The sequence below is a fragment of the Desmodus rotundus genome, chromosome 10 (genome assembly GCF_022682495.2).
Source record: "Desmodus rotundus isolate HL8 chromosome 10, HLdesRot8A.1, whole genome shotgun sequence".
NCBI classification, from domain to species: Eukaryota; Metazoa; Chordata; class Mammalia; order Chiroptera; family Phyllostomidae; genus Desmodus; species Desmodus rotundus.
The window spans coordinates 8,970,115-9,257,134 of record NC_071396.1 but is presented as its reverse complement, the minus strand read 5'-3'; the positions used below and the strand labels follow the sequence as shown (position 1 = coordinate 9,257,134).

General features: G+C 47.0%; 6 protein-coding genes, 1 long non-coding RNA gene and 1 other non-coding gene across 15 annotated transcripts; 1 reads left to right on the top strand and 7 right to left on the bottom strand.

The window, feature by feature from the left end:
• Positions 1-96,497: 96,497 nt before the first annotated feature.
• Positions 96,498-102,190, bottom strand: HLX (H2.0 like homeobox). Its single transcript, XM_024575937.4, has 4 exons — positions 101,087-102,190; positions 100,188-100,367; positions 99,195-99,379; positions 96,498-97,330 (listed from the first exon to the last, which is right to left on the bottom strand). The coding sequence occupies exons 1-4, from the start codon at positions 101,676-101,678 to the stop codon at positions 96,845-96,847; spliced, it is 1,443 nt and encodes a 480-aa protein (XP_024431705.2). The 5' UTR covers positions 101,679-102,190; the 3' UTR covers positions 96,498-96,844.
• Positions 102,191-123,547: 21,357 nt separating this feature from the next.
• Positions 123,548-123,669, bottom strand: LOC112318945 (U6atac minor spliceosomal RNA). Its single transcript, XR_002976276.1, has one exon. It is a non-coding gene; the product is annotated as a U6atac minor spliceosomal RNA (small nuclear RNA).
• Positions 123,670-130,398: 6,729 nt separating this feature from the next.
• On the bottom strand, positions 130,399-150,640 carry MTARC1 (mitochondrial amidoxime reducing component 1). Of its 2 annotated transcripts, none has more exons than XM_024575985.4 (7): positions 150,216-150,640; positions 146,858-147,031; positions 141,874-142,036; positions 140,805-140,945; positions 138,583-138,644; positions 138,420-138,491; positions 130,399-133,699 (listed from the first exon to the last, which is right to left on the bottom strand). In XM_024575985.4, exons 1-7 carry the CDS (start codon positions 150,509-150,511, stop codon positions 133,570-133,572), a joined length of 1,038 nt encoding a protein of 345 aa, XP_024431753.1. In that variant the 5' UTR covers positions 150,512-150,640; the 3' UTR covers positions 130,399-133,569. The 2 variants fall into 2 exon arrangements, with proteins under 2 accessions (XP_024431753.1, XP_053768429.1); XM_053912454.2 differs by lacking the exon at positions 130,399-133,699 and adding an exon at positions 135,710-135,755.
• A 191-nt stretch (positions 150,641-150,831) lies between these two features.
• Positions 150,832-158,265, top strand: LOC123478231 (uncharacterized). 2 transcript variants are annotated; one of them, XR_006653386.2, is made up of 3 exons: positions 150,832-151,064; positions 157,392-157,639; positions 158,154-158,265. It is a non-coding gene; the product is annotated as an uncharacterized lncRNA (long non-coding RNA). The 2 variants fall into 2 exon arrangements; XR_008425275.1 differs by lacking the exon at positions 150,832-151,064 and adding an exon at positions 157,195-157,237.
• Positions 151,624-168,994, bottom strand: MTARC2 (mitochondrial amidoxime reducing component 2). Of its 2 annotated transcripts, none has more exons than XM_045184453.3 (8): positions 168,497-168,994; positions 164,694-164,867; positions 162,815-162,977; positions 161,650-161,790; positions 156,811-156,872; positions 156,651-156,722; positions 155,556-155,673; positions 151,624-152,463 (listed from the first exon to the last, which is right to left on the bottom strand). In XM_045184453.3, the coding sequence occupies exons 1-8, from the start codon at positions 168,781-168,783 to the stop codon at positions 152,440-152,442; spliced, it is 1,041 nt and encodes a 346-aa protein (XP_045040388.3). In that variant the 5' UTR covers positions 168,784-168,994; the 3' UTR covers positions 151,624-152,439. The 2 variants fall into 2 exon arrangements, with proteins under 2 accessions (XP_045040388.3, XP_024431899.1); XM_024576131.4 differs by having other exon boundaries at positions 155,526-155,673; positions 168,497-168,989.
• A 49-nt stretch (positions 168,995-169,043) lies between these two features.
• On the bottom strand, positions 169,044-181,019 carry LOC128779415 (uncharacterized). The gene is made up of 8 exons (XM_053913103.2): positions 181,000-181,019; positions 180,654-180,780; positions 173,550-173,739; positions 173,330-173,376; positions 173,058-173,128; positions 172,848-172,924; positions 170,324-171,140; positions 169,044-169,425 (listed from the first exon to the last, which is right to left on the bottom strand). Exons 1-7 carry the CDS (start codon positions 181,017-181,019, stop codon positions 171,010-171,012), a joined length of 663 nt encoding a protein of 220 aa, XP_053769078.1. The 3' UTR covers positions 169,044-169,425; positions 170,324-171,009.
• Positions 181,020-182,416: 1,397 nt separating this feature from the next.
• On the bottom strand, positions 182,417-191,168 carry C10H1orf115 (chromosome 10 C1orf115 homolog). Its single transcript, XM_045184454.3, has 2 exons — positions 190,852-191,168; positions 182,417-183,315 (listed from the first exon to the last, which is right to left on the bottom strand). The coding sequence occupies exons 1-2, from the start codon at positions 191,119-191,121 to the stop codon at positions 183,196-183,198; spliced, it is 390 nt and encodes a 129-aa protein (XP_045040389.1). The 5' UTR covers positions 191,122-191,168; the 3' UTR covers positions 182,417-183,195.
• Positions 191,169-197,520: 6,352 nt separating this feature from the next.
• Positions 197,521-268,377, bottom strand: MARK1 (microtubule affinity regulating kinase 1). 5 transcript variants are annotated; one of them, XM_053912295.2, is made up of 18 exons: positions 267,736-268,342; positions 240,315-240,518; positions 239,021-239,074; positions 232,859-232,907; positions 231,652-231,717; positions 227,833-227,903; positions 223,865-223,921; positions 221,656-221,892; positions 221,442-221,561; positions 215,264-215,363; positions 214,128-214,240; positions 211,458-211,611; positions 210,954-211,150; positions 209,577-209,677; positions 208,247-208,411; positions 207,538-207,789; positions 201,428-201,472; positions 197,521-198,175 (listed from the first exon to the last, which is right to left on the bottom strand). In XM_053912295.2, exons 1-18 carry the CDS (start codon positions 267,784-267,786, stop codon positions 197,821-197,823), a joined length of 2,391 nt encoding a protein of 796 aa, XP_053768270.1. In that variant the 5' UTR covers positions 267,787-268,342; the 3' UTR covers positions 197,521-197,820. The 5 variants fall into 5 exon arrangements, with proteins under 5 accessions (XP_053768270.1, XP_053768271.1, XP_053768274.1 ...); XM_053912296.2 differs by lacking the exon at positions 201,428-201,472 and having other exon boundaries at positions 267,736-268,343; XM_053912299.2 differs by lacking the exons at positions 197,521-198,175; positions 201,428-201,472; positions 207,538-207,789; ... (5 more) ...; positions 215,264-215,363; positions 221,442-221,561 and having other exon boundaries at positions 221,701-221,833; positions 267,736-268,370.
• Positions 268,378-287,020: the final 18,643 nt, after the last annotated feature.

The following is a 287,020-nucleotide window of genomic DNA, read 5'->3' as shown; positions in this document are numbered from 1 at the left end:
TGCGAAGTAGAATTTACACTTAAACAATGTATATTTATGATGTTCCTCCTTCCTCCATTGGGGAACGGGATCACTTCTGTATACTTAATCAGAACACATTTTAAATCACACCGTGCAATGGGCCCTGTGGCAATCTATGATGGCCAAAATATATAAAATATGATGAAGTTAAGAAGTTGCAGCTGAACCAACAATATATCTTCCTGGAAGGGAGACATTAAATAAATCTTCACTGTTTTCTGATAGCCTATTAAAGTTTCTTAAGAGCTCCAGTACATTTGAGTATATTTTTTTTCAGCCATAATGCCTTAAACAAGCTTTGGTAATCATAAATATAACACTTAAAAAAGCAAAAACAAAGAATTAGCAATTAAATGTGTCTCTTGGTGGGACTAGCCAATGAACAGGACCTTCCTCCAACGGGAAGTAAAGGATTACATTAAAAGCCAGGCTACAGGGGAATAACTTCTTTAGATTTGAGGCTTAGTTTGTGTTCTTGCCTGGGGGGTGGGAGGGACAGCACCTTATGATAAAGGCGGGGTTGGTTTTCTTTATCGGGTAGTACCTCAGAGCAGAAATGCTGAAGAAGGAATTTCATTTCACCCTGAAGATAAATTTAATTTCATTAAACAAATGCCTTAATTAAAATAATTTCTAGTTCTATTTCTCTAACAGCTTTTTTACCCTAAATACATTAAAACTAGCAGTGTGGAAGATTGAATCTCAGTAACTGCTGAGGAAAGAAAAGTCCAATGAACAAATAAAAATTCATTCCGTGTATATTTTCTCTTACAAAATGGCACAAAAACAATTCATCGGCTAAGTAAATAACCAAAGTAAAACGAAATTACTGAGAAATAATGTCCAGTCAGCGGTTTGGTAACTCAGTCCAGGGCCCCATGATATTTTTGATTGAGGAAATAGACACTGGGTGAAATAAGTGACCCAAAGCTTCTTTCAGCTTTAACAATATGTTTATCACCGACTTTCTTTCTTGTATTTGTTCATGGTCACAGACAGCTAGATGCCATGGAAGTTAATAACATATTGTGCCAACCAGAAGAGTTCAAACTACAAATGTCTACCCTGATGGAACTGGGGCAGAAGGGAGGGGTACGAGGAGTGGGGGCCCCTGCCTGTAGCCAGATCAAATCTCATCAGGAAAACAGAACTTGGAGTAACCACAAACATAGCTAACCCCCAAGGACACACAAATTACACAACAGCCATTTCCAGTGAGTCACCTCACTTGATGGAACTGAATAGGAAGATGGGACAAGGGATCTACGGTCACAGGTCACAATAAGGCTCAACGCTTTTTGGTTTGTTGTCCCAGGACAGGTTATGGGTGTGACTGCAGGCACTGTCTCCAGCTGGCTGAAATGCTGAACTTGTGAGCGTGGGAGGAAAAAGCTCCAGTCGGAACCCAAGGAACGGACAGGGCCAACTCCCACTCTTCCAAAGGGGACTTGACATCCCCGGAAAACATAAAGGGGTGCTGGTCAGCTGACGCCAGAGCGGTGGGGAGGAAGGAAATAGAATAGCACACCATCATGGAAAGAACAACGTCCCGGCTTCCTGGAAAACGTGGGTTCTGGGCCCCGCAGCTGTGATCTCTCTCCAGGCCCTTCTGTAAGCCACTGAGTCTTTGGTCTGAGCTTCCTGGTCTGGACCACAGAGCGCAGTCCACGCACTGCTCTCCAACATGGATTTCTCAAAGCGCTAGATCCACAGAAAATGCTTCAAGAAACTTTTTAAATAAACATTGTGTGGCCAAAAATACTTGGAAAATTCTGCATGTTCTAACACAATCGGAGACGCACAATATCTAGGAGCTGTAGACACTGGGCTATCTCGCGCCAAAGACATCTGATAAGACAGTTTCAGACAGCATGTCCCAAACTTGCATGAACTCAGGACGCTTTTGTCCATAAAACATCTCTTAACATAAATTGCACCCTTTGCAAAAACACACAGGACTAGATGATATTTCCAACTTTAACTTCCTAAGAGCCTTTGAGCAGAGAAGCATAGAAAAGGCTTACAATTCCTATGTTAACCCCAGGACTGTAAGGTTAGTATGGAGCAATCTTAATCAGGAACTCCCATGAGGAAGAACAGCGTAAGCAGGTGGTCAGTGGCAACTCCTAGCTAATGATTAAGGAGGGTGAAGAGAAACCAGCAGAGAGAGACCCTGCTCTCGCAGACCTACCCAAGTTCAGATAGATTCACCAATCAATCCACACACGTTAAGAAACGTCTCTCCACTTCTCCAAGGAAGACATACAGAGGGCCCAGAGACATATGAAAAGATGCTCAGCATCACTAGCCATCAGAGAGATGCAAATTAAAACCACAATGAGGTACCATCTCACACGAGTCAGAGTGGCCAGCATAAACAAATCTACAAACAAATGTTGGAGAGGATGCGGAGAAAAGGGAACCCTAGTGCACTGTTGGTGGGAATGCAGACTGGTCAGGCCACTGTGGAAAACAGTATGGAATTTCCTCAGAAAACTAAAAATGGAACTGCCCTTTGACCCAGCAATTCCGCTGCTGGGATTATACCCTAAGAACCCTGAAACACCAATCCAAAAGAACCTGTGCACCCCAATGTTCATAGCAGCACAATTTACAATAGCCAAGTACTGGAAGCAACCTAAGTGCCCATCAGCAAACGAGTGGATCCAAAAACTATGGTATATTTACACAATGGAATTCTACGCAGCAGAGAGAAAGAAGGAGCTTATACCCTTTGCAACAGCATGGATGAAACTGGAGAGCATTATGCTAAGTGAAATAAGCCAGGCGGTGAGGGACAAATACCATATAATCTCACCTTTAACTGGAACATAATCAACAAAAGAAAAAGCAAACAAAATACAACCAGAGACATTGAGGTTGGGAACAGTCTAGCAGTGGCCAGGGGGGAGTGGGGTGGGGACAGTGGGAAGAGGGGATTGCAGGAACTATTATAAAGGACACATGGACAAAATCGGGGGGGATGGTGGGGGTGGGGGAGGGAGGTGGGTTCAGCTGGGGTGGAGGGGAGGGAAGGGGAGAAAAGGCATACAACTGTAATTGTATTTTAAATAAAAATTAAAAAAAAAAGAAAGAAAGAAATGTCTCTCATGCACCCATGCTGTGCTGAGTCTTGATGTGTAAGACTTTATTTTCTATCCCAAATAAAGATACTAATTTATAATCTGAAAATTACCATTTGAAGCTACAGGAGAACAAGGAATTTCCTAATATGTCCCCAGGGCCTATCCCAGGTCCAAACACAAAGGAGATTTATTTATTTTTTTATGAATGTTGCAACAGACAAATATTTACTGAGATGCACTAAGTATAACACCATCCTCCAAGTAACTTTAAAATAGTTGTATTTGTTGCCAAACCAATAATAATTCGTGCTCAACGATCATGAGGACATGCTGGATTTCAGCCAGAAAATAAAGCATTTATTGATTACCTCCAGGTACATTCCTGTATCTGTGATCCAGTGGCACATCCAGAGCTTTAGATAATAGGATAACATATTAATAATGGGCAGGAGGGACTTTCTCTCTGACAATTATCATGGGGGAGACAGAACACTGACATGTTACCAATATAACTCCACTACAGAAACAAAACGATTATAAGAAGAGAGAAATCAAGGAATCAAAAAATGTTTAAGAGATTCATTGGAAATATTTTTTCTATAGGAGAATGTGAACTTGCTTTTCAAAAAAAATAAAAGACAGGTATTCCTGTGTTTTAAAAGCTATTCCAAAGTACTTTTTGTTATTGTCTTTCAAAGGGAGAAAAAAGCAGATTTCGGTTTGTTTCGCAAATAGCAAGCCCAAAGAGGTCCCTGACTTGTCTGCAGGCACATTGGGAATATTGCCTGAGTAAGAAATTCCCCTCTGCCCTCGAGTCCAACGAATGGTCCCTCCACCAGCCACCCACAGCCCAGCCCCTTTGCCATGGATGGGCCCACTGCACAATGCCTGTTACTTGATTCTATTCAGAAAAGTGCCTCTGAGGATGTTTATAATAGAGGTTACTCAAATTAATTATTATTTCTTTTTTTTTTTAATTAAGATTTTATTTATTTTCAGAGAGGTGAAGGGAAGGAGGGAGGGAGAGAAGCATCAATTATTATTTCTTAAGTGTCTTGGCCCCTTGGCTGTTTCTGCTGCGTGGACACGTGTAGCAGCCTTCCCTTCCTCCCCATCTCCCCCACCTGCTCTCTCACGCCCCTCCTCCCTGAGCCAGGCTGATACACGCCATCGTCACATTCTCAGCTTTATCTCAAAGGCGGTTTCATTTGCTCTCTGCCCCTGTTAAGCACTCTGCTCCGGTTCCTCCACGCATTTCAATAGGAAAAGCAGAGCAGATATCCCTACAGAACACTGTCAGCACCTCGTAAGGCCTGCAGCCTGGAACATAAAATACTTCCGATTTCTCAGTTCTTGCTCAGCCTGAGCGGATTACAAGTAGGGCACTTAAAATCAAAAGCCAAGAGGGACCAGAACATGACTTTGAATGAGAAGTGGAAGCAGAAGCCATGAGCCAATTCCAAAAAATCGGGAGTTACAGAGTCAAAGGTCTAAGCGGCCTAGAGAGAGTGTGGGTCTGATCATGGGAATGTTCCCAAACGCAAAAGGCAGGAAGTCAGCCCGTGTTTGAAGCGTGACTTCATAGCAGATGGATTTTGAACGAGCGTGACGTGAAATAAAGGAATAAGACAGGAGATTGGTTGGACTGTTCAAGCCATCATCTTATCTGCCACCAGGAGGGATACAAAGCATTTCTTCCTTCCAACTCTTCAATTCACTCAGATTACCTCGAGCTCAGGTGGTAGGAGACGGGAAATTTTCCACTTCACAGGGCATGGAACCTCAGATCTGAAAGGTACCCAGAGCCACCTCTTCAGCACTTCCCTTCCAGCACATTCGAGGACCTAAGTGCTTTTTTTTTTTTTTTTTTGCTTAAACAGAAGAACAAACTGAGAATAAGTCGAAATTTTGAAGACAGTTGCTTGAAGTCCCCAGTGCTTCGCCCTACTGCCTGCCATTCTCCAAGTCATGCCATGTCACTGCACCAGCTCATCACCTGAGGATGTAAAAGGTAGTCTAACTTCTCTGCCACCCACTCTGCAGTCAAGGGAGCAAACTCTCTCTACCGATCACTCCTCTTTCTTCTTCATCAACACAAAGAACAAGATTGATGACCCTTGACTTGTGCAGAGCTCCCAGGTTTAGAAAGCATTTAACATCCTTAATCTTTTCTGTTGGGGTGACTGGCCATGTTTGGCTATTTTCTCTCGTCTTGTGACTGGCATCCCGTCTAACCAGGTGGAACCGCATCCCGTAAAGCTCGAGTTGAGGCCTCTGTCACTCCCTGCTCTGTGAGGTTAATGGCTTCTCTGCTGTTTTCCCCCAATACTGCACTTAAAGTCTGTTCCTGCTTAATCAACCTGCTGACATTCCCGCTGTAAAATTGCAGACTCCTAAGACTTCAGACTAAGTCAGCTTGCTGCCTCTGACTTTGGGGGGGGGGGGGGGGGGAGGAGAAACACCTGCTGTGTAAGACTTTCATCTTTTCTCCCTACCTTTCCGAACAGCCAAAAGGCCTCCCAAATTGGTGAAAGTCACAGATCGTCCTTCCTGGGTCCCTTCCATTCTCTGAAAAGAATAACTACGGATGAGAGGTGACAAGTCAGGAACTACAGTCTTCCTAGGCACACTTTCTGTCTTCCGTTAGGCTGGATCTCACAAACTCAAGTGTCCACAGAGGCCCGGCGGGCCTGGGAGCGGTGTGAGCCGAGCAGGTAGCACATACAGTGGTGGAGACTGCGGCAAACTCACAGACCCTCGCCCACCGCCCACATCTGCTCCGTCCCAGCCACTGCCGAATCGAAATGCAGGTCCAGAGTGTTCAGATCTTTAGCTATTCCATGAGGCTCCCCCAAAGTCTGGATACTTTAATGTGAAATTTCCCAATTTGTAAATGTTGGCAACTAATTAAAAACATTTCAAAACAGCATGAGGGCCGAGGCAAACTTGTCCAGAAGCCAGAGGTGGGGCTTCTGTGATAGGCTGAAAGCTATTTAAAGTCCCTGAGACAGTCAGGGTGCACAAAGGAGGAAAGAGAAATCCCCTGGCCCCCTGGCTTCAGATGGGAGTTTAGCAACCTTTGCGGAGGAAAGGTGGGTCCCTGGGGAAGCATTGGACACACGGCCAGCACTGGTTGGCCCGAGCCTTTTGGGGTTGACAACTGCTTCACTTTGTCTGAGAAATAACCTCCATAGAATAAGTTAGGAGACAGAATTGGAAGACATTTTTAAAGAGCGCACCAGTATGAATAGGTAAATATTAAGTACTTGTGTTTCCATTCTAGAGTAAGAAAGTACAAAAGCAAATGGGATTGAGATTCCAGGCCCGTTTTTCCAGGAAGGAGAGAAGAACTAGAGGAAACTGATAAGCCACGGGCTGTGACGTGGGTGATAGTGAAGTGGGTGTCAGAAAAGGTACAAGTGCCAGCGTAGACCCTAGGGGAAGACCGAGTGGGTCCTGAGGTCGACACTGTAACAGCCACCTTCTCTAGCCACCACTCAGGGCCAACTGGCCTAAGCTCTTTAAATGAACAAAAACAACAGGGGCCTCTGTGAGTCTGTCTCCATTGACAAACTGCCCACGCCAGTGCCCTGGGAATACAGCTCTGGAGAACTTCCCAATGGATTCCTAGTACACCATCGGGTGAGGCCTTGTGCGCCGAGCTGAAAAATGGTATTTGTTAATTTACAACTATTAATTAAAAGCCCTGCCACCCAGCCCTGTCACTCCAGTGTGATTCTAACATTCCCCCAACATCTTCAGCTTGGGGGTTGGGGGGAGTCGCCCAAATACAGAGTAAGTGCAGAGCAAGCAGGCTGGGGAGTGGGCCTTCAGGCTCCGGGTTTGCAGAAACAATCCTGCCTCCTCGGAGCCCAGACAATGCCGTGCATTCACTGCCATCCAAGGAGCTCCAATGCTGGGCTGAGGAGCAGAGGGGGGAAAAAACAAGCCTTGAATTGAGAATAAATTGGTATTCACGAAATGGCACTTCTGAATTTACTGCGGCCTCCACCTTTGGAGGGAATTGCCAAGGTGCTCATAAAAAGAGAGATGATGAATATTCAGGATGTCTTTTGAATCCATTAGGCAGTCGGGGATGAGGTCTCCATATGTAAGCCTGCTGGTTCTTTCCTTAGGCTGTTAAGGAGACTGCCAAAATGGCCGTCTGCAGGAAAAAAAGGGACCCTGGGCTTGCCAGTGGGGAGAAAGTCTAAACGCCAAAGGTCAAGTCCATGGAAATAAAGCTGGTTTAGGAGTTTTTGCAAAGGAAGAGATCTATAAATTTCAGGTTTCTGGACGACAAATGAGAGAGTGTGTGTCTCTTTGTAGGAACACAGATGAAAATGTAGCAGCAGCCTATTCATCGCGCTGTCAGCCTTTGTTCCCAGGACTGGATGTTCTGCAGATCTAATTGTGTCCACCCCGCACAGGAAAACCCCAGACAGTCCACACAAGGGCCTCCTACAGTTCTGTCAGCTGGGCTTACCAGAAGCATAACTGCGCACGCGTCCCTCTGTGCTCCCTGGTCTGCTTCCTTCAGTCCTGAGCACATGCTCTCACACAAAGAGGAACTGTGGGTTCTTCGTGCTAAAAAAAAAAGTTAAAGAAATCCTTTAGCAAAGACCACCTACTCCTGAGAGTACTAATAGTTCAATTAATCTTTAGGAAAAAGGAATGTTTGAAGAGGGGATGTTGCCAGTTACTCGTGTCCTTGCCTTTACAACAAAGGGGTGGAGTCAGATTCGAAGCAACGAGCACTCATGAAGGCGGTCTGCGCACCTGGGCCAGGGGTGGGACGAAGCACCCTTCTCCTCTTCCAGAAGCTGATGCCTTAACAAGGGAGACAGACACAGAAGTGTACCTTTACCGCAATGCCAAAGCAGCTGCGCTAAGATGCTATGTCAACTCAGATGAGAGAGCAGCTCCTTTTGGTAGTGAGGGGTGGGCAGAAGGTTGGAGAGAGAATAGGACACTTTGAAGGTGTCTCGAAGGAGAAGTTCAGCAAGAGAATAAAAAATGAAAAAGAAGGCATTGCGGAGAGAGGGCCTGGCCAGCATCAAAGCTGGGGGGTAGGAAAGCACCAGGGTGACCTGGTGGGAAAAGCCCCTGATGATTTGGTAGGAAATTCGCCACTGCCCTACAAGGAGCTCATGTGCCCACCCCGTGTTCTAAATGAGGACTCACAAAATGGAATCGTGAATCTCCAAAGTCTTTTCCACAAATAATATTCCATGATTTTTGTAGTTCTAAGCGACAGGAAAAAGTTTTGAACAACCCAAGAAAAGCTTTGTACTTAATGGTCTCTATTCTTCACTGTTTTGCGACCCGAAGTGAAATTAGTCATGGTAGGCAGGCCCCCGACTAACTGTCTGTCACGGTCAACCTCACTTGACCTCCTGATCGACTGGGGAGGACCAGGGCCTATCCCAAGGGGGCAGGGTGCCGACTCCAAAGCACCTCCTACATAGACCACCAGGTCAAGGAATGCTCGGGGGCGTGAGCGGCAGGTCCTCCTCCTGCCATGGAGACATCAATGCCCACATTGCCCAGAATTCTTGTCATTCTCTATTTCCTCCATTGTTCCTCATCTCTCACGCAATACAGAAGAGACTGGGGACAGATATAAATTTAAAAAACAGAAACATAAAAACTACTTCCATCTGAGCCTCTACTTGGTTTTATTTTATCTGCACAACAACCATGGCGGGTAGTAATAGAACAGAGAAAAAGCTGAGACTTTGAGAAGGGAAGTGACTACGGTCGCTCCAGTCTCCAGAGCTGATGAAGAGTGGGTGCCACCTGGTCTAATTCTCCTTCTGTCCCCAAGTCCACTCAAACTTGCCACCCTCGAAGCAATAGCTGAACTAATAGAAAAACTTTCTAAAGAGACACTAATGAACAGCAGCGTCTAGTTTATGTCAGATATCATGAAGAAAGAAGGCATGAACGGAATATGCATTTGTATTATAAATACTAAAACACAGTAGAGTTCATCATGATAGAGCATGTTATTAAATAAAACAGATATATCATAACCTAAAAGGTGTTCTGTGGTACATTAAAAGTTCAATATAACATACTAAGCAAATTCCTCTAAGAAAAAAGTTCATAAATTGAACTTTATTAAAATTCAAAATTTTACTGTGCAAAGGCAGTGTTGAGAGAATTAAAAAGAACCACGGAGCTGGAAAAATTTGCAGACCACATATCTGATAAAACAGTTGTGTCCTGAATATGTTTGTTCAAACTCTTATAACTTAAGAACACAAAAGTGCAATTATCATTAAAAATGAGCGCTCTTTCATTGCTAAGGGGGATGCAAAGTGGCAGAGCCACTTAGGGAAAATGAGGCAGTTTCTTATATAAAGTCAAACACATGCTTACTGTACAACCCAGCAATCCCAAGCGTAGGCATCTCCTCAAGTGATTGAAAAACTTACCTTCACATAAAAAATCTGAATTAAAAGTTTATTGCAGCTTTACTCATAATTTCCAAAAATTAGAAGCTATCCAGCGGTCCTCCAACAGGTGAATGGATAAGATAAACTGTGGTACGTCCATACAACTGGACACTACTCCACACGCTATTAATTCACATAATGCCATGAATGAACCTTAAATACATTTCTAACTGAAGCAAGGCAATCTCACAATGCTACGTAAAGGATGGAAAAGAGATCAGTGGTTAGTAGGGGTTGCGAGGGGGCAGTGACTACAAAGGAGCACACAGGGAATTTTAGGAAATTTGAGCTGTTCTTTATGGTGCTTTGGAGATAGATAAATGACTCTGTGAATTTGTCAGACACCATAAAACTGCACAACAGGAAGACTGAACTATGTGAAACTTTTATAAAAATCAGCCAGTATGTTCAGGAGAAGGCAGGCATGATACCGATCATGACAAATAAATTTAACTATTACAAACATATGACAAAGCTTCAGGGAAAGAGCTAGGGGAAAAGGGAACTCAGCTGAGAAACTTTGAAAAACAGTGTTTCGACAGCATACTAAGACTAAAGGCAAAAAAAAAAAAAGAACTGTACATTATCACTCTCTTCCAGCTGTCTCCCACCAGGGTACAGGTAAACAACTTTGAAACTACTTCACATGTGCACGGGGGTTGAACAACTAAGGAAATACAACGGAGATAGTAAGATCTAGGTTTCTCATTGTCAGAGAACAAAGTTATAAATAAACCAACAGAAATCTACAATAAATCCTGTGGTACTGACTGAATTCAAATCAAAGACAGCAGAATGAACTCATGTTATCTACCAACAGATAGGTAGAGAAACACAGAAATAAGCGTAGACGTGTGCATACATGGGTGAGTATATACGCACGCATTTCCTAGCTTCCCTGCTACAGAGGCACTGGAAGTCGTGACATCCCAACAGCAATGAGCACACCTACTGCCTAGATCGTGATTTCTAAATATCATTCTCCAATAACCAGAAATCCTTGGAGACAAGTGAGACTACAGAAAATACAAGATGATTCTGGGGTGTCTTATAATGCAAAATAAAAAAGAAGGAAGTGCTATTAAAAAAAGTGAAATAAAAGCACATAGGTGCCCACCTCAAAGAGCCCCCAGTGAACAAGGCTGGAAGGATCAGAGCCATCAAATAACAACAGTAGTATTGGACTAAAACCTGAAGCCTAAAATAGATATCCACAAGTCCACACTGATATAAGTGATTAACTAAATAAATAAGTGAACAAAGTAAAGACAAATCTTTCTGACTGACACACGAACTCCAACTAATAAATGTAGAAGGAATAAGGAAAATAAAAAATCACCACTAAAACAAAGCAATAATTACAGTAGGTAAGATCCCCTGATTAATGCTACAATTAGTGAGAGAAACTTTAAGGAGAAACAAGATAGTGCAGAGCCTCAAAGTATCTCCAAAAATATTTATTAATAACTGTGGTGACTTTAACATACATTCACAAATTCTCTGATACTCCACCTTTCAAAAAGGAGCTTAATTCCCCTTGAATGTAGCCTAGAGCTTTGACTCACTCCTAAGAAATAGAGTAAAAAAAAAAGGAAAATTAGGAAATTTGTGGGGCTAATGTCACTAACAACAACAAAAAATATGTACCCTTCGCTATGGTACAATGAGAATTTTCCACTTCTGAAAAATTCCACCCCAACATCCATAATCCCAGTCTAATCATGAGATAACATCAAACAAATGCAAATTTAGGGACAATCTATAAAACACTTGACCAAAAGTATCAAAAGTGTCAAGCTTATTAAAGGCAAGGAAAGAACAAGAAGCCATCAAGCCATCACACATTGGAATAGTCAAAAAGACACAACAATTAAATGCAACACGGGAGCCTGAACTGGATCTTGGAACAGAAGAAGAACATTATTATAGAAACTGGAGAAATTGGAAAGTCTATAGTTCAACTAACAGTATTATACCAATGTTAATTTTTTAGTTGTGATCAATGTACTATGGTTATGCAAGATATTAACAATAAGGGAAGCTGTGTGAAGGGCATACAAACACTCTTAAATACTATTTTTCCACTTTCTATTTTTTTTTCCAAAATAAAAAGTTTCTTCTTACATCCAATATAATATCATTGGCCTCCACTGTGGTTGCTAATCCTTCCTCTGCACCATTATAGAACAGAGAGAGAGAGAGAAAGAGAGAGAGAGGAAATGTCTTGCAGAAAGAGAACAGAAAAACAAAGAAACAATGAATAAGTTTAGAAGAGGAAAGAAAAAATGGAGCGTGGTACTACCTCCCACCTTGACCCCAACAAACCACCTGTCCACTAGTTGGCTTGGCCATTGTTTCTCCTGTTTCATTCCTGTCCCAGCCAAGTATTAGTTAAGGCACAGGCTAAACTGCTATAACAAGAGCACTAAAAAATGTATAGGTTTAACAAGATTGGAGTGTCTACTTTTGCAGTTCATAAATAGATAGTCCTGTGCTTATAGTGTGACTCTGCCATCCTCTACATGGTTTCCATCTCTGGGTTTGAGTTAGCTGCTCCAGCACCCACCACAGTCCAGCCACTGGGAAAAGACAGGGCAGCTCAGGCAAGTTTTCCTCTGCTCACATCCCATTGGCTATAAATAGGGGACCAAGGTTGCAAGGGAGAATGGGAAATGTAGTCTCTAACTGGGCAGCCATGTGCCCAGCCACTACTCAGCAGTCCTACTATTACAGAAGGGGGAAATCCATTCTGGTGGATGAGGAGAGGTCTCTGCCACTACCCCTAATCCAGAAATCTTTCACCAAATTGCACCACACACTGCCAGGGAATTTTCAGTCGGTTAAGGTGATGCCAAAGCACAGTCTTCACTGTGACAGAAGAAACTTTTATAGAAGACAATGTATGAACATCATGGGGCACGGGATGAAGGGAATACCATGACATTAATTGAATTTATCTGGAGAGAACATTTGAACTACCAAAGGCAGAATCCTAGTGTGACACAACATTTGGGAAAATGACCTCAATTCTCCATCCTTTCCATACCTGCAGCCCTTGGCAATGTGACTTTGCATCTCCTACCACCAAGAGCCTGTTTTGCCACCTTGTGAATTTGGACTGTCTTTGTGACTTGCTTTGTTCAGTAAAATGCAGCGGAAGTGACATGCTGCGAGGTCCACACCTAGGCCCCAGGAAGCCTTGCACACTTTCTGCCACCACATGAACAAGTTCAGGCAAGCCTGCTAAAGGACGGAGACCACATGGAGTCAGAGCAAGTCATGCCAGCTGAGGCCACCCTACCCTAGCCAGCCTCTGCCTGAACTGGCAGCTGACTGCGGAGAGATGAGGGCCCAGCCAAGATCAGCAGAGCCCAACCCAGACCAGCAGAACTGCTCAGCTGACCCACAGACCCAGAAGCTAAATAAATGGTCAACATTGAGAGCCCCTAAATTTGGGGGCAGCTTGTTAGGCAGCAATAGGCACCTGATGGAGCTCAACGCTGGATAGGCTGATGAAAAGGAGCTAGAAAGGTTGCTAAAGAACATCAGAGAGCTGCAACGAGAGCCAAGAGTATGAACCATAGAAACCAAAGGAGAAGTCTCAAGATGAAGGAAGTGGTCTTCAAGCAAGAGGAGGCCTAAGAGAGAGAATTTTTTTAGAACAACAAAAATAATCATTGAAACGCCATTTGGGTAGTGAACACACAAAAAGAAAGAGTGAATATGAACTTTTCATCAACAACAGAAAATTCAATTCTTCCTTTTGCTTAAACATATACTCCTGAAGTTCCACATACCTTTCAGGCAGAAGATCAATTTATAACCCATATGAGTAAAAGCCATATGACACTCGCAAGACCCCAGGCCCCTCTCCTGGAGGGAGGTAAGTCCAAGGCGCTGCTGCCCCACCTAAGAGTTGCAGACTAACTTCTATGAGCCCATTATCTCCATCACTTCATCTCCTTCCTCCTGCTCGTTACCCTCATGTCCTTCTGGCCTATCCGCTCTCTCTTTTCTTTCCTTCTTTTTCTTTTTCTTCTATTTCTTGTTTTTTTAAATTTTTATTGTTATTCAATTACAGTTGTATGCCTTTCCCCCCCATCCCTCCATCCCACCCCTCTTTCTTCTATTTCTGAACCACATACTGGTCCATTTCCTTCACCCAGCCCACCATGTATTCCTCAGTTTCTGTGCACAAAGTATTTAAAGAGTCAGGTCTCTCCTCATCCACATCACTGAGGGGTGGCCTGAGCTCCCAACAGTCACAAAGCCTGGCCATCACCCCTCAGGCCTCCAGAAGTAGAGTTACAAAGTCAGGGAAGCTGGCCTGCTGCTCTGGTGAGTGTAAGTCCCCTCTGCGGCCAGAGTCCATCCAGGTAGTGTGTGTGTGTGTGTGTGTGTGTGTGTGTGTGTGTGTGTGTGTGTGTGTGTGTGTGTGTGTGTGCGCGCATGATGCTAGGTGCTACAGAGGGACTCCAGCTGACCCTGGGTTTCAGGCCGGGTGATCCCTAGGCATGGGGTGGTTTCTTACCCAGTAGTAGCCCCCTGATGAAACCAGAGAAGCTTCACTGGCTTAGATTGGGCAGAAAACCTCCTTGTGGAGACAGTGACATGTGGTGAAGAAGAGACACAGGCTTTGGAACCAGCCCTGGATTTAAGTCACAGCCTTGTCAAGTACTAGCAGTGTGGCCTGGGACTTAACCTCTCGAAACTGTAGGTCCCTTATCTATAAAGTCAACCTTAACAAGTGGATGTGAGCATTAAACGAGGTTAGGTCAGCTAGAGCATCAGTTTAACGTCAGAGTGAGAAGTCAGGCTGGGAACCCCTAACATTGCCTAGTAGGTCGGGGCTTCAGTGAAGGCTAGCTGTTGTCATCTGCATCTCGCTCCCCACCACCTTGCCCTACCGGCTAGACTCTCTGTTACGTCGGGTTGGGACTCCCCATGCGTGGTACCTGCCAGTTTACCACCTGTTCTGTTGGACTTCATTTCCTCCAGTCATCTCTTTCCCTACCCAGGGAGCCAAGGTCAGCCCCGCCTACTGGAATTCCTCTGGTCAGGTCTGCATGTGCCTTCATGAGGCAATTGGTTCCTCAAAATGATTCAATAAACGAAGTAAAATTGCAATAACAATTGCGGGGAAGAGGAGGAAGTGCGTAAGAAGACATGGCTTGGTGACAAGCACATTCAAGGCCATGAATATGTGGCAATTGCTTTTCTCATCAAATTCTCTGATTTCGAAACTTTCCTGGAAGGGGCCTAATATTATTAGGCATTATTATAGGACAGAGACTTTTATTCAGCCAGTCACATGGGGATTCATGTAGGACTGGCACCGATGAGGAAGGTTATGTCATTCCTGGGGACAGAGGAAAGGAGGAGAAGGGAGGGGCTCAGAGTGAGGACAGCAGGGGACTGAGGGGTATTTCAAACACCTTTCAATGAGTGGTGGTGCATTTTTAAAAATTATTGTTGAATTTATTGGGGTGACATTGGTTAATAAAATTATTTAGGTTTCGGGGATACAATTCTGTAACACATCATCTGTATGTGCACTGTCCCAGCCACGTCTCCTTCCATCACCATCGATTTTCTATTTACCCTCTCCTACGTCCCCCACGCCCTTCCCTCTGGTAGTCACCATGCTCTTGTCTGTGTCTGTGAGTTTGTTTGTATTTTTTGCTTAATCCCTCACCTTTTTCACCCAGCTTCCCAATCCTTCCCCCTCTAACTCATGGTGCTTTTAAGAGCCTAAACTTACACTAAATGAAGGCTTACTTGTAACCAATTATTCCGTAAGCTGTACAGTAACATTTAAATCCTATCAAAATCCTAATTGCCTAGACATCAGCAAAACCAGGCTACAGGGAGATGACTCCCTGTAACACCAGGGGGTTACACTGGTGTTACTGGTTACACCAGCCTCACGAACTGAAGATAAAATACACACACGTAAAAAAAAAAAAAGTCACAACAGATCACTGTTCTTGCCAAGCATTCCCTACATAATTTGTAAAGCTGTAATGGATTTGCTGATGTGACAGGGTGCAAAGGGGACGCAGACTCACTGCCGCTGCGCACTGGCCATCCCTGCACAGGGTGGGTCTTTGCACCAGAGCCCAAGCTGGCTGATCACACCTGCTCACCCCACCAGGGATGCTGCCTCACCTACCCTGTACTGCCCCCACCGAGGACGGTCACTCCTGGCCCCCACCATGAGACACTCCTCTGTTCATTCTCTCGGGGATACAGTGAGCCCAAGAACACACTGAAGGACAAGGCTTCAGAGTTGGAGCCACCTGCACCTTCCCTGAGGAGCTGGTCCCTCTCTGCCCATCTCTGAGTGACAATCCCCTGCCCCTATCCTCCGCCAGATTTCCCTGCACAGCCCCTAGCTTACTGTCCTTGACAGATCCTGATGAGGCCTGAAAAATTGGCCTCTCTCTCTGTTTTTCTCTCTGTCTCTAAATAGAGATGGATGGATGGATGGATGGATGGATGGATGGACGGATGGATCTGCATTCGCATCACATTTAGTCTGGGGAAAAAAAAAATGTGTACTGTCTTCTGCTTGCCTTCAGGATAGTGCCCATGCTGCTTAGCTCACACCAAAGCCCTTCCCACTATCTGTCCCTGTGGGCTGGTCCCTTCTCCAGACCCTGTGTGAGCCCACATGACCTTCATTCTCTGCTCAGGGGCATCCTCCAAGTTGAATCTCATCTCCCTTTCCAGCCAAGACCAAGGTGACAAGGGTCCTCTTCCCACCTCCAGGTTCTGTTTCCCATCCAGAAACATAACCAGGGACAACATCACATGCTTGATCATTTATTGAGTCACTCATTCAACGCACATTCACTGGGCACCTCTAGAGCCTGAGCTGGGCTCTGTGGTAGAAGCAGGTGGCCCTCGTGTGCTCAAAATCTGTGGGTTTAGCTTTCTAAACCATATAGCACAACCACATGCCAATGTCACAGAATGACAGTCTAGTAGCAATGACAGTGGCAGCAACAGGGGGCTTCTAAGACACATCACAGCCTCCAGAGATAAGGTCGCCAGTGTGGGGGAGTGTGGACTTCACCTCTTGGAAGTTCACTCTCATTACACATGGCTTCCTCCTCTTCATCCTGTTGCAAGAATGTCCTCTGGTCCACCAGCCTCACGAACTGAACACTAACCGATGAGAGAAAACCGGCTGGGAAACCCTGTTCCTCCGAGCGGCCGGTTGCTTCGTCCGGACCTGGTGAGTCAGGGCTGGTTAGGCTGTTGTCAAAGGTGGGACAAGGTTACCTGCTCACCCAGAGCATTCAGCACCTGGGTGGTGTGGTGACACAGACCCTTCCCAAACAGGAGGGTCACAGCAGCCCCCACAAAAGACCTCTCCAGAGGCAGGCTGAGTGAGGAGGACTGAGTGCCTGTGGCAGCCTGGGGCTGGTGTGTCGGTAATTTCCCAGCGTTTCACTTCATTTCATTTCTGTTTTATGATACACTACGGCGCTTACTGGGAACTTAAATAAAGCCAAATTGTATTTCACTTTTTGCTGTCCAGAGCTCACATCCTAATGCAAGATTCAGAGTTGTGGGGAAACAAATTAATGGTCACCCATAATTTCAGGGCCTGTGTGCTCATGTTGGGGTGCAGCCAGTGGGAGAGATCTCTCTGGAAGGTTTTCCCAAACTCCAAACACACCTGTAAAGGGTCCAGCAAGGACCCATGTAACTGCCCCCCACCGTCACCACTACCAACACCCTCCCTGGTCTTCCACACCACCTTGTGGTTTTAAGTAGAGGACCATTGATTCTAATTCTCACTTGATTCCACACAGAAAAATGTGGGGGAAGGGATCCCTAATAGTGATTAATGCTGGCAGTTGCTTTAAAATCCTTTCACATACTTAATCCATTTAATATTCTCCATGGCCCAGTGAGGTAGGTAGTAACCTCCTCCTTGCCACCATTTTCCAAGTCAATGATTCCCAAGTGATGCTTAGCTTGTTCAGGGTTTTGTACTATAGGAGGTAAGAGTGAAGAGAGTTTCTCCCTGCCCAGTGTGTGGCTCAGTGGGTTGGCCGTCGTCCTGCAAAACAAAAGGTCGCCCATTTAGGGCGCATGCCTGAGTTGCAGGTTCATTCCCTGGCTGGGGTGCCTACAAGAAGGCAACTAATCGATGTTTCTCTCTCACATCAATGTTTCTCTCCCCTCTCTTTCTCCCTCCCTTCCCCACTCTCTAAAAATAAATGGATAAAATCTTCTACAAAAAAGAGGAAGAGAGAGAGTTTCAAGTTCAGGGCTTCCCCACAAAGAAGTCCGCGTGAACACGTGCTGCTGGCTCCGCCAAGCTCAGGGGCCTGTGGGTATTACAGGAGAGGCCACCGCTCACACCGCATACCCACACGCGTCCCTGTTCCTAGCCAAAGCATCCCACTCTCTTTCAGAGAAATAAAACCTGCCCTCTCCCCACACGCCCACAGGCCCACACACATTTTCCAGTTGGCCCCTGGCAATGGGGAAGCACCTAGGACCTAGACCTGTGTTGGGGTGTTGATTGCTGAGGACCTAGGAACCCACAAAAAGCACATCTTTACATTCCAAAGAGAACCTCTCCAATGCGGTCCCCTGAAGTGAATTCTAATCTTCCTTCTACCCCTTGTTCTACTTTAAATGGAAATGGCTCCGCATCCCACACACCAGGTCCCAACCGATGGGAAACACAACTGGAGAAAAACTTCTGAGGTGTTTCCCAGCTGCACAAAATCAAAAAATGCACGAGAAGCACCAGAGAGCCTTAGCTTGCCTGACATTTTCAAAGTTTTATCAAAATTATTCATCAGGGTTTCCTCTGACCCAACTTTTCACCAAAATCCCTAAAGTTCCTCATTCAGGTCGCCAGTTCCGTCCACACCTCCTTCCCAGCCCCACCTCGTCCTTCCTTGGTCTCCCTTCACTTGCCTGCAACGCTTTGGTTTATTGCTTGTTTTACAGTCTAATCTAAAACATGACCGTGATCACACTGTTTGCCACGCAGGGGCCAAAGGGTGATCTGAAAGCACCCAATTCTATCAGTACCGTGGCCTTCCTCCCGCTAGGGCTTGTTTACTGCTGCTAAGTCTCCTTCCAGTCACACCGCTGCCTTCCTGGCTTGCGTAACCTTGAAAAAGCCTCCTGTCCTCTTTCTAAATGTCAACGAAAGGAAATAGGAAATACCTAACAGAGTTTTTGAGGAGGAAAAATAAAGTGACATACGAAAAGGTGTTTTAAAAACAGTAAGAGCTAGAAAACATTTTTTTTAAAAACTCGTTATTCTATTGACATCGGTAACATGGTGACATTGAATAGTACTCGCCCCATACAATCACTGTGAGGATGAAATGAGGCACGACAGGGAAGGTGCTCAGCCCATGCCCGGCCCCATGAGGGCTCCAACATGTTAGCAGGCAGCAGCTGCAGGCTCAAACCCTACGTGATAAGTACGGCAGGCGTGGCCAGTACTTAAAGGGTGGCAGCTGAGGAGCCCAGGGTTTGAGAGGTCAAGGAGACTGGGACCATGCTTGTACCTTTGACCTTTCATGCCCCCTTGGACCATGTTTCTAGCCATATGGCTAGTTGGTCATAGTCAGTGGATAACTTTAGCGCGTTTTTCTATTTTGAAAGGATTTAAGTGAGACTAAGTAAGGATCCATATAGGAATTTCCCAGCCCTACTATCTGGGTTATTTTCTCATCAGCAGCTGCAATTCAACGAGATATTCATGAGAAGAGCAAAATTAAATAGAAGGAGGAGACCAGGAGGGAGACAATCATGGCTTTTCCTCGTAATCCTCACTTACTTTGAATCCTTCTTTATAAATAAAAGGGAAAAGGGTGATGAAGTTTAGTGACAAACACTAAAACTCCAGACTTCCAGTACAGAGATACCAGATAAGTCGCTTTCAAAGCTTTTGAAACCTCCCAATCATTTCATAGTTTAGACCCACCGAGGAGCTGGGCCTAGCTCTTGGGTGGTGGAGGAGACCAACAGAAATGCCCGAAAGACTCCAACCAGTTCTGTGGACACAATCATACTGCAGGGTGTGGAGTTTCCCCTCGTAAGAACAAGACTTCCCAGCAAAGCCTTTCACCCATCCAGCTTTGGTTTGTCCGAAAAGAAGGGGGAAAAAATAAGTAACTCGAGTCTTCAGACAAGAACGCCAGTCGGGGGAATTAAAGAGCCAGGCACACAATCACTGTAAGTCACATTGGAGGGGGTTAAACAGCCCACGCTGGCAGGAAGGAATGGGGAAACCTGCAGTACACTGACTTCATTGATACCCCATTTATCAGCGATTACTGACTCCATTAAAGGCCGAGTTTACGGCAGAAAGAGAAGCAGAGCCTAAAATATGTCCCAGCAGATGGACGGAGAGTGTCGGTGATGCAGTATTTCAAAGGCATGTGCAATGTTGTTATCGTGGAGCGTGGAGTCAGAGAGGCAGCCCGAAAGCAGCGGCCCCAGGGCCAGCCAATGATTTACTTGACCCTGGATGGGCAGAGCTGACAGCAGAAACCTCATTAATTCCTCCGGTCACTCCGGAGACATTAATTTGGTTTGGACTCATGACGAGAGGAGATTTTCCAGACATACACGAGGAATTATGAAATCTCCGTGGCCGGAGAAAGTATGTCCAAATCACTTTCTGCATAAATCAAGCTGACTTTCTGAAGAAGGATAATATGCTTAATCAAGGGAGTTATGGAACTTCTTGTGCTTATTAGACAGAAAATAGAGCAGTATTTTATTTGGTTATCAGTTCTAGGAGAGAGAATTTCGCCCCCCTCTCTGAAGTCTTCTCCTGCCAGCGTGGAAGGGATGCGCTGCAAGAGCTGGAGGAAATGAGGCGTGTAAATAATTTGTTCACATGAAGACAGCTTGGCTTGGCGTTCCTCTTTCTATTTTCAAATGGGCATGTGGGTCGTGTGGGCATCTCCTCCAAGTCCCAAGCAATATGCCAGCTCACTTCCCTCCCTTGTCTGCCTTCCCCCTTTATCCATAACTTTCTAGACACTGGACACATCCCTATAAATAACAATCACCAGTGACTGGTGGCTTTATTCTGTGTTTTGGTGGCCTGGGCCAAAATTAAGAAGTCTGAGATGAAGGCAACTTGGACTGAAATACAAAGCAGTCAGCTGGGTTATTTGTATCAGTGCATCACTTCATTTTAGGGACCCAGACAGATCCAGTTATTGGAAATAGTCAAAAGAGAGAGAGGCGGAGGTGGTGGGGGAGAGAGAGAGATTAAAATGCTGCTAGGCAATGTGCTTCTCCCCGAGTGGTGAGCGCCTCCTGCGTGAGCTGTAGCCCCTTCCCTGGTGCTATCTGCCCTCGTAAATGGTGCATTCATCATGTTTAAAGCAAGGTTATCTCTGGCTGAAGAGAACATGCATTAGTCCGTTTTACTCATTCAACACTGAACACTCCCTATCAACAACCGTCTGCTTAAAGGGGACTCGGAGAACGGGAATTTATCACAGGAAGAGACAACTTAAGGGAGTTGGGCTATAAAATGGAATTCATTAGTAAGCCATAAAGTATGACTACTCCAACTAGGCTTTGCCTTAGACTCTGCTCCCTGCGTCCTGGGACTGCGCCGGCTGGCTCACCTGACAACCCAAAGCCATTCCCACTCTCTGGACCCAGCCCCCCAGCCTCTTCTCACCAGAGACAGAGAGAGCAGAGCTTGCCAGTGGGGGGCAGGGACATGAGATGTCTCGCCACACAAACTCCTGGATGAATATAGAGTTGGAGCCTAGAAGAGTCCAAATGGGACAGTGATCCCTAAATTCAAAGTCCACCGGCTGGCGTGGGACTGCATAAGCCTTACTTCTAGGTGACTGTCACCTCTGAGATGTAAAACATCCTGGTTACAAAGGAGGGGTTCTGGATCATGCAGGCCTGGGTTCACCAGATCTGACCCGTCTCAGCTGGGTGACCTTGAGCAAGTCACTCAACTTCTCTAAGCCTGAATGTCCTCCAAAGTAACAGGGAGAAATGATAGTCCCCAGCACAGGAAGTGTAGGGATGAACGAGATAAAGGAGCCGTCATGGCCGCTCCTTGATGAACTAGGTATCCCTGAACAGATGTTGCTCTGTGGTGCTATTGTGTTTTGGCTCGTTTCTTTTCATGAGTAAAAAAATTATTTTCCTGTCTATGTCCTTTTACTTCAATTTGATAAGAAATACATTGCATTCTTTTATATATTCATTCCTCCCTCCTGATTGTCATCAGCAGACACATTCAGCAGGACCCAATACCGTCCCTACTGGGTTTTTTTGACTGGTATACAGACTGAAGGAGCTGCTATGAAAAAAAAATGGCAAGAAAACACTCAAGTTTTTCACCCCCTAGTCTCCTATTTGGAGGATATTTCAAATCCGTTCAGAATAAAGCACAGCATGGGGGGAGGCAGTGTGGCAGAATGTTCTCCATTTTGATTTCTTCCTTAAGTAGCCTCAAATCATTAATTCAATGCTTTAGTCCTTATAAATTTGTTACAGACAATATCTGGTCATTCCCCCATATCTTTTACATTACGTTTATTGTGGGTTTCCTGATTATAAAAGTAGTGGTTAGTCAGAGTACAAAAGAAATGGGGAAATATATCAAAGTACAAAAAAAATACCCTACTATTTGAAAAAAACAGAAAATAGCAAGTCTTGCTGAGGGTGTGGAGAAAAGGGAAACTTCATGCACTGGTGGCGGGAATATAAAATGGTACCACCGCTGTGGAAAATAGTATGATGGTTCCTCAAAAAATTAAAAATAGAGCTCCCATATAATCCCGCAATCCCACTTCTGGGTATCTACCAAGAACGATTAAAAACAGGATCTGCAAGAGATACTGGCACACCCATGTTCAACACAGCATTATTCCAAAGGCCAAGAGGTGGAAGCAACTCAAGTGTCAATCAGTGAATGAATGGGTAACAAAATGTGTTATGTATGTGCAATGGAATATTATTCAGCCTTTAAAAAGAAGGAGGTCATGTCACATGCTACAACACAGATGAAGCTTGAGGACGTTGGTCTGTGAAATATACCAGTCAGTCCCCAAAGGTCAAACACAGCCTGACACCAGTCATAGGAGGCACCTAGAGTAATCAAATTCACGGAGACACACAGTAGACCGGGGACTGCCAGGGGCTGGAGGAAAGAGAACATGAGGCCGTGGTTGGTGGATGGGTATGGAGTGCCAGTCTTACGAGATGAAAAGTTCTGGAGATCGGTTTTGTGAATACAGTAAGTCCTCAATGTTGTCGATAGGTTTTCTCACTCTGATCAAAACGGTGTACACAAAATTAATTTTACCATAGGCCAATCGATATAAACAAAACTGAAGTTCCTACAGCATCTCAATGAAATGAGGTTGAGCAAAGCGACATTATTTGAGGGCATGCTGGATGCTAAATATGAACTGTGCACTTAAAATACAGCGCACGGGCAACGTGTTGTGGAACTGTGCACCTGGAACCTGTGTAATTTTGTTAACCAGAGTCACCCCAATAAATTAAAGGAAAAAACTGTTAACAAGGTAAATTTGATGTTTTGTGTTTTTTAAGTGATTACGATAAAACAACACATCCATAATTCATCATATATGTATAATAAATCTGTTAATATTTTGATGTTTCAGCTAAAATATATTTCTCCACTCGGCCACATATTGTTAAATTGCCTATGCCTGTACATATTCCTCTATCACCACATTTTAATGGCTGCATGATATTCCATTGTTTAAGTGAGTCCCTACTGTATTACATTTAGATCACTTCCAGTGTGTTGCTACTACAAATGAGCCATGGTAAACCCCGTTTTTACATTATTTTAAAATTTCATCTTGTATTTCTTACATTGTATCTTGACTTTCTTTAGCATTTGAGCTCATTTTAGTGTAGTAGTGGCGATACTTTTGCTTCTAAACCTCTTTGGTTCTGAGAGCTCCTATGCTGGGATTCCAGGAGTAAAACTCCCAGTTTTAAAACAGTCATGAATCCAGCATAGGCATCCTCACACCAGGCCTCCCATAATTCTTCCTTTCCCCAGAGAACATCTGTAAAGAGAACATGACTGGCTCTGGTCATCAGAAGACCCAGGGTCCTTCACGCACCCAGGATCGAACTACAGACCATCTGGACCCACAGTACACCCTCAAGCCCTGTTCTATAGAACAAAATTATTTACCAAGACCTTGCTCCCCTTGTCAAGTAACTGACAGCATTGATTTAGGGTGAGTATCATCACTCCCAAGTTATCAGTGAGAAATCTGAGGCACAGAGAGGTTTAGCAACTTGCCCAGAGTCACACAGCTAACTGGCTGAGCTGAGGTTTAAACCCAAGCTACCTCTGCGTGCCCACATGATGTTGCCACGTTGAATGTCATAGTTGATCACAGAGCGCTAGGGACAAAGGAACACTTGACTTGTAGGATATCTCTGACTCCCAGTTTTCTTTCTCCAGAAGGAGGCCAAGGCTACTTCTCCAGGGAGATATGGGACAAATGTCAGAGAAGGCTTTCCTGTCGCCGGTTCCACTCCTTTCTCCTCCCCAGGCCAGACTAACCCGAATAACTGACAAAAGGAAGAGTAAGAAGAGTATTTCCAGAGGAAGGTAAATATTTGCAATTAGGGATGCTTCTATTTCAGGAAGACTTGGAGCTGCAGATGATATTCCCACATGGCCGTTACACATGTTTATTCAGGAAAAGATTAACAAGAAGCCTCTATTATCATGGAACAGTTCTCTTGTGCAACGTCCCCGGGAATGAGACCCAAGCGCTCCTAGGGGGCTTATTCTCTGCTGTCGTCTGTGGCCTGTCTCAAAGGGTCTGTTCTCAGTTCTCCTGCAAGGGCTGCGTCTGTAACGTGAGTCCTGACGAGATGACTCATGGGGGCCAAGTTAACTTTTATCTTCATCTGTTTTTAACAGTAATGAGGCCAGAGCGATGCTGGGAGCAGCCCATGAGTCAACTGTGCAATCGGTCTGTGCTGGAAATCCTGGTCGTTATTATTGGCCTTCTGCGACCACATTATTGTTCCACGAGCTGGTGGGGTGCTGCGTGAGGTATCTGGTCAGGCAATGAGGGGTGCATTGGCTTCTTTTACGTCAGTCAATTCACATCAGAGGCCTGCCAAAATCCATCCCTGAACTCCTCGTCTGAGCCCAGCTGTAGCTGCCGCGATGGGGATAAATCCTGGAAGACAGAAAACCAGCCGTTTGGCCCTGGCCAGTGTGGCTCAGCTAGGATTGAGCACGGGCCTGCGAACCAAAGGGTCACTGGTTCAATTCCCAGTCAGGGCACATGCCTGGGTTGCCGGCCAGGTCCCCAGTGGGGGGTGCGTGAGAGACAACCACACATTGATGTTTCTCTCTCTCTCTTCCCCCACTTCCCCTCTATAAAAATAAATAAAATCTTTTAAAAAAGAAAAAAAGAGAAAACCAGCCATTTGCAAGTGTCTTTCTTTACTATTGCTGAGTTCTACGTGGTTCCTAGCATTCATCTGGAGGGTATACAAGGCCCGGGGCTTTACTTTTTTAAAGGCAGGAAGAAGATGCAAACTATTAATTCTCTAATTATTATACCCATGTGGGACAATCCAGACTCCAAGTCCCCACTCTCACGGGCCACGCCCCTATTTTGGGCAAAATATCCACCACATTTCCTCCTGCATTAATTGGCGCTCAGAGCTGCACAGCTGAGCACAACCTTCCCTCCCCGCTCTGGCCCTCTTTATGACTCTCAGAAGTGACTTCTGCTGGATATTCACTTCTGAATCCGCCTCATTCTCGTTTTTAAATCTCTATCTGTTTTCCTCCCAGCAGATTCCATTTCCCCACAGGCCTGCTGTCCTGGGTTCCCCAATCCTGGTGAACTTGAAACGTGAAAACATGACAACTCCACTGATCCCTCGGATCCCCAGCATTGTGACCCAGAGTAGCCATGAGGGAGAGAGGAAGCCAGAAGGACCCGCAGCCAGGACGCTGACGCTTCGCATGACAAAAGAAGCAAGTCCCGAGGAAACCAGAATCGAAGTGGACACGTTCTGCAGAAGAGCACATGTGTTTACAGACGCAACAAAGGGCAGGGAGGGAGGTTGATGTGGGCTGAGGGAAACATAAACAATGACTAAAAATGCAAAGGACCAACCACACCAGGCCTCCCTTATCACAAGGATTTGGAGTTGGTTAATCCTGGGTCTCAAAGGATTCAACCCCTCCCTCAGTTGTCTTAGCACATATTCCCCCTGCATCACTTTAAAATTATTCTTAGAGATGGATAGTGAAATTATAGACATGTACTGGAATGATAAAGTCCTGCGGTTCATCAGAATAATGGTTACTTATGGGGAGAAAGGGGGATGGACACAGGGCAAGTCCAATGTATTCGTCACCACATATTCCTTAAGCAAAGATATGGTGATGAGTATATCAACATTATCATTTTTTCTGATCCCTTTTTAAACATCCAAAAGATTTTATAAGAGCTTCAAAAGTCTACAATAAGTAAAAGAAACTCATCACCAAAGCCCAGTGCATGAAACCTCCTCCAAGGAGCCCCAAGGCCTGCAACCTGCAGGCACAAAGGGCCCCGCATGCCAAAGGGTCCCAGGCTTGCTTTAATGTTCCATTGTCACTGCTCTAAAATTCTTTGCAAATCTTTAATAAGGAGCCCACGTTTTCATTTTCCACCAGGCCCTGCAATCACAGCCCTGCATCTGGTGTCCTGGGCAGCACTCACTGGGTCCGGAGAAGGACCGTTCTGCTTTAAGTTACACACGTGGGCACACAAGGCTGGGAAACAGGAGGACACCCTCGTCACCCTCCCTTTGCAATGGGTAGACCTCATCCTCCACCTGGCTTGGTAGAAACAGCCTCCAAATACCCCACCTTCTCTCTCACTGTCTCATCTTTTTCATCTTCCCTTATCTTCTCCTCAAAAACCAAAGACAAGATGCATAGGAGGAAGGATGGTCAGGGTTGGGTGGAAATTCTCAGGAATGGTGAGAGGAAGTGGTCCCAGACCTGCCCCCACCCCACTCTTTGCACCAAAGGAGAGGGAAGTGGCTTCCACTTACCTCTACTCCTCACCAGAAGTCACTCGTTTCTAAAATTTTAGTTGGATTTAATCCACCAGGTAAGGACAAAAGAGCTCTCCTCTCCAGTTATTGCTAAAGCATGCTTTCGCTCACACAATGACTACTCAGCCCCTGTCACGTGCAGGCACCATGTTGGGCCATGAAGGACACAGCGACAGAAAGCCAGTGGCCCTGGCCTGCAAATGTTTATAGTATTAGAAAGAGAGAGAAGCAAACAACCCATATAATGCAGGGTGGCCGCTGCTATCCTGGAGGTGAGGGCCACGTGCTGTAGAAGTGAAGGAGGAAAGCCAGCATCTGCCTGGCTGGGAGGCAGCATCATAGAAGGCATCGTGAAGGAATGGAGTGGAGAAAAGCATTCTGGGCAGCAGAGACAGTGTGCGCACAGAACGTGTAAGAGTGAATGGCGTATTTATTTAGAGGACTGCTGTTCGTCCATTCATTCACTCTTCACAAATCAAGTGCAAGACACCAGGCTTAAAAGTAAATTCAAGGGGGATAATGGTAGAAAAATTTGGAAAGCTAGAAAGAGGCCAGACCATGAAAAAAGGGTTCAATTTTATTTTGTTGGTAGAGGCATCATTGCAGAATTGGAGCAGGGAAAGTAACATGGCGAGATTTGTTGGTTGGAAAGAAAACTCTGGCTTTGGGGGATCACTTCAGGGCAGGCGAACAGAAGTCTTGTGACCAGTGGGGAGGAGCTACTGCAATCTCCTTCTTCTGGGTAATTAGGGCGCTGAGAGAGGTTGAAGAGATACTGAGGTGCCCGGATGGCGGTAAGGACAGGGGAAATTTAGGATAGCTGTCAGGTTTCTACTGTGAGCAACTGGGGAAAGGCAGCGTCATTCTCTAGGTGATGAAGCCCAAGAAGGGAAGTGGCTGTGGGGAGAAACATGAGGAGTTCAGATTTGGTGTTGTTGAGTTAGGAAAGCCTATAGATTTATTTCTCGCAAGCCAATGGATATGTAAGTTGAAAATCAAAAGAGAATTTTGAGCTGGAGATAAACTTGGGAGTCGTTCAGGCACAAGGAATAATTGGAGTAATAGTCCTAGATAGAACTGCCCAGGAAGAAGGAAAATCAGGTAGAAAGAAAAGTAACCTGGCCATGGGAATCTAGAACTAGAAGGTAAACGTAAATCCACACACGAAACTGAAAAACTTTTAAAAAAATAACCAGGACACAGTGACATCATAAAGCAAGTGTTAAGATAAAAAGAGTAATCAGCAATGGTAATGCAGGCAGATAAGGCAAGAAAAATCATATCCGCTGAGAATCATTAAATTTAACAACTAGAAGATTTTTTGTGATAACCTCAATAAAAATAGTTTAAATGAAGCAGTGAATTTATTTCAGATGGCATTCTTGATTTGGGTGGTATCTATCTTTTAAAATATTACCAACACATTCTCACCCTTGTTCACCCCCACTTAGTACCTAAAGATGAGGGACGTAATTTAGCAGTCAGGATAAGTCTCATATTCATAGCTGTCACAGAGAGGTTCTAATTACCTCCTCCTTACAGGGGGCACACGGAGTGCTTTCCACAAGCAGACGCCAAGACCAAATGCTTCCAACTGTTGGGACAAATGGCAAAAGTCTCAACACCTCAATCTTTTATTTGAAAACTACTCACAGAGGGGGAAAATATTATGTACACACACATGAAGACAGAAGACTTCTCACTAGAAACAACATATGCCAGAAGACAATGGATATGCATATTTAAATTAGCGAAAGAAAAATGTCAACCTAGAATTCTATATCCAGCAAAAAGTCTTTTAAAAATGAAGGTGAAACGAAAACTTTTTTAGGCATCCAAAGGTGAAAGAATCTCCCACATTACAATTTTTTTTCTGCATTTTCACAGAGAAAGGAAATGATACCAGACGGCAGCCTGGATCCACACAAAGGAATAAAGAACACCAGAAATGATAATTACATGAAATATACAGAAGACTTTATTCTCTTCATGTTTGTCTGCATGCACTATTGTAAAATTCAAATAGATACCTCCCTGGAAGTCTTTGAAGAATATTGATAATATCAAAATCTACCATTACCAAGTAGTAGAAAAGTATGGGAGTAAGTATCTATTTATTGGAAATCTAACCCTGGACCTCTGAACAGTGAACATTTTAATGATTGGACTGGGCAAACCAATAAAAACATGTGGACATCAATCATTATATAAAATGTGGTTGGAAAGATACTGCTTTGCCAACACTGTTTTCCACAGCCCTCTTTCACTCACTCTTTGTCCCAGCCATACCCCCTCTTCCGGAAGAGTTGTTTTCTTATTATAGCCTTTTCCAGTTTTTCATAGACTACCATGAGGTCTTTTTTGGCAAAGATTCTGCCACCATCTTACCTCAACACCTAGCACAGTAACTGACCCACAACTTGCAAGTGCAAAAATAGAGATAGTAGGGAGATAGGTCGGTAAGAAGATAGATAGATGATAGATAGATAGATAGATAGATAGATAGACAGATAATTGATAGATAGATGTGTGTAAGAATTCAGGAATTTTCATGATAACTGATGTAAGAGAGACAAAGTGGGAGAACTCTACGCCCCAAACTAAAGCCACCCTTAAATACCTGTTTTACATGCCCATACACCAGTTGTATGTCCAAACAATGTTCACGCCAACCCTCCAACTCCCCAGCTTTACCCCTTTTGTAGAGAGAGGTTGAGTAGGCAAAGGCCTGCAGGGAGTGGTTTTGGATGTAGGTGTGGTGGGCCTGCCCAGCTTCAAGCCCACTCAGTCCTCCTCCCCCTTCACCTGCTTGGTCTCCTCCGCAAGGCTAGTCTCTGATGAAGAGGAATCTAAGAAATGCCAGCTCAGCATCAAGCCTGTCTTTCTGGAACTTGCCCCACCCCACCCCTGTCCCCAGATGTGAGAAAAAGAACTAGGCCCAGGCCCTGTCTTCTACGTGATGCTGGTGACAGAATGTCCACCTGGCCACCTGCCTCATATCCCAGTCTGTGGAAAACTAGATCAGGCTTGGCATATAGAGCACTTTTGGCATGGAAGTTTCCTTCTTGATAGAGCGCTTCAGTCCTCAGAAGCCACAGAGTGGCCTCTCGCCAGTGCCTGTCCACTCACTGACTGGTCAGCTTCCAGACCCCGCTTCCTCCTGAGCAGCCGCTTGTCAGCGGTTAACCTGTCCATGTGTTAGGACACTGTGTGCTCCCTAACTTCCCTCATCGAATAGCTAATGCATGAAATTTCCTCCTCAGAAACACGTTCCTTGACATGAGCCACTTAAACTTTGTTTTTTTAATAAACTCATCCGATCTTTTCCTGAGGGCAGCATTTGACAGGGGAAAGAAGACAGTTCATGGACTTAGGGGTTAAAGGAAGGGAAAATGGAAGCCAGTAGACACCCCCTTCTCTGCCTCACAGTTTTCTTCAAGGCCAGCCCTTGCACACCCCCTCCTTCCTCACACCCAGCCCTCCATGAATGATCAGCCCACACTGAGCCTTGCCTGATTCCCGTGGTTGCCCTTCTGCAGTTTATAATCTCTTCGCCTGGGGTTTCCTGCTCCCTCTCCACGGACATCTCAGTTCTAGAGTCTAACACCCATGAAAGTGGCAATCTCCAGTGTCCTTGGCGTTTAGAGCTCCTGTCCCGGGACACTTCTGGCAGTTGTCAGTCCAACCCTCCAACCCACAGTGCAGAGCTCACCCTGTCAGAAATTCTGCAAGGACAGGCCCCCAAAGGTAAGGGACATCACCCTCCTCGCTCTGGAGTGGCAGCAGGAGGTTCCCCTCCCCTCGTATGTCACCGTGGCTTCCTTCACATTAACCACCCTCAGCCTCGCTTTTTAAATGGGTACGATGATGCCTAATTCACAGGGGACTGTGCAGAGTCAAAGAGGAAATGTGGCCAAAATGCCCAGCACATACCTGGCACATATTTCATGAGTAGTAGGTGTTAATTTGCCAACTTAATCACCCACAATCAGAAATCAAGAGGGGGCAGTTGAGGGAGCCACTTGCTGGAGACTCCGCTGGAGGGGTTGAGGGGTGTGCAGAAGAGGGTCCCCGCGCTGTGGAGGGTGAGCACTGTTTACCCTAGACAAGATCCACCCATCCACTTCCATCAGCCCAGATTCCAGCGCCTGTAAAAGCATTAAGGGGCCATCCGCCTGGAGCCACGCTGGAGCTTCCTGACCCAAACAGAAGGCACTCTGCCCCTGCAGGAGCGTGGTGCCGGGGTGGCTGTATTCCAGTGAGCCTCCCGCCCTCTGAGTAAATAAATGTGTGGAACAGATACAATAAACACTTTCTCCTGGCCTGAAATCAGATCTGCAGATTCCTCAGCCCCTCGGTGCTGGGCAGGCTGTAATTACAGGATATGTTAAATTTTCTTTATAGCTCGTCCTGATGGTTGTGAAGTGACCACACCAGCCCGAACGGCACCCCACTCTGCTCCGCTACCATGGGTAATGAAAACCAGATGTCTGTCTGAAGTTAATCATCAATACGTCTCTCGCCCGAGTCAAGTAGGGCTCACCATTTGCTTGGAGAAGCCATGTAAAGTGGTGATAAGCTGGGTGACCTGCAACCTGCTGTTGAGGCTGCCACTCCAGAGTGAGATAAGCCATTTGACACCCCCAGAGGTGACTGGGGACAGAAATAAGCAACTGACAAAACCAAAAGTTTACCCAGCACACCAGGAGTCTTTGGGTGTCAGGGCCTCCCCTGAGGTGCCCTAGGGAGACTCCTGGAGATGCAGCAGTTGGGAGACTCGTGGGCACCTTTGCTGAGAATCTGCAGACGTTATTCAGCTTGGAGACGACAATCTCTCGGAATTCCTGAGCAAAATCTCTTCCATTCAGAGGCCGGCCTCCTCCCTTGCTCAGAGGTATTCGCACAATATATAAATCATCAAAGTGTAACTGAATTACTCCTGTTGGCATCAAATACTTCAAATCTCAGGGTTAGAACTGGTCACTATCAGCATCAATCGTTATTAAAAGGAAACAGCAGCAGAAGGATCCTGAGCGGGGTTGGGGGGGGTGGCTAGTGGGAGGTGGGAACCTGGAATCTGCACTGTTGATGGGACAGTAATTCTGAGACAGAGACACCTGTGTTTAGAAAGTGTTTCCAAGGACCATTTTTCCCCTCCTGAGCCAAACCAGTTTGGAAACGCGGGGGGAAGGTGTGTGCATGTCTCTCCACCAGTCACAGAGCCACAGAGACCCGAGGAGGCATCCCCTCTCTGCCGGGTCAGCAGCCTCCAAAATGAGCACAGTCCCCATGGGTTTCTCTAGGAAAGCGGGTCGGATCCTCTCCAATGCAACTGGTTTAAGGGATCAGGGATTTTAACAAGGAATAGTCTGGGCATTCTGAAAAATTAATTGTAATCAAAGGGTCCTATGTTTGCAAAAGCTTAACTCAGAAGCTTCTATACAAAGTATCTATTAATTCTTTAGAACCTGCTTATTTTCTCTAATTTCCACCTTCAATTTTCAATGATCCTAATTGCAATTACTAAATATATTTGCTTTGCTTGATGTAATAGGTACTTTGTTATTTGGTGGACACCACTGTTTCAGGTGTCCTGATTTGACCAAGTAAAACATGAAACATTGGTGGGAGGACAGTCAAGCCAAAATGTAATTCTTACTCAGACAGCCCAGGACTTTCTCGGTTGAGAACTGCACTCTAAGCCCCCTTCTACTATCATTAACTTCCTTTACAATAATCGTGCAGGGAATAACAAGTGGTATGTCCCTGAAAGGCCAACCCAGTATCAAAGTTCAAAAGTATTTTTTGTTTTTTCCAAATATAATAATACTAGATAATTGTAACAAATGCAAACAATACAAAAATGGATGAAGCAGAAAGCGAAAGTTGACCACAAATAGACTGGGAGTCAGATTTGGAGTAAGAATCAGGAGTGCTCGTTACACATATTACTTGGTAAAGAAAACAAAAAATTTTGCATTTTAATCAGGACATTTTGGTGCTGCTGTCAAAATGTCTAGCTTGCATCCTATCTTACTTCCAACTTCCTGTTAACATAATAAATCAAGCTAGGTTCAAGTACTTTTTTGTAAAGACTTGATTTTTTTGAAGCAGGTTTAAGTTCAGAGCAAAATTGAAAGGAAGGTACAAAGACATCCCATATGCCCCTTCCTCACACACAGGCACAGCCTCCCCGTTACCAATATCACTCGCCTGAGTCAAGTTCTTCTTCATAATAGCATGTACTACTTATAGAGTGCCTAGCACAAAATCTCATTTATTGTGCACGATAACCAAAGTAAGCAGCATTTACCCTTTTTACCCACGGGTAACCCGGCTCAAAGACCTTCAGTAAATATCCCCAAGGGAAGTGCCCAAGATGCCATTCAAAACCGAAGCTGTCTAGCTCTAAGGTTGTTTGGTTCCCTAAGCAATCTTTGTAAAGATGGTCCCCTACATCTTTATAACTTATTCCCCTATCACCTGGTGTAGGTTCATGTACAGCAGTGTATTTAGCCATCCACTTCAACAGAGGAAGGGCAAGCCAGTCCACTTCCGGGGTGGTGTTCCGCGTGGCCATAACGAGTCCATCGCTCTGCTTGCCGTGGCTGGGACAGATTCTACCCCTCTCTCCGGAGGGAACCGTTCAGTCTTTCCAGGCTGCAGAAATAGTTCTCGTCTCGTTTGTGCCTTCGGCGCTGAGTTTGAAATGATCTGAATTCCCGGAACATTAGCAACACCTGCATTCCACTGAAAGGCAAACGTTAATCAAAACCAAATGTGCGAGATTCCGGGGCTGTGTGTCATCTGGACCATCCACACTCCGCTTCTCTCTCTCCGCAGGGATGATTGAGACTTGATTACAAGTTCTTTTTGATGATGCTGCTAAAAACAGTCTGAAAAACATCACCCCCTCTTTTCACAAGACAGACTATACGGGGCCAAGTGAAGTTGTGATTACACTGCACTAATTTTAGCGAAGTCAGACGCCCCATGGAAGCCTTGCCCCCGCCTGCCAACCACTGCTGATTGAGCACAAGTCCGCCCGACTCTGGCCGAAAGGAGAAACAGTCAACAACCCTCTGTCTCCTGTTAAGCCTAAGGCAGGCAGGCCAGTTCATTTCTAGGTCCCACAAGCTCTGCTGCCCCTCCTGGGGTGCCCCCACCTCACCCCACTATCTGCTGGATTTTCAGTAACACAGGCAAGTTGGAAAAAGATGCAGTCATTTTATGGTGTCCCCTTACCCCCAACCCCTTCAACAAAGACCCTGGTTTCAAGGACCCAGGATGCTCATTCTCCCTCCCTCACGATCTCAGTCACTCCCAAACTGAAATGGGTCTTGTTACTCCTCTTCTATGATCTGCTTTGAATTACCTCGTAATCCTCAAAAACGTGTTGTAACGTTCCAAGAGAGCAATGCCCCAGAGCTCTTTTAAAGTCTCAGTAATGGTTGGACTGTTTGGGGGTTGGTTGGTTTGGTTGGTTTGGTTGGTTCTTTGTTTTTCCTGTTTGCTATTTATGAAGCCTCTGAGAAGTCTTGAAAGGTTCTGACCTACTCTGTTTCTTACTCTTCTGATTCATACTATTAATTGATTGGCTGTAAGGTAAGAGACTGGAGTTATAATGTTTTGCACTGTTGCGTGGCCTCTGTATCTGGCCTTCAAATACAGGCATACTTGCTGCAGCTTTGGTTCCAGACCACCACATTACGAGAGTATCGCAATAAAGTGAGTCATACGCATTTTTGGTTTCACTGTGCATACATACTGAAGTGCTATTTATACTATACTGTAGTCTAGTAAGTGTGCAATAGCATTATGTGTGAAAGATGTACTGTCTATAGCTTAATGAAAAAATACTTTATTGCCAGAAACGCTCCCCATCATCTAAGCTTCCAGAGAGTCATAATCTTTTTGCTGGTGGAGGGTCATGCCCTGGTGTTGATGGCCGCTGACTAACCAGGGCAGTGGTTGCTGCACGGTGGGTGGCTGTTGCAATCTCTTAAAATAAGATGACAACGAAGTTTGCTGCATTGACTGACTCTTCCTTTCGCAAAGGGTTCCCCTCTAGTATGCAGTGCTGTCTGATGGTATTTAACCCACACCAGAACTTCTTTGAAAATTGGAGGCAAGCCTCTCAAACCCAGCTGCTGCTTTATTGACTATGTTTATAAGTCGTTTGTTGGCATCTCAAGAATATCCTCTGGCAGTATGTTCCATTTCAAGAAAACATACTCTTTGCGCAGCCATAAGAAGAGCAGACCTGAACGCCTCACCTGTTCAAGTCAGTCACGTCTTCAGGCTCTGCTCCTGATTCTCGTTCTCCTGCTATTTCCACCACATCTGCATTTACTTCCTCCACTGAAGTCTTTAACCTCTCAAAGTCACCCATAAAGACTGGATCAGCTTCTTTCAAAGTCCTGTTAATGTTGACAAATGTCATCTCTTCCCATGCATCATTAGTGTTCTCAATGGCATCTACAATGGTGAGTGCTTTGCAAAAGTTTTCAATTAACTTTGCCCGTATCCATCAGAGGAATTACAGTCTATGGCAGCTATGGTGTTATGAGATGTATTTCTTAACAAGACTGGAAAGTCAAAATTACTCCTTGATCCATGGGCTGCAGAATGGATGTTAATGTTAGCAGGCATAAAAACGACATCGATCTTGTTGCACATCTCCATCAGATCTCTTGGATAACCAGGGGCATTGTTGGTGAGCAGTAATATAAAGAAATGAGCCTTGGCTGGTGTAGCTCAATGGGTTGAGTGCAGGTCTGTGAACCAAAGGGTTGCCAGTTTGATTCCCAGTCAGGGCACATGCCTGGGTTTCGGGCCAGGTCCCCAGTAGGGGGTGCACAGAGGCAACCACACACTGATGTTTCTCTCCCTCTCCTTCTCCTTCCCTTCCCCTCTTTCTAAAAATAAATAAATAAAATCTTTTTTAAAGAAAGAAATGAATCTTTCTTTTCTGAGCAATAGCTCTCAACAGTGGGTTTTAAATATTCAGCAAACCATGTTATAAAAAGATGTGCTTTATCCAGCCTTTGTTGTTCCATTTATAAAGCACAGGCAGAGTCTATTTAGCATAATTCTTATGCGCTCTAGAATTTTCAGAATAGTAAATGAGCATTGGCTTCAACTTGAAGTTACCAGCTGCATTAGCCGCTAACAAAAGAGTCAGCCTGTCCTTTGAAGCTTGAAAGCCAGGCATTGATGTCTCCTCTCTAAAAGGATAACCATTGAAAGTCCTAGAAGGCTTCTTCTTTTTCGACATTGAAAATCTGTTGTTTTGTGCAGCCGCCTTCATTATCTTAGCTAGATCTTCTAGATAACTTGCTACAGCTTCTACATCAGCATTTGCTGCTTCGCCTTACACTTTAATGTTGTGTTCTTTCCTTAAACCTCAGGAACCCGCTTCTGCTAGCTTCCAACTTCTCTTATGAAGCCTCCTCACCTTTCACAGTCTTTTATGGAATTGAAGAGAGTTAGGGTCTTGTTCTGGATTAGGCTTTGGTTTAAGAAAATGTCATGACTGGTTAGAAATTCTATCCAGATCACTAAAACTTTTCTCTACACCAGCAATTAGGTTGTTTTTCTCTTTCTTTATTATGTGTGTGTTCACTGGAGTAGTGCTTTTAATTGTCTTTAATACCTTTTCCTTTGCATTCACAACTTGGCTAACTATTTTGCACAAGAGGGCTAGCTTTGGACCTAACTTGGTTTTTGACATGCCTTTCTCAGTAAGCTTAATCATTTCTAGCTTTTAATTTAACGTGAGAGACTTGCAGCATTCCAGGAGGGAATGACAAAAGGAAAGGCTTTAAGAGTGGAAAGGATCAGGCTGATTGGGAAGGGGGCAGAGTGGGCTACACACACACACACACACACACTCAGAAGCCAGCCTCCCCAGGCTGCCCCAGCCATCAGAATCCCTGAGCAGGATCTCGTCTGCCTTCCTCCCCACCTTGGTAGACCCTCGACGATAACCCCTTCCTGGCAGCAGTGGAAGAAGAGATACTCTGTCTCTATCACAGAGAGCCACAGAAGACGGTCTGAAGGTGGTCGAGGGCCGGGAATGGCACTGCTACAGCAATGCCCAGAGTGTGCGGCGGGATGGATGAGTCATCAAGAGGGGTTTCCACTGCAAGTCTGCTGTACTCTCTAAGGGCTTTGACACTCCCTCTCCTAGTTACTTTTGGGCAAAAGTCTCTGCCATGTGGCCAGTTTTTGCTGTATTCTTCTCCAGTGTTTTGTTGTATTCTTCTCAGACTATTTTAAGGATGAGTCTTCCATCATCACCAAAAACAAACGACATGCCGGGGACCGTGCAGTTGCTATGACTCAAGTCACCAGTTGGAGACAGCTCGGGGCTCCCTGCATTCCCCTACCTGGAGCCTGAGGGCTGTAGGCTGAGGCCTGCTCCCTCCTCCCTCCCACCTCTCTCTAGTCACAGGCAGCCCCGAAAGCTGTTAGCAGTAAGTGAAGCATTTATCCCTTAATTCTCAGATGTATGTGATCTGAAAAAAAAACAACAGAGAAGAAAATATCCTGAGGACATCAGCGGGAGGGAAATGTGGACAACAGATGCTGCTACTTGTTTCTGTCCCCGTTTTATCTTTCAAAAATACATGAAACATGAATAATGAGGGAGAAATAGTTCCAGCTTTTGGTGAAATCAAATAGAGGGTATTTTATAGTTTGCGATGAACTTTTTACATTTTATGTTTTTTGCTACTCAACACACTTCATTAAATCATAAAATTCTAGAGTAGGAATAGAACATGAGAGGTAACTTACTCCAGTTCTTCGTCTCAAAGTTGAATGTCCAGACTGGAAAAAGCCCTTTTTTTAACACTGAGTTTAGAAATCCTCCCCCACTCCCATGCCAGCCTCACGGTACCATTTAGAAAACTTAAAATTTCTGCTTCAGTACCTTTATTCACTCAATTTATTGACCTACTGATTACCTCCTAAACACCCACCAAAAGTTGGATGCCCCGTTAGAGAGCAGAGATGCAAAAACATGATTGCCGAGTTTCATGCTTCATGGCACAGTAGGGTGTGGAATACTATAACAGGGGTACCCAGAGGACACTGCAAGGGTGTGCTATGATGGTGGGGTGGGGAGAGAAGAGTGGAACCAGAGTGAGAAGGAAATTGGGTTTCGGTTGTACATCATTTCAGCTTAATCAGTAGAAATACAGGGTTCGGCAGAAATAACGCCATTGGGTGTGGTTGGGAGGGTTCGTGAATGTCTCACACAAGATGGGCAGCAATTTGAACATTTCACCTAAAATGTTATATGGTGTGCTTGAGTGTGATATTGTTATGTTACAGAATTACATGCCTATAATTTTGTAATAAGAGTTTTATGTAATAAAAAGGGGTGTTATTTGTGCCAGACCCTGTATTTCATCATAACAATATTTGTGTACCCTTCTTTAGTTTTACAAGAAGGGTACACAATCACCTTTTCACAACCATCTCCTTATTCATTTTCATAGCAACCATGTGAGGTAGGTCTTCTTATTATGCCTGATTTATACATAAGAAATGGAGGCCAAAGTGTTCAAAGAAATAAGCAGGTGGCTAAATTGGGTTAAGGTCTCCTGCTCTCTTCCCTCCCTGACCCTGTTTTTCTATCATTATTTTTAAAAATAAATTGATTTTAATAAGCATCACTGGTGTCAGGCACCATGCAATGTTTGGTGTGGGGGGAGGAGGCAGTGGTACATAGGTGAATAAGCCTTCCAGAAGCTTCTAGCCTGAGAAAGAAAGAACCGTATCATTATACACCAAGAGAAACCTTCTTTTTTCCTTTGCCAAACCGTGTGCCCCAAATATGTAAAGTGTGATTGGTGCCTAGTTCGGGGAGGGAGACACCCCCACACTGAGGCCAACACGTGGTGTCACAGGAGGGAACAACAACTTTTACAGAGCGCTAACAAGACTTTGCTGTGGGTGAGTGGAGACCCCGTGAGAAAGGAAAACCAGTCATGCTCTACGACACTGGTTAGGAGCATGGGTTGTCGGCTGGGGATGGGTTTGAGTCCCACTCCTGTCCCTCTGTGGTGACTTTGATCATTTACTCAACCTCTGCAGGTGTAAGCATCAAATGAAATCGCGCACATAGGACATTCATCACGAGACCTGGAACACACTGACCGCCAGTGGGTGGTGGAGATGGCAGCAGTGGTGGCAGGACATCATGGCTAACATCGTCACCATCAACCCCTGCCCTCTCCCACACCCCCCCCAGAGGGTCCCTCATGCCACCCTCTGCCCCTGCCACTGTCCCAGGTGCTAATCCACAAGCCTCTACTTCCCGTCCTTTGTTCAATCCCAGTCCCTGCCTCTCACAGAACCACTTCCACGAAACTGCCTTTCCTTCAGGATCTCATTTTCTGGAACTTTCTGTGGAAGTGGTGCCCCTGGGAAGGGCAGGCCTTCTTCCCAAGGACCTGGACAGTGCCCACTCCAGGCCCCAGCAGAGCCTCCACAGGCAGGAGTCAGAGGGGCCCTGGGCACCTGTCAGCTCCACGCTGGAGGCCGTCTCCTGGTCTGCTACCACTTACTGCATGGCTCTGGGCTGCGCTATTAGCAGTCAAAGCTGTGGGGGACCCAGCTGCCATGAACGAGACACATGAAGAAACAAATGTGAGGCCAGGAATGAAGTTCTGCAGCTGAGATCTGTGAGGGAGGCCGTGTTTCTATTTAGAGGCCTGCAGCCTCCCCCAGCAGCCTCCAAGGACCACCGTCCTCCCCCACCCCATGCTCCCTCAGCCTCCAGCTACACTCCTCCTACCCACCTGCCCCCTCGAAGGAAAGGCGAGAGGATGTGCCAAAAAGGGACTTGGCTGGGAGTCAGAACCCTGGGGTGCAGGTTAGGTTCTGCCAGTGATGAGCTGTGAGGACTTTGCCAAAGTATGAAATTTTCCTGAGCCTTCATTTGAAAGTGACTAGACTGGCAGACGCCCAGCGGTCACCCCTTGGTGATTCTGTCCCTGTCCTCATTTCTCAGCACGTATTTATATAGATACACACAAAAAAACAAATCACCAGTAAATTACATTATTTTCAACTCTCATAACAGCTAGCCGACTGTCAGTCTGATGTTAAGAGCAAAGAATGCTTACCTTGATGCCATAGACAAAGGGCACTTTCCATAAAATACAAAATCCAAGAAGCAGCACAAAGGTCTAACAAACACTTGAGGAAATGTTCAAACTTACCAATAATTGAAGAATTCAAATTGAAACCCCAGTGAGATAGAAGTGGCGACTTTTACAGTCATCAGAAAGCGAAAGCTGCTGGCGAGCATGTACACTGGAGTGGCATTCTAGAAAGACTGCGGGTGGCTGACCAAACCACATGCTGATTTTTCTGAGCCAGCGAATACACTCTTAGGGACAGACCCCAGAGAAGGTCTCACACAGGTCAGTAAGTGTGTATGAACAATGACATTTCCTGTGGCACTGTTCATAGTTGCAGGCAGGGGGAAGCAGACCAGTTTTTGATCCCTAGGAGAAGGAGCAAGTTATGTGCAGGAAATTAATGTCAGGGCATACTATGTAGCAATAAACTAAAAGCAAGGCTGACTCTCAAAAACATATGAGAAGCGAGAAACAAAATGAGAGGTATAATGCAATTGCATTGGTATAAAAATAATAAAGCACCAAATGCACACACAAAACCACAATACATGTTTTACAACAACAAACATTTGAGGACACATTATGGAGGTTTTCTATCAAGAGTATGTTGATGAGGATCCAGTCAAGAAAATAGAAACCTCTGAGCAGGAAGGGATTTAATACAGAGATTGAGGTGTTTCCGAAACAGTTGGAAGGACTAGAGGATTGAAGAGTAGGGAAGACCACTACTAGTTCTCAAGTTCACTCACTACCAGATTTAGCTTAAAAACAAAAACAAAAACAAACAGGAAGTGGGTACTGTCACCCATGAGGACTAGAGGAAATGCCACCGATGGTTACAGCTGCATTAGCACTGAGACCAGGGATTGATGGGAGAAGCTGCCAGATCTCACATCTGTCAAAACCCACACATCTGCCTGCCACTCGAGAGGAAGAATAATGGCTCTCTAATTCCAGTGAGGGCGTCTCTCACCAGGGAAATGTGAACGGGAACTCTTCTAATGAGGGAATCTGGACCGTGTAAGCTTGGAGCTTCGTGGTACAGGGGAGTCCCTGGGCAGGAAAGGTGCTGAATATCAACAGACATCTTTCTGGCTGGTCAGGGCTGGCGCGCACCCTCCTATATTTCACTCCCAAACAACAGAAGCATCAGCAGCATGCTTTTGCCTCACGGGATGCAATTATCCCTTGTACAAATGAAGACGCAGTCACCCTTGCCACGAACGTAACATCATCACTGTAACCATCATCTGTTCAACTGCAGTTCCCCTTCAATATCATGTCATCAATCTAGAGACAATATGCCCAATCAGCAAGAGCAAATCTTTATATAAAACAGCAGGGGAAGGGGAGAAAGGGAATGGAAATTCTGTATTGCTTAATATAGACAAATAAAGACATAAGCACATATACCCAAGATGAGAAAATCTGAATAGCTGCACCAACCATCATTTCTACAAATGGTCTCCAGATCAAGGTTGGTATTTTAACTCACTGCACCACTTACTGCATGTTTTCTTTGTCGTGCAGCTACCACTTCTATCGGCCACGGTTCTTGAGCTAGTTCAGTGACCCAAAACTTCATTCCTGCGCTGGGCTGCTAGAGCCTTCCATTAAACTTTCCTCTGGCATCAAAGTACTAACAGGTGCCCCTCATTCCCTATATTCCATATATTTCAATATATCGCCCTGACTTAAAGCAGCAATGCTATTTGAGGACTGATCTCTTTAGACAATTCAGGAAGCCCCTTCTTTGTCACTTGGTTCAGTGACAAAGGATGACAAAATGGAAAACTTGCATTTCATTGCCATGTCCCCTAAAGAAAGCTTTTCCCACTGGGGGACTAAAATGGCTAAACCAAGAGAGCCCGAAGTTGCAGGCATGTGGAGCGAATTTTTGCAAGTACTCCATAAGGAATGATGATTATTAGGAATCGTGGTGCAAAAACCCTTCTTCCCCGCTTAGCTCCTGGACAAGCGCATTCTAGCTGGGGGAGAACACACGCCGCGGGCTGGTCGACAGTTCAAAGCACATAAAGTATTTCATAGGACCATTCTCCGCCCACATAAGCTTTGCTCTTCTTGCTGACACATCGCTTAGCCTCCACGCGTGCTACTGCTCAATAAATCCAGGTGAGTGGAGGACAAAACAGCCCCAGTGAATCTTGCAAGCATAAAAGCACTACCACACTTCTCATTGTAAAAGGAGTCCCCTGGTCAGAAACACTACTGCATGGAGTGCCACATGGTGAACAGGCGTTTTCCAAGCCCACAACTGGCGAAGCTGGCAAAAGCATTGTAGGCAAGAAAAGCAAATCATACCTGGGATAAATATGTATTCCCATAAAGACCAAACGCCATACTCTTCTTGATGTCAGGGGTCCGGAATAATCAACCTACCACGAGGCACCTTAGGAATGATGTCATGCGAGGCTTAGACTTAGCTTCTGCCAAAAGGAGGTCGGGAACCAGCGGTGTCACAAGCCTTAGTCAGAGGAAGGCCATGTTGTTGAGCCAATGCTAAGTCCACCATGGCACCTTCATTCCTGAGTCCATCAAGCAAAAACTGGGGCAGCTGGGAAAAGAAGGTGAGTGACATCTTATCTCCTTGATACAGTAGGTACACTTTACTGAGCTTTACAAGGGCGACAGCAATCTCTCACTCTATCCGCACTTTGGAGCTCTGCCCTCACACCCTTTTCCATAGGCCTGTACCATCAATCCTCCCAAGTCCCTGGCCGAAATACTAGCGTGTCGGTTCATGCACAGCACAAGAGTCATACCTACAGGCACCCTTCCAGCCAGCCAAAGTAAGCCACAGGACTTACCACTTCAAGTTATACCCACTGGGAAGATCTCCCTTACCTAGATGCCTTTACTTATCTTTCAGGATCAACACTGAGTGGTGCCATAAAGCTACAATAATCCATTTCTAGAAGGCACCAAGCCTATAGTTAAGTCTAGCTCAATTGTGCTTTCTCAATCAACTGATCTTGAATAATTTCCCATGAGTTCATAGAAATGGGTCCAGAGAGAGGTGAGAATGCAGCGGGAGCAGCTGCTATGGCAGTCTGAGTCACCTGTCCATGCAATGTATGGTTGACTAAATTACTTCTCAAACCCTCTCTACTACTTCCAGTTGGTTATATAGTCCTGCTGCATGTGCCCAACATTTTATTTAGGGGACCAGCTAACACCGAGTTCATGTTGAGAAGCTTAAGTCACATGGCCACTGCTCATAACATAATCAGATGCTGAATCCTTATTTGTGACCCAGCAGCAAGATAAGAATTGTTTCTCAAAAGTGAAGTAGAATTTGTTTAAGGTTTGTGGTATTACTCTAAAATCTTTAAGTTTTCCTATTGTTGCTTCTCTTACTGTGGTGGCCTGAGACTCCAAACAGCATCAATACCTACTGGACTTCAGCTACAGTGGAGTCTGCTGCACCACAAAGCCCATGCAGAGGACAAGCTTGAACTGAAGGCTGGACTAGCTGCAGAGCCTTCTCTTCTGCTGGAACCCCTAAAATTGACAGCATTACAGGTTACTCAGTAAATGGGTCACAGGGGCGCATTCAAATGTGCTTTGTGTTATCTCTAAACTCCAGAGGCACACCAAATATCATGCCTTTTTCTTAGTGATAGGGGCACCAGGTGTAGAAATTATTTTTAACTTTGGAGGAAATTTCTTGACACGCTGTGGATCACTGGCTCATAAACTTCACCAAGCGTCAGGCTCCAGAATGTGTATGGGCTCATCTCCCAGTCTCTGAAACATGCACGTATGTACCAAGCACCCCATATCCAAGAACCAGGTGCCGTGAATACAGTGGACAGGTGTGATGTGCAGACGAGGACCACATGATGGCTGAGAGACCCCTATCAGTTAAAACAAAGGGTTTCTGGTGGAAATAGAGACTTTTGGAAAGATGGAATGGAAGCACTTTTCCCTACTTGTCCCCCAAAGTAGAACTCCAGATTTAAGACGTTGTACGTAATATATGCATAAGAAGATTCTGAAAGGTGAAGAGAAAAGGTAGACTGCCTTCTGAACTGGCTAAGGGCACAGCGGCATGACCCTGGGTTTTCTCCCTGCTTGGTATACACCAGACTTAGAGCTGAAGAAGTCAGCAACTCAGGAAGTCCAATGGGTACAGACCCAAAACAGCCCAACGGAAGTCCGCTCTCTCTAGCCAAAGAACCTGGAAAGGAGCAACCCATAAGGCAGAATACTTTCAGACAATAACGACTCTACTCCAAACACCACAAGGAAAAAAAGTGGCTTCGCCACCCCTCATACCAGCAAAGGCTGAGGGAGGGGCCTAGAAGGCCTGTGCTGGGCTCTGACCTCAGTTACAGGTCTGTAGGTAACAAGGAGTGGCAGGAACAGGTCTTGAAAAAAACTAGGGTCTACAAGAGAACAGCTCCAAGTAAGGGTACTGCAGGCTTTGCCAGCAGGAGAAAGCTAGCCTCCCCCGGTAAGAAAGGGGAAACTGCTGGGAAGAGGGTACCAGTTACACATGGGGCTTTTCGGTCATCGGATTCATCCAGCCTCTCTCCACGTTTCCAGGCCACTACGGATAGTCTCTCCCTTTGCAAAGCAATGCTATCATTTTCACATATGACATAGCAAAGCTGTGAATTCAACCGGCAATGTAATTCGATAAGACACAGGCTCAAACTGGAGATTTGACCTTTTTTATACATTGGCCATGCCACCACGGTATCTAAGAAATTCTTTTAGCTCGGTGGTGTAAGCTCTCTGGTTACCAGATTGTGCTTTAATCAGATAACTTAAATTCTCTATAGCAGTCATAAGCCATCCTCCCATCCCACAGTCCTCGTAGTCACTACTGCCTCACTGAAAGTTTCCTCCAGCAGCCACGTGGTCACTCCAAGTCTTGTCTTCAACGGAAAAAGCGTTGCAGAGGATCATTTAAATAATGCTTCTGCTACTGCACGCCATGGACCATTAATTTCCATGTCCCTGGCAGTTCTGCTGTCATTGCTTTCAACTATAACTAGGTCACATAACAAATCCCAGCTTTCCAAGCACAAAGATATACAGGACCCGGCAGAAGTAATGCCCTCGGAGTGTGACTGGTAGGTAATAATGTGGGTATAATTATTTATAGTTTTAACTTGAACACTTCACCTAAAATGTCATACATATGGTGTGCTTGAGTGTGATATTGTTATGTTACAGAATTGCATGCTTATGATGTTGTAATAGCAGATTTATAATTTAAAAAAGGGGCATTATTTGTGCTGGGCCCTGTATTACCTGCAATTTCTACTGAGAGCAAATATTTTATCAGTTGAGTTTCGGTCAGGTAAACACCAACAGACACACTGTGTACTGCAAGCAAGAAAGGATTTCAAACGAGGAGCAAAGGACTTGAAAATAAGGGAGCTGGTGGAGGGATAAAGGTCAAGGAAGGATGCTTCTGCATCTCAGAGAATTAGGGGGCTTCTGTCAACCAGGTCAAAACTGTAGGAAATCACTGCTTAAGTCCCAGCTGATGCACTAAAACGTGGTAAAGTTTCATCTGCCTGAGCCCTGGTGTCCGCACACCACACACAGGAAAATTAATGACACCCGCTTCTATTCCGCCTTCCAACTCTTTAATTAGTGATCCTGGCTGGCAAAATACCAAGTGCAGCCCTACTGTCAAGAGGTTCAAAGGACGGTAGTTCCCAGGATTCTTGGGGGGAGCAGGCAAGAGAGGTGGGATTTTTGAGACTGAGGGGGAGTAGAAATTGAAAAAGAAGGAGAAAAATAAAATAAATTTAAACAAGAAAGAGGCCTTGGACAGATGATGACAATATGCAGTAAATTAAGGAATATAAAGAAGTCGATTCTCTGCACCTGAGGTCCAGTGGCAAAAACAAGGAAAAAGAAATAAAGAAGTTCATTCACTACATATATACATTTTCTCTCTGGAATAATAATGTGTATATTCATATCACACATTATATATATGTGTGTGTGTGTATATATATATACACACACACACATATATATTCATTCCTTCTTACTTTTTCTTCCTTACTCAAAAGAAATTATTCAAAAGAGGAAGATCATTTTTGTGAACATTAAGAGCCTTTTAGCATTATGTACAAGGACAGTATACTGGACCCTTGACATTCTCCTGAGAATTTTGAGTATTCCAGATTTCCGTTTAGTTTGGTCGATTTTGGTTTTACAAATCTGAAGGCTACGAATATAAATGATATGCAACTTCAGAATTGTCCTATATCCCTGATGGACTGTGATGACGGGTTGACGTTTTGTCATTTCCAACCACCCTCCTTTGCTGCAGTGACCCTGCCGGACTTAGGTCTCCTTTGTCCTCCAGGAGAGCCATTCCAGCTGACTTTAGACTCTGATTCCACGTCATATCCCTTCCCATGCTTTTACTTCCAAAATTTCTCTGTCTTTGCACTTCAGGTCCGTTTCCTGCAGGCGCCATACAGTTTGTTTTGGTTTTTAAGCCGCTGTGCTCTCTTAGCGTTTCAATGATGGCATTCGGCTCCTTTGTCTTTAATACACCTGCCAGCAGAGCTGTACTTCCACTGCCAGGGTGCTGTCTGCTTTCTATCTGTTTCACTTACTATATTTTCCCCTTTACTCTCTTTCCTTGGAAATACTGATAAAGATCTTTTAATATTTTAGTTTCTCCCCTATTAGCTTGTTAGTCATACATTATTTTACTTTTTCCTTTGAGTGGTTGCCCTAAGGATTAGAACACGTATCCCTGACTTCATAATTTCACCATAAATTAGAACTTTTGTTTTCTAGAATAAAACATGGAGGTAAAAACATTTCAAATCCCATTTATCCCCCTGCCTCTTCTTGAGCTTTTTTTTACCATGTATTTTGCTATATATATATATATATATATATTTGAAGGCCCATAAGACATTATTATTATTATTTTATAAAAATAATAGTATTTAATACTTTTCCATATACTTAAGCATTCTATTAATTTTGTGTTCCTTTCTACACTTTTTTCCATCTGGGATAATGTTAATTCTGCCTGAAAAACTCACTACGGTACTTTTTAGTGTACGTATGCTGATAATAAATTGTTTGTATTTTCATATCAACATAACGTTATCTTGACCTTATTATAAATATTTTCCCTGGGTATAGAATTCTAAGTTGACAGATATTTTCTTTCAAAACTACACACACGAAGACCTTGCCTTCTGGCTATGTTTTCTCTTGAGAAAAAAGCTGAAAGTCGCTATTATTCCTCTGAAGATTCCTTTCAATGTTTCTCTAGCTGCTTTCAAGTTTCTCTTTGCCTTTGGTTTCTCAAGTCTCACTATGACATGCCTAGGAGAGACGTCAGGCCTGCCCCAAACCCAGAGGTCATGCGGCCGGCTTTCCCGACTGCGCAGGGCAAACGTGGCAGTCCTCGCCACGAAGGCTGCCGGCAGAAACCAGCCTTACCCAGAAGCCCTCCTCCTGGGGAGCGCTTCCCGTATGATATTGCAACAAGTATCTTTGTGTGCGCTGTCATTAAAAAATGATGTATAAAAGGACTCTAGGATAGCCAAAACCTTTTTCAAGATTAACTGCTGGGAGAAACAAAGAAACCCCCCCCAAAAAACAAAACGAAAACCCTATGCATAGAAAGAAGACAGGAAGGAAATACAGCATACCCGAATGCTAACAATGGATCTTCTTCAAAAGGCATGTCTTATGTATTACAGGTAGTCATTTCTAGTGTCTTGGTTTGTTAAACTCTCTGTAATTAGCTTATAATATTTTATAATAAAAAAAGAAACTGATAAACTTTCAAAATACCAATTCTAAAACAACAACATGAGCCCTCCTCCTCATTTTTCCTGATCCCAGCCTGTGTCAGGCAGTTAACCTCCCAGCCCCTCACCTTCCCCTAACTCCCTCCCTAGAAGAGGTCACCATGCCCAGAGCAGGCGAGGAAATGAATCCTAGCCCTCGAGCTTCCTCAAACAAACACTCTCTCGTCCCTAAGATGTTAGCCACCTGTCCAAGGGCTCCCTGTGCCATTTCTTCCTGAGGGACAGACAACTTAGTTACCAGCCTTATAGTCTCTGGACCAATTAAGACTACTTTGCATGAAAACATTTCAAATTAAAAAGTGAAAGAATGAGGGCCAGAGGGACCTCTGAGATGTGTTGGAAGCCACAGGCGTAAGGATCAAAATGACAGTCCCAGGCCCACTTCCGAAAGAGAAGCATATTGTCTAAGCTTGGCCATGACAAGGAAAGCCCAGAGGACACTGCCTAGCACGTGACAAGACAAGACAACTAACTTACCATCGACACACTGAAGACATTTCCCAGATGACCCTATAACAGGCCGAGATGCGGACAGAGAAGCCTAAGGAGGGCAGGGGCCTTGGCCACCCTCTTTGGATTCCCAGATGAGACTGACCTTAGAAATCACCTTGTTCGGGTGTCGGCTTTACCCAAATGTTTTTGTTTATATTCTTGAAAGGAGTGAGATTCAACTGTCCCATGTAAAGCTTACCAGAAGGCCCCATATGTAACAGAGATGATGATGAGCAAGCAGCCTTCTTCTCCCCATCTGGCGGGAGCCCCATGGAGTTTCTGGGGCCTAGCGTAAACACGAGGACTCCGAGCCAGCCCCTCACTCGCCTGCAGAACTCCGAGTTCTGATGCACGTGGGGCTTGCTCTTGGTCCTAGAGGTACTCGCTAGCCACATTGGAAGCAGCACTAGTCCTCTGCGGACAGTCCAGGGATCTCTCCACGACACCTGGAATTCTCAAACTGGGCCACCCAGGTGCCCAGTGGCACCCAGTAAGTGGCATGTCAGAGAACCAGAGACCTCAAGATAAACAAGGCACATCTCGAAGAATCAGCCTCCTTCAGAAATTTGGTGTAGATCTGGAATAAAAGAAATGCAGGTATTTTGTAAAGTGCAAATTTTGCCCAAGGTTATAAGTGATTATCGCATCTCCTCAGAGCCACTGTTGATGTCAGAGCTAAATTCCCCCCGATGCCCATATCCATTTCCCTCTGCCCCAAAGGAGACCAGCCCAAAACTCCGACATCCACTGTTCCACAGCATGCGGCTCTCACGCCCTTCATCAGGACACAGCTCAAATTACAGCTCTGTGACCTTGGGCAAGTTGCTTAACCTCTCTGTGCCTCAGCTTCCTCACCTGTAAAAAGGAGATGATGGTAGTACCCACATCCGGGGGCTATTGCTTACAATACCCCTGCACACTGTAAACTGCCCAATATCTATTATTGTTTTTACCATTAGTACGATTGACATGTTTAATTACTGTGCTACCTATATGAACCTAGGAAACAATACATATCAGTGTGCGGGGGAAACTTTAAGCATCTCCAGTGTCCAAGGAATCATCATTAACAGAGTTGGCTCCCTGACTGTAACTCAGTCATCAGTCATAAAATTAACATGGACAGAGTATTTAGCCTTTATGAGATCCTGACCGTCGTTCTGTTTGGGGAGTTAAAGAGCTGCCCAAAGCGCGTCCCGGGAGAAGAGAACTGCCTCGGAAGAAAGATGATGCTGAGATAAACAACCATAAACAGACTTCGGCATCACCATTAGGGCCACAAATCACCTTTCAAAATGCCCGCTGACAGCTCTGCGATCCAGCACGACAGGAAAGGAAACCTACTGGGGTGAAGTCATGAAGGGACCCATGGCCAGATTAGATGTTGTCCAATGAGCTTATACAGCGTAATAATTTAAACAGGCATCCGTCTCTCGATCCCGCCTTATCCAGCTCTATGGTACTTAATATCTTGTGGCTGCTCCTGGTTGCTCTCCTTCATCCCTGACTCCTGGCTCAAGATTTGTTTAAAGAAACTGTACTTCCTGGGTGTGACTCAAAAGAAATTTGCCGTGTGGATGGCCACCTTCCCACCAGGCTTCTGCTGGTTTCTTGTAGACACTGCTTTATTCCGAATGCTTTGGAGCGCTTTTTAACAGCCCCGGGAGAAGAGAACTGGTCGTTCATCTGCAGGCCCCATCACACAGGAGTACCTGACTCAATTACAGGACTGCACCGCGCGCCTTGCGTACAGCATGCGCCTTGCGTACAGCATGCGCAGCTGAGAAGCAGTCCTAGTGTTTGGTTCAGAGCAACAGAGCCAGGCAGTGCAGTGCTGAGACAGGCCAGAACACAAGGCTGCCTCCAGGGTTTTTAGTGGGGGAGGGTGTCCATCTCAGCCCGACCACCTCCCACGGAGCACCCAGCAGCCCACGGCCTCTGTCTGGTGGCCCGGAGGCACTCATGAAATTCCACTTTCATATTCTCCTATTGATGATTTTGCATTCGCTCTCCACCACTCATTGTGGGTCCTTTTCCACATCTGTTTATATGATGGAGCAGCCACATAAGAGGAAAAAAATAAGAGACTATAGAAATTAATTCCATAAAGTGAGAAGTTACTGTCTCCCCAGCATAGGAGGCACAAAGAAGGGGAGCAGCCATTCACTTTTGAAAATGTCACAGCTGCGGGTGTCTCGGGTCGGGGATGGGGACGGTGAGCTGTATTTTTCAGGATCTGGAGGTTGGCTTTCTTATTGATCTGTGCACCAAGGACCTTCTTCTGAAAGACCAGCCAAGTTCACCCAGGGTCCAGTGGGACTACGTGACGTCCAAATCTGAGAGAGGCACTTGGCGTTTCCACTTGCCTCGGAGGATACGAACATGCAAATGCTGACAGGGAATTTCGAGATTACCGAATCCAACCACATCATTTTACAGGCCAGGAAACCTAGGGTCTCATCTCAGGTCTGGGGCAGAGAACTCACGATCACGTGCCCCGAGTCCTGTGCAGCCTGGTCTCGCCTGGAGTCCCCTCTGCAGCTGAGGGTCAGGAAGGCCCTGCCAGTGACACAGACAGACGTTGCCTCTGTGGGTGCAGATTCACATAACCTCCCAAGGTGACAACAGTCTTCCCTTTGACCCAGGGAAATGCCCACTTCCAAAAATATTTTCTAAAGAATAGAGATGTGTATCAGGATGTGTATATGGTACCAATCTTTAAATTATAGAAATGGGGGGAAAAGATTTGAAGAACACGGACCAATTATGAAAAATATTTATTTTTGATGAATTGGATCATGAAAGGGGTTTTCCTCTTCGTGCTTTTCTATGAGTTTTATATATACTGATTATGGTTTGATTTTCATGTTGTAATTGGCAAAACTATGACATAATAAACCTAATATATTAATAAACACACCTCCGTTCCTGCTCTTGGCAACCCCGCTACAGAGTGTTTTATTGAACCTGGTTTTCCAGGTCACGAAGTGACCGGACCCCACCGCCATCACCTCCAAACCACTGACCTGTTTGCATACCCTGCCTCTGGAGGCTGCATCCCTCTCCCTGTAGCTCCTGCAAACCCTATGTTCTCAGGAGCTACTAATTCCTACCATGAAGGGCAAGACCCCGGAGAGGCCAGTGTCTAGTCCTGAGGTCTAGCATTCTAATAGCCTAGCACCTGATGCCAGACAGAACCCCAGAGCTCACCTGCCCAGACAACCCCACTGACCATCAACTTGACTCCTTCCTAAGGTGCCCCAGTGGTACACTCCAGTTTGGCTTTCTCTTGTCCTTGCTGGAATCAGCTTCTTCAGCAGGGCCAGGTTCCCTAGCGCAAAGCCCCCTTCCTAGTTCCAGCTTCCTCCAATGGCTCTTCAAACCCAGCGAGAAAGAACCTAGCACACCTTGAGCCTATGTCCACAGGAGCTATGACATAGAGAATTCATCCAAGGTGGCCATTCTTCGGGGAAAGCTCCCGAAAGAGGCACGCACCCCCAACACTCAAAGCATGGCTGAAAGCTAGCAAGAGTTTAAGGGTTTGTGCTCAAAGAAACACTTAGCAAAGGATGGCTGGTTTTAATGAATAAATTTTATTTCATCATATACACAGACAGCCATGGGCATCTTCTATGAGTCCTTGGCACTTTACGGCTCCTGGAGATGTCCCTACACAAGATTAAGCCTTCATAATTTGGCAAGAACAAGATGAAGACAACACGTCACCCAGCGGGGATGTTTCTTTTACCCCTTATCAGCTCTGTAACTTCAGGAAGTAATGGAAGAGATTTAGACATAATTTCAGGTGCTCATATTCCTGAAGCTGTTTCTGGGGAATCGTCAATAAAAACGAGCTCAAAATGAGTATCAAACCAGAGCTGTTAGGCGAGCTGCTTTCCCTGAAGTCCCAGCCTTCTATAAAGAGTTTTTAAAAATAAAGTTTTCCCCCCAGAGTATAATAGAAACCCTTACATGGGGTTCATGTGACAGAGGCTTGGAGAGGGGGCAGTGGAAAATGAACATCACCGACCCGCCTTGTGAGACAGGAGACTACAGCTTTCGTTTTACCCATTAAAACCATGTTAGCGTACAAAATTTTGGCAGGAAATTAAATGATACAAACAGATGTAGATAGCCGTATCTTAATGCCCAAAGCAGTTTGTCTTTAAATATAATGATAGAAAATGGGGGGGGGTGTCAGGGAACCCTGTGTTGCTGAGCATCTGTTTTTGTCTTACGAGAAACCATCAGAGGCGAGATGGTGAGACTGCTTTGGAGCTGCGTGACCACGGATCAGACCGAACAGGTAGGAGAGCCTGGTTCCAGAGCTCAGAGTCCAGTGGTCAGACCAGGAGGACAGACATCAATCCAGGGGGCAGCTCTGCCAGCCGCAGCAGCGTGGAGCAGGACCTGGCCACAGGTCTCTCCGGACCATCCACTTCCTCAGTACTCCCTGTTCAAGGTCATTGACTGGGGCCCGGCCATTCCGTCACCGAGTCCGATTTCCTTGTGGCATATTTGTTAGCACATTCTAGGGCTTCAAGAAGTGAGACAATACAGGGAGAGAAAGGCACTTGGAGCCAAGAACCAGCATTGAATTTCCTATGAAAATAGCAACTCTACAGGAACCTCTATTCCCTAGAGCTTCCCGTACAGGCCGTATCCAAACCACATCCAAAGACATAGAGGAAGCGACCCTGGGGTGGACCATGTGGTCAGCGACTTGGAGCCTATGCAAATACTCCTCTGCAGACCAACAGACAGGATACTGCATCAGTTATTATTCTAAAACTACATTATTTCTATTTTGCATGTAAACCCACTGACGAAGTCAGGCGAGGCTCCCCGGTCTGGTACCAGTGGCTACCTCGAAATGTGTAAGCTCTGAGAGGTATCTGAAGGGAGAGGAAAAAACTTCCTGGATTCAATGGGATTAAGGATGAAATAGCTAATAAATGCACAGTGAAGTAGTATTTAGGGGTCAAGTGAACTGGTAAAATGTATTACTTTAAGTGTATCAAAACATACAATGGATTAATGGGTGGATGGAGACAATTATATAATCTTTGGTGGTATTCTCTGTAAAATTCTTTCAACCTATGCTTAAGGTTTTTGTATAATCAAACATGGGGAGGAGACAGGAAATGGTCTACAAAACAATGTGTTTGCAAAGCCTTAATAGCTACACATACGGGGTTCAGGTCGTCCTGCCCGTGGCGAAAACAACCCTGATCATTTTGTGAAAAGGCCGCCGCAGTGGTGACCTGAATCTTCGGAAAATCTCTTCAGTGTTTGGCCCAACGGCACACACTGTCTTCCAAATTCTGACCACAGTGTTTCAAACAGAACTTTTTCATTTTTTAATCAATAATTGTCATACCAAGATCCTTCACCAACTGCAAGAATTCTTGAAACCCCAATAGTATAAAAACTGAGGAATGTAAACTCTTATCAGGAATACAGTGTTGGGACACAGAGGTTCCAAAGGAACCTAAAACATTGTTTCCTACATATGTTCATATTCAATAAAATACAAAAACAGCAAAGAAAACTATTTACATTTTAAACATTTCAGACTACTAATCATTAGTGTCACAAAACTAAATTTTTGTATTTTACATTTTTTATATTTTTTCACTTTTAATTTAAGTATTTATTCACTATCCCTTTCTCGTTAGGCAATGGTTTCTCAAACTCAACACTATTAGCATTTGAGGCCAGATAATCTTCTTTGCGGGGAGGGGTGTTCTCCACAAATGTAGGGTGTTTAGCAGCATCTCTGTCCTCCGCCCCCCAGAAGCCAGTAGTACTCTCTTAGTTATATCGACCAAAGATGTCTCCAGACATCCCCAAATGCCTCCAGGGAGAAACTGCCCCTGGCTGAGCACCGCTGAGCCAAACCCTTTTCCTGACGTTTCTTTCTCAGTATCTCAATGATGTGCTTGTAAGCTCATTTTGCATTGTCCCAGATCAGTCAAACACCAAGAGACACTTTATTCTCCTTCAGGCCCTTCACCCAGTACCCCATGGGTTCTGCATTGTTCTGCCTGCTCTGTGTGCTAGAAGGGACAAAGGAACCGTGGCCCCTGAGACAGAAAAAGCTTTCACCAACCTTTATTTAATCTTCTGCTCAACTGTCTTTGACGGTCCCCTCCACGCCCCCCCCCACACACACACAGGTTTATAAAGACTTCCCTCTGCACTGACGTCGGGCCACAGGCCCCTCCTAAACTTCTCTCCGGCCCTGCATCTGGCATGATGCCTCTTTTCTAGATCCAAAACCAAGTCTCATGACTTCTTCTAATTATCCTCAATTTGTGTGACTCACAATTCTGAGCTTTTCATAATTTCAATAAAACTTGCAAAAAAACCCCCACAAAAACCCAGACATATTAGAGCTTTGGGGAAAGGAACCGGGGCTAAGAGCAGAGCTGCCCCTGTAATCTACATTCAACCCGAGGTCCATGGCTGCCAAAGTTGGCACGATTATCCATGTTGTTTCTGTGGACACAGGGACTTTCTGGGCTGGGTTTCTCCTCTGGCCACCCTGTGCAGTGCTGGTCATTCTTGGTATTGGCAGGAGTGCCCACGAGACACCTGTTCTGACCTAGGAGGAGTTACAACTCTCAGCAGTGATCTGACTGTACAGGACATTTCCCTCCAGTGGCAACGCTGGATATTGTAGCTAGATGTGGCCCCAGCCAGAAACGCCCTTCGGGGCTCCTCAGAGCTGAAGGAGCCACAATGGCCTGCAAACCTCCTTTGCAGCATCTCTGTCCACACTCCAAACGAGAGGTGTGTTTTCTGGGAGGAGGAGTGAATCTCTCGGCAACACTGCTGCCTTCCTCTCCAAAGTCAAGTCCTTATGGAGTCAGAGACGGACAAGCCTTCTGCTTCCATCCATTCTCAGAAGCACTGGACAGAAATATGCCAATCACCCGGCTCTCAGGGACAGGGGCAGTGACCTCCTGCAGGCCAGGAGAGGTGCCTCCCCCATCCATTACACCTATAACACCTATAACTCCCCGCTGAGACGGGAAGCCCTGTGCCGGCTGGGTGCATGTGGTTCACCTGCGGTTTCCCAGGACCGATCACAGTGCCTCGAACAGAGAAGGTGCCCAGCGCGTACTCAATGATCACAAACGAGGCCAAGCTGCAAGAATACTGAACTCTGCACTCCCTGAAGAGGGCCAGGCAAAGGGAGGCAAGAGTTCCGAACACTTGCCCCAGACAGGAGGCTTCACCTAACTGACTTCTCATCCCGGACGGACCTGACGAACCTTCCTGCGACCCCATCTGTTTTCTGGCTCTGCGTTTGCTTTGTTTCACCGCAGGTGAACGGAAGGCACCAAGCTGGCTTCCCTTGATGCTCTCTGTGAGGTTTCTCAGAGCCCCAAAGCAGCCCTGGAGCTCAGGCTCAACCCCAACACCCAAGGTATCTAGGTCACATACCCACCCACCCTCTGCACCCACCGAGTCACCCAGCCCAGCTGTAAGAGTTGAGGTTGCCGTGGACTAAGCCAGCCTGGAGCTGAGGAAGCATTTTCCTTAGTGCCCCTCCCTTCCTGCGTCAGTCAACCCCCAACACCGGCTGTCGGCCAATAATACTCAGCGCGCTCCAAGGGGCAGGGCCCGTGACCGGGCCCACACAGCCTGTAACTGCCACACGGCTTCATTCGAAACTTCTTTTTCCAGCCGTTTCCTTTTCCGTGTGGACAACAGAAAGAACGGGCATTCGAGTACGGTCAACGGGAGTGACACTGGAAAGAGCCGCTTTGGAAAACAGGCGGGCAGCGCCTGTTTCAAGTTGCAGCGGTGTGACGCTACGGCAGAGCATGCCACTTCTCCCTTAGAAAGCAGGCGAGTGAAGAAGATAGTAATTAAAGAAATAAGCGTGCATAGGAACATTTACTGCAGTGTGGGGGACAATACTGAACACTGAAGGCAAATGCAATCTGCATCAACAGGGGGAGCACACATAAACCGACAGGTCACACCAGCAATATGGAATAGTGTCTGTCCCACACAGCAGAAGTGCAGTTAACCTCTTCAGACCAATATAGGTGGGTCTCTAAAACAGTAACGGTTTTAAAAGCAAGAGCAAATAATACAGTAGGAGCTTCGTTTGCTTAAAATATACACTCACATGCACCCACAGAAACACACACGAAACGTGAACATTTTCCGTGAACACAGCACTAGGCACACAAGTCACCTGGAAAACGCGTGGAGACAGGCAGGTCCGTCCACTCACAGTGGCGCCCTCGGGGCTGAGGACAGAGGAGCAGCAGCAGGAGCAGAACGGAGAGCACTGGTCGAGAAAGACTGTAGTCTCGTGTAGTATTTTAACATTTCCAAGGGGAAAGTATTTGTGTCTACCTTGCAAAGTCAAAAATTCAATCCAGAAAGGGAAGAAAGAAACACTCTGCATCTCTCTGCTCTGCAGGTGCAAGAAGGCTATTGGGTGGAACTGTCAGCAACTCGGAATTGGGGCAGTGACCTGGGACCGGACGGCCCCCTTCCACAGGCGGGGTAGCACGGTTGAATTCATGGCATCGTGAATGCTCCCAATGCTAAAGTACAAATCCTTCACTTTGAAAATTCTTCACCGGGAAGGGATGCTAGGTCTTAGGGAGAAAGTTGGACGAGAGCCCCTTTAGTGTTCACTCCTGGAACGCAGTATTGTTATCCAGTACGTAATGACAGCAGCCGCGGTCCTTAGTGTACGCCAGGCAAGGTGCTGAGCGATCTCCATGCAGCCTCTCAGGCAGGGAGCATAACCTTGCAGGTACGCAGTCACCCCTCATCCAGGAGTGAGGAAATCAAGTTCAGATTAAGTAGCGAGCTGAGATGTGAAGCCAGATCAGTCTCACTTCTAAGCTAACCACTGTGCTACACTGTAAAGAAACTAAGGGACTCTGCCCGCTTGAAGTAGGCTGGAGTCTGGGTTTTTTATTTTGTTTCCTTTTGTCAGTTAACAAAGGGACGTGTGGCCTTTCTATAACGCTTCCCAGCCTTCAGAATAGCCTGAAGGCTTATTGGGCACCACGGAATAGCTTCCCCGTGCCCAGTGAAAAGAAGTTGCCTCTATAGAATGGCTTTCTGGATATGACACTCCTCAAAGTTTGTCCCAGGAACTATGTGATAATGAAGTTTCATTGTCATTTGAAAGAGGTTGACAGGAAAGGGAAACGAGGCCCGGTGGGGCAGATGCGAATGTCCCCAGGAACACAGGCAGCCGGGTGTCGGGATGCAGCGTAGACTTTACTGTGAAGTGCACAGACGATGGGCCCAGCTGCAAGGCATCAGGCGTGTTTATCGTGACCTCGCGGCACATTCCCGTGGGACTCGGCTTTTGCGGGCTTAACCTAATTGGGACGAAGACATCAAAATTGCTTCAAGGTGCGGTCCTGCTGGGAGAGTGGCCATAGGCTTCCCTCTCTGAAGGCCATCACGCCATTTGCCACGATGGGCTAGACCAGCAGTGGGGGAGAAGTAAATAGTAAGCAATGGCATGAGAAGATGGCATGACCTGGCATCTAGTGAACCCTTGCCAGTCACGTCGTATCTGACCAACATCATCAGGTACCAAGCTCATGGGGAGGCCGTCCATAGGCCACACTGTGTCCTTGAACGAGATCACCAAAGTCTACTGTGATAGACAACTATGCGTACACATGTTTGTGCTTCAGAGAATGGGACAATCTACAGCCTGGAGGTCATTTTACTCTCTCCCTCTCTCCCCACGCACCCCATGTACCTGGGCCTTTATAAGCAGCTGTATCCTTGGTAATAATTCCTTCTTTTAGATAAAGCTTTGCCCTTTCCCTTAAAGACCATGACATTCTCAGTCAGGGTCCCTCCTCTGAACCACAGAACCAGTTTTGAGTGACTCCTCTCTCTCCCAAGGGTAGTACGTAATTAGCACTGTTCTAGACAGATAGGAAAGAAGTTAAATCATGTCGTGCAATGGATGCCGTGCACGTTAGGGCTTCATTCTCTTGCTGAACCCCAGTTGAGAAGTGCTTATGAAGGCCTAAAGATTTGTACAGCTTTAGGATTAAGTCAGAGACTCCCAGGAAAAGCCTCTTGCAAGTTGTCAAGTTTAACATCCATTTCTTTGGCACAAATTCCTGATGATACCCTGAAGAGGAGCCAACCCGAACGGCTCGGCCATCAGAGGCAGCCAACACCGTTAACGGGAGCCCTCCCTGCTAGACATTCTTCCTCTGGATGAAGTCAGAGGGGACCAGATGGCAGGGGACCTTGAAAGCCAGACGAAGATTTTCAGACTGGGCCTCAAAGGTGGAGGCGATCCATCAGTTCCACAGCTCTCTGCAGGGCCAGCACACTCCCAAGCCTGTTCTCCTCCGAGCCTGCCCAATACCATTAGTAGATTACTTCAGAAAGAAGCATCTGCAGAACTGCTGACAAGTTTAGAAAACCTGCGCGGAGCCAGCAGGTGGATGCTATCAGCAGGTACCAGCATTCATCTCCCTCACTGAGATTTACTGGATGGGGCCTCAAGGAAGGCTCCCACCTCCTGGAACCGACCAAGACTGTGCTGGACCCCCTTGGATAACTTGAGAATACATCCGCCCTCCTGATGTCTTATCTTGTTTTCTCACATCAAGCCTGCGCTGAGGTTTCAGGTGTCAAGCTGCAGCCGGAAGGGAGATTTATGGTCCTGTTATCAGCTCTAGACAGCCAGAGGCTGTGGTCACAGTGCGGGGGAACAATAGCCCAGTAGGGAAGGCCACAAGGAGGGTGCCAGCAGCACCTGGAGTCACCTGTGCCCACACAGTCCCCGTGGGCAGGTGGGCCTGGCTGAGCGTTGGAAAGAGAAATGTCCCTTGGGTCTTGGGGGAACAGCTCCATCCACTCAGGGACTACGAGTACAGTCACTCACTAGCTTGGATGGTTGTTGCCCACAGCGAAATCCACTGTCACATATTTCGGAGGTGTTATTAAATCATTCCAGAAACGTACAGAATGGAGCGCCCATCACAGCTGTTTCCGACTGAGAAGGTCGTGATAAATGAGAAGGAGTAAGGGGACCCCTCGAGGGCTTATTCATGTCCCCATTCGAACCACGGAAGAGGCATCTTGCCGGCTTTCCCGGAGTGACAGCTGGTATGTATCCACCTTCTAAGGACAAAAAATGAGTTTTTACAAGACAGCTTCTACCTGTCAGGCATGGGCAATGGGGAAGGCAGTCACGGATATTATTATAGCAACCACAGCTTTGCTCCAGCTCAGTCAATCTCTTGGCAATGCAGGGCTGCACTTCCATGTCTGATAAATCCTCAAGTACATATCTATAACATGTACATATTGTATAAGTTCTTTCCTACAGGTGTTTTTACATTCATATCCTCCTGCGCCATTGTATGCCCCATGTTATGAACTCAGAAAATGCAGCATCTGTATCTGACATTTGATAAAGGTCATATAAAATATATCACCATGAGCTAGATGAAAGAAGCCTTTGGGTTTCCTGTCCCTAGCTACACCGTCACATTGCTGTACCCTGAACACACAACTCGCCACCTTCCCCACTGATATCATGAGCGGCGGACAGCAAGTGGGGAGAGGGGGGTCTCTCCTCTCCCCCACCCACAGCTCTCTCCAGCATTCAGTCATGGGCAGAAAGGGAGAGAGCAAATTTCAGGGAAATCCCAAGTCTAAGCAACAGGGCAAACCAGCTAGTTCTTCTTGCCCTCGGGCCAGCAGCAGAAAATTTGGATTTGCCAAAGAGACTGTTTTCCAGTGGACATTAAACTAAAGTCACCACTTAGTCCCGCTGGCCTGCTGCACAGACATTGCTGGCTGCTGAGTCAGGGCCTGGGCTGAACCTGAGCAGGTGGCCCTGAAGGAAGGGGCTCTCGTGTGCCCGGGAGCAGCTGTCTCCTTCGGAGCCCCGCTCAGAGCATGGCCTCTCCAGAGACTCTTCCTGGGTTTATCCTGAGTAAGCAAACAGGGACTGGACCGCACTCAACAAATATTTACTGAGTGCCTAATACATGGAGGGCACGAAGTCAAGGAGCCAGTCCAGTTCTGTTCAGTCCAGCTAATGTTTATTTGGAAGCTTTTATTCGTGAGAGGCGGGTCTCATGGGTTCAAGAATGAGCTGAGTCATCCCGCCCGATGCCCATTCTGAGTCATTGGCTCTCTGCATATTTTGAAGTTGGATTCTTAGTACATCCAAAATCGTTAAGACCATGCCCAACACAAAATGAGCACTCCGTGTGTACAAATCATTGTTGTGATTACACAGTGGGAACCCGACTAAGCCCTGGGGCTGTAATGATGAGTTAGTGAGCCTCCAGCCCACCAGGAAATTGCAGTCTATGGAGGAGAAGACAGTGAGGCGGAGCATTTCAACTCTGTGGTGTTTCTCAACCAGGCAGCCTCAACACACTGATACACCGTGAGCTCTCCACGGGCACACTGCCAAACTGTGAACGGTGACGGAAGGGAACGTTTGCTGCACTGAGTGTAAGTACGTGAACCGCTATGAACAATGCACAGCAGTGAATAAGCGCCCTCACAGCTAAATCACTGAACTGAGTGGAGAGGCAACGTTGTGCAGAGCAAAGAGCAGTGCCAAGCTTGCACCAGAGAAAAATTACATACTACCAGAAACCGTAAGAAACGTATTCCATAAGTGTGTAAGAACATGCTGCTGGGCCACAAGTAGTCCTATTCAAAGAGCAAAAGTATTCAGGGATACTTCTGTCTGCCCATAATATAAAAACGGTTCTTTTTATGAGATTTTATTTATTCATTTTTAGAGAGAGGGAGGGAGAAAGAGAGGGAGAGAAACATCAATTGGTTGCCTCTCTCATGCCCCCAACCGGGGACTTGGCCCACAACCCAGGCATGTGCCCTGACCAAGAATCCAACCGGCAACCTTTCAGTTTGCAGGATGATGCCTGACCCACTAAGCCACACCAGCCAGGGCAGAACATTTATTATCTTGCTTAACAAAAAAGGAATGTAGTTCAAAGGTTGCTCCAGCAGCTCAATTACATTATTAAATCCAAGATACATTCCATCTTTCCAATCTTCAAACCTAAGCCCACTGACTTAGTCTTTAAGCATCTACCTCATGAACACATAATGGCTGCCATTGTTCCAGTCATCACAGGTAGACATAAGGATGTTCAACAAAGAATTTCCCATGGGTCTCTTTTTTAAAGTCACGTCTCTCCCATTACATTTGGCAATATTTAATCACATGGCCATGCCCGACCTGCAATAGTCTGGGATAACAGGTGACTGGAATTTTTAGCCTCTAGAACGAGAGATGAGTTGCACCAGAAAAGTATGTGACCAATAATGTCTGCCTAGTGAAAAAGTGAATTATCCAGAAACTCTGAACGCTTAAACACTGTGAGTTTTTGTTGCACTATTCTAGAAATTGTGTATTACCATTAGCTTGTTGAGTGTGGCTTTAAAACATGTAATCCCTTAAGTGTGCAGGCAAATATTCTAGTATGTCAAAATGGACCTCAAATGTGGAAGGGCTGAATACTACTGTACTTCAGCACACGGCAGTGAGTTCCTCGCGCAGATAAAGTGCTGTACAGGGGACTCAGGAACCAGCCCGGAGACCCGTATATTCACACACTCATTCGTTTCATCGTTGACGTCTGAGCATCGGCTATGTTCTGGCACCATTTTACAGCAGTGAATAGGACACAGTCCCTGCCCTCAGGGAATCTGAATCTAGTGGATGTGATGACCACATGGCCTTTAGTCCCCAAGACCCAAAGGTTCTATTGCGCTAGGTTTGCAGTAGTTTGTTTTAGTCCTGTCCTCTGTGTCCATCCTGCCAGAACCTTTGTCCCCATACTCTGCCACCTGGCAACTGTGTCGATTATCTCTAAATATTTTTATACTTAAAACAGTCTTGTCTCCCTCAGCTTACTCACTTCGGAGAATAAGAAAAACGGGACTTCCATCAATTGTGCGCTCCCTGAAAGCACAGGTCATCCGGCTTGTTTACAGCAGCAACTGGGCTACTGTACACGGTAGTAAGTTACTCGTGCGAATGAAACGCCATGGAGGGGCGTGGAGAGCCGGCAGGAGACCCACGCAGAGTCACGTGGGGCGGACAGGGGGCAGCCTGGGGCACTCGTTCCTGCTGTGGTCCTCACGAGCCACACAGAGGCGTGCACAAGTCCCTTTTCGGAGCCTCGGCTCTCTCACCTAATGACGGGTGATGTAATAATGCCGACAGCGCCATGCAACCATGAAAGCACTGCGTCTTGTTGCAAAGCCTGGACAAAACAAGGGTCCAATGGCCAGCGTGCGGCAGACACCCGGTAAAGGGGGCCCGTCACCGTCCTCACTGCTGTCTGACCTTCTGCTCTCGTGTGCCCCTTGTCAAATAAAGCAAACCCTCAGCAGCAGGTGGCCAGGCCGGTCCATCAAGGCCTACAGATGGCTTGGTGACCTGCTAATTGCTCCAAAGCTTCCAAAATCTAAATCGGTGTGGTAGCTGGGCTGCCAAGGGTATCGAGTTTTCCTCTCTCTTCCCCTCCGCCCGCAGCCCTGCTCCTGAGAATTCCAAAGAAAACTTCTGATTCTCTGGAGACGGGTCAGCAGTCTGTGCTGTTAAAAATAAGTCATTTGGACCCTGACCTGACATTTATGAGGAAACTGAAGACACTCGGTGCCATCTTTGGTTTCTTTATGTCCACCACCATAAAAAGGAGAAAACTTGTGGGGATTCTGACATCTCTCTCCGGACTCAGATCTTTCCCTGCGACCAGACTACCCCTGACAAGCACGGGGTGAACAGAGGGCCTGAGAAGAGACAAGGGATCTCAAGAAAATGTCAAACTCGGTTATTTATTCAATGGCAGAGCATGGTGCGTACTCACTGCAATGAATTAACCGATTCTTTTTTTAAAAAACTGAGTGTTTCTACACACATAAATGTATGCTCCGTGTTTTCCAAACAAATAATCCACTCAGTCTCCCAGCAACTCAGAAAGCCATCTGCTTTTTTGGGCTTTGTCACAGCAGATGCCCTTCCTGAGTTTAAACCACTGCGTCAGCCTGGGCTTCCTGCTAGGAAGTCTGGGTAGTTTGCCATTTGCTGGGGAAGAGCCTCAGCACACATTTCTGCACTGCCATTCTGAAAACATGGCACGGTACCCACACATCAAAGCATCAGCGGGTTCCCGGCACATCCTCTCTTATGTGCTTAATATATGGTGGCTGAATGTAATTGTGTGTGGTGGAGAAGTGGACTAGGGAGGGAAGGGAAACAGATGTGGAGAGAGAGCACCCCCCTTCACAGCCCCAAAGGGCCAATGTCTGTGGAACTGTGGTCTTCATAAATGAGGAAAGTAGGGGGAAGAATGTGGGGAAAGGCCCAGCAAAAGGGAGCCTGTTGTGCCCAGGGTATCCAAGGTCATCATTAAGAAGAAGGTTCTTTGAAACTGATCATTAATTTCATGACATACTTCAGAAGCGAACTATAGATTTGCTGGTTGTGTGGGTCAGCTCAGGCTGCCATAACAACATAGCACAGATGGCACGGCTTAAACATCAGAAATGTTATTTTATTTATCTTCTCACTGTTCTAGGGGCTGGAAGTCCAAGATCAAGGTGCCAGCCTATTTGGTTCTGGTGAGAACTCCCTTTCCCTGGCTTGCAGAGGGCCACCTTCTCACTGTATTCTCACATGGCCCGGGAAAATGGAACTCTGCTCTCTTCTTATCAGTACACTAATCCTATCGGGTCAGAGCCCTAGGCCTTCATTTGACCTCAATTACCTCCTACAGGCCCAGTCTCCAAACACAGTCTCCTTGGGGGGTAGGGCTTCAACACAGGAATTGGGAGGGGAGGGGGTGCAATTAATTCCACAGCACGACAAAAAGCTTGCAAGCTTGCCCCTTACCATATTCAAGGTAGTCATCCTTAACATACATTGCCTGTTTCAGGACCCGGGGACCCAGGGGCCTCTGGCTCACTAGAAGTCTCCAACTCAAGTGCTACCCTGTCCTGTGGTCAAGGGATGCTCTGTCCTTTAACAATATGCAAATTTCTATTTAAAAAGAACGGGCACTTCATCAGAGGACTCCTCTTGTAACATGCATTTTAAGACTTGTTAGGGGAGGCAGTAGTATTTGGGTGGGAAGGGTTGGGGAATGTTGCTCAGTGGGAAGTTATCAGAAATGAAGATAAGGAGGGATTAAAATCCTAACAAGACAAGGGGAGATGGGCCTGGAAGTGCACCGAGGTTTCTGGAATGCCCGTTACCAAACAAGGCACCACACTCCTCCTCACTGAGCGTCTCCCTGCTGCCGCCTTGCCCAGCTCCATTTTGCTCGTTTACAGGAAGAGAGCGCTCCACAGCCATGCAGGTAAAGAGGCCAGGGTGTGTCCTTCTCCGATTCCAGACTTTCTATTCGATTCCACCAATACTTATTTATTCAGCAGCTACCTCAGGCCAAAGATTATTCCAGGCTCTGAGAAAGCAGAGGTTGAGGAGAGCTGGTCATCTGCTGTGTGAACAGGTCTTCCCTTCTCTCTACCCCATGATCTGTGCATCTTGGGGTTGTGGCAGGAGCGACACAGAACCAGACCAGTGCACCTGAAGGCCCTCCAGGCCACCTGGGTCTGCAGTAGGAACAGGGTGAAGTGCACACATCCATAGAGAAATCAACCTGAGGAAACAAGGGTGCTGATGTCCCTGAAGAGCCCGTGGGGGGGCCCCACCCTTTCCAGGCCATTCACCTGAGCCCCCTTCCCTGCCTCTCCTGCTTCCTTCCCCCTGTTCTCTTTTGCTGTCACTTGACTGTGCCCTAAAAAGCCCGTGTGCCTGTCTTGGAGATTCACAATGCAATCCACGAGAAATCTTACAAGAAAGAACTTATTCAACCCAGTATTTCCCAAATGCATTTCTCTCCTCAGGTGGTGCAAAGTCCTGGGGGTGGCTTCTGAGCGATGCCGACCAGTTTCCAAAGACTTGCGCCAACTCACTAAGCTGCCCTAATTATAACTCTACAGATGACAGTGTGCCTGCCTTCAGCTCCTTTGCTGCTCACCTTCCTGGACATTCTCCTCGCCGTTGGCATTCACCGTGTGTCAGCCTTCCCCTCCCTTTATTGCTACCTCAGACTCAGGAGAGTCTTCACGACCCCCTCCCATACAGAGGACCGCCAGGCGCTACACTTTCCAAACAAAACTTCAGGCTCTAGGCCAGAAGTTTCAGTTGACACCTCTAAGGAATACTTATTCTCAATAACTTCTTAAAGAGAAAGAGAGGAGAGCTCATAGTCAAGTAAGTTCACATATTAAATTCTCTTCTTAGATATTCATAAGGCACACTACTGAAGGCTCTGAGAAGTCCTGTATTAGAGCAACTTACCTACACCACTTTCCCAAATGCATTTGACCACCGGGCCCCTTGGTACTAACACCTGACGAGGGCAGAAGGAACCACCATTCCACAGGATGCACTTTGAGAAACTCGGCTGCAGACCAGTTGCCTCCTCTGAACCCCCCCTTGCCCATCAAGTCCCCCTACCTGGTGTCTCATTCTGTCAAAATACAGTTAAATAACTGTTGAACTAATTATAACAGCATACTGTGTGGTACTTACTAGTCCCTCCTCCCCCAAATATAGTGAAAAATAAAAAAAGGTAAACCGTCCTTATGTTACAGATAAATAAACGGAGACCTAAAGAAGGCAAGGAACTTCCTGAAGTCCTATCCCAGCAGGGGGTGTCAAGTTGGGAGCTGAACTTGGATCTTCTAATGACTTCTTTTATTCTAGCCCCTCGGCCAATAGGGGGTTAATATACTCACTTTCCAGAGCTGTTTACATTTTAAAGTCAAAGAGAAAGAATGCTTTAATCCCAGAAGAATGAAATGAATCCCAAGCAGCAGGAATCAGGGGGGAAGCCACAGAAGAGAGCCATGGGGAAAGCTGGTCCCCCCGCCCCCATGGGTGCCAGGAGACCTCTGCCTACCAGGCAAGGGCACTCCTGTCCTTCCTCCAAGCTCAGGTTATAGAGCTAAGGAAACAGTCCCACGTTTCTATGTAGACAGAGCTGCAGAGTGGGGCCACGTAAAAATACCTCCAGATATTCTGATCTGTGTAGCCCCCCTACACTGCCGTCTATTAATAGCGTGGCTTGTGGTTTTATGCCACTGGGAACAAACTGAAACCTACTGTCCATCATGCATGCGATTTTCTCAACAGAAGGAATAGGTCCACGTAATGCTAGGTATGCAATGCCCAGCATGGCGCCTTTCAAATCCAAGGGATCTACCAGATAGTTTCTGAAGACACAGCATTTTGCCGTGTCTAATGCACTCCGGTGTATAGTGTGCACCTATGTCTTCGGTCCCAACTTCAGGGGGAAAAATCTTTTGTTTTAACTTTTTAATTCAATTATTTATTTATTTATATTTATTTATTTACTTATATTTAGAGACAAAACTGATTATTGTATTCCAGGGTGATATTTTCCATATGGATATTGTTATTGCTGTCTAGAGTTACACTTTTAATGCACAGGCATAAGTAAAAGAATTTAAAACATTTATATAGATAGGGAATTAGTACTACCCATGTATAGTGCACATCCTTATTTTCCCTCAAAAATTTGGGCAAAACAGTGCACATTATACACGGCACAATATGGTAATAACCCTGAGAAATCGGTACCCATTTTCAGCACATAGGTGCTCCCAGATGAATAGCAAATTCACCCAAGTCCTCAAATCAGAATGTGCAGTGAACGTCACTTGAAGAGATCTTCTGGGCGGCGTCCCTTCTGAGGTGCCGTGAGTACCAACGCACGCACAGTGCATCACGTTAAACTGGCGTGCAGGGAAGCACAGCGGAATTGCCCTCCGCCACCCGCCGGTCCTCTCCTCGGGCTCCAACCCCGCTATGTGTACTCCTCCATCACCTTTATTTGTTTAAGAGGCCTGACAAGGCAAACACTCCTGATTCGGTGTTTACATTACGGCTTTCACTGGAGCTTATTAAACTCATTGTTACTTCATATAAGCGGCAGATATGTGGCTAGGGCCCGTTAAGTGTTGACAGTAAGTAACAGACACCCTGTCACAACGTAACATGTGTATATACTCCATTGGGTGCCTGGTGGATTTCGTCCCTGTAAAACTATCACAGATAATGAAGCCACTATCAGATAAGTGACTATAATAAATGACCACAATTAGGGCTCTGGTTGAGGACAACACTTGGTGGTCCTACCAGCCTGGCTTGGACAAAGCCCAGGTTAAAACAAAAAGGAACCAAAAATCAAATTTAACCATTATTTAATGATTGACAGAATTGATTTCATAATGGACTTAAGGCTTGATCTAACAGAATACCATTTGACTTCTAAAAGAGCAAGTTTTTTTTTTAATGACTTTTCATCTTCCCTCCTGACCCCCTTCTTCCCGTCTCAAAAATCAATCAATCAACCAGTAAACAAAAATTTGAAATCAGATTCTTACAAAGTGACCCTGTCTCTAGACAAGTGACCCCATATCTAGCTTCTCCAGAAGGAAGGGAGGGCTAGGGCTTTTGCAGCCCCTGGAAGAAAACTGGAGAAGAGACGGAATCACAGAGGGGACTGGGCATGAACTTCACTATAGCTGAACAGGCCAGGCTCCCCTCGGCAGCTCACAAGGCGCGACTGTAATCACTTCTTTACAGGGTTTTGGTTACGCCCGGCCGGCTCCTGTTACAGGACAGCGAAGCCACGGCAGAGAATGGAAGTGCTCTGATGAAAAGGTCTTTAAAAGGCATTTATTTTCTTGTGCGTTATAGTCATTTCCAGGATGACTTACAGATTTACAGCGAGCTTGCTGTGCATGTGTATAACTCAAGAACGTGCTGAAGGAAGGTGTGCGGGGTGCTTGCAGAGCCCCTAAAAGATGACACCCGCCCAGTGGAAACTGACTGGAGTCTAATGGGCGCTGCAGTGCACTGTGGGGCTATTTTTCATGGGTGACAACGACTTTGTTTATGTCATGTCACACCGCCTTGCTCCAGATGTCTCCCCACGGCTTTCCCCTGCCATTCCCCCCAAGGCCCTCCTCCTACCCATCCCAGGACCCCTTCCATCCTCGCTGTCCCCTTGAATCGCAGCTACATTTTTAGAATTTGGCTAGAGGGGAAATGCTTTTCTGGAAAGGTATGTTTACTCTGGGGCTTTCTATTTTCATTTGATTTAATATTTCCTAATAACAGATCCAGGGGAGATCGCCCTGGATGGTAGAGCGATCCCCCTAGGAATAAATGCTTTGGGAGGAGGGGCGGGGGCGGGGGTGATTGATGGGGCTTTTTGTACATCCCTGTTGCCAGAAGACCTCATAAACTCAGGAAAGCCGCCCAGGCATCAGGCTGTTTACCTTTTCACGACTTTAAAGGTGATTTATTTGACCTTTGAAAACTGGGATCATACTTCTTGCTGAAAACAGTGCACGTTTCAGCAGAAACGGTGACTGTGAAGGCAGTGAAGTCTCCAGTCAGAGGCCGTTTATCACTCTTTTCTCATTCTAATCTGAATGGGGAGCGTCTGCTGGATTCTTAGCACAAACATATTTGAGGGACATTGTCTAAATATACGGAGATAAGTGTGTGTTTATGTTCCATATGCACATAGGGTTTCCATAACGATTTTTTAAACTATTTATGAAAGGCCTGGATATTAGGTAAACAAGAGGTAACACAGGCAGAGAAAAAGCTTGGGATTTGAGATAGGACCTGAGTCCTTCACTGGCTGGGTTCCCCTCATTAAATAATTTCACATCTTACAAGAGACAACTTGGGAGCCGACGCATGGGCATTGCGTTCCCAGCTCCCCCACCTGCTCACAGTGGAATCTTGAGCGAGACGACCTGCCCCTGCTCGTTATCTGTGAAATGGGATCACAATGATGCCCAGATCCCACAAGGTGGAAGTGAAGATCAAATCAGGTGAAGCATGTAGATTGCTTAAGATAACGCTTGGCATACGGAAAACCATAAATGTTACTTATTATTACAATGCTCTATAAAGGGGATAAAATAATTATACCCCAAACAAATATACAAGGTAGGAACTAAAAATAGATGATGCATGTTAAGTACCTTGTCCCATGTAACACGCTATACAAACTCCATTCGCCCACTGAACGGAACACGGCTTCTCGAGACTTCCATTGATATCACTAGTACCGAACACTGGGAGTAGATAGATTTTCATAACTTTTCTTTTTAACCAAACTATGAAGCAATATGGCAGATCATCTGTATCTTCATTTTACATATGAAGAAACTAAAGGGCAAAAAAAGGAAATGATTTACTCAAGGTCAAAGAGCTCTTCAGAAAATGTAAGCATCCTAATTAAAATGCTGTGGTACTACCACATCATTGATTCCTCGATGGGTGAAGGATGGCACAATAGCTCACGGTTTCTTGGGTTCCTGAGGCCCACTTCCCTGCAGGGACCAGGTTCCCCTTCAGAGGGACCCAACCAGCAGAGGAAGCGAACATCATGCGCAAGGTCAGTGCTTTCCTGAGATTTCACAAGCGAGGAGGAAATGAGGAAAAGCACTTAACTGCATGATGGACTAGATCAAGAGAATCATTTTACTAACTGTAATCTTGGTTTTACTTCTCAGGAACATCAGACAAGGATGTTTGGTACCAATAAGATTTCTATTTTAAAACGTTTTATGTCTTTTTAGAACTCAACTCATTAACAGCAGGATGAACAACTGCAAAGTGAATCCATCCTGTTGCAATAGCATTGGCTTGATTTCCACCAATGACTTTGCAAGTTCTCCCAACAACTGGCCAGCGGGAGAGGTGGGCATGCCTGAATGTCGGGGGACATTTCCATGGGGATCCCACACATCTTGCAAGCTTCGCTGAAGCTCACGGTATAGTGATTTTCAGAAAGCTCCTGGGAGCCCCATAAGTTCTAAGGACAGACTCAGGCTGTAGCCATTGCTAGGAAGAAGGCACAAGCCTTCTGAGGAATCAGAAGACACATCCTTGAGACACCCAAAACTGTGTTTTCTTGGGCATTGCAGGGTGTGGGTTAGCAAGGAGCAGCTGCCTCCTGGAAACCAGCTAGAAGGCGTCCATTCTGGAAAAGGACCCACCAGCTCCAACACACCCAGAGTCTCGACAGCGGAAACTGTTCTCTGGCCACGCACTTCCCATGGTCCCAATACCCCAACCCACCCTGCACCTCTCAAAAGCATCCCCACTGACGGATGCTGTGACAAGCTGCCCATCCTCCACCCTGCACGTGCCCAGCTCAAACCCCTGTGAACGGAGAAGAACTCTGGAGTTGCCCACCCCACCTATGACAGCCCGTAATTTATCAGCCACTGCCTCTTGCTTCAGGATGTGACGACTGCATGTGTTCTAAGGGGACAGCTGAAGGCCCATTAATCTTCACCCTGGTGGGGAAGAGACTGATGGTAATTTAAGTTGACTGGATGGGTGAGGTAGATATAAAAGACCACAAGGTACAAATGACAAGATTATTAACTGCGCCCAGAGCCGTCTGTTTGCCAAGCTGCCTCGACAAATGGAAGTGGGTTGGTTAAACGTGGACCGAGGTTCGAGCAGGGTTTACAGAGGGGAGTTCCTGGCAGATGTGGCTAAGGGCAAGGCTCCACGTTTCCAGGGAGCAGGCAGAGGACTTGTGTGGTTAGAAGGGGAACTTGGGCTTCAACCAGCTTCACAAGCAGGCTAAAGTTGAAAAGGTCAGGGCAAATTCAGAAATATTTCTCTCCCATACCCACAGAAAGGAAGCGGGTGAACTTCATCACCCAGGTCCCCTTCAAGTCCTCCCCAGACCGACCTCCCGTTCTGACTAACCCAAATTTTCCTCCCGTCCAAGGTGTTCACAAAGGTTGAGTGACCACTCTGTCTTCCTCGGCCTGTGGACAAGGCGCCTTTGTCAGGCGGCCTAGGAGCAGCTCTCTGCTCAGCAGCCCACTCCCAGGAGAGAAGGCGCCAGGGAAAGAGAAGGAATTCCTCTTGGTCAGCATCCACCATAGGTCCCCTCTGGGGGATGTTTCCTCAATTTCTGCCTTCCCGCATCCACACCTAGGAAATCCCAGAACTGAGAAGGGGCTCCCCCGAGCGCAGACCACAGCAAGAGAGGACAGCCTTCTCTTTCCCGGCTCCTGGTCTGGCTCAGGGTTCGTGCCTAGAAATGTAATGACAAACTTCCAGGCTCTTCTCGATGTTCCAGCTTTGTGATTAAACTGTCCCTGATCCCAGCCCCATGGAGGCCCTGACCTTTGCCCCCACTCCATGCCCAAATTGGCCAAGCCAAACTACAGATCAGCAGAATCACACAGGTTGTCCCAAACAAGCACAACGTTGGCATTGAGAAACCGATTGGTATTTGATGCCTCATGGTTCACAAAGCACTCAGCTAGAATGATCCTCGTGCAACCCTATATGTGAGCAGAGCAAGTATTTATTTCTGCACTTTACCGATGCGAAAACCAGCACTCAGAGAGGTTGGGTCTCCCAAGGTAGCCAGAAGCAGAACAATATTTGAGTACTTCTACTGGCACTCATTTTACTGTAGTGTATTTTTTTTTTGTATAGCCCTTGAACAACACAGAGGTTAGAGGTGCTGACTCCCTGTATAGGGTATAATTCACGTATAATTTTCAGTCCCCCGAAACTTGACTGCTAATAGCCTATGGTTGACCAGAAGCCTTACCAATAACAGTCAATTAATATGCATTTGTATGTGTATTATATACTGTGTTTTTACAAAAAAACTAGAGACAAAAAGGCTATTAAGAAAATCATAAGATGGGGTGGGGTGGAGGGATGGGGAGAAAAGGCATACAACAGTAATTGAATAACAATAAAAATTAAAAATAAAATAAAATAAAGTGAATAATTTAAACATGAAAAAAAAATCATAAGAAAAAGAAAATACATTTACAGTATTTTTTGAAAATAAATCCACATGTAAGTGGAACCATGCAGTCCAAACCCATGTTCAAGGGTCAAGTGTGTATATACTTTGTAAATATAGATATAAATATAAATAAGTACATATTAAGATATATACTACAGTGTATCTATATATGAGACATACAATATACACACCCTTGATGTATATAATGATTTACAGCTTACAGTGTACTCCTATATATAATATATACTGTATAAAATATAAATATATATACCATAGTATATATTTTAGTGTATTTGTTTATGTATTACATATATTTATGTAAGTGAATACCCCTTTGTGGCGAACACCATTACTTGCCTCCTCAAAAGTCATTGTCCCCTCTTTCCTTACTTACAGAACCAGAATTTTGTTCAACAGTGGCCACAAACCCATTTGTCTCTAGAAGTGGACTCGGCCCAGAAAGGACATGTGACCCATTTTTGGACCCAGAAGGTGCAAGAAGTCTGCTAGAGGGCTTCTGGGAAGATTTTCTTCCATGATCAGAGGGAGGAACCGTGATAAGGAGCTCTCTTGCCTGGCACTGCCCATTTCCCCCGCTTTTGAACACAGAGGTGAGGGCTAAGTGATTAGAGCATCTGCAGCCTTTCTGCAACAATGAGGAAGAAGGCCAAGAACATGAAAAAGCTGGTAACTCAGAGCCGTGACAACCTTCAGCTACTAGACTACCTCAGTAACTGCACATCAGCACACTCCTAGTGTAAGCCATTTGGAGGATTGCGTAGTTTGTTTTCCACAACTACAAGACTTCCCAGCCAGCGTGCTCCCTGAGCAAAGGAGGAGAAGCCCAAGGACAGGGACCATGCTCACATCTGAATCCCCTTTGCACTTTAGTGCCCAAATCGTCACTTCACAAATGTTTGCTAGAATGAAGACAAGAAAGAAGAAAAGAGTGCGCCCCTAACAGGTATACCTTGATGCCATACATTCAACCCAACCCATGAAGTAAAACTTGGAACCTTGTACCCACTGGCAACCACTTGGTTCGACATTCCTATGGCTACTACAGTTACCTTTACCTCCCTTCCCAGAACTGTTCTCACTGTTTCCATACACCTTGACAACTAAAACCATGTTCCTCATAAAATTAAACAAGTTCGTAATGCATTCCTGCAATGAAGGTATTTTTTCTCTTAAAAAGAAAATCACTTATAACAGTGATATTTCAAGTCAGTGAGGGAAGGACAATTATTCAGTAAGGGATAAGAGATTTAAATAGTTTTTTTTAATAAATAAGGTTCCTGGTATAACACACCAAAATAAATTCCAGATGAATGCCACCCTACTATATACCAAGGTAACTTAAATATTGAATCCATAAAAATATCTAAAGAAAATACTGATGAACATTTATATAATGTCAGCTTTGGAAGAATTTTATAAGGCAAAAACAATAATGAAAAAAGTGAAATACTTCACTACATAAAAATTCACCTTTTCTGCATATAAAAAAACACAATAAATTAAGAAAAAAATAACACTGGGGGAAAAACTTCATACAAATAGCTAATGCTTTAATCTATATAGGAATCTTACAAGATCATAAAAAAAGAAAACAATCAAAAATGCACAGACAACATTAACTGAGAATTGCCTAAGGAGAAAAGACCAACAATCAATAGACATCAATATACAAATCCTCACTGGTAACCAAGGATAATCAAATTGAAATGAGATTCACCTTTGCCATTTTTGCCTATCCTATTTATTGGCAAAGATGCTTCTCATTATAATAACATGTTTGGAAGAAGTTAGAAAATTTTGCTCCCTGTAAGCTCCTATGGGTACCAGAAAAAATAAAAATACACAGAAAAAAAGTAAACTTTTGATCTGTAATATTATCTTACAAACTTACCCTAATAAAATACTTCTAAGATGAAAGCAAAGATTTACCCATCCATATGCTTCTTGCAGCATTATGTATAAGAATTAAAATTGTCATAAACCCAACTGCCCGTGAAATGGTAGCCTGTGTGTTCAGCGTTGTGACAGAGCAAATCGCGTCACGGGGAAACGCGCCCCGCATCGTGTTAAATGAAACAAGCACGCAACCGAGTCATGGAATGGGAGAAGCATCTTACACAACAGAAGTTGGCAGTAAAATAACGGCACCGTAGAATTTTTTTGGTCTATTCAGAAGTTTCTAAATGTTTCTGTGAATTGCATACATTGTTTTATCATCGAAAAGAGCTACTTTTACTTAGGCAGAAATAATCATATCCTCTCTGGTCCCAATATCACTAACCCAGGGACATTTCAAGTCATAACGTGCTAATTTCCAATCACTTTACAATATTGCCACATACACACCAAAGAAAGATAGAGCGCTAACCAAAAAAAATTAGTATGCCTCAATAATAAACTTGTGGAACAAACACATTCATAAAAATGGCAAATTTCCACATCGGCAACCCTTTACCCAGACACGATCCCTACAAGATCCCTCTGAGGGAAAGACAGGCACGCTGGGGCTCAGAGGGTCCCCGCAATCTGTCCAGGGGAGGAAATTACAACTGCTGCTTGTCTGGCTTCACGGCACACTTCGGCCCACAACGCAAGACTGTACGAAGGGTGTCACTGTTGTGAGTCCCGCTGACTGCGTGGCCCTGTGACCCTGTGGACCAGAGGCCGGAAGGCCTGTTCCAGGCCCTGCATGGCCCTCAACTCCTAGCACCGCTGGTGCCCGGGAAGGATTGGCCCACACTCTGTGTGCCTCTGCTCTGCAGCACAGAAGAGTGGCGCTCTCCCCACGCCCCTTCCTGGCTAGAGAAGGGGGTACCCTCTGAGCAGCATCCATCTGGGGCAGAGCTGAGACTTAGACACAAACCCGTATTGAGGAGCCAAGTCAAGCGGGAAGTTGTATCTCAGGTAGAGCAGCCCAACTGCTTGGTTGGTCTACTGTTTCAACACCTAGAAGCCCTTCTCCCTAATAGTATGCCAGGGCCCAGCAACGGGGCCTGGGGACACAGCTACTCCACGCTCAGTAAATATTTCCTCTCTGCCTGATGTTTCATTACAGGAGGACCTCAGGAACCCCTTTTCTCAGAAAATAAAACAGACTCACAGCTCGGATCTAGTTGTGTCCCACTATCACCATGCCCAGGCTCTTCCAAGGCCCACAGGCAAAGCCGCAGGCCCGACGCCATCACTGTCTCGCCTGCTTCTCCAGAGTCCACCGGGTTTCGTGGCCCCCATCAGCGAGTCGGGACATGCGTTCATGGCACATTCCCCTAGGGCACTCACCGACTGCGTTGTGATCCTCTGTCTGCTTTTCCGTGGTCTCCCCTGGGCTCCTGGAGCCACGTCTGACTACCTCGTACCCCTGCACCGGGGCAGAGGCCGGTACTCGGTCAGTGCAGCGCTCGGGTGAGGCAGCTGTCGCTCCGCAATGGCGTCTTCAGGAGTCCCTACAAAAAGCCAGCGAATAAGAACTCACAGCCCAATGAGCGGGATGAAATGACAATCACCTGCTAGGAGACCATAACTGCAATGAATGAATGAGTGAACACATGCATACATACATGCCTCATACATACTTACATGGAACAGTCCCCCCTGAAATGCGGAAGAGGAAAGCAGAGCACGCCTGAAACCGCAGACGGTTCAGAAAACAACCTATAGTATGTTTTTCCTATACATCATACCTTTTCCCTTAAAGGAAGCCCTTCACGTCTTCTCTCTGGCACACCTGAGTCGCCAGCATCACTTCTGTTGTGCTTGGGGGCCTAAAATAAGTAAAATAAAGGTGACGCAAACATCAGCCCTGCAAAACCGCAACAACTTAAGTAACTAACGCCCACAGCGCCTGTAGCGTCAAGACGCTGGAGGGCGTATGATGACGTCAGGGGGCGGGGCCAGCGGGACCAGATTTTTGTCACGCCACTCAGATTGGCAGGTAGTTAAAAATTTACGAATTGTTTATTTATGGAATTTACCATTTGGAGTTTTCAGATCAGGGTCGACCACAGGTACAGGGGAGGTAAGGGAAACCGCAGACAAGGGGGACCGCTTGCCCAAGTGTACCTAACCTCCCGGGTCTGGGAAGGGCAAAGGACAGGAAGAAGGTGTTTGCGAGAGAAGGAACGCAATTTGTTCTTGGAAATAAGGCGCAAGAACCGGGTACGGGTAAGCGAGAAGATCCAAGCAGGAAATCCAGAAAATTATCTTTAACTGTGATGCCAGTTCCCCTAGAACACAGGTAGCAAACACAAGGCCCACACCCCGAATCCAGCCCTCCATGGTGTTTTATCCAGCCCAGCACCTTGTTTCTATCAGGTGGCAGCCCCGAGCCCTCTCTTAACTGTTAAGGAGTAGTTACATTTATACAGTCCTAAAATTACATTCAGCCCTTTGAAGGCAACTGCGAAGCTGATATGGCCCCCAGTGAAAATGAGTTTGATACCCCTGCCCTAGAAGCTGCTGTATTATTTTGATTATGGAAGCCCTTCCTAAACCTGTGCAGAAAAAGGCAGTGCCTGGTGACGGGAAGGAATTGAATGGAGGCCCGTACCACAACCAAGTAAACAACCAGATCATGGACGAGGAGCGAAACACCCTTTATTCCAGCCCCCTTAGGGCACATGTGTGAGATGTGAAACCCAGAGGAGAAAAGAGACATACTTCAAGAAATAGTTCCAGGTACTGAGCTATGGGCCTAGAACCCATCTCCCAGCTCACAAGTCATTAAACAGAGAATTTCTCCCGTAAAGTTCAAGCAATGTGGCAGGTTAGCCACACACACACAAAAAAGAAAAAGAAGCTTCAGCTAACTTGGTTGTTGGGAAGGCACACTTTGGGATATTAGACGCTTAAAAAGCTTCTTTAAAAAAAAAAGTTTCCTGCCACTAAGGCAGTTTATCTGGCCTATATAGTGAAGGGGGAAAGAGCAACAGAGAAGAAAAAAAAGCACACAGCCTCCCCTGCTGTCCCGCTCCCTGTGCTAGACCCCGCCCTCCTCCCTCCGCCCCAGAATCCAGCACACCTGCAGCTGGAGTGGACTCTCCTCAGAGAGCTAGGATGCCCTTTCACAAGCTGCTGGGCTCCAAGCCAAAAGTCAAAGGACTCTGCTCCAACTCTGGGAGCAAAGGTAGGCCTGTGTCACCCTTTGCCGTGCCCATCAGCTTTGACCTTGGAGACTAAGTGATTTGTTTCCTCTGACTTGAATGTTAATCTGAGACCCTAGGTTTTCCCCCTAAGACTTGGAATTCCACCCCCTTCACGTCCTGGCCCCCAGGCTTCTCACTATCTCTGACCCCTTGAGTCACATAACCTCAACTCCCCAGTTAAGGTCCTGATTAAACCTCACAAGCCCCTCCAAGGCTCAGTAGCAAATAGGGTCTTCTTAGAAATCCTGGGAAATCATCCAAACACCTGAGTTGACAACAATTGAAGGTAGGGAGGGGTGGTGGGGAATGGCCAATGCTAAAAAACAAACAAAAAAAGTATCCAAAGCAGATTTTTGCCCACCTACGAATATTCTGGATTATTACAATATAAGAATTAGTGAGAAAGATACCATTATCCCAGGGATGTTGTTAAAACAATTATTTTGAAATAGTGATTGATTTCATTATTGTTTTCATAATTAAATAGATAAAATCTGCCTGTTTTACCTAAAACACAAAGCTGAAGAGTTCAGACCCAGGTACCAACTCTAGTTTCACCATAAAGGATGCTGAGTGTTTGGGGAAGTCACTTTACCTCTCCCCAAAATCAGTTTCCTTAACTGGAAAATGAAAACGATAATATCTACCTCATAAATATTATTTCTTATGATGAAATTAGCAATGGTACAAAGGCCTGGCACATAGTAGGTACTAGATTAAAAAGTCCTGCCCTACCATTTTCCTCCTCTGCAAATTATTCAGAATGTACAATCAGAGCCTGTGGAAACTACCACCACCTGGTGTACGGGTGTCAAAACTGCATAAGCCACAGGAAAGGTGAAAGCACCACCTCAACTCAGGAAACTATCAAACCAGAGTTCAAAAATGACTGAAAACCCCGTACTTAAAAGATATCCAATCAGATGTGGGATAGAGGCCACTAGAGATGGATGCCAGGACACTGGGTAGAATTAATCAAGGTGAACTTCCTGGAAGAGGTACACCTTATTTTGACATGTAAGGGGGAAAAAGGATGTGGGCCAATTAAAAAGAAGGAAGAACAATTTCCAGAGCAGGGCTGGGGGGAGGTGTCGGGGTGGCAAATAATGTCAACTAGGCAGATTCACCCAGGCATTTGGGGATCGAAGTTGCCCAGCCCCACACGCTGCACTGTTTTCTGAGCACACTGCCACGTGTCGGACAGCCTTGACCACCGAACCAGGTTTAGAGCTCCAATCACAAGGCTGACGGAGGCAGACCAAGTCCACTCCTACACTCAGTTTTTTGAAATAAGGGGAGCTCTCACCCTGATTCTCTAACTCCAACAAAAAGTAGACAAACCACAATAGGGCTCAGCTCAGTCAGGAAAGACTAACCCCAGGAGGGCCCGGAGCCCGGAGACCTACACAATCACAACAGGCACTTCCCTATGTTCCAGGTGCCCCCATGTTAAAGGGAACACCTGGTTAGTCCTGGGGTGGGAGAGAAGACACCTGTGGGCAGGCCTTGGCGGGGAGGACGGTGGAAAGCAGGGAGAGGTGGGTATCCGAGCACAGAAGGCAGGCAGCGTGAGTACACGACTTACACATGGCTCCAGCCCATTCCGGCTCCTGTCCCCACGTCAGCTGCCTTCATCTTCACTGTGGCTGCAGCCTAAGGAGCTCCCCGAGTGGGAAAGCCCAACATGGCGGTGCCCTAGAAACACCCAAATGCAGGGGTTTTCCTATGTCTCCGCCCCCTTCTCCCTCCTATCAGCATCATGAAGGATTTTATCTCCCCAAATCTAGAGGGTTCATGATGCCACCGCCCCGACAGCAAAACCTGCTCTGCTATTTTGCAATGCATGAAAGGTCACAAGCTGGGGCGGGTTGGGGGGGTGCGGTGCAGCAGAAAAGCCTGTCTCAGAATACCGGCCCCTCCCAGTGGTAGAGTTCAAAATCAACCTTGTTTCTGCATAAAGGCACCAATATTTTTCTCTCTGCAGGGCATACCGAGCACCTAGGTGGTCCATTTGCACCGGAGACCTCCCAAACCGGTAGATCACTCATCCCTTCCAGCACCGGGGATATCATTGTGCGATTCTGATGTTTCTTGCATCCAAACAGCTGCACGCGGTGTCCGCCGCACTGTTGCAATAAGCGCATTTGGCAAGAGCTGGCTACTGTCACGGAGTGCAGTCCTCCTGTCTTCCTCACCCCACACCCACATCTCTTCCAATCCCCAGCCCCCCAGGTCCAGCTGTTGCCTTCAAACGTGGACCATAGCCTTGGCTGGGCTCTGCCCCACAGACCGATGATGATGTAATGACTCCTGCCCTGTGACCACAGCTGTGGCCAAGCCTGACCCTTCTCTGGGGGTTCGCCCTGAGTCATTTATCCACAGGGTGGCTGCGTCCCCATGTCTGAGTAAGCGTAGGGGTATTTCATCAAGACATTTGACACCTGCCTTTGAAGGGTGAAGACAGAACATGTGGATGCCTCTGATTAACATCTAGAGGCAGCCTGGCCGCCCTGCAAAGGCCCCTCTGTGGAGTAGCTCTCGGCCAGTCCAGCTGGCTCTCACGCAGGGGCCTCTACCGTTCCCACTCGTTTATCAGCACTTCCATCTGCTTGGGTGGGGGCATTCCGTGCACCCTCAGTTCCGTTGTGTCAGGGTCGGGGGCTGCTCCCCCAAGAGTTTCTGGCCCCCACGAAAGGCCTGTCATCTTTCCCCATGACAGGTGGAGCAGGTGTGGTTTCTTCCTCCCCAGAATGGCGGTGACCAGAAAGCCTAGGGGCCCACCATCGAATTTCCATGCTTGGAGCTAAATCCGTGTGTGCATGATCTTCCCTTGAAACTGGAGGAGGGAGCTCTGTCTCCCAACCTTTTACACCAAACTGATTTGTGTCCCCTTGAGGAGTGATGAGCTCATCCCTGGTCCCATCCAACTTCAAAAGGCCAACTGTCTCATTAAACTAATTGCCCGAGTTTAAGGAACTTGCTTAAATTACCAACTAATGGATGGCCGTTTCTGTCCAAACAAGACATTTTAAAGCATTCCCACTAAAAAGAAATCACTTTCTACCATGACAGATGGAAGTCTCCTTTAGAGGATTATTATAATAGTTATGGCAGATATGCATCTAAGCCCTGAGAAATTTTTAAAAGAAAGATACGAGCGGCAAATTTGGATAAATTCCAAATTGTGGGGTCCTTTCTCGGTGATGGCATTTTGAAAACTCTGTCCTCTAACCAAGGATACTACAAAGACAATTAAATGCCTGTACTATAGCACATTTGTCCTTTTGGGGGAGAGGGGGCAGTGGGAAATCCTTTAATTCTGAAACTACCAGTAACCCCTGTGAGCTACACCAAACTTAATTCAATGAACAATGAGAAATCTCTCATCAGTAGGGACTCCCCATTGTGCTTCTTCTACTAGTTTTAGTCGTAGCAAACAAGGCAGGGAGTTTGAAATATTGGTCAGACTCCTTTTATTGGTTTGGGCTTGGGGGGTGGGGGCAGTGTGTTATATAGGAGATTCTTTTCATGTTTTGCTTCCCCCCCCCCACCCCCGCTCAAGAAACAGCTGGTTTTGTCTTTAGTTTCAAATGTCTATTTAAAAAATCCGGGCCATCATTAGAGGGCAGGAATGTGTACATGGGATCTTCCCCAAACACCTGATGTGGATCCCAGGGGAGTTGCCAGGAAGGGCGAGGGCGGGGAGGAGGAGGGAGAGGGCTGTGGGTATGGCTGGCAGGTGGCCCTCCGCAGAGGAAGGGAAGGGGGACCTGCTGGGAAGTGGCAAAGGGGAAGAGAAGCTGTGCAACGTGTGGGCTGGTGGTTGCGGTGCAGACGGCTGGACCCGCAGCAGCCCCGTGGGCTCCAGTCCCCTGCCGACCCAAGCTCGGTTTTACATTTCTACATGGAGAGGGCAGCTATGGGAAGTCTCCAGAGCAGCAGAGGGCTCTTAAAGACAAGATCCGCAGCATAATTCCCTGGGACTGGAAGCTTCTGACACAGAGAGGGGACTGGTGCTGATTTCAGAGTGTGGTTCCTGAATGCCCAGGGTCCTATTACCACTCAGACCCTTTCATGCCAACCAAACGGCTCTTTTCTGCCTTTAGCTGGGCACTGGGGATCACAAAAAGAAATCCAAAACGTGCGCTGAAACTCAGCCTCATGCCTTTCAGACTGTCTCCTCCTACCTGGAGGGGCTCAGACTCAAGACTCCCTGAAAACACTGGAGAACATGTGCACAGGTGTGCATGTGCGCTGAGGGACAAACCCCAGCACTAGGCCCTCCTCTGGGGGACACCGCCAGGGACCAGGACTGCAGTCCTGCCCAACAGTCGGCAGTGGTCTGGCCTCTCTGGGCACCTGCGTGCTGGGGACCTTCCAGATTGGTCTCTGCTCGGCTCTGCCCTGCTCCGTACCCAGGAGGCTGATGTCCCTAGCTTTCTTCTCTTCCCTTGGCTGGTGGGACACACCGGCGGGAGATCCAGGCAAGGGGTGGAGGGAGGAGAAAAGGGAGGCCAGGCTAGTTCTTCCTCCTGCTCCCTCCCCACAGGGACTGGGGCCACAGTCACAGCTGGGCGCCTTCTCTTCCCCAGCTCCAGGCTCCAGCAGCACAGTTTCCCACATGGGTAACTGAATAATGGCCTCCAAAGACAACCAGTTTCTAATCCCTGGAACCTGGGGTTATTACTTTATATGGCGACAGGGACTTTGCAGATCTGATTAAGTGAAGCACCTTGAGATGGGAGATTAGCCTGGATTATCTGAGTGGGCACTAAGTACTACCACCAATGTGCTTACGGGGGGGGAATTGGACACGGAAGAAGAGGCTACGTGACCAAAAAGCAGAGACTGTGGTGACATGGACACAAGCCAAGGAATGCCAGTAGTAACCAGAAGCCGAAAGAGTCAAGCAAGGGATTTTCCCCCCTTGGAGCCTCCAGAAGGAACCAGACCTGACAACACCTTGACTTTGGCCCAAGGAAACTCATTCTGGACTCTTGGCCTCCAGAGCTGTAAGCAAATACAGTTCTGCTGTTTAAGTCACTGTGTTTGTGGTAATTTGCGTCAGTAGCCCTGAGAAACGAACAGTTCCCAGCCCCTTAGACCTGGGGCAGTAATTATTTCCCAACTGTTGCTGAGAGCGTCTTCTGTTTTCTGTCAGACTCCTATCTGTATATCCCATTTCATTCCAAAAAGAATTTAATAGAGCATATCAAGAAAATACATGGTACAAGAAGATTTTGTTCAATGAGAAAAAGAATATAAGGATAAAAAAATATGAAGCCTAGACCAATACCCCAAATCCACACCAGACAGCCCCCAAACACTTTTCAGGAATTAGCTAGCCTGCTGAGCTCTCCAGCAGCCAATGCAGAGAAAAAGCATCACCAATTTTAGTTTACTCTTTCTTAACCTAGCCTGATATTAGGAGTCCCCTGGATGCTTTCTTAAACATCCAAATGTCCAGATAACACTTCAGCCAAGGCCTACCAAAACAGAACCTAGTAGAGAAGTAAGAATCTGCAGTTTAACAAGTATCCGAGATGATGAGACAAATCACAGCATCTGTGAGGTAAGAGCACCACGTGGGGCGTGTTGACAAGGGGACCGGTATTAAAGATGTTGGGGGAGAGCCATCATCTCCAGCCTAGGAAGATGTCTCCAGTTGTACATGGTCCTTCCAGCCACGGTCAAGCTCTGTCTCCAGTGTCCAGAGAACACACAGCTATCTGACAAAAGAAGAGATTCTTAATCATGAAAAATAAGATTACAACTTAAATGTGCCCTGAATGAAGACACATACTCTAGTGGATTCCTGTCTTGCCTCTTTAGTTTTCATTCTCTGCTCCCCTTTCCAAATAAAGCCCCAATGTCCTTCCGGAGATGCCTGTGCTCGGAAATGAACAGCCAGCCTAGGCACATGCAGTAGGGTGCTCCGTTGCCCTGACCAGAAGGACCGGAGCAGGGAGGGGTATGTGAACTAAGCCAATCCCATCGGGCCTTTTGGGGGAGTCCCAGGTAACAGGCAGTGTCTTATTCTAGGTGGGATTGTATGCACAGATGGGGGGGGGGCTTTGATAGCAGCAAAGAGGCCAGGATGAGCACGAAGGGGATAGAAGACATGCAAAGGTAGGAGACCCCCAGAAGGCAGAGCCAGAGCCCTGGTCAAGACACGTGTACAACTCACCCCTCCACTGCACATGTGCAGTCCTGCCCAGCAACACCCTCCCTTACTGGGCATGCTGTGCCGAGTTGGGTTGTCTTCTCCTTGCATCTGAAAACAACCTGTGCAGTGTAACCACCGTATTTATTGAATATTTCCCATTGAAAATTCACATGAACATGTTAATTTTTTTTTTTCAGTAAAAACATTACAGAAAACCTGGGAGAGAGACAACTCTACCAAAAGGAAGCATTTATTTCTTTTTAGTGACTGCTACTATTTTAGGAAGATTTTTTTTCTCTCCTCCTCCCACTGCACCAAAAGGATTGCTAAATATTCTGGGTTTCGTCTGCCTCATGATTGCTAACTATCGCCAGGCCCTTAGATGCAACCAGAGATTAACTTTGAGCTGTTGTTCTTTATTTGCTGTATTGTAACATCAACCTTTCAGGCACCTCCTGGAAAATACAACTTGAAGAATTCAGTGACCTAATGCGCCAGCCAATATGAACTTCCTAAAGCCAAACCCAGGACAAGCCATCATCTGGGGACATCCCGCCACCTTGAACCCCAGGATATATTCTGAGCTTGGCCAGGGGGCCAGCTGTTAAGGTTCAGGGGGTTAAAGATGTGGAAATGGTGTATTCAATGGCACTGATGACAGCTTTGGGACTTCTGATGTCCTCTCCCCAGCCATTGTAGCTATTTTGAAAAACTGGCTAATTGATTACTTGACTGGAATGATTAACACCTAGTCAAAAGTATTAACTGAAAATTCTAAAGCCTGGAGACCAATTCACATTAACCTAAAAATATTCCTGATGGGGGTTGTTCAATGGACATGGAATTTCAGTTTGGCAAGATGAGAACGTTCTGGGGGCGGGCATGTTAGCACTGCTGAACTGTACACTTAAAATGGCTAAGACGGTCAATTCTGTGTTCTGTGTATTTTAGAACGCTATATAAAACACGGTGTATATTTATTCATATGCACATGTATACACATGGAGGGAAATTTAATTTTATTGTCACCCAGTGAGGTCTGCACTTTGTATATGTAATGACTACAATCTCTAGCACACATGTGGTAGTAATGTCCAGTCTGTCACTTACTGGTTCTTAGGTGGTTTCACTTCTTTTCTCACTTAAAATGTTCACAACAACCCATAAGAAAGGTATTGTTATTATGACTGTTATTATGATCCTAATGATGGGTAAGGAAACTGAACCATGGAGAAATTCTGAAACTAACCCCAAGTCATCTGGGCTGAATGGAGGTTTTTCCCCATTTCGCCCCAGAGTTTATGGTCTCCATGACCAACTATGCTGCCTTTCCTTAGTTTATCGTGAGGAGCTATTACCCCGTTTTACAGAAGCAGGAATGGATGCGCAGAGTTGAGAAAATCGCCCAACTTAAGAAGACAGCAAGGGCAGAGTCCAACAGAACTTTGCATGAAACGGCAATGTTTTTTATCTGCACTGCCACCCTAGGCCACTTGTGGCTGTTGAACAATGGGAATGTGGCTGGTGATATTTCATTTTAATTATTTTAAATGTGGATAACCACAAGGCACAGGTAGAGGCAGAAAACCAAAATGTATTTTTGAAATGCGTGTTTATTGTGGTGAATTAAAACCCAAAGCATTAATCAAACACTAGTATCTGCACACTAGAATCTTCCACAGGCCAGCAGAGCCCTGGAGTCGCCCTGCGTAATGTGCATTTGGGAAATGCTCCTGCACACTTGTGCAAAAGTCAATAACTGTTTATAGTGAAAATAGCTTTGACCTTTGAGATCCTCTGTAAGGGTTTTGAGTGTTAAGGGCCTGACAAGAAGCACTCAGCTCCTCGGTGCCCCTGGAAGAACAATTCTTCATTCACCCTGCTCTAGGCCGCCTTCCTTCCATTTGGGGGGACTTTGTCCCACCCCACCCCGCCCTATAGCTTGGTTTCTCTTATTTCCTTGTGCTGGCACAGGGGAGAGGCCAAGAACCCAGCCAAGGTCAATGCCAAGACGACCTAAGGAAAGGACCAGAGACAGTGGCACAGCTTGCAGCGGCAGAATTTTCCATCTGAGGTTCCAAGTCTCCAAGGCAGCAGGGATCAAATCAAGAAGTAGAAGAAACGTGCAAAGTGAAATTCAAGATGCTGGAAGAAATGGAAAGGCCTCTTCTCCCAGGGGTGGGAGCCCCCCCACACCTCCCCCCTTCTCCCCACCTCCCAGCAGGCTGGATGGAGGAGGCCACCAGAGGCAGAATGGAGAGGGCTTGAGAAGGTCTTCTGGGGCAACTCAATCAAAGAAATTATTTTCCCACAGACCAAGCCAAAAATATCTTAGTGGCTTTTTCCTGGTTGACGAATAAATCTATTAATTTACGGCCCAGCCCCAACCCCCTTTAAAAATGTGAGAAATGCTTCAAAATTCCACTTATCTTCATGGCTTCCGTCTCCCCTCTCCTATTTCTTGTGCCTCTTTTCACCCTCCATTCTCTCATAATTCACCCTGCTCCTTTTCACTGCTCCCCTGCTCCTGTTTTCAAATAAATCCCCACGGCCATCTCCGCCTTGTCCCTCCCCCAGGATGTATACCTCATCAGAGGTTCTAAAGCTTTTGAGGTGTGACTCCCTGCCTCCCCACGAACAGTAAAGACACAAGAATAATTAGATGTCCCAGGAGAAAAACTGTCACAGTGCAAGCACTGTGCCCCCTGCCTAAGACACCTTGCACATCTGGGAGCACGGTGAGTCTCAACCAAGCGTGGGGGCCAGGAGAACTTCCAGGTGCAGAGACTCAGCCCCAACAGCCAATCTACGGAAAGCAGAAGGTGAGAAGCCCGCGGGTCTGAGAGACTCACAATTGCCACCACCTTGGGAGTAATTGCTCAATGGCTGGTATTTACAGGCTTGGCCACCCTGCTCGCCTGACCCCATGGTCACAGCTCCCTGCACCCCACAAGTGTCCTGCTGCTTCTTAGGAGAAAGTCTCAACAGGTAAACCACCTGGGCTTTCTCAGGCATCCAGCCGGCTCTCACCCATCCTCACCCGCTGACTCTTAATCCCCGAAGTCAGTCCTTGTTTCATCAGTTGTACAGATGATTGGGATAACGTAGGCCTGGAGGGCGAGATGTAACCCACTCCAGACTCCACTTGCTACCTGTGTGTCCTTCAGCAAGTGGACCTTTCTTTCTTTTTTTTTAATTTTTATCGTTATTCAATTACAGTTGTATGCCTTTTCTCCCCTTCCCTCCCCCCCACCCCAGCTGAACCCACCTCCCCCCCCATCCCCCCCCCCCGATTTTGTCCATGTGAGTGGACCTTTCTTTGCCACAGTTTACTCATCTATAAAATGGGGGCAGTGCAAGTAATCGCCTCACCAGAATTTGACAAAAAGCAAAGGAATCAACATGTATAAAGTGTTTAGAAGAGGGCCTGGCACATAGGTACAGTGCAACGTTCTGCCTGTACATTGAGAAATAGTGCCCGGTATTCTTAGTGAAACTGTCCTTACAGGTGCGGTCCATGGTCACGCTCCAGGACAGCAGCCCCGGTGATGGCAGGAGGAAAGGGATCTGCCCTGCTCTGGCCGCCCTCAGCGGGCCTCTCTGGTCTTGCAGGGAATTGGGTCACCTGCTCCCCACCAACGCCTGGACCAGCTTCACTCCTCCTCTGGCACCCAAGGCCCAAGTAACTCTCCTATTTAGCCTGGCTCTTTGATGGGTCCTTTTACCTGCCCCAGGCCCACGCTACAAACGGAATGAAGTCTGGGCCCCGAGGTCTTGGACAGGATGCCTGGAGGAAGCGATGCGGTGGGGACACCCGGCCGGGGATCTGCCTGCACTTCCCACCACACAGCCAAGCCCTGGTCCTGGCCCACCCGGTGCCCGCGGCGCGCGATTCCAAACCAACCACCAGTATACACACGCGGGTTTCCTAGTCTCGCCCCTGCCCGCCGGACTTTCGTTTTCAGCCGTGCCCTCCCAAGGAATTTCTGGCCTTAGCGCAGCAAAGAGGAGAGACCATACATGGGCACCGTACAAGGCTGCGCGCCTGCGGCCCCAGCACGCAACCTGGGGCGTGGGGGGCCCAGTCGTTCTGGTGCGCAGGACTCTGGAGCCAGAAAGTGTATACAGACCATAAATTTCCCGCCTGCCCCACCACGCGCGGTGCTCGGGGGTGGGGGGGGCCAAGGTCCACCCGCCAGCTCACACGCGGGCTCCAGGCTGCGGGCTGCGGGCTCCGGCCCCAGTAACTGCAGCCGACAGCAAAGGGCTGCTGCTGCCCGCAGCAGAAGCTGGCCCGGCGCATTGCAGTCCCTGCTGCCCGGCACCACAGCAGCGTGAGGACTCTGGTCACAGGCTGCAGGAACTCCCCTCCGCTGCTGCTCCAAAGACTACGGTGCAGGGAGGGACCAGCATGGGAGAGAGGCCAGGCCTGATGGAGGTCAGGAGAGCGCGGAAAAGAGAAAGGAGCACCAAGGCGCAAGGTCTGTGCCTTCCAGACCACGCAGATCTTTCTGTCCTAACGCGGAGGGGTCAGTAAGTGCACGTGGCAACCTTTCGCTAACGACATTTTTTAGTAGCAGGCCGTCTCTCCTGCAGTTGTCCTCGTCTTAGATCCTACAGGGTGCACTCTAGGTGTGCGCTTTCCCTGGACGCTCCGCGGGACGATTCTTAAGATTTCTCTGTGGTTGCGTCTACTGGCAATGTAAGGTGAATTTTGAAATAATGATCCGAATAATTCTCAGAGAGAGAGAGAGAGAGAGAGAGAGAGAGAGAGAGAGCGCAAAGCTTTTTTCTGAACTTTAAATTTCTTTTGTCTTTGAAGAGACCATCACAGAAGCCCAGCAGTGGCGGAACTGGAGCAAGAACTCTCTGCGTTTCTGAGTCAGGGGCTTGGCCACACCCCTGCCAGTCGGGTACCTGGATGACACTACCCAACCTCTGCTTCTCAACGTGGGTGTCTGTAAGAGCGGAAGAAGAATCCCTTCTTGTTCAGTGTTGTTGTGTGGGCTAAATGAGACACAAGACTTTCAGTTCTTGCTTTACAGTGGGAAAGAATTTTCACCTGCACGCAGCCACCTTGGCTGACTTCAAACTGCAATCAAGACCGTCCCCAGCCAGAGAAAAATTAGCGGTGTCTCGATGGTAGTAGTGGTGGTAGTTTAATACCGACTCCCACCATTGAACTCCTCCTGCTTGCTGGGTTAGCCCCCACTGCCTGCGTCTGTGACTGAGCTCTGCATCAGGTGGGCTCCCCTAACCCATGTGGAAGGCACACTGAACTGCCCCCAGTGTGCTGAGCAAACTGACGGCAAGAAAATGGGGAGGCACAGTGGGAGAGCTGGAGAAGACTCCAGAGGTGGGATGCGTGTTCTGAGGACCATTCCTCTGCGATAGGAAAACCAAAGCAAAGCAAAGCAGGGAAAGGTGGGAAAGCAATGTTCCCGATGCCAAAGCTTTTGATTTGGAGGCTGCCTTCCCAGGTGCCTTCACATTGCTACAGCCCATGCTGCTGGCCGTCCCCAACCCAGAATCTGCCCCGAAGCTTGGTGTGTGCCCGCGTGGATGGATGACCCCGAGGCTCTGGGGACCCGAGTGTCACACGCACATTACCCTTGGTTCCCAGCAATGCCTGGGAGGAGGATGGTACCTTTGCAGGTCTTTTTAAATTTTTTTAATTATGCTGGCCGTTTGGTTTTTATAATAAAAATAATCGCTGCCTTTCTTTACACTTTGGTTCCTGGACGAGGCTGGAGTCCACCACCTCTGGAACAACCTGGGTTTGGGCTACTATTCCCAAGTCACATACCCTGCCCCCTCGTCATCCCCAAACCAATTGATCCAGCTCCTCTTAAAATCCTTAAAATTCTGAGGAAAAGGTAGAGATGCCCAAAACGAGTCGTTAGTTTGATCCCTTTCCTTGCACCCCATTTGTTCAAGCACAAAACTGCACTCTCGGTTCAGGAAAGAAGTCCAGACTGGGGCCTGGCCCCCGTGGGCAGCGGGATAGAGGGATCTGGCTCCGATGCTGCAGAGGACCCTAGGCAGCCTTATGGAGATGATCTCGCAGCACTGCCCACCCACTCAGGGGTATCCGGGGCGAGGCCAAGGCCTGAGGCCAACGCTGACCTTTGGACTGGGGGCTCACCCGGCAGTTGGGGATTCCAGAATACAGAGCAGGAGAAGCCTCCACTAGCTCCAAACAAGTGGCGAACAACGGGGCAGAGCCAGCGACCCCCTGTGACAGAGGTTCCAGCTGAAGGGGTCTGAGTCTGGGGCAGGGAGAGACAGCCTCGCTGAACCTCCTTTATGGGGAGTGTGTTATGCCTGCAATGCTCGGCTGGGAGGGATCCAGGACACCGCCAGATGCATGGACAAAACTAGTGCAGATCTCGAGGTTGGAGAGAGAAGAAACCCTGTTCACCATTAATTAGTGCATTCGACAGTTCATCCATCCATTCGCTCCTTTCTTGAACTCCCGCCACGTTTTGGGAAGTGCTTCGGGTCCCTTTCTCCGCCCCCGTCCCCCCCCCACTCCCAGCAACAAAAATAAACAGCCCTGACAAAACAAAGCAAGGCTGAAATTTGCTGACCCAGGAATCGCCTGAGGCGAGTTGGGGGTCCGCACAGCTCTGGAACTCCTTGAAATAAAACAACCCTTTTGCACAGCAGAGGGACATGGCGAGGTGCCGACTCACCGAGGACAACTCTCCGCAGATTCTCCCGGCTCCGCACTGCCCTCCCAGCGCCCCCGCAATGCTGGATTCTGGGAGGGGGACCCAAGGACATACAGAAAGGCTTCAGTGCTGGTTCTTATGTTGACCTGCTGGCTGGATGACTATAGACGAGTCACTCAACCTACAAAAACAGGCAGAGGATGGTGCGAGAAGGAACAGGGAGCATTCTTGCCATCTGTATTGCACTTTGCCTGTGAACCCCTCTCTGGCTGCTCTGTGATGGTCTTAGTATCGTAGACCCTTGTGTATCCTCAGCCAGATGATTTGGGGCTTCCAAGCCCGCTCCTCCCAGTGTCACCCCTGGATGGCTCCGTGCCTCCTCGCTCAGCTTCCTCTTGTGTTGACAATGCTAACCCAGTGACCAGATTGTTCCCGAGGATTCCCTGAGAGTATAAATAACCACGAGGGCCCCGATAACTGTGTTATCCGTTTATTCAATAAACGCCTGTTGAGGCACCTTCTCCGGGCCAAGCTCTGTGCTAGGTGCTGGGATTTCTGCAGCCACCAGCCGATCCCAGCCCCGTCCTCAAGAAACAGAGGGTGCCTTTCCTCAGTAAAGGGGCAATCAGTGTCCTGTTTCCGTTTTTGAGGTCCTCCTTCCATGCAATTAGTTAAGAACTGAATAGAACTCCCAAAGGGCCATTCGTCCTGAGATGATCTCAACTGCGGTCACATATTTTTCCCTCCTTGGACCCTAGACACTAGCTGAAACTTTCCTCAAACCCAACATGCCTCCCAAACTCTAGCCTCTTCACCTCCCATCCGCCAAGGAAAAGTCCCAACCACATTTGCAAGCGTTCTATTGAGTACCTGCTGTGTGTGTGTTGGGGGGGGGGGGGCGGGGAAGCTGCACTCCGTGTGAGTAGGACCAGGGGCAGAAGCGCCCATGGCTGCCTCAGGAGTCTGTGGGACCACGTGGCAACCCCGTCATCACGATCCGAACACTCTTTGAGGGGTTTCCCCTGGGGACACTGGTAGTGCATGGCATTCAGGAGCCTCCATCTAAGGATTCGATTTCTTGGAGAGTAAAGACTGTCTTGCATTCTGTTTCCCTTATTTCCCCAACTGTGCCTACACGGACAAGGACCTCGATAAATACGGCAACGACCAAACGAATGGATGAAGAAGTGCAGTGACATCGAAGCCCATGGCGCTGACTGCATGTAACCCGTGGTTCTCGGTTCACCTCTGTTAACGCAATAAATCCTCACAGCAATTTATAGGTTAGGTAACTTTGTTTAGCTCCTATCCTACAGGTGAGGAAACTGAAGCCACGTGGTTAAATCAATTTCCCAAGGTCACGGGGGAGGGAGAGGGTTAGTAATTGGTGAATGAACGAATGCTACCTGGGCTAGTTTGGGTTCCCATAACTAGCGCCATCTGGCACACTCCACTGAGTGCTCTGTGGACCTCTTCCCATATCCAGCCCCCAGAGAGAGTCTTTGGGGTCCCCGAAGCCCAAGCTCCCAGGGTGCAGCAGGTGGTCTCCTGTTCCTCCTCAACTGAACGGAGGGTACTTGGAAAAAGAGGGAGGCTCAGTCTGTCTAGGCTGAGGGGGCTGGGTCCGAATGCAGGAGGAGAGAGAAGGAGCCAGCGCAGCTGCTGCCCACAGGCCTTGCACCTGAATCCCAAGTGTCAGTAACAACTGAGGGAAGTGGAAAAGCACGGAGGATGAGTCCTAGGAGCAGGTGTTGCCAGGACACTATTAGCAAAGCTAAACCTGCCACAGAGGCAGCGCAGCCCGAAGGCTGGGCGACAACCAGAGGAAGACCCGGTGGCTGTGACTCCTGGAGGGACACTCCTCAGGGCCCACCCGGGGAAAAAGGAGGCAGGCTCTTTTTTAAAAGCCATATATAGCTTTGATAATTTGGATCAGAATTCAGTTGATCAAACAGGTCCAGGAGGAATGCCTGTCCTTTGAATCTCGGGAGACAATAATTCCTCTGCATTCACCCATGGGGGCAGCAGTGAGGTGGGGGGACACCTTGAGCAAGTGTCACAACTTCCAGCCTCGCCTTGGTTGCCTCAACCCAGACATAAAGGAGGAAGCAATTGCACCTTCTGGGACACCTAGCTTTCCTTCCTAAAATGACAGAGGGCAGGGCAGCTAAGGGACCCAAGGGCCAGCGATTCTTCAAGCTTGCCTGTTCAGGCAGAGCCTTGTTCCATTAGAACTCAGGGGTGGGTGGGCAGGGAATTTCTTAGAAAGTGCACCCCCACCCTGTGCCAGCAGTCAGGATGTGCAAAGCCACTGCAGGGGGTGTGCACTGCAGGTTTTAATACTCGTGTGAGAGAGGGAGGCACAAAGAAGGCCGCTGATTTGCCTTTGGGACGCCCACCAATCCCGTCACAACCTCGAAGGTGTGGCTGTGAGCCAGAAGTGGGTGTGAGCAGTTAAATTGGAGGGGGGGGGGGTTGCATCTCCCCAGCCCCAATGCCTGCAGTTAAAGGCCTCCTTAACACCCAAAAGTTGCATTTTCACAAAGAACTTGGAGCATGAAAACCCTTCCCGAGAGGCTAAAGAAGGGGGAATGAGAGGACCCTGTATGTTTAGGGTCTTCTGGGACATCTTTAAATTAGTGTGGCAGGGTTGTGTGAGGAGCTCTCGGCCCAAAGTCTCCCTGCTGGCTCTTCCTCCTTAAAAGAGGACAAAGGAGGGAGGCTGGGGGGTGGGGAGGAGTAGCGGGGCACAAATGGGAGAGGAGGGTGCCTTGACCTCAGCTTCTGGCCCTCTTCCCCATTTCTTGCTACAGACGGTCCTGCAAACAAGGGTCTAAGAGGAGATGGGATCCCATCCAGGAACAGGTTAAAGCTCAAGTCTAAAATGCCCCCAGAAAATCCCCCGCTGCAGGTTCTGGTTCCTGCCAGGCCCTGGGGACCCCAAAATTTCTGGAGTTAAGGCTGTGCTGTGTGCTTCAGCAGGAGAACCTGGGGTCACTTTCCAGCGATAATGGCTTCAGGGACCTAGAACAGGAGGGACCAACGGGCCAGGCACTCAAAACTCACCTGCTTGGTTCTGGCCGCAACTGAAGTAGAATAGAACCCTAGCCAGCACGGCACTTCCCAGAACCATGGGTCTCCTCTGAGGGGGCTGAGGGAGTCAGAGGGATTTGTGACAATTGGAGTCTGAATAACTGTCCCCCCCAATACACACGAGGACTTGCGGTGTGGTGGCGGAGGACCAAGGCATTTTCCTAAGTTGTTATGGGGGTCACAGCCTCCCTAGGAGACAACACCCCTCCTTGAAGTGCTGAAGGGCCAGACAGCTTTGGCTTCCAGTGGGGACAGTGCGGCCACTTCAACCTGCTCCCAGTCAGTCCAGGGATCGAGATCCCTGCCCGCCGTCGGCTGAAGCGGACCCATGGAGGGGGATGCAGCTCCGGCTTCAGTGGTTTGGTCCAAGAAGCTTGGAGCAGCGCGAGCAAACTGCTAGAGACAAGCGCGCCACTCACACACACTGGCAGAGTAAGGCCGTGGGTTTTATCCACAAGGAGCTGAAATCGCCTGCAGACTCTCTCTCAAATGGCTGAGTCTGGGTTCTGTGCACCTCTGTGGGTATGTGTGTAATTGTGATGTTTGTGTGTATGCCCTGCACGCATGTGCACGCAATCGGGGCCATAAGTATTAGACCCCCTCCTCGCCCTTCCCAGCGAGGGGAGCACTGGTGGCCGTCCCTCCAACTGCGTCCTGCTAACCTTGCTCTGAGGACTTGGCGCCGCGAAGGCTGCTGCGGCTGGTGACGCAGAGAGCTATTACTGCTTTTAGGAAAGAGCCAGGCCTGGGGGCAGCGGGGACACGGTGGGGGTGGGGGGTGGTCGTGTCTTTGCTCTGCTCGGAGGGCCACGCACACCCAAGGCCCCCAAGCCCTAGCCCTTTGCGACTCGGCGGGCCCGGCATCGGCCGACCCTCAGCCCCCAGCCTTCTCTTCCGAGCAGGAGAGATCTAGCTAGCTCTAGAATATCTAGCTTTCCCGGCTGCTCCTACCCACGTTGAGCGCCATCCGCAAGATTTTGGCAGTCCCCGGCTGGGGCGACCTGCCCCGAAATGCCCCTTTCCCCCCACCACCCTGTGGCTGCTCTTCTTCCAATTGAACTTTAAACTTTTCTGGGTCTTGTGATACTCGGTCCCCATGAAAATGGGAGAGAACTCCACTGCCCAGGGTAAAGCCTGCTGGAGTTTCGCTGGGAAAGGGTTCAGGAACAAAAGTGGGGGTAGTGGAAGAAAGGGGTGACTCCTAGGAGCCATCCAGGAGCACCCCGACCCCTACCCTCAGGGACCCCCGCCCAGCTCACCACACTCTCTGGTCCCGCTGATCCTGGCGGAGATAAGGTCCAATTTTACCTGAAATCACATCATTACAGTCCCAGGGGGTGGGGGATGGCTTCCTTCACTTCTGAAAACTGGGTCCAGGCGGAGAAATGCACCGGAGGGTGGGGGAGGTTTGGGGGCAGTGGTCACACACAAGGTCCCCTAGTTGTGGTGAGTATAAAGCACCAACCTCTCCCACGTCCCCTCCCCTGCCCGGCTCCTCCACCAGGTGCACAGGCAGCCACGTTCTTCTCCTTAAGGCCAGAACCAGATTCAAGTGCCTCCAATAAGATGTTCTTAGAAAGTTCTGGTTCCAGAATTTCAACATTAGGGGTGTGTAAGGAAATGGATTTCGGTGATAAAGGCAAAATTGTGGTACTGAGAGAATCCAGTAGTTCGTGCAGCCGAGCCTGTAGATTCAAGGAATGAAGTAAACTCCCCCCTCCCCCCCCACCCCCCAGCCTAGGGCTGGCACTTGGAGCAGGTGGGGAGGCTGCCCACCCCTCTTTTGTGGCACATTTAGGGATAACAGCTGATTCACATTCCCCTTTAACTTGAGGTCCCTCCACCTTTCTTTTCTCTTTCTTCCCTCAGACCACCCTGGTCTTCTCTCCCCTCCCCACTGTGTACATTCAGCTTGATGGGTTGTGGGGGGGGGGGCTGGGGTGGCCTGGGGTAGGAAATTGTCAACCTTGCATCCCTGCACTGTGCTCTGGGACTTGCCCAGGTGTCTGATGCACCCAACCAGAGAAGAATGAATCTGGGGCGTCGACTCTGCCCCTGGGTCCATAAATCTGCAAGGAAGATTTTTTAATGTGCTCAAGCTAATATAGGACAAGGTGGAGAAGAAGCTAAGCCAGACCAGGGAGGCTTCCCACTCTGGCCAGGGGACAAGGGCGGTCGGGCCTCGGCTCCCCAACCTCAGCATCCCTGCAGGAGCGCTGCTCTCCGGGAGAACCAGCTCCCTCGATGGATGCCCGGCCTATCGGATGCCCTGTGCCCTTCTCACAGCTCTGTGCCAAATAGACCCAAGTGATCAAGTCTGTAAGCGACGTCTATTTGCTTTAAAATCTCCCAAAAGAATGTTTTTACAAACTCCAGACATTGTGTAGTTTTGAGGGGAAGTGAGCCAGGGAAGGACCAGTCTTGCAGAGAGCTTTGACTCTTCAAGCTTTCAAAAATGTTTTTCGACTGGCCCGTTCCAGTAGCAGCATGGAGGTAAAATGGGTTTGCTCTATTCCAGCTGCAGTGGGATGGGGCAACTCCCTCTCAAATCATGGCAGCTTTGGGGGGTGGGGGAGAGCTTAATCAATGGGCGCCTGCCCGTAGCCCAATTCTGAAGGAAAATGGGGGTGTGGATTGGGGTGCAGGTGCAGTGCCATAGACCCATCGCTAGCCAGATGGAAAGCGGGAGGGTCTGAGTTCTGGTCTGAAGCTCTGCCTCAGTATGACCTTGAACAAGGCACCTCCCTGCCTTGCAATTGTTTGGGCTTCTTTAAAGCCATCCCAGGCCTGGCCTCCAGCCCTAACCACTGCGGCCCGCCTGTCCTTTCCTCCAGGACACTACAGACCAGACGCGAGCAAGGGGCCAGTTGCACTGGAATTCTCTCACAGCTCCAGGCCCGGCACTGAGTGGCCACGTTAACCCTCCTTGGCACCACCATCTTCTCCATCCCAACTCTGCGTCTGCAGAAAGCCTGCAAGCCCACTCATGGGGGCCTGACTCTCCATGGGGAAGCCATCTGCCCCTAACAGATTTTCTGGCCAACGCAGCTCCCAGGCCACACTCAGGGTCACCTAGCACCAGGTCAGTGGCTATGGGTGGGCTGCAGGCGAAGATGGCTCTGAACTGGTGGAACAGCTAAGTCCCAACACCGATCTCTGCAACAAGATGGCTCTGAGGCCGCAGCACTTACCCCCAAATCTCCAGTCCCCACCTCCAGCTGCTGCAACCCGCACCGGCCAGGGGCTAAAGTCCAGCACAGAGATCCCTGACCACAGCACCCCATCCAGCCAACCGGCCTTTCTTTACAAACCGTAGTAAACATTTTATTTACAAGTTTGTGGCATCCTAAGTGCAGCACGTCTTTGCGACCCCTAGAGCGGGAAGGAACTGCGGAGTCACTCGTCACAGTGTGAGTTGCTTGTATCCAGGAGAAGTGTCCGGCTGGGGCACTCGGTCTCCCCAAGCCACTGAAGCGTGGGCTGTACCAGGCGGCCAGCGAGGGGTGAGACGCGAGCGTGGGGAAGGAGGCTCCACCGCTGCGTCTCTGGCCATGTCCTAGCCACCACTATAAAGTAGGCACGAGGTCCAGCTACTACGCTGGAACGTTAGGCGTCCACACACAGGACCTACTCCCCTCTGCCCTCTTCCAGTCTATAGGCCTCCCAGCAGTGGCTGAGCGGGCTCGGGGCTTTTGGGAGCGCTGCTGAGGGTGGGCTGGAGCGCAGGGAGCAACTCCAGGGCCACGCCGCCACCGAGGCTGCCTGCACTGGTACTGTTGCCTCCATGGCTGCTGAAGCTCAAACTGCCGCTGCCTCCGCCGCCACCACTCCCACCGCTGCTGGCAGGGAGCAGTGCGCCAGCGACCGAGGTCTTGATGACCGTGGTTTGGTGTGGAGACCGCTCGGCCCCTTCAGTCCGCTCAGTGTCGCTGGGTGCCATATCCAGAGACTCAGAGTCGCTGCTGTCGCTCTCGGCCTCCCCCTCCGAGCGGCTGGGGCTCTGCTCCTCCTGCTCGCCGTCTGCAGGCGGGGCTCCGCCTGCCGGCTTCTCATCTGCCTCCTTGTCTTTGTCCTTCTGGGCCTGGGCCTCCTTGGAGTGCCGCCACTTCATCCGCCGGTTCTGAAACCACACCTTCACCTGTGCAGCCAGGAGACAAGAAGGGACACCGAGATGAGACCCAGGCTCACTGCAATCCAGCGGGCGTGCGCCTGGGAGAAAGGTGGGGAAAGCAGCGCTAATTGTCCCCAGCCCCTCTAGGACGGGGCCAGGCACGGGGCTAGGTGCAGGGGCCCAGAGGCTCCCAGGGAAACAAGGAGAGTGCCAGGGATCCCCACCTGACAGACGCACTAGGCCTGTTTCTCAAAGCGTGGCTCTCCAGACCTCCCGCCTGGAATGACGAGAATACTTGTTGCAAAGGCAGACTCTTGCACTTCGCCTGCAAACACGGAGGATCTCTACTCTAAAGGATGCTTCCTTAACCTCACTTGAGTCAGGACCCTCCCAAGAACCTGACTGGCCCCTGGCCCCCCAAAACGCACACCTTCCCAAGACTTTGCACACAATTTCAAGGGCTTGGGGAACCGATGTTAAGAATTCCCGCTAAGTTGGGCCCCCTCCTCTAAGGCCATGATCTGAGGCAAGTTCCTACAAAAGCAACTCATTTTAGGGAAGAACCTCGGGAAGCACAGAGGGGAAAGGGGTTCAAAGAGTCGGTCCCAGTGGAGCGGGGGGCACCGCTGGGCCTTCAGTGGAAGAGCAGGTCCTTGGCATACATGCTCTCAGAAGCTGGTCAGAGTTCAGCCCCTGGCTAGGAGAAACTAATCCTACTGTGGGCCCGGAAAATGCTGGAATTAAACCTGTGCATAGTGGAGGATGGGGGTAGAGACAGGGCGGGGGATCTATATAAATATATACCATCCCCTGGGGGACCTAATGCGTTCACACAAGTTCCAGCTTCCCTTTTAAAAATAACATGCACAGCTGGTGGAAAACGGCTGGGCTTCTCCAGTGTGTGTGTTGGGGAGGGGAGTTGTGCAGTCGGGGACAGAAAGACACAGAGATGGGGGTGGGTAGAACGAGGGGGCCATTTAAAAGTGCCTGCCTTTGGCTTCTGTCCTGCTCAGAACATTCGGCACCCAAAGAACAAGGGCCAATGTTGTGAGGTGTGGCAGAATGGTGATTCTTTGGGTTTCAAAACTCAAAAAAGGAAAAAAAAAAAAAACAACCCAGTCCAGTTCTTGAATTTGAGAAAAGAAAAAAAATGAATTCAGACATTGAAGGCAGGCGTGATAGATTTGCTATTTTCTTGAAAAGTATTCAAGTATGCAGAAGCCAGAACCTGCTAAAATGCTCTTCAACGTTCTAAGAAATCTTTTTTCTTTCTCTCCCTCACTCCCTCCACCCCACCTGAGATTTTTCTTCAGAGCTGATGCCGTTAGGAAATCAGACCATGGCCACTGGGAGCGGACTTCTTGCCCTCCCAGGGCTAAGTAATTCCGTTTGAAATGATGTTTTCACTTCCTCACAACTGGGGATTTCACAATCCAGCAGCAGCAGGAGGAGGAGGAGGAGGAGGAGGAGGAGGAGGAGGGAGGAGGGAGGATGGGAGGGGAAAAAAGCCAATAACAACCTCTTGACTTTGGGTTTTTATCTCTTCTGAGACAAACTGCTTCCTACAGCGGATTGCACTAGAGTTGAGTACACAATTATTATCTCCCACAGCCTATTTGCTTTCTCAGCGGGTCTTTTGCCTGTTGGCCAAAATAAACAGACACTGCTTGTTGACACATCTTTGGGGATGGGCTTTGCCTTCCTTCCGTCCTTCTCCTCCACCCTCCTCTCTCCTGCCTCAAGTTGGGAAGTCCACAAAGTCTCCTGAAATTCAAGTTCAAGACCTTGTGTTTCCACGGCCGGAGAGTGGGTCCCGGCAGAGGGGTCCTTGGGACTGGGGTGCGCAGGCTGCGCGCGGAGAGGCTGTGCGTTGGGGCGGGAGCTGGCTTACCTGTGCATCGGTGAGGCCCAGCATCGCGGCCAGCTGCTTTCGATCCGGCTTGGTCACATACTTCTGAATCTCAAACCTTTTCTCCAGTCCTTTCCTCTGCAGGTTGGAGAAGACGGCCCGCGACCACGAGCGCTTCCTCTTGTACGTCTGGGGCATAGTGTCCTTCGTGAGCACAGCATAGGGGCCTGGTGAGGGGTGGGGGGAGGGGAGCGGTGTAGTGGGGGCAAGAGAGAGACACCCAAGGACCCAGTTAGTGCCTGTCCGCAGCCTGCCGCGCGGGGCTCACTTGTGGCTTAAAGCGGGTTTGCTCAACAGTGAGCCCTACGGGCATTCACAAAGCCCTCCCCAAAGGAGGAATTTTACAGCTTTTGAGAAGGAAATGGAACAGCCTAAAGCGAGTGTGTGGTGAGTTCAGAAGCCCAGCGACTAATCCATTAATTCCAAAGGAAAAAATGTAAACCTGATGCTTGGCCATCAGGTGTGCTATGAGCAGGCGAAAATGTCCCCTCGGGCCTGACGGATCTAGAGATGTCAGCCTGGATCCATTCTCCCTCCCTCTCTCTCTCTCTCTCTCTCCCTCCCTCTCTCTCCCTCCCTCCCTCTCCTCTCTCTCTCTCCTATTTATGTGCCCAAGCGAGCAGCGCAGATACAATCTCTTGGGTCAAAAGGGTTTGAGGTCATTTCAAAATGTGTGTACAATAATAAGCAACACCTCCAGCGGCAGCATCTTTAAAGCGCCCTCTCCAGAGAAAAGACTAGGAAAAGCCCCCCACCGCATCCCGCCCGCCCACGCACACACTTTCTTGGCTCCCCAGGCTCCCACGCCTTTCCTCCGGGAGCCGCCCAGAGAGTGAGCCAGGCCAGGGAGAAATCTTTCGGTTTCTCTCCCCCGACGTGGTGGCCTCCCGCACCAACTCCCGCATTGCTACACCGCTGTCGCCACCTGAGGCGTCAGTCCTGAGTTTTCTGTCTGCGAACCTGCCCTCTCCGTACCTGGAAACGTGTCTTGAAACTGATGCTGAACTGAATTTCTCGGGTTCGAGTTTAAGGGACTGAGGATGGCAGTGGCCTCGTTAATAGGATCTAAAGATGCGAATAACTGGCCGGCGGAGGGCTGTAGGCCTGGGAGATGTAGCCCCGCGGGCCGCCCGCCCGTTAGCAGGGACGTGAGATCTGGGGACAAAGCACAAAAAGAGTTGGTTACACTTCAGAGCAAACCCCCCTCTGGACTGATTTGTTCCTCCCCTCCCCCGCGCCCTCCGTGTGGTTTTCCTGGAGCAAAGTCAAGAGAGACCCCTGTCTCCACCCAAAACCCCTCTCTTCCCCAGTGCGGCCAAGGAGCGATACACAAGATGCCCCACATGTCCACGTCCGTGCTGTGGCAGCGAGGAGGGGCTTCACCTAAAACGAAGTCACTTTCAGGTGGCTTTTAAGAATTCCACAGACCTAAACCCTCCCACGGAAGGAGCCTCTCTCCTCCCTCTCCTCTTGGGAGTCGAGTTCGTTTGTTTCTCTACATTCCTGGGGTTCAGATAAGTGAACGGAAAGTGTCCCCCCAAAAGGGCTTTCCCTAACAAGTAATACAGTTCTCTCTCCAGATACGTGATTAAAGACAGACAGGTGATAATCATTTTAGCAAATGTTTACACCAACCATTTTTATGAGTACCGATTCTGTGAAGTGTTTTTAAAGCATTCCTGGAGTGTTTAAAAAAAAAAACACACATGGATCAGGTGAGTTTTAAACCTAGTGTTTCATAATCTTCTCACAATGGATTTTTCCTCTCCCTCTTTTTATCATTAGTTTGTCCTTAATTGTAAAAACACTCAAAGGTAACCCGAACTGCCCCAGGGCCCCGGTCTGAGGCCTTCGGTCTCTCGCCCAAGACCTACCTCTCAGCGTGTTGCCTTCCTTGACTTTTGGGTCAAATTCTGCAGACAAAATACGGTCAATTCCAAATTTGAGGTCCTTGCTGGAGGGGGCTGGGGCCGAGCCGCTATGGTGGGGGTTCGGGACCACCCGTGTTCCGGAGGCCGGGGGATGCAAGGCGCCGGCCCGTGGTGGAGGCGGAGGCTGTTGCTGCTGCGGTTGTTGCTGCTGCTGAGGCTGCTGTGGGTGATGGTGGTGGTAGGCGGCTGAGAGCGGAGACAGCCGCTGCGGGAAGCCAGCCGGGACTTCGGAGGGCGCCACCACCGGGGTGGGTCGAAGCGGGGACCTGGCGGCAGCTTGGAAAGAGGCGTGCGGGTGAGCTGAGCCCAAGTGCGCGGTGAGGGCTGCGGCCGAGGCTCCCGCCAGGCCCTCCGGGGCCGCCCCCGGTTCCCCCACGCCGGCGTGCAGGATGTCTGCGATGCAGAAAGAGGGTTTCTTGACCGCAGCAGGGTCCAGGGGGAAGGAGCAGCCGCCCGGGCCGGCGGAGGAGCAGTACGCGGCCGACCAGAGGCTGAAGTTGGAGGCGTAGAAGGGAGCCAGCCCCGCGGCGAACATCCTGTCGGGGTGCGCCTAGAGGCCGCCGCGGCCTAGCCTGGCCGGGCCGGGTGGGTGGGTGGGTAGGGGCGCGGGGAGCGGCGCGCTGAGTCCGGGAGGAGGCGGCAGCCCAGCCGAGGACGATCTTCTTTCGCTTCTCCGTCCGCTCTGAAAAGAGGCCAGGGAGCCCTAGCGCCAGCGAGGAAGGAGGCGAGGGCCAGATCCCCGCCGATCACAGCTTGCCCTGACTTCACTTTGAAGGCGGCGCGGGACCCGCGTTCCCCGCGGGCTGGAGGCGAGCGAGGGCGCTGGAGCAGCTCGCGGGCCGGCGCCGCGGCTCCGCACACGCACGAGAAGCCGGAGAGACAGGGGCCGGGCACCGAAAGAAAAACCCACACAGCTAAGCCCTACGAGCTAAATTTAAAACAACAACAATAATAATCCGTTAGTTAAAAAAAAAAAAAAAAAAGGAATAAGAGAAAAAAAAAAACTCCTCTCTAAAAACTCCCAAAGTTTTGGCAGGAGCTTTCGAGTCAGACTCAGGGTAGGGCCTCGATCTGAGCTCTCATTGGCCATCCTTGAGACCAATGGGAGCGGGGAGTGGAAGGGAATTGGCAAGGAGGGGCGTGGCTCTCCCCTCGGCCGCGCCCCGGCCACGCCAAAGTGTTTGCCGCTGCCGCGTCGGCCGTGCAGGGTCCAGAGAATTCTGACCTTCCAGTCACTTCTGCAGCGCCGAACCGGCACCGGGCGTGGAGAGTTGGTCACGGAGGTCCTGGGGCGCTCTCCCAGGGAAACTGACGGCCCCGCATAATTTTGGCGGGCACAAAGCCCGCCTCCCAGAACGCGCTGGAGGCCTCCGAAGTGTCTTTCTCTTTACATGACTCGGCCCGATTTTTTTTCATATCGGACCTTTATCCTGAAAATCGGTGATAGGCTCCATCTTTCGCGCCCCGCGCTGCCCAGACCCGAGCTCGCGCGCGAATGCTGCGGCCCTGGGTCCCCACCCGATGTTGCTCCGCGTCCTCTTTGCCGCCTCTGAGATCCTCGGGGAGCGGAGGAGGAGCGGTCGCAAATTAGCTTTATTTTGAGCTGTCACAAGGTGACAACTTGAACGAGTAACTTTTCAAACAAAATAAGATGGATGGCTCCAAACGTCTGCCTTGGACGCAGCCGAACTTTCCCTCGAGCGGCAGAGACAACAAAACAGGCCGCCGGCCGAAACCCGGGAGAGCGGCACGCGCGTCCCCTTCGCGGCTGCACCTTGTAGGAAACGTCACCCTCCCTCCTCTGCCACATCCCCGGATCACGTGGGCTCCGTCGTTTTGCAAGTGCCCACAAGAGCAGATTTCCTTGGGGTTAAATATTACTTTCAATTCACCGACTGCTTCCCTAGGAACCCCTGGGGCCTGGTCTCCGGTGAAGCTGCCGGGGCCGCCAGCGTGTTCCTTTCGCACTTCGGGTTTTCGGGGCACAGGGTGGGTGCAGTGGGGGGGTTTCTGCAACATCAACATCTCTATTTTAAGAATTCGTTCTCTTTTAAATTATAGTAAGAATGGATTTCCCCACCCTCCTCCCAAACCAACCACAGGCCACCCAGATGAGCTCTTCTTGCACATTTTCAGGAAGAAAATAAAATAATAACAATAATGAAACCACAAAATCTTTTGTTTTCGATTGTCCTAATAAGCATCTCTTAACAGAGCAGCTGTGCTTCTGTGGCATTCCCCTCCCCCCCCAATCCTCTCGATATAGTTGCGATAAAGCTTCTGTGGCATTTTTAATTTCACTTCAGCACTAAAGTTTCTTACCAAACAAACCCAGGAAGGCAACTGAATTTGCCATGCCTATCTCGAGTTTAGGATTGGGCCTAATTGAATTAATTTTTAATGGTTTCTAGCCCTGTGTTAAGCTTTGACTTTCTCCTGAAATGTAATCAATCATTAATCTATCATCTGGGACCAGCCGGCTGAGAACACCCCCGCGCCCCCAGTCTCTCTGTCTCTTCCTCCGTCTCTTTTACTGAAGGGTTTTCTTGCCCTGCACCTTGGAGCCAGGACAGAAGTGGTATTTCCAGCGATGGAACGGAGGGATGTGATGGGCCGAGAGCGCCCGCACCTTGGGCGGGAGATGCCGGAAGACCAGTCCTTCTGTTTCTAGCGCGGGGAGGAGGAGGGACAAGCAAAGGGCCACTTGAGACCGTTAGACCCTCCTTGAAAGGCGACAGTAAAGGCGTTGCAAGCAAAGGCTGAGGATGCCGACGAGAGTCCGGTGGGAGGGCGCGGCCTCTGCAGCTTCACAGACCTCAGGGAAGTCACTAGAACGAGTGCGTGTCACTCTCCTTTAGGGTCACCTCCAATTCGGTTGCAATTCCAATGTGACTACCAACATCCCAGCCGCGGCCTGAGCCTGAACACACCATTCTAAGAGATGCGTTTAAGACCCACCCCAGGCCATCTACCCCCAAATAAGACGCTACCCTCGGGGGTGCTCTCGTGGGGCTGACTGGGGAGAAATGTGGGCCCCCCGGGTCTCCCGCTGCGCCCACGACCCGCGCCCGCAGCACTTAAAGGCCAGGTGTGCAGGGAAAGCTGGGCCAAGGGGAGACCGGGAAGTCGGGTTTCCCCCACGGACTCCCCTCTTTCCGCGCTCAACTGTAAATTGCGCCTTGGCCCGCGCGCCCCTCGGCCCTCCCAGGCCCTTGGCTTCCTTGCAACCGCATCAGCGCCACCCTAGCCTATCCGGAGCTCCCGGGGGGAACCGCGAAAAGGGGAACCTTTGAAACGGGCCCCCTGCCCCCCCACAGCCTCCTCAACATACACACACATACACACACACACACACTCCTTCCCAGGCCCAGGCTTCATCTCCGCCGGCCCCTAGCCCTCTTCGGAGCCCGCAGACTCCCCTCCTCCTACCCTCCACCCTTCGGAACCAAGAAAGCAGCAGGAAACCCTGAGCTCTCCGGAGTTCAGGTCATCTCCTGTTTTTTGATGGGCTCAAACTCCGACCAAATGAGCGGATGTGCCTGCGAGATTGGTCTCAAAATAGAAGCGGCCTTAGTATTTTAGGATACTGCAGAAATCCTTATTTCTTCCGGAGAAAAACTCTATAATGACTCCTAGCACTTCCCCTTTTAATATTTGTGCAACTTTATCTCCACCGACAAGTTGCTCGGGTGACGCAAATCCGCCCTTGTGTATTACAACTACCAAAATAAATGCGCGGAAATCAATTCCCTTCTAGCAATGAAAATATAAATATACAGCTGCGACTTTCCCCTTTAATCTTTGCTTTCCGAACGGCTCCGAGCTGTGGCGAAATGAGCTGGCCCAAGAGCTATTGGGCCTGGCGCAGAGGCTCAGGGCAGAGGCGAGGGCTCCCGGGGCCTGGTAGCCACAAAGCTCCAAGCTCCAGCAGGAGTGCCGAGTGCCGGAGCAAACCAAATGAACTTGAGCTTAAATGTGGCTGCGCTGTCTTTGGGGGAAGCTCATTTGTAAAGATGATTTCGTCTGAGACTGCATAGCTGCAGGAATAAATTACAATGGACAATTAGAGCAATGGAGAAAGTTCTTTATAGTCAAAAGTTAAACAAGTTTTTTTTTGGGGGGGGGAGATGCCACCATGGCAGGGGTCTCTGATCAATTCTGATGAATGTCTTTAATGTATATGAATCCCCCTTCTATATTCCTGGGTAGACACAGCCAAACTACTTCACCATCCTGGGAATGCACAGGGCCATAGAAGGCCCGTTTTATAATGTCACAGTGTGTTTTACAGGGATTTAGGATTGAAAGAAGGAGCCTAGATCAGAGGTTTATGTATTGACTGAAGCCAGGGGTGGATGCTCCCCATCACCCTTTGATTGTCCCGGCCTCAGAGCCTCCATACTTAAATCACCAGCGCAAATTCTTGTCCTAAGCCTGGGGACACAGATAACATAGCCACTGAGAACATAAAAGTTCAATGAGAGTGACCACGAAGATTTGCTTATCACAATGATGGCTGAGGCTGTCCAGATCTGCTATCTGCTTCTTTTTTTTTTCTTTCTTTCTCTCTCTTATAGACTCTGGGCAAAATAATGTGCTCTGTAGATGCCCCCTTCATTTTAAATATTCTTTCAAATCTGGCACATTCTCATTTCCAAGAAAGAGATGGAAACAGTGAAATATTCACAGCGAGAGAGAGAAGGACACGAGGCTCACCCCACCATGTGAGGCTGTATGAGATTTGCAACAATGTTGGAATCCACATGTCTGCTGCCTGTCATTTTGCCAGCTGAAGATTTATAGACTGTTGGGCCCAGTGCTCAAATTTAGCGGCAGGTATGGGACTGCTGTTCCTTGTGGATGCTAGATACTAGAGTGTAGGGCTCTGGAGGCCTCTCCCCCCACCCCATCCCCCAACACACATCCCTTGAGTTATTCTGAGTAGGCCACAACTCCCTTTTCCTGGAGACTTTAATATTCCCAGCACTCCACAGAGTTCCTGAGTTTTTTGAAAATAGGCTTTGATACGTGGTAAGAAATGAGAGGTCCAAAGTCACTTGATTTACCCTTTTCCCTTTTCTGATTTCCCAGGTGTGGCAGACTCACAGGCGGCCATCTCTTTGTGTGGCCATAGCCTTGCCTTTGACCTTTTGCCCACAGATCTGGCTTCAGAGCCTCAGATAGCCCTTTGGGCCTGGTCCCATTTGCTCTCCTTTTCCCCGTTACTGGGATACGCCAGTTCCCATGTGGGTGCCACCTCTCTGTCTCTCTCTCTCTCACACACACACACTCATTCACTCACTGGAGAAGGTCAGGGTTTCTCCTGTTGCAAACAGCTACCTTCTCCACTCCCAGCCAAGAAAGACCGCAGTCCTTATACAACTTAACGGCAGGCCCCGTTTCAACACGATTCACATATGTTTGCAGTGAAATCACGTCCCCACGAGACTCGAATATGAGTGACCATCTTTCATGCAGAAGAGGCGTAGTGCTTCATCGAACAGGCTTCTATTTGGTAGCTGGAAACAGCACTCACCCGCTCCAAACATATTAGCCAATGACCTTGTGGAAGCTGGATTTGTTGTCTGGATGATTATTGAAGCTGGAGAGCTGGGGTTTGTTTGTCTCTAGTGAGAGAGTTGAAAGGTTAAGATAGGAGACAAAGAAGATGGTATATTCAAAACAAGTCTGGTGTTGAGAGGGAGAGAGGAAAGTCATTCCCCAAGTAACATTGATCTAAACTAAACCTTTCTTCCCTTTGGGACAAATTTCCCAAGTTAGAGTTGAGGACAGAGTGTGTTCTCAGACCCAGACTAAGGAGGCAGAAATGGAAGAGACCTTCTGAAGGGGGAGGATCCTAGAGCCAAAGAAAGGGACTTTGTAGATTGAGCTGAAGGCTTGTCCCCATCTCAGTGGTCCCCATCTATCCACCTGCACCCCACCCAAACTGGGACATCTCTGGATTTAATGGCAGAATCCTGCCAGCCACTCAGCCCACCAGGCTCCAGTGTCTCCTGGATCCCGAGGAGCCTGCCTAGCACCAAAAGTTGGTTCTCTGCTGACACCTGCTGGACCATCTCTGCATTGCTGTCTGGCGGTGCATGTCCTGTGCCAGCAACCTTGTTGTGATGAAAGCCCGCTCTTCCTTTTGAGAAAACGCGGGTTTCTAAAATTGGCTTGGACCAGCAGCTGTTTCCTTCCATATGGCCGACAATATGAAAAGATCTCATATTAGGCGTTGAAAATCACCAGACAGGATGAGGGAAGCTCTCACCCTTCAGCAGTCACACCTCACATTTTGCAGATCTCGAGGCCAGTTTACATGCAGTAGCTCACGTATCCTTTAACGTCGCCAGTCCTAAGGATGCAGAGGTGGTGTTATCACCCCTATTGGAGTTGAGGAAGTTGCTCCTCAGAGAGGTTAAGTGCCTTGCCCCAGGTTACATCGTTAGGAAATGGTGTTCCAGCGAGCAGAGGCTACATTTTCTGACTCATCAGCCAGAACTCCACCACTCGGCCAATTTCTTTAGGAGTTTATGCAGAGGAAAAACTCTCCACCCCCAATCAGAAGGTGCATTGCTTTCAGGCAAAGGGGCTGGAGGGCAGAATTCTAACCCAGAGAGTGTCGCAGGAACAAGGGCAGATTGGGGACCACATCATTGCTTTGTGTCTCAAGGTATTGGGAAGACCCTAATTCCCAGTGGGGCTCACCATGTTTCTCTCCCTTTCCTCTCAGCAGCTGTCTTGACAGGGATGAAACGGAGGAGGTTCTAAGAACGAGATACAAGCAAGGACACGGGTGTCTGTAGGTCACAGAGGGAGCAGCCTGGGAGCGCTGGGCACAGGCTCCCTGAAGGATGCTAACAAGGGAAATTGGAGGATAGCATTTTAGAGTTCTTCTGGGGCCTGTCCTCTCTGTCCACAAGGGCCAGAAACAGCGAGAAGGGAGCAAAGATGGGTGCTCCACACCCTGGTGCTCTGACATTCATTTTCCCCCACCAGCACCAAATCATTCTATAGGATTTCAGTGCCCTATTGGACTACAAACAAGCAGTTCATATCCATCCACCAGTGTAACTCTGTTACAGTTATTTCGTGTAGATACAGGTGTGTCATAGCCGGCGGCTCTTTTGTCTGAGTTTAGGTATAAAAATGCCCATAATCCTGGTTTTCATGGGTCTTGAAGAAGAATCGGAGTTGTAAAGAAGTAGAAAGGCAAGTCTGGGGTCACCAGGGACTTCAGTGGGACCAGTGTCCTGCTAACCAGTGTCTACCTAGCTCAGCCTGGTTAGAGAAACTCTGTTTCCTGGACTAAAGCCAGGCAGGGCCGGGTGTAGATGGAGACAAAAGCAAGAACCTAAGCTGTTCGGGTGGTAGAATGGACGGGATAGTCAGTGACTCCGTCTTTAAACAGTCCCTATCAGAGAAAATTGTATTCGAACATGCATCTAATTGTATTCAGTCACAGATTTGTAGATGGAGCCCCTGATGATAAGTTAACACCCAGCTTCACGGTTAGTTCTTCTCTTGTGTGGCTGCTGCCTTCCCCGGGAGAGGGAGATGCAAGGTGTGTGGTTCCTCAAAGTGACAGGTGTGTTGAGTTCAGACTTCTGAACTCAGGGCTAATGACCGTGTCTACTTGTGATAGGGCAAATATCAATGAGCTGTTATGATTCAAAGGCATAAACAGATTGAAAGTAAAAAAGCTGAAAAAAGATCTGTCTTTTTCAAGTTGCTATACTAAATCAGACAAAACAGATATTATGACAAAAGTTAGTATTGGAGCCAAAGAAAGGCATTTTATAATGATTAAAGGGTCAATCCATCAAGAAGACATAATTATAATCACATATGCTCTTAACAACGGAGCCCCAAAATAAGCTGTTAGGTTCAAAACGGGATATTTACGGCTGATTTGGAATGCCCACAAACTTGTTGAAGAAGGCAAAGTTTGGAACATAATAGGACTACTTCTGTATCCTTACTTTGTAGAAAATAAGACACAATTAGGGTACATTTAATCTTCAAGGGGGTTATATTATTTTTCGTCGAGCGGTTAGCTTTAACAGCACCGTAACAAATCACATTTCCACTGTCAATTATAACATTACTACGCCCCATCCCTGCCAGCAATAGATGTTATTGGCCTTTTTAACTTTTACCAGTCTGATATTCTCTCAATCTGCATTTCCCTGACCTCTGCTGCGAGGGCCCCATTTGCCTTCTCTCTGATACAGCAGATGGTCATAGTCACTAATTTTTGCTGCTCTAATTGGTAAAAACACAGATAACTTTTCAAATGCCCCCCTCCCCCATTTCCAAATGCTCAAGTCAGGAGGAATCCCGAATTCCACACCAGCCTGCAACCTCTCCCCAGCATCCAGTGTGGTGCACACCCCACCTTGGGTGGCAGGCTGGCCATGACCAGAATTCAGTGAGTGTATGCCTTTTCTCCCCATGTGTCCTTTATAGTAGTTCCTGTAATCCCCTTTCCCCACTGTCCCCTCCCCATTCCCCCCTGGCTATGGTTAGATTGTTCTTAACATCAATGTCTCTGGTTATATTTTGTTTGCTTTTTTCTTCTGTTGATTATGTTCCAGTTAAAGGTGAGATCCTATGGTATTTGTCCCTCACTGCCTGGCTTATTTCACTTAGCATAATGCTTTCCAGTTCCATCCATGCTGTTGCAAAGGGTATAAGCTCCTTCTTTCTCTCTGCTGCGTAGAATTCCATTGTGTAAATATACCATAGTTTTTGGATCCATTCATTTGCTGATGGGCACGTAGGTTGCTTCCAGTACTTGGCTATTGTAAATTGTGCTGCTATAACAATAAAAATAAAAAAATAAAAAAAAAGAATTCAGTGAGTGGCATAAGACTGTGTCACTCACATGTGCAAATGACCCGATATTCAGGTGTCTGCATTACTAGAAGTGAATCAGCCTGAATATTTACAATATTCCAGCAACAGGTATAGTTTGGAAACAGGCCTAGGGAGGCGTTGATTCAAATAGTCCCACCTTCCACTCTTGCCCTGAGTCATATCATCCAGGTCACCTGTTTCCACTGCAACCTGAGAGGGGCGTCTATTTTGGTTGCAGGCAAAGCCCCACTCAGGCTCCATGACTCACTCAAGCTCTGAAAATGCCTCTCAGCTTCAGATGTTTCCTTGTTTCCCTGCTGCACCCATCTCTGCGACAGAGAATTCCACAGGAAGGGTGGCATCTCAGGTTCTCCAGACACAGGAGCTCGAGAAGCCCGTGGGTGGATTGTAAGAGGCTTTTTCACAGGTTCCCTAAGCCAGGTGTCCTGGAGAGCAGGAAGCTCCTCACAGGCACGACCTGTTCTCCCAATGTGCTGGGAAGGAAAAAAGTTTTAGCTACCCTCTCCCTCCTTTCCCTCCTTTCCCTCCCCCACAGCAGATACAATTTAGCCGTCAAGATCACGGAGAATCATCTGAAATTTCTCTTAGAACTTTTCACCTCCCTGGGTCTGTCTCCTTGCTTCACGCCTAGATAAACAAAAATGGGGAGCTCTGGGCCCAGCATCCTGCTCAGCACTCATAATCTTTGGCCCACGTGACCCTCAATGAAGCCCAGGAAGGAGCTCATTTCCATTTTACTTGGGGAAACAGAGTTTTAAGTGATTAAATAACCTGCCTGCGGTCATAGTAAGTGATGCACTCTGGATTCGCACCTGTGTCTTTGGCCACTAGGGCCCTTGTTCATCTCTTCTCCAGTCTGTCTCTGTGCTTATTCTTTCTACACTTCAGAAATGAAGTAGAAATTAAGACATTTCTAAATAAATATAACTACATATATATATATAACTGTATATATGAATGACAAAGGAACTAAAGAATGTACTAGAAAATGTCTAACCCAAAATAAGGTGGTAATAAAGAGGAACAAAATGAACATGAGACTATAAAGACAACAAAAATGGATGATGTAAATCTCACCTTATTAGTGATTATATTAAATGGAAATGGATTAGACCCTCTAATACAAAAATAGCAGAAAATTTTTTAAAAATGTATTCTAATTATGCTATCTATAAAAACCATACTTGAAGTTCAAAGACATAAAAAGATTGAAAGTAAAAAAAGTGGAAAAAGATCTGTTTCAAGTTGCTCTACAAACATCAGACAAAACAGACATTATGACCAAAGTTATCAGTAGAACCAAAGAAAGATGTTTTATAATGATAAAAGGGTCAATCCATCAAAATTATAATCACATATGCACTTAAAAACAGAGTCCCAAAATACATGTAGCAAAAAATGACAGAATTTGAAGGAGGAAGTCAATAATTCAACAGTAACAGTTGAGGCCTTCAAAACCCCAATTTTAACAATGGACAGAATTAGAAAATAAATGTGAAAAACAAAGACTTGAATAACGCCATAAATCAGCCAGACCTAACAGATATCCATAAAACACTCAACCCAACAATAGAAGAATATACATCCTTCTCAAGTGCATCGTGGGATACTCTCCAGGATATACCACATGTTAGGCCATAAAACATGTCTCATAAATTTAAAAGGATTTAAGTCATAAAAAGCCTGTTCTCCAACCACATGGAGCTAGAAATCAATAACAGAAAGAAAAAAAACCCTGGGGAAATACATTAATATGTGGAAGTTAAACAACATACTCCTAAATAGCCAATGGGTTTTTAAAAAAGAAAGAAATCACAAGGGAAAATAGAGAATATTTTGAGATAAATGAATATGAAAACACAACATACAGAAACTTAAGAAATATAACAAAAGTGGTGCTTATAGGAAAATGCATAGCTGTTAAAGATGTTATTTTTTTTCTAAAAAGGAAGACCTCTAATCAATAACCTAACCTTTCACCTTAAGACTTTGGAAAAAGTAGACAAAACTAAATCCAAAGCTAGCAGAAGAAAGGAAATAAGATTAGAGCAGAAATAAATAAAATAGAAAATTAATACATAGAAAAAAATCAATAAAACCAAAAGCTGGGTATTTGAGAGATCAATAAAAATTAACAAACCTTTAGCTGGCCTGACCAAGAAAATAAAAGTCTCAAATTACTAAAATGAGGAATGAAAGAGGTGACATCACTACTGACCATAAAGAATAAAAATAATTATAAGAGAATATTGTGAACAATTGTGTGCCAACAAATTAGGTGAAATGGACAGAGTTCTAGAAAGACACAACTATCAACACTGATTCAGGGAGGAATAGAAAACGTGAATAGATGTGTAATGAATAAAGAGATTGAATTAGTAATAAAAAAAAAAGAAAGTCCCACCAAAAAAATCTTACCTCCAAGGACCAGACAGCTTCTTTGGTGGATTCTATCAACGCTTTAAAGAAGAATTAGCATGTGCTTTACAAATTCTTCCAAAAAATAAAAGAAGAGGTCACACTTCCCCACTTTTTATGAGGCCACTATTACCTTGACGTCCAATTCAGACAAAGACATCACAAGAAAGTACAGAACAATAGCCCTTTGAATATAGATGCAAAAATTCTCAACAAAGTACCAGCAGGATAATCCAGCAACATACGGTCTAATTTTTTGAATGTTTTAAAAAATAATGTGTTGCATCTATTGCGTATCAAGTTTTATACATCTCTTTTAGCTATACATATTATTCTTATACTATTTTAATCATTATATAATTATAATTAATTATGCTCTTATTATATTGCCACTCATTTTTGTGTATTTAATTTTATTTTTCCCATTGTTATCTTTATCAGTTTCTCCTTGCCTTTCTATTAGTTTTATTTTGTATGTTTTGAAGTTGTCATTCAATGCTAAGGCTAACTTTTCTGTGGACTATACTTTTAATGGATAGGCATCTGTCCCCTTCTCCTTTTAATGCCTTTGGACCCTAAATTCCACTGTATCTTATATTAATACTAGCTTATTTAAGTTTAATTTTAAAATTTTGAATAGTGTTCTATTCCCATACCTCAACCTTGAAAAGAAACACAAGCATATCAGAGAAGTTGTCCTTCAGTCTGGTTTCCCCCAGCCCCAGCATCTCCCTGGGGTTGGGAGCATCTCCAGCCCCACCATCCACCGACAGCACTGGTGTCCGGGGATCAAATACATATCTGCATCGGGGGAGGCCAAGGGAGGCTGGCTCACACACTTGAACTGCCGTCCGAGTCCGTCTTTGCAGGCTCCTGTGCTGTGGATGCAGTCTAGGGATGCAAATCCTCTCCTTAGACCCAAAGAGAGTCTCTTGTGATCTGCCCATCGCGGCCTCGCCATCTAGGGAAGCCCCTTTGTATTCGAGGACCACTGTCTTCTGGCTTGTTGGTAGGAGGGGAGAGAGTGGTAGATGTGGACGTGTTGACATAGGTTTGAACCTTGACTTAACTTATCCTGGAGAAGTTCTCAGGGGTTAGTCCTTGACACGCCCACCCAGGAGACCTTCTGGCATTTCAAGACTCTGGGACTCAATCAATTAATTGATCAGTCAACTGCCAGTTTTCACTGATACTATCTTCGTGTGGATAATTGTTACAGACACAAGCCAGCTCCTACCCCTGGGGAGCTTAACATTTAGATGCAGTTAAAATATTTAGGAAACAGGTCAACACCATGGAAAACATAAAATCAGGTGTATATTTTAGGGCGATCTTGACGGTCTTAGAAAAGCGCTATTGGGATAGTTTACAGGTTGGATAGATAGATAGAAATACAGTTATAGATACATTCTATATAGTTTATAGTGTTATAGAACTCACATGTGTATATGTATATACATAAATTTCACGGAACTCCAATTATTTTTATGTATACTATTCAGATTTCCTTTTTCCTGTATATATTTCAATGTTTGTTGATACCTGGAAAGCATAAACTCATTTTAATAAAGAACATGTAAGTAATGGAATTAGCACTTGATATTTGAAGGAGAATTGTTGTTTTTAGGCAGGGCCTTTCTCTCTCTCAATGGGGCGTTCTTTCCTGCTGGCTGTTCCTTGCGAAGAGCACTTGGGAAACACGCCGGTGATGTTAATGGGAATTGCACCCAGAGCAGGATTTATATCAAGCGACCACATACAGTTGCTGAATGCTTATTCGTGCCGTGGAGGGAGCCTGAACTCCTCGCTCTTTCCTTTACCACTTTCTTCATTTTTCCACCATTCTCCATCACGTGGTCGTGTCTTTTCCTTCTCTCTCTCCCACTCCCCTTCCATTTTCTCTCCACGATTCTTCACCCTGCAGGTCTGCCAAGTTATTCCCAACGAGCGTTCGGAACCAACCGTCCTCTGCGGGCCTCCCTCCTGAGAAATTAGGCGGTCGGGTCAATGCTTCTCTGCCTATTTTTACTCTCCTGTTTGTCCGGCTCTGACGTCGCCCATCAGTCCCTCCAAAGGCCCATTGTCCAGCACTTCAAGAAGAATGTTGTTATATTGACCGTTAGTGCGTCAGCCCGGCTGTCTCTGGAGGAGCTCTTGGATGAAATTAGATAATTTCCATTAAGAGACTGTGCATTATTAGTCCCTGGTGCCAAACTGGAGAATAAGCCAAGATGACTATTTCTGGCCTGGCTCACCTCAGGAAGGAACCTTCTCGACTTTAATGGGATTTTGCTATTGTTGGTTGCCTTCTGTTTGGCACCAGGCCAGCCCAGGGTTGGAAATTGTTTAGAAAGCTGCATGAAATATAATAGAACCCCAGCCATTTGCTGAGGCACATTCCTCCACAATGTTTATTTTGAAGAAGGGGAAAAAAATATATTGTCCTTGGCAGACAACAATTAAAAAAAAAAAGCAGTAACTTGAATCTCTGACCATATGCTTCTTGTTACCAGTTGTGTTTAAAAATTCCCTGTTGGTATCAGAGAATTTCACACTGAAGTGATAAATCTCTTGTAATATTTATAAGCATCTTCATTACAAGAAGATATTTAAAATCACTGCTGTCTTCAAGGCCGAGGCTCTTTGGACCGGCTGGGTGTTGAGGAGGGGATCTGAAAGAATATTCCAGACTCAACTTGGTCCCAGTCTGGGCCCAGATGTCAAGTCCACACACATTTCTCTGCCCTGCTGATCCAGTTAAATCCTTTCTCACGCAGCTGTAGGAACCAAGGCTTTGTGAGTTGGTCGTGTTCTTTTTTTAAAGATTTTATTTTTATTTCTTTTTAGAACGAAGGAAAGGGAGGGAGAGAAACATCAGTTGCCCCAACCAGGAACTGAACCCACAACCCAGGGATGGGCCCTGACCAGGAATCGAACTGGCAACTTTTTGGTTTGCAGGATGACTCCCAACCAACGGAGCCACAGCAGTCAGGGCAGTTGGTTGTGATCTGAGCAGAGGTGATCCCTGCAGCCGCGGAGGATGGTAGGAACGAACTTCTCTTCAGTCTTGCGGACAGCGTAAAGATCAGTGTTTGATCAGAATGGTAGGGGTTCTTGTCTTTTTGTTTGTTTTTTGTTTAGTAAAAGCTGGTTCACCATCAATGTTGTCTCTACTTTGGCAGTACTACTGCATGAACTGCTTAAGGATATGGAAAGGCTGGACATTTTAAAATGAGACTGAAATCCCTAAATTGCTTTCTTACAAATTCTCTTAGTATCACAGACTCAACCTTCTTTCATTGTGCAATAAGATTTTGGGCTAAGTGTGTACACGTGAAAATGGTAAACTGAACCAAACCAAACCAGACCAAAACCACTCTAAGGTGGAATGCCCAAAGACAATCCTTGAACAAGCCATCAAATTCTACTTATAAGAGTTGCTCAGTTGAAGTAAAATGCAGTTTCCCAAGACTGTGTGAAGATAAAAATCTTCAGGCCTAGAAGCGGATTCCATCCATTAACATTTGGATGTCCTCAGACATGTTGCTTCCTTTCGGTTATTTGGCATTAACCTTGGCCTTTTCCCCTGCAGCTCTTTCAGTAAATAATATGGACAACTAAGTCTTGACTGGCCCCAACAATGGGGGAGAGGGGAAGCAGAGATAATTAAAAGATGATCACCAAAGCTAATCACCATATCAACTGTAGACGTAAATGTCATCTTTTCCCCATGAAATCTTTCATCGGAAATGCTGACCCACAGCCAAAAGCAACCAATGGGTGGTGGAGGAGCCTTGCAAAAGAAAAAGTGGAGACATACAATTCCACATGCACGCAGCTCATACACACGCTCTGCCCCGGCCCTGCCTACATGATGGGGTCCTATTTGAACCCGAAGGTGGCCAACACCTCCACTGGCAGCAGGAATGAGTTCCACGGGGCAGGCAGAATCCTAGGATGGCCCCCGAGTTCCACTCCTTGGGTATGCATGTCCTATACAATCCCCACCCCCTGAGTATGGACAGAGCCTGTAAATAGGGTAGGAGGTCACTTGTGATTGGGGTGCCTTCTACAGCAAAGATGAAGGGATTTTGCAGGTGAGATTGAGATCTCAAATCAGTTAATTTTGAGTTAATCCAAAGGGAGATGATCTTGAGTGGATCTTACTTAATCAAGTAGAATGCCTCACAAGGAAGACTAGGCCCTTGCTCGGGGAAGAGACATTCTCCTGTTGGCCTTGAAGAAGCAAATAGCCATGGCGTGAGCAGGCTATGGAGAGGGGCAGCATCTCAGAGATGAGAGGTCCGACAACTACAAGGAACTGAATGGATTCTGCCAACAACGGGGGTGAGCTTGGAAGCAAAGCCTGAGCTCCCAATGGGAACCCAGCAGACCAGCATCAGACAGCAGCCTGTGAGACCCTGACCAGAGGACCCAGCCAGGCTGTGTCCAAACGCCTGATAGCAGAAACCGGGAGATAGCAATGGGTATTGTTTTAAGCCACTAAATGTGTGGCAATTTGTTACACAGTGATAGATGGCTGGTACAACAGCCCTGTGGGCAGCTTGACCAGTTCTAAAATGCTAGAAGCTCTCTCTGAAGTCTGCTACTGATGCAGGTCCACAGGTGAGAGTTCCTCTGTGGGACACACCTACAAGGGGCTGGAAGACTTTCCAGGGTCTGTGACTAAGACCCCCCAATTGCCTTAGCTGGGCACGACTGCCCTTCCTGGGGTTTCTGAGGCCCCGAGGGGCCACTGGCCTTTTGCTTCCTGAGGCAGCTTTGTGGATAGTTGGGGAAATGACATGTTTTGAGACCACACTTGCCTGGTTTTGAATGCCCCTTTTGACATGTATTAGCCATGGCACTCTGTCAAGTCACTTAGTCCCTTTAAGTCTCAGATTTGTAAAATGGGGGTGGAAATACAATGTTCAGAGTTACCACGAGAAGTAGATGAATTATCAGTGGGAATCACCTTGCCCAGAGACTGGATTACACTACCTGTTCTAAATGTGTTCATTTTCTTTCAGACTTAGCCTATATTACATCAACTGCCAGCTTCGATTCCGACTCCACTGCTTGCTGGGAGTTACTTACATTCTCTCTGCTTCCATCTTATCGTGAGTAAAATGAAAACAGAATTAGCATTTATTGTATACAGTTAGCATCAGGATTAAATAAAACAGTCCAAGTAAAGCACGTATCACTCGCATGGCACATAGAAGAGTTAGTTTGTATTATTATCATCATTATCATCACTCCCCTCTCAGTTCCAAACTGGAATCCATCACTCCCTTTGCCGTGGCCTCGGGGCTTTGATTGGATGTCTAAAATGACACTTCTCATATTCGCAAATACCTGTATTATAAGAGGTTATGTGGATCTCTTTCTCTCCCATTCCACCTTTGGCTTGTGAGAGCAGAAGCCATGACTAATTCATTTCTGCAATCCACCCAGGCCTTGCCTGTTACCTTCCACATAATAGATGATGAAGAAGGATTGACTTGCCTGAATTTTAATTGACTTGAACAGAACCACTAGCTGGAGCTAATTGTGGAATAATGACCTTACAGAGTCACTTGATCACTCCTTCTTTGCAGATCAAGTCACCCAAGACCCACGGGTCCCTAGCCTTGGTTGGAAGATGCCTACCTAAGGAGCTGTCTATACTATTCGTCCATCCAGCAAATGAACATTGATTTTTCTGGGCACACATATAACTAATAGATGCCCTACAACCAAGAGGCAGAGGACACATCCCTGCCCTCAGAAAGCTTCATGGTATCCCAGGAAACACCACGCCCCAGACCGGGAGCTTCTTTTCACTCAGTGCCTCTCCCACCCCACTCAGGTTTGCTCACACCTTCGCCTCTGAACTCAGGAGAGACTCTGAGGACAGCTGCTCCCCATCCACAGCCACATGACCCCCACATAGTCAAGGCCCACGACTGAGTCACCCCCCAGCCCGGCCTCTAACCAGGGATATTGATGGTGACCTGCCTGGCAGGGCGACAGTAAGAAATAACTCATTCAAAAGGCCGCAGGGTACGAGGGAAGGGCCAGAGAAGAGGGCCAGGCTGCCTCCTCGGCACTCCATTCATTTTCCAGGGAAAGCAGCTCTGGATCCCAGCTCTGAAAAGGGTGCAGAAGATAAAGCGCCCTTCGCTCACAGCCTCGGGCCGTTCGTTTCCAATGGGGACCCTTTCACAGCACATTTGTCATCTGCTCTTACATTCCCGCTGGGTCGTTTTCATTGTCTCCTGCTCAGAAACGTTTGATAAGGATCTAGCTGAGTGGCGGGAGGAAGCGCCGCTGTTCAACAAAGGAACACGCCATTGTGCCCGGGCACTTCAAAGCTCGCACAATATCTTATTTTTATTATTTCTTCTTCCCTCCCCCCGCCCCCCGAAAAGTACGAACAATGTGTTTTGCACCCTAGACTGTCTGTGGGAAAGTATATGTCTCGTTAGTTGGATCCTGAGCTGCTGACAACCGACAAAAAGAGAGAGTAATTTGGGCTAAGACTTGTTAAAATGCTTTAAATTCCTTTTTGTCCTACATGGTATACGATAGCACCGATTAGAGCTCACTGAAGGCAGAGCAGAAACCCCGGGGCTGGGGGCAGAATGTTAGCAGGAGGTCATTCCAGACCTCACATTTCCTTGTTAGTTCGAGGGAACTGAGTATTGGGGTGGGGTGAGCAGAGTGGAAAGGGTCTACGTTGTCATAAAGGTCCTGATGTGTCTGCCAGGCACTGTTGAGAAAGACAGTGGATGGGCAATGCATGCCAAGTTCAAGTGGATTTTAGACTCGAAGCTCGCAATTCTACAGACCACTTGGGACAGTATGTAGGGCAGTTTAACAGATCCGGTTAATCCAACGAAACGGAGAATACATCGCAGACACCGAGAATTAAGAGGGAGTCTGGCAAGTGGCAAGGAAGTACAAATCGAGGGAAAATGATAAAGGGACTTCCTGTGATCCATTCCCAGAAGCAGAACTAATAGGGCAAACTCAGCAAACAGTCGTTATTTTGGACTTCCTTCTTCTCCAGCACCACCCATGGAGCTTAGAGCCCCTTGGACTGAGCAGGAGCCCAGAGGTGACCAAGTTCCTCCTGTCATACTGCGTGGACCGGGGCACCTCTTCGAGACTTCTTCCCTACAGACTTGGACCCTGGAGGCATTGAATTCTTGGTCTGGACATTCACAGGAGTGGAGATGCGTGGGGAGCGGCAGGTGGACCTGGGAAAACTGGGGGAGGAACTCCGGAGTTCAAAAGCCCTCTAGAAGTGCAATGTGGTGAATGTGGGCAAGAGGCAAAGTGGAGAGGGAGGCTGGCCCGGGGGGGGAAAGAAACCCTTGTTGATTGATACCTAAATTGGCTTCACCAAGGTGATCACTGAGGACAAAGAAGGCCTTGTCCCCAGGGGAAGGAGAGTTTCCTATGGGACTGGGGGCTATGGAATGAATTGCCCATTTGCTGTGGCCCTCCCAGGAGAACCAAGGGATGAAACCTGACTCCTGAGATTTCTCCCTGCCCTTCACAGGTGAAGAACCTAAGGCTCAGAGAGGGCAAGGACCTTGGCTGAAATTACACAGCAAGGTCAGGAGCAAGGTCAGCTGCTTCTCTCTGTGGCTTGTTGCTACACCAGAGAAACGAAGAGAACGCGGGTGAAAAGGCAGGTGTGAGGAGACATGGAAATTTGGAACACGTGCTCGGCTTTTAGCAAAATCAGAACTTTGAGATCAGAGGGGTTCTTTTATTTTTCTAAGAAAGAAATGTGTTTTTATAATCCTACTGCATGGCTGGTGGGAAAAAAGCTCTTCCAGTCCCTAAGGACTGTTAGGAAACCCTCCATTAAATTCTAGTCTTCAGATCTGAGTCATGGTAACTATAATAAACACTGCGAGTGTGTTTTTCTCTTCGGGTTTCTCTTTTGGCCGGTCACGTCAGGGGTATGGAGCGGGTGGCCCATAGGAATAGGCAAGGGTTCCGAGCATAATATAAAAATATACAAATGGGGATGGTTTCACAGCAAGCATGGCCTCTGTGTGTCTAGTCAAGAAACCCCATCTGCATTCTTGCAGAGGAAGAAGGTTCTGGAGCCAGTAGGATTGGGTTGCGGTAGGAATAGGTACGGGTGTGTGTTCCCTTTGCTGCAATGCTTTCCCCACTTCTGACCCCAGCCACCAGCACCCCCTTCCCTGGGCGGAGGCATCACCCTTCAGGGCTCAGGTGAAATGTCACTCTGGCGCCCTGCACTTCCCCTACGTAGCACACATCACTCTGCAAATACAGGTATCCCCCACTTTTTCAAAGTCTGCATTATGCCTTTTTTTTTATCCTTGCCCGAGAATATACTTATGGATTTGAGAGAGAGAGAAACATCGATGTGACAGAGAAACTTGATCGGCTGCCTCCTGTACGTGCCCTGCCTGGGAATCAAACCCACAACCTAGATAGGTGCCCTGACCAGGAATCAAACCTGCAACCTTTTGGAGTATGGGATGATGCCCCAGCCAATGCAGCTACCTGGCCAGGGCTACCTTTGTTATTTTTTTTAATTAAATGTTTTAAATTAAACTGTAGTTGGCATACCACATTATATAAGTTTCGGGTACACAACATAGTGTTGCAACATTTATATAGCTTATGATGTAACCATCACACCTTCGCTTTCACAGAAGACCTACATTAACCTGAGTTCGGTAACCTTAAGACATCCAAAGAGGATTTTTGCGTTTATGAAACAAGGTGAGAAGTGAAAATACCATTCAGCGTTTGCTTTGTGTGGGCCGTTACAGGGGCTACAGGCGCCCCGAGTAACAAGAGTGGCCCCCGGTTTTAACTCCCACACCAACTGTGCCTCACATGTACCTGGGGCACTGTCATCACCTTGTGGTCCATGCTGCGTTATCATCATTGTCCCTATTATGCATACGGGTGTCTGCAGGGAGGCCCAGAAAGGTTAAGAATCCTGCCCCCGTCATACGGCCAGAGCTGGGAGCAGACAGGCTGCTTTCCCTGCCACCCACTCACCTGCGCCTCCTCGCCCAGCTCTGAGGTCTTACGTGTCTCCAAGGGAACTGGCTGCCATTGGCGCTGGAACCTGGAGCACTGCCACCCGGCAGGCAGGCAGACCTGGCCACTCGCGTAGGGCCAGTGTCATCCCTGTTGATCTTTCCACAGGCCAACAACTCTTATTAAGTTCTCTTGACCTGTGACCCGACAGTGACCCCAACATTTGACCTCTCCAGTGTGTGGTGGTGCTGGGCGTGTACCTGGACTCTTGGCACCCGTAGAGGTGGGGGCTTGTGGAAAGCCGACCACTGGAAGTTCACTGCCAAGGTCCTTGAGCCAGGAGCCAGGCCTGTTTTCAAAACCAGCCTCCAGGCTGTTGTCCCCGGAAGAGGCGATCTCAGGGGAGGACCTCAGTCCTGAGCACAAAACAAAGGGGCAATAAGGGAGGAAGCCAGTGAAACGGTAGACCTCATTGATTTATTTTTCCTCCCCCGTTTCCGCTTAGGCTCCTCCAACCCCAGGCCCCCTGCCTCTGGTTTCCCGGCCACTTTCTGGCTCCTAACCTCCCACATTAGCAGCCCCTCTGTGCTCCCCCTAATCGCTGCTCCAGGCTTGGCCCAGCGCTGCGTTCACCACTGCTCAGGATTTCCGTGACTGATAACTGTGGAGCCCGGTCACTCCCCAGCCGCCCCTCCCCTCCTTGGGGGTGTCTATTGACAGCAGGCAAAGAATTCTGAACTCCCCCAAGACCGTGACTGCCTTAGGTGTCTCACCTACACCCACAGCTGACCCAGCCTCTTGGGATGTAAGCAACCCCTCGCCCTCACATTGCCCCCATCCCCGCTTCCCCCCACCTCTGGTCTTTTAAGTGCACGGCTTCTCCAAGGGGAGAGGTGAGAGATAAGGCACCAGGGTTAATTTTTCAAGGCGGGTCGCTCACGCACCCCCCTGTAGTCTGAGGAGTGCAGGGAGGGACCTGCAGAGGCCGCCCACTGCATTCGCACACTGCAGCGCTCGCTGTTAGTGTGACACTCAGAAACGTACCCGTGGCACGCTCAGAAAAGCACACCAGGCACAAGCTCAATGAACTTTCACAAAGTGGACCCACAGGGGTCATCAGCGCGAACCAGTAACAGGACATCTCCCACCGCCAGAGCCCTTTCTTCTTCTTCTTTTTTTAAAAAAATCCTCCCCTGAGGATATAGTCATCGATTCCAGAGAGAGAGGAGAGAAACACAGAAACACCAACCTGCTGCCTTCTCATATGCGCCCCAACCGAGATCTAACCCGCATCCTAGGCTGTGCCCTGACCAGGAACTGAACCCGCAAACTTTCGGGTTACGGGACGATGTTCCAAGCAACTGAGCCACAACAGCCAGGTCTGGAAGCCCTTTCTCAGGTCCCACCCCGATCACTGCCCCTCCTGCCCACCCCAGCCCCACCGCAATCACTGTTCTGACCCCATCCTCACCCAAGACCAGTTTTCCCTCATGGGGTTCACACTGAAGAGGCCAGATTCCACCAAGGCACAGAGGAGACTTTAATTTTTCTTCTTCGACTGGATCTGCTGAGGCTGACCTGGGTGTTCTACTTTATTTTCAACACCCCTAGCTCCTTAGCACCACGTACACTATGAGGAATTTGGGGGGAAGGAGTTATGTTAGTGAGAAACGTAGCAGCGGTCAGAATGCCAAGTTGGGGGGAAATGGGGAATGAGACAAAAAAGAGGAGGCACTGTGAGGTGATAGGGGCCCCACGAAGCCAAGGCCTCCAGGGGGGCTGCCAGGCTCCTAGGAAACTGAACCCCATGCTAATATTTTGACCAAAGGGAGAGAAAAAAGCATTCCCCCCTGCTCCCTGCCACACCCTCACCTTCTCGGTTTCAAACAGGCATCGAACAGCGGAATTATAACCACAGACGCCACGTTTATTTCCCTACTGTGGTAAAACACACATGACATCGAATGTGCCGTTAGTGACATTTAGTGTATTCGCAATGTTGTGCGGCCACCACCGTCCAGATCCAGGATATTTTTGTCACCCCCGGAGAACACCGCACAAATCAGTCACTCTCCTTCCTCAAACCCGTGCTTAGATGCCACCAGGTAGGTGACAACGCCTTCACCACCTGTGTGTTAACCAGGCCCCAGGGCCTTTCTGTCCTTGACCAGAGGGCAGCTAAGCTTCGTCCCTTACACCACACCCGAGGTGCGATTGTAAACTTTCTAGTGTGCACGTTGGAAAGATGAACAGATGAAATGAACCCTAATAACGTCTTTAACCCGATTGATTTACATTGGTATCATTTCAACATGTCATCATAATGAAAATAGTTGTACAAGTCTTTGAAATGTACTGTGTATTCCACACCCACAGCATATCTCGCCTCAACCAGCCACGTTTCAGCGCCCCCGTCCCCACACTGGGGACTGAGAGCTACCATCTGTGACAGTGCGGCTTTACACAACCCGCAGAACGCAGTCACCTTTCCAAAGGGTGACTGTCACACACACACCAGCATTCTGAGGCTATAGTCTTATTTCAACTATAACTTTCTTTTCTTATAATAAAAATTAATTATGTGTAAACTGTACAGAAAGTAATCAACCAGCAGCGCCAACACAAGTGAAAATGTAATCACTTTTTAGCACCCCGTCTGTTGTGACCTCTCTGTCATTCCTGTTTCGTCATTGAGCCACGTAGCAGCATCACCGTCACTCGGAGGTGAGAAACTGGAGGCCAGAGGACAGCCAGCTCACAAGGGGAAAATGTGAAGCCTCCCCCAGGGTCGCCCTTGTCATTACACGGGGCCACGGGCCTGACCCGGGTAATAGGGAAGTTGGTGAACTAGTGTGTGTCTAAGATTTCTTCCAGCCCAAACATCCCAGGGCGCTAAGGTCCCGTTCACACCCTCCACCCAGCAGACACACACACACTGCCCAGTCTCCAGGTTCACCCCACAGAACAGCCTGCAAAGGACTCGGTTCACCTCTGACACCTCAGTTCACCTCTACCCAGCCTTGCACACTCGCTGGGAGCCACCGAGCTCAACAGAAGAACTTTTATTTAGCATCCACGCTCAGAAAGAAGAAAACCGAGCTAAAACCTGACTCTGTATCCAAGGCTATGAAAACATTTTTTTTACATTCCCAGAAACTTTCTGCCACAGTGCCCCAAGGGGGGGAAAATGTGCCGTTTCATATGTTTATAACAGCCTCTGATTTAAAATTATACAGTTTTGCTTCGTCACAAACCAGAACAAATACATCCAGATTGATAACATCCTTCTAGTCAGAGACCGAAGGAATCCTAGTTAATAATGCGGCCATTCCACTGCCCAAGGAGTCGCTTTATAATCCTCTGGGCCCGAAGATTCCTGAGAGACAGGTTATTTTTGAGAAGGATTTAAGGTTTTAAAGCTCTCAATGAAGCTTGAAATTCATCTTTTCCAGTTCACGTACAAAGATTTTCCTCTGAAGCTTGGCCGGGAGGTGGGAAGAGAGAAAAAGCAGTTGGCACAAAGGATCTCCCTGGCCTCTTAGAGAGCAAGGCCATCACTCACCAGCTTTCCAAATCCTCACCTTGTCTCAAAAATAAAACAAAACACAAAAAACCACACCACTGGCTCTCGCGTTCTTTACATTGTTGATGGTGTATTTTGGGCCTCTTATTGGTGGATTCATTAAAAGATACTAATTGATTTTTTAAAGAAGCAGATATTCTTACAAAGCATCCTTTCTCATTTATCCACCCCAATCCCTCCCCCCACACACAGGCATTTGGTACAAATTTGTACACAGTTGTTAAGCCCCAAGCCTGGCCTCCTCCTGGCTAATTAATTCAGGGTTAGCTAACGATGGGGCAGTTAGCTCAGTTGCTTGGATCCCTAAAGGGGTCCTGAGGCCCCTTACTAAGGGCTGGGGGACAGGAGTTTGGATCAGTGTGAACCCATCACCCAAAACTGGGCACATCCATGTTTAACCACGGTGTATTCAATCAAGCGAGCTCTATTTTTCTGAGAAAGCCAGGATTTGTCACGCCGGTATCTCCACGTCATTAAAGAGGATGTCAACATTAAATTGGGGCAAGAGTGTGTGCGTGAGAACCTGATCTACAGAAAGTCAGGTGAGCATTTAGAACAGTTGGGTCCTTATAAAAGTGGGAGTCCTTGGGCCTTGCTGCAGACCCACTCTGGGGTGTCTGGGAGTCAGTTACAGAAACACCCACTTGAAACGTGGTTCCCAGGTGAGCCGTGTGCACAGCACAGAGAACAGACACCAGCCTCAGAGTTCCCTCCACCATGTCATAAGCAAACGTTTCAAAACAAGATTGTTGGATTAAACCAGTTTCTAGTGGAAGATGCTGCCACTCTTTGAATTGACTTTTTTGAAAATTTTTATTTATTGATTTGAGAAACATTGATTAGCTGGTCTACTCATTTATGCATTCATTGGTTGCTGCTCATATGTGCCCTGACCGGGTACCAAACCCACACCCTTGGCAGAGTGGGACAATGCCCTAACCAACTGAGCTAGCCAGCCAGGGCCTGAATTAATTCTTGCCAACTTATTGTCAAAATCAATTGCTTTAGCAGCTACGGCCAGAAGTCAAGAGCCTTCAGTTCTAATTCCAGCCCATCATGTTTAACCTGGGCAAGTTACTTAACTTTATCAAACCTCACTGACAGGAACTATGTGATTAGGGAAACGTGGGATTATCATTCTGGGGCGGCTGACACCGGCGTTTACATCTACCTGACCTCCCTGGGCTGTTGGGGAGCTCAAACAGCAGGCAGAGCGTGAAAGCCTTTGGCAGACTTCATGGCAGTCTTTGGGTGCGCGCAAAGGCACAGTTCAAACGTGGATGTGGCTTCAGATTTTTTTAAAAGTCCTATTTATTTTTTTGCGCTCAAGATATCTGTTTTATTACTGACAAAAGCTAGGCTGAAGATGTAGTTTCCGGATATAGAAGCAATGGAATGTCTAAGATAGATCAGCACGGGACATTATGCTCTTCAAGTCCAGAAGAAAAATGCAGGTCCTCCTATAGTTTCCAAATCAGATTCTTTCTAGCCACGTTGACCGACAAAACCTATCAGAGGTTGTGCGGTGAAACCTGGTGAACCATAAAGGCACCCTGAGGAGAAGATGTTCTGCACTTGAACTTAACCCTCTCCCAAATAACAAATTGCCAGCAAGTCCCAACTCTGAAACTAAATCCCCTTACAAGGGAAGGTCCAAAGGAGTTAAAACAAGAAGTGAAAATCTGAAGTTAAAATCTCACCGTCCATCAGGATTAAGTTCAAAGACATTACATTTCAATTTCTTATCCTTGGTAGGCTCGGCAAGAAGTTTTTGATGTTCTAGGTGGGGGTGGGTTTTTTTTCAGTGTCTGTGGCCTGGGCTGTCGCCCCAAGAAGGGGCTTTAGAGTTTGGATGAATTCACCTCCAGGTCTCTGATATGAGTCACTTTCTTTCCTTTTTTATTATTGTTTTTTAATTGTGGTAAAAAAAAATATTAAAATTGACACTTGTAACCATTTTTAAGTGTGTATCCAGAGTATCAAGTATGTTCACATTATTGTGTGACCGTCACCACCGTCCACCTCCACAACTCTTTTCATCTTGCAAAACTCAAACTCTGTCCCCATCAAACAGGAAGTCCCAGTCCCCCGCCCCCCAGTCCCTGGCAGCCACCATCCCACTTCCTATCTCTGCGAATCTGACTACTCTGGGCACTTCAAATACGTGGAATCTACAGTATTGGTCTTTTTGTGACTGACTTATTGCACTCAGCACAACGTCTTCAAAGGGCACCAACATGGTTACATGTATCACAGTTCCCTTCCTTTTTAAGGCTCCATAATGTTCCATCGTGTGCATCCGCCACATTTTGTCTGTTCATTCTTCTGTCGGTGGACACGGGGGTTGCTTCCACCTTGGGCCATGGTGAATGATGCTGCTATGAGCGTAGTTGTATGTGTCCCGCTTTTGAAACAGATCAGAAAGTTCCAACCACCCCGAGTATCACGGCACTGTCCTTACACCAATAACATTTCAAAAATAATCCAATCTCTAGTCCCAGAGATGTTCCAGGCAAAATCACATTTCTAAAGCCCCGTGTGCCATCCTGGCGGAGGCCACAGAGGATTGAGAAGGGAAGATTCTTCTAAGGGAAGAAGGTCCCTGGTTGTCTGGGAAGCGCTCCTCAGTCACTGCCAGGTGACCACGATCCACGCGGAGGTTAACGGTGGCCCGTGTTTACGTATCTGGGGGGAACAAACTCATCCTGTAAAGAGTCTGCTTTCTCAGAGACTAGCCTCTGAGGCATGACTGCCTTCAACGCAGTTTCGTGGTTCAGAACAAAAACACAACTAACAAGGGTTTCTGAAACAAGGATTCATATCCCGCCTGAGAAGCTTAATACGTGGCCACCGTGCAGAAAAGCCAACACTTCTGAGTGTGACGTCACGAGGAGGAAGATGGAGTGTTTGATCTGTCCTATAGCTCATGCCCAGGGCAGCGTCTGCCAACCCATAGGGTGCCCACTGGAATGATGGAACGTGTCAGAAACAGCTGAGGAAAAGGGGCGCTTCCACAGGAAGCACACTGTGGGCACCGGGGTGGGGTGAAGGAAGGGGAATTCATAGAATTAAAACTCTAAGACGGGGTGGAGCTCAAGACACCACAGTTGAGCAACACACGGTGAAGCCTTGAAATCTTCATTTTGTCCCTTTTCAAAAATCTTTGTCAGCAGAATGAGAAGAATACAGCTTTAAGAACTAAGATTCACCCCACCAGGCCTTAACGGCGTCCAGAAACTATGTGAACAGTCTTACTCGACATCCTCAAGACGTTTAAATCTGTCCAACATAAAACTGGAGGGGGAATCGTTAATTTTCTCAGTTTTCTCAGCGCAGGTATACCAGATCTTGTAGCCCCACAAAAAGCTGCAAATATATTCTCTAGGACTTCAACTGCCTTAAAATATAGACTTGCATTTATCTTGGCCACATTAACGCGATCTGTTTGACCAATACATTTGTATTTATGATGACTGAGGGCAGATTAGGCTTGTTAAAATCTGTCCCTGGGACATGAAAATACTCCTCTGTCATTAATACATTTTGTAACATAAACCATGATGTCAGGTCAACGTAAAGGGTAAAAACGTTCCGAAAGTATGCACACATCATTTTTTAAAGCAATTGAGCCTAATGGAATAACAAAGGTCATCATAACAAACCATTACAGCCTTGGTCTTGGCAACTCTAGCCACAGAAGAATCTCCAAGAAACGGTCATCATTCCTCCAATGTTATGGCATCCAGACGACAGGAATGGCTCGCAAATGAGTCATACAGGCTCAGATCCTCGGTAGCTATGTGAGCGCGGGGCGATCAATTATTCATGTGTTTACAAAGAGCTTTCTCGGTTGATGTGAACCAGAGCTGCTTGCAAAGAAGAGCTCTCCAGCTGTCCTCGGCCGTCCCGGCCTCTGACTAACAAGCCGCTTTAATTGCTTAAGCAAGTGATCTGGAAGGTGTCCCTCCCCGAGGCCAAGCAAATATAATCTCTCTGAGACTTTCTTAGGTGTAAAAATATTCGTCAGAAATAGTGAGGACAACAAAACTCTACCGACAGCACCCCCAGCAAATTCCAAAGAGAGGGATAAAGTTATACTTGACTTAGAGACCACAGAGCCCCACCACGAAGGGAGTCTGGACTTGAAGACATAGGTCAGGGATTGGTGGAAGGTAGAAAGAAGGGAATGAAGGGGGGGAAATTCGGGGCTATGGGCTTATAAGGGAGGAAGGAGAAAGAGCAGTAGAGAATGTTCCGTGAAGGGAAGGGAGCATGACTGAGGATCACCAAGCAGGGAGTTAGATTAGGTTGGTCAATAGCCACGCATGAGTGAACTTGACCTACCCATCAGTGTTGGAAGAAGTTGGATGGGAAGTCACTTCTCAGCTCCCTTTGTTATTTAATACAACCTATACCCTGTCCACAAAGACTAAAAATGGGATTAAGGTAACTACTCCTTCTGAGCTAGGGGAGGAGCATGGGACCAGGGGGCCCCACCAGGCCTCTATCAACTGCATTTGAGGGACAGCAGGGTCCCAGTCAGTGCTGTGGCCTGGTCCTCCTCCTCGGAAGACAGTGAGAGCTGACACTGAGATCCCTCAGATTTAAAAATATACATACTATTATGATCCCAATTCCAAAAACATCAGTGGTGCAGAGCCAGAGCCTCCCCCTTGCTTGAAACGGGGTAACTTGAGATGCTACCATAACTCTCTTGTCCATTGCTAAGCACATGGTAGAAGCAGACAAAATCTGGTGTTCCTGATAGGACATCACAGTATAAAGTATGTGTTTACATGTGGCTGGGAGCAGTAGGGGCCCTGGGGTAATTCTGCTTAACGTCTTGGGGGGCAACTCTTCTTGGCAGGAGTTGCCACAGGAGGTAAGGCTGGCGGACAGGAGGATGGTGCCCCTCCCGGCACATGGAGCATCCTGGAGCACCTCTGTTACGTGGTATTGCTCTAAGGCCAGGACAGAGTCTGTGCCCCCTTCTCTCCCTAGTCCTCCTATCCATCTCTGAATGTGGGTTTGGAAAATGAGTCCAAAGGGAATGCTTCTCCCTACGACCCATAATAGGAAAGCTGGCCTAAGACACCCTCTCCGTATCTTTACCCTTTAAGCCCCAGCCCCATCCTTCCACCAGGGAGAAGACAAGAGGGAGCATGCCAAGAGAGGCCTCCTCCACGTGCCCAGGGGGCCTGTGAACTCCCTCGGCCTCCCCAGGCAAGCACATTTCCTGCTACCCACAATTCCTTGCCCTGGTTGGTGGTTTCTGGAGATCAGAGCGGTGCTTCTCCCAGGGGATCAGAGACAGAACCCCCTTGCGGGGGGGGGGGGGGGGCGGTGTGAACCACCAAGAGCATTCTTCCCTGCGGGTCTCCAGAGCCTGCAGTGGGGTGCTGACCTTTGAGGAGGAGTGAGGCAGACACAGGACTTCCCAAAGCTACTGGTGCACGGCACTCTCTGAGAAGCATCCCTCCAGGTAAACTTTCCAAACTGCATGGACCGATTAACCATAGGGAAGTGCAGTGTTGGGACAAGGCAGCAGCACCCCCACTACACCTACAATGGACTCCTGGTCTGGGAGCCACTCTGTCCGCCACCATGGGTTGTTCGCGCTTGTCACGCTCTCAGAGTTCTGGGAGTGGGGGGTGGGGACACCTGCCAGGCAGTCCGCACTGGTGCTGGCAGCCCCACAGATGGTTTCCTGAAGTCACACTCAGCTACTCAAGCTCACCCAGCCTCCACCCATAGTTTTACCAAAAACTCCTCACCCTGCCCCCAAATTACCAGGCATGCTAGGGGAGGAAGGGCATTTCTCACTGCCACACCACTGCCTCGCTCCCTGAGCCCACCTGCGTTCTTTCTGCCCTCGAGTATAGAAGATGCTGCTTTTATCTCCTGGCTGCAAATTTCTAACTTCTTCCGTAGAGCCTCTCGGCAGCCCACCCAGAGCCCTCCCACACTGCCCATGGCCAGATGTCCAGCTCTGGCTTCATAGCCCCCCTGTGACTGCAGCCCAAAGTCGCCACCACAATGAAGCACCCATCCAGCTTGGAGGCAGCCACAGGACCTTTCTGAGGGTCAGGGGCAATCTCTCTCCCTGATCCTCCAGTTCAAGCGCAAAAGTTCAGCATCCAAAATAACGAGACCTCAGCCCTGCCTTTAGCGTGAACCGACTCATAAATATCAAATAAACACAAGCAAATGGCTTTTCAATCTCACTGACAGGAAGCCTGGCAACTACTTGGAGATTCCGAGGCCATTGGAACCTCTCTCTTCGAGTAGGAGTTTTCCCCACACTCTGAGGAACAGAAAAGGGGTACCCCCTCTGTGTGAGGACCACCCTGCAATGCAGGATGACAACAGGTCTGTGTACAGTGTGGCCTTTGCACAGATGGGGTGTGAACTGGGGAAGTGCATTACTGCCTACAAGGGTCAGAAATTCACGCCTAAGGCAGTCCGCTTGCCCAACTACAAATATCCAGGAACAGCCCCCCAACCAACCTTGAGCTTCTCACTGGTTCCTAACTCTTGCCCACTCTCGGAAAGCCACATTTCTGAGTTTCTTAAATCCTGTAGGCTTTTCCCATGAGTTCCCCAGGTCCCATGAGTAATGCTTTTCTGCTGAACTCTTATTTTTGCCTCAATGTATCTGCAGGTTCAACATAAAGTGGACTTATGGGGGGAGAGGATGAGCCAGGTTATTTGATTCTTTTAATTCACAGCAAGTGTGCAGAAAACAAATTGCAATAATTCACCAAAGAGAAATCATGTATACATGCACCTGTTAACTTGTAATCTCAACCTTCAAGCTAGGCTTGATTCCAATATTTTCCGACCCCTTTTATAAAACCAGTGAAAAATGCACAGCTTTTGGTAAAACACACACACACACACAGAGTTACTTGACGCTCCTTCAAAAACAGGAGTTTGCTGGGGCTGCTGTGTGAGCGAGTCCGTGGCTGCAAGCCCCAGGTCACAGAATTACTGGCTTACCTTTCTGCTTACCTGAGTCAGCTCTCAAAGCCTGCCTCAGAGCCCAGAAGTTAATAAGATCTGAAACTAGTCAAAGTAGCTTCCTTTTATTTACATTTTTGAAACATCTTTTTCATGAGTTGGTCAGCTTCCTAATAATACAATCAAAGGACGAAACAGCAATGATATGCTTTTTCAGAATGTAGTTACCTAATTCCATCAGCAGAAAAAGCAGATAATTGGTTTTTAAATGAATGGACCTATGCTTTCCTTTCCTCCCATGAAAGGTCGTCAGTGGTTTATTTCGAATCACACAGTCACGATTCTTCATATCCATGGACTTCAGAAGTTTCTCACCCTGAACTTGAAGATGAGTGCCCAGTCAAGCTTTGATGGAGCTGCATGGGTCCAGGAGGGCTCTGTGACAGGAGAGCCACCTTTTCAGGAATGCATATGACTCTGGCAGAGAAGCATAAAACACCTGGAGGGTACCCGACTTGATTAAAAAAAAAAAAATTCTAGAATAGAAAACTAAAACCCACCCACAGGAATTTTTTTTTCAAGTCTCAACAGCATGGCCTGTGCTGCCCTTCAATGCCACTAGATGGCACCACCTCCTTTCAAGAAGCTTCCTTTGGGTTCTTCCCTGCAGAGGCGCCCCATCATTTCTTTCCTGGGCAACATCTCAGACAACACCCAACCAGGGGTCCGCCCCTCTGTGGTGCTGCCGTTCACTGTCACCCGTCAGGGGAAGCTCCGGGGCATGAGTGGAATGTGTTTGATGCTCTCGTCTCACCACTAGGGCGTTTTGATTGGTCTTGCCTGTCACAGGTTTCCTATCAGAGCGTGACAGCTGCCTTGCTGTCACGGGCGGGCTGCACAGCCTGACATGTCTGCTGTCCCGCAGCCCAGAGGCTGCGTGCTGTGAAGCGTCTATCAAATCCTCACGGACACCGACTGAGGGGCAACCGTGCCAGATGCAAGAAGACCCTGTGGGTCTTACGTGTTCCCAGAAGGTCCTTTCAAAAGCCAGCCCGGGGCTTGAGGGGGAAAGCAAAGTGATATTCCAGCCTTATTTGGGGAGGTATTCAATTTCCATTGCGTGCCTCACACACGTGGCAATAAAACCTTCCAGAACACTCCAAAACATTCCCCTCACTCATCCACTCTTCCTCTTTCTCTTCTTTTCTCTTTCCCTAGGGAGCAGTAACGAGGTGCCGGAGGTTAGAGTTCTGGGTGGACGAAGGTAGAAGGAGGAGAAAGAATTATTCCACAATCATAGTCAAACATGGTTTCAGAATCTTGCCGTTTTAAGGGACTTCCTGAAGTCCTGCTTTGTTATTGAGACTTGTTTCTCTGCTTTGAGCCCCAGGGCCCTGGAAGCCCTGGACACAAGGAAGGAAGTCCAAAAGAGGAAAGACTTGGAAATCACAGATCTAAAGAAAACGCGGAGGTATCCATTCCCAAATGCTATACTGCCAGCGCTGGCATTTCTGAGGACATCTGGTACGGACGTCTGATATCCCAGGACCTGTGACTCCTATGACTGGCCCAGCAGGTACACGGGGTCTCCCACTTTGATGGTCCCTGGGTTTTCCGGAACAAAGTACTGTCCAAAGAGAGGTGATTTTCCGTATATTTTTTGTTCAGAAGGGTCACACAGGCGATAACTACAGTAGGAGAGAGATTAGGATGAGTCACAGCCACTCATTAGCAAGAACTCCACCCCACAGCGCCATTCCCATCAAAGTCTATCAGAACAGCGCCTCCCCGTGCACACACTGCAGAACTGCAGCCCACGATCAGATCCCCACCTCCTTTCTCCATGCATGTTGCTTGTACTCCACATGTTTAGACCTATGCTACCACCTTCCTTTTCCCAGACATCTCTCCTCCTGACTCCTCACATCTGTCACCAGGATCGCCGTCCCGCTAGTCACTTTGAGCCCATCTCTTACACCTTTGCCCTGGCTTTCCACAGCTGGTGCACGGCGGCCAAGTCCTGATATTCCTCCTGCACCCCACCCTTTGGCTTTGCTCCCCTTCTGCCACAATCGCAAGCTTGCTTCTCACCCAGCCTCTCTTCCTCCTCCTCCCGCCCACTCCCTTCCAATTCTTATTCTTACCCTGGTCTGGTCATTCCTGGGCTCGGAAACTCAGTGGTTCCCCAGTGCTTAGAGAATAACACTCCAACTGTGCAGCCTGGCATGCAAGGGGCTCTACCTGGCCCTAGACAGCCTTTGCAAGCCTGTCACCCCCTGCCCCTTACATGCACCTCGGCAGCACTGCCCTGGACTCCTCCAGGTCCTTTCCCCTTTGCATTTTACTGGCTCGCTGGGACACTCCTCCCCAGTTCCCATGCATTCAAATTCTACCCTGTCCTCAAGGCCCAGGTCAAATGGCACATTCCCAGGTAGGAAGAAGCCCAGGATACCCCAGCCAGGAGTAATGACCCCTCCTCAGTTTTCTCTGCCTGCACCTCGAACACTCGCAGGCCTGGTCAGGTAGTGTCAGGGTGCATGTCTCTGTTCTACAAGACAGGGAGTCCCTGGAGAGCAGGGACTGCGTCCAAGTCCCCTGCGCTGCTCCCACCCAGTGTGGGCCCTGATGCCGTCATGGACCCATAGTCGTTTGCAGAACAGATGAATGTGTAAGTGAGTGAAATCCTCTATGAGCAGTGGTATGAACATCTCCGTCAGAGAGAGAACGCCAGAGACCCCAGGGAGAGCAGACGTCTGGGAATAATAACATGGCAAGAGGCTCCCTCCTTTCTCCCCGGGGAGAAAGTTTTCTTTGAGGCTCCCCCTCCTTCCTCCCCGGGGAGAAAGTTTTCTTTCAGTATCTCACTTAAACTAACTCCAATTTCCATCACTTTAATATGTAAAACACTTTTTAGGGAAAGCATCCATTGCATTGTATCATGCTTGAAAAAAAATATTGCAACAACTTGGTCCCCATTGCTTTCTCCAAATCAGAAATAGAAACGGCTAATGAGAAAACAGTGAGGGTTGAATCTCTGTACTTAGATTTCTACCATGACCTTGGACCCTAGGCTCCCAGGTGCCTCTCCTGGCCTGCCTCTCCTCTGTCGGCGTTCAACACCAGGGACACCTGGGGATCTGTGTAGGTCGGAGGGCGGCCTCTTCGGGATTGGGTGGGGACAGGGATCAGCTGGTTTTGTGACTTGGGGTGTCTCCTCGCTGCCAGGCTCTGTAGTCTGGGCTTGTGATCATCCCAGGGAGGGACCTGAGACTCAGAGCCATGTGCATCACACATGGACAGTTTATACAGGACGCCACACCTGTCACCTCTCAGTCTTTACAACAGGCCTATGCAGGAACTGGTGTCATCCCCATCCCACAGGTGGGTCTCAGGGGAGTAACCGCCTTGCCCCAGACCCCGGATCTAAGGGGTCGGGCTGGGGCCGGAACCCAGGCCTGGCTGACTCCGTAGCCAGGACCCTTTCTGTCAGGGATGTGGTCCTGGGCATCCACAGGGCTGGTGAGTACACGCAGGGGCCTGGCGAGGATGGAGATGGGCAACCTTCGCTCCTCCACACAAGGGTGTAGCCACTCAGGGGGTTCGCCTGGCCCCACTCACCAACCACTCACATCACACTCACTGCCCCCGCCCAGAGCCCTTTAACGGGGCAGCGGGTGGGGTGAAGGGGTTAGTTAGTACAAGCACAGCTCTGGTTACCTGGTTCGCAGGTGGTGGTCCACTGCACTGTTTTGGAATAGAAATGGAAGCACTACAGGAGCGGAGTGTGACTCAGCCTGCCCGGGCTTCCCTAGGTGCCCTCTGGCCCTGCCCACCCAACCCAATTCTTGCTCCACCTCCAGTTCCTGCTAACACTGCCACGCAGCAGGGACTCCAAAAATGAGGTAAGCAGCGCCCTCTTGTGGTCATGAGGAGGTATTGCAAGTGGTTATGAAGTCAGTGCACGGCAAGTTTTTTACAAATAAAGAAACTGAGACTCAGAGAAGCCAAGGGACTTAATGTCACACAATGAGCAGGTGATGCGCCAGATCGGGATGGGGTGTGTCACCGTCACTGCATCTTCCCTCCTGTGGCTCAGCACAGCGCAACGTAACACGCGGGGCCAGCGCCAAATGTCATTATTGTCACAGTAATCATTTATCCAGCCACGCTGAGGCATCCGCGGAGCAAACGGGCTTTCTCCTTTCTGTGAGGAGCAAGACACTTTGGAAGCAAGAATGGTAACCTCCTGCCACTCTGCATGCGTGGAGGCCACTGCCCCTTAAGAAAGAAAAGACTAATTCCTGACTGTTTCACAGGCAAAGGCCCCCGTAGCCTCTGGCCTGCGGGGACAAGCCAGCAGAGGTGTCCACAGCCCTTGGACACCACGAGGACACCAAAGAGGGAGGGCGGGGAGGCTCCGAGCATCCTGCCCCGCACCCAGAGGGCGTTCTGGACACCGTGTTTGCTTTGCTTCCCAGGATTCACGTCATGCAGCTGGCTTTCTCTGCCAGATGTATGGTTCCCTGTCCCAGGGAGAACATCAGTCACTACTGCGGTGGCAATTTAAATCTCAGTGAGAGGTAGGAGAAGACACCTAGTCTGGCCGCTCTGTCTCCTGGGGGCTTAGGAGCAATTGGGGGAGGGGGTTGGGGGGCTGCAGAAAGTCTGCAGAAGACCAGGAGAGCTGGCCGGTCCCTGTGACCCCAGCTTGCCTGAGTTTGGGATCATTTATCCTCTATAAACACGGGTTCCCAATGTGGGGTGGGGGTGGGGGGCACTGAAGACTCTGAGGAGAGGCCCAAACACAGGGCATCCTCTCAGAAGGCCCCGTCTGCCAGGGCAGGCACTGTGTACGTCCACAGGGAGAGGCCCCAGGGCCCAGCCACATGTTGGGGGGCAGAGAGACATATAATAAAGGACGATGGCCAATTTCACCAATCACTTGGCTGGTTTGGCACAGAATCAACCAGTTCTGCCCTTTCCGTCTTGTTTCCTAGAGAAGAGCACCCAGCACCTGTGCCAGAGGGGAACCTAGGGATCATCACATCCGTCGAGTGTGGCAGAGCCACAGTCCCCAACAGCGAGAGGCCAGAGTCATTTCTAGGGCAACAGGATCATCGGCAGAGAGGGTTGGCGTTGACCAAAGGAAACTGAATTGTTGGCCCCCAAACAGGCCATGAGCTCAATGAGAGGCTGGAAGGAAGAGGAGGCAGCAAGACTCACACTCCAAAGGGCAACTCTGGCTCCCTCCACACCTCCCCCCTCATGCTCTACAAGTGACACCCGGGGGCACAAGTCAGGGTCAAGCCTCAGGGGCAGCCACGATAAGACCTGACACCCTACCTGTGACCCTGCACTCCCCCTGGAAGGAGCCAGTGAAGACGAGCATCGTTAGCTCACATTCAGCGTTTCATCAGTGTCTCGTCCCAGAGCTGACAGGTAGCAGCGCTGAAGTGCATGGATCTGAGTTGCGCTAGCAAAGCGATGCAGGTCGGTGGGAGGAAACTTAGAGAGGACACGGACAAATATACAGGGTGGGCGAAAGGAGCTTTACAGTTGTGAGCATGTGGAAGAGTTTACTCTTGTGTTGTGACGTATTAGCAATTGTATCATTTGTATTACAAGGGTAAACCTACTTTTCCTCACCTCTGTATATATTCTTTTCTCATAATTCTGTTACCCAACAACTCCCTCCATTAACATTTTGGTTTACAGCCTTCTAGCCTTGCATCAGCTCAGGTGCATTTATATAATTTAAAAAGTAAGATCCAATAAACAAAAAAGTAAGTACAGCATGTGCTAGTTTGTAGAAGCTTTTAAAAATTAATGTTATCCTAACTTGCGTGCATTAAACTTTTTTCTATAATCGTGTCTTTCACATTAAGTTTTTTTAATGGAAATGTTAAAGGAAATGTAAAGGGAGAAAGAAGGGGGCAAGGAATCCCAGTTACCACCCAGATTCTATGTCTCAAGAATTTGATGCATTTTTTCCTGTGTCCTTTTCTTTTTTCTTTTTTTTTTTTTTGATACAATTACCTACAGCACATCCCAGACATCATGCCACCTCCCCTACACACTTCAACGCCCTTCTCCACAACCTATGCACGATTTTTACATCACCTCAATGTCATTATCACACCTAATACATTTCGGGCATCACCTAATATTCCTTCAGTCATATAATGTGCCAAAATATCTAAATGATTTGTAATTGGTTTGTTTGAATCACGAAATCTCTATGAAAATTAAAACCCCATGTGCAAGCAGACATTTTAGGGCCCAAACCTGGCAGGAGCGCTTCCCAGATTCTCAGTCACCAGGTCCCCGCTAGCCCCAAGCCTGTACGTGTGATGGATTTCACTGCTGCTTCCTGGAGACACTGAATTCCGACCCTCTTCCCACTCCTACCTCTTCAGGGTCTCCAGCAGTTCCTTCCTGTTCATGATGCCTGTGTCTGGGTCCACTGTCGTCAGAACGCACCTGGACACAGAGACCCACAGAGCATCATCCATGGGACACAGTGACCTCGGCCCTCCCCTCCTCCTCCCGGGCAGCGGCTGAAGCACCTTACCTGGAACAAGCCATCACCCTCTTCAGCTCCATGTCTCCAATACGAAGCTCATTCCACGAATCCTAGGGGACAGGACACAAAGTTCACGGGAGCCCGCCTGAGCTCTCAGACGGCCTGGTGACTCACACCAAAGATGACAGACCGCACTTCAGTCCTGAGAGGCCACACACCTTCCTGACCCCCCTCTCTGCGCCTTGGATGTGTCAGTTCATTCACTTGAAATTAAATGCTCTCTCTCCTCTTACTTGTCAAGCTGTGATGGAAGGTTGCCTCCTTCAGGAAGCCTCCGGGACTGCCCCTGCTTGACTCGCAGTGGATGGGGAAAGAAGGGGGCAGAGGAGTAGGTGTGAGAAAGGTGGCATGGAGAGAGGTTGTGTCTGATCGCCTGGTGCACGATGAAGGAGGATTAAGACCCTAAAGTCTTTGCATATGTGAGTCTTGCATCTCCCCTGGCCAGAGGGGAATAAATCAACAGCAGGCCCCGCAGCCTTGTTCTCTCTGCATTCCTGTGGGTGACTCATGAAGTGTACCAGCCCAGGAAGCTCCACAGCATCTGAGGACAGCTGCCCCCTGGGGCCCTGCTGCCTCCTTTTCAGGACAACTCAAAGCAATCGACTGTGCCCCCTGAAACCAAGCAGGGGAGACACGACACCCACATATGAAAAGTGAACGACCAGTGTTCTTTTTAGAGGTTCCGGAAAAGCGAGAAAAGGCCTCGGAAGGTATCACAGCACGTGCGGGAGGAAGCATGCGGGCGAGAATTGTCCTGGGGGGTGAGAGGACAAATCTTGAGGATTTGCGGGAGAGGTGGGGTTTGTACCCAGTCTCCCGGGGCGGAGACTTTGAGAGGAACAGGGAAGCATGAGGGGGCTCCAGGCAGTCGTTAGGAGGGGGGACAATGGGAGACAAGAACATCTGATTGCAGTCCTGACCGTGGGCTGAAGATCAAAACCTGTAGTTAAACCGCACCTGCCCCTTGCTGTGGTGGTCACGACCCAGAGACAGAGTCCCAGACTCAGAATGTTAACTGTCATAGCGTGCATTACCCTTAATACGTGTATCGCGGACTTTTCTCTCAAGTCGTGAAATAGGCCTCGGAACTACCTATTTCTCCTCAGGCCAGAAAGCTGGGCACCTCGGTTTACAACAGCCCCAGACTGTAATGTACACATTGTCCCATCAGGGGGCACTGTCGTCATAAAAACATAAAAGATCCCAAAAGGAGAGAGAGTTCCAGTAAGGAAATTAATTTAAGAAATATTTCCACAGCCCCTTTTATGGGCAATAAAAACTGTTAGGAATTGATTCACAGATAAATTAGGTAACAATTCCACCGTATAAAGAAAGATTCTACAGTATTTGGCAAAGGGGAAGAAAAGGAGAAACTATCGTATATTCGATGCACAGTATGGGTCCAGAGGTGTGTTTAACACGGCGAAGAATCCGTGAACGTCCCCCTGCCAGAACACAGCACCTGGAGGGGAAAAGAAATGCGTGTGGGAGAGGCTTCGGAGGGGGACGCAGCTCCGCTGGGCCTGGCGATCACAGCCAACTTTTTGGAAGAGGCGGCTAGTGATCGGGACTTTTAAAGAAGGCCAGGGGTTTCAAGAGGGGGGCAAAGGGCAGGATTGGAAGTGACCAGCAGGGCAGAGGAAGAGGTAAGGAGTGGGTCACACAGGTGTGTGAGGGAATGTATGCCAGGCAGAGGTGCCAGCACGTGCAAAGGTCCTGGGGGCAAAGGAGGCCAGAGTGGCTAGAGCAGAGTGACAGAGAGAAGGACAGTGACAGGACATGGAGCCCCGGAGCTGGCAGGGTGTGGCACCACATGGTGACCTTGACAGTCATAAAAATCCCGCTTTTCACTCGAAGAGGGATGGAAGCTCTCAAGGGGGCCCTGAGTAGGAGAATACCGGCAATGGGACGCACGGACTTCCTCTGGCCGACGTGCTGAGGATGGACCGTGTGTGATGGGGCATGGTCGGGGCAGCAGCAGCAGGACCGGGGAGGAGAGGCCATGGCAATACGGCATGTGAGAGAGGGCGGAGATGTGGCCCGGGAGGGAGAGGAGGAGAATGGGAAGAGGACAGGCTCAGCAAATCGAGAAAGTGAGCTGTGTGGGAAAGGGCCAATAAGTAACACACCTTTAGAAATCACCTAATCGAATGCCAAAGACTCCCGTACCTTAAAAATCAAGGAAAAGGGCAAGGAAGGCACAGTGTTACCTCTGCGTGGACAGCACACCCCGAAATCACGATATTGGGCCTGAAGTTGGCTGCTTTGACTTTCTGCTGCAGCCTGTGGTTGAGATTCGCCAGGGAGGCCTCAGAGAGGACCAAGAGTGGGCTGGCGTCGGCATAGGCAACCTGGATAGGAGGCAGAAACTGTTACTACACAGGTGCACCAGGGGATTTCTCAGTGGTCACACAGCTGGTCTTTGGAACCCTCCCTGCAATCCCCCGCCCCCAATCTTTCTAAGCATTTCTCTAGTCCACTTTATAGGAAAGTCAGTGATTCAGAAGCTTTAACCAGCCTTGCAGATTACAGGAATTATAGGGTGGAGTGAAGAGAACATGAGCTTGGGATCCTAGAGCGGCCAGTGGGCAGGTGCCCTTGGGGAAGCCGGTCCACTTTGCCAAGCCTCTAGTTTCACAATTGTTTTAGTAAGGTGGTTGGGTGCGAGGACCTCATTATGAGTGAATAAAAAATCATTCAGAGTTCACGGGTATTTACTTTATAATGCAGCCTGCCAATCAGTGTTAGGGACTTGAGGGGCTCTGCTGACCCTCATTTTTTAATGATCTAGTGACTGGACCCCATAGCGTCGTGCTATTGGGCCCCCTCCTACGATGAACTTAAGCAGCCTTGTCCTTATCAGGGCCAGTCTGGTCACTTCAAGCCTGTGGGTCACCACACCCATACTCATTTGCCCCACTGTGATCGGACCCCAAGTGCACTCCAGCTGTTAAAAGGCTGGACTCCCCGTGCGATGGCAGAAGGGAGTGGAAAAGACACCGCACAGCACAGAACCGTTTTGAAACCCTAAGAGCACCAGCAGCTTACGTAAACAGCCAGGTAGACGCTCACAGCCCAAAATGCAAGACTCTCTCCCGATACACAGATGATGCTGCTGAGGGAAGGGCCGTGTTATTGTCCATTGCTATTGCCTGCAGGCTTCCCAGCCAAACAACAGAGCTGAGCTCAGCAACAGGCACCCTGTCTAATGAGCTGATGACGGACGGACAGCTCTCAGCCAAGCCAAGCCAAGGCCAAAGCCAAGGTTGTGCCTCTGACCTGGTCTGTGGGCCGGAACATGTCCTTTATTTGATGAGACTTCCTAGGTCGCATGTGAGGCTCGAAATGCACCAGGCGGCAGGGCTGGGTCTTCAGGAAGCCAGTGATCCACTGGGCCGCTGCCTCACCACAGTCCCTGCCCTGGATCTCCAGGCCTTGAACTCTGCGGGGGCGGCAGAAGCAAAGAATGGCCATGGTTTTGAAAATCTGGACACCCTACCCTGTCTTGCCCATGTCAGGAAAGCCGCACCAAACTGTCTTTCCTACATTATGCGGAGACACAGTTTTACCCGGCCCCCGCCTGTGTGAATGAATATCCAGTTTTCCCGAGACCACTTATTGAAGAGACGGCCCTTTCCCCGTGGATCATTCTTGGCTCTCTTGTCCAACTTAGGTCAACCACATGGGCGTGGGTTTATTTCTGGGCTCTTGATTCTGGTCCATTGATTGATTGTCTATTATATATGCCAGGACTGTTTTGATTATTATTGCTTTGGCGTATAGTTTGAAATCAGGAAGTGTGATGCCTCCAGCTTTGTGGGTCTTTTGTGGTTCTATGCAAACTTTAGGGTTGTATTCTTTTATTTCTGTGAAAAAATGCCACTGGAATGCTGATAGGGACTGTGTTCAATCTGCGGATGGCTTTGGGTAGTATGGACATTTTAACAATATTAATTCTTCCAGTCCATGAACATGGAATATTTTTCCATCTCTCTGTATCTTCCTCGATGTCCTTCATCAGTGTCTTACAGCTTTCAGTGCACAGACTTTTCGCCTCACTAGTTAAAATTGTTTCTAAGTATTTTATTGTTTTTGATACATACTATTGTGAATGGGATGGATTTCTTTATTTCTTTTCAGCTATTTTGTAGTTAGTGTTTAGAAACACAACTTATTTCTGTATGCAGATTTTTTTTATCCTGCGACTTCACTGAATTTGTTGATCGGTTCTTACAGTATTTTAGTGGAGTCCTTAGGATGTTCTCTATATAAGATCTTTGTATCTGCAAAAAAACTTTATTTCTTCCTTCCTACCCATTCTAAACTGACCTCCTGACAGTCTCAGGGCTGAGGTACACATGCTATGGGGAATAACGAGACCCTCTTATCAATAAACACAGGACCATCTCTCTATCTGCCTTGCTCTTTGCTGGGTCAAGAGGAAGAATAAATGAAATGAACAAAAAACCCATCAAAATTCATCCACCCCAATGCCTATTGCCTTTCAAAGTAGTCATCTTAGGAAACAATGTAATCATTCTAACATTAATCCTGTGGAGGGGGGGGGAGCTCTGGGGCTGCTGTGGATGAAGATAATTCTGCCAAGACATGATCTGCTTGGGGAGGAAAGGTGGCCGATTCCTCAGAGGAGAAGGGCCTTGGGCCTGTTCCTCAATGGACTTTTATCGGCTTTTATTGGGTTTAATTTGCTTAGGAATACAGGGTGTAAAGCTCATCAATCATTGTCAGGCAGTAATGATCAAATAATAGGTAACACTCAAGGAACTAGGAGGGCTTATTCTGAGTCAGGGTCAGTTGGCTAAAGAGCTATAAAACTTTGGGAAACAAACTCATTTCATGCTTGGACCCTTATCAGAAAACTGAGGACATTCTTAGCAAAGCAGGTTTCACAGGATTTTGTGCATTCTTTCTTAGGCCTGATCGCCCTGGGGAAACGGCCTGTTCCTGCCCAGGGCTGCACCCACCTCCAGCATTGTTTCAGGCTTAAGTCAGGTCGGGGACGCTGGCAGCCAAGAGATTAGGAGACTTTTTACAGATAGAATGAGGACTCAGGCTACATCCAAGCCGAGGGGTGAGGGTCCATCACCCCCTTTTTCTTACAGCCCTCCAGGTCCTTCCCTGAGGGCCCCATCATGACCAGGCCTGTCTTAGGTCATCCCTCCCTTGAGGAATTTTACCCGTCATTGGCTAACCAGTCACTACCACCCACCAACCCCCCGGGGCCAAGCAGGGTGAAGAAAAGGGGGCAAAGGCTGGGCCCCTGCAGGGAGGATAAGTTTTGTCTCCTTAGTGGCTTATGGTCCCAAGTGATAGGGGACTTAAGAGTTGAATAATTTTAGTTTAAGGTAAAAAGTTATAAGCCTAGCAAGTAATGTATATGTTAAAGCTTTTGTTTCAGAAACTACAGATAAGGCCTGTCCTGGCTTCTGGGAAAACAGCTGACCTCGTGGGGCACTGCTAAAGATTACCGCCTGGGGACAACTGGAGGCATCTGGGCCTTTGTGTTCCAGGGAGAGACTGACCACCACCCGCCCCTGGGAACAGCTAATCCAGGACAGGAATGTTGCAGCTTCTTTCACCCAATCCTCCCTGAATCTCAAAGCTCTCACCGCACCTTGTTTATTTCTTGCTATAAAAACGTTGGCCTGGAAAGAAAAGGGAAGATGGTCTGTTAGGGTTTGAACCCACCATATTCTTGGATCATCGCCCATCTGAATAAAGCGCCCATAAAAATTCAATCGCTGCTGTTGCCATTGGGTTTGCTGGTGACAGGCAGCCCGAACGCCGGTGTCTTTTCCGGTTTCACAAGGTCTTTTTACTCAGCTTTAGCCATGGAGGGTTACTGCTTCTGAAACCAGGCAGGGCAGTTCCCAACATAATCCTAACCAATTCAGAAAACTCCCAAGCACTGAGCTCTGCTACTTTAAGTGAAATAAATAAATAAAGCCCCCCAAAATCCAAATATTCCCAAAACCTTTGACAGAGATAATGTTGCCTAAGTAATCCTTTTAAAGGCCCCAATTCTTGGTCTCTTAAAAGTGGTTGGCATGGCTTATGTGAAAATCAAGTAACAACTTCCACCATGAAAACAGATGTGCCGGCTATGATCATGACCTTTTGAAGGTGACCCTGAGGCCTCCCAAAAGTCAACAGAAATCTTTAGGAAACTGTGGGCTGGAGTTACAACTCCCCCACGAGAAAATGGCCTGGGCTGTCGTGGAAACCCAAGTCCCGCAGGTTCTTGACATCTTGCCCTGACAGTTTCAGCATTTCTCAGTTTGCAGTTTCCAAAAATGTTCTTGTTTAGTCTTTGGGGCACAGCCCAAAGCCTGTATGGGATCAAGGAAAAGTTTTTCACACCACTGCGAATGCATTAGAAATTACATGAAAATCATTTTCACGACAAGAAAGAAGGAGTAGATAGATGTCTAACCGTGGCAGACAAGCAGGAACCCGGATAAGAACAAACACAAAATAGAAAACGCAGTGGGCATATTAAAAATGCAAGTTAAATCAACCAGACATTTCCCCCATATAAACGGCAAAATGTTTTTGAACATAATGGTCAGAATGTAATTAGGGAAGGATGCCCAATAAATTGTCCAAGGCTGGACAGTCATAGCTGGTATGATCGTTCTGCAAAAACAATTCAGCAACTTAAGTCAAAAACCCAACAGGACCCATGCTTCTGTTTCTAACAAAACCACTGCTAAGGTTTCCCCCAAGGAAATGGAAGAGATATGAACAAAGGTTTATGCTGAGATATTTATCACATTCTTCTTCATACTTGGAAAAAAATAAAATAATTCAAATGTTTACATGCGGGGACACCCACATGTAAGGAAACACTGTACCGACACGAAAAATGATATTTCTGAAGATTTTTTGACAATATGAGAAAATATCAATGTATCAACTTAAGTATATAACAGTATTCAAGACTTTGATTTTTTTTGTATTGTTTTAATTTGGTTTTAAATGTTTTAGCCATAGAAACAGAAAGAAAATATGTCAAAATATTAGTTACAGTTATTTCAGGTGGGTTTTGTTTCTTTTTTGGGGGGATGGCATTTTCTAATTTTTCAACTACGAATGTATATTCGTTTTGTAATCAGAAAAACATGAAATTATAGTAAGTTGTATTATTATGTTTCAACTCCAGGATACTGTAGAAACTACAACTGGTATTGCCCCTGATGAGCTTCTGGGGGGTCTTCAGACATTTTTCAGCTACATTTTTGGATGTGATACATTCTACAATAGGTTATGCATTATTACGTTTAGCGTTCTAATTCAAAAGTCAGAAACTGGAACAAAAGAATAGTTAGGCCAAATTTTAATCTTCCCATAAGAGGATAAAAAGATCAACTCTAGGCATGACTTCTTAGAAGTGACCAGTTTTCCCGGAATCTCTGCCTCCTCAGAGCTCATCTAACAGATGATGGTGGACCAGAGCCTTTCTTTGTACAGAGGGGCTCCCGGCTGACTCCCCACGCTCCCTGGGACTCGGACCCCTGGGCACCTGCAGGTCGGATCACTCTGCTGGTGATAGTGGCTTGTTTGTATTTTGAAACTTCCCTTTCTTAGGCCTGCATACCATGGGTCAGAGAGCCATTTGTGACTCCTCGCTCGGACTGGGAAGGTCCCCACTCTATCCAGGCAAAGCTCGGCAAGTCCCAAATTGTACACAGATCTAGTCTCACCTGGTCCAGGCCACTCCCCGCAGTCGCTCCCTCCCCATTCAGGTCTTCTAGCCTTGGGTGGTGCTATTTGTCCCTACGCTTTTGTCCCCAAGGTTTTCTCACATAGAAGTTTTTTCTTAAGTTTTATTTATTTATTTTTAGACAGTGGGGAAGGGAGGCAGAAAGAGAGGGAGAGAAACAGCAATGTGTGGTTGCCTCCCATGTGCCCCCTACTGGGGTCCTGGCCTGCAGCCCAGGCATGTGCCCTAGACTGGGAATCGAACCAGTGACCTTTTGGTTTACAGGCCAGTGCTCAATCCACTGAGCCCCACCAGCCAGGGCTCACATAGGACTCTTATGTCTGTCAACCCCCCCTTGCTCCTCCTCCCTTTAGATCATCAGGGTACTGAGGACTGGCCCCCACATATGATGCCCTTGCAAAGGGAGAAATCACAGATTCATTACTGATCACCTTTCTCAGGATCCCCTCCATAATTCGAGCTTTCTCGACACTGGATGCATAAACACTGTGCCGGGAGTAAGAACAGCCGTTCCCCTACCTGCACTTGAACACTGCACCTGCAGAGGGCGTCCTGAGGGGCAGCAGCAGGTCCTCCATGGAAGGTGCGTGGAGGGTCAGGGCGTCCCCCTCATAGGTCACGGAAATCAGGACGAGGCGAGGATCCTGGCGAGCGGTCACCATGTTCCCCGTCTCATCGATCACCAGCCAAAACCTGCCGTGTTCAAAACACGAGATGTGTATAGGCCGCCGTGCCAGGCTGCGAGTCAACAGGACCTTCGGTCGCCCACTGTCCTCTGTGAATCCCCCCATCCCCACCGTGAGCCTAGGGTGTGTCTGTCTGTCCAAAATATCGACTCTGCAGCCCAGCCAGACTGAGTCTGTCAGTCCATTTCAAAGGGTTTCATAACCACTTGAGCATCTGTCGTCATTTCTAGAGAGCACTCCGAGCTCCTTGACGGTACAGAAACCGAAGATGTGATTCTATTTTCACCTCAAGTGCCAGAAAGTCTGATTGCTTTCATTCAACCGGCCCCAAGGGAGTGACGATTATGTATTTTCCAGAAAGACACCGAGGGCCCGCAGTGCCTGACACGCAGTGGGCACTGGGCTCCCGCCCCTTGAAATCACAATGCTGTTGCTATATTGTTCTCAGAGCTTGGAGCTCGGCTGGCCACCTTCAACGGCACGTACACCTTGCCAGACCCACCCTCCCCTTTAAAAAAAAATTAATGCTTCCGCATTCAGAACTGTGAATTCTGCCCTTTACTGAAAGGTCTACTGCTAATACAGACAATATTATTTCTGGCCAGTACTCCTTGTCTAGAGATACTTCCCAGAAAAGAGAAAAAAGGAGAAATAAGAGCAATAGAAGCGTTTCCAGAAAAAGAACAACGGTACACATATTGCTGTTGTGGTCATTTCGACTTCGCTGGATTGGACGAGCACCACTGTAGCAGTGAGCTTGTGCTTTGGGGGCCATAGACGTGAGGAAAAAATCTGGCAGGTGCTTTGGGTCACCACCTCCAGCCTGTGATGGTGGTCCAGGTGTGCGGCTTCCTGGCAGAACAAGGTTAAGGGAAGCCTTTTCCGAACTGCCCTTTTATCGGCCCTTCATCCCGGAGGGGGACGGAGCTCTGGCCTGAGCCAGATCCCTGGGACCAGCACACCAATGTCCTATCTAGTAACTCTTCCAAGTCATGGTGGTAGTCTGGTCTTTCTAAAATACTAATCTAATCATATCACCCCTCTGGCAAAGTCCTTCTGTGGTTCCCCCCTTCCAGGATAAAACCCAAACTCTTTAGCGACGCAGGAATTGTCACCTCCCTGTGCCCTCACACAGGCCAGCCTTTCACTTTCTTTCCCATTGTTTATTGCAGTCATATATACATATATATACATATATATTTATATATAACATCAAACACCTGGCACACTCTTAGGTATATACACCCCAAAGAACTGAAGCCAGGCCTCAGACACAGGCGTGCACACCCACATTCACAGCAGCACTATTCACAATGCCAAAACGGGAGACAACCCAGTGTCCATCAATAGGTATTTTTTTAAGTGTGACTTTAACCATTTTCGAGCAACGACTCAGCGGCATTAGGCACACTCCCAGCATTGTGCAACCTCCACCACCATCGACGTCCAAACCCTTTCATCACTGCAAACAGACACTCTGTACCCATGAAGCGATAACCCCTGTTCCCTCTGCCCCCAGCCCCCCAATCCAGCTCCACGAATTTGCCTATTTTAGATACTTTGTGTCAGTGGACTCACGTAATAGATTTTGTTTCTTTTGTGTCTTACTTACTTAACATAATATTTTCAAGACTTACCTATCCCATAGCATGTATGAGAATGTCATTCTTTTTAGCTGAATTATATTCTATTGTGTGCATATACATGTTTATCCAGTCATCTGATGACGGACAACTGGGCTGACTCTGCCTTTCGGCCGCTGTGAATAAGGCTGCAGGGAACTGGTGTATCAATACCAGTTCAATACCTAGAGTCAATACCCAGGAGTATACCAGCCTTTGCCCCAGTGGACCCGCCCTCGCAAACCCACGGTCTTGACCCAGCAAAGTCCTTCTTTCTAGAATCTTCATCTCCCTACTTACGTGTCTAGAAAATTCATAATTACTTTAAAATTCTCTGTTCGAGCTCTGATGTCATTCCTGACCACACCAAACAGTTTCTGGCGTGCCGTTCTCTGTGTTCCCTGGCACTTGTCACATGGAGTGAGTTGTCACATAGGACTGGAAGCCTGTGATTGCATCTCTTGACTACATTTCTTGGGAACATGACAACAGAGAATTTACCATCATGTCTGGGTACAAATGCCAGCTCTTCTTAGTATCCACTGTACTATGAGCTCAATACATTTTTTTTTGAATTGATGTTGCAAAATTGGAATGCCCTTTTGTCTCTGAGCCTGAAAAATCAAATCCTACCATCTTTCAGTGTCTGCGTACAAACCTTGGCATAGCCGGGATTCTTGGCTCCCTTCCTGAAGCAGAGATGCATAGCTCACCTTTCAAATGTCTCAAGAATTGCCCTCTGGCTGGGGAGCTGGGGGAAAAGTTACAGCCCCTCAGCCTGAGGGTCACCCACAGAAGCTGTGAGGGCTGCTTTGGGGAGGAAGGAGTTTGAGGTGCAGCCTTACAATGAGGCCTGGGGATGGCCTGAAGCCAGACCCAGAAGAGGTCAAAGCCACTTGCTCTGGGCCTTTGCAACCTTTGCTGAACCCCAGGAATGTACACAGTGTGCCTACCCAGAAAGACAAACAAAACCACTATTCTACAAAGTAACAGTGCACGCCAGAGAACTAGCCACAGTCCCGGGTCCTCTGCAGTGTGGGTGTCTCAGCTTCTCAATCCGTACAAGCGTGCTTGAGAGAATTGGGGGGAATAATCTAGGCAATAGCACTTTTTAAGCTGGAGAAACGTCAGCGTCAACTGCCGTCCTTTCGATGTGATCCTGTGCTTGGTTTTGGTGGGCTCTTTGAGGGCTGGGCTTGGGGGCTCCAACCTGCCCCAAGTTCTCAAGAGACAGTGACTAAAAATATTGAGGGGGGGTGCCAGTCCTGGCTCATAGCTTCTGCTACACGGAGTTTAACTAAATTCAGGAGCACTGGCTGACACCTGGGGACCGAGGCCACACCTCTTCACGAACGAAAGAGGTGGAAAGACAGCCACTCCGGGAAAGCAGGTCAGGACCCTGGGGTGTGCTGCTGGGAGGAGAGGGAACCCTTTCCTCTTTGTCCTTGTCGCACCCAGCTCTTGGTTACTACAAGGATCCGTGACGTCCGCGCCCCACCCCATCCCCAGCGGGTCCTGTGCAACCCCTCAGCGCCCATCCGCATCCCCAACTCCAGTACTCTACCATACCTGTCCCGCAGGTACCCCTGGCGCAGCCCCAAGGCGGTGCACTCGGCCTCGCTCACCGCCACCCCCTTGCAGGACTTGACCGGGTAGATCCACAGCTGCGCCACGGTGCCCACCTGCTGCAGCCGCCGCCGCCGCCGCCGCCGCCTGGACTGCTTGCGGCGCCAGACGACCGTCCCCAGCACCACCGTGGCCAGTCCCAGCATGGCCACCGCAAGGCAGGCAGGCCTGGGCTGCGTGGGCGATTGTGACGGTGGGACACCGAGGCGGTTCAGCACCGACGATCCCACAGCGCCCATGGCTCAGCGGTTGTGGGTGGGCGAGGCGGGGAGCTGGGCAGGGTCACCTCTGTCGCAGGCCGGCCCTTAGTCCGACCCTTGGTCCGGAGCCCAGCAGGAGGGCCATTCCGGGAACCCATGCCCGGCCTATCAGAGCGCCCTTCTCCGGAGGGGTGGGCCCCGGGCACGGGTGCGAGGCGGCGAGGTTTCCAGTGTCTTCCAACCGCGGCTTCCTCCACCTTCCGCGCCCCGCCCCCGGGTCCCAAGGAGCGCTGCGAGTGACCCATTGGTTTACTTATTCGTGGGTTGTTTGTTTACCTAAAATAGACAAAAAGAGACAATTTGCGCACAAAGTGTGACTTTGAGTTAAAAATCAGGCAGCGGCAGAGCCGTCCTTGGGAGAGCAGGGCGCGGGCGCACCCAGCTGCCCTGGGCCACCCTCCCCGCCGGGCCTCCAGGGGCCCGGGGGCCTGCGGCCAACGGGAAACCGGGGAAAACAGATTAACCTGGATTATCCCCTTTCCATCCGCCCGTCACCCCACGCCTGCGAAATGAACTCTGTTCAGAGCGACAGGTCAGTGTTGCTTCAGCTAGTGGGGTGCGTCCATGAGCTCACCTTCCAGGAATGAGCTGGAAGAAGGGTCTAGAACCCCGCCAAAAAATGTTGACTGATGGGCGCGCTCGTGGGGACAGAGTAACAATACATCTCAGAACATTCCGTTGTGTGTATTTCTGCTTCTATCCTTAATTTCTCTTCAGAAATTAAAAGGGAACATTTTGATGCTGTGTTAACAGTTCACTCTCAGGTGAGCATGATTTTTCAATTTCATCATTTCCAAAAGTTACCCCAGGACACAGCTCAGACAGGGAAAGGAGGTTAGTTCTGGTCCCAGCAAAGCGAAACAGGGAAGGGACAGCTGCTCCCGACAGGCACCGGCCAGCTGCTGCAGATGGGCTGTCCGAGTCCTCCCGGATGCCCTCTCCGATGTCCTCCGTCCCCACCAACAGGAGTGCCCGTGTGGGGAGCCACATTGTGTCTCTGCCAGGCAGCCAGCTAGGGTGAGTGACAAGGACTGAAGTTCTAAATGAAATGACAAAGCCCGGGAAACAGACTCATCCATACCAAACAGAAGTACAACAGAAAGTCACATTTATTAATACCAAAGAAAGCATAACATTGTAAGTAGGTTAACTCATTCACATATTACTTCAGTGAGGATTTGGGTTCAGTCATACCAAATTTTCTGTTCCCACACACAAAAAATTATTTGTACCTAAAAAAATATATGCAACCTTCCTTCTTCCCACTGGACTCTCTGAATTCCACTCTATTTAAAATCCCATTCTCTTCTTTATCACACCTGAATTCCAGGTGGTGTACCTGGCAATTACACACAATTACTTTTACATGGCTGCAAAGCCGCATAATCCACTATAAAAACAGGGTCTATAAAATCATTGCCATACTCGAGTACAACCTGCCCCCATGACGGTCGGGTCAAAATCACATGAGCAGAAGGTCAACGGGACTCAGTAGTCACATAAAAACCAAGAGAACCTTGTGGGTTCACGTATAAAGGCACGTCAGGACGCCCACTGTTCCTCATGTCGCCTGAGACACGGAATGGTCAGTAATAAAATGTAAACATTTAGAAACAATGTGGCAGCTTTTGCGCAGATTCTTTATACTTTCCTAGCTCATCAGTATTAGTGTCAGGAGTATGATAGCTACAGTGACATTCAAAATAATTGTAAGACAATTTTATTTATTTCAAAGCCTTCCTTACCTAAAATCTACATAACCTTCTTATTCCCAAATCACCTCTAATACTTCCTTCGCATTAATCAGGAGCAATGTCTAACTCCAGAAGGTCAAGAACAGAGATTCGTTTCCAGGGCGGAGATGGTCAGAGGCCGAGGCGGTGCTGCTATTGAAGTTGAAATCCTGATCAGTGTCTGCTGGACGCCGAAACCTGAAATAAGAAGAATCTCTAATTATTTGCTTAGTTCTCCTCCCGGTCATACATAATTCAGATACCCACCAAACAGTCACTTCTGGAAACGCAGGGAATATAAACCATGTCTTGCACCAAATTACCTTAGTGGGAAAAGGCAGCTTTAAGACAGTCACCCACGCAGTTCTGGGAGCAGCCCAGAGCAAGGGGTGTCACATCACATGAGGGCTGCAGATGGGAATCGCCCTTTTGAAGGCAATTGGTCAGGATGCTGAAAAACATATGCCTATGCCCCGTGAGTAAGTAATTCCACTTTAAGGGTCTACCGTATTTTTTGGACTATAATATTTAATAACATCCTTTAAAGCAGAAATCCTTTTCCGCTTTGACATCTTCCCACAATTACGGTAGATTCAGCAGGAGACTACAGCACGCTATCGTATCTTTCTACAACAAAATACAGTAATGACAGAACTGTCAGCACTGTGTCCTTCATAGTTATGGGGGCTCTGTAGCTGAGAACATCGGTGGATGACGCTGTTATGGGGGATCTGCTGCTGACATTGTTATGGGGGGTCTGCTGCTGACACTGTTATGGGGGGTCTGCTGCTGATGCTGTTATGGGGGGTCTGCTGCTGATGCTGTTATGGGGGGTCTGCTGCTGACACTGTTATGGGGGGATCTGCTGCTGACACTGTTACGGGGGGATCTGCTGCTGACATTGTTATGGGGGGGTCTGCTGCTGACACTGTTATGGGGGGTCTGCTGCTGATGCTGTTATGGGGGGTCTGCTGCTGACACTGTTATGGGGGGATCTGCTGCTGACAGTTATGGGGGATCTGCTGCTGACACTGATATGGGGGGATCTGCTGCTGGAGGGCCATAGGTTGTACAACACTCTTGTACGGGGACAGCAGTTCTGCACCACCTGTGTGGCTCTGCAGCTGTTGCCACATTACAGCTCCCATCATCCCAGCCTGTCCAAGCACGATGGGAGTTGTAGTTTTGCAACAGCTGCAGGGCCACATTGACAGGGGACCCTGCAGTGGAATTTGCCTGTGTTAATGGTAATGGGGGACACCCCAGTCACGTGATGGAGGCATGTATGGGCACCGCAGGCTTTCTTCTCCTAATGCACCTGCACAACATGTACCCTCTTCTCTAGCACTACAGTATGACGCAGTGGGGACTCCGCTCCTGCCTCCCTTGCTTCGCACTGCCGGGCACCCCCTCCTCCCAGCCCAGGGCCTGCAGCACCATCCCACTCCTGCCGCCACAGGCCTCCTGCATTTGAATAGATTGGTGGGCTGTGGAAGTGCTTGTGATATATCTATCATATACATGATAGACATGTAGATATAACAGATATAGATATAAATACATGTCATATGGTAGATACATGATATATGTATAATATAGCTGTGTGTATGTAGCATACAGTGTATATTTCTTTCTATATCTGTATGAGATATACTATGTTCAATTATGTATATTACACAGCTACACCAAACCAACCAGAGTAAAATTTATAAACACGGACAGTGGGTGATTTCTTTCCTCTACTCAGATTTTCCATTTTCTACATTTGCCATGGTGAGCATGCGCTCACTGATAATGGACAGATACACTTCGACATCGCTGCATTTTAAATGGATACGTGGACCAGCCCAGGAGCCCTGGTGCGTGGACGGACTGCTCTCTCTCTCTCTGTTTTTAAGGCTTTGAGTCAGCCTGGCGCAGGCCTGGCCCCACCTCCCAGATGGGGCTGTAGAAGCTGAAGGCACTTAGGAATTTTCACTCTGGCGTTGGCCTCATTTTATCAAACCCTAAGAGGCACCATTGCTTTTATGCATCACTGAGATTTTTGTACAGGAATCCTGACTGTTACCGTCTTTTTGATTTCAGCGACGTTAAAATGTGGGAAAAATTGGCATCTTACAAGTGTTGAAATATGGGTATGGCTATGAAAATGCCATATCATGGGAGGTAGCCAACAGAAGTTTCTCTCCTTTTTGCTCCCCACAAGGCAAAGCCCGTCTCATCTTGATGACTACTCTGGCATCAAAGACGGGGGGGTACTTGTTGGAAATGACGCCCCTGAAAATCACAGCTAACACAGATTGTTTGCTATGTTTCGGAGGCAATGCTGCAACTTTGTATGAATTAATTCCCCATGTAATTTGTGTTGGTTATTTGGGGAGTACTGTCCTTTTTTCCATTTTGCCGATAAGGTACTGGGGCTTAAAGGTTGAGTGAAATATTCAGCCGAGTTGGGAGATGTTGCTGCTGGGATTAGGAACCCAAGTCCACGAAATGCCAGGTGCAGACTGCCTAGTCCACTAGCCTATGGTGTCCATTAGGATGGTCATGGGAGAAGGTGGAGAAGGTCAGACCACAGCTAGAGAGAAGGATGAGCAAGCGTTTTGGACATTAGGTAACTTCAGTACTTGGGTTGTGGATTTCAAGAGAAGAATCACTAAAAAAAACCCTCAATCTGAAGGCTTCACACTGACTTCCCTGTAACTTGGGGGCCAGGCGTCATGCGGGCTCAGGGCTTTATCTGGCCCGACGACATCGCTCTGAGAGCTTGCTTCTCTGCCTTGTGAGTCCAACCGAGTCCAGGCACCGTGAGGCACTGACTTTTTTCAAGCTTTACATCATACTTTAAAAATTCATTGGACACAAAGCACGTCCCGTTTTTCCCCCAAGGTGATTTTGAATCATCTCGACATTTCCCCTTTGCTTTTCTGTCAGAGGCCAAAAAAAGATCAGGATGTAACTCGTGAGGGCTGGTCCCCTGAATGTTCTTATTCCTGATTCCTATCCTTTAATGCGCGGGGCCCAGCCTCCGGTCTTTCCTCAGGCTCCTGTCTCAGCATTTTCGAGCTCAATGGAAGTGGGATGGAGAAGTGTGGGTGGGAAGATACCAAGGACAGAGGGGATTGAAAATGAAGGGCATTTGCCAACTCTGAAGATCTGACTGCAAGCTGCTCACTCTCCCAACGGTTAAAGCAGCAAAACGTGAAAACGTGGCAGTGATTTCAAGGCCCCGCTGTCCAGAAGCAAAGCCGGCCCTTTACCATGTCACCCTCGTGGGTCCATCACTGTACCATCCGATACACGGGGTCCCCAACTTTCAAGCTTCCGACTTTTTCCACCGAATAATAGATCCCAAAAAGTGGGGAGGACTTGTATATTTCCCTCTCGGAAGGATCACACAGGCGGTAGCTGGAAAAAAGCAAACACCCATCGTTAGGCACAAAAAGGGAAGGATAATCTAGGTGCTTTCGATAGATTTCAAGCTTTCACCACCCCCACCCCACCCCTGCTTATTTATAAAGAAAGAAACGCCAGCCTTTTTTGAAATGCTGACAGAGAAGTCTAGGGGCCATTAGTCAAACTGCAAATAATTCTGGGTTTTTGAGAAGGATCCTGAGAGTCTAACCAATTTTTCCATGACTTCCAAAGGGGACAGCACGTTTCTGTGCTACTTAAATTCCACATGCACACTTCCAATTTCACAGCTCAGGGGAACAAATGTGAATGCAACCTCGAGGGAAAGAAAATAAACCTCACTGCACCTTAAAAAGCAAAACAAAATGGAACTGTAACTTTTAATGCTTCAAGAAATAACCCTTCTCTACCCTAAACTCATGAGGAACAACAAAATAGAAGAAATGGAAAGAAAACAGAATACACCTCCCCAGAAATGCTAACTGGGGGTTAGAAACACATTTTCTATTGACAACTAAAGCCAGCCCACATTCTTTAAGTAACAAAATGAACTCCCTGGCATAGATGAGGCTCCTGGATAAACAGCTCCCTGCGTTCTGTTTTTTCTAATACTTTATGGTACAACTTCAATGATTCTCACAGTCCTTGACATCGATTCTAGTACAGAAATCTGAGTTGCAATAAAAATAAAGGATACTATGTCTTCATCTGGGAAGAAAACCCCAGCTGAATGCTATTAGAAATGGACAGGAGAGATAGGAAAAGTTCAGAACATACTATTCTACAATTAAAAATCCATCCAAAGCACTAGACGATGTGTGCAGGAAAAAAAAGGGAGGGGGGCAGCATCACTCACTTGCATTAACCAATAAACACAAACCAACCAGGAGGCAGACAGAAAGGGGTCCAGGCAGAGTGCCTCCACCCACAGGTAAGGGTAACATCAAAAATACACTGGACATGCGTTCTACCTCTTCAGCGTCTCCAGTGGCTCCTTCCTGTCTATCACTCCAGTGTCTGGGTCCACCGTGGTCAGAATGCACCTGTCACGCAGTAACCGAGGGTTAGGTGACGATGAAGAACCCGTGGGCATGCCACACCCTAGAAGCCAAGTCTCGCAAGAGCCCTTACCTGGGGCAGGCCAAAACCTTTTTCATTTCTGTGTTGCCAATTAGGATGTCATCCCAGGTATCCTAGGGGAAAAGGAAACATTATCTGTTGAATTAAGGCTTCATTTGTCTTTAAAGCAGTTTCTTCTTCGGCTGGTGCTAGCTATGAAGCTAGCAGAAGAGAAGACGCCAAGAATGGTCTCCCCAAAAGAGTCACAGGTGGGCAGCAGGTTGGTGAAAGCAGGCTCCACCTCTGCCTCACAGTCTCGGAAACCTGACCATCAGCATAACAGATCTTCTCTGGGGGACAGCTGTCATGGGAATTATAAATGAACTTGAAAGCAAATGTCAGGCTATATAATGAGAAATGTATAGTTTGCAAGACAAGCCCCCTCTCTCTTCACAGCTCAGCTACCGTGGAAGCCAAGTTAAAACTGGACATTTCTTGGGTGAGTAGGGCATGACCCAAGGGGAGTCAGTCATAAGAGTCACACATTCAACACTTCTGTCACTGCACAGAGGCAGCCTGAGCATGCCATGGTGACCGGCCCTGCCCTTCCTGTCCATTTCCTATTGACCTCCACTGTCCTGCTTCTTCCACAGCCTGAGACCTGTCCCCTCACCCCAGGGTGAGAGGGGCCCCGTGCGATTTTGCCATGAGGCCCAGAAGTGTCTGAAGGAGGCAGAGCTGTGCAGGCCGCTTCGCCTCATGAACTTCCGAAGGGCGGCCGGAGCACAGGTCCTCCCGTGGCCGCACCTTCGCTGTGTGACACGGGGCAAGTTGCTGAACTTCTCTGAGTCCCAGTAGTTTCCACACCTGGAAAATCCTACGCACCTCAGTGACGACCAAGGTAATTATTTTCTCCTGAGAACCAAGGTAGAAAATTACGTTTTATAATTGCCAAAACTTGGAAGCAACCAAGATGTCCTTCAGGAGGGGAATATAACAGTAGGGGCTATATGGGAAATCTCTTTCCCTTCTTCTCAATTTTATTGTAAACCTAAAATTGCTCTAAAAACGTCTTTTAAAAACATTACATTTTATATGGTTTCTAATGCTCTTTCACACACACACACATCTAAGATATAACTTAAACAAAAGTTTTGCAAAACAATCCTGACCCTTTCTACATAGAGTTTACTCTGATATCTTTTCCGTATCTTTTATTCTACTGTATTCCTTTTTTTTAAATGCTGGTCAGCCTCCACTAAAGTGATAGAATAACCCAACAATGAGCTGTGGCCTGCAGTTTGGGTAATGAGGTAACGCATGCAATGGGTCCAGCATAGTGCCTGCTACATTCTAACCATTTGAGAATTGTGAGCCATAACTGTTATTATTACTTTTGTTATTGTTTTTTATAGATCGTTATTTTTATCATTGCTCCTTTGGAAATCCCTGAAGCCAAGCAGAGATTGCCGACCTTATTCCAGGGCACGAGACTTCTTATCTGGACCCCCAAATAGAACCCTGACTGATCCCGACTCTGGTTATTGGGAACAGAAAAATCTGCTTGTGATGATTTGCAAAAGCTTTGTTTTTCAGCAGCTGCAAAGGATCATTCTGGGTGGGGGGGGGGGGATTCAAAGCCCAGCTGCCTGGCTTCAAAGTCCACTGTCTCTCTAGAAGCTTCTTGGAGACGCACTGCCTGAGGGACAAATTCCACAGCGATGGTTGTCTGCAAGGTTTTCCACCGCTCTTTCATCATGTGGAGTGAGACAGAACAAACAGAACATTCCAAAGAAATGTCAAGTGCTGCTCCCCAGGACAGCAAGCAAAGTTCGGGAAACACAAAGTGGTCAACTACAGAGCTTAGAAGCACCGGTTAATTTCGTTATGTTTAAATTTCACTGCTTCTCAGTCCCAGAACACAAACACGCCACAATGGCCCAAGGTAAACTGCCTTTTAAAATCTGCTTAATATTCTGACTTACACAGAAGAAGTACAAAGTACTTTGGGTCACAAAGAGTAAATGTTACACACTGCATTCTCCTATTATTCTATATTTTTGCAATAAATAGTTGATAGGGGACTCAAGAGTTGGAAAATTTTAGTTGAAGGTAAAAAGTTATAAGCCTAGCAAGTAATGTACGTGTTAAAGCTTTTGTTTCAGAAACTACAGATAAGGCCTGTCCTGGCTTCTGGGAAAACAGCTGACCTCCTGGGGCACTGCTGAAGATTACCACCTAGGGACAACTAGAGGCATCCAGGCCTTTGTGTTCCAGGGAGAGACAGACAACCCCCCCCCCCCCCCCCCCCCCCCCCCGCCCCTGGGAACAGCTAACTGCCCCAGGCAGGAATGTTGCAGCTTCTTTCACCCAATCCTCCCTGAATCTCAAAGCCCTCCCTGCACCTTGTTTATTCCCTGGGATAAAAACGTTGGCCTGGAAAGAAAAGGGAAGATGGTCTGTTAGGGTATGAACCCGCCATCTTCTCAGATGGCCGGCCATCTGAATAAAGCGCCATAAAGATTCAATCGCTGCCATTGTTTATTGGGTCTGGTGGTGACAGGCAGCCCGAACGCCGGTGTCTTTTCTGGTTTCATAATGGCCTGAGTTTTTGCACCATGCTTAGGCTTGCTATTTTTTTATTATGAGTTAGTCTATTAAATATTTATGTGCATTATCATTTTGCATTAATATTTAACCAAATCCCACTAATTGGAAGGCAATTGTGCCTGGTAGATGGGTTAATGCATCAGGCCACTAACTATTGGGTTTCCTAACTGAAGGGAGAATAACTCAGCAACACTGGCATCATTTTATGGTGACTTTTTTTTTTTAATGTGCATAACCAGAGGACTCTTCTAGAAAACTTAGAGTATTTAGAAAACTAGGAGTATTACTATTTCTGCCAAGCCCACCGCAATGCAGAAATAAAGAAATGGACTTGGTCAGTGAACATTATTTCCATTTAAGTAAAAAAAAAAAAAAAAGGATTCTGCCCACTCAAATTGCCTAAGGGAACACAATTAGGCTGCATTAGCCTTAGGTTCAGCCTGACAAGTTACAGGAAAGCAAAAATTCTATAGGCAGGAATGAGACCAGCTTTTCTCCTTCCCCTGGCACAAGATCTTAAATGAAAATTAATAGCAAAATAATTTCTCTCTCAGGGGCATCACATCCAGAAAAATTCTATTTCCTAAAAGGAAAGTTTCTACACTTGAGCTTAGCCAAGAGACCAAGCTATTTAAAAAAAAAAAAAAAAAAAAAAGTTCTCAGAAAATATTGACCCAATTACCGGATTCCTGTGAAAGAAGTTTTTGCTTTGTGGACTAATTTGAATCTGGGATTTTGTAACAGGCAACGTTTACCCAAAGCGATACTTTCATTCCGCGTTCAATGAGCATCTAATGGCTGCAGACTCAGGTGCAGAAGAGACGACTCGGGAAAGTAGAAAGGGGAGAAAGGTGGCTTTCCTGAAAAGCTAGTGAGCCTGGAATCTCAGTCCCGCCACTTGCACTGGACCCTTTCAAGGATCTAACTGTATTATTATTAGTTTTAAAGAGGCCCCCAAATTGAATAAACTTCAGGTCCAGCCAAGTCTGGATGTGTTCCTCGGGAGAAACACCCCGTCCCTTCGGTCAAGGCCGTTCCTCTCCCAGGGAGAGATTCTGAAGGACAGGGTCTGTATGTCGCATCTCTGTGTCCAGGCCCCACAGGGCTGGGCCCATAATAGATGATCAATGAAAACACGTTTTTAACAGATGCAAAGAGGAATTAAAGAGAATAGGTAACGAATGACAGGAAAACATCAAGGAGACGTCTGTCTACGTGGCTATTCTTTAAACTATCAAGTAAAATGAAGTGCCTACAGGTACAGGGATTTCTGTTCGGCTCTCTACCAAAGTGGACCATACAGGACAACGCTGAGCAGCAAATAGGGGCTCGTTTTACTCACACAAAAGGAAACACAGGCACCCAAAGGCGCAGAGAGTTGAGAAGGTGTTCGAGGGTCTCTCCCCTCAGGGTACCATTTGGGATCTCTAAATTGGAACCTGGACCTTAGCACCCAGAGGCTGGATGGAGTAGCCAGGCCTGGGTCCTAGGCCAGAGCCACCACTTACACACGTAACATAGGCTGCATAACGCCTCCTAGCTTCAGCTTCCTTATAAAAGCAAGGAGAAAATAACAGACTTCCCGGGGAGTCGTAAGGATCAAAAAAAGAACCTGCAGGAAGTAATTTATTCGCTCGGGGCCTGGCACCCATGAACACCCGGTAAATGGTATTTGTTGTTGTTGCCTCCGGTGCTCAGGAGGTTTCGCCCGCCCCCAACATTTCTGATCGCCCAGGTTGCCTCTAAGAAAGCAACACCCAGCTGTCTGTATTCCGAGCGCACACAGCAGGTTACAACCAGGTTTTCACGTGACTGTCCCTTCAGGGCTACGAGGGGCTGTGTCTGGAGAGGGTGGGAATCTCTGCGGTCTGCCACCTGGGAGACAGAGCCTGAGTCCCCTGAATCCTCTTGGAGAAATTCCCAGAGCCTCAAATCTTTGAAAGCACCCCTGGGTGGTGCAGGAAAGGAAGAGATGGCTGTTCTCTTCATGTCCCTTCAGTTATCTCTGAGCTACGATTATATATTGTAATCTGGTCCCAGACTTGCTGCAACGCGGATTTCCCGTTGCTTGCTTCGGGGCCTGGGCCGTACAGGGTGAGCATCGCCCCCTGAGGCCGGCAAGAAGATGGCAGCAGCAGTGCGTGAACTGATGGACAAGGGGGAGGTGACTTGGGGAAGGAGTTTCCCAGCACTGTACACTCCGGAGGGTCTGAGTTGGCGCTGGCTAAAGGTGACAGCAATTCCGTTAGTGTCCTGAACAGCACATCTGAGCGTAACGCACAACAACAGTGAGCCACTTACCTCCTCAAAAGCATCACAGCCTGTCACCACGATATTTGGCCTGAACTGGTCCATCTTCACTTTCTTCTCCAGCCTGGTATTCAGATCTGTCAGGGAGGCTTCTGAAAGGATCAGGATTGGGCTGCAGTCCGGGTAGGCCACCTGCACCAAGAACACGGCCCCATCAGGCCTCGCTGCCCCGCGAAATTCCTCAGGCCAACCGCAAAGGTAAGCCAAGTCTAGAAGCAAAGCCACCGTAGTGCCAAAGGGGGACAGTGGCATCCGGGGAAGGAGAGGCGACGCTTTGGACTTGGAAACGGCCAGCTCAGCTCTGGGCTTACGGCGGGGCCCGGCCCACACACGGAAGGCAGCAGCCAGGCCTGGGGCCGACCTCACCCTCCATGCCCCACTTTCTTTCCTGTTCCTCCCTCCAGCACCCAACAGGTGATCCCCTTCCTACTTCATCCTCCTCATCAATCAGGGGAAGGGGCTGCGGCCAATCGGCTCTGCAGTTGTAACGATTTCTTTCGGCCGCCACCCAGTCCCTCAACATGCATTTGATGAGCACCTGGGTGTGTCTGTCAGGCCTTGTTCGAGGGAGGGGGGCAATCGCAGAGAACGAAGCAGACTCAGCACCTGCATTCAAGGGGCTTGACACCAGGGGGGCCTGGGGGAGCCCCTGAGGAGCTTGCATTTGACACCTCATCTTACTGCAGGGTCAAAGGCAGAGGGCTTTGTTTTCTTCTGGAGGAGGAGCCTTGTCCGGGCACCTGAAATACCCAGCCTGCCCTGACCCTGAAGGCAGTGCTGGAGGAAGTCTGCTTCTGTAATTTTAGGAAACCTGGATTTAGCCCCAGACAAACCCTCTCACTTCTGCCTCCCCAGCCCGTTTTCTCCTGAGCTCCCCTCTCAGTGCAGGGCGGGGGCGTCGCCCCAGCTTCTCCCTGCACAGGGATCTCCCTTATTCCACCCTCATGCATCCTGGAGAGCCGTCAGGGCTCTGGTACCCACCTCCCTCTCCATCCCCAACACCTGCCCAGGTGGCGCCTTCAGTACTGCTTACCTGGCCATGCCTGCATTTCCTAACTGGGGGCCCAGGAGGCTCCTTGTGGGCCAGGAAGGAAGGAGGCAGAAAGAGAACCGTGACTGACTGGTGGGGGTGAAGGGCAGCTCTCTGGCAGCTCACCTGGTAATTCTGCACAACAGTTGGGAAAAGGTCCTCTGACACCCTCCCCTTCATGTTCTTTTCAAACTGAACCAGCCTGAAAGATTCTGTTTTCAAGAAGTCAGTGAACCACTGAGCTGCCTCGTCACCACAGTCCCGGCCCTTGCTGTCCAGACCGAAAATCCTGGAGGAGGGGACAAGAAAGACCAAGGTTGCTTCTTGCACTGACAGATTTAGGGTCAAGAGGTTGGGCTGGAGCCTGAGACTCTCCCTTCCTAACAAGCATCAGGCTGCCTAAGCTGCTGGTCCCTGGACCACACGCCGAGCAGCAAGGATTTAGGATACTTTCAGAAGGGGGGAAGGATGCACGCATCTCAGGTGTGGGAGATACACCTGCACCGGGTCTGCAGAGCTGGTTCGAATTGGAACGCTCCCGTTCTCTAGTCTGTGGCCTTCAGCAAATCATCTAACTCCTCTGACCTTCCATCTCCAGTGCTAAATAGGAAATAAAAATAGAGTAGCACCCCTACACGGTGCGTGGATTTCACTGGATAGCACAACCGTCTTCCAGGTTATTTTGCTTGAGTAACTGTAAAAGAATTTTCCAAAGCTTTGTACCACTCACAGAATTTTAAGTTGACATGGGAACTTTTATAAGTTTAGTTTGTGATGAAAGATATCTTTTCCACTGAAATGTAAATAGTAACACTCAAACTAAAATTGTATTAATATTTAAATATAGAAAAAATGTTGAAATAGAATAAAATCATGCTTTTAAAAGTACGCAATGGAATCTAAATGCCAAAATATTTTGATAGCCAACCTTCTCCTTTTTAAAAAATATATGATTAAGGTCTTCTTTTATGGTCCACATTTTAAAATATGGGTTTTCTCCAGTTCTATTGAGATATAATTGACACAGAGCACTGCCGAAGTTTAGGGTGTTAACACCCTGCCCCGACTTACATTACGTTGTGGAAAGATTACCACCATCAGGTTAGTTAACACGCACCATCTAATAACGGTACGAAGAATAAAAAGAAAAGAAGGAAGTGTTTTTCCCTTGGTGATGAGAACTCTCAGGCAACTCCCAAACACACCATGTGGCAGTATTAACCAGAGATACCACGCCGTACGGTACAACCCCCGTATTTACTTTCTCTTGTAACTGGAGGTTTGTATCTCGTGACCATCTCCCTCCAATCCCCTTGCTGGGAACCACAGATCTGACCTCTTTTTCTAGGAGTCAGATATTTGGGGTTTTTTTTTGTTGTTGTGGCTTGGTTTGGTTTGTTTGATTCCACATATAAGTGAGATCCCACAGTACTGGTCTTTGCCTGACTTATTTCACTTAGCATAATGTCCTCGAGGTCCACCCACGTGGTCACAGATGTCAGGATTTCCTCTGGTCCCTATGGCCCAGTGACCACTGAAGTTATTCACACGGGCCCATCCGAAGCCTTTGTTCTGCCTCGCAGTCCTGCCTCCGGAGACCACAACAGAGGCTCTTGCTCACGTTTTTCCTGTTCCCTCTGCCGGGTCCTGTTCAGCCCTGGTGCTTCCTAGCAGGGCCCTGCATGGCAAGAGCCCCCCTGTTTCTAGGGATCTGTGAATATAATAGAACTTCTTTCTTTATGACGGTCATTGCCTTGTCTGTGGGTCTTACCACATCTGATTAAAGCAACTCCCGGGCGCCCTTAAAGCAAAACCTGCCTAATCTATTCGCAGCTGAACACTGGCCGGATCCCAACCCAGACTGGACTTCTCGGAAATACTTCCTTTACCGATCTCACCACTCCCACTACTGTACAAACTGCAGAGTGCAGGGAGGAGCCTGAAGGAAACCGGGCCCGGCGCGGGTCCCCGGGTCCCCGGGTCCCCGAGGCCCCAGGTGGGGTACCTGCAGTTATGGATCCTGTTTGAGGAAGGCAGCTTGCTCTGCAACACCAGCTGGTCCATGCCTGGGGCCTCGAAGGTCAGCCGATCGTCCTCGTAGGTGATGGAGACTAGCACGAGGCGGGGCTCCTGCCGGGCGGTGATCATGTGCCCGTCTTCCTTAATCACCAGCCAAAACCTGCGGAGAAGCAAGCATGGAGTCACAGACCTGACTGCACGTTCTTTCTGACCACCAGTCCCTCTTTGAGCTGAGTCTTCTCATCTCCCATCCACCCCCCAACTTCAGCCCTTTGCTCTGGCTGGCAGACCCCAACTTTTCCTCCAGCCTGTTGCGTGATCACGAGGGAGTTACCCCTGGGAGTTACCAACCTTGGTGTCGGGACAATCCATGCTGGCCACTGCTGCTTGTAAGCAGTCTAAGGCTGGGATAAAAATACAAAGTTGCCTTCCCTAACATACCCCAACCAGCCTCACTGCCTCATTAATGGGGTAATGAATGCTATTCTTCACCTCTTGCAGACAAGGGACGCCCAGTGAATGAGTAATTAGTTCTGTTCTGCCCGATCTGAAAGAAGGAATAGGTCTGGAGTGCGAGTTTGTTTTTAATGACCTGTTACTCCAATGGAGTCTCCCACACGAAAATCCAGCACCTTCATGTCGCACATAAAATGTGAGGGTCTCGTGTGGGGACAAGTGCAGAGCCCGGAGCTCAGGTTCTCCAAAACAGCCACAGTGCCCTGTGCCGCCAACTGCAGCGGGGAAGCAGAGCCCCCAGACAGCTGGGAAACCTCCTTCCTACATGTACAAACTGGCCTGGGACGCAGGAAGGACAGAGCCTGAAAAGGGGGGAAGCTGGGACCCCACTACAGAGAGGAGGAGGGTGCAGGCAGGGAGAAGCCAAGAGAAAAGGACACTCAGGATGTGAACCTAGGGAATTCATCTCTCTGAGCGATAATAGTAACAGCCCATGCAGACGAGTAAGAGGCTGACTTCAGCAAGGGTTTGGACGGATGTGTAAGTGATTGAGTCCTAGGTGGTGGCTGAGGAGATGGGGAATGATGCGGTGAAGGAGGGCAGCCATGTCTCGTGCCAGAGGACTCACGCAGGGCTCTGCTGGTGGCCTTTAAACCCGCTCAAAGCTTGGGGCGTTCAAGCCGAGCGTTCACAAATGTGTTAAGAGCTTTGATGAAAATGTCTCTAGAAATATGAGACACAGAGCCCTGGGAGAGGAGGATCCCAGATCCTAGATCCCAGTTCCAGAGACTCAGGTTCAAAAGGGAATCAAATAAAGGAGCCCGTCCCCTGCATTCTAGCCTCTTTGCAGTTTTGTGTTTGAAGTCTCAGGTTGAGACAACAATAGGGGTCCTGGAGCAGTTTTTTCCAGATTGCTTTCAAGTACCGTTTCAGAAAGAAAAGCTAGATTAGATAGGGTCCTAGAGATCATCAGGTTCAACCTCTGTGTTTTGCAAATGAAAAACATGGGGCTCAGAGAGGCTAATGACTTTGCCCAAGGTCCCCTGATCCTGGTCTCCACTCCTTGCCCTTCCAGATCACACACTGGTTTCACAGAAAGAGCATGAAGGCTGCACCCACAGAGGTCTGAGTTCCAATCCATAGAGCACAGAATGGTTTTGTGATCTTGGGTGAGATACAGCAGGTCCTCGAAGAACACCGTTTTGTTCAATGTCATTTCGTTATAACATTGATGATGTGCCATCGTGTTAGATGGGACAACGGTCCCAAGCAAGGTCTGGGAAGTTCAAGAAGAAACCTTTTCTAGTCCTTCATATTTGCATAAACTCTAAACAGGCTCTTCCTCTTGACGGTCCCAGACAAACCCTTTACTGAGAGCATCAGTCGCTTGGGAGATGCTGACTTCACTGTTGGATGGGAGTCTCAGGAAATTACAGCTTTAAAAATCTCTCCAGGATTAGACGTCTGGGATGCAGGGGGATGGACAATCTCCTGTGAGTCACATCGTCCGCATACACAACACTTCCTAAAACAAGGTGAAGGTTTTCCATGCCGGGCGCCCGCATTTTAAGAGGACAGCGAGCGGTATTCAGTGAACAGTGAGTCCATGTGTCCTGGAGTGAACTCGGGGCATCTAGACGGCCTCTGCTAGAAGGTCCCTTGAACAACCAACTTGCACATGTCCCTCCCCCTAGACTCCCAGACACAGGACCCCAGCTAAACTATCCCAGCCAGGTGTGAAGACATCTTCATCCTAAGGAAATAAAGAAGGTTCATCTGTCAACTGATGGTTGCTGATTCAACACCAACAGGAATCCCCAACTTAGAGTGTGGTGAAGAAGGAAAATTTATTCAGTGCAGAACAGCTCAATTATGAGAACAGGACCGCTGGGAGGCAGCCTGGGGCCCCTGTAGGCCTCTGGGGCTAGATAGCTCTGCTCTGATCCTTGGCAGTCTGCTTTGTGCTGCGCTGGTCCGCCCCATCCTGGGCCAGCCTGCTCTGGTCCTCGCTGCTCTGCTCTGTGAACCACCTTCGGTCTCGCAGCTCAGCCAGGGGGTTAAAGTCTTCAATCTCAGGTAGAAAAGGAAGGTGCACTCTCCAAGCCAGAGGGAAGCTGGCTTCTGCGAACAGAAGTCCCCACCCCTGGTCCCTGATGGATTTGTCCTCTTACAAATAAGCGCTCCACATCCCAGTCTGATTGGTCCAACAGGCATTGTCCTGACTGGTCACAATAGAGCCACCCGGGTTGATCAGAGCTGTGCAGCTCGGATTGGATGGGAAAGCCTAATTCCTATTGGTTGACATAGAATTCTAGGACCTAACTCCTTTATAAGGGCTGGCTCGGGTGGCAGAAACACACAGTGCGGGCAGTTCGGTGCAGGCCTCTCCCTGGAGTGCAGTTGGTGGTAGAGACCCATATACAGAAATGGCTGGCAGGTTCTGCTTTTGTTTGTTGTTGAATTTGAGCCCAGGTACCTACCAGGAGCCCTTTTTAGCAGGTGTCTTCTTTCTCAGGGTTCACACATTCTTCCTCGATCACTCTTTCTAGGCACTGGCACCCTTCACGGTCGAGAGAGCCTTCCCTCGTACCCAGCTGCATCATTCTGTGAATGTCACGTGTCTGTGCCTCACCTTGGGGGTGACTTAAATGACAAGACGCCTTGTCTTTTCTGAGTAAGGAGAATGGAATGTCTACAGGCCAGACCCTATGCGGGTAGACACTTAAAGAAAAGCTCTTCCCTGAAGTCTGCTCCGCCCGCCTGGGAGACCAGAGACACACTGTTTCCTCAATGAAAACCATCACCCCGCAGCCCCTGTCCCCACCATAAGCCTTCACTCGCTCAGTGCCCATGAAAGGGGGGCTGGTGTCCCTGCCTCTTGGGTCTCCCAGGCACCTGCGGGGACTGCAGACCGTGAGGCCAAAGGCGGTGTGTCCTTGAACAAAAATCGGATTCACCACGGTTGCTCCAGTCTTCCCGCTAGTGCCCATGGCATTTCAGGTGCCTACTATTGTGCCATAAACTAAGAAAGTTTAGAAGTAACAGGAGCCTTAGGTATAACCAGGTGAGACCCAGTCCTTTTACACAAAGGAAAATGTGCCCCTGCCTACCTTTCCAAATCTGAATCAGATGTTAACTTGACCTTCCCCGCTCAAGGATCAAAGGCAGAGGTGCCAACAAGCAGCTCCGGAAACCCAGGTGGTGAACCCCCCATTCTCCTTCTGGAGGGGGGGTCAAGCCCCACCTCTCCCGCCGCCCCCCCCTCCCCCACGCATCCCCAGCAGAACCAGCGCCGACCATAGCCCCCAACTCCTGGGCTCCCGCCAGCCGTACCTGTCCCGCAGGTTGCCGCTGCGCAGCCCCAAGGCGGTGCACTCGGCCTCGCTCACCGCCACCCCCTTGCAGGACTTGACCGGGTAGATCCACAGCTGCGCCACGGTGCCCACCTGCTGCAGCCGCCGCTGCCGCCTGGACCCTGTGCGGCGCCAGACGACCGTCCCCAGCACCACCATGGCCAGTCCCACTGCGGCCGCCCCAAGCAAGACAGGCTTGAGCTGAGCGGGGTGACGCGACACAGGGAGGACGAAGTGGGCCAGCATGGAGGAACCGGCGGCGCCCATGGCCGGAGCGGTTGCGGACAGCGGCTTCAGTTGGAATGGCAGCGGAAGCTGTTCAGGCCGGGCGACGGGGAGGAGCCAGAGCTGGCCCACCCCCTGGCGGGGACAACCCCTGACCGCGATACCCTGGCCACGCACGCTTGCGCGGACCTCGGTGGCCCAAAGAGTTACGAGCAGGGAGGGAGTTAGCAAGCGTCCAATGCGATGGCAGGACCTCGCAGACACTGGGGAAATCGAGGCAGAGTGCAGCCGGGCACCACGCATCCCTGGGAGGCAATTGTGAAGCTCTAAGCAAATGCCCCGCCCCGCCTCCACCGCCACTTAATCTGGGCTGGTAACTTTCGCTTAACTTCTCCTTTTACCCCGTCCCCTGCGGCGCGACAGTCACCCACTGGCCAAGCCCACACCGCCCCCCGCCCCCATTACCCCCAAATACGGCCGACCTGGTTGCTTGACTGAGGAGCACCAAAAGTGATTGCGGTTTTCAGAATGAGAGATTTTAAAACGTTTTTCTGGCCGATCGCTCTGGGAAGGGCAGTGCTCTGCCCCCTAACCCACCCCGTGGAAACTGCTGCTCTGCGCCCAAACTCCAGCACCGCTGCTTGCAGCGGAAGGCCGTCCCCAGGATGGGTCCCCAGGATGGCCCTGCAGACAGGACAAGGGTCTCAAGGTCTCGGCTGAATGGTATTTCTTGCATATAGTGTAGTACTTTGCAAATGCACAAGTAAAGAGAATGAGCTGACAGGAGCTCAAGGGCTCAGCCAGCTGCTCAGAAGAAATCGAGGACCAAACAGTGCATATAAGCGTATAAGCAATGGCTAAGCTTCCCTCCCAGGGGGCAGAGTTTTAAATGGGACTCCCCTGTCTCTTTTACTTGCTGCAGGTAAACAAAACTACCTTGTCAGGGCCACGTCTCATTCTTGTAGAGGACCCTAAGTAGGCTACCCCTGGAGTCCCATGACAACCGCGGGCGCTCACCCCACCCCATTAACATGCCTGCGTCTTTGTCCCAGTGGACGTGGGAAGAGACACCCCGACCGCCTTTGCTTAGAGCATTTACTAGGAAGGGCTGACAATGATGAGTTTGTCCTGTGTCCCTCGGAGATGTGTATGTATGGCCTGCAACTCAGCCATGGCCTTCTCGAGGACCGGAAGCAATGTCAGCGAGAAGGACAGGGCCTATCTCCTCATCTCTGGGGGAGGACAGCTGTCCCTTCAGGAACTGCCAGCTAGCAGACACAGCTGGCCTCAGGCCTTTTCACAGAGCCCAGGCTCTCTCCTTCTTCTAACTCCCAGAGCCTCCTTCTAAAAGGCCCAGTCACGCCCTGGGCGGTGGCTCAGTTGGTTGGAGCGTCTTCTTGTATTCCAAAAGGTTGTGGGTTCAATCCCCAGTCAGGGCATATATGGAGGTTGCTGGGAATCGATGTTTCTTTCTCACACTGATGTTTCCCACCCCCCCTCTCATCTCACCCCCCACTTCCTCTGTCTCTAAAATCAGTAAATATATATCCTCGGGTGGGGATTAAAAAGAAGGCCTTGTCACCTCTGAACAAGTTGGATGGAGCTCAGCTCTTTCTGTTACTGTTAATAGTTGCCGAAGGAAAAGTTTTCACTAATGTCTGGCCCGTTTATCCTTCGCAGGGCCGTTCAGACAGGCTATTTGGTGAACGGCGGGTTTTCTTAGACAAGCTAAGGTGCGAGGTCACTTGCTTTGTCATTCTTCAAACAGTGTCCCTTAGGTTGTGGCAAAGTTCTCAGAGAGTTTAAGGAGGCAGTCAGAGGGCCACCTCTCAAGTCCTGCCTGGCCCCTGTCTGGATGAGGGGTCTGTCCTCCAGGGGTGGGCAGAGACAGGAAGGGAAAAAGGGACCAGAGGGGCGAAGCTCCCTGCGGTTGTTCTTCTATAACATGGAAGTCAAAACCGGCCTGAGTGTCCCCCTCCACGGTTCTGTTTGAACCCCCAGGCCAGTGAAATCTGATTCTTCACTAAGCATGCGTCCTCCTCAGGCTCAGTGGTCAAGACCGGGCGTTGAGATGAGGTGTGTGCGGAGTCCCCTGGGCTCAGGGACAGGAAGGAGTGTGGCTCACGGTGTTGACCAGAGATTGATGAGAAAGATGCCCAGGCCGTTTTCCTCATCCACGGTCAGGAACATCTCTGCATGCCCATGAGCTCATGTGTCTCTGGGGCCACTGTTTCCTCTTCCCGGCCTTCTGTTGAGCTCAGAAGGGGCTCAAGGAAAACAGTGCAATGGCCGACGACTGTTCACAGGGAGGGCAACGGTCACCCCAGGCCTGCTGTGTGCTGGGTCTTCAGTCTCAAACAGTGATTGGAGGGAGTCTCTGATCTCAAGCAGCCAGGAGCCTGTGAAGAACCCCATCAGTAAACAGTTACGTGACAAGGACAAAAGAACTGGAGGGAGTGGGGGCGGGGGGTTCCCGGTACCCACTGGACACTGGGCACCCACTGCAGACACTGAGGCCTGACTGATGAGGGACATTTGCTAGGTGAAGAGAGAGTTGGGGAGAGGGTGGCAGAGCACGTGGCGAGATTCAGTGCAGACTCAGAAGCAAAGGGCAAAGTCTGGGTGCAGGGAGAGGGCTGGGAAGATAAACAAGCCCAGAGGGGAGTAGAAAGGAATGTGGACTTCATCCAGGGGATATAAAAAAATGAGTAACATTATTTACAGATAAGGAGAGACACTGGGTGGCTGGAAACGGGGAGAGATGGGCACTTTTCACTCTTACACACATTTGTACCTTTTGCATTTTGAACCATGAAAATTATTGCTTGTTCTCAAAATTCAAAATTAACATTATTTTAAAGTATAATTTTTAATGACCCCTTTCAAACTGTCTGGCTAGGCTCCGGGTGAGCAAAACAGACAGTAAACATGCCTACCAGCTTCTAATCTATGAGGCGTTTTCAAAGCTTTATATCTTTGGGTAGATTTCAGAAGATGTACAAAGAAATAATTATAACATATGCAAACTGATTGTTATACTAAAGGTGTCGGCTTAGAACTTTGCAAGCACAGGTGGGGGCTGGGGGGCGTGCCGTGCCTGCAGGCTTGGGGAGGTATTACGTCAACAAGGTTTTGGTGGGAGGTAACCTGTGAACCGGGATTTGAAGAATGCAGTTTGTTTGTTTGTTTAATGGAAAAGCGAGGAAGAGCACTTTAAAGAGAAAGAGGCTTTTCTGAAAAATCCTGAGGTGTTCTTGGAGGAAAACAGTTTGGAATGATGGTCCAGGCAGCATGGGAAATTGTAGGCCGTGAGACTACCAGGCAGCATGACACCAAACTGTCCTGATTTTGCATGCTGGATTAAGAAATATGAATTTCTTCCCTAAAAAGTTCAAATACGCCCTCATGGGCATTGGTACTCCGGAAGCTGGTGAATGTGTACCTTTAGGATAACTGATGTATTATTCCAAAGAGCGGGGCCGGGGGAGGGGGAATCTGAAACTTAATAAGAAGAATGTTTTCTATTTTGAGTTTTTCCTCCCATAATTTTTACTGAAACGTCCTAATTTCTGCTGGTTAATATAAGAAATGAAAAAATATCAGTATAACAAGCAAATAAAAGTGGGACAACTGAGAAGTAAGTGAGTAAGCTTATTCTTTTTTCTCCTGTTCATAGTTGTGACCTGTATGTTTTAGGGAACGTATTTCTGTTACCTGACAGGTCCCAACATTTACGTGCTGGGATTAATTATTATTCCTGTTTCATCTCTGCCACAGAAATCGAGGCTTCCTGATGGTGTGCGGCCCCAAACTTTGGCCTACCTCCTGTTTTCTTTGGCTTGTGCAGTTGGTTTTATTTTATTCAATAGGGAAGTTTCTAGCTTGGCCTGAAAACCCAAAATATCTGATCACGTGAGGTCTTATTCTGCATGACAACAATCAGCTGGACGGGACAGGACCCTGTCCCCTTTGGGCATCACCACCCCCACCCCTGGCCACCCTCCTGTGAACCCGGCTTCCTGCCCTTCCTGAGTTCAGCCCCAGCCCTCTCTGTGCCTGTCCCAGGCAGTCGCTCCAGATGTTCACCAGGGGGCGGTGTCACCAACCTTTTGGAGAGCAGGGTGGGGAGGAAGTGCTTGCAGCTGGTTCTTCGGATCCGAGAAAGGAAGCACTCTTTTCCTTCCTGGAGAGTAAATCCTAAGGCACAACTTCCCTTGACCCAACTCAGTAAAGAGTGGGGACTAAGGGTCGCAGGGAGGCCAAATATTTTGAAAATACATTGCGGAGAAATAAAGCCACCCTTTTCTACTCCCTACCTTTGAGCAGTTCGTGGTTGCCGCCCCTCAGGGTCTAGGAGACAGAGTGTTATTCGGTCCTCACAGCAATCCTGTGTCAGAAATAAGATAAGGTGTCTATTCCTGTACCAGCTGAGACACTTAGAGTCCCTTGACCCACCTAGGAGCCCCCACCCAGCAAGAAAGAGGCAGGTCCCCACTATGATCGCTTCCTCACACTTGCCCCTTGAGGAAAGGCGCAAGGAAGGTACAGGCCAGAAGAAAGAAGTTGACAGGTGTCTGTCACAGCAAACCTCCTCCCTGCAAGGTGACTTCCGCCAGCTGGGACTCGAGTGTGCACCTGTGTATCCGTGAGCACAGTAGAATCTCAGTTTATACTTGACCAACAATAGACACTGCAGGAAATTTAATGGGATGGGAAGGTCACCTCGAGCCCTTTGACATCAAGGGCCAGGTTGTGGGGGGCTGAAGTTGATGACCCTGAGGGCCAGGGACCTTCTCAGGCCTTCTTACCACTGGCCGACCTGGTCCCCCAGGCTCCTTCAAGGACAGTGACCGCCTGTCTCTGCAGCTTGATTTTGAGGATGTTATCAGTCAGGATGCAGATTTCTGCTTCCTCCCTCCTTTTCAGTTGCTTTTTCTCGGTGATTGTTTTCTTTGGCCGCTGCAGGGAGAGGTGCTTTTCATCCCAGAAGCCTGTGCCCTGCTCAGGGGGAAGGAGGGAGGCCTGTGGCCTGATCCGGTGTCTGTGAAGGGAGAGAGTGTCTTTGCCCCACTCAAATATTATGCAAAGTGTCCCCTCCCCCAGGCTTACTCACAAAATAACCTCCATTGCCTGGGCTCCCTTTCACTCTATTTTAGCACCTGACAAAGCCTTGCCCATTTTTCCAGGGGAGGGGGGATTCCACAGAGCCCTCCTAAGAGTTTGGACCAATTGTCACTTCTTGTGTGGCTTCCAAGTCACCAAAGTCTAGAGCGGAGATCACCTGGACACCCAGCATTAGCTATGTGGCGGTGTTGGGGAGGGGCAGGGGATGTGGAGGAGGTGGGCCAGAGCAGGAAAAGCAAGTGCTTTGGGTCCACCTAGAAGAAAAGCAAGACCACAGGTGGGGTTTGGAATCTGCAGCAGTGAGTCGGCCCCCGGAAGGCCCAGTGCACCTGGAAGGCCTCTCTGTGGCCGTCTCCCTGTTTCAGGAATGGGGATAATGACATCCACGTCCTGGTGTTATTAAGAGAATCAAACCCCGTGTAGGACTGAACACCTAACAGGGCCTGGAGTTTCCTGCAGCAGGAGTGTGTCTCTCCCTCACACAGCCCTGCCTCCTGTGCCCCCCCTCCCCCCGCCCCAGGGCCTGGAATGTGCCTTTCAGGGACTCCAATGCCGGCTGAGACCAAGAGGGAGTGTGCGGTAAGTCCCCGCCTCACCCCCACCCCGGAGACCACAGTCAGGGACTGGGCCAGTCACGGAACTGCCCAGGCTCCAAGGTGAAAATGACAACAGCTCAGGAAATACTGTGGCTGCAGCAGAAAACCCAAGGCCTTGGTTTTGCACATTGTATTTCTGGCCCAGCAGAGAGGCATTGTACCAATTAAGTAAACAGCAGTCTTGGCCTGGAACTCAAAAGACTTTTGGCATTCTCCTCCCCTCCCCTACCCTCCCAGCTCAGGCCAGAATCTGAAAGAATTCTTTGACTCCTCTCTTTCCCTCACCCTGGCACCCTCCTAGGCAAATCCCCTGCCACTTGGGGTTTTCTCACAGGCTCCAGCAACCCCCCCTCCAGGAGGCAGCAGCCTGCCTTCCCTCTCACCTCAGCAATGCCCCACCCCCAGACCCAGCCTGTCCCCTCTGCAGCTGGGGGGCCTTTTCACACCGCGGAATGGACCCCATTGCCACCCCTCCACTAAGATCCCATCAGAAGTTCCCCTCACGCTCCCTCACTGCAGGGGGTCTTCTTCTGACCGCACACGCCGCCTTCTGCCTGCCTGCAGCACGGCTCCTACGTGGCAGTTGAGACTGCGACACTGAAGGCCCCAAAGCACTTGACTCCTGTGCCTTTTCTCTTGGGGCCGCCCCTCAGCGGGAGGCAAGGGGCAGGCCCGAGATCTGGGTGACTGTGGACTGTCCCAGCTCAGTGTCAAGCACAGAGCGGGTGCTCCAGGAGCACTTGCTGGGTGACTGTCTGGTGACAGAGTCTGTGATGGAAGGGAGGAACTGATAAGGGAATGGCACCGTACCACCAAGCACCCCTCGCTGACGCTCCAAGACAGAGAGCTAAGGTGGGGTGGGGACGGGCCCAGGCAGGCCACCCACATATCGGATCTCAAGCCCGCTGAGGGCCCCAGGAATTCCCGGGAACCTTGAGTGCTAAGGGGAGGACGGACGTGGCCTCCGGGGCTTGAGCATCTCCTTCTGGGCTGTCTGCCTCTCCTCTGTCCTTATCCACTCATCGGAGGTCCACTGAGTTCCTACCACGTGCCAGGCACCGAGGATGCAGCCGTGCACCAAACGGTCCACGCTGTTACCGAGCTTACATTCCCATGGGGGAGTGAGGCCCTGAACAAGTGAGCGTGGACTGGGAAGGAAGGGCCGAGTGGGACAGAGGGGGCTGGGAAGTAGAGCCAAGCACTCTCATGGGGGGCGGGGCTGAGCAGGCTCCGCCCCTCCTCTGCTTCAGTCTCCTCCATGAAATGGGCTGAGGATGGTCCCTCACCATCAGGCACTGTTAACACACAACGCAGGCAGTGCCCGCAGTGGTGTCGCATCTCACTCTGTGTAAGAGCCCACAAGGCCTGCGTGACAGCTGTCCCCAGCCCCCAGCTCCCTGAATTCATCCCTTCCCCACTCTGTCCCCAAACTCCCTCTGGGCAACCTGCTTCTCTTCAGTCAAGCCAGGCAGCACCCAGGACAACCCCCTCCCTCCCAGATCGCACCTCAGGCAGCCCCATGACCAGCTGGACCTCAGAGCCACCTGGTCAGGGTCCTGCCCTCCCCACCACCCACACACCCCATGTCTGCCCTCGGGACATGGGCAGCCAAGGGCAGCAGCGGCAGGTTCATTCCGAGTGACCTTTCTAGTGCTGCCAGTAATCACGCAGGGAGACCTCGCTAACACACCTTCCTGCAAGGTGCTGGCCTGTGCAAGGGGCTGGGGCCCACGTGCCACCCACAGGTATTTGTTTTCTGCTGGCCGTGAAATGATAAACAGGGACCGATTGTGCCCTAGAAGCACCGCCCAGCTTCCTACAGAACTCTGCGCTGTTTTTCTTTCTTGCCTTCTTTGTTGCCCTTCCTTTTCCTTCCTCCCCTAGCACCGGTCCCATGCAGACCTCAGGCTGGGGAAGGTATGGAGGAATCTAATTCTAACACAGAGTAGAATAAAAGGGGGCTGGGGCTCAGGACATGCACGAGGTTGATCCCTTCCAGGGGCTCAGATCAGGGAAAGGCTCCTGGAGGAGGTGGCCTTGAACTGAGTCTTGAGAGAGAAGCCTCGTTCCAGGCCCAGGGCTGGGCACAGGCCGGGGGATGGACGGTCCTGGCCACTCCTTCTGACATGGGGAAACTTGATCAGGAGGGGTAGCAGGGCTGAGGGTGGGGAAAGCAGCAGCTTTGCCAGAAAAACAACCTCATGCCTCCGCTGGCCAGGACAGAAGGCGGAAGGGATTCCTATTGTTCCTGTTTCCTCCCAGGGCTGCTGACCGCCAGCGCCTGACCTTGAGAGCCCGTCAAGATCAAGAGGGAGGCTGCTAGAAAATTCCTCAGACTCCATAGCAGAGCGAGGACAGATGAATGCACATCTACCTCCCGATTTTACAGCAGATGCTGGGCCCAGAGAGGCGGTGTGATTGGGTCACGGCCGTGCAGCGAGGTGCTTTCCTGAGTCCCTGTGTCCTGCTCACATGGCTTCCCGGGGCTGAGGGCCCTTCTCCCTCTGTCCTGTGTTGGCAGAAGATGGTTCTGGACCCCCCACCAGGCGGGACAACCCTGCCCCGCCCCCTATGAAAGTCTCACAGCCCAGCCTCAGTGGGGCTCCAGGGCAAGGGATCCAAACTGATCTGGTGAATAAACGAATGAACACAGATTGAGGCACCTGGGGTGATTAAGGAAAGGGCAGATGGGCCTTCCTGGATGTCACTAACAGTTGTTATGGTAGAGTCAGGAGGTCCCCTGCATGTTTGCAACAAGCGAGGGCTGAGCCCCCTGCCAGCCCTCCTGGGAGACCCTGGGGCCTTCCCTTTGGTCCTCAGGCTGCCCGTTGGTCCTCAGGACATCCTGTGCACTGGAAAATTAACAGGACTTCTGCATCCCTATTCACAGATGAGACAGTTCAGGTGTTGGGAAACCAGCCCCCCCAGCAACCTGAGTTCAGGGTAACAGTTCACAGCCCTTCCTCTGGAAGAGACAAAAAGCTACAAACCCTTTCCTGCCCCTCTAGCCAGGCCCCTGCGCTAAACTCTTCATCCCAGTCCTCTCTGCCTCCTGGATCCCCTCTCCCTGCTGCTCTCCAGCCCCTGCCCCCACCCCAGCTCCCCTGCAGCAAAGGTACAGGTGGGGCTCTTACCCTGAACCTGAACCCAGAAGCCACTCTCAGCAGGTAAAGGGTGAATTTAGGGGAAAGAGGGGAAGCATCCATGGGGGATGGTGAGGCCTGTTGTATCTCCTCCCCCGCCCCCTCCCGCCTGGTCCAGCCCTCCCTCTCTCCCCCCACCCTGCTCTCCCAGGGGCAAAGAAAGACTTGACTTTCAGCTACTATGCAGCTGGGGAAGAAGAACACTTGATACCCGCCCTGCTGGGCTTTTAGTGCAATCCATATTTAATCTTCCAAATAACCCTGGGAAGCAGGTACTATTTACTGTGCAAATGAAACCAAACCAGACCTGAAATTCAAAGGGGTTGAGGAACTTGGCCCAGGCCACAGGGATGGAGGAGTTGATTCCAGGTTACGCCAACACGCTCCCTATTACCCAAGGTGGCTTCCTGCTTGCCTTGGGGCTTTGGCTTGTGGCCCCTGGGTTCTGGGGTGAGAGGTGGCTCCTTGGGACACAGTTACCAGTCAATGGGAAGAGGAATCATGCCAAGGAAGTGTGGCAAAATAAACTCAACCACAGCAGCTTAGGGTCACAGGTCCCTTCCCCAGCCCAGCCCTGCGTCTCCCCTTGTACCTTGATCTTGTCAAGTCAGCAGCTCAGCAATCTCGGCATCTCAAACATCCCAAGTATGACGGGCTGGTAAGCACCTCGCCTTTTTTTTTTTTTTTTTTTTTTTTGGAGCGTTTCTAAGTACTTGGATCCCAATATTGGAACCAAGAATGCAAGCTGGATGCCATTCCACACTCAGCTTCCCTCTTCCCCAGTGCTAATGGGGGCCTGGGGGTGGGGAGCAGAAATGCAAGGCAGCTGGATCCAGCAGAGAGAGCTCAGTGGAGGGCTGATTTCTTGGCCCCTGGTCATAGCCCGGGAGGGGAATCCCCTACCTTCCCTGCACTCCAGCTTTCCCGTGCAACCCAGATAATAAGAATAGCATCCTTGGAGGGAAGCGGGAGGAAATAAAATGGAGTCCCAGTAGTCAAGCTGGCAAGTTACTAAAATCAAGTAGGTAGACTGAGGCCCGAGGAAATCATTCTATTCTCGCCTTAACTAGCCTGGGAACTTAAACTTTTGAACTTTGCAGTTATGTCTGGAGCTACGTATACATACACCCTCTAGATAACCCTCTGATGAGCCCCCGAAGGACTAAGGGAAGAATGTCCCCACGTCCAGACTGCGGCACATCCTTTATCCAGGCCCACCTGACATCTGGAAGATGGACATTTCGGACCAATCCAGAGGCTAAGGGTACAGGACTGAGTCTTCTCAAGAATGTATGTTTTACTGTAAGAGCTCTTAGCTTTTCTTTCTTCTTGGGAACCCTCTGGGTATTGCCTTGTCATTGATAACAAGATGAAATAATCCAGGCGCCCATCAATAGATGAATGAATAAAGAAGTGGTGGTACATATATTCAATGGACTATTACTCAGCCATAAAAAAGAATGGTGGCACACCATCTGCGACAGCCTACGTAGACCTAGAGGATATCACGGTGAGTGAAATAAGCCAGTCAGAGAGAGACAAATGCCGTATGCCTTCACTCTAAAGAGTAAAATACATGAACAAACAGCACAGAAAAAAAAAAGAACGAAGGACTCTCTGATTTATTGCAATGAAAACACTGAAGGGCAAATTCAAGCCTGATTTTGTACGGAAAAACGATGATGACAAAGAAAGTTCATAAATAACTTACATGCTTTTCTCTCCTCAACTCTAAAGATCTCAGAAGAGGCAAATCACCATCCACAACACCAGCTGTCTCTGGTTCCCGGCTCTGAGTGTGGGCCTGACGATAGCACTTAACTCAGGGTCCTTTTAATGATTAGAGATAAGTAAGCCAGCCAGAGAAAGACAATACGTGTGTGCAACCTAATGAACCAAACAAACTAACAAGCAAAACAGAGACAGGCGCATAGACACGGGGAACAGACTGAGAGCTGTCAGAGGGAAGCGGGGGAGGTGGGGGCTGGGTGAAAAGATGAAGGGATGAAGCCAAAACCAAACCAAAACCAAAAAACAGACCCAGACAACAGTATGGGGATTGCAGAAGGGAAAGGGGTTGTGTGGAGGTGGAAGGGGGCAAAAGGTGGGTTACATCGGGCTGGGAAGAGACGTACTTGACTTTGGGTGGGGAGTGCCCAGTGCAGAGAGCAGATGTGTTAGAGAGCCGTACACCTGAGAACTGTATGGTTTTATTAACCAATATCACCCCAATAAATTAAATTTTTAAAAAGCATAAAAAGAAAAAAAAAGATAAACACCTATAGTGTTTTTCCCAATGGGTAAGTCCCCTGCAAAAAAAAATAATAATAATAAAATAAAATAAAGGTGTTACCTCACACTTTCTACTTCGGCAGTGATTCTAAACATTTCCCTCAGGAGGGACAGCGAGAGGAAACACAGGATCTCTCTCCAGTGCAGATGGAGAGAGGCGGAGAAAGCAGATCTGTACTGAGGCGGTTCACTCCGGAATCTTTGGCCTGTTGGCTCGGCCAGCACTTGTGCCCTGATTTTTAAGGCTGCTGTGAACCAGACACATTTGTTTCTCCAGCCTGGTCAACAGGTTACGCAAGAGGAATCACCTGAGAAACGCCTCAGTTAGCAAAAGCGCCACCAGTCGTGGAGGTGTTGAATTCTGATCCTAATTCCGTCTCTAGAGGGAGTTGCAGGGTGGAAGGCACCAAACACCCCAGGGGCAGGACTCAGCCAGTGGGCACCCACACGTGCCCAGCATGGGGCTGGCACCCTGCTCAGGCCAGACCACTGGCTCCCACCTTGAAGCCCCCTGGCCCTTGCAAAGGGCAGCAGTCTCTAGGGGCCAGCATTCCCCAGCTCAAGGACAGCAATAGCTCTTTCAGGAGCTACTAGTAAAAAATCTCCTATTCCAAATCAGAGGGTCTGGAAATTTCCATTCTTAACAAAGGGTGAGCTGAGGCTCCCGCACACCGAAACCTCTTCTGCTGGGCTTCTAGAAATTGACCCCACCTGGAACCCCCCAAGCAGTGTTCCAGGTGAGTCAGGGCCGTTCTACCTGTCCCTGGGCCTCAGAGCCGCACTGGGCTCCTCCTGCCTTGTCCCACGGAGGTCCCCCAGCTGGCCTTCGCTTGCTGTACGAGGTCCTCAGGGTGGACCGGATGCTGTAGACAACTAAGGCAAGGCTAGAAAGGGAGGTGGCAAAAAATCTTCACACACAGAAAGTTCAACCAGCTGGGGTTTTATTGAATAATTGCGCAAGGGAAGGATACAAAAGAAGCCTCAAAGTCAAACACACAGAAGAAAAGAAAAACAAAACCTTTAAATTTCAATGTTCAGTAAATGGGGTGGGGACCTGGATGTTGAAATGACATTGTAAGAGATAGAAAAGGTTTAAAGGTCACCTGCAACACGGGTGGCCCATCCCAGTCAGTGACCACTCGGGCTGAGCCTCAGTCTGGGGTTCACCTTCTGTCCCTCGAATCTGGCTCCCAGGACAATCCCTGTCTGGTTTCGACTTTCGAAATTTCTGAGTTAATTCTTAACCAGGCTTCAGGAAGTTCAGAGCCAAATGAACTTGGCCTGACAGTGTCTCCAACATGGGGGGCAGGGTGGGGAAGGTCTTCTCACACGGGCCTCAGTAGGTCTCGTCCCTTCCTGGGCTGACGTTTGCATTCCCCCAGACTCAGTGGGCATCTCTGGGGCGGCTCAGCATCCCTGGACCACCGGGGAGGGGCGTCCTCCCAGCCCAGCACAGAATCCCTCCCCTGGTCCTTCGTGTGAGCAGCAGGCTCGACTCTCTTGCTAAAAACTATGCTTTGCTCCTTCTTCCCCCTACATCTTCCTTCCCCCCACCCCAGTTCCCTGTGTGGCCAGGCAAGCTATAATTTCTCACATGTGTGAAAATGCCCCATTATCAACTTCCATCATTTGAGCTAAAACAAGAACATTTGTTTTCTCTGTTCCTCACAAATATTAATGATGCAGAAATTGGATCCACGTTTCCTCTCTGCGTGAGCCCCCAGGCCGGGAGGCTGAGTCTAGCTTCACCGCCCACGGCTTTCTCCTCCACCCATTCCTTTTTCTGCCCATCTTTTGGTCTTCCCGCCTTCTCCGTGCCCCGGTGCCACCTGGTTGGGTTTGATTGGCGAAACGTGACCATTGAGGCCTCCTTGGCATGGCCCAGAAACTTCTAAGGGCAACAGGTGGGTGCCACCACTGACCCCACAGACCGGCCAACAATAACGAGGGAGGACTTTCGGATATTCTGGAAACAAAGTCAGAACAGTGGCCAATCATGGGGCTTGGCAGAGGGTGTGGGATGAGGGGCTTCCTCTTTCTTTGACCTCCCTGTCCCATGGTCTAAAGTTAGCCAATGGATCATCCTGAGGGAGTGTGAGGACCAGGCTCGCCCTAACCTTTGAATCCAGATGAGACGTGGTGAAAGCAAGCAGCTCAGAGGGGGAAAGGATGCTATGAAGGCAGACAATGTGAGCTCAAGGGCTCCTGAGGGTGTCCACCCACCAGCTACGGCACCTCTGGCCATCAAGCTGCCCCTGGCTCCTTCCTGGAGCCAAAGGCCCAACCCCCTGAGATTTCCCAACATTCAGAACCCAGATCTGTTTCTCTCCCCCAAAAACTCCTTCTTTCCCATTTCTACTTCCTTTGCACCTGTCTGCTACTTCCTGGCCCCTTCTCTAAATCATGCGCTTTCATTTCCAGATGCAGTATTTCCCTCGTGCTCAACACAAAGCACCCTTCAGTGGCTTGGCGTAGAGATGCTGAGTTGAAGCTCCAATATGTAGCTGGGCTGGACTGGGCTGGACTGGGCTGGACGGGGCACATCAGCGCTCAGGAGCCCTCCCTGGCCCAACCTTTCTCACCATGCAGCCTGCACTTGAACTTGCCCTTCTTCCTCCCCTCACTCCCACCACACATTCATGTCAGAGAAAGGTGACAATGACAAGCTTTTATCTACTTTAAACAGTCACGACACATTGTCAACGCAGCTTCAAAGTGTCAGTCTTCAAAGAGATTTTTCTTCCTTCCTTCTTCTCAAGCCTGTAATTAAACTTCTGGTGACAAAGGGTGGAGGAGGAGATGGGGGGACCTGACTTCGGAAGCAAACTGCTGCTTGGGTGCCCTCAGAACAGAGGCCCAGAAGGGCTGTGAGCACCGGTCAGCTCATGACCTTTCCAGGAGAAGGTCAGAAATCATCTCACTCTGGGTAAAAATTCTTCCCTCCACCCTGACCCCTGTGATCACCACTCTGCTGCCCACGCAGAGTGCTCACCTCTGGTGAGGGTTTCCCTCCCCACGTGAGCTTCACATGAAGGCTCCAGTGTGAGCAAACTTGACTCTAGTCCCAAAGGTAGCATCAGCCTCTTGCTCTGTGGGATTGTCTGTCGCAGCTAACCGTGGCCAGGAAACATGAGAAAACTCAGCAGATGGGTAAAGATGTCCCATTCACAACAATCGTCCAGTTCAACAGAGAAAGACATTTTTTTTCTTCCAAGTACTTTGTGGCTTCAGGTCTGAGATGCTTCTGGATTTGCGCGGCTCCCATCAATCGGGAAGTATTCGCATCAGGACGGCTGCCCCTAGCGGACAAATGACGCCACGCTGGCCGTCACTCCAAAGGGGGCGGAGTACGCTGCGGCGAAGCCCTGCAGGCCGATGACCACGTAGTGGCACCCTTTGATGATGATCTTCCCCACATTCTGTTTGTAGGAATCAAGACAGAAGCAAAGAATTCGGTTAGGTGACTTCTGCACCAGGGAGCTGTACCTAAAGCATCACTCTGCTTCACTCTCCCAGGGCAAATGAGCAAGTGACCAAGTTCCCACATTTATTGCTCACCGCCCCCCACCCAGCTGGGAACTTGTCGGGGCTCAGGACCGATGTCAGCGCCATGCAGAGTGCTCTCAAACACATTTCCAGATACTTCAGAGATCTTGGAGAGAGCAGAGAGCCTGCTAGCGCGAAAACCAAACTGGGTTTGTTTTACTTTTTAACCAAAGCCAGCCTCTCTTCTCTGTCCCAGCTACGTTACAGGTCATCCGAGGGCTGGGCCTGGTTTTCCTTTATGCCCCTCATCCAAAAGCCCACCCTGTCTGCTCTCTACCTCCGGGACACGTTCCTGTCCCGGCTGCACATTTATCTCTTTAAACTCTGATTTCAGACAGCGATACACTCCTAAAGGGGACAGTCGGGGCCATGCTTTCCTGATCTCCACCCCTGCTCCTCCTGTTCTGTGAGATCCGGTGTCAGGCGGGGGCATCCGAGGATGCAAATGGAACCACAACGGAAAAGGTTCATCCACTGCCCACAGATTAACACTGATCAGTTGCCCCCAACCTTCCTCTCCTCATCCCCGGCGTCCCTCATCGTTCTCGATGAGGTCACACTCACGTAGGTGACCTGGATCTCATCATCCACCTCGTCTCTCAGCCCTTTGACCCATGCAGCTCTAATAACCAGGCGACCTGGTGCCATGTAAAATCCCTGATCACAACTGCAAACCCCACGCGGACTTCCGACACGGCCAGGCACACCTGTCTATGTGTTCAATGGGCTTACCTTCCCTCTCTGCCGGGTGCTACTTCTTACCCTTTTCTGTCTCCGCAGGTCGCCCCACCTCCAGCAAACACAGACACACACACGGTCTCCACGCCCGCAGTAGGTGACCCCACTTCATCTCTCACTGAAAAGGTCAGAAGTCATAGGGAACCCACTCACCTTCCCACCACTGACCTGGCTTCTCCCACCTTGCCTGTGTTCCCGTGCAGAGAGCTGCCCTCGTCCCCCAGGGCCACTCCTGTGACACTTGCTGTGAGTGCCCTCTGTCACCCAGGCCCTGGCTTTCCCCTCTCTCCAGAAGCATCACTCTCTTGCTCCCATTACCTAGACTCCACACCCTGCCTGGCTCTCCATTCTCCTTCACGCCAAACCAACGGGAAGAGCCGTCCTCACATACAGCCTCCACGTGGCTCCTACCATACTCAGCCAGGACGCTAGGCCACGGCCACCTGCCACTGCCACCTGCCACTGCCATGTTGCCTGATCCAGCGGATCTTCTTGCCCCCCCTCTCAGCAGCATTTGACACTTCACGAACCATCATTTGGCCTCTTGGGCACCATATTCTCTTGGTTTCCCCCAACCTCATACTCAGCCTTCTTGATTGGATTACCCCTTCTGCCAACCAGTGTCCTGAGTTATCCAGGGCTCAATCCCAGGTTTCCTTCCTTCCTTCCCTCCTTCCTTCCTGCCTTCCTTCCCTCCCTCCCTTATTTGCCAATACTGTCTCCTTAAGTGGTCTCATCCATTTCCAATGACAAGTATTTCCTGAATGCTGATAACTCCCTTGCATCAGGCTCAAATATTCAACTCTCTACTCGAGGTCCCCACTTTCTGAGACCCCCTGATGCCTCTGGCACGCTGTTGCTTGCTGCACCAAGCGACCAAACCTAACTTGGTACAGCTACCAAGCATGTTCCTGTACCAGCATGTCCCTGGCGGCCCTTGGCCAAGAGGCTTCAACAAGAGGACAGTACAGAGGAGTTAAATTTATCCATGATTATACAGCTGGTAAGAGGAAGAGCTGAAGTTCAATCCCAAAGAACCTCATCTCAGGGCCCTGTCCTTAACACCGATGCAAGAGAGAAGCATCGATTGGTTGCCTCCAGTACATACCTGGACTGGGAACCGAACTCGCAACCTAGGTATGTGTCCTGTCTGGGAATCAAACCCACATCCTTTCAGTTATGGGATGATGCTCCAACCAACTGAGCCACACCGGCCAGGGCCGTACTTTCCTTCTTAATGAAGGCAGGGTGTAACCTTGTAATTCACTGCTTGCAGTCTGGGCTTAAATTCCAGCTCAATCACTACCTTAACTTTACTTGGCCTCGGTTTCCACACCTATAAAATGGGAATATGTAGTAGCCACCCCCCTGAGTCGTTAAGAGGATTAAATGGACTTATACAAGGAGAGCACTTAGAACAATGCCTGGCACAACCGCGGGCAGTTATTCTGGTTGTTAAATATCTTTGCCTCTTTTTATTCCACAGTAATGTAGGTTTGTGGGGCTAATAATAAGATGTTTCGGTATCTGTTCAGGAAAGTCTCTGAAGCATATACTTCCCCATGACAGCCCTCAGGACAACAGAACGAAGGCGGGGAGGTTATACTGTATCCTCCACACTCCGAAGGGGTCTGGATATTTCCTGCGCTCGCTCGGAGGCTAAAGGAGGAGCCATGGCAGAGCTGGGACACACCAATGGCTTCTCTGGACACTGGCCCCCAGGATGCTGCCCAGCGGACTTCTCAATGAGAATTTAGGGTGTGTGCGCCTGCATGTGTGCGTGTGTTAGGGGTGATGTTGCTGAGAGACGCAGCTCTACAAAGGTATGATAAGGCCCAGTGGGGGAATTCAACGTACCTGTTTGAAATAACGACAACGACAGAACTGTCCTCTGGGAGCAAGTCTAATGGCCGCGAGCACCCTGCGTCAGCACCGCCACCAGAATCCCAGGCTGCCCGTGCTAACGTCGACATTTGGGGTACTTGGACCTCATTTCCCTCAACCTTCTCTTTTGAAAAACTGCTTGTCACTTCATCTTTGCCACTTAGGGGGGAAAAAAGCTACTAAAATAGCTCATTCGCGGGAACACTGTCAAAGCGCAGAGTTGAGAAAACGGGAGGAAAGAAACGTGAAACATGTATCAACGGCCTTCGTCGTGGCATTCGAGACACACTTTGAATTCTTTGCTCCAAGTAGAGCTTTTGACCCAAATAATCTGTCCGAGGGGAGGAAGGGGGCACATGGGAGAGTGTGGCAGGTGGAATAATGAACCCCCCTGTCCCCAAAGGTGTCCTCGTCCTAATCCCCAGAGTCGGCAAACTTGTTCCCTTATATGGAAAAGGGACTTTGCAGATGTGATTAAGTTAAGGGTCTTGAGAGGAGGAGATTGCCCTGGATTATCCAGGGGGGCTCCATCACTGGAAGGATCCCTGTATCTTTATAAGACATCACATAAGGACCATGGTCCTTACAAGGGGGATGTAGGGGAGTCAGACGAGGCAGAGGGCAGGGGTTTGCGGATGCTGTGCCACTGGCTGTGCAGATGGGGGAAGGGGCCCCTGGAAGCTGGAAACAGCAAAGAAATGGGTCCTTTCCTGGAGTATCCAGAAGGAACCGGCCCTGCTGACGCTGTCGCCCAGGGAGACTGATTTTGGACTTCTGGACTCCAGAGCCGTAGAGAATAAACGTGTGTGGTCTGGGCCCACAGCGTCTGTGGTCATTTATCAGGAAACCATCTCTCAGCAAAGCTCATGTTCCCTGAAATACAAACAAGGAGTCTTTGGTTGTGACGTTTTGTCGGGACACAGGCACAAAGCTGAGGCAGGCAGTCAGCGATGGAAGCTGAGTTTTTTCTGAGTCAGAGCTCATGAAAAACGAATCAGAAAAGAAACAGGCCCCTGAGGGCTCTTCTCCACTTCCTGGGCCGAAGTTTCGAGGCCCGTGTCACATGCTACACGGGCTCTAAGACGGCCATGCGCATTCCCTCATTTACCCCTCACCACAGCCCTGGTATCGGCCCATGCGGCAGATGAGGAAACCGAGGCAGGAGAGGGGAGCACAGCCCGAGGTGGCAGGGCAGTCTGGCTTCGCTGCCCAAGTCCTGACCGGCTGCTTAGAATGAACGCGGAGACGTTCGTCCCCCTCTTGAGCGACAGCCTACTCCACACCCTACGTTTTCCTTCTCCAACTCTGTCCTAACGGCTCGATTAACAAAATTTCATTCCTTTCCTTATCCACACCTCTTCTGCAGCTCTCCGAGGTACCCGGGAAAGTCACCTCTTAGTTTAAGCTAAGTTTTGGGGTTACTCCCCTCACCCTAACTGCTTCTGCTGCTCTCTGGCCATGCAGCCTTGAACAAAAAGCTTCACTTCCATAAACTTCCTCCACTGCGAAGTGAGGTCCGCAGTTTTCCAAGCTTTTTTTGAGGATTCGGAGATGCTACCCGTGACCCGTGTGCACAGCAGGAGGCGGGCACCCTTGGGGGGCCCAGCATTTGCACGTCCTTTCCCTCTCCCCAGGCCCAGAAAACACCCCTGCAACAACGAATACACCCAGTGAACACCGGCATCATTACCTAAAATCAGCCAGGCACACCACCCCACACAGCCTCCTTGGGAGGGGACACGGGGCAGTGGGGGTGTGAGCCAATCCTTTCACAGATCACAAAGGCCAAACACTTTCCTTTACATAGAAGCAGGAAGGGACTTGGGTGAAGGAGTTGAGCAGTTCCACGAATGGGAACTTTAATCGCCCTTCCTTGAAGGAAAAGCCAGCCCTCCATGGTAACAACAGAAATACTTCTGCAAAACACATCCTTAGGTGAGTTCATCCTTGTGCGGACATCACAGCACGCACTCACGCCAACCTGCATGGTCTAGCCTACCGCACACCTCGGCTACATGGTGTCACCCGTGGCTCCCAGGCTACAAGCCTGCACAGAGTGTGACAAACTGCATACTGTGGCAGTTGTTACCCAGTGGTAAGTAAAGTACTTTCACAGGACGGGCAACAAGCTCTGGGTCCCTCCAGAGCTACAATGTAACCATGGCTAGGGCCTCGCTAGGGAACTTTTTCGGCTCTGTTATCATCTTATGGGACCACCACTGTGTATGTGACCCACGGTTTGCCAAAATCTCATCATAGGGTACCAGGCTGTCATGTGCAACTGTTGCAGGTTGCACCTATTCCACTGGGTCCAAGTACGGTGAAATTTCACCCAGGGATGAAAGCAGGGAAAATCCCCTCCCCCCATTTCTCAGCAAAGAAGGGCCGGCTATTTCCTTCCTCTAGGCTGGAACTGAACCAGTTACCTTCTCTGTTAGAAGGAGAAGCTGCTGTTCTGAAAGGGGGATAGGGCACACCAACTCTAAGGTGACAGTGTCGTCTCGCCTGGGCTAGTCTACTGAGCTGTCGTGTGACCCTTTAGGGCTTTCACACGCCCTCACCTCTGCTTGCCCTGGTTGCTCCCCCTTGAAGGTCATCCCTTGTCCACCTGGCACATTTCTTTCCTTTTTCCTTAATGGAAAATGGAGGTGAAATCCACACAACAAAATGTGATCGCTGTAAAGCAGACAATTCAGTGGCCTTGAGCACATTCACGATGCTGGGTGCCCAGCACTTCTATCTACTTCCGGGGCATTTGCATCACCCCCAGAGGACGCACACACCCATTAGACAGCTGCTGTCCTGCCCCCACCCCCAGACCCCGGCAACCACCAGTCTGTGATCTGTCTCTCTGGATTTACCGATTCTGGATCTTTTACACAAATGGAATCGTGCATACATGAGGGGAAACATGCCCTACGTGACCTCGTGTGTGTCTGGCTTCTTTCGCTTAGCGCAGTGTTTTAGAGGTTCATCCCTGTTATCACATGTACCAGTACTTCATTCTTTTTCTTCCCGAATAATATCCTGTTGGATGTAGGCATCACATTTTGTTTATTCACTGATCAGTTGATGAACACTTGGGTTGTTTGTACTTTTTGGCTATTGCAAATACTGTTGCTAAGAACGGTGTGTGTGTATTTGTTTAGACACCCGTTTTCCATCCCTCGGGGTATACACCTAGGCGTGGAATGACGGGATCATGTGGCAGATCTATATTTAATTTTTTGAGGGACTGCCAAATTGTTTCCCACCGCATCTGCGCCATTTCACATTTCCACCAGCAGGTCACACGAATTCCAGTTGCTCCCCATCCTCACCAACACTTGGTATTTTCTATGTTGCGTGTGTACGTGTCGATAACATGCATCCTGGTGAGAAGTGGGACCTCGTTGTTAACCTGTGAAACCTTCACTCATCCTTCTGTGTGCAGTGTTCCTGTCACCATGGATTTGAAAATCTCCCTGACTTTACATCCTCATCCCTGAGGTTACCTGCCCGGGCTCTGAACCAACCAGCCCCAGCCATGGGTAGAGGGGCTGTGGACTTCTCGAGGACCCGGCTGCATCGTACCCATTTTTATGTCTCTAGTGCTTAGCACAACGCCAGGCACGTAGAAAGGACCCCCCAAAGCATCTTCTGAGGCAGCCTCTGAGCTGAGATTTCCACATTATCGGTTCGCCATTTGCTAAGAGGCAAATGCTGGCTTCTCTGTGCTCACCTGGGACCAGGAGGAACGATGATTAGCCCTAGCGTGACTCAGCCTGCAGGTCCCAGCCTTATAGTTTTTATTAATGTGTTTTACAACCGCCTGCTGGTACGCTGCTCCCAAAGCTGCTGACGTACCTTTAGAGAGGATGACAAACCTAAGCTTCTAGGTATGGAGACTGGCTAGTTTCAGGTGTGATAAGGGCCACTCAAGGACACAGATAATGGGACAATAAAGCAGATGAGCCCCTTGTCCTTTGGCCATGACACAATTAATTTTGAGATTTTCTTCTGGGCAGCAGAGCCCAGCCCCAGGAGCTAAGGCTGCTGTAACTTCGAATGCTTCCAGGAGGGTCTGCGAGGAGAAAACTGTCCTTTTTATCCCACGTTCATGTCCATGTCTCTTTCTTCTTGTCTCTCTCTCCACCCCCACACCCCCAATGCAGGCCAACGGCAGTGTGTCTACAGGCCCCAGAGCACACGGGTAACTGTGCATATCTGCGTATTTGCGGAGCTCCCAGGCCTTTGAAACAGCCTTGGGGATATTCAGGGCAGTAACAGTTCCCAGCTGGTGGGAGAGCCAGAGAGGCTGTGGCAGGAAACAGATAAACTGGGCTGCAACCCAATACTTTCCAACTGGGTCACTTTCTACGTCAGCTGACCAGGCCCAGGCCTCAGTATTCCCGCCTGTAAAGTGGGGACACCGATTTCTGTCCTGCCCACCACACGCAAGGGAGTGTAAGGCACACCAAGGATAAGAGCCACCCTGGGGAACGACCCTTAGGACTGTTATTAACTAACCAGCGGCCGGGTGCCCAATGACGCCTCTGCTTCAGTTTTTATCATCACTTGAAACTTTCCCCTCCCTTTCCAGATCACAGACGGAACAGTCTGGGGGAGCTTCAGTGCGGGACAGCGGGTGGTTGTGGGGGGCTGACGGGAACACCGGGGGAGCTCAGAGAGGCTGAGCGCCGTCACAGGGTAGGGGCCGGACTCCAGCTCTCCCTCGGGACAATCGGGAAGCCTGGGCCCGGGGTGCCCCGTACTGCCGTCCCGCAGGGCAGTGGGCGGGGGCCTACCTTGCCGTACTTCTTCAGCTTCTGCCGGAACTTTTTCTTGGGCTTATCGCCCGGCGCAGGCTCCTCCAGCGGCTCGTAGCGCTCGGGGAGGGCGGCCAGGTGCACCCGCCGCGCGCTCCGGGCCCCCGGGCGCCCCGCGCTCGCCGCCACCTCGTCTTCCAGCTCCAGGTGCTCCAGGATCGCGGTGGTGTCCTCGACCCCCTGCCCGCGGGGCTCGCGGCGCGGGAGGCTGCAGGCCGCCTTGCTCCGGAACTTGGATCCCACCACCATCACGTCGTGGCACCTCGCGCGAAGATCTGGATGTGAGGCTACTAACCTCTGCTCCACGCCCACGGCACCGCCCCAGCCCGGACGGGGCGGGGGGACTTGAAGTCGCAGCGCCCCCTGGCCGTGGGGCCCGGAGTTGCCGCGGCTCCGATGGGGCCTGGCCTCCAGGTGGCCAGTGCGCTCAGCCCCATCCGCCCGCGTCCCCACCTGTGGGCCAAGGGGACACCCCGGAAGGGCAATGCGCCATGAACTTCGAAACCACGTTCAACCGCACTTGCCACGAAATAAATGAACCCCGGATGATGAGACTTCAGGTGCCCACGTGCAAACTGGCAGCAATGACGACAATGAAGATTATCATACTCGGTGCTGCCAAAGGTGTGGAGACATGGTTGTGACAAAACAATATTCATGGGGTGCAAACTGGTGACAAGCTTTTGGGAAGGCCACCAGAAAAGTTATCAAGAGTCCTGAAAAATGCCCATGGTTTTCCAGGCACCTCTCCTGAGGAAATATTCAGAAAGGCACCGCAATGTGTCCACGGTGGGAATCACAGCCGGACTTCTGTGAAAAAGTGGACTGGACTGAGGCGGTGGGGGTAGCTCATTCCGGGAGCTGTGCATTCTCAGCGCCTGCGATGTCAACCTGCTCAGGAGGCCTGATTTCGTACGTGCGCAATATCTTAAACTTCCCAGAAACTTAGAGTTAAGTACAAAATAACGAATTATTATTTCAGTACTACTTAAATATTTTTAAAATGTGTGATACATTTAAGAATGATTTGTATATTGCTATAAATACATGAAACATTTATACTTTGGCATACTAGAATATTAAAAACTAGCTTTGTGATTACAATTTAAAAGGCATAATCAAGTCATTAATAAGTTAAATCAAAAATACAAAAATGTTTAATTTACTATATAAGAATTGGTCTTGAATGTAGTTGAAGTACTTGAAAAGAAAATCAAATATATCGTTTGTAAAAGCCACTTAAAGTGTTTCAGATAATTAAATTAAGTGAATGGTAAAAGCCCCTTGTAGTGATTGTTAAACTTTATTAGATTTGTAAATACAATAAAATAATATACAAGTTGAATTTCAAAGGTTACTGGAAGCTAGATTTGTAGATTTGTGAGCTTACTAACATAACTATTAATTTATTAACTAAAGCCGACCCTAGTTGTCCCTTTTCTGGGTACAAAACTGTGACATTTTCATCACCCTAAAAGCATCCATGAAAAAAAACAATGGAAACAAATTGAGTCCCCAAAAAGCCATTGGTCCATCCCAGTATTCTAAGAGAACTAAGTGTGTGGCATAAAAAGAACATGGCTATAAAAAACTATATTGTTTCAGAGTATCATTTTGATTATCTCCATGTTTTTTGGCCCTGCAAAATTTGCACAATATGAAAAAAATGCAGAATTTCATCAAATTCTAGAAAATTAATGAAAGCACTACATTTGGATATGAGGAGTACAATGGAATGGAATTAGATGCCTTTGTAGCCAAATGGAAAGACATTTAAATAACTCATGTGGATGAAAAACAAGTGCAAAACTCAACTGAAGCGGTGAAGGACATTAGCCTCCTGTGAGTAGACAGAACGCGATGTGCTATTCATCCAGGCTAGGGATGCGGGCCAAGAGAGCGGGTGCTGTTGTGGGGTAACGGGGTGTCTGTTTTATAGACAGGTGCAGGGGGTTTCCACTGGTGTGGGTGGTAGGATCCAGCAATGCATCCTGGACAAGGTGTTTTCCTGCCCCCTAGTGGTTCTGTCTGGTAATAACAGGAACCAACAATTACAATGTGTCAAAACGTTTGTAAGAAACGGTATGGCCCACGAGTGGAATTGTTGGATCATATGGTAATCCTAATTTTTTCTTTTTCAGCTTTATTGAGGTGTAATTGACAAATTATAACCCATGTTAAATGTACAACACGATGACTTCATGTATGTATACCTCATGAGAGGATTCCTACCATCGAGTTAATTAACACATCTGTCACCTCGCGCACTTTTATTGTTGGTGAGAACACTTCAGATCTATCCTCTTAGCAAACTGCAATCACACGACACAGTAGTACCAACTACAGTCGCCACGCTGTACATTGGATCCTCCGACGTCATTCGTCTTACATATAAAAGTTTGTTCCCTTTTACCAACCTCTCCCTCTTGTCCCCACCTCCCAGCCCCTGGCCACCACCGTTCTACTGTTTCTATGAGCTGGACTTCCTTCCTTTCCCCCCACTTTTTTTTTAAGATTTCACATAGAAGTGATACCACACAGTAGTCATCCACCTGGCTTATTTTACTTAGCATAATGCCCCCCGCCCCGCGATTCATTTATGTTGTCACAATGGGAAGATTTAAGGCTGAATAATATTCCATTGTAAGTATAAATACCAACACATTTTCTTCCTTCATTCGTTGTTGGACACTGAGCTTGCTTCCCTAGCTTGGCTCCCGTGAGCGACGCTCGCTGCCCTGAACGTGGGAGCGCAGATCTGTCTTCGCGCTGGCGATTTTGCTTCCTGTGGCTCTGTGTACCCGGAAGCGGGACTGCTAGAGCATGTGGTAGGTCTGTTTGTAGTGTCTTGAGGAACCTCCCTACTGTTTTCTCTAGTGGCTGCACCACTTTACCTTCCCACCAACAGGGCACAAGGGTTGCCCTTCTCCCCATTCTCACGAGCGCTTGCTCTCTTTTCTGTGTTGATGAGCCATTCTGACAGATACGAGGTGGCTTCTCATCGAGGGTTTGATTTGCATTTCCCTGATGATTAGTGATGTTGAGCACCTGTTCATGGACCTGTCGGCCATTTCCATGCCTTTGAAAAAATGTATGCGAGTCCTTAGCCCATTTTTAAATCGGGTTATTTGCTATTGAGTCGTTTGAGTTCTTTGTATATTTTGGATAGGACCCTCTTTCAGGTCTGTGGTTGGCAATATTTGCTCCCATCGATACGTTGCCCTTTCTTTCATTTCATTGATGGTTTCCTCTGCGGTGCAGGGCCTTTTCAGTTTGATGTAGTTCCATTCATTTATTTTGGCTTTTGTTTCCTTTGCTTTTGGTGTCAAATTCAAAATATCATTGTCAAGACCAATGTTAAGGAGCTTACCTCTACTTGGTTTCTTCAAGAGTTTTACAGTTTCAGGTCTTATGTTTGTGTCCTTTCGTCCACTTTGAGTAGATGTGTGTGGGTGTGTGTGTGTGCGTGTGTGGTGTAAGGTAGAGGTCTAATGTCATGCTTTCGCATGTGACTGTCCAGCTTTCCCAACACCACTTCCTGAAGAGACTGTCCTTTGCCCTGTGTGTATTCTTGTCAAAAATTCAATTGTCCACGAGTGCACGGGTCTACTACTGGGCTGTCTATTCTGTTCTGCCGATTCAGGGGTCTGTTTCCATCCCAGTACCAGACTGTTTTGATCACTATCGCTTTGTAACAGAGCTTGAAATCCAGGCCTGTGTTGCCTCCAGCTTTGTTCTTCTTTCTGAAGATTGTCTTAGCTACTCAGGTCTTTTGTGATTCTATACTGTGTTTAGAATTGCCTTTTCTATTTCTGTGAAAAAATGCCACTGGAATTCTGATGGGGACTGCACTGAATCATTGGGTCACTTGGGGTAGTATGGACCTTTTAATGATGTTAATTCTTCCAATCCATGAACACGGAATACCTTTCCATTAATTTGTGCCTCCTAATTGCCCCCTAAGCACAAATCAAGTCCAAACCAAGACTGCCGATCAGTGCTCTCCAAACTCTGCTCTTGATCAGCCTCCGCGATCCTCGGCAATCCCTAGAGTACGTTGCTCATTCCTGACACGGGCCGTACAACCGTGACTAACCCCAAGCCTTCTTCTCAAGTATTCCTTCCACCTAAAGGGTCTTTCCCATCCCACCTCTTACATTTTATCCATCCTTCGCATCCCTCCGAAGGCCTTCCTTTCTCATGTCCAAAAGGAACTCACCCGTCTCCAAACTCCTGTGGAAACTTCGCTGGTGCTTGCTTGGACACTTGTTGCTTCCTATTTGGGTGTGATTTTGTTGTTGTTGTTTTGTGTATTCACACTTGGTCTTCCTAAGTGGACCAAGATCTTGGGAGAAGAAAAACACCCTTTGATGATGCCTTTACATGTCTTAACAGACAGTAGGTACCTCAATAGATATTTGCAAAATTAAGGCAGAGACCACCTTGATAGACGTGCTGATGAAATCGCTTATCTACGGTGAATTGGTGCCTCACTCATCACACGTTTATCTTTGTTGCCCAAGTGTTGATGGAAGTCACTTCATAATAAGGCCTATTATAGGGTTTTAAATCAAATTCTACCTTAGAGGATATTATTGGGTCAAGGTTCCGTAACATATTTCATATTATTTATCAAGTTGTAATCTCTCAGATTAATACTGTGCCCCCGTCTCTACATAATAATTAATTTAATATCAGGAATGTTCTATCAAATAATACTTACACAGAGACCCAGGTCTTCCTGATATCACATAGCCAGTGAACATAAACCGGAATTTATTTCTGTAAACGTATTATAAAATTCCTTTAAGTCTCCAAGCACGGTTATGCTGTTGTGAATATATACAACAGGAAATCTACAGTGACTATCAAGATTTCATGTCTAGTTCATAAAAAATATTGAAGTAGGTTTCCTTGCCACAAACTCAGAAGACTTGATCAGAGTGAGCGAAGGTAAAAAAAAAACCCAACCAGTTTCTACCTCGGAAAAGGCACAATGTCTGTTTTTATAAAGCCATCTCAACAATAGGCACGCCTCCCAAAAGATGAAAAATTTTTTGGTCACAATGACATCCTGAAAACTGACATAACTTCACCCGCTGCCGGCTAAATTTAGAATACACGAAATAAACTCCCCCTAGAGAATACTTTCGTAGTAGAACACAGGTAATTCACATTCTGATAAAGAACAAAAGACAAGTGCTTTATTATGAGAACTATTCAAGTAAAATTTCAGTGTGCACCAGTGAAAGTGAAATTTGCATCAGGTTTTTGGAACGAACACTTGGTTAAAAAGGGGCTACACAGTCGTTCTTGTTTTCCAAACACCACCCTCTGCTAAGGCAAAACTACACTTTGTTTGTGAACAGAACTGGTACAGAAGAGAGCAACATCACAGGAGAGTACAGAATGTAAGATCCCTCCCCGTCTGGAAGCCATGTGGAACGGCACGTCCCCTCCCCCGAGAGTTTTCTAACGGAGGCTGGAACCACAGGACTTGTCAAAGCTTCAGTTTTCTTTAAACGGACAAAATCTGAGAACACTTTCTATTTCTCAGGAGTGGGCAGATGAGGCCCATACGTAGATATGACAGTAATTACAGTGTTAAATAACATTGCACGGCTAGCTTCCGAGGCTAATTCAGTATAAAATACCAAGTATTAAAATGTATCTTTACTAGTGGCTTTACATCGCAAAGATCACTAATTCTGAGAGGAAAGCGGGCAAGGGCCCGATTACAAAGCTGCACATCAGAGGCATAACGATGGGGAATAAATACAAGAGATCTGGCAAAATAGTCAAAACGAACTGGTTGCATGGGAATAAACGGAACAACCACATAAGCATTAACCAATCGTAATACTGTTATAAATAGTTATGCTTTGCTCCAAAGTCTCTGCAGTACTTACAGATATTACTGGGTCGGGCGTGAATGAAGAGGATGTGGGGAGGAAGTGGAGAACCTTCCCAAGGCCCGCTGATTCCTGAGGGGCATGATTTCCTAGCTGCTCTACTGACCGGCACTGTCGAGATGAGCGTGTGCTATGTAACGGTCCCGATACTGTTATTTTCCCACAATGACATTGCGGTATTTGGGAAGGCAGCGAACGGAGGTGACAGTTTACATGATCGTAGCCAGAGGGAGTATTGATTCTTTTTTATTTTGCTGCTACAATTAGCAGTGGGTCAGAAAACACTTTCAAGTTCAAAAGAAATCGGATGTCGGTTTCACTTCCCCCCAGTGCTTCTTAGCTAGCTCAAGGCAAAGCTGTCATTTATTTTCATGTACTTTCTTTTAAAAACTCTTAAGGGCCAACACTGTAAACATTGTGTATCTTCTCAACGAAAACCTTGTCTGGCAACAAGGAGAAGAGCAAAGATAAGCGGAAATAATTCTGTGTATAATAAAGCCGAGCTATTCATCGGCTTCCGGTTTCAATTTAAATATGATTTGAAAATCAATTTTAAAAGTCCATGCTACAATCATAAAGACTATTTCTGTGCACTTTTAATTCTGGACACGATTTTCAAAATTGCGTGATGGAGGTAAGACTTTAAAAAACTCACCTGAATGTCAATAACAGGGAAGAATACTTTCAACTCAAAGCATCAAAGGTACATTTATGTGCAGAAATCTAGACAACTATACAAGTTTGTAAGCAATCATCTGTTTTATTATACAACTCTATCAACAGAAAATGAACAGAAATACACAATATACTTACCTGTACATGTGAACCTACTTTGTTTTTTTGCTACAGATATTTATTATAGTTCATATTGACTTTAATTTTACAGTTCATAACTATGTATAACCTTATTGCATTAAGGGCAAATTCTACATGGGGGGGGAGGTTCACAGGCCAATGACGTTAGGCATTACCAGGACATTCAAAATCTGTACTTCCTATGGATGTGTCTTCCCTGATCCTGCAAACCTGAGTTTCTTTACAGTTTGAGCTCGTTTGCTATTTTCGATGCAATGTTCTTAAAGGCAATAGACGTTCCTGATATTCGCTTGAAGCGGACCCCGTTGAGGGACAGCCGTGGCAGTTTGCACACCTCCATCTCCCACTGCACGAGGCTGTCCTGCCTGGCGTCGCCGTGCACGCAGAAGAGCAGAAACCTCTCTTTTTGTTCATAATCACAGTTGTTGGCATCCAGCACTTTGCGGATCTCCCGCATCATGTCGTTGGGGTCCATGGAGCTGGTGGTCTTCATGCTCCAGGTGAAGCGCAAAGACCGTGGCTTGGCGTCTTTACCCTCTTCCTTGTCTCTTTCTTTTGGCTCCCCTGATGTGCTTCTGGGAGGGCGGGGCAGAGGGAAAGAAGGCAAACAAGAACTCCGGTCAGCAACGAAACCGAGACACCCGTGAACTCTCAGCGGTCAGCATGCAGCGCTCGAAAAAGCGACCTAATCTGCAGACTACCTTCAGGCAGATACAAAGGCTTACGGCACCTTGCAGTTGCAAGAGCATACGCGGAGATACCATCTGTTTTGACTTTCATTAAGAAGCTCTCCCATCTAAAATAGTGTGTTTTCTTAAATGTATTTGCTTGTGGGAAACAAGTTTGTAGCCCTAAGAACTAAATACTTCTTCAGGTCCTCCCCTATTTTTTTGTTTAAGTTTGCAAAAGTGGATTCTCCATGTTCTGTACCTTGGCACACAAACAAAAGCCCACTAGCATTCTGCCTGTAAAGACAAGCTTTTGAAGTATAAAGAAAAGTGTCCCTTGTTCTATCTTTTTGGGCAGGAGAAAGGCTGGGGACAGTGTAGCAGTAACTGCTATGGAGAGACTCTTTATACCTGGTAATGTTGGGGGAAAAATGTTGCATTGCAATGAGGTAAAGACGTCAGGTCGTACCGCACACAGGAGTGTGGACATCGGGCCTCTCATGGGGTCAATGTTCTGCTGAAGGCACCTTAAAATGGCCAACAAGGCTCCAGGTGACCTACCCCCCACCCCCACCCCTAGCCCCTCCCCGCCTATGACGGGCCTACTCGCTCACTCCCGCTCACACACTGGCCCCCGAGCTGTTCCTTGGACCTACAGGGTCTGGTCTGGCTGCTCCCTCCGCCACAGCGGATGGTTAACACATATTTCTTAAACGCATCAGCCTTGCTGAGTTTTCCTTAACGCAGACCTCCCACAAATAATACAGAACCAGAAAACCTATTTCGCATAACCAGATAAAGGTACCATTAATAGATTTTATGACTCAGAAGACTCTATAATTAAATTTAATGAGCAATTACTCAACTACAGATGTTAAAACTTAAACTTGTTCACCCACCTCACTTACATGTGACTTAAAGAAATGATACACTTTGAAAGGAGTTTATAATCTGTTGTATTATATACTTTAAACATTTAACATCAATAGTATCCTGTAATGTATATTCAGGTACACATTTTTATGTGAATTTTCAAGGGTATGTGTTTTCTTGTTTTCCCCCTCATTCCTCGGTATGAGCCCCCAAAGCTGTGCAAACTATGCACGCCTGCGAAAATGAGGAGGGAAAGAAACAGAGAAAGTACGTTTCCAGCTGACTATGCGGAGTGCTTATTCCGATGTCTTCTCTCTCATTCTTTTTGCTCACTGACTCTCAGCCACAGGCCTTGGATGTGCAGGTCCAGCCAGTCACTTATCAGGACCACGGGTACAACACCATCATGGAGTCAGTATTCGAGGGCCAGAAAGGACCCAAGAGGTCACCTGATCCAACACTCACTTTACAAACAGAACTGATGGCTAGGAAACATAAATTACTTTCTTATGGTCGTATGGCTAATGGACTAAAAGAAAGACTAGAAATCAAGTGTCCTATTCTAAGCCTGATTGTTCTTGCATTCCCCCAAGGACACCTGGTGACCTAAGACCACAGGTACATACAAGTGGTTTTTCTACATGTAGCTCAGAGGCATCGCTAATGACAACATTAATTGCAGAAAGCTCCCAGAAATGCTGATAGTGATCATAGCACCTAACATCCACCGAGCACTTACTCAGTGCCGGGAACCGTGTTACTTCCTCGTTCGCCTCTCACAACAGCCCTGGGAGGCGGTCCGAATGAGGAATTGGGGGCCCAGAGTTCGAGTTGCTTTCCTAAAGCCACACAGCTACGGAAGTGGTAGAACACAGCTCAGCCCACATGGTCCGGGCTGCTCAGGAGCCTGTGCTATTCACCAGCAGCCCGCCATCTCTCTGCAGTGACAGAACCTCATTACAGCTGGCCCGGTCCCTCCTAGCTCCTCACTGCTGCTTCTGTAAAATGGGCTACTTTTCTCCCGGTGGCTGTGTGCATTAAACGATGAGCAAGCACCTTACAGACAGGAGGGAGTCAGTAAGTTTGTTCAAAAGAAAAAAGAAAAAGCCCAACAAGGACCAAACAGAAGGGACATGTAGTCACATTCAAAGGATAAGATGCATGCAAATGAGCCACAGTCTTAGCAGCCACTTGAGACAGTCTACACTACTAAATGTCAGAGGGAAATTTAGCAAAAAGAGAGGAGGAGACCCGAGAAGGGGGTCGGAAAGCGATACTAAGCGAGGGAGGGGCCAACCACAGAAGTCCTTCGTGTTTGTTTCACAGGCAGAAATGAGTTAAAAGCATTTGTCCTGCCTGCCGTTGGCTCCCTTCCATGGTGTGACTTGGGCACCCAACTCAATAGAGAAACATTTCAGCTATTGTGACGTAGCATAAACAGAGCACAGTCTGTAGAGGGAACTAACTACGTGGGAACGCTTCATAAAGCTTTTCCTAAGCTCATGGGGTTTTATATTTCAAGTAATGTTAAAAAGTAGAAATTAACGTTGAGGCTTGAGTTCATCTGGTCAAAAATAACTCCAGAAGGAAGCCAGGGCGTCTGTCCACTCAAAATAATTGAGTGTCTTTGTTTTTTAAATTTCCCATTTATAAATACAAACACAAGCAGTAACATGTTATTAACATGGTCCCAGACCCCCCCGGGGCTGCCCATCACAAACCACGGGGGTGGGGCTCAGCCATCTGTTTTATCAAGTTCAACTGTGCTCAAGTTTGAAACCCATCACAAGATCAAACACACAACCAGCATTCAATGTCAAACCCCCCCATAAATATAGCAGGGTGAGCATTTCCAAATGTGGCCCACCACTGAATACTCACCTAAAATATATTACCCATATCCAATCTTCCTATGTACTTGGGTACCCCAGCATTCTGGGCTATTTAAGACTAATTTCAGTTATAACGTTTTAGTGAGAAAAGGATTGATACATTTTTCTCTCTTCATTCTTTTGCCAACGCATCTATTATAGGACGGGACGGCTATTTCTCTACAAAGCATACAATTCAAAGTAATGTTTAGAAAGCACAAACTTACAGTTCATGAACTTGCACGTGACTCAGCGCTAGGCAACATTAGGAAAACCCGTCCCAACACGAAAATTGAAAAGGCACATACTAGCTAGTTATTAGCTCTGTTCGGGTGTGTTAAGAGCTGTCGGTATTTCAAGGGCACATCTGCGCACACAGGGACCGTGCAGCGAAGGGTTAATAGTGGCTCCTCACCTGGAGGTGTCTGTCCTGCCACTGGCTTCGCCTTCGCTTGGGTCCCTCAAAACAAAGTGAAGGTTGAGATTTAATGATGAGAGTGAAAAAGAGATCAAGAAAACCTACATCTAAAAGGACTTAAAACTTAACTTGTTAAATAAGCACAGGTCTATCGCGACAGTTTTCCGTTACTAGTCGGTCTAATACTACATCTCATGTGTTTTAATATCACACTTAATTGTCACTTATTGAGCGCCTACTGGGTATTGTCACAGAGGAGATGCTAGGTGGCAGGTTAGGATTTTCTTTTTTTAACACGACCTTCCAATTCTCAGACGTGATTTGCACGTTATAATTTATCTTTTGGTTTCATTTAGTTCAATCTACCATTAAAACTGTTTAAGGGTTGTCCACAGCAAGACTCAACTTCACATTCGTTATGCAACAGAATTCTAGTAGTCGCTCAATTTAGAAGACATACACATTAACCTTGTAGTTGGAAATAAAGCTCATAACACATAATGAGTATTTCTAAAAATGAATACCAGCTTTTAAATAAGCAATTAACTTACTTCAGCAGTTACACCAATGCTTCATGCACATGATAAAATATTACAGCAAACAGCCTATCCAAGCAGGTGAGTCTAAAAACACGAACTCAATCTTAAACAGAAACATGGATCTTACCTGGACGGCCACCTGTGAAATAAAACCAGAAAACTCTACTAATTGTCCTTTGGCTGAATGTGATCAAGATTTCTAAAGTCTACCCAAATTTTAATTACTTCGTCATTTTCAAAGGTAATTAAATATCGACACAGGAGTAGCAAGTTATAAACCAGGTTGAATATATGAAGAGATGGCTGGTGATAGAAAGACACTAAGAGATAGCTGGGAAAAATGATCAGCTTGAACCTTTAAGTTAATGTTAATGTTTTAACCACCCCTGAGATGTGTGAAATGACTGCAACCGGAAGACAATCAGTGCCCCTTTCCTTCCCCCCAAATTCATAAAACATCTCTGTCCATCAAGCTCTAAAACCTTACCTGGTGGTTAAAAATATGTCTTTCGAAAATAAATAAATTTTAAAAAGCTATGATTGTCTTCTGCTTCCCAGGGTCTTCACCTACGGGCCTTTCTTGACAAACATATTGTGTAAAAACTGTTTTCTGGTCGGAATTACGAAGGATGAGAGATGTATTCTCACATTCAAATGTGGTTTCATAACTTTCTATTTTTTGTACCTGCCATTTTCACTGAGACACAGAAAATTCAATTTCCCCTGCACAAACCTATTTTTATGACACGCACTGACATAAACAAGACATGTTTTGAGCGGGCTCCAGGGAAATGTCTGTGTTCGGTGGCATGGAGTTGTGCTGACACCGACAGGCGGGCCGTCTGCCCACTCGGCAAGAGTCACGCTGTCGTTCGAGCTGCGGAGCACAGCTCCTTTAACAGGATGGGGCCTGCGTCCCCCTGCACTTTTGTCCTCTTTCTGTTTTGCCTGACAAATCGCTGTGAGCACAACCGATTCCTACTGCGGGACGTATCCGGGTGCGACTGGAGACAGAGCAACTGCCTTGTGCAGCGTTCCCTGTACTGTGTCCCTGCCTTTCCCGGATGCCACCAGGGACGGTGACTGGAAGAATTTCTGCCCTTGGCAATGATCTCAAATAGTCCAGGAAGGCAGCCGGGGAGGCAGAGAGCAGGGCCAGCTCGGTAGCAGTGCGTGCAGTGCCGATGGCTCTCCAACATTTAATGTTCGAAAAAGCCAAAGATCGTACTTACAGCATCATGGGATCAAGTAATTAATTAATCAGCTCATTCCCTGTGTAAGAGTGAGCTACGGGTAAAAAAAATTCATCAGGTTTGATGCAATCTCCAGCCTACAGAGTAGCTATATGGAACCTACCCAAAGCAAATGGCTATTTAAATAGTCTAAAGGCTATTTAACAGATTTTGGAAATAATACATCTATACCCTTCCTTGATATATGACTCTAGAGTAAATCGCTTTCCTAAGACCAGAAAACAACTCTCTCATGTGGTCATTTTCACGAATAGTCTTCTTATTGGCCAAGAAGAACCACTACCTGGCTTGCTCTTTGTAATAAGAGTGTCCAAGAACATGAATGATGAATGTTCAATTATTCTTCATCCTTCCCTTTCTAAAGCTTAGCAACCCAAATTCCTTTATTTTTTTTTCCCTAATAAAAACCCCACTTCTTCATCTTTTCAATCATTTAGTGGCACATCCGCTTGGCTGGTCCCGAAGTTTGTGAGCTATCTTGGCTCCCAAGTAGCACTGAGTCAGCCCTGCCCCTGAGCGCATACTATCCTTGTCACACCAGGGTGTCAGCATGCGGGTCCCTGTGTTCAGGCCTGAGGCATAGGGAAATGAGAAGGGCAGAAAGAACACAGAGGACAGGACTTGAGCCCAGGATGGACTTAAGAAGAAGGGACACGTGGGAAGAATGGATAACCTGGGAGATGGGTTGAGAATACTAAATACTAAGGCTAGACTATACTGAGCCTTGAGAGATTCTCTAGTTTCTAATCTCCCAGCCTCCAGCCTCCCGCCCCCAAAGTTCCATGTGCTGTGGATGCAGCAAGAACAACTGGATTTCCACCCTGTCACTTGCTACAGGGCGTGGCAGCTTCACTCCTGGGACTGAAAACATTGCTTTGCTCGTCTTCCTGCATTGAATCACTGGTGGCAGATGACACAGCCCAATCTCACGCTACGAAAGGCCACATAAGGGCAGACCTTACGCACTGCAGTGAACAGACACGTTTGCAAAGCCAAAGCTGTTCACACGGAGACATGGGACCTTGGAGGAGAACGGAGGACTTTTTCTCTTCTCGAACCAAATCCAGAATTGATGGAAATGTGTAAAGATCAGGACACTGAAAACCCCTACCAAACTGCTAACGAAGGATTGCAGACAACCTCCTCCCTCCCTCTTCTCTCCCTCGGCCCCCCAAATTTCTACTAAATGACGAAGTTCAAAATTTGAGAGCATTGTGGAACTACTGGAACTTTTATGCCAGCTCACGTCAGCGGGGGGCTCCGAACACGTTTAGTCCCGCAACCTCATTCTCGATTTCAGAGCCTGCTTCCTTTAAGTTAAGCATTTACCAGAATTTATTATAACCTTATTTTTTCATTTCTTTGTAAATTGCCTTCCACACTATTCACGCATCCAATCAATAACATTTATTGAATGCCACATTATGTGTTGTGGTAGGCACAATATTCAGCAGAAGATTCAGCATAAAGCAAAGCAAACAGGCAAGTCTCTGTTCTCACGGAACTCACCTTCTAGCTGGGAGACACATAAAGAACAAATAAATAAAGAGTATCTATTACTTCAGGGAGCGTTAGTGCTACAGAGAGGGATAAAGCAGGGGACAGCAGCAGCGCTGGGAGGAAGAGACTGTGACTTTGAACAAGGTGGGTAGGGAAGGCCTCAGTGGGGAAGTGGCATTGCAGCAAGGACCTGGAGTGGGAGAGAAGCAGCCAGCCCCACAGGTATCGGGGGAAGGGGACTGCAGGTAGAAGGAACAGGTGTGCTTCAGGACAGTTGGGGCCCTCGTGGCTGGTGTGGACTTAGCAAGAGAAGAGCGGGCTCAGGCAAGAGGTCAGAGCAGGAAAGGGTGGCCTGACTCAGTAGGGCCTCAGAGGCCACCTCAGGGCTTTGAGTTGTATTCTGGGCAACCTGAAAGCGAGCAGAGGGCTTTCGGTCTTGGACTCACATCGTTGAACAGACCAGGAGGAGGAGACAGGAGCTAGGAGACCTGCTAGGCACTAGGTCAAAATTCTGGAAATACTGTGAAGGCAGCACCAACACAACCTGCTGATGGAGCTGATGTGCATTTGAGACACAGAGTCAAGGCCAAGTCAAGGCTCGCGGCCTGAGCAGCTGGAAGGATGGTGTTGCCATCTCCTACAATGTGGGAGAAGGAGGAGGGACAGGCTTGGGGAAGAGGAGAGGCAGGTGGATTTTTGGACAAGTTCTGTTTGAGAGTCTATTATAGATCCAAGTGGAGAAGCTAAGCAGCCAACTGGATAAATAGGTCTGAGAACTTTCTCTCTTCTCGAACCAAATCCAGAATTGATGGAAATGTGTAAAAATCAAGACACCAGAAAACCCTACCAAAGGAGGGTTTTGAGGAGGGATCAGAGGCTAACATTCAGAGGGATCCGGGCTAAAGACATGCGTTTGGGAGACGGAACGCAGTGCCGTGGGCCTGAGCGGGATCCCCGCGAGAGTGAGGATGACCGGAGAAGACAACCCGTCCAGTGATGAGCCCTGATATCACAGGTCAAGAGGTAAGGCGGGGGGACCTGACGACAAGCCGCAGAGGAGCCTGGGAAGGGACAGCTCGTTTGAGAGGCAGGAGGAAAACCAGAAGCCAAGTGAGAAAAATGTTTCCACAGTGTGGAATGTCGTAAGACAGCAAGTTGCTCCCAGGAAGGGAGGGGTCACGTCAGTCTCTCTCACTGCTGATCAGTAGCATCTAGAGGGCTGAGCACGCAGTAGGTCTTCACCTATCTGTGACGTGACTGTATAGCTGTCCTTTATCCTAACCTCCCAGGAGACTCTCTCTGAGCACTCCGGTGTCCTGGCATTGTCCCGACTTCTTGTCCACCGCTCCTTACTGCATTCTTTCTAGAATCCACATTTGTATCGCAAAGTTAAAGAGAAATGTTTTGCACAATGCTCAATGTACTATTAGTAATGAAGCACTAGACTGGAAATCTATTTTATTTTCACTTCATAATTGATCCTGGCTGAACCATGAGGAAGTACTGGCTTTTAAAACCGTCTTTGAATAGTCAGCCACACTCCAGCAGCAGAAACAGCTGATACACTCTCTGGTGCCTGCAGATGGTCGCCCCGCTCTCTTGCCTGTCCTGCCGACTCCGATGCCGAGCTTCTAGCTCCTTCTCTACCAAGCTGTGTGCTGCCTGGGGACTGCCCAAATGGTACAAAAACCACTGACTGATCTGATTAGAAACAGATGTTGCTTTTGGGTGTTTACATTTTTAAATTCGGCTGTGTGATCCTGGGCCAACTGGTCCATAACCTGAGTCCATAAAGCTCCACGAAAGGGCACGAGACTAAAGGTCCTTCTTCTCTTTGAACACCCATTCACCGAAACCCTATGAACACTAGTAACACTGAGGATTAAGTATGTAACTAATATTTTTGAAAACAAGTGGAGTAATTTCAAACCCATAATTTCTTACTATATGGTCTGGAGCCATAACTTCCTCCCTGGGCAGAACGGTGTGCCTTTCTCCACACACCCCGGCACGGTGCCCACACCCCCCTTTCACACACAGTGTGCTTTAGGCCGTGGCTAGTTGTCTACAGGCCTTTTTTCCCAGGACGGTACGACTCTGGAGGAGACAGATGCTTCTCACTCATCTCTGCCCCCTGCTGCGCATTGGCCCCGTCCGTGCTTTGCACACACAGGGCTTTGGCAGGCTTTTAGCGGGACCTAATAACAGACCACATTTGCCTCCACCTGCGATGTGTTCATCAACTTGTGTCATCCATGGGCACTGCACACGGATGCTTGCTTTTTGGAAAAGAGCACAGTCTCACTGTTTTATTAGATTAGAAGTGGGCTGTTCACGGTGTGCTGACTGTGTTCTGAGGTTCAGATTTTATGATGTAAAATTTCATCAGTAATCTATGCGGTTGTAGTATATTGACTTTTTTCAAGGAAGAAAAAAAAAGGGAAACAGTTATTAGTGACAAATTTCAAAGGATTCTGAAGATAAAAAATATTTAAAGGATGAATGTAAACTATTTAATTCGTTTTCCTAAATCCAGGCTTTTCAGCAGGGGAGACAGCCTTTTTGTTTAAAATACATTTTTGATGTCAAGTTTTGCCCTTCTCACTCTAGAAACATTTTAAATTCTCATTTTGTCCATTTTCCTTCTTTCTCTAAAAGGAAAAGACTTGATTGCTTTATTCAAACATCTATACAAGAGCAGTTCTAACAAAACATCATAAAACTATTTTGGAAAATCACTACGAAGATGAAATAATCAAACACATGCATTTCCTTTACAACCCCCGAGGCCCTGGGGATGTGTGGCGGTACTGACCTGCGGACGAACCTGGACGTGATTTTGCTTATGATCCCCGTGGACGTGCCCCGCCGGGCATGGGCAAAGGCCCCCGTCTCGTGGGACGGCGAGGCGGGTGGGCCAGCGTAGGCGGCGCTGCGCCGCTCCCGGAGCTGCTCCCCATGGAAGGTGCTTCGGCTGGAGCTGCCGCGGGGGAACCGGGTCCGGTCTGGGGTGCTGGCACTAATACTGTGGGCAGACGGGGAAGCAGCAGGCACTCTCTGGGTGGCCCTGTGGGACAGGTCACCATACACGATTCAGAATAATGACGACTCTGGAAGTAGACAAAATTTGCTCTGGCCTTTTTTTTTTTTTTTTTTTTTAGGGCAATACGACTTTTTATTACTATTTCTTTTTTGAAAATTAAATGGATTGCAGTGACATGAGTTAATAACATTCTATATGTTTCAAGTGGACAATTCTATCATGCAGCACCTGTAAGTTTACTGATGGTGCTGTGTGCTCAGCCATGGCTGCTTTACATAGAAAATGATCTAAATGACCAGCAGTATTCTTGGAGAGGAGGGGGCATGGTAAGCTTATGTTACACTTCTGCTGTTCACATCTTCATCTTTTCAAAGTGCTACTCTTGCCCCGGGGCCCATCATGGTTTTTCATGGAGGGGTGGGGGGGGGCACGTTGTTAAAAACTCTTCAACAAACAAAATGAAACGGCGCCAGCACATTACCCGGGTCGGTAAGCTTCAGAGCCGTCTTTAATGGTTGGCAGTGTGACTTTGATAGGGTGACCAGAAGCAGACATGGACTTCTGGTGGCGAGGTCGTGCAGAGGGGACGCCAGATGCCACAGCCGAGCCCGCGGAAGATATGCTGCTGGCCGACATCTCCGTGAGGCTTTCAGCGTAAAGCAGAAATGCAGAAAGGAAGGAAAACCGCAGTTCACTAACATTTAAGAACTAGGTATTTCAAAGTAAAGGGACGAACACCTTTCATAACTAAAACACTTAAAACAAATGAACATTAGTGGCATTATTAGTGACGGACAAATCAACATTTTTGGGAAAGACATACAGGGTGAATTCACTGCCACCTGCCACGAGAAGGATCTACCCACACCTTCCCTCACATATGTGTGGTTTTGAGGCAGTACGGAATGATTTTTATGGATAAAATGACTGTGACTGGGGATGCTTTTCACTTTCTGCAAATCACAGTTTGGTGTGTAATTCATCATTATAGCAAACACACTGTTGCTGGAAACATGATTAAACCACCTTTAGCTACTGTCCTGAATCAATAGGGTACCTGTTGTAGATAAAAGGAACTCCCGAGCAGGGTTTAGGACAGGAAAAAACTAAGCTGGAAATCAATCCCCAGCCATTTTTCTAGTCTAAAGGATTGTATGTCCAAGAGACACCTTTCTACGACTTACAGTTAGTGGGCACTATCTCTCCATGTCTGTTAACCGAGAGGAAACAAGTGTAAGGACGGTCTGTCCAGTCGATTGAAATGACCAGGGATGAAACCTAGCGTAGAATTTTATTAGAATCAGCTCCCGGCCCTTTTGTGCTACAGTGAAGAATGGTCCTGCATTATCGCTCATGATGAAAAGCAGCTCAATTTTTTAAGTAAAAATAACACGTCGATCATTATTTAAACTAAAACACTTTGAGAACTGTCCTGTTCAGTGGTCAGTGGACAGGGCCCCATTTCTTCAGAGGAAGAAGGGAGCAGGGGGCGTATGGAGAGAATAAGACCCTAGTGATGAAGATCCGATTAGGATGGGATGATCTGCTTTGTTACAGGCAAAGAGTGAACAGTTTTAGAAAAGATTTTATTCAGAAATTCTTAGGCTAAGAAATATACCTCCTGCTTTCCCTAAATATTTTCCCTCCCTTCCCCTCTGGCACAGAAGAGAAGATGCACTGGTGAGAGTGGTTGGCAGCGATCTTTCTGTTCTGCATTTCCTTTCCTCTCGACCCATCAGCACAGGGCTGCTGGCGAGAGCACCAGGGCGGGACAATCCCACAGGAGAGTCGCCCGGCACTGCGGCGTTTACCTGCTGTCTTTCCCGTTCTGCAGGGCCGCGTATCGGTCTGTGGTCCTTTCACAGACGTACGTATTCCTCCTTGCCATGCTACCGCCAGCATACACGTTGTTCTTTAAGAAGAGGGAGAAAAAGGCATTTTAAAATTGCAACTGCAGTTGTGGAAAGTCAAAGAAATAACTGAAGCCAGAGATGACTCTGGAAAAAACACATGGTCGATTTTAATTGACCAGAATCTTGTACGAGTGAGCTCTATGTCATTTCTCTCTCTCTGCCCTCCCCCACTCCCCACCCCCGCAATGGGATGTAGGAGTAAAAGGCAGAGCACATAAGGTCATTATCATTTCAGCTCACTGTTCTACAGCAGCAGCGAGCAGTTGCTTGGAAGCAACCAGCAAGCTGGGTGCTATTCTCTTCTCTGTAAGCAGGGGGTGGGGACAGGACATGGCAGGCGAGTGGTACAGGAAGCTATATGGGATTAGGAGCCAGAGTCGAGTCCATGTAAATATTAGCAGAAACCAGAACCCCGAGGCAGTGAAGATGGGGGGCCAGCCAAGGGTAAGGCTAAGGAGAATGAGCACATGGTCAAAGGCATGTAGCCACCAAGGGAGGGATGAGCAAGCATCACTCTGAGACTATTCCCTCATTTCAGGTTTGAGCCGGGAGGCAGGCCAAGTCTGAGAAGCTTGGAGAAAAAAGAAAGATAAGTGAAAAGGGGCTGGTTCTCCTTCCTGTGGGCCAGACCCTCCTTACCACGCACAGCACCCCTGCCACGCCCTTGACTCGTGACCGGCACTAAACTTCATAGGAATAATTTTCAAAAGGGATGAATACTCTTCTGTTTAATCCTTACTCCTCCAGACAAGAATTTCCCTATTTTTTTCCCGCAATCCAGCTTTCACGATTCTTTAAAAATACTCATGAGCTTAAAATGTGTTTAATCATGAGGCCCAGCAAGTTAACAGATACATCATATGTCTTAGCACTGTTTTATATTTTGTCTCTTTATTCTTTCCTGCTGCCTTGCAGAACGTCACAGTCTCTCTTCTAACTCCCATTACACGATTTCTTGAGTTTGCCATTTTAAGTGAATAGTGTGAGCTACATTTATAAAGTCACTCTTAACAGTCTGTCCTCATGGAACACCTCATTCGTAAACACAAAATTAAATGCCCTAACATAATATTGAGTAAACGTTACAGAGGGAAGTTTAATGTACCATTCTGTGCTGAGGTTCAGTGCAGTTTAAAGAACTCATATTGTGTTTTGTTTTATCCTTAAGCTGCAGGATTCACGTTAAGATTTTGCAACACTTAAAAAGTCTTTGGACAGAAAATCCTGACGACAGATAACCACCACAAATCGCTGCAGACCGGACCAGGCACTCACACTTGGAATAGCCGAGGACTTCTTCCTCTCCGGCCCCACGAGAGGGCTGGCGGTCATCTCGCTCTTTGAGCCCACCGTCGTGCTGCCGAGCTTGCGCACGGTCACGTCTTTGTCCCACTCCTCCTTCTGGTCACTTTCCACACTGTTGGCCTGAGACCTCTTTGTATAGGATACGGCGGGGGGAATGGATGGACCAGCTGTTGTTTAAAAAAAAAAAAAAGGCCTAATTAGCTACAAAGCAACTGACATATTTTCTTCTTACGAACAAAAACTCGGTATTAAAAATATCTTTATTTGCATATTTTACACTCTGAAGTCAGCTGAAGGTGTTTCATTACAAAAAATTAGGTCAGTCCCTGAGAAAGGGATGCTATTTGTCATTTGATGACAGAACCCGTGGGGACTGGGATGACACCGCACTCGAAGGTGTGAGTGTGTGATGCTGAGGAAGCACGGTGCGGGCGGAATCGGTCTGTGAGTTGACTTATTTGACTTGCCCCCCACCATGATCACTAAAACGCCGCTGCTTCTGGTTGGCGGAGATGCTCCTCTGGACCTTCAGGTGAGCGGGGGACTGCAGGGTGCTGTTGTTTAAGTCACTACTGGGCCGTGACCTCTGACTCAAGTTTCCGCTGGGTAATGACTCACCGCCTTCAAACTATAAGAAGAAGAGAGACCACCAGGGTTTCAAAACACAACAACGGATGTTTATGCGAACGACACAGGCATTCCTGACTTTCTAATCTATTCTGAGCCATACACGAGCTATGCTAGGAGTCCTAGGAACTTAAAAAGGATTACTTTGAGTGGAGAACTGCAAGGTGGCAAACAGGAAGTGAAGGAAATGGATATAACGGGTTTCCACAAGCACGTGGGATCCTCTGTTATCTTGTCCCAACGGCTCTGGATCCTTAGTTTGGTCAAAACACCCAATAACTGCTCCCAACTATTAAATGGCTATTATATCCTACGCGAAGCTCTTTATATAAGTTACGTTATTTAATCATTACCAAATAACCTGTGACTTATTATTCATCTGCACTTTACAGACGGACAACTCAGGTTCAGAGAGTCAAGGGACATCTCTGGATTCAAAGTCAAGACAAAGTCTAAAGTCTGAACTTGATACATACATGTGTGTGTATGCATTTTGTTTGTTTTATTTTCTCCCCAACATTTACAGAATCCAATTGGGTTTATTGGCTCTGATGAAGAAATTGCATCTACTTAGAGCTAAGCAAGGTACATTGGAGACCAGTACACTACCCCTCTGTCTATAACATAGAAGTTGTTTGTTGTCAGCAAACTTTCTACCGAATCACTGGCAACCCAAAGGGTCACCTGAATTCCTTTGCAAAGATGTGGGTAATATTGATGAAAATTATAACAGATAATGGCTCATGTAGAGCACACAGGAACTGTTTTAAGGACTTCAGAAGTATTAATTCATTTAACCCTCAGTCACCCTACAAAGCAGGAGGTAGTATGATTAGCCTCATTGTATAGACAGGACACTGAGGCCCAGAGAAATGAAGTAAATGGCCCGAGTCGCAGAGTTAGTAGCTGGCTGGGGCGGGGGTCCAGACCCGTGAGCCTGGCTCCTACGTTCAGGCTCTGCCTACTTGCAGTAGCCTCATGAGTTTGTGTTCAGCATAGTTCAAACTTCGTTTTAATTCACCTGTGGGCTGGACTGTGTATTTGTCAAATCGGTGCTTCCTTTGTATTTAAATTAGTAGGAAAATTAAAGATCTCATGAGCGAAACCTAAAATCTAAGTAGAACCAGTTCAAAGACTTCAGAAATAACCATTTGTACTATTTCCCATTTCTTAAACTTCCCTCGAGGTCGCTCCCTGACACCACCTGTCCAGCAAGCCCCTTCTCCTCCCCTGTGATGACTGCGCCTACCTGCCAGGGCTGTTGAGAGGCCCGGATGAATTAATACTTGTGAAGTCCCTACAGCAGTTCCTGGCACGTTACTGAGGATGACGCCCCAATCTTCAAGTCACTCCCTCCGGACCCAGCTCCCCATGTCCTATTGTCTATGAGACAGCTCCCTCCCCTACAGGGACCTCCAATTCAACCTCCTCAAGCTGAACGCACTTCCCATCTTTCCCCTGAAACCTACTCTCTTCCTACCGTGGCAAATGCACCGCAGAAACCAGTCACTTGTGCTAGAAATCTGGGGGCCCCTCATCCCTCGTTTCCAGCTGGGGTCCGAGTACTGTTAATCTACCTCTGACATGTCTTGGTCTGTTGTCAGTGCCCAGCCTCCGAGAAGCTCCCGGAGCCCCCGGTACCTTCCCCCATCACACACTGCGCCACACTGCTGGCTGCTCATGTGCCTGCCGGAACGAGGGCTCCTGAGACCAGATACTTCCTCGCCTTTCCCTGAACAGTATCGAGCACAGTTTCTGATACCGAGCAGGTTCAATACATGTCGGCTGAATGCACTGCTTCGCTAATGGTTACTACCTAATTATTAACGATTTCAGCCGGCTGTATAAAACGCTTCCCACAGATGTCAGATTTCCCACAAACCATCAGTGCTCTGGGCTCCGTTCCTGACTCTCGACTGATGCTGTTTTATCTGTGGTCCCAAAGCATCATTTGCTCTTATGGTTCAGTCGCCATTTGCAGACATTTGCCTAAACCTGCCTCACGACAGACCTGGCCTGGCCTTGAGAATCCCACCTGAATGCATCAAAGCCACTTAACACTCTGCAAGGTAAAAAATACCACCAACTTTTGCCCGGGCCCCTACCTGTACCAATAATTGAAGACACACACTTTGTTTTAAAAGCTGTCACTTCCTCTTGTTTCGGTCGCTGTCTTTTCTGCACACCCAAAACAACCACATTGCCTTCGGCAGGGCTGTTGCATTTGGGATGCACAACTCTGGGGGGCGCCGTTCTCAAAGCCTAGACTGTGAGTGGTACCTCTTAGAGCTCAGGTGCCAGGCCTGCTTTTGAGTACCAGGGTCTCTTGGTACTCAGCAATGAAATCAGTGTGTAACCCTAGCATCTTGAGTTTTGAATTCAAATACATAACATTGTTGGGGTTTTTGTGTTATTTCTGATTACACCTAGGATATATTTGCTAACATTGTATCCTATACGTAGCCATCGCTAGCTCAAGAAATGACTTAGGTTAAGCGACAAAGGTGAGACACTTACTTCGGGTGGTTTTCTACCTAGGAGAATATAAGTAGCCATCACTTCGTCATACTTCTGATTTATTAAGGCATCATTGATCTCATCTCGCGCAAAACCCATGGTCACCATGACATCTGGACATGAAAAAAACGCACATTTTCTGAAAATGGGTTTTAGTAAACACGTGAACAAAAATGGGCCAACGTGGCCGACATTATTAGATATGAAAACTAAGTTCTGAGATTTTAAAGTGTAACGTCAATTGTAGACGCTTCTGGATTATTAACAGATGCTGTGTATTCGGATACTGTGTGGCCACCGTTTCTCACGCAGAAATTATCTCCAGCACGGGCTCGATGGGATGGGGCCTGTTCCATTTCTCACTGCTCAGCACATTCCTGAGCTGAATTCCAGTGTCCACCCGGAGACTCAATATCTGTCAGTGTGTAACGCATACACACTCCTCTCTCTCTTCCCACCCCTCTCTCTCTCCCTCTCTCTCTCTCAACACACCCTCAGCTCTCACAGAGTGGTTTCTCTCATCTCTTCACAATTTCTGCTTTCTGATCTGGAGGCAGGCTGACTTCTCTTTGGAAGGCTTGGATTCCACAGTTGTGCTGATCAGATTCCTAACACCCTAGAATGTTCCCCACCTCTGCTCTTAAGCCAGGTAGGAGCACAGTGGAGATGACTCCGTTTTGAGTTGCTAAAGGCTGTGGATGAGGAATGGGGCCGGGCACAGGAGGATGGACCCTGCTGAGTCGCAGAAGACAGAGAGGAGGAGGCGCGATTCACTCGGGGCCTCTACATTTTTGGTTGACATACATGCTAAGTTTGGCTGATGTTTATCAGTCTGGTCAGGGCTGATACTCACATCAGCCATTCTTCCTGCTAGAAATTGCTGAAAGGAAAGAATGAAGTTTGTCTACATTATTTTAGTTTTTAGATCACTGATACCAACAACTGAGTTAGATTATAATATGCGCGAGAATAAACTAAGGAACTTGAAATTTGCAGTGTTCAGTGTACATTCGGGGAAAGAAAAGGTGGTAACTCAAGCATCTGTCGAATAAAAATTGCTTCCCATTTGCATTCTTAAACACTGCAGGACCCCGACTGCCCAGGGACAGCGCCTCACACAATATTTAAATACTTACCTATTCTTTTTGTGTCATTGAAGTCTGGTTCAGGCTCAGAATATGGCTTCAGCTCTTCTTCTTCGTGACCGACATTCATCCACCGATCTTTCATTATTTGCTAGGAAATAAATTCTACATTACGTTTGGCCAACCAGAACATTCAACCAATTATTTCAGCTCTATTTTAGTGAACAGGGACCAAGTCACAAAGGTTTCTTTCAATCATGTCAGGAATGTCTTGCAGGAGTGTGATTTTGAAAAGCCTCCCTGGACAGAGTATGGGGAGAGCAGACAAGAGGGATTCAAGACCAGAGGCGCAGAATCAATGGAGAGGCTTTAGCTGGGGCGTAGGAGACAGATGATGCTGTTCTGAACGAAAGGGGGGCAGTAGCGATGGAAAACGGAATTTTCAATATACAGAAATCAACAAAACCCTGTGACTGGATATTGAGGGAGAAGAGAAAGGGCCAGGGCTGAGAGAAACTGAAGGTGAGGCCCAGAGATTTAGGGCTCAGCTCATAGACAGTAACAGTGGATGGATTCTCCAAGAGGAATGGACAGCAGGAGAACACTGGGGAGACAGCCCAGGGGAGAACCTCAAGGAACACGGGCATTTAAGGGCCAGGAGGAAAAGGCCTCTAACAAAAGTAAACGGAGGAGGAAAAGACACACAGACCAACACGGAAGGTGGTGAGGCAAGAGTTTTTCAAAGAGGAGGCAGGGGTGACCTGTCAAACAAGATGATAACTAAAAAAGAAATCGACTGTGTTTAGCAACAAAGACAGCTGGCTTTAGTGAGGGTCGCTTCAGTGGGGTGGTGGCCAGAGGGCAACGTGTGCAGGTGGATGGTGACGACCTGGGACGGTGAGAGAAGAGGCTGTCTGAGACGCCTGGCCAGCAAGGGGGGCGCCAGAAGGTGGTCCTGGATGGAGACTAAAGGGTAGACAGGCACCTGTTTTTTAACGGAGGGTGTTTCAGCGTGTGGAAAGGCCGAGGGGAAGGGGTCAGTAGGGCGGGGCCTTGGATGTCACAGAGGAAAGAGCTTCACGGCAGGGTCACAGGTGCCGAATCCAGCACAGGAATGGACGGGTGAGTCTTGCACCAGAGAAAAGGTGCCTCTCTCTCCACCCTGACAAGGGAAGCGAGGAGACAGGGGCCCAGACAGTAATGTTCCAAGTACGTCAGCGGAAAATGAAGTGTTCGTGACCATTGGTGTCTATTTTCCCAGCGGATTAAAAGACAAGGACATCTGTCTGGAATGTGCTTTGTTTCCCATCTAAGTTCTTTTCTTCTTTTTTAAGCTCTCAAGATCCATACAGGCTCTGGCTCCTTTTGTTACCCTTTCGTACTCTGATCTCTGCCTGTGATTCAATGCAAAGTGTCATTCGGCAAATACTTTGTGTTTACCTGTAAATTATCTACGTCCCATTTGCCCAGAAAGCCAAACAAAGAATGCCCTGTGTCTGACTTGTTTGGTAGGAAGATGCAACACCTACGTGTACCCAGCACTTAAATGCTCAAAACGCATCTGCAGACTGAATGAAGAACACGCCTGGTCTGCATTACTAGTCAGTCCTTCCTCTGGGTTCCCCTGGAGCTCTGTTTACACCCTATTGTTCCTGCTATCACGTTCCTCCTTTCACCACAGCTAGTCCTGCACAGGGCCCTCTCCTTTACTACGGTAACATCCTGGAGGACAAAGACTGCGCCTCATGCTAGCTTTCTTAGAACAATGCTTGTTGCTTTTGAACCAGGCGCTGTTTTAAACTAAGGCTTGGGTAAAGGAAAATGCAGAGATTAGCAACAGAAGACAGCTGAGGAAGCAGGGAAACTGTCCAGGAGACAGACAGCAGAGGACTGAACTGGACATGAGGAAATGGAAGAGAGAAGGACCGTAGAGGTATAATCTAAACTACTTAATGACAAGACTTGTTTAAGGAATGAGGGCAAGGATGGAATCCAGGAGGGTTTTAAGCCCTCGAACTCAGGTGCCTGGCAGAACTGGGTATCCATGAATTAAGTAAGAAATGCAGGAGCAATACCAGATCTGAGAGTTGGAAGATAAACAATTACAAGCAAACTTAAGATAATCCGAATTTTCTAATATTTCTCAATTAAAGTGTGTTTTTTTTGGTGCTCATTTCATAACTATTCTTTACCTGTCCACATCAAGGAAAAACCCCATGCCTACACGAAATCCTTCCGCGGGCACCACAGAGTTCACACTCAAAGCCAAGGGAGAAGCGTCCCCAGGAAAAGCAGGTGCTGTGTAACAGCAGAGTGCTCTCCTGTGATCCCAGCTGGGAGGCTCCGGGCGGGGTCGGAATCCCAGGCCGACTACCCTAATCCACTTCAGATTTCATCTGAGATCCCGTAACAAGAAACAATGAAGACAAACAAGATTCCAACTTAACAAAAGATAGTTTGCTCCAGCCACCACTGCCAGTGAACACAAATGACTACTTCCTGGGAAATTCTAACAAAATAATTGATTCAGATGAATGATAAGGAATTAAATTAACTGTGAAAATCCACACCTTCCACTTCGGTGCACATAAAAAAATGATGGACTTTAGGATGGCCAGATGGGAAGAATTTGTCTTAGATGGTTTCGACCTTTGCAAATGACATCATATGCTTCTGAGTTTGTACTTAGAAATCTTGGCATTTTTTTAAAAAGGCTATTATTACTAGCGGGGTCATTGGCAGTACCGTCACTTGTACTGGCCAAACATAAATAAATTGCTGAAGATGATCTGAGCTGAACTCAGTGGTAAAAGAGCTACAAATACTAAAAGGTATTTTTCAGGAGAACCAAAGATGACAGAGAAAGAGCAAAAAGGAGGAGCTTGACTTTAGCTCAAATTTTGCATTATTTTGAAAGGTAACACAGTCCATCCTGGTCAATAACTGGAAATAAAAAAAATATATATATATATTTATATATATATATAGTTTTTCGTGTGTGTGTGTGTGTGTGTATAAATGGAATAGCACAAAAGTTTTGCAGTTTCTTTCTAATAAAAACATCTAGATACATCAATATTTACACAAATAGGAAATAAGAACTTAGTGCACAACATAAAAACACAAATCCTTTAAAAATCATGTGATACTATCCCTCCCATTACCAGTACAATTAGGAAGAGCTGGCAGCATTCATACACACAACCTAAAAAAATTATATACTTCATAAAAAAATTATTAGGATCTAGAAACCACTATATAGGCCATGCAGACAGACTATGAAATTAATTTCATTAATTCCATTTTCATGGAGGTAGTTCATTTATAAGGCTTTAAGAAATATTTCAATAAAGTTTGCAATTATATATGAGAAGCAACAGGAAGGTGTTGTTAAATAAGTTAAAATAAGAAGTTTAGTAAGAAAATAAGTAGCCACCCAAAACTGTCTAAATCAAATTTCAATGTTAGTAAATTATATACCGAAGAAAGACTAGCACTTAATGAATAACTCATGACACACAAGCAACACCAAAAAGAAATACATAAAGTTTCATTTTAAAAAAATATGGGAAATAATGGGAGATTTTTCATATTAAAATGTACAGTTAATACAAATCTACAAGGTCTGATTAATCCGACCTGTTTGGACAAGCAGGAAGAAGAGTTAATCTAGTCATTAAAAACATGGAGCATTATCTTTAACGAAATAAATAAATAAAAGTTAAAGCAATTAACTTTGCTTTAAGCAATTAAAGCTATAGTATTACCATAAAGGCATCAAACAGTAGAAATTATTACAGCCGATACTGAATCAAGCTGCGGAGAACAGGTCCCTTCAAATGCCCTGGGTCACACAGGTTCTTTGGACAGTGACAGACGAGACCTGTCAGGCTGTTAGTACCCTTTCACCCAATGATGACATTCTGGAGAATTTGTCTAAGTATATATCCCAAAGGGAAATTAGTGTATCACATTACTTTTAGCAAAAACTATGAAAACAACTCAAACGTGCAAAAGCAGGGAGTAGTTAAATAAAATATGATGCACGATCCAAGGACGACAACATCACAATCGACAAGGAAGGAGCTCGCTCTTAGGATAAAGCAAAAACTAGGTACCCAAAGCTTTTGAGTGAAAAAGAAAAAAAAAAAAGAGGGCAGCAAGACATGAAAAGAGTACTACTCTATAAAAATTTATGTTTATGTACGGGATATTAGTGTTTTGAAAATAGAGGCTTTTTATAGTTGATGGGGGTTTTTTGGTTGTAAAATTGACAGTAAAATTGGTATGAAAAAATATAAAATGAAGACTAATATAATTTTTGACATTACTGTCATTTCAAGTTGCTTAAGGTTTGGTGTCAGAAATCTTTTTTTTTAAAGTGTCAGTTTTCTCTGGAAAGTCATTTCTGGGAACTTTGAAGCATACCAGGCTTCGTAGGGTGATTTCTGCAATATTATAGTATTTCCGATGTAGACTCCTGGGTCTGTGGCTGAAAAACTTGGTTTTGATAAACTGGAATAGGTTCCAGACTACATTCAAATACATCAAGTTGAGTTTCTGATGGTGAAATGTTTTCATAATAATGATTTGGCCTTTAAATTCAACTCAGAGAATTCTAATACTTCAATCCTTTGAATTTTAATGCTAAGAATAAAAGATTTAATATTTGGCTACTGTAAATCATCTTTAAAACACTAAGTACATCTTACATTTTCTCAACTGTTCATATATATATATATATTTGTGACATCTATCACACAAAAATAATTTTTGTGTGATCTTTTGCTTGGCTAATGAGTTGGGCTGATGACTCAACTCTGGGCATTTTATTAAGTGACATTCAGGTAAACGAGGCTCCTATGATAAAAGGGAGTCATAAAGCAGGATTAGGAGGGACTTATGTTCCCATAAAATTTTAGAACTGAGGTGAGCCTCAACCATTTTAACTTGTTAACTATTTCCCATAATTTTCTATGAGTAATGGTTGAAAATAAGTTTACAAAGGCAGTATGTGGAAGTAGCTTTTCTACTGCACACATTTCTCTATTAAAACATTAACATATTCTTTTACCCCCAAAGGAAAAAAAGTCATAGGAAGAAACTCATTACATTTAAACAAATAATTCAGTAAAAAATATCTGATAATTGATTCACTGATACAAAGCATTTAAAATAATCTCACCATGGAAGTCAGCATCCCTTAACTTCCATCAAAACATACTGTGTCTTGTAGTGAAAAACACTTGTGAAAATGAAATCACAAAGCCCAAACTAATCTGAGAGCTCTGCACCCAGGGATGGCTCTCTATAAGGCATGGAGTCCGTGCCAGAAAGCCCCATTGCTACTCTAAAAAAGTACAGTTTAAACGAGGCTAATTGTTTGAATTGTCTACCCTATCTGCTAAGACAAATAAAAGAAGACACAAATGTTCTAGGGAACAATAGATGCTGAAATTAACTCAGCACAGGTTAAACACCACTCTTAAAAAAGACGGGCAAAATACTTCAGAAAGAAGTTGTTCTAAAACCATTTTCTTAAAGATAAAAGAGAAGTAAGTTGTTCTAATTGCGGTATCAGAAGGAACAAAGGTGAGACATTTCGGTTATGAATCTCTGATGTTCGCCCGCTATAACATACTTAGTATATTTATAATAGCATCCAGTATTATAAATAACCTCACAGACGGAATGCAAGTAGGTAACACACCAGTGTGTTAAGACATGAAACACCTGTTTCCAGTGTTCTGCTTAAATATTTGTAAATTTTCTGTACTGATGCTGAGATTTCTGTTATAAAACACCAGATACTGATTTCAGATACGGCCATGAAGAATTTACTGGATTCGAACTTTCGCTATCTTCTTTTATCTTCAGAATATTTGTACTTACTAAGCACAAGGTTTCTGTACTCGATCAGGCAACATCTGACAAGGCTAGGATTCCCTCCTTCTCCAACTAAAACGCCATTTTCTCCCTCTGTCTATGTTGTTTTAATTTTATACTTCATTTCCAGGCAAAGAAGAAATAAGTCTTTACACACACCTCTTGGGATAACTTTCAAATAGGAAAATCACGTTACTTTTCTAGCTCAAAACAAAAGACAACTTAGATGATTTGGCAATTTTCTTTAAAAAAAAAAACAGGAAAAAAAATTTTTAAATGCTCTTCAGTTCCTGGACTATTGTAATTGTTAAATGAAAATCTGGAGCCCAAAAAGCTGACTTACTTCCAAGCTGCCTCTTTTAATGGGATTCAGCACTAGTAACTTCTTCAGGAGATTTTCACAGTCGGTGGACATATAGAAGGGAATACGGTATTTCCCTCGTAAGACTCGCTCCCGCAGTTCCTGAAAAGAGCAAAAGAAAAGCCCTGGTCACCCCGGCTGTTACTAAAGTGCATGTGAGCGGGGAGAAGACCCGACCATCAGGTTGGGCGGATACCTTTAAATTCTGGCCATCGAAAGGCAAGGAGCCACTGACTAGCGTGTAGAGGATGACGCCGAGACTCCACACGTCCACCTCGGGCCCGTCGTATTTCTTCCCTTGGAAGAGCTCCGGAGCGGCGTAGGGGGGGCTTCCGCAGAACGTGTCCAATTTGTTCCCGACTGTAAATTCGTTACTAAAACCAAAGTCAGCAATTTTAATATTCATGTCAGCATCAAGGAGAAGGTTTTCAGCCTAAGAGGAAAATAATAAAAAGGACAATGTAAAGAGCCTACATCACATCAAGTCTCCGTTATAACTGTTTCCGATCCCAAACACCTATCCTTTGCCTCTGGTTTGTCTACGTGATGGCGAGGGGGGAAGCCCAGCGGGGTAGGTCCAGGTGTATCTGGTCAGAGTCACATCAGCAGAGCACTGGTCTGAGCACTACACAAGGGTAGTTCTCGTGTTCATGTGTATCTGCGGCTGTTTAGGAAAGGTTATTTTAAACCCACTTTTTCTTCAAGGTAAGTGACATCCTGGTACTGTATTTTCATATGACTTATCTGGAAGAACATCAGTCAACATAACACAAATCCGTTTTGGGCTTAAACCAACAGGTTTACCCAACAGTGCCCTATTTTAATAGGGGATCATTGGTTAATGCAAAGCTAATGCCTACAGTAACTGCCTGTCGGGGCTTCTGGGACTACTGAGTTCAGTCCTTTGTCCTCTCCTACAGAATGCTTCCTCAGCAAAGTTCTGTGCTTTCACTAAAGCAAGATGATACGGTACAGGCTCCATTAGATCTTGTCTGTTAAAGCTTCCTTTTGCTGGTTTGAAACTACGGTAGGTTCTCTTCTAGATGTCTATTCTGGGAGAAAGCAGCGATTCACCGCTCCCTCCCTCCATGTTTTGAGAGCCTAGTTTTCCAAAATCCTAAATCAGAATCACTCCAAGAAACAGTTTTAAATGTGCCTTTGGTAAATGCAAGTGATTCAAGACAATTATTTGCTTTTTTTCATGTTGGTTTTTTTTTTTTTAATCCAACTCTGTTACAACTGATAGGCTAAGAAAGTTATAGGTTACTTGGTAGGTGTGTTTTATCAGGTTTCAAAAAGGAGTAATATTTGACTAGCATTAAAAAGCAACTATGGATTGTGAGATGACATCTGTAAGCCACATGCCTGATAAAGGGTTAATATGCAAAATCCAGGGTGGGGCTAAAGTAGGTTCACGCTGTTCATATAGAAAATATTACAATAATTAATAAATAATAACAAGGTTAAACTCTGTTTTGCGTACTCACAACTGTAAACCTACTTTTGCCCATACTATATATAAGGAATTCATAGAGCTCAAGAGGAAAAAAAAAAACCCCCAAAACAAAAAACAACTCAAAAATGGTCAAAGCACCTCAACAGACATTTTTACAAACAGCCAACAGGTGCAGGAAAAGGTGCTCAACATCCCTCATCGTCAGGGAAACACAAATCAGAAATCACAGTGAGACAGCAAACCACCTGCCAGGATGGCTAGCAGCAAAAGTGTAAGTGCTGGGGAGGATGTAGAGGAAAGGGAATCCTTCTACACTACTGATGGAAATGTAAATTGGCACAGATATTATGGAAAACTGTATGGAGGTCCTCGAAAAACGAAAATTACAACTACTTTGTAATCCAGCAATCCCTCTTGGGGATGTATACCGCATGGAAATGGAATCAGTGTGTCAATGACCTGCTCTGATGTCATTGCCACAAATGTTTCCTATCATACATTTGTTACATCCAAGTACCTAGCTTGATACTAATCAGATACATTTGATGTTCATAAAAATGTTTAACACTTTCCCTTATTTCTTTGAGCTTTAATGTAAAGAATGAGAATTGGCTCTTAAATCAGACCAACCTGGATTTGGGCCCAGCCCTTGCTTCTAACTGAGTGGGACCTTAGGCATTTTTAGTTTGAGACAAAGTTCCACATTTATCTATTAAAACGAGCTTATTAATGGTGAATCAAATCCTCTCTCCTTGAATGCTAGATAACTACTCGTATATTTTCATTTTCGCAGTGAAAATATTGCCTTTCATAAAGTTGCTGTGAAGAGTAAATTAAAACTAATTTCCTTGTAAAGTGCCTGACACAATTAGGCAACCAAAGATGGCTCTACTGTTATAAACTATCAGTTAAGAATTCACAATTTTCCGTTATAAAATCGGTGGCTTACCTTAAGATCGCGGTGAACAATGCACTTCTGATGGCAATACTGCACAGCAGATACAATCTGAAATAAATATTTGCGAAAAAGATTAAATGTTATTTTGGGGTTAAAAAAGCACAATTTTCCCCAATTATCACCTCCAATATAGATAAATTGCTAACTTGAAGTTTAAAGGAATATTTAATAATTTCACGGTTCCTTTACTTCAGAAAATTATACACATCAAAGTCAAAGTGATGAAACTCACTCTTAAATGTAGAAAACGCGGAAAAGTAGTATTTGCTTGATAAAATATACTAAAATATTTCTTTGTCAGAGTTGTGAAGATTTTCATGGGTAGTTGTATTTCTCTGTTTACATGATCAAATGTGTACAATTTGTAGCTTTGGTTAAATGGTTTGTTTGTTCCAGAGTTGGAATAAGAACTTTGGCAAACATAAATCAGTATTCCAAAATAGTTGGTTCAAGTTCAAAGAGCAGAACTCTATTTTAGGAATTATATCAAATGTGTTCAACACATGTTTCTTTAGTGAGGCCAACTGACTAAGAACTTATCAGTAGGATATTTAGCAATATCCTTTGTGTGTTCAAATATGAAAAAGTGGGAAAAAATGTGTGCCTTAACAATAGATGCAATTATCAAAAGAAAAGAATAAAAAAACAAAATTTAATTTTAAACCCGTCACTAAGTCAGGCGGGCAAATCTGTCACTAGATTTTGTATGCAGCCATAATTTTCAACCATTACTTCAGGCTCATTGGGTACAAGGCCTAAACTGGGGAAAAACCCAACAGGTGATGAGCCAAAGATACAAATGAGAAATAGGTTGTAGCAATTCTTTCATAATAATGCAGTACAGTGAACACAGAATTGGAAAGATTCTTACAGCAATCAAGTGAGAGCTATTTTGTACAAATACTTGTATCTGATGTCTAGGAGGAAAACCACTTTAATGCACGACAGAACATTCAATTCTGTGGATTCGGTTAAGTGCAAACACAGTTTGAATATTGAATATTGGTTAGGCATCGACAAATGGAGAGAGTAATGAGGGTTCTAAAAGTCTAATGATGACATGAGGCATGACCATGTTAATAGGACTGTGGGTTAAAACAAAACTTCTGGGTACTAAGAGGTGAAACAGACAGGTCAGTACTGTAAAGGCATCCTGATATATATAGTAAAATGGTTCAAAGACAAAGAAGACATGGATTCAAAACAAAGTCAACATACGATGAGGTAATATGTAATTTGATTAAATTTATTTTGAGTCAACAGTTTATTGAGTACCTGCTATGTGCAAGAAAATGTGCTAGGGAAAACACGAAAATTGACACTAGGTGGACCCTGCCCCTAAGGAGCTGGCAGTCTGATTCAGAGGACGAGACATGGGCATGAGGAACCACAATACCAGGCAGAGCCATGGAAGCGGAAGTGCAAAGAAGTGAGGAAATACGAAAAAATATATATAATCAATTCTGTCCGCAGTGCTTCCTGGAGTTGGTGATACTTGAGCTAGGCCATCCTTGAAGGACAGTAAGATTTCAGCACGTGGAGATTCAGTGATGAGGTGGAAGGGGGTAAGAGGGCGAAATGCACCGGTGCTGAGGACAAACGCTATTTGGAGAGCTGGTGGGAAGTGGTAACGGTCAACCTCGACAGACAGGCTGGCACGTCTCTGAATTCCAAACTAAGCGGGTACCACATACCTACCCCATGTTTCTGAGCCGAGAGATCATGAATGACAATGATCGATTTGAAGCATGAGTCCCCAGAATACAGAAGAGCCTTACAATGAATATTTGTAGCATGCTTGCTGAAGCAACATGCTTCAAAATTCTAATATCCAATGTTCACTAAAATATGGCCATTAGCCAAGAGATCTACAGATATGAATACTTCTTATTGAACATAATACATGGCTATAGTATGTTCTAGTATAAGGCTATATTTGTACCTTGGATGATAGAAATTGGCTGATAATATTATGTTTTTCAAGGCTCTTTGTCCTGATACAGTGAAGAAGGCATGTTATAGAGAACGACTCGGTCACCAAACATGCATTTCACATTGGACAGAACAATCTCTGTGAAAGCAGTTCTATAGGCACTTGTGAAATAAAATTCCCATGGGCCCTAAGGCCTTAAGCATGGAAAGATAATTGAAGAGAATGCTCTGCATTAAGCATTCGTTCTCCCCAAGCCCTATGACCTCTGACCTCCAGCAGTCAGACATGGTGGTCTGTAGTATTACCACACTGACCTAGCCAGGTACAGTCTCTGCTGTGAAAGAAATTCTGACTCTGATTCACTGCAAGAACCCCAGCCCCAAGTCCAAGTTTAACTGCATTGTTCAATGGCCAGACCCGCCCTTCTCAAAACACCGGTAAGTAGGGTGCAGGGATTTCCCTACAGTCCTGTTACAGATCGTGAAAACATGAATTACTGTCAGCCCTGCGCTGCCGGTAAGACCAGACATGCCGGTGTGGTGCCGTGAGATGCAACTGTCAGGGCACCTTTGCAGTCCGTTAGTAAGTGCGTCAGGGATTCCCAAGCTTGAAACAGTAGCCTTGCTAATGGAAGAGTTGAGTCAATACTGTAATTTTCTTGCAGGCCATCCACTCCTGAGGAGTGCGGAGACATTGTAGGATTGATAGCTGCTAAAGTGGCCTTAAACTGTCCGGCACCTTTGCTGTATCTAACAGTCGAGTCAAGGGCGTAGAGTAGGAACCGTTGGAGAAGGCCTGAAGCAGAGGGGAAGAATAAAACCTGTTCGACCTCGACAGAGCATTCTCCAAACTGATCACAAGTTTGTTCTGTGAAACCTCTGTTGTTACTCTCTCACGGAATCGTGACTTTTCGGAACACAATTTGCAAAATGCTTCATGCCAAAGATATACATAGGCCTTCCATTCAGGATAGAGTCCTAGAAACAGGCATCTTAAAACAGCTGAATCTAAAAACAACTGGCAATAAGGAAGCAACTTAAAGAAACCGAATGGTGTCAGCCACGTACTGTTAAACTCTTTCCTACCCTGGCTGTCCAGGTCCAGGCTTACCTGAAGCAAAGTGCAATCGCCACTTTAAATGTCATTGTTATGTTATTTCAATACCATCACTGGAGTTTTAGTTAGTAGCTGATAAGCCAGGAAATCCCAATTGGCATTAAATATTCCCACTGGGATCTTAACGTATATTTTGAAGACTTACTACTCACTCTTTTTTTGGGGGGGTCAGCTGGCTTGGGATATAGTAAGTTGTCTGCTGAAACTTTCCTTCAGTAAATGTTAAAACTCATGGACAACTTATTAATGTGTCATCTCTACAGTAATTTATATCATATGCTAATTTTAATCCCTTTTTCCTAAAAATTGAAAATAAAATCCTAGATCAACTTGAAATTGTTTTTCCTTATTTTGTCATTTCTGCAACAAGTCATACTCGAGTTGAACTGGAAATACAAATATCTTACCATATTCTTCTGCCACATCTGCAAGGTTCCTTGCCTACCTGACTAAATCAAATTGACCATAGTCTTTAAATCTACAAAAATATGAGTTCTAATACCAAGGCATCTTTAATTACAAAAGAAAATAAGACAATAACCCCTTTAAACAGTACACATACATACTGCATACACAGAGCTAACAATACTTGATGATAATTATTAGATAGAGGCTTAAGTATTTCCTTTCTCTCTCAGTCCAGTCTGTATCTCCGAGACTATCAATTAATGAGTCTCACCTATAAGCATTTTGCTATTTGTGATCATCTAAAAATAACCATTTGCAACTCTTTTAAATTTAAATTCAGGAAGAAGAGATTTCTTTTTCAGTTTTCCACTTGTAAAAAGTATAAGGAAGCAAGATTTTTTCTTCTTAACACACCATATACCCTCACGTGCAGTTTGTGACGCTGTCCGATGTACATTACTAATAATATCAGCAAAACAAAGTTGAAAACTTCTTTCCGTACCTGCCTAAATTTTGCACGGGCCTCTTTTTCTTTCATTCTTCCATGGGCAACTAAGTAATCAAATACTTCACCTGAATCAGAAAGGTAAAGCAGGCAGTAAAACATACATAAGATTTTCAGTTCACAATATATGCAATGTCAAGTTTTTGCCTTGTTTTTAAAGAAGCTTCTGGCCCACAACTTTCTGAGAGTGCTACGGAAATCACAAACTATTCCATGAATAGAAAAAAAAAAAACACGAAAAAAATTACATATAAAATTGAGTACTGGTAGCAGCTTAGTGATTTAGCAAAACTCTTTAAAGAATAAATCATAAAAACATAACCAAGAAAAATTGCCTTCTGCTTTTCAAGTATTATGTAAAAAAAAAATACAGTCAACTCTTTATTATCCGTTCTAATAAAGGGAAGCCACAGCACGGGCAATCAGAAATCACATTTGGCTTTGTATTTGAGGCCTACGTTTCAAATAAAATAACAGGAGTCTTATTCTGTTGGATCTCTCTCTTTTAAGTTCGCGTAGCCTTGGTCAAATTCCGTCTCACCCTTTCCACACATATTGATTTCCTCCTTTTCCTTCTTACACTCTGATTACGCTTATTCACACCATACTCATTCCGTCTGCTTTGTACCTATTATTATACAGAATTAAGTCATCCTTATGTGCGTCTTCTAGGATCCCAGAAGAACTTCAAACTACTTGAGCACCATCGTCATATCTGTACTCTCTTTGCATCCTCAGCCAGGACAGAACACAGGGTGGACAGACATACGCACTGGTTGAAAGAATTTACAGACAACTGAAAACTGGAGAAATTTTCTATTAGACCTACTACTTTACGTGTCTACAAGTTACTTCATTTTTTTTCTAGTCAGTAATAGTAAAAAAAACAACCCTCAAAGTAATCTTTAGTTACAATATGAAAAATAAAATATCTCCACTTAAGGAAGAAATTTATTTTTTATGTCCTTTTAATTACCATTTGCATCATACAGATATACATGCATGCTAAAAACTCACAAAAGGGCTTAAAGGGTTCTTGTAAAGTACAGCACAGTGGCTAAAAACTCAGACTTTAGAATCAGACCGATTTGGGCATGAATCCTGGTTCAGCCCAAGGTAGCTTTTGGGAGACATTAGGAAGAGTTCTTAACTTCATCCGGCCCAGTTTCTATCTACTCCCCATCTCACATGGCTTTCGTGAGGATTAAATGAAGTAATGCATGTGCTTCGCACAGTGACTGGCATATAGTAAGCACTCAATAAATTATATATTTGTATCTAGGTATACAGATATATTACGTATACGTGGATATGCAATATCGATCTAGGAAGTAAGTAAAATATAAAAAAGCAAATACGTCATGGTGTATGTCAGATGAAACTAACACATCTACAATGTCAGACAGCATAGCACTTAAATGATTAAATGGGGTGATGAAAACAGAGAAATGAAGGAGTGCTCTAGTGGGCCCATCAGAGTAGGGAATGCTAGACAGGTGAGTTTTGGCTGGGAAAGATACACACACACAAGTCCAAAAATTTGGGCTCCTCTTGAGTTCTGCCAGGAACACTCAGACCCCAAATGTTGACACATCTCCGTCCTTCACGTATTATATACTCTCTGTTTATGGCTTGCTTCCCCAGCTAGAACGTAATCTTTTCAAGGGCAGGGACTTAAGTCTTAGCTAACCCATGTGTTCCCAGCACCCAGAATATTACCTAGTACAGAGTAAACACTTAATAGTGTTTGCATGAAGGAAAGAAGGAATAAACGCCCCATTCCAGAGTAGCCCTGACACCTACGTTGCACAGGCTCTTTTGGACAAAATGTGCTTCGAAATCGTGAAGGAGGTCCTTGCCTCCCCCCGCACTAGAAATCTGTCGCCCAACTGGTGACCCAAAAGCAGCTGGTCCACTCCCAGCAAAGAGGCAGTTGTCGGATGCCACCGCTCCTGTTCATGCTAGACACCCGTGTGCATGTCAGATTCAACCGTAAACTATCGGGACATTTCAGAGGACAAATGGGCAGTGTGGTGTTACCCAGGGTAGCCTCGCCATGGTTAGATTCAAAGGGCAAGAAAATGATTTTAGATTTACTGCCAGAACCAGGCTGGTTTTGTTAACAGGATCGCTGAGTAGCAAGACCAAAGAAAATCAGTCACTAGGAATCAGAACTGAATGAGGGACCACCTGGTTGGGGCTGAATTCCAGCACCCAGTCTCTACGCTACACCACCCCTGCCGCCGCGCTTCTGAAGGAGGGCAGTGGGGACGGACACTGTGCTCCACCACCCCAGCCATCCCCCCCTTCATTAGCACCAATAGAGAGTTGACTGTACTCGCCATTCACTGCTAGAACAGTGTACACATTAACACGGCTTGCGGTGGACCTTCATAAACACAGAATGGTGTCCACAGATTCTTAGCAGTCTATACTGTTTCCTATCGCAGCCTGTCTAGCCCCTTTTTCTAGACTTTAGATGACTAAAAGGAAAAAAAAACCAAACCCAAAACAAAAACAAAAGGTCTCACTGAGCTAAAAATAACACTCAGGGTTCCCACGCTGACAAAATGTTATATAAATCTAACTAAAGGTTAGAAAAGTAGAGCAATGGTTCATTATGTGTTCTTTGTAGGTTTCTTAATTTTATTATAGACCTTCATCTGATGCAAATTTGCACAGCTGAATAACTGTTTAAAATCAAAAAACATTAATAGCACAGGTTATTGGGTTAAGTAAAAAAAGAAATCTATACCGAAATAATCTTCAGGATAGAAAAAAAAGCTTTGTAAAAAACCAAATCTACCAAAAGTTTCAATCTGCATAAAAAACTGAAAATGCAATTAAAATGTATTTAATATTTGCGGTAAAATTTCTTTGAAGTCGAAGAGACGGTATATAAATACATAATTTAGATGCTGTGGACTAGAATAAATCCTTTTGCTCTAGTTACATAAAATCGGAATCACCAGGAAAATCTATATACTTTAATTCAATTAAAGATCTTCAATTGCTTAAATGTTCTGAGCCCTTACAATCTGCAAGGACTCCTCTTTTACTTACTGAATGATCTAACTCCAAACATCTCAAACCTGTTTCTGAGAAGCTTAAGTCCTATGCCTGGCAGAACTGTGATTTTCAGCCAGTGTCTCTCTCATTTAAGGGAAAGGCAGATGGAAAAGATGGTTTTCTATATGTACCAGTGTTTCCTAAAAAAATCATTCCTGTTTTTGACACTAGGTAGTCAAAATCACATTATATTCTACTACAAGTGCATCTTACTATCTCCCTATCGACCCACTCTTTTAACTTAGAAAATATGTAGATCGATATTTGTTTAAAACATTTTATGGATTATCTTGAAAACATATATGTTGAGAATCTGTCATACATGAACAATCAGCGAAATAAACATCGGACCTAGAATATGCTTTTGCCATTGACTTATTAAATACATTTTGAATTTGAGACTTCCCGCTCATAGCCAAGAGCGTCTTCTAAATCATCATAGTAATATAACCTATTATAATATACTACTTAGAAAAGAGAATCAAACCGTTCACAGGTCACAATGCAAATTTAGAGTTTTAAAAATGTCCCTAAGAAATTTTTAAATGAGCCAAAAATCCAACTTTTAAACGTAGGATCAAGAGGTGTTGAAAGTGAACACAGAATTTTCCGTAAGGGACCATTTCAAGGCATTTTAATGAAACTGCAAACTCATTCCCAACAATGGAGACATAAATGCTGTCATCAGCCCTACGTGGCAGCGGTTCTCGTCTCACCAACGCTAGCTCTCTGAGCCCGCATCCTTACCCCCACTTGCGTACTCCATGACTAAGTACAGGGTCTTCTCTGTCTCAATCACTTCAAACAATTTTACTGAAAGAGAAATGAGAGATAGGACTCTGTAATTGTTGGCACACACTGGACATGTTTTAATACAACTGCGGGCGACACTCACCCAGGAGAAATTTTGAGTATTTATTAGAGAGTATGAATGACAATTTTAAATTCACAAAGTCTCCTAAGGGCCACTCTACTGTGGAAGAAAACGACCTCCTATGAAGCGACATAGGACCACCTGCCGGGTCAGAAGAGAGTTACGTTTTCAGCCTTAAAACCCGTTACTGTTCCTAATCAGAGTAATGGAATAAAAGGAAAATCTTAAAATCAGAATAAAAAAACTCTTTTTGCAGTAATAAAAATGTAACTAAAGCTCGAAAAGATGTTATACTGTACTGGGCATATCAAAAAATGTTAAATAATCTTTAGTACAGACACAACAAATTCTATCAGTATGTGATATTATAAAAGTTTCTGGTGAAAAACTACTAAATTATCAAATTTACGTAGTTGAAATTATATACTACAAATAATTATATTAACATCTCTAACAAACATAAGATTTTTAAATGTGCAAGAAATAAATGTTTAAAGAACAAATTAAAAGAATTGATTTCTACTTCTTACAATTCAATGACTTCATATAATACATGTAATCAATATATTTATTTGTAAATATAAGGGAAAATCACAATTTATGGAAATAAATTCATTAAAAGTGTAATCAGCTCTATTTTTAACTTAAATTAGTTATTTTACCTATAAAATATTATCAAACCACAATGTATATTACCAAACTACCTGGAATTCATTTTTTATAAGTATCTAAATGGCATGCAATCTCTTTTTAGAGAAATTAAGGAGATATATATATATATATAGATATATATATATATATATATATCTATATATATATATATATGCATTAACTCCAAATCATATCCATTATTTTAGTGAAAAGCAGAAGATAGAAAGGTGGTGCAAAAACAGTACTTTGTAGCCTTTAGTTAAGGTATTTATAATCTATTTTTACCCAAGTATCACTTTCTCAGGTTATCACTCAGATTTCAGGTTATCGCTTTTCTTCTATTTATATTCAATACCCTTAAAATTGTTATCTTTGCAAATACACTTGAAGGAAAATACTTCATCATTAACGCATATATAAATTTCATACCTATGTTAGGATGATTCAATATCTTCATTATTCGTACTTCTCGAAACAACTGTTAAAAAAACAGGTGGACATACTCCTGTTAAAAAAGAACACGCAAGCAGAGAACCAATCGAAACATCCATCTGAAGTAATTCATCTGCTTATAACACACTACAGGATGCTGGGCAGGAGCTGAGGACCAAGAGACTTTTTTCTCAGTCCCTCCTCTAACTTTGCTGAGACTTGGTTCCCAGGACAATATATGATGAATGCAAATGGCTTGCGCTCTCTCTCTCGCTCTCTCTCTCTCTCCTTCTCTCTCCCCCCACCACTCCTCTTCTACCTTTCCCTCCCCTCTCCCAACAATATACAATAAATCTCAAACTTTTATTTGACTGCTCATTACCAAGAATTAAAGAATAATACTGTGGAAATGAAACTAAGTGATTCTTCACTTCATTGTTATCTCTAAACAACCTTCCTTGGGGGATTCTGACTCTTTAGTCATCTCTACTGGTTGATCAGATAGTTTATTAAAGATTAAATCATATGAGCCTATATTTAAATAATACTTGAAAATAAAACTATTCTCAGTAGCATTTTAAGGGAGACTTGCATAACATTAAAAATAATAAAAATATATTTACCACTTTATAGAAAACCAAAACAAAATGAAAATGTCACCTGAAACATGAATGTTAAAATTTCCCTTCCTTTTATTTTACTTTTAAACAATATAAGGCCTGTTCTTCAAAAGCATGATTTAGCATTTTTTTTTACTGTATGTTACCTCTGAGTATTTGTTAGAATCAAAATCAAACAACTAGTTCTATAGAAAACCAGAAAACCAATAATTGATGATACTGCAAAAAGTCTATATTAGGACACATGTGTTTTGTCAGAATAAAATCTAAATTTGGTGCTTTCAGAAGTTATCATTTCTATCAAGAGGATACACAAATGGCCAAAAAGAACATGGAAAAAATGCTCAATATCATTAGTCATCAGGGAAATGCAAGTCAAAACCACAATGAGATAATAACCTCAGGCTCTTTAGAATGGCTACTAAAAAAAAAAATCAGAAAATAATGTGTTGACAAGAATGCATAGAAAATATATATATAGATCCCAAAGACTCACGGATATGCCAACATACATTGGCATATCCGTGTTCATGGCGGCGTGATCCACAGTAGCTAAAAGAGGGAAGCCACCCAAGTGTCCACCGACGGATGAATGAACAATCGGGATAGATACATACAACCAAATACTGTTCAGCCTTCGCAAGGATGGACATTCTGACACATACCACGAACAAACCTTGAAAACATCACGCTATGTGAAATAAGCTAGTCGCATAAAGACAAATACTGTATGACTCCATTTCTATATGAAATGAGAACAAGATACCATTTTGCATCCATGAAGTTGGCAAAAATTAAGAAATCTGAGAATATAAATGCAAGAAGGTAGAGCAACAGTAAACCTTATTCTGTGTTAGCAGGAGTTCATGTGGGTTCATCCACTTCGAAGACCAATTTGACAATATTTAAAGCTGAGACTAGGCATACCCTTTAACCCAGCAATCCACCTGAAGAGACATATCCTTCTACATATCTTTAAGAAAAGGGTTACACAATAACTATCATTGCAGCACTGTGTGTAACAGCAAAAACAAAATGTTAACTAGCTAGAAAATAACAAAGTGAAACACAAAGTCAGCAGGAATGATTTAAATATCCACCAACAGAAAAAGGGACAAACTATTAGTATACCTATTAATAAGAGAATGAGTGAACAGTGGCATATTCATACAATGGCACATGATTAATAGTAGTGAAAATAAATGAGCTAAACTATGTAGACAAACATGAATACAACGGAAAGATGTTATAGGAAAAAAGCCAGTTGCAGAAGGAGAGGGAGTTTAAAAATAAATATGTAGTACTTTTATGTACAGATATATACATGCAAACATTTTTTTAAAAGTTGAACAGGACTAAGAAAGACCAAATTCAGATCAGTAGTTCTTTTCTAGGTAGGAAAAGATAGAAATAGAACCAAGAAATGACACAGAGGGCTTCAACTATATCTGCAATGTTTCATTTCTTAAAAAAAAAAAAAATTAGAAATGAAACAATTTAGTCCAATAAAAAATATCATGAGAAAGCAACTCTGTATTTCAAATGGGAAAGACATTTTGAAGTCCCCGTCCAAAAATTAAAAATAGACTTGTTTACTATGTCAACAAACTGCCCAACTTAGGGAAAAAAATAGAAGTATGACTCTTCAAATAACTAAACGAGAATATGACTTTTAAAAGAGCCAGATGGTTAGTCTAAAATTCATAGGTGATTTAAAGATTCTTGCTTCCTTCGTTTCTAAGAAAAAAAAATTCTTCCAAATCTATTCCAGTACATCTCAAATAGTTTCCTGAGAACACAGAAATGGGTGTATGCTTTACAATCAATAAAAGCCAAGCAATGAGAGCAGAGGTTTTAAAAGTCAAGAGGCAGAATACATGTTAACAAAAACCAGAAACAAAACCAAACAAATAGAAGCTAAAGCACCTCTTCATGAGCAACCCTTGGCCAGGAGAGCCTTTCTTTAAGGTGGACAGGGGCGCAACACACATCCTTGCGGAGACGGGAAGGGTTTCCCTGCGGAAATAAGTAACTAAAGCGTGCCAACAAGGTTTAGAAAAGTCAGGTTTGGGTCAGTTTGGTCTTTTCCGAAAATGTAGTAGTCTGACATTTAAGCAGTTGGTGTTTTAGCTAGATAATAACATTATTGGTGTCACCTTTTAAAAGACACTGGTTTAAACACCTTTTTCCTTCAAACTCCATCATATTTCGTTGTTAAAGATACACTTCCCACCAACTCTTCCCACCCTATATGCTAAAGAGACACATGGTTCAATAGCCATGACTTTATGATAATCTGTTTTCAGTATTTCCTTCAGAACCGAATGCAGACCAGAGGCGCGTGGCCGACCACTCATTCCCTGGAGGATGAAGCAATGAGGGACGGGCCTTCGGGGTGATCTTGTTTCATCACGAGGCACCTCGGTTCCTCGCAGAACACGGAACAGGCCCTCCTGGTGTTCCATCGTTACTGATTCAAGGACTCTCACAGTCCACCCTGCCCAGCCCACAGAATGCTGACTCTTATCACTCAGGTTCTCATTTGACCCACAAAAGAACTGGACGAGGCCCTTCCTCCAAACGACCCCCACACGACACACGAAAAGAACTGGACCCGGCACCTAAGCGGTTTTGTTCCACCATAAAGGGAAACACGCCAAAAAGCAGGTATATGTGTGTGACTGATATTCCTTCCGACACAAGTTCATCAGAGGGATTGTTAAGGAGTACTTTCAAAAGGCTTCTCAGCTCTCTCCTCCATCAAACTGTTTGCCAATACTTTTGACTGGTTGCACAAGTTTGGCTTCTTGATCATTTGCTAAATAGTTCATTCTTAACATCGCTGCCACGGTTCTGTCCTCTCCCTCCACCTTCAGGGACCAAATCATCTTCGTGACAAAAATGATTTTGCAGATATTCTGGAAAACTTAACTGGCTTTACCAGAGAGGCCGACTGGCTCTATGTATAAGATTCTCTCTGTTTTAGGAATCCAAAGTTATTTATGTGACATTTACATATGTGACTATGATCCCTTTATATTCTAATAAAAATCACAACGGATATTATCTCACTCTATACAAAATTAACGCATATGGCACAAATTCTAAAATATCTGTTTCTTTTTTTTTTTTAATATATTTATTGATTATGCTATTACAGTTGTCCCATTTCCCCCCCACTCCACTCCATCCTGCCCACCCCCCTCCCTCCCACATTCCCCCCCTATAGTTCATGTCCATAGGTCATACTTATAAGTTCTTTGGCTTCTACATTTCCTACACTATTTTTACCCTCCCCCTGTCTATTTTCCACCTATCATCTATGCTACTTATTCTCTGTACCTTTCCCCCTCTCTCCCCCTCCCACTCCCTTAATGACAACCCTCATGTTCTAGTTGTTTGCCTAGTTTGCTCTCGTTTTTGTTTTATGTGTGGTCCTTAATAACTGTGAGTTTGCTGTCATTTTTACTGTTCCTATTTTTGATCTTCTTTTTCTTAGGTAACTCCCTTTAACATTTCATATAATAAGGGCTTGGTGATGATGAGCTTCTTTAACTTGACCTTATCTGAGAAGCACTTTATCTTCCCTTCCATTCTAAGTGATAGCTTTGCTGGATACAGTAATCTTGGATGTAGATCCTTGCGTTTAATCTTGCGTAATGTAATTATGATGTGCCTTAGTGTGTTCCTCCTTGGGTCCAGCTTCTTTGGGACTCTCTGAGCTTCCTGGACTTCCCGGAAGTCTATTTCCTTTGCCAGATTAGGGAAGTTCTCCTTCATTATTTGTTCAAATAAGTTTTCAATTTTTTGTTCTTCCTCTTCTCCTTCTGGCACCCCTATAATTCGCATGTTGGAACGTTTCAAGGCGTCCGGGAGGTTCCTAAGCCTCTCCTCATTTTTCCAAGTTCTTGTTTCTTCATTCTTTTCTGTTTGGATGTTTGTTTCTTCCTTCTGGTCCACACCATTGATTTGAGTCCCAGTTTCCTTCTCATCACTATTGGTTCCCTGTACATTTTCCTTTGTTTCTCTTAGCATAGGCTTCATTTTTTCATCTGTTTTTCGAATAGATTCAACCAAGTCTGTGAGCATATTGATAACCAGTGCTTTGAACTGTGCATCCGATAGGTTGGCTATCTCTTCGTCGCTTAGTTGTATTTTTTCTGGAGTTTTGAAGTGTTCTGTCATTTGGGCCATTTTTTTTTTTTTGGGGGGGGTCTTGGCGCGTCTGTTACTTTAAGGGGCGGAGCCTTAGGTGTTCACCGGGGCGGGGTAATGCTGGTCGCTGAGCTGTGACGCTGTACGAGGGGGAGGGGCCGAGTGGGAGCGATGGCGCCCGCCTCACTCTCCTCTGGATTTCAATCCTTCACTCCGCTACCCACAATCAAACTGGGCCACTCTGGTGCTGGTTCCCGAGTAAGTGGGCCTGTGCACGCTCTAGGCCCCTGTGAGTCTCTCCAACAACCTCTCCTGTGAGGCTGGGAGTCTCTCCTGCTGCTGCCCCAACCCCCAGGGGCGCTTTCAATCAGAGGTTTGAGGCTTTATTTCCCGGAGCTGGAGCCCTGGGTTGCACGGTCTGCTTCGTTGCCCTCCGTTCGTCCGGTTTATCTGTGGGTGAATTTGGTGCCGCGGGGTGCTACCCGCCGCTCTGCGTGCCCCACTCTCCGCCACTCTGAGTCCGGCCCTCTCGGTTTATCTGCGCAGATGTGGGGCCGCAGGGTCTGCTAGTGCTCAGACTGCCTGCGCCATTTGTCCCACACTCCGCCAGTCTCAGTCCCGCCACAGCCACGCGAGTCCTCTCCACCCTGGTGCCCGTCTCCGCCCCTCCTACCAGTCTGGATGAATGATTATTTTCTGTTTCCTTGGTGTCAGTCCCCCTTGCTGTTCGATTCTCTGTCAGTTCTGGTTGTGCGAGGAGGCGCAGTGTGTCTACCTACGCCGCCATCTTGGTTCTCCTGTCTGTCTCATTTTTAAAGTAGTAAAATGCGTGTCTGAGAAAGTTTTCCCACAAAAGCAAGCACTAAGGCAACAAAAAACCGCTTTGCCAGGATATTCTCCATCCTAACTGCTTTGTATTCTTTCTCCCGTTTTTTTTAAATATTTTCACCCTTTGAAGAAATGTTCATATCTTTTACTGTAGGTCAGCTGAAACACTAGTTCTAATGAAAGAAGGAAGCCAAGCAAGTGAAGCAATAAAAGGAACCCACCTATGGACAATATTAACTCACAAATAGATGTTTCACGAAGCAGAATCCTGAATACCTCAAAATATTTGGCACCAGGTTTTATTCCACGGAATTAAAGGCATAAATTCCTTTCCTATGGCACACGCATTTGAGTAGTAGATATTTTTCAAACAACCACTTGAAAAATATGACTTAAATATTAAATATAAATATGTTTTTATATCGTCTTTTCTTAGTATATTGATGAGATACAGTTTTCCACCTAATCAAAAATTTAGGATAACTGACTTTATAGAACTCATATATTAATTAACAAACTCACATTCTAATTACTTACTATTAAAATATTTAAATACCTTTTGTAGACTGGTAGGATTTAGCTGAGTTTTATCTATTATTTTCACAGCAACCTAAAAAAAGAGAATCATTAAACTATGTTTGAGAATATACATTTTCATGAATAAAATTTTATAAAGAAAACATCTTTTACTTCTAATTAGATATAATTTAGGGCTCACACAACTGGATTGCCAAGTTTTGATAATTCGGCAGCAACAGACTCTATTCCATTGACCCAAGTCTTGTTTTTTTTTAAATTATTTTACTGTTGTTCAGTTACAGTTGTCTGCATTTACCCTCCACCACTTGCCCCAAATCTTTAACCTGTCTGATTCTGACTCAATGAAACGTCACTTTTGATATTTCTTCCAAGTGTCCTCTTTTGAAATAAAAGTCAGGATCTGGGTAAGTTCCAATTATCAGAGGGGAGGGGCTTATAAACTTTCAGGAACTTAAGTTCCACGTGAGTAAAACGATTAGGTGGGTAGAGAAACTGGGCACCCAGGCTTAGTTATCGCCGACCAATGAAACAGATTTGAATGTCCCCCAAGTCCTTGCCTAATATGCCTGTATCTGAATAGCTCCTGGGGTCGGAATGGACACAGGGAACTAAATTTAAGTAAAAATGGCAATATTAGGTACGAAGCTAAATCAAAACTGACTAAAAACATTTTACGACTGAGATTTTTCATAATGTCCTAATTAAATCCAGTAAACATTATGTAATATAGGATGTTAGATGCTTAACTATTTTAATCTTTAACATATAAAATTATTAAATACATTAATATTAATTATTAACTGTATACATCTTTGCTATGGAAATACACATAATTTAAAACACATGGGATTTTAAAACCCAATTTTCTTATAAAACATCTATATAACAACACTTATTAATGTGGTCTCTAAGTAGATAAAAATTAGTGGGTTACTTTCTGCACATTTACACCTGATTTTTAATAAAAATGTATCCTTGCTCAGGCCCTACAGTTGGGTAACAAAGGTAATCCAAAATATTTCCAGAAACCCTACAAGGAAAGACGGAAGTCTGAGAAAAGCTCGTCTGCATCCGACTCAATCTTTGAGATGCTACTGCAGGGGTGTGACTTTCCTAAGCCTTAAAGCTCAGCTCCGCCCACTACGCCATAGTTCCACCCAGCGCGCTCCACTAGCACGCACGCCAGCATTTACCACGCGGCACGTGCCTTTTACTCCCAGCACCAGCTCCAGAAAAGCTGTCTAACAAGGCACTGGAGTGGTAAATACTTAATGTGCACGCAACTATTAAAAGGCATCCTGAAAACTTACCTCTCTACCAGTCAGAACATGTCTTGCCAACTTCACTTTGGCAAAGTTCCCCTTCCCTATTGTCTTCTGTAAACGGTAATTTCCAACGTGAGGCTGCTCGTCAGCTGCTGACGTGATGGAGTTTCTGCACCGGGGGAAGTTTTGTCTGCTGCTGGATTTAGGAGGCTGCACGTGGGGCTCAGTGTGTCCATCCACAGACGTATGCTAAGAAAAAGGTTACAAGGTTCCATTGGTCATTCCGTTATGAAAGGACAATCAAAAAGACTACGAACACTTTTCATTCATAATTCATCGTCAAGGAAAATACATTGCGGCACGTGATTTTAAAGTTTGGGCATTCTACTTGTAATTTCTATTGCACAATAGCTCCTTTTGCCAGGGGGAGTAGGACTATTAACAGTGAAATGTTCTGCATAGCTCTGGGCACATGTTTAGGATGAAAAAACAGAAGTGGTTAGATACACAGGAGCCCCAGAGGCGATTGCTCCTCTAAGGGTCTGTTTGTGTAGTTCAGATGGGCCCACAGTCCAGGACTCCGTTATTAAAATGTCTTTAATGCCAAGACAAAAAAACCTCACGAGCACAGTTCTACTTCCCTATACTTGTCATATTCATTGGTTCACTTGCTGGGCATATAACTTGGCCAGCTGACCACCCAGCTCCCTGCTTCAGGTATACTTCTAATCAATTAATTCCTGCCCAATCTGCCTCTCGGCTCACCACGCCCAAGCAAGAACTGTGGACAGACCTGTTCAACTCCATGACTTAACATCCGCGGCCTTCCTCCCCAGTGCTGATCCTGGGCAAAGCTCTCCCTTCGTCTCAGTCCCACTAGCCTATGATTGCCACGCGTCCTGCTCACCTGCAAGTTCCACCCCTGAGGTCCCAGGTCAAGCTGCCTAACGCCCTGTTTCACCAGCTCCGACCATTCCTGTTCATGTCTAATTTTGTCTGCATTCCTACATATATAAAATTTCTAGCCAGTTTTGTGAAAACACAGAATCACGCATAAACATAACATCTTTTTCCCATTAGCATCATAAAAATGGCCAAAGATGAGTAGAACAAATTAGCAAAAGAAGGGGATACCTTTTGTTGGTTGAGTAACTAAATCAGACTTCTGCTGTCCGACCTACGTGACCGAAGCTTGTCTAAAAATTTTTGATCAGAAAGATCTTAAAGGCGACTCCATTTACCAGTCTCAGGCAAAGCAGGACTCAAGGTTAGTCATTTTTCTGTTACTACTTTCTGACTTTTTAAAAAACTCAGCTCAAGATTAAATTAGGTATATGGCCAGAAGGCAAAGTTAACTATATTACAATGTATCTATCACCTCAATTTGAAAAACATGGAGTAGCACTGAGTGACAAGCCAAAAAACAGAAACAAGATGAGCCTGTCCTATCGCGCTTTCCTTCAACGTCAGGGTAGTGCTAGATACACCAGGCTTGCTTAAGAGGACCTATGTATATCACCTTTCCACAACTGGCATAAATATAAACTAGAAAAGGCAAGTAATCGATGTAATATTTTGGAAGCACTACTTGAATTCAACAGTTACAAGAGAGAGGAAACATCCTTAATAATCAACTACATTGGGAAAGAGTCATTCAAATTCATCCTTTAACTCATCCTTTCAAATTCAGCTTAGACATTACCACCAAGGAAAAGGCAGACATCAAATCAGAGCTTCTATTCCCTGCCTTAGCTACGCTGGTTTCAATGCCCATTTTTGGTCTTTCTATAGTTATTTCTAACAATTCATTGCCCCCAATTTTTAAATTAATTTTTATTAAAATGATATATACACACGGTCAAATATGCCAAGTACCTCTAATGGGCTACGAACAAAAAATATCAGGCCCCTGTACCACCTTTCCAGACTTCAAGCCCACTCCCCCGAGTGTTTTCCCTTTAGCTTTTTCTTCTAGTATTGGCTAATTCTTGGTCCCTCAGTCTTAGAAATTCCCTCAGTTCCCTACTTTGGCAAATTAAGATTAAGATCTTTGAGTGCCCCCTCTTCTCATCCTCCTGATGGAGTATGATCACATTCCCAGTTCAAAAGTGTCGTGTTTATACAATTACAGCGTGTAAATACTAGCTTGGTGGACGCCAAGTGGTGTAGTGTGAGGCTTCCATCCAACTTTCTTTCTGTGAGCTCCACTGTGGTATGAATGACACACAATGAAATTCACCTACGTTCAGGACACAGCATGAGTTCTGAGAAACGCATACGGCCATGACACACGATCACAGTGTAAATATGTAACACTCTTCATCCCGCCAAAACTTTCCCCGCGCCCCACTGCTGCCAACGCGCCCCTCTCTCATACTACACTTTTGCTTTTCTAGAAAGGTGGAGAAATAGGTCACACCCTACAGAACCTGAACCTGTTTGGTTCATCGTAATTCCTGACACACGGGGACTTACTTCTGCATTTTGTTTTATGTTTAAGTGTTTTCTCTTTTCTTTATTTTTCCTGTTCACTAGATTTCTGTGTTCTCTTTTTTTTCTCCTCAAGTGTACTGAGAGCTCTACCTCCAAGTGTCTACTCTATTCGTGGTTCTTTAAATTTTTTAAGGGTAAAAGTCACAGTGCAGCGGGCTGGGGAAACGTGGACAATGAGGAAATGGAGGCAGCGAGGGCAGATAATGCCCCTGAGAAGTGTGACTTTGACGAAGAGGCACCGGTGGGACAGAGGGGCGGTTGGGGGAAGGAAGCATTCATCGGCTTGTTTTAAGATGGGAGAGACTGGAGTGTGTTGAAATCCCAAGGGCAGAATCCAGCGGAGAGAGAGAAGCTGCTGAGACACGAGAGGGAAAAGATAAGTAAAGTTCCTGGGAAGGTGGAAAGTGAGAAGAGGCAGGGCACTGATGGAGAGATGGCCCTCCTGCGGGAAGAAAGACATCTCTTCTCCTGTAACAGGCAGAAAGGAAGAGAAATGAGGTCTAGGTGCAGAAAAGTGCGCACAGCTGAGAGTAGGAAGTTGAGGGAGTTCCGATCTGATGGCTGTGACTCTCTCTGTGTGGTTGGAGGCAAGGTCACCTGCTTCGGGTGAAGAGAGGCCAGGGGTTTGCAGAGCGGAGAAGAGGTCTGAAATGATTTCTGCAGAGGAAAAACGCGTTAACCAAAGACTAGTAGGGCTGCGGGGCACCAGTGACAGACAGTCTAGTTGACATTGGCGGCTACACGTTTGTTGCGGCTTTCATCTGTCCGGCTGTATCATTTTCTTCAGAGATACTCAAATGCCCAAAAGAACGGGCTGAGGGGGCAGATATATGAGTTCATCCTGGTCTGGAGTTTGCCAAAAAGGCCCCAACGAAGAGAATGTGGCAAGATGAGTTAGGCGAAGGGCGACTTATGGAAATGATGGATTGTAAAATCTAACTGGATGGTGAAGGAAATGAAGACAAAGGGAGCTGGTGGAGAGCGAGAAGTAGAGGCCATGCACTGGCGGGCCCGTAGGTTCGTAGGTTCCCGGGCACAGGATAATCACAGCGATGAGGTCAGGGAATAATCACAGCAGGGCAAGGTAAGAAGGCTGCTACACGGTCAGAGAGAGGGCTGACTGGACTAGTGATCAGCAGATGTTATCAGTGTAGGATGTTTGGTAAAACCACCGAGAATTGTTCTGCATTTTTTTCATATTTTGAAAACATGTACCTATTCTATTTTTTAAAATGTTTTAAAGATTAGCATTAAACCTCATAGCCACGTGATTAGAAATTACTTTAATTGTCTATAATTTTCACCAGTTACACTATCCAAAACAGTTTCTTACATCCCTGCATTTCCCTCTTTTAGATTCACTTTTTCTAGTTTGTGAAAAAAAATTTTAGATAGTTGTGTGGTGTAGGTGATATACTTTCTAAATCATTGCAGTTAATTTTTCTTTACGTTAACTTCACATAAAAAAATAATTCAGTTGGATATAGAGCAGGTACAAAGGAACATTTTCCTACTTATTCCTGGATTTGTTCCAGAAGGTTGAATTTTTTAGAATCATGACTTAGTGAAAATCATTACAATTGACTAGTGACTCATGAGTGACAAAGCAATAAGAGAGAGGAAAGTTTATAGAATTTCCAGGTGACAGAAGGTTTAGAGAAGTTTATCTAAATAACAGACCCAAATACCAAGGACAATTAGTGACAGGCTGATGTGAATGTTGTTAGTACCTCACATCCATGGGGGAAATAATAAATTATTCCACAGATGGTTTTGTAACAAGGGGGAAAAAAGTGAGTTGGACCTCACTCCTTACAGCAGAATTAATTCCCAATGCATTAAGGATATTAATCTAAAAAAAAAAAAGTACAAAAACTAAGAAGCCATAAAAGTAAGCACCAGAGAAAATAAATGGCAGCCTAGCAACTGTTTTTATGTGCTGAGAAGCAGCGTGTTACAGAGCAGGAAATGGTTAATGTTTTAATACTAAAACCTTTGCTAAATCGGTAATAGACGATCGATGAGAAAATAAGAATAAGCAAAGGTTAGGTGCGGCTGGCTCACACGCCCCCTTGCTCTACTTACACGTATATGTACACATATACATATACATATGAAAAAACACGTTTATGTCTTACATGGGGGTCCCCACCGTGGCCGCTCGTCCCTCATTTTCACTCATTCTGACATGCACACCCCGACCCCGACAACTACTTGTAATCCCTGGAAACCGGAACCCTGTCACCATGGGCCCGACAAGAGTAACAGCAGCCACCACTTTCTTCATGCAGATGATGTCCTCCGTGACGAGTGCTTTTTTAAGCCATGACTTTCTTCAATCCTTGTGGTGAATTTGAGAAGCTATAACGTCACCCACTTCAGAGACCAGGAGTCAGAATTTTGGCAAGGAAACACAGTGCCAGCAGCCGCACCGCCCAGGGCAGCTCCAGGAGTCAAAGCCGGGTCCGCCTCCCTCGAAAGCCCACGCTCTGCCCTAGGACGCCACGGCACGTCCCCCGCCCTGCCCCCCATCCAACAGCAGTGTCTGGAACGATCAGAAGCCGTCCTTCGGGACTGCCTTTGGAGCCGAGTGTCCGCAGAGAACAAAAGCCCTAACCGTGTCCTGTTCATCTACTTGCAGGCTCTGCTGTAACCAGAGGCCCGTGGGCGTCCAGCTGTGCACATCACTAAACACAAGGAGGGGACAGGCGGAGAGCAAAGGTTGGGTGAGAGGGCTCGAAGGACACACACAAGGAGAAAGGGCACGGGTGTGGGCTCTGCGGGCCACCGAGACTTGGGCAGTTTCCCTCAGCCAGAGCTTCTGGGCTCGGGAGACCTTTGCCTTGCAACCACTCCCATTTACAGTCTGCAGCTCCAAGTGCCCCTTGGTAGTAGGCCCAGGGGCTCCGTGAGGAGCCAGCGCCTGCAGAGGAGTACAAGCACAGCACACTGGGACATTTTAGCATCTCCTTCTGTTCCTCCGAAACACTGAAGACGACTTCAGCAAGTCGAGAATATGGACCAGTTTACCCCGACAAGTGCTAACAGAAAATTCTGTGGCTGTTACTATCCGGATACAGAAGGCTTCCACAGGGACCTCACTACTGTGGCATCATCTGAAATCAGGTGCCAGCCGATTAAAGACACTACAGGCTGCCAGTGACGGTCACTGCTGAGGAAACTGGTCATCCGTGCGACAGTGAGAACAGAATGGAAACGTTTCTGATGGATGCGATGTAAGTGGACCAAATTCCCCCTTAAATTACAGTCATTTTTCATACCGGTTACTCCATTCTGAACGCAAGAGCTGACTGACGCAAAGGATGCCCTACTCTACCAGGAAAGCAGAAGGGCTCACTGGGTTTCTATTCCTTTTGCATTAAAATAGGTAGCTGTGTACTGTCCTAAATTACAAGGAGAACTCTCCTCCCTCAAAAAAATAAAACAAATGAGAAACAAGGAGAAGATATCATGTTCTAAAGAACGGAATGAAAATGAAGAGGAAATTACTTTGGGCCATTTCCTCTTTGGTGTTTGCATAAACTCTCCTAGGTGAAAAAAATAGTATTATTTCAGGAATAAGATGAAACCACGACCCTTCAGCATCACGTTGTTTAGTTTTTTGTGGGTTTTTTTTGCTTAGTTTAATTTAACAAACACTAATGGAGAGCTGACAACTGCTGAGGAATAAGCATGAATATACGACACGACCCTAAATATCACAGGTGAGAGAGAAAAACGAACACCAGCCCTTCTGACGAGAAGTTAGGTGTACGCAGGGTGCGGCTGCTCTGTCAGCAGGAGTCGTTTCCCACACGGAACAGTTATTCCCAGGCCCTCTGAGCTGTAACTCTGTAGATCTCTCGCCCACCTCGTCCCGTATGGGACCTACCTGGACAATACACACAGGAGACACTCTGCATACACATCTGGTCTTTCACCTTTCTGGCAAGTATCACTGCAATTAAATAATTCATTGTCTGTCTCCACCGGGCAGAAAAAGTGCTGATTTGTTAGTTTAATGCTAAGCAAAGCACCTCACGCAAGGGAGCTACCTGCCCTGCGTGCGACAGGCTCAGGTGTGGAATGAATGAGTACATGGGCACAGACGTATGAATGGGCACCTCGATTCAGTCCATCTCGGATACTCATCGGCGTAGACACAGCCTTCAGCTCAACATGGTTTCAATCCAAGCCACGAACAGAAGTTACAAGCCAAACAATCATAAAACAAAACAAAAAAACCCCCCCTCCAAAGTATGTGTATTAAAATGAAAATCATAGAGAATAGAGAGAAATGAAATCCACAGGCTATTTAAAAGCCATTTAATGCAATGGTTTCCACTTTGTCCTTCACCAAGCTGATGTTTTTAATGAATAAGCATGGAATCCATTTTAACTTGGCAGCCTTTACTTCTGTCCCTAGTGAAAGTGCTGATTTACAACGCAGTGGCCAAAGGGAAGATCAGCACCCCGCAGGAGGACATTCAGCACAGACAGGGTTATCTGTTTTTTAATGCAAAAAAAAAAAAAAAAAAGGCTGGGTTCAAATAAAACATTTCCATGGAAAGTGTGATTTAATTATTCATGTCCACAGACTTCGCACAGCGGTGAAGAGAAACGGGTCTGGAGTCCGTCAGCCCAGCTTGAACTCGGGCGCCGCGTGAATCAGCTGTGTGTGACCTTGGGCGAGACATTGGACTCGGGTCTTCCCACTGCACCACAGTGGGAAGCGGGGTGATAACAGCACCTACTTAAAAAGCTCTGCTCACCTGCCCGCCTGCTGCACAGAGGGGCCTTCTCTGACCACGTCTTCCCGATGAGTCTCCTGCCATTTCCTTTCCACCCTCTACACCACCTTTATTTTCTTCCTATTGCTTGCTACCATCTAATGTTAATGTGATTTCTAAAAACTACCTGTTTTCCTATGATTCCCCCTGTAAGAGCACAGCTCTTCTCTGTCTTATTGGCCTCTGCGTCCTGGGTGCCTAGAAGCAGTGCCCGATATATACACGTGGACTGTAATAAATATTTGCTCAGTGAAGGGATGCAAAATACACAGCAGAGTCGGGGGTGCTTTGTAAACAGTCAATACATGTCAGGTAATCAATCCAGGGAAATATCAAGCTTTTGTGTTACCCCTTCAAATACTTTTCCTCATTGTCTCTGCAGTTTTTACTTAAGTCAAGCAATTTACTCTTGGAAAGGACCTTTCCCTCCCCCTGGGAGGGGCTGCCATTGGCATGGACTGCATTGCATTTGAGTTCCTCTCACACATTTACAGAGCACCTCGCCATGAACCACTCTCTGCAGACCGGCGATGAAAACCAGTCCCACTGAGTCAAGGGATTTGTGCCTCTGCTTGGTGCTGCCTCTGGACGAGTCACCTGTGTAACCTGGAGAGCCACTCGGGGTCCAACCTGCACCAGGGAACACACACAAAATGGCACTGGATCGGGGAGGTGGGGGTTGGGAAAGGGCCCCGACCATTTATCAGGGGTCCTCACGTGGTTCTGTGTGGACTTCCAAATTCCTTAACTCATCGAGGTGAATGTTCTACCTTGGCTACTGTTTTTGTTGAAAAGTGTATCACCAACAGGCAAGCTTCGTTACTGCCCAGCTTCTCAAATAAGCCAAGTTCGATGTTTCTGAAATAATCCCAAAGAAATGGATGTTTACACAGGTCCCCGGGAGACTAAGGAAAATACATCTGGGTACGTGTGTAGACGTATATACAAATGTTAGGATAACATTGCCCAATGTTCTCTCTTAGAAGGCCCCTCCTTATTTGGAGGCCACGCCCCACTCGTGTGGGGCTAAGCTGCCCTCTCTGGTCTGCGGTCATGTTGAAGTCTGTTCCCCACTTCGTTGACAAAAAGTTGGCACTCTCATCCCCTTTTCAAAAGGTTTTTAATCTTATTTGTTTCTTTCTTTTACAAATTTTATCAGTGAAATTCTGAAATCCAGAACATCGAGAAGTGAACAGAATACAATTAACAGCTGCCTGGCCAGACTCCAAACGTGGGATACTCGGTCTCTCATTCATCCGCACGCTGCCTCTCCATTCACCAAGCCCGATTTTCATTAGCCGTTGTCTATTTTATTGCAGCAAATCTCAATGACAACTGAGACGACACTAACAACACTTTCCTGACCATGGGTATAAATAACCTATGATCGAACTGTGCTCTTGACTTTGTTCTCTGTGACTTTTTTACCACGCATTTTCCCTACGTAAGTTTTGTCCTACAGTAGCTGAGAGCATACAGGGACGTCCAACCTTTTGGCGTCTCTGGGCCACACTGGAAGAAGAAGAGTTATCTTGGGCCACACATTAAATACACAGCGACATGTAATCACAAAAAAAAATCCCATAGTGTTTCAAGTAATTTATGATGTTGTGTTGGGTCGCACTCACAGCCATCCTGGGCTGCAGGCGGCCCGTGGGCTGCACACCCCTGGAGCGTTGATTTCGTGCAGTTAGCGCTCGTCCCCAGTATCTGGCAGGGGAAGAGTGACTGCTTCCTGCCACCTCACAACCTCTCACCACCGACCCTTCCCCTGTTCTCACTGCCATTCAGTCCTGTCGTGTCCTCACTCACCTCCTGACCCAGGTGTCATGTCACCTGACCCAGGTGACGCGTCTTGATCCTGCACTATAGCCACCCCCTTGCAAACACCCTCACCTACTCTTTCCCATTTTTTGGCAACCCCCCATTGTGACCCTTGACCACAGTCTTCCTCCTCCTCGCCTGCCCCTGACCAGTTCCAAATCCTGAGGGACTCATCATAGCCAGGCCACTTGATTTCACTTACTTTTTGGCCACAGAACCCAGTGAGGACTGGACCCCACACGACAATCCTCTGTCCTCTGAGTATTTCCATGTCATACTTTCTTCTCCCTCCTCCGGGAGCCAACTGTAGATCATCAATAACACAGCAATAATTGGAAGGTCGCTCCATGTTCAACCCACATCAAAGCGACAGCCTATCCACAACCTTCATGAAATGGCCCTGCTGTTACCAAAAGCCACCACCCCTCCCACACTGTGGATGCCACTCGATCTCACCTTCCCAAGGGCTTTGCTCCTGGGCTGACTGACTCCCCCGAATGAGCAATTTCTTCCTCTCAAATGGCTCCTCCAACTGCGCACGACACACCCTTGTATCTCCTCCGGAAAGGGGAAATTCTCCCATGACCACGTGTCCCCTTCCGACAACAGGTCAATTTTTCTGCTTCTTTATACACACACTTCATAAAAGCTCATGTCGTTGTTTGTGAGCTGCTGTTTGCTGTCACCTGTCAATTTTTGCCTCGACCCACTCCAGCAAGACTCATCTCCACCACCCCATGGGGACTAGCCTTGTCAGAGTCAGCAGTTACCTCTACGTGGAAAAATCCAACAGTTGTGCCCGGCACAGCTAACCTCTCTTCATCCTCTTGGCTTCTGCAAAACACCATTCTCCAGCCTGTCCTCCTGACCTACTGGCAGCTACTCAGTGCCCTTTGGCCCTCTGCTCTGGGGCCAAATGTCGGCGCGCACCAGGGCCCTGCCCTGGGCACCCCTTTCTGTTTTATTCTCCTTTTCAAAGAGCCAGCTTTGCGGGCTGCTGATTTCTCTTGTGTTCCCTTGTTTTTCTGCTTCATTCATATCTCCTCTGAACTTCCTTATTCCCCTCCTCTACTTTCCCTACCTTCAACCTGTTCTTTAAATTACAAAGCCGACCTGAACCTATTTAGTTTTAATTAATTCTTAGCCTTTTATTTTCCAATGCGGGCATTCAATTTTCATCTTAATTGTACTGCAGCGGAAATACTTTATATATGTCCAAAGAGTATATTCTGGTTTGAGTATAGATTTCTATACATGTCCATTGAATAAAACCTCTTTCGCTTGTTTAAATTTTATTTACTCTTACTAATTGTATTTCTGGTTTTTTCATCATTAAAAATGTTTTTAACCATTATTAATTTCTGTAATATATCAAAATTTTTGTTCAATATTTGGGGGTGATGTTGTTACATACTTACAGATTCAGGAATACAGCTCCTTGTGAATAATATTTTTTACTATTTGGGGTAATGATCTTCTTTACCTCTAACAATGCCCTTTATCTATTGGCCTGCTAGTGACCTGCCAGGTTTTGATTTTTTATCACCATTTTCCTACTTTTCATTATCATTATTCACCTTTTCATTATCATTAAGCTTTAGTCCGCTTTTCAATAAGCGGAGTCAGGTTTTATCAGTTTTGATACAAGCTGAGAAACCTTCTCTTTTAAAGGAGAGTTTAATCCTCTTATATTTATTTCATGATTATTTTACCTAAGTCTTTTTCCTTTTCTTCCCCCCCGTAGATTTGGTTCACTTTAATTTTCCTCCCCACTCCAACTGATATACATTTTGTTGCTTTTGGTTAAATTTAAATGGCATCCTATGCCTTAAATTTAAAAATAATCCATTTTCCACCTCCCTCCCCCATAACCCAAGACCTCAGAAGTTTTGGCTCCAATGTTTCTCCTGCCATTTTCCATGTTATTTTTAACTGGCATTTGTCTTTCCTTTCCCCCCAGCATCCTAAAAATAAGCGATTGCTCGTTTCTCGTTACTCTAATAGTCAGTGTTTACTCTATCAACCTGAAATTTCTTCATCACAATTCCTTGCATCCAAATACTTTCTTCTAGATTCTATTTCTTCCTTCATCAACTATATTATTTGGTAGTTCAAGATGTGAGAAACGTAGGCAGGAAAAGCTCGATCTTTATTGCTCTGGAAATACCTTTATTTTGTCCTTTCCTCTTAAAGGATCGCTTAATGAAGAAGAGAATTTAAAGTTGACAGTTATATTCTCTCACATTGTGTACAGATCCTCCCATTGTTCCATGCATTTATTATTGCTGATGAGAACCTTACTTACTGTTCATCGAACTGTTGTTACCTTGGAAATCATGTTTCTCTTTGACTGCTATGCAGATTTTCTTTCTGCCTGAGTTTGCAGTTCTACTAGGTATGGATTTGGTTTTTAATTTATTCTGCTAGGTGCCTGGCGTGCATCAATCTGAAGGCATGTATCTCTTCAACTCTAGGCAATTCTCAGCCGTCATGTTTTCAAGTATTGCCTCACAAAGATTTCCTTTGTTGTTTTTTTTCTGCAAATGCCTGTTTAATGTATGTTATGCTTTTTCATTCTACGCTCCGTATTTCCTAATTGCCCTTTAATGTCCTCAATGTCTCTTTCTCTGTGGTTCATTCTCAGTCATTTCCTCGGATGAATATCCCAGTCCAGCCAGTCTGTCCTTGGCTCGGAATAATCTGCTGACCATTCTATTGAGTTTTCGACTTCAAGGACTACGTATTTCTAGAATTTCCATTTAGTTCTCTTTCTAGTCAGCTTATTCCTTTCACTCACTTCATTATGGCTTTTATTCCTGCCTTAACAAATTATTTTTTAAAAATTTTATATTCTCATTAATTTCAGATTGTTCCATTATTTCTTGGAGCTGATGTCTGTTTTCTTTTTGTTTGTTTGCTTTTGCTCTTATTAACACGACTGAACGACGGCTAGTTTCCTCATGTAATCCATAAAAAATGACTTTTTGATGACAGCCTAATGAGCTCCAGATCTGACAGTCATTCTACTAAGCTCTGTCATTTGTTTCGACCAGAGTCTACCACAGTCCTGAAACTACCTTTACGTCAATTTCTCGGTTTGGGGTTTCTACCCCACACCCAGCAGCAGAGCTGGAGTCCTATTTCTCTCTAGTAACCTTTCCCGCTCGAACTTAAGGCATTGGGTAGATGGCATACTTCCCTGTCAACGACTCCCCCAGCTAAGAAGCAGAGCGTTGCTTAGGTTTCTTTGCACGGCGATGCGCCTCTGGAGGCTCTGAGCTTAGTACAGGAGGCTCGTTTCCAGTCCCTGCAGCACAGGTGGCGTTGACGCCACACCTCCTGTCCCGGGAGGGTGTGGAACCGCAGTGCACATGCTCACGCTGGCCCCCCAATAAGCCCTGAGGACGGCCACGCTGCTGCCTTGTGCTCACCACTCTGGCTTTGATTTCTTTTCGCTTCTGCTTCCTTTATATCTCACTTATGCCGTTAATGAACGTCTTGAAATTATGTTTAAGCCTGTCCATGTGTTTGCAGCAAGAAGGGAGGAAACGTGTCCACTCAGAGCACTATGGTATTGGCGCTCCCCTCTTTTTTCTAGCGACACATTTTCCCTCGGCGAATTCCCTCACTCATGTGACTGCCGAACCTTTACCTCCAACTGTGACCCTTCCTTGAATTTTAGACAAAGTTTCTGATAAAGAACTTATACCCAGAATCGATTTTTAAGAAAAGTCTTACAAATCAAGAACCAAAAAGAGCCAACCCAATTTTAAAATGGGTAAAAGACTTATACACACACATCACAAAAGAAAACACACCGATGGCCAACAAGCACACTAACAAATGCACACCGTCATTGTCAGTAACAGGTACAAGGCTGTCGTCACACCCTGCAGTCACTGCGACCGGGAGGCTCCCTCACTGGAGCTGAAAGCACCCGTGGCAGACAGAAACCAGTACTGGGCCCTTGGCAGGTCTGTCTGTGTGAATCACAGGGAAGACTTTCAAGATTTGGGAGCAAAGCTGGGCTGTCTCTGTAGATAACTATTCTCGTTTGGGGAAACACCATCCGGCTTGCTATGGGGGCCCCAGGAGAGACTGAGGAGTTGACCACAGGCCACCCAGTTACCATTCCACACGAGTTTCCCGTCGTGACTGGGTGTCGTCTGCCTCTCCTGGCCAGAAAGTCACACAGCAACACTCAGCCGTCAAATGGCAGCAGGACATACGAGAGAAGGCAAGTCCTGGAGGCACAAGTTCCACGTTGTGCCCGAGATGCCCCTGACCACGTTCCCACTACGCGGCCTGGTCTGTCTGAGTCCACAGCTCTGCGCTCCTGGGGAGTGAGTTCCCTGCGACCCGCTGACACAGGGATAGAAAACTTCGAGTCTAGTACACAGTTGGCCCTGCACAATGCGCTGGTCCCACCCCAAAGAGGATGGCTGTGGCAGCACGGCCCCACTCTGGGGTGGCCCTGAAGAAGGAGTGACGGAGAGAAAACTCCTCAGTGGGTGGGACTTCCAGCAGTGCACCTGGGTGTTTATTTTGCCTAGAAAGAGAAAGAGGGATCTGCAGAGATTCGCAGACTGGTGCTGGGGACTTGGCTGCGTGATCAAGAACTCGGAACGAGATCTGAAAATCCATGCCCAGGAGGACAGAGGTGACAGGATCTCCCTGAGGGAGCACAGCACACGGAGACAGGCGTGTCCCGTGTGAATGCTCGCCACAGAGGGCTGGCGCTGCAGATGCCGGTCAGCCTCCTCCAGCCTCCCATCTCCGCAGCCACAAGGGCCAAGGCTCAGTGGCCAAATGCAGGGAACACTCCTGAGCTCCCCAAATGACGCCACAGTTCCGGGAGGCGGGCGTGATCTTCGTCAGTTACCTGGTGGCAGGTCGATCCTATTGGACTGCTTTCGTCATGGGAGGGGCAGGGTTCTGATCTCTGAAATAAACACCGGCTGCTAATGTGGATTTGCCCTCCCTATCCACAATGCTTATGCCCAACTCCCGGGGTAGACTTACAGAACACATTTTTCACCCTCGTGAATTCCGCGCAGCACTGCTTTGAAGAAAGGGTTTGATTTCATGGCCAATGAAGCCTGGTGATGGGCTAGTGCTTGAAGAATTCTCCGGCCTTCTTTCACATTCCCCAGCCCCCAGAAGCTGCTGGCATGACCAGTGGAATGGCTTTTTAAAGATTCTGTCGTGACACCAGCTGCATGACAGCACCTTGCAGAGCTGGGGTCACACCCTCTAGGACGTGGCGTGTCCTCTGCATCCAGGACTAATCTATGGCACTATTTCTCCCACAGCCCGGATGCACAGGTCCAGGAATCAAGAGAGAGAAACGGCGGTGGCTCCTCTCACCATTTTTCCCCGGTGACCCACCCGTGACTGTGTTCTTTCTGGTCTCTGCAACTTCGGGTTCTGCCAGCACAGAAGTCTCAGTGCCGCAGGGAGCTACGCTTCCACCAGGGGCCATAGCAGTGTCCCATGAAATGGCACAGTGCCACCGCTTCATGGCAGTGAATCGCTAGGCAAAGAAGGGGGTCATCTCGCTGGCTGATCCCGACCACCCAGGGGAAACCGGTTGCTATGACACCTAATAACTTCCAGCTGATGACCTCACCCACCAGATGTGTATTATGCTCGTTTTGCAGTAAGGAAAGATGCCAAAGCCATACACACTTTATAAATGACGAAAGCTGGGAATAAACTAACTCAGCACTACAGATGGGTATGTCCATTCCCACTGACGACACGCATGTCACCGAACAACTATGGTCCTCGGCACACGGCTCATTCCTTGCTCACCAAGTCACCTGCCCGTAACTCAGCTTCCTGCTGGGCTCCCTTACACTTAATGCAGCAAACCAGAAAGTACACTTCACAGTGTGAATTCAGTATGATTTCTGTATGAAAATTTAATATAATTTTACGATTAGATTTGGTATAAAAAGGAATATAATCTTATGACTTAAAGTACAGAAGTTTTTAAAAATTAAAATTATGTTATAGTCCAGTGACCCTGGGGTAAGCACTTAAAACTGTGGCATATTTACTTCCTTTAGCCCAATATAGTAATAATAACAACAACAACCACAGCGGCAGCTAATACTGCCAGAATGCCTGCGTGCACCTGCCAGGCACTGTCCCAAGGGCATCCTCACTGTGTTCAAGCATTTAAACCTTGCGGCAACCCCGGAAGGTGGGCACGACTGTTACTCCTCTTTCCGGATAAAGAACATGAGGCACAAAAAAATTCCTTGGCTTTCCAATGTCACAGAACTAATACACAGCAGAGCTGGGATCTGAACCCACAGTCTCACTTCCAAGCATGGGGCTTAACCCAGAAGTTATGCTGACTCCGCATCTGAGTCGGGCTGTACAAAGGACACGTCTCTTCGGGAGGTAGACAGAGGGCGGCTGAGCCTGCATTTTATTGTTAGAGGCACTCCTCCCTAAGATACCCTCCTTTGCACCCCCAAAGTCCTCGGGGAGATCATTCACTCCTGCTCACCAGAAGCCAGCCACCGAGTCCCCAGGGGATTAAAGAAAATATTTGCTTAAATTGTATCTAAAAATAATAATGGTATTAAATTCTTTGAGAAACGTCCTAGTTCTTTCACTCCCACAAGTACAAAAACCTTGCAGCCAACTCATGCCAAAAATTACAATGTATGTTTGTTCTTAAATCATTAGATGTGATTTAATTTAACACTCCTGTAGGCAAAGCTCTATTCTAAGACCTTCAGTTCAGATACAGTGAGTAAATCTAATGCAATCCAGTAATTATGCCCTAATATAAGCTAATAATCATGTCAACTTAAAGGTCTATACACCTGCTGAGTAAACTTTTTGAAGTACAGTGAAATTTTCACTGATGGCTTTAACTTGTGAACACGAATACAGGGGTTTGGCGGGAGGTGGTAATCTGTCTCCAAAACACCTCAGAAGTTCATTTGTTAAAAAAATGACCGGAATTTTAAAAAGCATACATTGTATCTATATACCACCACCCCAGATTCTTAAAGTACCTCAAACTTTTCCAGCGAATGAGTGAATCTTTAGTAACTGTATACAGTTACTAAACATCCCTCAAGTAGCTACTATGTGCACAGCACTGTGCTAAAGTACTTTAGAGGGTGGATGCCTTTTACCGACATATTCTTGCTCTTTTTAATACAAAATACAGCAGGCAATTAGGAAAGCTTCTGAGAGCCAGGCATGCCAGGCACCCTTACTTAACAAACAGTAACCGGTTCTCGGTCTCAAGGAGGGGCAGCATTATATGGGGGCCGGTTTAAGAAAACTACATACAGTCCAGCTTGAAAGCGCTGCCACGAAGTGCACACGAGGTAGAATCAGCAGCGGGATAAATATTCAATTCCGGCAGAGCAGAGATGGGAGGAGACTCCCGTTGGTTTTGCCCTCTCCTGGAGAGGAAGGTAAAAGAGAAAAGCAGAAGTAATCCACCAAGCTGCTGCCAACCTTCTCTAGTCCAGGCTTTCTTCCTCGGCATGTTCTTTGGACACTCGTAGTTAAGAATTTACTAGTGAGTCAATCCCTCAGGTTCAAACAAGTGGCCACTGGTATATAACTCATTTCTCTCTGGTTTTTGGTATTTCAACATTAAACAGAAAGAATCTAGAGTGGCCCGAAAGATCAATGGCATGAGTTAGTGATGCTATTCAGTCGATACATAATTTCTATGGAGACAAGTACGCCAGACAGTTTATAGGAGAGTACCAAAATGAGATGCACGGTAAGTGGCCAAAGGAAGAAGGGTCAAATGACGTGCCCAAGATAAATTAGCTAGTGACTCAGCAGCTAAACAATCCCCCCCCTTGGGTCAACTGTGTTGACCGCTGATTAAAATCACAAAGACAGGATGCCATAAAAGGGTAATGAATGACCAGTCCTAGCATGTGCTGAATCCTTACAACAAACCCTTCACACCACCCTGTTCTTCTGCCCGAAGTCTGGAGAGGCTCTCATTTCTGGTCTACTAATAACTGTATGGTTACTATGGGCTTCTCTAAATTCTCTCCCAATACAGGCCCCCCTCGTGACCTGTGTTGGGAACTTCATTACGAAAAGCAAATCTTAACTGGTGTTAAAGAAACAGTTATTCTCTGACACTTGTTAAAATGGTCAGGAAGACTGCACCCAAGATCACTGCAATAAGATGCTACGATAGGGGAGAGAGATCAGTCCTGAATTGCGCAGGGAAAGCTGGGGATTTACAGCCAAGGTGCAGAGTGAGGGGGGGGGGGGCTGGAAAACTACTAGGAGGAGACATCAAGGGTACAGGGGATTCTTGCTAAACCAGCCTAACAGGATTCTTGCTGAAGGCAGGTCAAGAACTAAGACATCAAAGGTAGGGGCTGAAGAACTTGATCAGCTATCCAGGGTGGTCAGATATGAAGGGTGGGTGATTCTCACTAAAGGGACTTCACAGAATTCCTTGCTTAGATTGGTGTGCAGGCCCTGCAGGGACAGGGCAGACAGACGAGAAGGCCAAGGTCAAAGCCTGGTTAAGAAGACTCAGAGGAGCCAACCTGAGGTTTGGTCAAGGACAGAGTCTTCCTCACTAGCACCGACATCTCCCTTTTACCTAACCCTTCCCCCAATACGCCAAGTACAGTTTTCATAAATACTATCTTAAAAGCTTTTTCATGGGTCATGAGAAAGCAGTCGCTAATTTCAAAAACTGGAGTTTCTCTAAAAACACAGGCATCCCCAGAATACAAATCTAATCACACTGACCCTCTGTGTATACCGAGTCCCACGGTGGCCGGCCTCTGCAGGACCAGTTCTTGCTCAGGCGTGCAGGGCTCTGCCGATTCTCCCGCCTGGTCCTCTAGCTAATAACTGCTCCCACCCTCAACGGGCTATTGTTCCCTTCCTCCCAACTGTGTGCTCAGGGCCTGTGTCCCTCTCGCTCCTTCAGCCCAATATTCTTTTTCTTCTTCCCACCAACTCCGTTTTCTGAGACACTTGGCAGCGGAGGGCTGATCTCTGAAACCTAGTTCAAAGGCGGTGAACCTTTCCTGAGCACCCGCCCCCTGCCCCCCCACCGCCTCGTATTCTGTGTTCTGATCGCTCAGATGACAAGGAACTGTGACTTTCTGCTGCGCTTGTTTGTCTCCACGTCTGTCTCCTCTTCGGGCTCTGAGTGGCTCCCGCGCAGGGGACGGGTTTCATTTGCCTGGGTATCTCTATCGTCTCCAACTGAGATGAAACAAAGGGGAAAGGAAACAAAAGCGAACCCTCTTTGGAAACAGTGAAAGCAGCACTGTTGATCCCCAAAGAAAGGTGCTCCCGCTTGAAAGAAAGGTTTAGAACCAACCTGTTACTATATCCTTTGCAGGGAGTCCCGTGAAAACTTGGGACTGTTTCTGAGCTTCTGATTTGTTTACAGCTGGAATGACACGGATTACACCCAGTAATCTAAACAATATTAAATAATATTTTCTTAGGAAAAAAAAACACTCGGCCTGTAACCAGAAGCACGGACGGTGAATTCCTGCATCGTCACCCACAGCCTCCAGTATGGTTAAGCCCATAAAGCTGGGAGAAGGAAGGTAAGAACGCGACACTCCCTACCATCCCCTTCTGCTACCAGGCAAACACCTCACACATGCGCCTTATTCTCTCCCGGCCAGACAACTAACTCCCTGTTATTTTCTACTACGCTTTTCACCTACTAACAGGATTGATTCTTCATTTTCCCACCCCACCTTCTTCGCTAAACATCGACCACCATTCATTTTCATCAAGAGATGAGATTCAGTACAATGTAATCATCATTACATAACTCAGTGTTTTTCAAGGCCTAGCCAGTGGGCATCCCCATCAGAATTGTCCAGGGGTTTGAGAACAGAGACTCCCTCACCCTAAAGAAACTGAGTGAGGACACAGAGTGGGAGGGAGCAGGGTAGGGGAATGTGAATTTGAAGTGATTACTCAGCTGCTTCATAAATGCACTGTATTTGAGAATACATGACCTTGACTTACTACATTGTTGAGTGCCCCCCAAAATATAGGATGTTCAGAGGTAACACTGGAAGTAATGCCTGATCTCAAGTACTTTCAACAGTGTTAGGAAGATCAAGTTCACACGCATTGGCATTGTAGACCAACGCTAAACTCTGTGGTGTGGAATGGTCTTCAAAATTTAGATCAAGTACCCCTACCTTTAAATTTTTTAAGTATGGACAACTTTAGAAATGCTGACAGATTATGGACATTAAAAAACGGTACAAAAAAGATGAAAGTTTATGGAAACATTACATTTTCATGATACCAACTTTTTGGTGATTAGTCAAACATTACTAATTATGCAATATAAGTATTTTTTTTTGATGTTTTCAGTCATGGCTTTAAATTCTGGGGTACAGAGGTGTCCGCCGGGCTGACGGTAAATTCAGTTTACTCTGGTACCTGATCTCAATGGCCATCGTGGCTAAAGGGGGCGCCTCGCACAAACACGCGTTTGCATTGCTGGGCGCACGTATTTAATCACAATGCTCATATTTTACTCTCTCCGCCAATTACGTGGACATTTTTAATAAAAATGTCAGTAAACACTGTCCCTGATGACAATGAACTGTTCTTGAAAATGAATCCTTTTAATAATTACAACAAATGGCTTCCAAAATGCACTCAGATTTTTTGGTCTGGAAGATTTATAAATTGGTTAGGAAATTGCCCACGTGTGTAAGTGTACAGGCATGACAATTTCAGAAGGAAGTATGGAAATTCCTGAACACCATTTTCGAAAAGCGTATTCCAGCCTTTCTGTAGCAGGCAAAAAATACTGTGAGGTGTACTCTGAGGTAAAACATGCTTTGTAAAAATGCGTTGCTGAGCCTGAAAAAAAAAATCCCAGGAAAAACCAAAAACATATGAGTGAACACATAAGCACACACACACACAAAACAAACTCCCACAGGAAGCTGCCACAAACAATGGCAGACGCATTGCCCTGGGCGTACACACTCGGCCTTGGTTGCGCTAGGAAGGGGGAGAGCTGAACCTAAAACTCACTGAGCCAGGACCCCTAGAGAAGACTGGAGTGTACCGACCGGGTCAGTGGGGACTCCGGGGAGGGGCAAACACCAACCTTCTCGAGAAGAAGTCATTTTCAATTTAGACTCCCGAATTTCACGGGGAGAAAAACCGGACAAGGGGGAGTTCATCAGCAAAACCCAGCAAAATTCAAAAAGAAACAAGCCCCAGTAAATGAGAATCCGTGGACACAAACGATACAGCTCAACCTCCAGGAATTTCAGATAATAAAATGTCCAGACACAGCCTGTCAATAACTATACATTAAGTGTTTAAGAAAATGAAGATGAAATTGCAAAAATAAGTGAAAAACAAAAAAAAAACTATTAAAAAGGCCAGACTGATTTGAGAAGAAAACCTTAGAACTTTTAAAAAGACAGAATTAATAAAATTAAAAGCTCAACAGACGGGTAAAGAGAAGAGGAGCATTTTCACCCAACACTCTGGCTTTGCAGGGACCTGCCCAAGGACTGCTGTCTGCCCAGCTATGCTCATGGGAATCAGCAAATGCAACGTGCCTGCTGAGAACAAAAACAGCTGCTCGCTGCATGGCCTGCATAGATGCTTCAGAGGAGCCATGGTCCAGCAGCAGACACCAGAGGGAGCTATGGGGTATGGGCAGCCAGGAAAATGAATCCTCAAGTCCCACTAACAAGAGTCTGCACTCACAAGTTGAGAAGACACATCTAACAGAAAAGTCTTGAGAGCCCTGAGCATCTCCAGCTGCATTGAATGGAGAAGTCCTTTCCATGTATCAAGCCGAGGTAGAAAGTGTTGTAGAGGTAGCCAATTTTTACAGTGTGTGGATACCAACACAAAGTTATAGGGCAAAATGGCACAATCAAGAAATTAAATCTCCACAAACCAACCCTAAACAAAGAATTTCAAAATAACTGACATAAAGATGCTCCATAAGCTCATGAAAATAATGCATGAACGAAACGGGAATTTCATCAAAGAGACAGAAAATTTGAAAAAGGATCAAACAGAATTTGGGGAGCTGAAGAATGCAAAACTGAAAACTTCGTTGGAGGGGTTCAACCACAGACCTGACTAAGTAGGACAAAAAGTCAGCCAACTTGAAGACAGGTTGTTGAAATTATCTATAGTCAGAGAAGCAAAAAGAAAAAAATAATAAAAAAGAGTGAAGAAAGCCTAAGGGGTATCAATAAATGGACCAATATACCCATTATGGGAGTCCCAATGGAGAAGAGAGAAAGGACAAAAAACTAATTTAAAAAATGAAATGGCTGAAAGTTATCAAATATGGGGAAGGAAACGGACAACCAGATTTAAGAAATCCAAAAGAACTTAAATAGGAGGGGCTCAAAGATGTCCACTTGTCAAAAGTCGAAGATAAAATTTTGAAAGCAACAAGAAAGAAGCAACTTGTCACACACAAAGGAAACCCCATAAGCCCATCAGCAGATTTCTCAGCAGAAAACTTAGATACCAGGAAAGAATTCGAACATATACTCAAGCTGCTGAAAGGAAAAAAACCCTGCCAGTCAAGATGCTACTTACATTCACCATAGTACCTTTTAAAAGTCCTAGTTGGAGCAGTTTGGCAAGAAAAAGAAACAAAAGAAATCCAAATGGAAAAGGAAGAAATAAAAGGAACTCTCTTCACAAAAGACCATGATCTCATATGTAGAATATCATACAGATTCCACACACTCACACACACACACACACGCATACACGTTAAAACTATAGACAAATTCAGTTAAGTTGCAGGATACAAAATCAACAAACAAAAATAACCTGTATTTCCACAGCATCAGAAACATGATACAAAAAGGAAATTTAAAAAACAATACCATTTACAGCAGCATCAAAAACAACAAAATGCTTAGGAATAAACTCTAACCAAGGGGGAAAAAGACCTGTACACTGAAAACTACAAACTGTGGCCTGAAGAAATTAAAGAGGATACGAATACATGGGAAGACACCCCGTGCGCATAGACTGGAAGTTTTAATGTTGGTAAAATGTCCACACTACCTGAAGAAATCTATCTACACTTTCAATCCAATCCTTGTCAAAACCCCAACAGCACTTTTTACAGAAACAGAAACAATTCGCCTGGAGCCACAAGGACCCTCAGTAGTTAAAACAATCTTGAGAAAGAACCAAAAAGCTGTAGGCCTCACAATTTACGGTTTCAAAACATACTGCAAAGCAATGAAAACGGTATGGTACTGACATAAAGGCAGACACACAGACCAACGAAACAGAACCAAGAGCCCAGAAGTTCACCTACGTATGTATAGTCAAATGACCATTGACAAAAGTGCCAAGTATACACCAGGGGGTAAGGACAGTCTTTTCAACAAATGGTGCTGGGAAAACTGGATATCCAGAAAGGGACCTTTCACGTATACACCTAAATCAATTCAAAATGGATTAGAGCCTTCAATATAACACCTGAAACTATGAGGCTCCTAGAAGAAAACAGAGGGAAAAGCTTTAGTATGTTGTTCTTAGAGATGATTTCACGGATATGATACCAAAGCGTGGCAACCAAAGCAAAAACAGACAGGTGGCCCTACATTAAACTAAAAGCTTCCGCACAGCGAGGTAAATAATCAATAGAGTGAAAAGGCAATCGGTACAATGGAAGAAAATATTTGCAAACCATTTATCTGAACAGGGGTTAACGTCAAAAAATGTATAAGGAACTCCTACCATTCGATTAAAAAAAAAAACCCCTGATTTAAAAAAAATGGATGAAGGACTTGAATAGATGTTTCTCCAAAGAAAATGTAAAAACGGCCTACACATATATGAAAAGAGGCTCGACATCACTACCAGGCAAATGCAAAGTCAAAACCACAATGAGATACCACCTCACACCTGTCAGGATGGCCATCATTCAAAACCAAAATAAAACAAAACGGACAGTAACCAATGTTGGTGAGGATGCGGAGAAATTGGAACCAATGATGCAGCCACTATGGAAAACAGCATGGAGTTCCTCAAAAAATTAAAAGTAGATCCAGCAATCCCCCTGCTAGGCATTTATTGAAAAGCAAGCAAGCAGGATCTGGAAGAGAGATCTGCACTCCTGTGTGCACTGTGGCATCATTCATAACGGTCAAGATGTGAAAACAGCCCAAATGTCCATCAGCAAATTTGTGGGTAAAGGAAATGTGTCATATACATTCAATGGAATGCTTTTCCACCATAAAGAGGAAGGAAGTTCCATTATACACATGGATATATTTTGAGGACATTATGCTAAGTAAAATTAGCCAGCCATAGAATGATTAATACTGCACGATTCCTCTTAAATGACGTATCGATAGCCACCAACCTAACTGAAGCAGAAAGTAGAACTGTGGTCCCAGGGGCCGGGGAGAGAGGAAAACGGGGGTTGTTCAGTGGGTATAGCATTTCAGGCACGCAAGATGAAGAGGGTTACGCACAACGTATAGTTGGCAATTCTCTACTGTGCGCTCAGAAATGTGTTACAAAGGGAGCTCTCCTGTTACCTGTTTTTAACCACACTAAACAACAAGTCCAACAGAGGGGTTAACAGTGATTTAAATACCGCCAACGAGACTCAGCTAACTGACACATATTACACACAGTAACCATACTGTAGATTTTTCTATAAATTGTAGCTGAGACACCATAACACAGGGGAAGAAGCGGATGAGAGTTTAAGACATATGTGGGATAGAATAAAAACTTTTAGCATCTCTAATCAGACCACCGGAAACACTAGGGAGAACAGAGGGATAAGGCAACAGTCAAAGAGAGAATGGCGGCTGCATTTCTAAAATTAATGACAGATATAAACCCACAGAGTCCAGATCTAAACAAATCACACAGATTGTAGCACAGAGAGGCAATGAACTACTGGGCAAAGTGAATGACAAGTTAAGGCACACGGAGAGTTAAGGTCTGACATAATCCAATCAGAATCCCGAAGCCAGCCACTGGTATGTTTCGATGACAAATGAAAACATTCAAAGGGGAACGTCATAGCACTGATCTCTTACGTATTACTCCTGGTCCCCATCCTGGCCACTGGCAGGCGCAGAATTAAGGAGGCAAAGTGAATGCACAACACGGTCCTGGGCAGACCAAGGGAAGTGGTCATTAGCAGTGATTCCCAGTGACACGCTACTGACGGCCACCTTCGTCAGAGCCGCCACTCGTTACGGCCGTCACAGTGAAGTTCAGATCTACGGAAAGAATCGCCATCCAGAGCGGTGCTGTTAAAAGTTTCAGAGTAACTTTAACCCAAGTCCACTTGCAAACATCCCTGAAAGGAGTCAAATCAATTTTCTTCACATGGATCAAAATTTCACACAGAAAGCTTAGGGTGGACATTTTGTATCCATAAAAATTATTACCAATCAAAGTTTTTCCAAACAATGACAAGAAATTTTAAAATGCTTCATTTAAAAGTGCCCAAGAGTAATGGTAATATATTATCTATACCCATGCTGGAACTATGCAAGTCATCTAACAGGAGAAAAAAAATATTTCAAATACCCATTTTTTATCTGGATTGATTCTTTATAACCTACATTCAAGCCCATTTTGCATAACTTAATTGTATGATCTGTGACAAGTCCTTTCTACTTCACTGTGAAGTAGTTACTCCATCCCAGTGAGTGACTGGCTACGTGTCGTATTCAGCCACCTGAGGCCTGTTAACAATGCAGGCACAAATCCTTCCTTTAAGAAAACGCTTCTGAAAAAGTACACACCAAATGTTTCCAAAGAAACCACTTCCTGATCACTCTACTGTAGACAGCAGTAGCAGAGAGAAGCTCCGTGCCATGACATTCCTCTTTTGAATTTTGAAGTTCAGCCTCAGTATATATCAGTGACATGAGGAAGGGTACATATTACACACACCCAAGGACACAAAAATCCAAATACGTTCGTGTATGAATAAACAAATTTTTATGTAAATCGCAAATGATTTCAATAAAATGCCAAGATGTTTTTTTAAATGACCATATTTGCTTATTTTCATTTCTAGCAGTAATGAAGTGTTTTCAGCTACGACCTTAATATTCCCAAAGACTGAGAAGTCTTTCACTATCACACGAATGTAAATCTCCACAACTAGTTTTTAAAAAAGATGTCCCTTTACCTGGCAACACTACAGACAAGTGTATACTCTTCTGATTGCCACACTGGCCTTCATCTATTAGCTACCAGGCAGGTTTGTTACTGTACTTCATTGATGAGAGATAAATTACGAAAGGATAATGACGTTTACTACCAACCAGAGGAGAGAGGGACCCCGATTGGTGATTTAAATAACCATCGCTATGGTCCCTGTGATAAACACCTACGGCACTTACACACCCGCTTAGCCCTATTCACTCAGGGTTTGCTACTGCACGCTTTTTGGGGTTATATTTACCTCCTGTGTAGGCTTCTTGAGGGGACGGGCCTTGTCATAAATACCACTATTATTGCCCTTCAGCTGAAAACCAAAGTTGAGTGTATACTTACTGATAAATTAGCAGCTTTGATACAATACATACTTTCCATGGCAATTAGGAGGAAATCAGGATGTGAGTCAAATAGTTGCAGGTACAGTTATGTACATCACAATGACAACAAGGGACAGACCGTGAAAGTGACTTTGAATCAACACGTTCAGAAACAGCAAAGGAGTTGATACAGCGAAATCCTTTTTAAAGGCACAAGAAAACTTTCCACATGATTATTGCTTGGCGTAAAGATGCTTTCTTGGGTGTGTTACGAGTGATACTGCATTCATATTTCTATAATGCGATCTCGTGTCTGTATAAAGTGCCTTATTCACACAGCTATGGAAAGAGCTATACGTACTCTCCAGAATCCGAAAGAAAATTTAAAAAATGTGTTTTCTCCCCCCAACCTTCTTCAACCTCTCAGTCAAAATTATGTACCAACAGTCATGAGGCCAATTAAGTGATAATTTATGAGAGCAGCCGACTTCCACTCTCTTCACCATTTTTCATGCACCACACCAGAGAGGACAAAAGCATATTCTGACGCGTCCTCCCCGGTCTCCTAACAAAAGCCTGTTCCTAGAATCTCTTCTGCCTTCCTATAACCATGTCAAGTCTCTGCGGTCCCCTACGCCCCAAGGTCAAAGAGCACTCCCTGGAACACTTCAGAGGTGAGTCTGCATCTCCTCTGTCTCCTCTCTCTTGTCTAAGAACTTACTGCCCAAGCACCCACTTTATTTTAAAAACCCTATGAAGGCACAGGTACGCTGAGACCTGCTGAGTCCCCGAGTTAACTCCACAGCTAGGGAGATCTGGACAGCCCCTCAAACCGTGTTACCCTTCTAGCTCCCCCAAACAGGTCAGAAGATCAGCCCAGGCCCTATTTACAGGCCATGCGAGCTGTTCGGTGGTGGTTTTTAAAAACGTCTTTCCCACGAGAGAGCTCACACGTACACACACACACAACTGCACTTTTCAGAAATGCACACTGATCCCGTCCCTCTGGTCGCCCAGAGCGGGAGCGCCAGCGACACCAGCACCTGGAGGAAAACTCCCGAGGGCCAGGGGATCAAAGGCACAGAAAGCCCTACCTTCAAAGGGACGCGCCTAGTGACACGGGAAGGGGGAGGGAGACGTTTCAAGTGAAGCCTGCCCTGATTTATCACCGCCGACTTGAGGAAGAGGATGAAAAGCGCTTGGTTTCCTGTGGCTTTTCGGCATTTTGCTGTGACCCCAGGGCCAAAGCAGCTGTGTGTGAAATTCTTCCACTCGTCACTACCGAGGGGCACCGCGGCACCGCCACAAATTCCCGCGCACAGACGCACACCCCCGCCCGCACTACCCCTCTCGCCCCTCCGTCCCCGACCCCGGCGCGGACACAATGCCGCAAAAAGCAGAGTCACGGGGCGGCGCGGGGCGCGGGGGGAGCGGGGCGGGGGTGCCGGGGGTGCCAGAAATGCGAGGGTGGACGACAGAGTCGGCGGGCTGGTGGGTGACCTAGAGCCAGCCCTGGAGTGGGGATGCAGACACCCGGGGCGCAGGAGAGCCATCGGGATGCCCACTCTGCCTCGCCTGCCTCTCCGCCCTCCATCGCCCCATCCTCGCCGGCAGGACCACCTCCGGGCAGAGGGCTCCACTCGGCGACCCCCGGCCTCACGCCGCAGCCTGGGGTGCAGCCCGGCGCTGAGCAGTGGGGAGGGGCGGGCGGGCGGGCGCGCGGGGGGCGATCGGGGACCGCGGCGGCCCGGGCGGAGGGGGGCGCGGGGGGCGCGGGAGGGTCTGCTCGCGCCGCTGCGGGGGGCGGCCCCGGTTACTCACGTTCTCCGTGTCCCGCTCGTTCACCGTCGGCAATGGCGTCCGGGCCGACATTTTGTGCGGGCGGCGGGGTCGGGCCGGGGTCTCGCGGGCCGGGCTGGGGTGCGGGCTCCGGGGGCGCAGGCGCGGGCCGAGGCCGGGCGCAGCGCTCCCGCAGGCCGCGGGCGGTGCCACCAGCGGCCCCGGCGCGGAGAGGGGACGAGGCCGCGGAGGGCGGGGAGGGGGCTGCGGCCCGCGGCGGCGGCGCCGGGGACGCGGGCGGCGAGGAGGGAGGGCTCCGCGCGGGCGGGCCGGCGGCGCCGCGGGGTAGAGGCGCCGGGGCGGCGGCCGGGCCCCGCTAGGCTCCCGGGGCCATGGCTGAAGGTGAACTCGCGCCTCCGATCGCGGCCGGGCGAGCGCGGCTGGGGGCCTGGAGCCGCGGCCCTGACAGCGCCCCGCGCCCCGCCTGCGTGAGCGGCGCCCGCGGGCCGTGCCGCAGCCGCGCGCGGGGCCCCGTCCCGGCTGGGTCCGCGCTCACCGCCGCCGCGGAGCCGGGAGGAGCGGCGGGCGCTGAGCGCAGCGCCCAGAGGCACTTGGCGGCGGCCGGCGGGTGGGCGGGCGCCAGCCGCGGGGCCTCTCCATTCATTCCCTCATTAGGGATGCGGGGCGCCTCCTCCTCCCCTCCCGCGCTCGCTAGCGCGCCGGTCCCTGTTTATTTTAGTCCCGCGCCCCCCCCCCCCCCCCCCCCGCCGAGTACGGGCGTCTCAGCGCCTCGGGTGCCTTTTCTTTTTCTTCGTGTTTGGGTTTTGCCGGGTGGAGGTGGGACACTGGTCCCTTTTTTGTCGCTGGGGAAGATTTGGGTGCATCGGACCCCGGCTCCTGCACCGCCGACCTGCTACCTCGGGACTTCTCCCATCCTTAAACCCTCCTCCGCCCGCGTTGCCAAGCTTTCTCAACCCCTGCCCTCCCCGGAGTCCTCTCTCAGTCCCCTTCCGCAGGGAGCCGGTGATGCAGGGCCACCCCAGTACTTGGGCACAGGGCACAAAAGACCCTAGAGACGCCAGCAGGGGCACAGGCCAGGCAGCTCGCCCAGGTGGCCCGGACGGCGCGGCCTCCCTGGGAATGGGGGCCGTGGGAGAGGTCACCCGGTGCCCACCGCGGCACCCCCGGAGTAGGTGACAGCCGGGAGTCACAACGTCTACACGGGCTGATCGTCACTTCCTGGGACACAAGGAAGTGTCACTTAGGCGAGCTTGTGTAGGGCCAGAGGAGAGCAGCCTCTGATTTGGGCCCTGTCCTACCTTCTGGCGGCTTCCTCACCCTTCCACCCACCTGCCACTTGTGGCGTTCTGCTACGTCGCTGCGGAAGGGGCCCAGCAGCCCCTTCAGAACCAGTGCTGCTTCTGCTCCGATTTGAGAGCTTACAGTTTGCACACTCAGCCTCTAGGACGAAAGCATTTCTGTCATCTTGCCCCACCTTTCCGATACTTCTTTTTCACGTCCTTTCATGGATGGGCAGGCAGATAAAAGCAGTAGACAGAAGAGGACAGATTGAATTTATAAGCTTCCAATGCAAATCCCAAGATGGGCGATTCCGCCTCTCTCCTGAAGTTCACCCGTTTGAGGAAGCGAAGCCCTCCACCAGGCGGCTTCTATCCTGACTTATTAAAGGTGGTTTCTGAAACATTAACACTTGACCCTTACATCATGTTCCAAAAGACTCAAAAAACAGAAAATACAGAAATCCTCTAAGAAAAAAAAAATCTCACTCAGTATGTATTTCCAGAACACCACCTATGTATTTATTTCTTTCGCATTGTATCTTGTAAACATTTCCTAGTTTCACGAACCAATAAAATCACGAGATCCCTTCGGTGCTGAGCACTCCTCCTCAAACACAGTGCAGGCTTTGGAACCGCACGGCCGCAAACTGGATTGCGGTGTGCGTCTGGGAATGCCAGCTGTTGCAGCTCCTCTGCCGACATCCTGAGTCACCAAGGTGTGCAAGGTGAATGACACAAGGGGCTGCCAGGGCAGAGCTCGCACCTGTCCGGTGAACTGGAGCCACGGCAGCCCACAGGGGCTACTCACAGTGCCCCCAGCACCGTTGCCTGCTGCAGCGGCCCCAGAGCGCCGTGGGCTCCACTAGTGCCCGCCCCACCCTGGGAGTAAGCAGGAGTCGGTGCACGGGTGTTCATCCCCTTTGGAAAATAAGTCACTGCTTCAGCTGCTAGTTTGGATTTTGCTCTTCAGTGCCCACTGGCATATTATCTTACGTCCTTACCTTTGCGTTGAGTCCGGCAAGCAGAGTTACCTTTACAAAAGTCCACTCGGTTGACTTACTCAAGATCAGAGATGCACCAGCACAATGGCGTACAGAAGATAACTGTGACGTGTGGTATTGTTCACCTGGTATGTTTCGTTACACCTGTAAGATCTGATGGCTAATTAGAGACAGGGCTCCAAGGGAAGTCCAGGATCCGCGCACAGTGGCTTCCAAGACTTTAGGGTGTACAGTGAAAGTCAAGGGCAAATTCCTTACCTGTATGTGCTACATTGTGTTCACACAGTGAAACTTAACTGAAAACTACATAACAATAGTAAGGGATACTTATTTTTTAAATCAGCCCATTAAAAGTGTTTTATAACAGTGAAGCTACATTCAAAAAGAGTCTTTATCGGATCTACCTTTATTGGATGGGTAACTCAAATCCACGATTCTGGTTAGCAAATTAGACTAGAAACAACTTCATCCAAAAAAAAATGGCATTTAAATAATTTATGCCTGCCATTGGGGGCTTGTTATACAATGAAAATTCCCTCTGCCCAGGTTAGAGCAAGTCTTGTGTTTCTGAAAAGGCGTGTGTGCCCCTCGTGGAGCTTTCCTCCCCTGAAAATGGCAGGGGAGGCAGGATGGCCACGGAATCAGAACGGTGGGGCCACAGCCCTACTTCCCCATGAGAATGCGCACAAGCACGGTTTTCTTGTCACCATAGTTAGCTTCTTGTGCCTGTGACTATGAAGAAATGACAAAAGGAATATTTTAAGGCTTTGAGTAATTTTCTTTAGGATTATTAGCCAAGCATGGCATGTTTAATTTAGAGGTTTCTAACGGAAGATGCTGGGGAAATAAAGGTTTCAGGGGGAAAGTGAAATGTTGAGAAAACAGAAGAAAAACAAGAGCCTTGCCTGCCCGCAGCCCTCGAGGCAGAGCTCTCCAGAGCTGCACTGTCCCCTACAGGAGCCGCGAGCAGCCATTCGAAGGCTTGAGCACGTTCGACGTGCTCTTGATTTGTCACTAGTGCCAACCAAGGAACTGAATTTTTCCTTTGATTTCATTTTAAACAATATACCAGCTGATGTTTTTTATGCAGTTCTCGAAAAATCTTAAATTACGCTAGAAAAAACTTTGATCCATGACTCTACCTTCTCAACTACAAATATTCTGAACTCTCAATGTGGATCAAGTACTTCTGATGAAAATGTATCATCTGAATTGAGACACATGGCAAGTATAAAATGCACATGAGAATTTTAAAGACTTAGGAGGAAAAGAGTGCAAGATATCTCTTTAACATTTTATTGATTACATATTGAAACGCTAACATTTTGATATGTTGGGTTAAATGAAATATATTATTAAAATTAATTTCAACTGTTTCTTCTTACTGTTTCAAATGTGCAGACTGAAGGGTATAAACTTACATGTGACAAATCATATCTCTATTGGACCGCACTCCTCATAAGGTAATGATTGAGAATAAAGACGTTTAGTTGCTGAAGAATCAAAGGCCTTGATTAGAAGCTATTAATAAATCATTCTTGGACTCAGCATTTATTAAATACCCCTCTACCTCATGCCAAGCACTGTGCTGTTCAAAGAGAATATTCTTCACCTAATAGTTACCGGCAGTTAGCACTATAATATTCTTTTTACAAAACAAAAACCATGGTGCATTCATACAAATGAATGTTGACAGACTGCACTCATTTGTAAGCAAAGAATTTCTCAAATGTGACAGATTCGGCAGACTTCATAATAAACTCATAAAACGGTGCACTTCTTATATCCTGTTCTTTAAATGTATCAAATGCCCGACAGACTTGCCAGTCAGTAACTAGTTACTGAGGGCATACTTTGTTTCAGTAGGGCGCAAGGCTATCTACAATCTTTCATGTAACCCACACAAGAAAACTACAAGATGGACAATTCTGTAAGGTAACAAAGACTTGTCCCAGCTACAGAGAAACGTGGCTAATGTCCTTCAGGAAAAGAACAATCAGTTCTTTTCATAAAATAAATTGGGTCCTGATTACTTTCCTATCGTTAACAAGGTCCATTTTTTGCATGTCAACAGTCACCACTTAAAATGCGGAATCACTGAGATGGAAAGGAGCCCCAAGAGAAAAGATTTTTTTTACGTTAAAAACTGGGTAAGGCTGCTGCCTTTTACGGTGGAGATGTGGCTACAGAACTGGAAAGTCCTTGTGATTGTACCCCCTACACGTGTCTTCACAGCTGCCAGTGTCAGCCGAGGTCAGCTCACGGGGTTGTCCAGCTTGGGCTGCTGAGCACCTCACAACACAATCTCCGTCCGGGGGATGTTTAACCTCTCCCCTTCCACTCCCACCAGTGCCCTAGACTCCGCAGTGCTGCCCTGCTGGAATTCCCCACACACCATCCTGCTGCCTCCTGTGTGCCTTTGAGTCATCTCTTCTCTCTTCCTGGAATGTCCTCCCCTCTTTTCTGTCTGATGGCCTCAGAGTTGGTCTTCAAAAACCTTCTCTTGGAACGCTTCCCTGACTCCCCTGCTCCTGACACCCAAAGAGTTCATCAATCACTGTGCCGGCTCGACCTCTGCGCCCTGGACACACTGTGCGCCTGGCTGGTTGCCCGCCAGACTGGGCACTGGGACAGGGAGGGGAACGTCTTATTTAAGACCAAGCACAGTGCCTAGCAATTTGTAGCTACCCAGCTTCCTAAATGAGCATTATTGACTTGTTTCATGTGGTAAAACCTCCTGTGCCTCCATATTCTTTTGAATTTCTAAGCAGCATCACACAGGAATTGAAAATATAGGAGAATCATTAAAATTTGCAAGCAGGGACTATAGAAGCAGACACGACTTCACACGGTGTACAACTATTTTCCCAGTAAGTATTATTGATTGAGTGGCAATGTGACTCTTAGTAGCTTCACAGAGTGCTGCTAATTTTACTCCTGTGATTTTACCGTAATCATTCATTTTTACCCATACGGAGGAATTGCTCATCACGGATATTTCATAAAACAGTCTTTTAAGTGAGCCTCTCCACAGAACAGCGCATGCTAACAGCAAGTACTTCCCTGGTCGGGAGGAAGCTCTTCAAAGGCAGGATGAAAAATTAGGAGTGGAATGACGTGGTGAGGGAGCGCTGAGAGCGCCCGGGCAGGCAGGTCCACCCACGGAGGAGTCCTCAGGAACTGGGTGTCTCTTTCCCAGCAAGAGCCTCTCCGCACCCTTGGCAGTGCAGATCAGGACGGTGAAACAAAGGACGAGACACGTGGTGTGGCCACGGTGGTGAGTTACACACTGCTTTTTGGCAACATGGAAAAACGCAGAGGAAAATGAGCATTAATAGCATCATCTTCCAGTAAAGACACTTCGGTTAAGGGCAGACTCGTGTAGGTGTGGCTGCACCCACATCGGTGTACCCTCCAAACTGTCGTTTTATAATGTTGCTTACGAAGCAAAACCACGTTTTGAAAGCCTTATGGTAGCCACCCCAAAGAAAGAGTGCAGTTACCTTTCGCTGAGCACTGACAAGTTAAACATAATGTAATTCAACACCCTTTTAAACAACTTAGTAATTTGATTACCTGATTTCGTGGACCACATTCTGGGTGAACTGTTCCCTCATGTTTTTATACTTATTTTGTTAGTATACAGTCATCACTTTTATAGTTTCTTTCCGTGCACTCAATTTATTTAATCCCTTCAAATTGTTTTTTTTCTACGTTAAGTGTTGTTACATTACTTACATTTTGATGAGTTTCTTCCTTCCTACATAAGTATTGATGCCATTTGTTACTTGGCTTTTCTTTCATTCATTCATTCATTCATTCATTCATTCATTTAAAAACACTGAGCCCTGCTAACGCCAGGCACTATTCACTATTCGAAGCTCTTCAGAAAGAGCAGTAGACAAAATAGACAAAAAAAAATCCCACCCACGCGAAGTTTACATTTTGATAGGCACTTTCGGTGACTACACAGTTCAAAACCACAGGCTCCTGTGATACAAATAACCTTTCGTGTTACTCATTGGTTATTTTTCTCTTTTAACAAACAGAAGCACCCAGGTTTAATGTTTTTTTTTTTTTAAGTAATGAATTGCAGTAGCTAGATTTTTTTCTCCAATCTAAAGGTAATTGCTTTCTCTCTTGATATTTTGGCTTTTCTCCAACAAGCTTTTGTCTAAACGGCTTCAACTGGTTCCACAAGTGGCTTGGGTGCTTTAAAAGCATAACAAAGACGCCTTCCTGACCAGGTGACTTGTATTTGATCTACGTGTTGTAATAGTACCTCAGCTTTATTGTACTGACACCAGGACACTTCTACATTTCATCATCATAAATTGCTTTATCTCCAATCACTGGTACTTGTCTTCCTGTTTCCACTGGCCCCAGATAAACTGTCAGTATTTTAGCAGTTCTGCAAGAATCATGGAATACACAAGAATCTATGTTTATAGCCAATTTAGAAATACTTTTTTTTTTCCAGATAAAGAAACAGTTTGGGCAGGTGCTTCCCTGTTTGCCCTATAAAACGGAAGCCCCCTATTTCTCACTCAGGTGGTGGAGTCCACTTTGCCTTCATCTCTCTCCCAGTAATGAGTAACGGGGAGACACCGTGAGCGGCCTTTCCAGGACCACATCTCTCACACCCACCACAGGGCCTAGAACGCGGCGTCACTCGGTCCACACTGCCTGCAGGAATGAATCACACACGCACCCAGTAGCTTCTCCGAGTTTCAGAACACATCTCCAGACCCCACGTTGCGTTCAGACGGCCTTGGTATGCTGTCCCTCCTCAGTGAAGGACCCAGTTTCAGTGTCCCTTCATTTTCCAGAGGCGCTCTCTTAAGTCACCCCCTGGGCACTTGCCAGCCATTTGCTAAATATCTAGTTGATGAGTCTTCAGTTTAACATTTTTTTTTACTACTTGCCTTATCTCCTTTCTCTAGTTCTAAAACAAGCATCCAAATTCCTCAAGTTATAAATGCTGCTTTTTAAAAGCATGAAAATCGTAGAATATGCATCTCAAAAGATCGCCATGGCCAGAATCCAGGTTTACTTACATGCAAAAAAATGTACTTCCTTTGTAATATTTTTAACCATTCTTTTGCTATCTACTTGTCTTGTATCAAACCTCAATTCCACCTTTACACTAAAGCCACAAATCAACTGCATACTACTGAGTGCCTACTATGTGCTTAGTGCTACTCTAAGACTAATTTTTACATAAATACAGCAAGGCTTATATCATAAAAGTAGAGCTGAACCTTCCCTCCAGAAAGGAACTCCTCTTCTGTGTTTGCTTCTGGAGCCTTGTGGCTGCTGCCTTTGAGTATTGCCTATGGTGGTAAGCCGTAGTCTTTTGAGGGTTTACTTTTTAATGCTGAGTCATTCAGAATCAACTTGGCTGAGTTAGCATGGATGATTAAATTAGACAATCTCACACTTGATTAAATGTTAGAAGTGTGATAGTTTCAACAATATTTTCTCGTATTCATCAAGTTGGATCATGCTTTAAGGAAGCATTTAAAACACTGAACGATGAAGCCCTTTCAAAATAAGCATAAAACCTTGAAAACTATTTTAAAGAGGTGTTCTCATTGTTCTAGAATCACTTCTACACGTGGCCACATGGCTCACGCAGTTCAAGAACGTGCGATCTTGATGGAGGGACATGCGAAGTGAAAGAACAAATTAGTGTCAGTTGCCAGTACAAAGGGTGATGGAGGCAAATGAAGGTGAAAAAGAGTCTTCGGAGAGGGGCATCCCTGCTCCTCATAGTCTTCATTAAGAGCCAGTGTTTCCAGATGGCCGCTTGCTCCATGAAAGGAGGCTCGCTGTCACTCATCACCAGGGAAACGCAAACAAAACCCACGATGAGATATCACCTCACAGCTGTCAGAATGGCCGTCATCAAAAAGGCAAGAAATAACAAGTGTTGGTGAGGATGTGGAGAAAGGGGAAGCCTTGGGCACTGCTAGTGGGAATGTAAATTGGCGGAGCCACTATGGAAAACAGTATGGAGGTCCCTCAAAAAAATTAAAAATGGAAGTACCATATAATCCAGCAATTCCCCTTTCGGATACATATCCAAAGAAAATGAAAATACTTATTTGATAATATGTCTGCACCCCCATATTTACTGCAACATTGTTTAAAATAGCCAAGACATGGAAACAACCTAAGTGTCCGCCAAAGGGTTAATGAATAAGGAAAGACTAATGTATTTACTGTTTAGCCATAAAAAAGAATGAAATGTTGCCACTTTTGACAACATGAATGGATACTGAGGGCATTATACTAAGTGAAATAAGTCAGACAGAGAAAGACAAATACCCTACGATCTCATTTATATGTGGAATCTCAAAAAACCAAAAACAAGCTAACAGATACAGAGAACAGATTGGCTGTTGTCAGAGGTGGGGCTAGGGGGTGGGGGTGGGGGAAGTGGGTCAGAGGTACAAACTTCCAGTTGTAAAATAAATAAGTCATGGGGATGCAGTGTACATAATACTGACTATAGGTAGTAATACTGTATTGCATATTGAAAAGTGACCAAGAGAATAGATCTTAAAAGTTCTCACCAGAAGAAAAAAAATTTGCAACTAGGTGGAGTGACAAATGTCAACCAGACTTGTGGCGACCATTTGGCACTATATACAAACATTGAGTCATTGCACTGTGTACCTGGAACTATACCTCAATAAAAATAATGAGATAAAATGGAAAAAGCCAATGTTTGTATGTATTTTCTAAAGCCTTTGTTTCTATTATCTCCTATAAGCCACACTAAAAGCCTGGTAAGCAGAGAAGTATTCTTGGTTCATTCCCCAGAAAAGAAACCAAGCGTCGAAAGTGAACTGATTGCCGAGTGGCACAGATCTCACGACAAACTCGTCGGGAAAACTGGGTCTTCCGGCCTGGAACCCAGGCTCTTCCCATTCATCTCCGGGTCTCTCCCCTGGACACCTGGACATCCACACAGGCATCGCTGACTCCACACCCGCCTCCCGCGTCTCTCGTCCCTTCTACCCGTCCTGAAAAGCACCGCCGGAGTGCTCCATCTGAGACCCCAAGTGCAACTGAGACACGGAGTGCGTGCTCGGAGCAGGGAACTGCGTGAGTACCTATGTGAGCGCACCTGCTATAAAAAACGTGAAATAAAAACAGGTCTGGCCCTGGAGGCCACGTTGGATTGTGTAGCTTGTTTGATGTTTTCATAGGGATGAAGTCAGATTAGAGTTAAAACCAAGAGCAAACTAGAATTAGGAAATAAATCATGAAAAGATGGAACTTATAGCCTGGAGAGTATGTGTTTGTGAGTCAGGGGCCAGGGAAGGGGGTACACGCATATGGAGAAATGGAGAGACTCTGCCTCGATGGTGATTAGGAGAGAGCTTATGGCCTAATTATAACTTTAATGATTTAGATATTTTCTTCTAGTGGGAGGAAGTTAAATTACTTAAGCCAACTGACACGCAAAAATTACTCCAAGTGTATTCAATCAGTGCACACTGAAGAATAGGTATTTGATATAAAGATTCGCATAGCAGCATGTGGCGGTCTCAGCAAGCGCCTGAGGTGTGCACTGAAGAGATGGGGTACAGGCTGGGCTGACCCTCACAAGACTTAGGAACCCTCCGGTCCTCTCTGCCTATTGCACAAAAAGAAAGCAACCACACCCAATGGGAGTAAGTGCCGTTCCTGCAGGCGGGGCTGGCCTCCAACGCGTGCCCCTGTGCGGTCACACCGTGCCTGCGCTCATAACCTTGAGCTCAGTTTCACGCTCCGTTTCGGCTCTTTTGAAATTCTGAATGATTTTTAAATAAGAGGCCCTACTCTGGGCCTGAGATTTGTGTAGTCATTCCATAAATTGCCTAATATAATTCTAAGCATCATAATTATCTCTAAGTAATAATATTTTATTGTCATTGCTCCTTATTATTATTATTGCTACTACTATTATTATTACTTCACTATTATTAGCTATGCTTCAGAAACCTCAGTCTGTGCAAGCTGCGCTAACTTCATAAGCACCGGCCCAAGAAGGATGAGTAGTTAGTGAAAGGCAAGGTGAGTCAGTTTTAACCACCATCTCTCTGTCTCAGAGGAGAAACTGTGGGTCATGTCTATGAAGCAACTACAACAGCGACAGCAACAAAAACCCCCAGCAGTCAGGGAGCCACAGACTGAGCCTGGCACTGGAGTCACGAAAACATGGACGCCTCCTCTCACGTGACACCTACTGAGCGCCCTGCAGTTCACATTTGTTATTTTGTTTCATGTCCACAGCAACCCTACGGGCGTTCGCCAAAGTCACACACAGTTACGGGATATGTCAGAGTCCACCATACTCCGATGCCACTGGAGGGGACTGCCCCTCCAGGCAAGGAGCCCCAACTGAATCAGTTACACCGGGACCCCTGCTCACCACATCTCACCGCTGCACCACCAGGATCTGAACGCACACCCCCAGAGCCAGAAGTGCTCATAAAGGAAAGTAACTGCATGGACGTGTAGTGTCGAGGGCGCCTCTCAGGGCCGTGAGGACACCACCGTGCGGGTCTGAGCTACGTGGGTGTGAGCAGAACAGAGTGTGAAGCTGCATTTTGAAAGACAGGAAGAACCAGTCCACGTGCAGAGGCCTGAGTCACCTATCCTCTGATGAGAATGTAACGGGCCAAAGCGTGGCGGCCAGACGGGGCTTGCTGGGGACAGGAGAGGACAAGTAGGTCTGCTTGACTGGAACGAAGTGTTAAGCAGTCCCAAGGAATCAATCACCCGCGAACACATTTAAGAACACAGCTATGCGTGCTTATATATGAAAACCATCTTTCCTAGAATAGAACCATGAACTTCTGCTGAGATGGCTTTAAAATAATGCTGGGAACCATGGCTTGCTCTTTGCAACTCCTTAATAGTCTCTCCCAATGGGATCATTCCGTTCTCCTTGTCTTTGGGAGGCTCTGAATTCGAGCAGCACTCACTCCCTTGGGTCTACAGACCCAGAAAAAGAAAATTCACACAACTTTCTCTTTCCCTGAGTGCAGAATACAATTTTAATTGAGAGCTGCGATGTATTCTTGTGGGCTTGCTGACATTCTTTCCCAAGATGAGACCACAACTATTTGCACTGCAGGAATTACTCTGCAGGTCAACATGCGCAAACTCATTCTGCTAAGATGCTTCCATATATGACTGAGAAGTATGTTTGCTTTGCTTTGCTTTTCTGCCTGTTATTTTTATGGACCATTTGTTTGTGAGAGCAAGAGGTTTAAACAACAATGTATGCACATAATCCCGGCCCCCCGGAAACTCCTCTGGGGAGGAAGTGAGGTCTGGATGTTAAGCCATCCCAGATGAATGGAATGATCGGAACTCTGGGTCTCATTCCCCACTTCGGCATGTCCCCGTCGTGGTGTTTATTCTCGGTGCCTCATTTTCTCTACTAGCCGATGGAGACAGCCTTTTGCACCCACAGTCAATGCCTGTAAGAGGTGTTCGAAGCCTGGTGAGGTAGAAATATAAACAAACGATATAAATAAGTAAGTATGTCAATACACGCTAGAAGAGCTCTCTTCCATTTATGGTAAGGCTCTGGGATGCCATCAGAAAAGTCCCCGGTAGAGAGCACTGACCATTCACCTAGGCCCTCTCAGATGGCGACCAAAATACTACTGAAAATTGTATTCAGTTATGTGTGGCCCGGTTTCGAGGGAGGGGTTTATAGCTCGGGTCTTTGAATTACCCTCCTAGGCTTCTGGACATGCATGCATTGTTCTAGAATGGTGCTTCTAAGACTATCTATGCTGAAAAGCCAGGTATTTTCCCCTCCAAACCGCAAATCTGGCAAAAACTGACACTGTTGCACAATGCAGTAATAATGAATTTGGAGAAAAATGTGAGAGCTTTAAACACAGACATACAAATGTAAAAGCGTAAATTTATTATGATTTTCACCAGACATAAAATTACTCTATTGAATTCTGTGTTCTAAACACTCTCCATTTCTACTCAGCTCATCCCCGAACAGCAGTGAACTGGGCAGGGTTCTGCCCTGGTGAGTGGAACGACCAGGCTCGCGGCACCTCACCGGAAGCCCCTTCCCCAAACTGTCCAGCTCCCTTCCCCCTGCCTCCCCCCAACCTCCTCTTAATGCTGACGGCACGACTGAGCACGGGGGTGTTTGCAGCCAGTGCTGGGCACCTAAAGGCGGCATCTTCTCAGCTTTTTTGCCCCCATTTCAAGTTTGGAGGTGCATCTGAGTAGCTCCTTAATCCCTGGGACTAGACATAACCTTCTTGTAAAGGAAGCTAAATATTCTAGGCTTGCCCAAACAACTCAAAGGTTGCACGCCACTCCTAGGCTAAATCGGGGATTCCTGAGACATGCTGTGGCTGTGCTCAGTCAGAGCAGAACACATCCCAGGGGAATGCTGGGTACCCGCCTCTGTCCCAACTCCTGATCCAGAGCCAGCGGGGCCCAAGAGAGTCAGGAACCACAGACCTCCTTTCTCCTTCCCACCCTTTGGTTTTAGTGATCTGTGCCCTGCCGATTAAGGACCTCTGAGTCCCTAAAAATGCACTCACTCAGCCATCCTTATCCTTTGGCAACATTTTTCTCTAATGACTGCATTCCTGTGATATCAGATAGCTAGAAAATTAAAAAGAACCGCCAATGGGCAGCAGGCTTTATGACTTTCAGGCTGAAAGGAAATAAATTCCTGGCACTTCAAGCCCCGCCCCCACCATGACGGAAGGGTGGGAGGTTGCCCACTCTTTAGTCTTGCTTCTGCATAGAGCTACACTTCGATTAGGAATTATTTATCTGCAGACTGATAAAGAGGAAGATCCAGACGTTCCCTGAAAAGATACGAGATAGTCTGTATATATGTGAGTTTTTCTGTGATATGTGGTCTTCGTTTTAATCAGATTTTCAAGAGTTGCACAAAAACATGTAAAACCTCTCATTTAAGCAATTCTAACTGAAGAGGAGCTCTGTTCCCACCTTGAGTCTCCCCAGCGTTAGACTCAAGCCCTGCAACCCCGCGTTCCCCAAATTACAAGCTGCAATCTGCGCCGTGAGTCACTGCGGGCGGGAAAACGAACTGGAACAGAATGGCGGGAGCGCAGGGCCTCAAAGGCAGTCAGGGTGAGCACAGCTTCAGGACACGGTAGTCTCGTGGGGGTGCTGGGTCCCGGTGCGAAACGTGTTTCCTACACAGTGGGGTCAACGAGGGTGGGAGCCCCTGACATCGAGATTTAGTTCTCAGGCTTGAGCGCGGACAAGAAAGACTAGGCAGTGCATTCGAATGCACACTCCCAGGCCCCCATCCACAGAGCCTGCTCTTTGGAAACCCGCAAGTCCTAAGCTCCCCAGGTGAATCTGCTGGAGGCCGGCTATGGGCACACGCGGATAAACGCTTACCTGGAAGCGCGGACTGAGAACGAAGGCGTGGGAGTCCCAGAGGCTGGAGTGGAAAGACTAGCTCGGGCACGGCGAGGATCCTGGCTAACTACTCTGTGAGTGCCACTCTCCTGACCCGTGACATCACCCTGACCGTCCCATCACACGGAGGGGTCGTAGGAATTGCGGACAATAGCGTGCGTGCAGCACCCCTTATGTAACAGGCAAGGCTCAGTGTTAAACAAAAGTGTGGGGCCCCTGTTCAACAATTACTCAGTTTCGAGAGGCGACCGCAGAGAGCTAAGCCAAGTGTGGGGTCCAGCTCCCGCGCGATCGCACAGGCACACCTGCGACGCCAGCCCTGAGTGTGTAAAGCCTATAACACAGTGCTTCACATACAGAAAGTGCCTGTCACGGGGCAGCTGTACCTAGCCAGAACACATGTAAGCATAAATATAAGGCACTGTAGAGAAAAGCATTTTAAACAGGACTCCACCACGAATAGGCCAAGGCATTATAAACAGTGCTTAAGCTAACGAGCATGGTGCTGACACCAGCTGATTTGAACTTTCCTAATTAGGTCCCAGGATGCTTTGCTGTACAGTTTGGTTGTTTGACAGAAGAACCATTGTGCCAATAAAGCTGCTGGATTGTTTTGGACATGTCCTCGATGTGATATGGCCTCCACTGGTGCCCTCCAACGGGGTCAGGGTCAGACCAGGGGCCACCTCCTTTCAGCTGTCGTGCCCTGAGTGTGAGGGGCAGTAGCTTCTGCCCCCTTCCCTCCATTAAAACCTCCCAGGAACTTCTCAGTGGCTAGAGGAAATCCCACCCCCTCGCCCAGTCCATGCCAGTTAAATAGAGCGCTTTGGAGATCTAAGAATAACTCCCAGAACTTCATAGGGAGTGGAAATCAAGTGTTATCAACATCAATTTAAAGACGAAAAAAAGTAGCAAGTAGGGAAGCTCACAACATCTGCAACTTATCTACCTGCTTCAGCTGTTACCTTCATGACCCTCCCCAACTTTCCAAATTACCTTCCCAGCAAGGCCACCCCCATTTCTGATCGATCTCAGTGACACTAAGTATGTGTCTACTTCAATGCCTTCAAATGCCTTCATTTCAAACGGACTCAGAGCCACACTTTGCACCTGCGTTCTCCCCATGGATTCTTTTGCTGACTTCCCATGTTGTTTCAGCATCCCGGACCGAGGCCCCAGAATGTGTGCATCCCTACACACACTGCTTACCCCGACACACTGTTTGTGTTGTCGTTACGTGTGTGTTTCCTCTACCGCCCTCCTGGATTCAAGTGCCCAGAAGGCAGCAATGGTGATTCATTCCTTTACCCGTGCCATGCCAGCATAAAAAAAAATCCATCCTCCATTTCCTTAGTGACAGAGGGGAGAGGGCTCTTGAAGAGGCCCCGACTGCATCCCAGCACCAGCTGGCACCTCTACCTCTTCTTGCTTGTTGCTTGCTTGGGTTGCCAAGTAAAGCTCCAGTCGTCCAACGACCGCAGTGTCAAATGCCCTCCATTGCTTGGGACCCACAGCAAATGTCGCAGTTTGTAGTCTGTATGCTCCCGTTAAAAATACTGGTCTGGGGTGGAGCTCAGGTGTATAGGACTTTTGCTTATTCTTTGGATACCAAGGTAACTGTTCATTTGAAAGTACTTGAATTTAAGTACCTTAACTCATTCTTGTATGACTTTTTTGGATGTATTAATACCTGGGACAAATTCTCTGGGTTATCCATCAGTGAACGGGCTTAATAATGTATCAATCGATCTAACATGCTAGGTCAGGTTCTGATACACTATTTCCAGGCACAATTTTTGACTTCTACCATCTTAAAACTGAGTTGAGGAAATCGTCTATGGAATTAGAAATAAGAGCATACTAATGTTTTGTAACTGGCTATGGATTTCAGAGATGGTGATAAAGTTATAAGATTAATGCATACATGAATGGCTGGAAGAAGGCTTCTTGGAGGATGGGCTTTGAAGGATGAGAAGGGTTTGCAAAGATAGAAGGGAGACAAGAGAAGTTGGGGGAATAACAAAGAGCAAACTCGGTAAGTCTGGTTTTAGCATGTACAGGAGACAGGTAGGGAAATCAGCCTGTCTAGGTTTAAGAGTCTGTGGTTGGGAATAGACGGTGCCTGAGTTTGTACGTTCAAGTTGGACGTCAGCAAGTTTTGACATGGGGAGTGATGCGTGCTGGGTCCCCATCAGCCTGTCCATGCATCACACTGCTGCCACAGAGCTCGGACAGTCAATGGCACATGTATCCTGGGTCCTTTAGTCCTTCAAAGGGACATGGACCGGGACACAAAAGAGCAGGATATACGCCCCCATGCAAACCCGCCCTTCAGTTTTCTTTTAGATTTAACATGCCCAGTTTTACACAGCATCACCCAAGAGGCATTCATTTCTCACATTGTAAAGTGTTATAAAACATGCAAGGAGCCATGCTTTTTCCTGATGAAATTTATTTTTATGCTTTCCCTGAGGTTTCATAATGACTTTCAGTGAGAGGAAATGTGAATTCAAGTGTAAGCAGAGGGACTGTAAGTGGTCCAACCGCCTACTTAGGATGGGGTGAGGGGTGGGGCTTATTAGGTAGGGTAGAGAGTAGACAGGTGGGTAGTGTACAATTTATGGTTTACTCTGTACCAGGTACTGGGTAAAATCTACTTCGAAGATTACCCCATGGGGTGGGTATGTTACTATGTTAGACGTGGCAAAACGGAGAATCACAGAGGCTAAGCAAATTGCTCAAGGTCAACATCTACAGACGGTCTGGTTTGTAACCTTAATGCCTCATGGTTTTTTTAGTATAAAGTGGAAGTCCAAGTCTACCAAATTCTTTCTATATTTTCACTTAATTATCAGTAAAATACCTGAAAATACCCACAAAGTTCTTTCTCAAGGATGTTGCAAAGGAAATTTGGGCACCAGAGAGGATTGTGAGTAAACGGTCTCTACCATTTCCTCCAACTGCGAGACTTATCCTAAAAACATACTGCATGAGGAGACCACATTTCAGGAGTATTTAACTTTCAAACTGGTAGAAATGTGGATATATCCCCCTGGAATTATGTTTTAGGTACCAGGTAGTTAGAATTGTACTCAGAATACTTGAAGAAATAGCACAGTGAAATTGGTGTGTTCAGAAGACTTTTAAACATATCCCCTCCCCCCACCTCTGACACCTGTATGCACTTATTCACCCGGCTGATTTCTTTCTCCTTCCAAGTCTCTGCAAGGATTGTCTTCTCCAGGAGCCCCTCTCTGACCCTCCCACGCAGCAGCCCTCATCCCTGCCCATTCAATGTGTGCTTTCGTTACAGGGTTTCCGACCCTCGCCTGTAGCCATCCATTTCCTTGTTAGTCGCTCCTGCTGAACTGCACGTGTCTCAGGGATGTAACTGTGCCATCTTTGTAGTTTCTAGTCTAGTGCATGACACCAAAGAGACACATGGTACCTGTGAGTAATGAATTAATAAACAAGCATTAACAGTATAGAGCCCAAGAAGGGGATGCTGATCTTGCTGTAGAGAGCCAATGGCTGAAGCAAGAGCCCAGTGCAATCAGAGAAATCCCCAATTTACACACCCTTATGGGTTTCAGGGCAGAAAACCACAAAGAGCAATGTTCTCACTTGTCACTTCAAATACAAAAAGAAAAAAATACGTGTGTCTGTCACCAGATTCCCCGGGCTGGCTGCTGTTGACAAGCACTGTGGTCAACGGTTCCTCTGGTCTTCTCACCTGCTGAAGGGGTCCAAGGACAGAAAGGTTCGAGAAAGAAGGGTGGCTTTGCTTTTTTCTGTGCTCTGAAATTAGGTTTTCTCGCCACATATTTTTTGTAGAGAGACTTTAGAGCAAGGTCATCTGTGTGATGTTGCTGGGTGTGGAACTCGGGTCTCCTGCCCCCAGACAACTATCCTCCTACCAGCTGATTCTGACTCACCGCTCACAATGAGCTCCAGCCTTACCTCCTCCGAGAAGCATTCCGTGACCTGCTGCACAGTCACATTTTAATATCCTCCTCTGTGCTTTCAGTGCCCCTGGAAAGCTTCTAAAATAGCATTTATCGCCCTGGTCAGCTGGGAGCTGCGGATGCCAGAGCCATGTCCCCTAGCCCAGTGCCTAGCATGTCACTTCTCCCCTTTCTCCCTGGTGGGGGGGCGGGGCGGAGGAATAAATGTCCTTTGAGGTCCCTCCTTGTTCTAAAGGTCTGTGCTTTTTGGTGAGTGCTGTGTTCGCATATCCCATGGCTGCAGGCAGAAGAGAGAAAGATTTCAGTGTGGTCTTACCATGTGAAGATGAAGACAGATGATGAAGCCAGCCTAGCCCAACTCCAAGAGCCGGTCTAGAGCCCCAGACCCACAATGTCGTTTCATTAGAAGCCACCTGCCTCCCTCCAGCACAAAACCCTGCTCCCTGCCCAGCCTACCTCAGAGAAAACAGGGCTGCCCTGAGCCAAGCAGCCATGGGAAGCTGGTGCCATACACACTCGCTGGACTTTGTAACAGTTGGGAGAGCTGAACGGCTGTCCATTCAAAGGCGAGTCCAGCTGCCATCCTGGGACAGGGGAGCAGGGAGGAGATGCTGAAGCAACTGTTATGGATCTTCCCTGCAGTGGCTTTCGACAGGCTGCGATCGAAACTGTAACAGGTGGAGACGTCGCAGAGGTCACCAGTGAACAGGAGAAAGTTCTCTGGCTTTCTGTAATAGCAGCCCCAGACTGAGCTGGGTAATGACCTTGAGGAGGGTAGCTTGAAAGATGAATTCATGTGGGGAAAAAGCCTGGGGACACCTCTGAATAGCAGCTTATAGCCTTTCAGAAACAAGGACTGAGATGAGAGCAAAGTAGTTCTCTTTCAAAGACTCTTTGGTGCCAATTAACAGCCAAATAAATGCAGCCCTGTTTTATCAGGACATATACCTCCTAAATGAACAAATAAGCCAAAGTCATTATCAAATAATTCCAGTAATGAACATGTGTTTCTTAGTGAAGTAGGACAGAGAAGTTAGCATCTCTTTCCTGGCTGCAAATGACCTTAGTCACGATTAGATAATAAATACCCATTAACTAGTCCTGAAATAATTTAATCTAATCAACTTCATGCTCATATAGAACCACATTTCATATCACAGTGTAGCAAGACCAGAGGGCTCTGTAGGGCAGGTATTAGCCAATAACAGAGGCAGCCGTGTGAGCAGGATTAACATTCAGGGCACCAAGAGACCAAGCGCCCCCAAATATGGCCTCACTAGCCTGTGGCACCAGCCTCCTCTTCTCCCATCAAGAGATGAACTAGGCGCAAGATCAGAAAGGTGAGAAAGTTGTTAAGAATGTCACTCTTACAAAGCAAATATGTGACTGTGCAGAGGGGGCAGGCTCTTTATGCAGCCTCCACCACAGATGTGGGTTTTTCCGATTGGCTCTTCATCACCTTAGAAGGTAGAGGAAATCTGCCAATATTTACCGACAACCTAGCGTGTCCAGGATGTGTGCTGTAGAAATACAGGATATTATTTTGTCCTCAGTAGGTCTGTTAGCGTCTGCTCTTTGCACCTCGCTGACAACGTCTCTCACGGTCACTACTGCCTGC

What these genes read in the sequence shown, in the direction of transcription:
- HLX (XM_024575937.4), bottom strand. Translation starts at nt 101,678, where the DNA reads ATGTTCGCCGCGGGGCTGGCTCCCTTCTACGCCTCCAACTTCAGCCTC. An exon ending in GGAAGGCAACACGCTGAGAG is followed by an intron (nt 100,368 to 101,086) that starts GTAGGTCTTGGG and finishes CTTTGTCCCCAG; the next exon opens with ATCTCACGTCCCTGCTAACG. An exon ending in TGGGCCTCACCGATGCACAG is followed by an intron (nt 97,331 to 99,194) that starts GTAAGCCAGCTC and finishes CTGGCTGCACAG; the next exon opens with GTGAAGGTGTGGTTTCAGAA.
- MTARC1 (XM_024575985.4), bottom strand. Translation starts at nt 150,511, where the DNA reads ATGGGCGCTGTGGGATCGTCGGTGCTGAACCGCCTCGGTGTCCCACCG. An exon ending in GGTGTGCTGTCCACGCAGAG is followed by an intron (nt 138,645 to 140,804) that starts GTAACACTGTGC and finishes CCTGTCCCCTAG; the next exon opens with GATTCGTGGAATGAGCTTCG. An exon ending in AGGGTGATGGCTTGTTCCAG is followed by an intron (nt 138,492 to 138,582) that starts GTAAGGTGCTTC and finishes CTCTGTGTCCAG; the next exon opens with GTGCGTTCTGACGACAGTGG.
- MTARC2 (XM_045184453.3), bottom strand. Translation starts at nt 168,783, where the DNA reads ATGGGCGCCGCCGGTTCCTCCATGCTGGCCCACTTCGTCCTCCCTGTG. An exon ending in AGCGGCAACCTGCGGGACAG is followed by an intron (nt 164,868 to 168,496) that starts GTACGGCTGGCG and finishes GCTTCTCCGCAG; the next exon opens with GTTTTGGCTGGTGATTAAGG. An exon ending in GGGACCCCGTGTATCGGATG is followed by an intron (nt 152,464 to 155,555) that starts GTACAGTGATGG and finishes TTCTTATTTCAG; the next exon opens with GTTTCGGCGTCCAGCAGACA.
- LOC128779415 (XM_053913103.2), bottom strand. Translation starts at nt 181,019, where the DNA reads ATGGGCCACCCGTGTTGCAG. An exon ending in CAACCACGAACTGCTCAAAG is followed by an intron (nt 172,925 to 173,057) that starts GTAGGGAGTAGA and finishes TTTACTCTCCAG; the next exon opens with GAAGGAAAAGAGTGCTTCCT. An exon ending in CCCACCCTGCTCTCCAAAAG is followed by an intron (nt 171,141 to 172,847) that starts GTTGGTGACACC and finishes GGTTCTTCACAG; the next exon opens with GCTCCTGGCTGCTTGAGATC.
- C10H1orf115 (XM_045184454.3), bottom strand. Translation starts at nt 191,121, where the DNA reads ATGGTGGTGGGATCCAAGTTCCGGAGCAAGGCGGCCTGCAGCCTCCCG. An exon ending in AGCTGAAGAAGTACGGCAAG is followed by an intron (nt 183,316 to 190,851) that starts GTAGGCCCCCGC and finishes TCCTACAAACAG; the next exon opens with AATGTGGGGAAGATCATCAT.
- MARK1 (XM_053912295.2), bottom strand. Translation starts at nt 267,786, where the DNA reads ATGTCGGCCCGGACGCCATTGCCGACGGTGAACGAGCGGGACACGGAG. An exon ending in CATGGAGTACGCAAGTGGGG is followed by an intron (nt 227,904 to 231,651) that starts GTAAGGATGCGG and finishes TTTCTGATTCAG; the next exon opens with GTGAAGTATTTGATTACTTA. An exon ending in GCGGCGTTTTAGTGATCATG is followed by an intron (nt 211,151 to 211,457) that starts GTGGGGGGCAAG and finishes TTTAAACAACAG; the next exon opens with CTGGTCCATCCATTCCCCCC.